Consider the following 288,358-nt stretch of genomic DNA (forward strand, 5'->3'; position numbering starts at 1 on the left):
TACCTTATCCAACGATTAGGAGCAGGTAAGCCTGACTAGCTCCCACCAAATCTGATGAGAAATGACAGGAATAGACTTGAAAAGTACACTTATCAGGAAAGAAATGGCAGCTAAGTGAAAACAAAAAAAGACTATCTCCCTAAAGAAAGAAATAGAACTTTAACCAAAAAAATTGTTGAAAAATGATTAACAGATGTCTTACAATGTTATACAATATGACAAAAATGTCAACAAATGTATTAAGAAAATATAAATAAGTATGTAAAGTATAATGTAAATGGTACTACCAAAACAAAAGCTATTATAATACTATTTGTAATGGATGTAAAGAGTATATAAAAATTCAAAAAATATTTATGTATATTAAATGTATATGGTTGAAAAAACTGTACCATATTTGTATACATTTAAAAAAATACTAATATGTAAAACAATGATAAGAAAAATATGTTTTGTATTTCATAAAAAGTATAACAAATGTTAAACAATAATGATAAAACATTTTCTTTCTTGTTATAAATAACATACAATATAAACATATACATGAAATAAAATATTTTTTTAAGTAAGGGGCTTATTACGACTACCGCACCAGCGGTCTGACTGCCCCATTACAAGTTTGGCAGTCAGACCGCCAGAGGACTGCTGAAACCACCAGGTACTCGTGATCCCTCGGCGGTGTTGCAGCAATGGGAGGTCACAATATCCTGGTTGTGCCACAGCGGCGCAGCCAAGCATATTATGAGTTTCCTCACCATCACAGTTTTCATGGCGGTGAGCCTGTAATGTAAAGCCTGGCAGTGAGGAAACTAGTTTTCTCTGGGCCTTGGGGTGTATATAAGGGGGCACATGGTGTGCCCCCTGTATGTATGCACCCCCATGACTGCATACTGTGTAGGAACATGCTTTGACTCTCCCATTGCTGTGCCTTTCTAAGGTTCGAATATGAGCCTTGGAAAGGCACCGCTGTGAGGCCGCCAAACCACCGCCCCCAGTACAGGAATAAACAGCGTCACAATTACTATTCTCACTCCAACCTAAACCATTGTGAGGAAAGCATTGGACGCTAAAATGTTCACACTTTCTATTCCCACTCCAATCTAAACCATTTATAGGAAGGTGTTAGGAACTAAAGCGGTCAAATTACTTTTCCCACTCCAATCTAAGCCATTTTGAAGAAGGCGTTGGACACCAAATGGGTAACATTTACTTTTCCCACTCAAATCTGAACTATTTTTGTGGTTGTTTTGGACGCTAAATGGGTCAAACTAACTGTTCCCACTCCAATCTAAACACATTTTCTTTTTTAAACAAATTTTATTGAGCACCACAAAGTGATTTCAAGTTGTCATAGCAAGGACATCATGGCATTTTCTATTTTCTTATCGTTACAAATATTTCCTTTGTGCAGTCTAAAGATCTGCTTGCTTATGCCAGAGTAAATGAGGCAGTCTTTGTGACTATGAAAAAAGAGTGAATACATACAAGATGCAGGATTAGCATTCGGTACAATTATGCAATGTATTTCTAAACAACCCCATTAACATATAACCCCCCCACACTCCACCCCTCCCTCCTGGCCTGCCGGTTCCTGTGTGCCACTCAACCTTGTGTGTTTTTTTTATATACCACTTGCTACGATTTACTGCTGGTGTGCAGATGATAATGTGAATAGGACCTGTAACAATTCTGTGAACCCTGAGCAAACAACTGGTTACACTAAGGGGTAGAAGTGATCTGTTGAGGAAGAAGATCTTGTGTTTTAAAACCTTCCAGTATGAGATCCCATTCCATAGAGATGGGGTGTTTTTGTAGTCCGTGTGCCTCCTCGCACCTAATTGCTGCGCTTTTGGCACCGCACCAACGTATCACCTCTTCCTGCCACGCAGGTTAAGTAGGGCATCTAGGGGATTTCCACCTCATGGTTATCGCCCATATGGCCAATATGAGGGCAAGATCAAGTTGACCTTTCAAAGCGCTTGTGCGCTTGCGAAGACCCAGTGATCTCCCCAAGTGCAGTTCGGACCCCCCAGTAATCACGAAGGTCAGGGCAAGCCCATAGCATGTGGGTAAAGCCCGCCTCCTCGGACCTGCAACGTGGGCAGCAGTGTTGGGCGTCTGGGAACATGTTATGTATTCTCTTTGGGGTTAAATAGGATCTGTGGAACACCATACATTTTTTTAATTTAAATTTAGCATTGCGGTATACTCGGTTGAGGTGTTTCAGAATACTTGCCCATGCATTATCAGTTAGTGCAGCTTCAGTTGTCTGTGACCATTTTGTTCTAAGGTCAGTGAGTGGGATGGAGGCTTGCGTTCGAATACGAACGTATAACCATTTAATAAGATAGCTGCCCTCCCCCATATAATAGAGTGTTCGTACCAGTTTGTGTTGCGGAGTCTTATATGTTGAGGTGCCCATGTCTTCCCAACGTAGTGAGAAACTGCTGTGTGAGTTAAGTAAAGATGATCCGGTACGCAAGTGGTCTGTACAAAGGTCATTATCAAGGGGGGTTCCATCGCCAAAAAGCGATCCGACCTCCTCCATGCCAGCATCCACCCAGTCATGTAGCCGAGCCATCGTGAGCCTGCCACCAGTGGTTGGTATTCCCAGTAGTGGGATATTACCAGCATATGAAATTGCATCTGAGGTGTAAAGCAGAGCCTTCTTCCAGCAGTGGAGCTCCATTTTAAGTAATGGAGGCACAGAAGGGGGATTTTTACTTTCGGTAACAGTAGAGTTGGCAGAGCTCCTCCTTCTAAGTCTCGAGTCTTATAATCTATTTCCTTGAGGCTCACCCTGTGTCGACCTGTCCCCCAAATAAGCTTTAGTAGGATTGTGTTGAGGGTGCGAAAGGTGGACTGAGGAACAACTAGAGGAAAGATCACAAAAAATATAGGAGACGGGGGAGCACCACCATCTTGGAGATGGCAACCCGCCCAATCACTGACAATGGCAGAGATGTCCAAAAGGATATGCTCGACCGTAATACAGTAATTGCCTTTGACAGATTACTATCATGTTGGTCCACTTGTGCTCTGTATATCTGGATTTCTAAGTACTTAAAGGTATGGTGTGCTACTGGCAGATTATATTTACCAAATTTGAGCATGTTTGGGTGGGGTCCGTCATGGAGATAGAAGGCGTTCGATTTCCCTTCGTTAATAGCAAGAACAGAGATACTTTCAAAGGTAGAAGAAATGGTGGGAAGGGGCTCTGCCCGAGCAGAGAGGTCTAGTATGTAGATGATTATTTCATTGGCATAGATTGATATTAGGTGTGTGGTGTCATCTATTGGTATCCCAAGGTGATCAGCAGTTTGCCTCAATGCTATCGCTAACGGCTCCAAGGCAAGGACAAATAACAGAGGGGAAAGGGGACAACCCTGTTGTGTGCCTTTGTGTATAGTGTATTCTCGTGAAATATGACTTCTGGTGCGAGCTTTTGCAGTGGGGCCAGTGTACAGTAAACACACCCAGTTAAGATATTCAGGAGGAAGACCAAAGCGTTTCAGGGCCGCGAACATGAAGTCCCATGTAATGGAGCCGAAAGCTTGGCGTAGGTCTAACGCAATACAGCCAGCGTTGTCATAATCCGCTGGGGTAGCCAGCATGATATGGTGTAAGCGTTTGATATTTAGGGAAGTGCTGCGTGCGGGGAGAAACCCTCACTGGTCTTTGTGAATTAGGGTAGTTAGGTAGGGCAGGAGTTGATTAGCTAGGACCTTGCTTAGGATCTTGTATTCGGTCGCTAATAGAGACAAGGGTCGGTAACAAGATAAGTTAGTGCCGTCTCGTCCCGATTTGGGGAGTGAAATGACTAACGCTTGCATGGTGGAGTGGGGTAAGTGACCGGACTCTAAGGCTGTCTTGTATAGCTCCTCTAACTTAGGAACGATGGGGGCTGAGTTAGTTTCACAGAATTCTATGGGCAGGCTATCAAGGCCCGGGGCCTTGTTATGTGATAGACCTTTGATAGCAGCCTGTATTTCGTGTCTAGTGATGGGACCTGAAAGAGCCTTTTGTGTGTCTGCTGTAAGACATGGGTATGTTAAGCCGTTTAAGAAATCATCCACTAAAGTGTCATCAATGTGCGTAGGTTCTTTATAAAGATTACTGAAATAGTTAAAAAAGGCATAATTTATCTAAAGTTGAGTGTGGACCATGCCCTTGTTAGGTATATTAATCCGGGTGACGATGGAAGGTGTTGGGCTGTCCCGCAATATCCGGGCCAACAATGATCCAGACTTATCAGCCTCTGTGTGCTTCAGTTGTGTAAATGCCCTGTAGTCAATGACCCAGAGAGTTTCAAGGATCTCAGCATGTTGAATGCGTGCGTCCCGTAGGGGGGCCTGTTTGCCTGGATCATTCGCTGCAGCGTGCTCCAGCTCGGTCATTAGGTTTTCTATTCAGATAAGGTTTTTATGTATCTTTTGCCTATCCCCCACTGTAGACCCAATTGCAGTGCCGTTCACGACTACCTTGAGTGTATCCCATTCAATTAGATTTGAGGAAGCTGTGTTCCAGTTTTCAGACAAATAGTTTGTGATAGTTGCGGACAGCGTGGTACGAAAGGGGGCATCCTCCAGCAGCTGGGGCCATAGTTTCCAAGTGGGGACTAGGGTGGGTACCCTGCCCCATGTAATTATTTTCTTTAAAGACTGTGGTCAGAGAAGGTCTTGGCTAGGTACTTGGAATGGTGAATTTGGGTAACGATAATAAGGGAGCATAGAAACCTATAGATCCTTGTATGAAGTTGGTGTACTGGTGAATAAAAGGAATATTCCCTATGTGTAGGGTGTAGCATTCGCCAAACATCACTCAGTCCCCATCCATTTGTCCAGGTTTTCAGGGAATCTCCTTGTATGTGGGCGCCAGCACCATGTAGCGGAGGATGGGATCTATCCAAGTCCACATCCATGACAGTATTACAGTCCCCTCCCAGTATCCAGGGAGATGTGTTCCACCCAGTCAGGGCTGTGCCTAGTTGATTAAAAAGCTTGTCCTGGTCAAAATTCGGGGCGTAAATGCTACCCAAAACCACGGGTTGGCCATCAAGGGTTCCCTTCAGCAATAGGTATCTACCCTGTTCGTCCGTGCGTCGGTCTAGTTCTGTAAATGGGACACCATGACGAATCCATATGGACACCCCTGGTGCAAAGGCCGCATAATTAGTAGAGAAAATTGGCCCCTCCATTTCTTACGAACCTTCAGGGCCTCCGTATCAGTAAGGTGCGATTCCTGAAGAAAAACTATTTGCGCTTTACGCCTAAGGAGGTGGGCATGGACTTGAGGTGGGCATGAACTCGATGTCTTTTATGCACGGCGCCAAGCCCCCGCACGTTCCAAGTCAGCAACTTATATTAGCCTAAAGTGGTGGAGTACCTAGGCATAGGTCAATAATGTAAGCGGTGCTCCCCCTAACTCGGAGCCAATTAACTATTGCAGGCCAGGAGTACCCCTTCCCCTTCAAACTAATAATACTCGGCTCAGCTATTGAACTGTGCTGGGCCAAACAAATAACAAAAGCAAACAAGTAGCATAAAACAGTGCGTTCACTTTGTGGGGGGTCGCCACCACCGTCCATAATGCTTCTTGTGTAGTTAAAAAGGTTCTGGTAGCTCAACGGGACCCGGGGGGAGGGGGGTACATATGAGCATTTTCATCTAACATAACTAGTCGCCTTAGGCATACATACAGAATAAAAACATGAGAATGACAAGTCTACTAAACCTGAACAGGGAGACAATTTCAGGCCATTTGGGCTCTAGGTACAAATATTTTGACAAATGATTTAACTAGTGTTCCATGACAAGTTCTATTTAAAGCGTGTTAGGTAGGGAAAAAGAAAAGGATACATGTAGTCCGGTTAGTCCTTCCATAGAACTTATATGCCCCCACTGCAGTGATGGTAAAAGTTATTGAGCAAGCCATGTTAGTTATCCACCAGATCATTGACAGTCTGAGGTGTCACCGAGGGGAACAGGGTGATTCTATGCTCGGAATCCGACTGAATGGAACCAATCAATCAATCAATCAATCGATCGAAGCATTTATATAGCGCACTACTCACCCAGAGGGTCTCAAGGCGCTGGGGGAGGGGGGTCCGCTACTGCTCGAACAGCCAGGTCTTGAGTTGCTTCCTGAAGGCGAGGTGGTCCTGGTTCAGGCGGAGGTGGGTCGGGAGGGAGTTCCATGTCTTGGCGGCGAGGTAGGAGAAGGACCGTCCCCCTGTGGTGGCTCTTCGGATGCGGGGGACGGCGGCGAGGGCGTGGCCGGTCGATCAAAGCTGGCATTTGGGAGCGTAGAAGTTGAGGCGGCTGTTGAGGTATCCTGGGCCTTGGTTGTGTAAGGCTTTGTGTGCGTGGGTGAGGAGTCGGAAGGTGATTCTCTTGTTGACCGGGAGCCAGTGCAGGTCTCTCAGGTGTCCGGAGATGTGGCTGCGACGGGGGATGTCCAGGATGAGTCGTGCAGAGGCGTTCTGGATCCGCTGGAGTCTCTTCTGGAGTTTGGTGGTGGTTCCGGCATAGAGGGAGTTGCCGTAGTCCAGACGGCTGGTGACGAGGGCCTGGCTGACCATCTTCCTGGTCTCAGTGGGGATCTACCGGAAGATCTTACGTAGCATGCGCAGAATGGAACTGTCCTCCGACGAGTCGGTCGTGATCTTATGGTTGTCGGTGCGAATGGAGTTATCTATTGCCAGCGCCTCTGTCCTGTTGTTCATTATCTGTTCAGGGGTAGGACCAATGGCAGCAGAACTGTTCAGGCCCTTGGCGGCTCGGCGAGGGCCGCGGCCCTGAGTTCTTGTGGGGCTGGGGCGCACAGAGCCGGATGACCCACCCTGGCTTGATTCGAGGTTCATCACTTCCAGCCATTCCTCCACATCATTCGGGCTGGCAAAAAAGTAGGTTTTCCGGTCATGTATAATTTTCAATCGAGCCGGGAACAGTAGCGCATATTTGAGCTGAACAGCACGCAGTTTTGTCTTCAGTGCTTCAAAGGAAGAGCGTTGGTGCCCTACCATTACTGTGTAATCAGGGTAGAGCGAGATCCGATGGTTCTCGAAGTGGATCTGCGTTCGTTCTCTCGCTTTTTGCAATAGTACATCGCAGTCTCTGTAGTTCAGTAATTTAACGATCAAGGGTCGCGGAGGTTCCCCAACCCTTGGTGCTCCAGTAGGAATCTGGTGGGCCCTTTCCATGCAGAAGTATGGTGACAAGCCCTCCTGGGCCACATGTTCTCGAAACCAGGTTTCCATGAAGTCAGCAGCTTTGGGACCTTCGCTGTGGTCCTGAAGTCCTAGGATGCGTATGTTATTCCGGCGGTTCCTGCCCTCCGCATCCTTGATCCTATCCTGCAGACCGTTGACCTGCTGTTGTAGTTGTTGTATATGTTTAGTGTGTTCCGTAATCTGGGGTTCCACCTGGTTAGGGCTTTCTCATGTGCGTGCACTGTATCAGCAAGTTTCACATGGTCCGCCCGTAGGAGTGTAAAGCCAGTGGTAAGGGTTCCGATCTGCACTCTATTACTTAACAGGAGTCTCTTACTTCCTGTAGGATCAGATCAAGTTTATCAGGGGAACTCGAGGGAACTGGAGGAAGAGGAGCCGGGCGATGGGGGTCAGGCGGTAGTTTCTGGTACGCCTGTTGAGCCCCCTATAATAGGATTATTGTCCAGAGTCTTCCCTTTTAGTCTCCCCATTGCGCCCACAGGCTCTTAGTGGGTATACACTGTACGAGCAATGCGGCGATCACAGGGGCACTTCACAGAGTGCTGCGACCACGGCAGTATCGTCCTTCAGGGTAACTGCTGCAGTAGGTATGCGGCCTATCCACAAAGAGAGACAAAGACACAGACAATCAGGTTTGTATATGCTGGTTTCAAACAGAAGTGGGGCTGTCCTTGCACAGCATTCTGTTGGGCGTAGCTGACAAATTAAGCCCAGATAAATCGCAGCCCCGGCCGCTTCCACTACACACTCGCCTCTGCAGTTCTCAGAACCATACACCAGACTAGGATACTCTATGGTGCAGCTATTCCTGCTCCCACTCCAGGCCAGGTGGTGGACAAGTTTAGAGGAAGGTGAGACTGCTGTGTACTCCTCGCCACCCAGAACAGCCGCGTCAGGGGAGGTCACCTGTTAGGCCCAACAATCGGTGCAAAATGCCACACTCACCGGGGGTCTGAAGACTGCAATTCCGTAGGCCGCTTAGTGTCCTCTGCGGCCGACAGTCACTGCGGCACACCACTGCACAGCCACTCAGTGTTATCGGATCCCGGATGGAGCCACCTGCAAAGTTTTACATAGACCGCAAGGAGCCTGCGCCGCTGAGAGCAGACAGTAATCGCAGTGCTGCAACGCTGACTGTTTCGGGGCAGGGAGGCCACTGCAGTCGCCTCTCTCGATACATGCGGAGTCCCAGCGGTGGCACTGCACCGGTCGGGGAAATCAGCAGGTGTGCGTCATGGGTACTATTCAGCAGTAGCGCCACGGCTGGCTCTGCTTCGCCCACTCCATGCCAGGTGAGGAATAATGGTAACGGGAGGCGAAGTCTGTCGCACACTCTTCACTTCGCATCCCAGCAGCGTAGGTGGAGGACACCCATATGGCCCAGCATTCGGTGCAAGGCACCTGCACTCACCAGAGGTCTGCAGTCCTCGTCTCCGAGGGCCGCCCGGCGTCCCCCGAAACACTCGGCTGCAACCATACTTCACCCCACAGTCACTCGGGTCCATCACACCCCAAAAGTCAGATGGGGTCAGTTGCTCAGTTAGGTGTGGGCTGCGGGGGCCAAAGCCGCCGGGAGCGGGCAGGAGTCACGGCGCAGCAGCGCTTGTGGTTTCGGGGCAGACAGGCTGCAGCGTCCGCAGCTCCCGATATGTGCGGAGTTCTAGCGGCGTTGTCATCTGGCCGGGGCAAAGCAGCAGGACTACATAACAGCAGGACTACATAACAGGCCAATAACGGCAATATTGCTGCAATAGGAACGTTTTAAGAAGCACACTGATGTTTCAGGATTATTCCCCCCGGGGTACGGACCTTCACCAAACCATGTCCGCCATCTTTGGTGGCTAGACACGCCCCTCAATCTTAACAATTTTGAGGTAGATATTGGACACCATTGTGGTCAAACTCACTGTTCACAATCCAGTCTAAGTTGTTTAAGGGGAAGGAATAATTTAGGAAATTTTTGGGACACAAAGGAAGTCGAGTCAGATTTACTATTTCCATACCGATCTACAATATTTTGGGGAAAGTGTTGGACACTAAATTTTGGACATTTACAATTCCCACTCTAGCCATTTTGTTGAAAGTATTGGACATTAAAGTGGTCACATTTACTATTCCCACTCCAATCTAAGTCACTAAGGGGAAGGTGTTGAACACTAAAGTGGTCACATTTACCATGCCAGCTTCAATCTAAACCATTATGGAGAATTTTGTGGACACTAAACTGGTCTATTTACTATTCCCATTCCAGTCTAAGCCACTAAGGGGCAGTTGTTGGGCACTAACATAATCACAATTACTATTCCAGCTTCAATCTAAACCAATTTAGGGAATGTTTTGGACACTAAACTATTCTAATTTACTATTCCCACTCCAATCTTAACTTTTAGGGGACGGTGTTGGACACTAAACGGGTAAAATGTACTATTCGACTTCAATCTAAGCCATCTATGAGGAGGTGTTAGACACTAAAGTGGTCACATTTAGTATTCCCTCTCTTGTTTAACCCAATTTGGGGAATGTATGGACACTAAAGGGGTCACATTTACTGTTCCCACTCCAATGTAAACTATTTAGTGGAAGGTGTTGGACACTAAAATTGTCAAATTCACTGTTACCAGTCAATCTAAATAATATTTTGAAGGTGTTTATACTAAAGATAGCACAGTATATATTTAACACTACATAAAAAGAAATATTTTATAACATTATCTAAATAATTTTAAATCTAGGAAATGATCATGCAAATTCATATATATTTAATGTGTATTATGTTTACATATCTTATTGTTACTATTTTAGTATACGGTTGATATTTTAAACATGATTTAACTGATTCGTTTTAGATCCAGTTGAAAATATTACATAGTTTTACGGTATTTTAGCTATTTATAGTTGCAGTTTTACTTATAACATGTAATGCACAGTTTTTAACCTCTCCTATAGATTAGGTTGTTCCATATACAACATATGGAATTTATGACCATACAGTAGCCAATGTATTTATACGGTGATTATGAAATGTTAATTGGGTTAAACAACCTTTATAGTGCTAACCTAGACTGTACAAGCATTTATGCAGTTATATATAGGAAAAGTATTTCCTCTATGTCCATTTGCGTGTCATGCACCTTTCACTTTAAATGGGTGGCCAGCCCCCATGACTGCGTCATGTGATCAAGGCAGTGGCAAACTGGTGTTTGGGTTCAAAATAAATAAATAATAACACCTAAGAAATCGGGTCTCGCATCTTCCTTTGGCTGCAAGTAGCTGAGCTTTAACAAGCTAAGGACGACACATACCGCATATATATATATATATATATATATATATATATATATTCAAAAGCAAACGTCCCTTGTTAGAGAAGGAGCGGCCAGCCAGCTGGTGCAGGTGACGAGTCAAGGACAAGACTCGTAAGTTATTTCAAGCAATTCAAAGAATACACCGCACTCTTCTCGATGATTAAAGCAATTTAATCCAGCTCAGTAAAACATCCTTCACCTACGCGTTTCGAACAATAAATGTTCCTGATCACGGTAGTAACAAGTCCGTTTTTACTTTTTGTTATTTATACCCTCCTGCCCACTTTGACAGTTAGGATGCATTGTGGGAGGGGTAGTTTGTGCTTAGTTCTAATACAACCATTTATCATTTTCCTTCTACATATTGACAAGCCACAAGTTTTATTCTCGACAATCTTAAAGCTTGGGTCAGGCTTTGTATGATCTTCGAGGGCTGAGTGCCCTATTTTGATAGAAGAATTGGTTTAAATACTTCTAAGTTATGTATATGTATGTATACAAGTGATAGCTAAGTGCTTCTCACTCATGTCTGTTCTGTGGCTTGTGTATTAGTATAGGAAATTGATAATGAAATACACATTTCAAATTACGGGCAGTTTAAAAATCAAACATTGATATACCATATTTTAACTCAATTTTGACCCCTCATTAATTGTAAATTACGTCCAAAATGTATTCCGAAGAACAACCAAATGCACAAGGTCAAAGCAGATAGTATCCTATTCTCAGATATTTTCTATGGCATTCTAAACTATTCTATGCATTCTCCCATGTTCGCCTATTGTGGATATTATACACTGTTATTTTCCGATGGATAGAAGATATATTAGGAAGGCATAATTCAAATTTGTACTTACATTGTCTTTCCCTTAGGTACTTCAATTTGTTTATAAATGTACATACAGTTCTTCGTCCCCGTTTAGACCGATCGGGATCTTGGTCTTGAATCTTATTATCAGTTTTGATTCCAACCGTCTAAGTTTTTGTAGACGATTCCCTCCTCTCTCATTTTCTGGCACCATAGCGATTCCTGAGTAGCTAACATTTTGCCAAGTTTTGTTTTTATGAGTCATCAGGTGTTTGGCCAATGCATATGTTTGATCTTTGTTTTGTATCGCTCTGATGTGCTCCAGCATTCGTTTTTTAAGAGCACATATAGTGGAACCAATATACCGTTTGCCACAGTCACATTCAAGTAGGTACACAACATAGTGAGATTCACATGTTATCTTGTTCTTGATTTCAAATGGTTGGCCTTTAGGATCATTCAGGGATTTTACATTTTTTCTGATCTTGCATGCTTTGCATGATATGCATTTTGTGAATCCCTTTTGCCTTTTCTCTAACCATGATTCTTCCTTTTTGTCTACGAAGTGGCTGTGGACTAAGGTGTCTCCAAGAGAAAAATCAAAGCAGGGTTGACACCCAGTGCAAGCGAAACTGAATCAGACGCATTGAAGGGGAGCAAAGGGGGAGAGCTGAGAAAACAACCGCATATAAGAGATTTTCTTTTTTTAGAAGAAATGGAACTGTTATATCAGGACCAACAAACTCCACAAACACAAGGGAGAGGTCGTGGCAGAGGAAAACAGAGGGGACGAGGGAGAGGTCAATTCACAAACCCAAATCCAAGCGCAAAACCAGAAGAGCAAAACACCCCAAGATATCCATTGCGCAATCGCACTCTACCAAGAAAATGAAGAACATAAAATCCAACGATCCAGGTCCTGATCTGATAATAAATCTATCAGATTACACTCTAACAACAACTTAAAAGAATCTACTCAACAAAGGCCTGACATTCACCCGTAAAAACATCATGACAGTGTGGAAACCAAAATAGATATGTATAAGTACATCCGGAAGTTAAAGTTGAAAAAATTCTTTGCCAAATCACCGAAAAAAATAGGAGAAGATCCTAGCATTGACACCAGTCAGGAACAGAAAGGATATACTGTTTCAGACATACCAGCACTAAAGGTAGCTTATGATTTGGCACATGACGAAAATGATACAACAACAACGGAGACACAAGTACTCAGAGAAATGGAAATTCCACACAATGCGCATCCTAAAACAACTTTTAAAAATCAATCGAAATTCTGTCCGGCACTACATCCTGGTAACAGAATTGATGTGTTTCAAGATCTGATCAATACCGAATTAGACAATATGACAAATAACAACAACCAGAAAAAAGAAAATCTATCCTGGGGAGAACGCCAAGCACTGAAGTCTTTGAAAGAAAACCTGAAAATTGAAATAAAACCGGCCGACAAAGGCGGAAACATTGTGATACTCAACAAAATAGACTACATAGAAGAGGCCTATCGACAACTGGATGATGTGAACAACTACACGAAATTAAAAAATAATAATCCATCATGGAACTCACCTCAGTGGCTGGGCCACATTCCAGTTGTTTTCTCTCAGTTTGGTGAAACACAGATGAACCACATGCAAATTAGTCTTGACCCTGCCCCAACTGGGACAGTCCAACCCAGAGTACTAATCAATGCCCCCTTTGCATTGGGCGACAAACATTCCCAAACAACTTCCTGCATTGTTGGGCCCCATGAGTGAGATGTAGCATGCAGCCTATGGCAAAGTGCTCTACATAACCCATGGCTGGGCATTGCCCTTTGCACTTAGGGATGCTGTGTCAGTCACTATGTTCGCAATTTCAAAATGGGCACTGAGCTAGCTGTGCATTGTACTAGAAGGGAAACAGTGGTCAGCCTCCATGTTGGTCGTGCTGAGCAAGATATGTGCTCAGGATGTGTCTAATGCACAACCCTTGCACTCAAGCCTCTATTCCAGGTGTTTCTTGGTAGCAGTCTTTGGACATTTTAGAGTAGTGTCTAACCTTTGGCAAAATCCTGCTTAAAGGGTTTAGTATCAGCACTTGATCTGTCAGGCCTACTAAATATTGCTTGCAGATTCTATGTGCAGGTCTTCAACCAAGGCAGACCTGCACACCCTACTACAGGGCCCTCACTGGGAAAAAGATTCAGCTGTACCCAATTGCCTCCAGTGCAGGCCCATCTCTCAGTACCTCTTCCCCATAATGCGCTGGGCCTCATCTTCAGAAGCTGTTAGCTTCTTCTGGATGCCAACAGTTAGGCAAAAACAAAAACCATGCCTCGTGTGTACTGGATATTACTTATGATTTTCAGTAAGACGCTTAGCTTACCTTGCAGCAAACTTAGCAGTAAAGATCATTGAGCTTTTGCTTTGGTTAATTTCAGAGCCCTTTTGCCAGAGTACCAAGAGAGCTACCAGAGTACCAAGAGAGCTACCAAGCTCTAGCCCTATTTCAGAACTCTTTTAAAAACACTCCTGTTCTCTCAAGCATACACATAAACATCCTTCTCCTGCCTCCTCAGTTCTTCTGTATTAGCGCCATGAAAACGCTTGGTGTAAGCACGCTTTAGAAATTCTTTTAACATAACATAACAGAGTACCTAGGTCCCCACTGTGTAGTTATGGTTGAGCTGCACTTTCATTTGAAAAGGCTTTTTTTTAAAATGCCTGTAACTTTTGCCTTTATGGGCGGATTTGCTCAAAATTTTCCAAAGTACTAGCTTTGCCAGGATTACTTGCCGGACCAAAAATTATGGGGGTGTCAAAAAAGAAGAAATTTCCCACTTTAGCTTGCAAAAAAGAAACTGTGCACACAATTGCAGCTTGAACCACTAAACAGATTTACACCAATCTTGGCATTGAAAACAGAACTAATACACGGAAAGTGTGCTTTTGTTAATTTGGTGTAAATCAGTTCTGTAGATGTTGAGATATTAGAGGTTTAAAAGGTTGCTGAGCGGGATTTAAAGCATTAATAGTTTTGTATATCTCTACATTTTAATTCAGTGAAAATTCTCTATTTCTGTCAATAACAATTTGAAATGCTTAAGAAATGTTATTGTCTAGATAAGGGCTCTGGCAGTTTTTTAGCTAGCTTGAAATTCTGAAGTTGGTTTTGCACAGTGGAAGAAATTGTACAGCCATGAGGGGCCTCCATCAGAGGTGCCAGACCCCGGGGCTTGGCCAAGCCGGCTACCATGGTGGTTGTGTCGTGCTGAGGCTCCACAGTGGGCGGACAAATCCTCTGCTTTCCAGCATTGGTCCTGCGGCGAGAAACGGACCCCCAGCACCCGTAGCCCACGGTGCACCTGAAGGAGCTGGCCCATGCTGTACGAGATAGGAGTCACGGCCAAACGGAGCCATAACAGATCGCGGTGGCGGCAGAGAAAATTTCGGCCACCCGTGTCCTCGACCAGTGACTGAGAGTCTGGAGGAGCTGCGGGAGACGCGACCCACGACACCGCTTGTGCACCCAAGAGTGCTGCGCGGTAACGACGTGCTGCACCCCCGGGCACCCGGCGGCAGACCTGAGAAGTATAGAAGCCGCCGCCTACCCGACCCCACCCATTTAGAAGACCCCCGGAGCCCCGCATCACACAGCCCGCGGCTGCCTGAGGCGAGCAGGTGAGAGGGCGGGCACATCACAGAGCAGTTGGACACCGGTGGCAGCAGGCCGAATCCCCCTCCCGGGCCACTGGGAGCCTGAGCACCACTGGTGCTGCCTGACCTTAAAATGGCGCCCGGCTTGACAACAACTGAGCCTCCTGGGAGCCAGGGCGAGAGCCCAGACCGCCTAACAGTAGAAGACACTGCACCGGAGTCGGTGAGTGGTGGGGAGAACCCCCCTGGGGCTCTATGATCACCGGGGGGGGGTGTGGTGCCCTCCCACCACAGAGGCCCAGTTTGACCGGTGCCTGGCCCTAAGATGGAGTCTTAACAAGCCGATAGGCACCAAAGTCGGTGCCCGGTCTTCCCCCACTGACCAGCAGTGGAGAGTACAACACAGCAAGCTCCTCCTTGACCCCATAAGTTATTGGGACCATCCGGCTGTGTAAGCCACCTAACCACGAAGATTGAAATCCTCAGAGGGGCCCTCACGGAGCCTTTCATGGAGTATGGGCGAGCAGAAATGCCCCAAACCTGGACAATTGAAATACCCGCCTTGCCGAACGAAGCGACCGAGGAATAGCGCTCACAGTGTCGCACAGCGTCCGCCAGACCCCAGCCACCAGCCCCACGACACACAGACCCGAGAGGGACTGCACACCCCAGGAGGCTGGATAGGGAAACCTAGGGCCACGCAGACCACCACGGTCCCAGGGACGGCACAGGAAAACATGCCGCAGCCAAAAACGGGGCCCAAGCTGACGACACCACAGGACCTGTCCATATCTGACAAGTTGGCAGCTATTGAACTTTCTAGGGTATCCATGGAAGAAAGGCTTGGCACCCTGACGACCGACATCAGCCTCATTAAGGACGACCACCGTAAACTGGCGGACAAGGTTAATGAAGGGGGAAAGATTCTGGCGGACTTGCAATCAGCAGTGAAAGACCAGCAGAAGACAATGCGGACAGTCCTGATCCGCCTTGCCACAGTGGAGGAACGAATGGTCGACCTGGAGGGACTCTCAAGGCGCTGTAATATACGGGTGCTTGGGCTGCCGGAAGGAATTGAGGGGCAGGACCCGGTGGGGCACATGGAGGCATGGGTGAAATCCTTGACTCCGACGGCCGATCGATCTGCTTTCTTTTCTATTGAGCGCGCCCACAGAGTCCCAACGAGAAGACCCCCACCTGGAGCGCACCCGGCTGATGCTAGCAAAATGTCTCCATTTTAGAGACCGGGATGCGGTGCTCAGGGCCGCCAGACGATCGGTACCCCTCCGGGTTGAGGACAAGCAGGTGATGGTCTTTCTGGATTATGCACGAGAGGTGCAACAGCAGAGATCACTTTTCTTGGAGGTGAAACTGCGCTTAAGGGCAAATGACATTCAATACTCTCTGTTGTTTCCCGCCAGACTCAGAATTATCTACAATGGCGCTACCTTATTCTTCCAAAACACAAGAGGAAGTAGAGAGGTACTGATAGAATCACCCTCCAATTAGATATGCATAAACAAATGGATTCTATCAATGTGAAGTGACAAAAAATATAATATTAATTTCTGTGAATTGTGGGAAGATTCACTCTCTCTTAAGGTGGTAAAGATGAGAGCACAATGTGCTTGTTAAAATACCCCTCACACACTAAAAAAATCCAATAGTGTCATGCTTCATCATTGGGGTCTTCCCGTCCCTCTACGGGGCGGGGCGTGCTACGACCTGGCGAACTACGCGGGAGCACTGATAATGTGACAAGGCTATGTGATGGTGCAAGGTGAGGTGTGTCAGTGAAGTGTAGGGACCTAATAATGTGTGGGAAAAACAAAAAGTTAAAAATCCTCTGGCTAGTGGAAAAAAACAATTTATTCACTTCCCTAGCTGGGGACGTTAAGAAGGGGGTTTTGGGGTAGAGCAAATAGCCACTACCTGGTCTACATGTTTCGTAAGCAGTCCCCTACTGCTTACTCATCAGAACCTTCTAGTGGCCCCTACTAAAAAATAGCTCAGTTGCTAAATATAGTAAGCCTGTCGTCCTAAAAACTAACAGTAAAAATAAACTGATAGTTTTATGCTTCAGGGCATGAGCTGGCCCAGGGAAGCTAAGATTCTCCTAAATAGGTCTCTGTAAGGAAAAGAGGAGGAAACAAAAAGGACAAATCTTTACCAATTGTCATTCAATTCGAGACACGACGTATATGTAGCGCCACAATACCCACGGGTCATTCAAGTTATGCCCAACTCATAAAGGTTATAATTAAAGCTTTATGGACAGAGTGATGATGCAATCTGCCATCCCCTGTGAGTCCGTTTGCTTAACGAACATATTGTTGCCCCACATAATTGAGGGCGGATTCATATTATCACACACATTCATTCATAACTCGATGCCCACATAGGCTCACACACAAGGTTAAAAAGAGGAATTCGTTTTTCAATTAGTCACCCGGCAAAATTATCTACCGGGCTGATGTCATGACCAATGTTCGTTTAAAAACCATGACACACACACAAGATGTCATTACGGAAATTCATACATACTGCTGAGGCGGAATGAATGTGCCTCATGAGCTGGCAGTCGATAGGTGTTTCAATGCGGTAATCTGTAAGGAAAAAGAGCCGCGCCCATAGTGTCAGAGCACGCATCCTTACTGCAATGTTGCCGTTTTTTAAGACCAGGGTTTAACGACGTCTGGTAGCGTCTTTTACTTACAGTAGCCGCGCAAGGTTAATACCTTACTTCTATCCGTCCTGCCGCTCTGGAGAGTGCTCGCGTTAGAAGCCCAGTGCTGCTTATGACTTCCCCGAGTGCCGGACACGTGTGGAAAGACTAGAACGCTCACCTAAGATGGCCGCCCCTGGTGGAACGCGGGGTGTGCAAATTAGGTAGTCTCTTCACTATGTCTATTCCGTTTTGTATCTGCAGTGGCATTATTAAATAATTCACAATTATTTACAATCTTAAGCCCGAAGGTCGCGCTTCATGTTAAAAAAAAAAAGGTACACCCATAATCTTTGATGGAACGAGGGTGATTGTGAGTGCGATGGTTATCAGATTCATCAGTCCTTCAGGGTGGATACAAAATGATAGTTGGTCCCATGTTGGCACTGCTGTAGGACGATAAAGTGGTTATGGTAGTCTACAGCTGGGCCCACGGAATATCATCGTTGAGCCCATATTTGTTTGACTGGACACGGAAAACCCATCTTTGTTCCTTCTCCAGTAGGTATTTCTCGTGGTCGATCTGCTCAATCACTGTCCACATTATATCTTCAGGTTTATGCCCGCTTTCAAGAAAGTGGTTGGTCAGTTTCGTGCTTGACTTATGTCAAAAGAATCCAAGATCCCCCTATCTATATATCCTACCGAAGATCCACAAGGATCTGGTGAATCCCCCAGGAAGACCTATCGTATCGGGGATCGGGTCGGTCCTTGAACCAGTCTCTAGATTTGCGGACGCATTTCTAAGACCCATGGTACAAAAAACATCAACGTACCTGAGAGATACCAAGGATGTGCTGAATCTACTTGAGGAAGTGTCTTTTGATCCTAACTCACAACTGTTAATCAGCTGTGATGTAGAAAGTCTATATACCAGCTTGCCCCACAATGAAACGCTGGCAATCATAGAAGATGTTCTCTTCACGGATGACTGGGAGTACCACACCCCACGGAACGTGGTGAAGGAGTGTTGTTCTTTAGCACTAAAAGACAACTTTTTTTAACACAATGGCACCCTATATCTTCAAAAGCATGGGACCAGCATGGGAAGCACATTTGCTCCCAGTATAGCTGGTCTCTATGTCCACCATCTTGAGGAGACAAGAATCCTGAATGCCTCCAATCCCTTCCGACCGAAGATCTTAACTTGGAAGAGGTATATTGACGACATCCTCATCATCTGGGATGGAGATGAGAGAACTGCCCAGCAGTTCCTCACGTGGTTGAATTATCAGGACGAGTTCCTCAAATTCACCAGTGTCACCTCTAACACCAACTTGGTATTCCTGGACTTGAATATTTTCCCAAAGAATGGCAGACTCATGACTACCACACATTTTAAGAGCACCTCAAAGAACTGCCTCTTAATGTATCAAAGTTTCCACCCAAGACATCTGAGGGACAATCTTCCCTATGGGCAGTTCATACGCCTCCGCAGGAACTGCACCGAAATTGACAACTTCAAATCTCAATCCGACGACCTAAGGATAAAGTTACAAAAAAGGAACTATCCACAAAGGATCATCAGTCAAGCGTACAAAAGAGCCAGGAACAATTGTAGGGAGAGCCTACTCGAGGACAAAGTAAAGAAGGCGGACATACAGAGACCAATATGTATCACAACATATAACACGAATTCTGATCAAGTCACCAAAATAATCAATAAGAATTGGAAAATTCTGAACAGTGGTGACCTCGATATTCCAAAACCCATGTTCTCTCACAAAAGGGCTCAAAGTGTCAGAGACATCCTGGTACATACTAGACCAAAAGAGGCCAAGATCTCTGGCAAGTCCAGCTTGGCACAAGGACACTACCCCTGCGGTGGATGCAAGGTATGCTGTCTCACCAAGAAAAGTAAGAAACTGACTTTCAAGAATGGAACTACATGGGAGCAGAGAAGCTTCAGTAACTGTAACAGTTCAAATGTCGTCTATATGATCACCTGCCCCTGCAATCTCGAGTACATCGGCATGACGAGCAGGGCGGTGAAAATAAGAATAGGCGAACATAAGAGCACTATCAAGTGCAAGAAGTCAAGCACGAAACTGATCAACCACTTTCTTGAAAGCGGGCATAAACCTGAAGATATAATGTGGACAGTGATTGAGCAGATCGACCACGAGAAATACCTACTGGAGAAGGAACAAAGATGGGTTTTCCGTGTCCAGTCAAACAAATATGGGCTCAACGATGATATTCCGTGGGCCCAGCTGTAGACTACCATAACCACTTTATCGTCCTACAGCAGTGCCAACATGGGACCAACTATCATTTTGTATCCACCCTGAAGGACTGATGAATCTGATAACCATCGCACTCACAATCACCCTCGTTCCATCAAAGATTATGGGTGTACCTTTTTTTTTTTAACATGAAGCGCGACCTTCGGGCTTAAGATTGTAAATAATTGTGAATTATTTAATAATGCCACTGCAGATACAAAACGGAATAGACATAGTGAAGAGACTACCTAATTTGCACACCCCGCGTTCCACCAGGGGCGGCCATCTTAGGTGAGCGTTCTAGTCTTTCCACACGTGTCCGGCGCTCAGGGAAGTCATAAGCAGCACTGGGCTTCTAACGCGAGCACTCTCCAGAGCGGCAGGACGGATAGAAGTAAGGTATTAACCTTGCGCGGCTACTGTAAGTAAAAGACGCTACCAGACGTCGTTAAACCCTGGTCTTAAAAAACGGCAATATTGCAGTAAGGATGCGTGCTCTGACACTATGGGCGCGGCTCTTTTTCCTTACAGATTACCGCATTGAAACACCTATCGACTGCCAGCTCATGAGGCACATTCATTCCGCCTCAGCAGTATGTATGAATTTCCGTAATGACATCTTGTGTGTGTGTCATGGTTTTTAAACGAACATTGGTCATGACATCAGCACGGTAGATAATTTTGCCGGGTGACTAATTGAAAAACGAATTCCTCTTTTTAACCTTGTGTGTGAGCCTATGTGGGCATCGAGTTATGAATGAATGTGTGTGATAATATGAATCCGCCCTCAATTACGTGGGGCAACAATATGTTCGTTAAGCAAACGGACTCACAGGGGATGGCAGATTGCATCATCACTCTGTCCATAAAGCTTTAATTATAACCTTTATGAGTTGGGCATAACTTGAATGACCCGTGGGTATTGTGGCGCTACATATACGTCGTGTCTCGAATTGAATGACAATTGGTAAAGATTTGTCCTTTTTGTTTCCTCCTCTTTTCCTTACAGAGACCTATTTAGGTTCTTTTTGAAAATCTTAGCTTCCCTGGGCCAGCTCATGCCCTGAAGCATAAAACTATCAGTTTATTTTTACTGTTAGTTTTTAGGACGACAGGCTTACTATATTTAGCAACTGAGCTATTTTTTAGTAGGGGCCACTAGAAGGTCCTGATGAGTAAGCAGTAGGGGACTGCTTACGAAACATGTAGGCCAGGTAGTGGCTATTTGCTCTACCCCAAAACCCCCTTCTTAACGTCCCCAGCTAGGGAAGTGAATAAATTGTTTTTTTCCACTAGCCAGAGGATTTTTAACTTTTTGTTTTTCCCACACATTATTAGGTCCCTACACTTCACTGACACGCCTCACCTTGCACCATCACATAGCCTTGTCACATTATCAGTGCTCCCGCGTAGTTCGCCAGGTCATAGCACGCCCCGCCCCGTAGAGGGACGGGAAGACCCCAATGATGAAGCATGACACTATTGGATTTTTTTAGTGTGTGAGGGGTATTTTAACAAGCACATTGTGCTCTCATCTTTACCACCTTAAGAGAGAGTGAATCTTCCCACAATTCACAGAAATTAATATTATATTTTTTGTCACTTCACATTGATAGCTACCTTATTCTTTACATGTACGGAGGAGGCGAGGCACTGGGCGGACCTGCACTGCCCGCAGATCCCTGGGTCAGGGACCATGAGAGGACAGAGACACAGGGCGCCGCGACCCAGGAGGCGCAACCCGAACAGGAGGCGCACTGGCGAGATCAAGTCAGCTCGTAGCCCGCACTGGATTCTCCGGATCTGGAGCAAATAATGCAGTAGCGCTGAGATGTCCTATGAGCCATAACTGCGCTACAGGCATCACCGCCTTCAGATGACACGGACAGAGCCCCGCGTCTGTTCTCCTCCTCGGGTGAAGACGACAGCGTCGACATTTTATCTAAGTGGGGACTCGATTACCCTGCCCTGAGTCAACCCCAGACAGCAGATCTCATCAATTAGGTAATATACAGGGTCATATGTAGGGGATGATCACAGGCACATTGTCCTCAATCCCTCTTAGCACATAGAAGAGGGGCAGCCCGGTCAGCAGACGGATGGGGGCCCCCGGCACAACCGTGAGCATCCCGCTAAGCATGTAACACTGTCTCAACACTACCAGGGACCAGGTGACGCACACTGATCCTTCATAGACCCGCTCAAGGATCACCCTCGCTAGCACATACCACCACCCCATGATTGTTAACTTTTTGTACACGCTCTCCTTCCCTCGGAGCGCCAGTTTGGACGTATCGCTCCTGGCAATAGGTCCCCAGTATTTGGACTGTTTCCTGACCCCAGTTCATAGTTTACCTATCCCACCTACCATGATCTCTTGTAACTTCCTTTATACAGGGCAGAAGCACACACCTATGACCCCACACAGCTCCGCACACGTCATCCATCGACTAGAGCCAGGAATCCCTACTCCCCCAGAGACACAGCGCTATCAGGGCGCGACCTTATCTCCCCCATAGCACACGCAGACTTCCAGTTTTTTACCCTCAATGTGCGAGGGATGCACACAGCTAGGAAGCGCTATTCGGTATACGCATATATTAAACAGCAGCAGGCACAGATCATTTCTCCCCAGGAGACCCACCTCACCAAGAAGGAATTGTGCAAACTTCAAAAGAAATGGTGCGGCTCTTTTTGTGCCACTACCTGCTCTGCCTTCGTGAGAGGAGCACTGATCTGGATTCGACCCAGAGTGCCCTTTCGTGAAACCGGCAGAAGGGTGGATCCCGAGGGCCGCTATGCGCTCCTAGCAGGACTATTCGATAGGCAGCCCATTCTCGTGGGCAGCATCTATTCCCCCCCAATACTGATCAGACACCATTCTGGGGACCCTGACGAATGCCCTGGCGGGATTTACACACTCCCCATGGATACTGGGAGGGGATTACAATTGCTCCCTGGACCTCACACTGGATAGATCCTACCTCCCCACCAAGCAATCACCGGCCCATGGGCACACAGCCACCCTCCGCGCCTGGGCTACCCATTGGTCCTTAACGGATGCACGGAGACATACCCACCCTACCACCAAGCTATACTAATTTCACTCGACACCTCACAACTTACGAGTCCGCCTGGACCGCTTCATGTGCACTCAGTCTCTTCTTCCAGGCATCAGACACTCCGACTATCTGGGCAGGGACATTTCTGATCATGACGCACATACCGTGACCCTCGCATGGCGGCCACCCATACCTCCGAACCCCACCTGGTGCCTCCCCAAAGACTGCCTTACGGACCCGGTGTTCCATCGCGAGCAGTCGGAAACCATTCAATATTACTTTACCGACAACGCAGGCACTTCATCGATCAGGTCCCTAGAGTGTGACGCTTTCAAACTGGTCCAGCGTGCATCAGGCAAATCACAGGGGTGAAACACACACTAGAGAGGGCGGTCCGAAATGCAGAACAACAAGTGGCGCAGCTATCTAAAGCCACTGATCAGCGGGAGCTCCCCCCCACGCAACTGGTGGAGGCCAAAACCAAGTACGAGGAGGCGTGCGCCGACTTACGATGCTATAATTTTCGCACCACTAGAGTCCACCATGAAGGGAATCGGGCTGGTACCCTACTGGCCAGGCTCGTTCAGCAAGACACGCAAACACAACTGATCACCAGCATCCGTAGTACCATGGGGGAGGTTGTCTAGGCACATGCAGAAATTCTGTCAGCCTTCCATGACTACTACACCATGCTTTACAGGGAGCCAGCTCAGGACAGGGGGGAACACATTCGGAATACGCTCACCACGAACACCATAGTCCAAATCACAGATGAGGAACGCACAACATTAGATGTCCCATTAGTACCGGCAGGGATTAAATCCGCCATTAATTGCCTGGCCAAAAATAAAGCTCCGGGACATGACAGCTTCCCGATAGAATTATACTTCACATTCTCCCAGCAGCTGGTCCCGCAGCTCGACATCTTCTTTCGGGAGGCGCTAGAAGTGGGACTCCTCCCTCAATCGATGCAGGAATCTGTACTGGTAACGTTTCCCCAAGCCCGATAGGGACCCTCTGCTCCGAGCCCTATCATCCTCCTGACTACGGATTGGAGGATCCTGGCAGACAGACTCACAGAAATACTCCCCAGACTGGTGCATACAGACCAGAGTGGATTTGTCCCTGGGAGAAACACCTCCCAGAATATATGTCGGCTGTTCCAGGTCCAGGATGGGGTGCGGAGCAGGTTCCCACGTGCGGTGTGCCTAGTACTGGACCTTGAGAAGGCGTTCAACACCCTGGCGCGGCAATACCTCTTTGAGGTGCTCCGGAGGGGAGGCATAGGGCCCCGATATAAAGCGTACACCCGGCTAGTGAATACCGACCTTACCACAAGGGTTCGAATAGGCCGCTATGTCTCCTCTTCAATGCCCATCATGCGTGGCACCCGTCAGGGGTGCCCCCTGTCCCCCGTCATATTTGCCATAGCCATAGAGCGGCTGGCAGCGCGACTACGAGAGGTGGGCGAGCAATGGGGCATCCCATTGGGAGGTCACACACATTGCGCCTCCCTCTATGCAGATGATCTCCTCATCTACGTTAGAGACGTCATAGCAGACTTTACTACCCTATGGACCACGCTCGCTGAATTCGAGAGAGCTGCAGGCTTGCGGGTGAATTGGAAGAAATCCTCAAGCTACGCCCTGCACCCTAATACCCTACACAGGGAAATATGTCTGGGAGAGGCCTCACTAGCATGGAAGGGCGAAGCCCCGCGCTACCTAGGTGTCAGACTATACCATGGGCCCCGTGACCTCCTGGAGGGCAACCACTACCGGGCACTTCGAGGACTTAAGAGTCAAATTAAATTTTGGCGGACCCTACCATTGGCTCCCATCGGGAGAGTAGCCTTATCCAAAATGATCATGGTGCCCCGTCTTCTCTACTACTTTATTAATATTCCAGTTATCCCGCCGCGGACCTTCTTCCAAGAGCTCAACTCATTACTAATCTCCTTGATCTGGGGGAAGGGCTGATGTAGAGTGGCCCTGTCGGCTCTGCAGCTGCCACGCGACAATGGAGGAATGGGCGCCCCGTCATTCGAGGCTTACTTTCTAGCAGCCCAACTACAGTGGCTGTCGCGCTGGACAGCGCACCTCAACCTTGGGGAAACAGTAGCACAGGACAGACGGATGACAGTCCCGGAGTTGACCTGAATGCCCCTTCCGGGTACCAAACCCAACCCGGCTCATCCATTATTGGTCAAAACGGCCAAAACCTGTGTCATGCGGATTCACCGCATGTCCAAAGGGGCTCCGATATATTCCCCGCTACTACCGCTAGCGGGACTCCCTAAAGGACACGCGTTCTACACTACGGGAGAGCTTAGGGTTTGGACCGAACACCAACTCACCGAAACCAAAGCCATATTCTCAGCCGGCCAACTGCTCCTGTTCACAGACTTGGCAGTAGAAAGCGGGCTTCCGGCTGGCTAATTTCTGCTGCACCGGCAACTGGTGGCGAACTGCAGACAAATCTGGGACCTAACGGATGGGGATCCCGCGACTCAGCCAGTTTTGCACACACTACTACATATGGGGGCGGGCAGACACCATATCACATGGATCTATAAATCCATCATGGAACTCACACAGGTACCACTGACACGATTACAGCTCCGTTGGGAGGAGGACTTCGCCTGGGACCTCCATGACAGAGAGAGGCTGACTGCACTAGAGCACCACAAAAAAGTGTCCAACCAAAGATTAAAAAATGTCCAGTTTAACGTGTTACACCATCCTACCTCACTCTGGCGCGGCTTAAGCGCTTTTACCCGTCATCCCACTTCGAAAGCCCCCGCTGCCACTCCCCAGGCGCCCCGTTTATCCACATGTTTTGGACATGCCCCGTGATACAATCCCTTTGGACAACAGTGCACACCACACTACAAACAGTCACAGGCCTAACAGATTTCCACACATGGGAGGCGTGCGCCCTAGGCATCTTTAAGCGTAATAAGCGCAAGAAGATAGAGACCAAATTTGCCCTGCTAGCGGTCCTACTAGCAAAACGCAGCATGGCAATGTACTGGTTCGCAGCAGAGGGACCCCCAATAGCGGCATGGTGGGGGGCAGTGAAGAAATGGGCTGCAGCTGAAGAAGACCTCATCCGCCAGGTGGAGGCTCGAGGCATACGACGGCGTCCCATATCACTAGAATGGGCGATGCTCCTGCATGATTTTACGCAAACACAAGCTGGTGACACTGGGGATCCGCTGGATACCCAGGTGGCACCTGGTCCGAGCACATGCTAATTCGCCCACGCACATTCACCTCCCCCACCCCCCTGCCACTCCAACCAAACATCCGGACCACTCCGCAGGACGCACGATCTTAAACGGGAGAGGCAAAGTTACCAAAAGGGCCCACAGATGAGGGCAGGACTTGGAGCTCCACTACGCTGGCCCCGTCTGATGTGATCTCCTGCCCATCCCTCCTCCCACCCGACCCCTCATTCCCTAAGTTACGGATCCCCCAGTTCAGTTGAGAACCTGGATTGCCATTTGCTGACACCCCCTACAGGTGCCCATGAACTAGAGACTATCATATGGGTCGGAGGACCACGGTAACCTTACCAACAACCACGTTCACGTTGCCCTCCAGCGGCTCCGTGGGGGCGTTCCGGAGGGCCCCTTTCACTGGTCGGCTAATTGATTAATTGATTAATTGCCCCCGATACTCACTGTCATGACCATGTTAATGTTGCTTGCAATACTGCAGCAGTCAAGTAAGAAATGTGAGTAGTGTATGACATGTCTAAAAATGAAATCCAATAAAAAGGTTTAACAAAAAAAAGGAAGATCCCAGAGGTGCCAGACCCCAGCGTAATGCCAAGAGGTACCCAGAGCTTTGAAAAACTCATGGCCCACACCAGGAAAAATAAATACCAAGATAGGCGCTTGACTCAATTCACAAAAGATTTGAAAGCCAGAGTCAACTGTCATTTTGTGAGTGAATCAAATTACATGCTGATCAAACAAACAAAGGCAAAACTTGCTGGTTGTGATGTGAGGAAGTATCTGGTGTTGTGACGGGAGACAGATTCAGGTGCTGTGGAAGGGGAACAACTTTTTAACCCCACTATGACTATGAATATACGGTGGCAAAGAATATAAGGTGGCAAAAATCAAAATGGACTTTGTATGGAACCTCCTAAAAAGGATACATGTGTCAAATTTATAAAAATAAGCCCTGATGAAGGTCAGCTTAGCTGAACGAAACATGTTGGCTGTAACTGTGGCTGTTTTTATGAAAAGACAACAAAACATTTTCAATAAAGGAAATGACCAACACAAAAGGAGTGCACCATTCTGTGGTTTGCTTTGATGTATTTCTGCTTAGCATTGGTGTCATGCAACGACTGATATGTTGGATGAGGTGCACCATTATTTAATTGCAAGGAAATGTGTGGGAAGTGTGGTTCCGGGAATCTGTTGTTGCAATTGTTGATCATTTAACATTTCATTAAGGGTCTTATGACAGCAAAAACAATGCCTTGTGCCCAACCCCTCTTGAAGGTTGTGCACTGTGCGGGTAGAATACACATAGGGAGAGAGCACAGGGCATGGCCGCAGTTGAGGCACTGCTCACAATGCCTGCTGCACACACATCCAAAGGATGTGTGTAACAGGGTTAACTGACAGCAGAGGGTTGGGCACAGGGCCTGACCACATCCAAAGCCCAATTTGCAAGAAAATCTGAAGAATGTGATGCAAACATAAAAGAGAACTATGGCCCCATTATGATGACGGGCGGATCGCCAGCACCCAGCCGGCGGTGGCGATCTGCCCGCCATTACAACCTCATATACACCCTGTCATATTACCATGGCGGGGGGTACAGCGGCAGACGGAAAGTTCGTCCACCACTTTTCTGCCGTTCGGCAATTGGCACGATTGACGCCCGGGCAGAACTGGGGCACAATATGGTGGTGGTGCCTGGAAGGCACTGCCAACCATATTATGATGCTTGGCAGTTCAGGCCTTTCCATGGCAGGAATTGCTGTGGGGGCCTGTTGCGGGCCCCCGGGGGTGGGGCCTGTACTTGGGGGCTACCTATAGTAGCCCCGATCATTGCCATACACAATGTGGCAGGCACCGCAAAGTGCCTGTCACTTTGCGAATGGCAATGCACAACATGCCTCTTTGGCATTGCGGTGGTCCGCCTGCCATCCTAATGGGGCCCCAAGTCTGCAAGAACCAAGGTCTGTGATGAAAGAGACTTCAGCTTTATTGGTTAAGAAGTCTCCAGTCAAGAGAGGAAAAATAATAATCTGGAAGTAAGGTTGTGTGAAACCAATAGATTGAATCCCTGGAAACTAACCTTTAATTTCAAGGCACCATATCATGTGTGGGGTCATGAGCAGTGCATCATGGGCAGGTTATTGGTGCATTGCTAACCATATAGGTAGTGAATGTCAGGATTTACTTTGGGTGAAAATCATAACCGTAAATTCAGTTTAGCTAGGGCGGGTGGTGACATTTGAAATTGGTGGGGCGTAAAATGATAATCATACTGCACCGTAGCGAGCGAGTGATCCCGAACCCCTTAAGGAGGGTTCTGGGGGAATTCCGCCCGAGAAAATTTTGAAAAAAGTGTGGACAAATGGTGCATTTTCAAGCAAATTTGAGAAAGCAGGAAGGTTAATAAAGCAATTGTGAAAGTGCAGTTATTACATTAATAGATGTCATAACATAGGTAGCTGCTTATTCAGTATAACCACAGAGCTTCATACTATTACGCTGCTGAATTCAGACCTCCATATATAGGCCCACACACATCCCTGGGACATAAAGCACACAGTGTTGCATAGGAAGGCCTGCAGAAACTTTTCTGAAGAATGTACCCACACCAAGGACTTATTTCAACAAATATTTATTTAAACTACTAAACAGATTTACCATGCCGTGCCGTGCCTGTTCTTCTTTGCTGTCTCAAGGTGACCATGCCTGCTGTGCCCCTTCTCCTGTGATGCCCATAGGTCAGCAGTAGTTGTCTAGTATAGAGCAGGGGTGTGGCTACCAATGTTGCAACAGGTGCAGTGGACTGGTCCCACTGCACAGAGGGGCCCATTGAATCGAATCCAGAAAATTGCTATATTTTACTACCCCGTCCGTGGCGCAGCGTGCGCTTGCGGCGGCTTGCATTGCACTCTAAATAAAAGCAGCAGAGGTGAGGGCAAGGCTGAGGCTCAGGCTGCCGCTGCCATATTTGATGTGTGGCCATCTGCTGAGAAGTGCAGGTCTTGTCTCATTTAAAAGAGATGACATCGCTTTGTCAGCGTTGCTAAAAAGTACTGATCCTGTCCCATTCAAGGAAGACCACCCTTCTAGAAGTTCCCCCACTGTCCGAATCTGATCGTGTCGACCTTTCTAAGGAGTGCCCAAGAAGTGCTGGTTCTGTCCCATCCAACGTTTAGAAACGTCACAGTAAAGTGCACATTCGAGACCTGCTTAGAAGTGCTGGCACTGTCTGATAAAAGAGACAGAAGCGATGCTGGAAAGTGATGGTCTTGTCCAAGTCATATCAGTGTGCACACAGTCACATCATGTCGTGGTGGCCATCTTCAGAAGAGGAGGCAGCTTATCTCCCTTACCAGTGCCCACAATTTGTCTTACCCTCGAATGAAACTGCAAGTGCCAGTACCTCTTAACTTACAAAGACTTACAATACTTCACGTACACAGTCTTTCAATACTTGGGATACTCAGCTCATCAAAGACTTTTATTCAAAAACAGATCCGTTCCCATAGTAGTGCTTCTCAAGGGGTGGGCCACCTGTTTGCATTATGATAATCTAAGTAATAGTGTGCACTGGAAAAAACAAGAATACTGACCAATTTGTGCACAGTCCAAGACCAAGATGGAAACCAGCCCTGGCAAAAAAATGTAAATCCAGACCTCCGTTAACCTGTGTGAGCGAGCATAATATGGACTCCACCCCTCTCTATGAGGTTGATGCGGAGCTGACGGATTCGAAATAGGGGGAAGGTTCTCCGCCGAAAGGAAATGTTTTTGTTTTAAATGGGCTCCATGTGCATTCTGTGGCCCTATTTTTCAAATATTTTGGTTAAAGAGCCTTTTGAAAGCATGGTTGGCGCACTAATAAAATATTACATTGTGCCTGAATATTCAGGATCAATATTACTCCAAAGCAGAAAGTCATGTATGTGCATATATATTCTGTGCATTGCACAAAAACAATAGACGTGCAATGTCTAATGTAATGTAATGTAAAGATACTTTTATATAGCGCATGCTATCACTCCAGGGAGCATCTTGGCGCTGTTTATCACCCCAGAATAGAAAAGGGTGAGTAAGCTGGAACAACTCTAAGAGGTTTAAGCATTACACCAAGTCCTTACAGGCCGCGTCGGAGAGCGTAAAAACCCAGGTTTTTAGGGCTTTCCTAAACAGAGATTCTGTTGAAATTTGACGAAGTGCGGGAGGAAGTTTATTCCAGGCTCTAGAGCCTAAGACTGCAATGGATTTTCCACCTTTGGTCGCTAATTTGAATTTAGGGACCACTAGTAAGTTGAGGTGGGAAGATCTCAGATTTCGGGATGGCCGATGTCGTTTAAAGATGTTGGACAGATAACTAGGTCCTTTTGCGTGATAGGCTCTAAAGGTAATAGTCAAGATTTTAAACAACACGCGCTTATGGATGGGCAGCCAGTGGAGGGTACGAAGTACTGCAGAGGCCGATGATTTCCTGGGCCAGCCCAGGACAAGACGGGCGGCGGCATGCTGGACCATCTGCAACTTGTGGAGCACGGTCTTGTTGGCTCCAGCATATAGACTGTTGCAGTAGTCCAGTCTTGATGTGATAAGAGCCACCGCCACCGTCTTTCTCGTGGACAAAAGAAGGAGATCGAAAAACTTCCTTAGCATTCGGATGATATAAAAGCAGGAGCTTGCTACCCCGATGGCTTGTTGCTTGAATGATAGGGTATTATCGAACTTAATACGTAAATTGCGGGCAGAGGAAATGGTGTTTGGGGGAGCTTCTGCGTCTTCAGGCCACCACTGCTTAGGGGAGAAAAGATTTTGCGAGCCGAATGGGAGTATTTCTGTTTTACCAGAATTACATTTCAAGTGGTTGGTCTTCATCCATTCGAATGTCGCAGTTAAGCATGTTTTGAAATTTTCTTCTGCTTGTGGAGACTCCCTGTCGAGTACCAGAATGAGCTGCGTATCGTCAGCGTAGGAAATAGTGCTGATCTGATACGAAGAGATTAACTCGATCAGGGGTACCATATAGAGATTGAAAAGTAGTGGGCTCAAAGTAGAGCCCTGTGGTACCCCTGTTTTGATCGATTTTTCCTCAGATCTGTATTGGCCCAGCACAGTGATTTGTCGTCTGTGGCTCAGGAAATTTTGGAACCATTCTAGCACTACTCCACCTATCCCTGCGCTTCGGAGACGGTCAATCAGAATGGTGTGGGAGACCGTGTCGAAGGCCGCCGATAGATCGAGTAATATCAAGACGGTCTTCTTTCCAGAGTCCATAGCGGAGCGCAGGGATTCAGTGGAGAATAAGAGTGCCGATTCGGTCGAATGTTTAGACCTGAAACCCGACTGATTCGGATGCAGGACATTGTTATCTTCCAAATAAGTGGTGAGTCTATCTAATGAAGGGTGCACCCGTGAGTAAATATCCTATGCAGAAAGAAAGAACTTCCGGTTTAAATTCGATCTCAAGACTCCTGTGCCAGTTAACAGTCAAGCAGCACTTCTGGTGTGGTTGCCAGCCTGCCAGAGGTACCCCCGGGTATGCCACAGCACTTCTCAAAATACCAGCAGATCAAGGATTAGCAAGGATGCAACAAGGTCAGTATTGTTCCTTGTGAAAAAAGATAGCTCCCAGCATCAGGCTAATGTTCAGATGTCACCAGCAGCCCAGTGGGGTTCTGAGTGGCCTTTCTGGAGGCAGATGGGTATACATTATCTCCCTTTTATCAACAGGCAGAGGTGTCACTCCCTTTCTCTCGCTGGGCTGACCAATGAATGTGTGCATACTAAGTGGGGACAGGGGGCCTGAGCAGAAGTGGCCTCGCTTGTTTTAAGGTGCTTATAAAACATTGCCGAAGCAGTGTTTTGTGGAAAGGCAATATGCAAATGTGGGCCACTTTTTATTAACGTGCCAGGGCTGATTTCTAATCCCAATCCAACCCTGGCTGGGCCCTGAGGGGTTGGGCCACTCCTGCACCTGGTCTGGCTGCTTCAGGTCCTTGCACTGCTGGCTGTAAAGATGCAAATCCCCCTGTCTCACTACCAGGCCACTGGTGCAGTATCCCTGGTGGCAAACTACATCAACTACCAACAGGGGCACTGCATCACGTTTACCAGCCATACTCTGTATCAAAAGCCAGCAGAGAGGTTAGTGGGGGACAGTATGGCAAAGAGAGTCAGTGGCAGCTGAAGGCTCCTGATGGTTAGAGTGGTGGAGGCAGGGAGAAGGTGATCCCGAGAAGGGCAGGGTGTGTTTAGAGTGCTGTGTATATCCTCAGACCTGTGGTGAAGTTGGCGCAGCAATCCACGAGGCACGCACACCAATTGCTGGTATTGTAATAACTGTTGTGTGCTGGAACCCCAGCAGCTTAATGCATCATACCCAGGACCAATCAAACGCTCTCCAATCCAGAGGTGAAGAGACCCTTAACCCTGCCCATGCATAGCTACCAAGTTTTCCACCGGCCCATATGTGACATTTCCATATTTTTCGGTGTGCTTATGTGTGACATTGGATGATTTTTTGAGTGACAGTTTATCACAAACTGAGCAAAGTATTTATACCCTGAACCCTTCTCTTGCCCTCCATGTGTGTTGTGAGAGTTGTGAGAGGGCTTCAGTGCCAGGTGTCCATTCCAGGTGAGTGGAGCAAGCAGCCTTTCAAGGACATTGACGTGACCCAGTCTGCTGTGTGACTCAGTGTTGGTAAAATCGCCTTGTTGCACTTGCGATGTGTGGCATCCTGGCCAATGCTGACGTGTGGAACCATGGGCCAGGTTTCCACATGACTCACATTCCATTAGGAGTCAGTTTGCCCAGGCTCTTTTACCAAATGGTTTAGTGTATTTATTCTTAATAAATACTTATCCAACATACCTCGTTTGACCTTCTTTTAAAACGGAACACTGGCGACGAGGATGGGAAAGAGATTTACATATAAATGCTGAAAGCTCATGTTGGCTGAAACTATTATGCTCGAGCGCTACAACAAGATATTTCGTAACTGACATTTCTGTGCAAGCGCATGTGTCAGTGCGTGGAAGCTTCAGTTTTGGCAATTATCTCAGCGTGAGGCGTTCGTGCTGGTGAATAAAAGTAAACATTTCTTCAGTCTGTAGCGCGAGGATTTCAGCGCGTGTGGCAAACATCAACGTGGACCTTATCAACAAGGAATATAACACTGCCAAGTGAATTAAACGTGTGTGTTGCAGTGCGCGAAGCCCATTTGGAGATACACATCAACGTGAGGCTTGGGAGCTCGAGCTCAGTCTCTGCGTGTGTGAAGGGAATAAAACAACTTCAAGCTGTGCTATTTCAGTTTTTATTTGTGCTCAAGTGTGAAAGGAGCCATCAACAAGATATAAACATTGTGTTTAAGCTTACTTTATGAAGATTATATAATCAAATAAACACTCATCTCCTACCTGATCCACAGAGTGCACCAGTTTCAGTCAAGTCTTCGACAAGTTATATATGAAGAGTTTTAATTGGCCACTATAGTTTCTGCTTATTTTCATACATGGTTGCTGATTGGATAATGCACATTTCCTGAATATTTAAAAAAAAACAAGGCCAATTTATTATCCAAACAAGCCCAAAGGATTTAATAACAATAACTTATTGATTTTATTCTTATTTAAAGACAAATAGCAATTTTTTGTGTGTGTTGTTCTTTACAGTTACTGTTATATATATATATATATATATATATAGTATTTTACTTTATTGGAAATGGATAGTTTTGTTGCACCTGTATCTTTCCTACCCACTCCAGGTGATCCTGTTCTTGAATGGAAACAATGGCAAGATGGATTTTTAGCATACTTAGAAGCTATAGGAGGAGAAGATTATACCAGTTAACCAAAATTGGCGATTCTCAAACGTTCTTTAGGCGCAGAAGGGAGACGTGTTTTGAGTCTTTTACCAGCTATTCATCTTGACGATAGTGATGATGATATGGATGTGTATGATGTGGCTATTTCACAATTAGACTTATTATATATAAAGAAAACTAATGAAGTAGTCGCTAGGCATACATTTTTAAGTAGAGCACAATTACCCAATGAATCTGTTGATTCATTTCTAAATGGTTTAAGAATTCTAGCTGCAAAATGTATGTACGGTAATTTTAAGGATCAGATGTTGCGAGATCAACTAGTACATAAAATTGCAGATTCTAAGCTACAAGAAAAATTACTAGCTGCTAAAGATCTTACGCTAGAGAAAGCAATAGACATTAGTCATAGGTTCGAGGAGATAAAAATAGGTATGCAAGAATTGGCTGCGAAACCTACTTCAGAGGTACAAATTGTAAAAAAAAAAAATAAGTGATGTTAAAGTAGAAAATACATTTTCAAAAGAGGTTGTTGGCAGTAAAGAGAACACAAGGTTTAATATGCAAAATACAAAAAGGAATAATTATATTTGTTTTAAATGTGGAATACCGGGGCATCTGTCTAACGACAAGTCTTGTTCTGCTATTGGTCAGATGTGCAGATTCTGTAGAAACAAAGGTCACTATTCCAGAATGTGCAGGGATAGGAATAAGTTTTCCAATAAATCTGCTCAAATCAGAGAAATATCTTAAGAACCAGAAGTTTTAGACGAGGAACTTTTGCTTTGCATTAATGAAGTCAACAATAAAAATAATGATTCCCCATTTTGTGTTATCAATGTGGATGGTGTAGACATAGAAGCTATGGCAGATTCTGGTGCCCGCCACACTTTAATTGGTGATAAATATCTTGAGAAATTTCCCAACACCAAATTACTACCTCCTGATATAAGATTGGTTAGTTACAGCAAAAGACCCATTGATGTTTTGGGATGTTTTGTTGCGAAAATCAGTTTTAAAGGCATGAACATTTCAGCCAAGGTGTATATTGCCAAAGAGGGTTCTTGTTTATTAGGATGGCCACAACAAAGAGATTTGCTTGTCACTTTAGATCCCAACCATCCTAAGCAAGTATTAGGATACAGTGATTTCATTGCCCAGGTGAATGATGAAAAGACAACTGACTGGGAGAAATTGTTTCCAAATGTTTTTGCATCCAAACTAGGTTTGTTGAAGAATTTTGTTCATAAGATAATATTGAAACAAAATTGTACACCTAAAGTGCATAAGGTTCGTAATGTTTCTTTATCCATGAGACAAGCTGTAAAAGAAGAATTGGATAGATTGTGCGAACTAGACATGATAGAAGATTCGAGTCATCCGAATGGTTGTCTCCAGTGGTCGTTGTTCATAAATCCAACGGTAAAATTAGATTATGTGTGGATTTAAGAGATTAAAACGAGTATGTGTGGGTAGATCGGCATCCCTTACCGAATATAAATGAGATGTTTTCAGCTTTAAAGGGGGCCACTGTATTTTCGACACTAGACTTATAAAATGCCTATCACCAAATCGCCTTACATGAAGATAGCAAACCATACACCTCTTTTATAACTTCTGAAGGTGCTTTTAGGTACAAAAGAATGCTGTTTGGTCTTCTTTCAGCCTCTGCTGTATTTCAGAGAGTTATGCACAAATTGTTTAAAGATGTCAAAAATACATTGTACTTCCAAGATGACATATTAGTTTTTGGAAATAGTAAGCAAGACCATACTGAAACTTTATGTAAAGTATTTAACATCTTGCAAAATTGTGGAATGACTCTTACTAAGGAAAAATGTAAATTTTACAGGAGCTCTGTTGACTATTTAGGTCATAACATAAGCAGTAAAGGTATATCACTCAAACAGAATTTGATTAAAGCAATTGAAGAAGCTCCCGAACCCCAAACCAAAGATCAGCTCAGATCCTTTTTGGGTCTAGCTGAATATTATGCCAAATGTATCCCGTTATTTTCTGATAAGACTAATCACATGAGAAATGTAATGAAAAAAAATCAAAAATGTATTTGGTGCCAGAATTGTGCTACAGAATTTTCAAATCTCAAAAAAGAATTATCCTCAACTTCTGCTTAAGCAACTTTTGGCACGTGTTGTAATTCTGTCATCATTACTGACGCTAGTAATATTGGTATTGGTGCAGTCTTGATGCAAAATCAGAATGGTAGTTTGGTTACGATTGCTTTTGCATCTAGACCTCTACGAGATGCTGAGGTTAAATATTCAACACTTGAAAAAGAAACACTGGCATGTTGGTGGGGTATAGAATATTTCAGGAAATATGTATATGATACTTTTTTTAAAGTTAGAACAGACCACAGTCCATTGGTAGAATTATTTACTACTAAAGGTTGTGGAAAAGCTACACCAAGGATTGCCAGGTGGCAGTACAAACTGCAGGATTTTCACTTTAATGTAGAGTACATCCTAGGTGTCAAGAATATATTAGCAGACTGTTTATCTCGTTTGCCCATCACCGAAGATTGGGACTCATGTATTCCTGATGAAAATACAGAAAAAGTTATATCAGTTTGTGTAGTATCGAATGGGTGTATTAAACAAGATGAGTGGAAAAATGCTTGTGCTGTTGATGAGGAAATTCAAGAAGTTATCAAATATAGTAGCACGCAATGGCCATTCAAGAAAGATTTAGATAAGGAATTGTTACCTTATTTGTATGTAGCCAATGAATTGTCAGTTATTGATGACATGTTATTTCGTGGTGTACAGTTAGTGGTACCCAAGGATTTGCGTGAACAGGTACTATGCTTGGCCCACGTAGGACATCCCGGTATGTCTAGCATGAAAAACAGATTACGATCTGAATTTTGGTGGCCAGCCATTGACAGGTCTATTGAGTCGAAAGTTAGATCTTGTATGGAATGCGCTATTAGTGATAAGTCACAGAAAGTTGTCAAGTATGATAAAGCTCCTGTTTCAATACCAGAAAATGAATGGGAAAGAGTTTCTCTGGACATTGCTGGTCCGATATGTTTGTCCAAAAGTCAAATGTTTGTAATTGTCCTGATTGATCAATTTTCTAAGTGGCCAGAAATTAAGTTAGTTCATCATGTTGATTCACACACAATTATTCATTTTTTAAATGAATTCTTTGATAAAGAAGGATTTCCCAAGTGCTTGGTTACCGACAATGGGACACAGCTAAGATCCACTCAAATGGAAGATTACTTAACAAAACATGGTATTTCTCATATAAGAACATCTGTTTATTATCCAGATTATCCAGAAAGTAATGGAATTGTTGAAAGATGGATAAGAGTCCTAAAAGAGGGTGTACAATTGGCTTTATCTAATGGTAAGAATTGTGCTCAGGTCCTGAAAGATTTAGTGTGGAATTATAGGATTACTCCTAGAGTTGCAGGTGATGTGTCTCCATTTGAGAAAATGAGGGGAAGGAAGGCTGTTTGTGACTTAAATCAATCATTAATGTTAGAGATGAGAAACATGATTGACCAATCCAAAGTGTTTAGAAGGTCCAATAATATGAGTCAGTGGTCATCCAAGGAAAAGCAATTGCCATCTCAGAAATGTGAAGATTCGGTGTCTCAATTTACTATTGGAGATTGGGTTGCAGTAAAGAAGGGAAGATTAGTAAAGGCTGGTGAATCTAAGTTTTCTAAGCCCATGAAAATAGTCAGAGTTGGACACCAAGTTGTGGAACTAACTGATGGTAATGTGTGGAGCATGAGCAAGGTCGTTAAAGTGCCAATATGTTTATGGTCTAACTTAGACACTTCATCTGGTTCACTTAATACCTCCTTGAAACAACAAACTCATATTGATAATAGAGATTCATCTTCTTCAAGATTGAAATTCAGACCAGCCAGGTATAAAGATTATGTCATGTCATAATACATTGAACTAAAATCGATATTCTGGTTTGTCATTTGAGCATTTATTCACAAGGGTAACATCTAAATATGCTTTATATCTATGCTAATGTTTGTATAAATGACATTTGTTGTTTTTGTTTAACCACAATTTTCGTTATTTGTGAAATTATAATAATGTGTTATACAATGTTTCTGTTAACAATGTAACTTGTTAAACTTGTGTTGACGGAAGGGGATGTGTGGCATCCTGGCCAATGCTGACGTGTGGAACCATGGGCCAGGGTTCCACATGACTCACATTCCATTAGGAGTCAGTTGGCACAGGATCTTTTACCAAATGGTTTAGTGTATTTATTCTTATTAAATACTTATCCAACATACCTCGTTTGACCTTCTTTTAAAACGGAGCACTATGCTATAAAATCAGCGTTTTAAGCTCATGAATGATCAGATGCAGCTGCAGTGCCTGCCTGCCCTCTGTTACTGAGAACTGCAGTCACAAAGTCTACCTCCAGTTAGTGCCCTTCCATTTCTGGTGCTTTGCAGCAGTTTTAAGATCTTCTTGAAGTTTCTCATTACTCAAATGGGTGTAATTTCTGATATTTGTATGTTTCCCTCGTCTTCGTTGCTTGATTTTGCTTGTGAGAAAGTGTCACTCAAAGTCGTCGAAATGACACTCATAATCACACTGAAGTTATGAAAATTTCACATTTAGCAATCAGAAACCTTGGCAGTTGTGCAACTTTTACCCAGAGACGCCTGAACCCTGAATATCCCACCCCTTCATCTGTGGTGGACTGGACTCAAGAAAACACAATGCAACTAAATTTCCCACCTCTTTAATGCTTGTTTGATAGTCTTGTGCTCTGAAGTGACCACAGATAACATTTAGTGCTCAACATAACACGAACAGTAAATAAATAAATTATGAAAATGTTGTGAATGTTTAAGCAATAGCGAGAGCGATAGTATACTTATGGGGGGGTTGGGTTTGAAGGGTAAGAATGTGCAAAAGTTATGATGGGAATATGTAAAAAGCCCTTCTGTGGCTGCAAACTTGCAATTCACACAATCACAGGGTTTACGACTGCAATGTACAAGTGCCTTATTAAGTTGGCTTTTTTTCACAACTGAGGGCTTTTGCAACCCTATCTGATATGCAAATAGAATGAGTACGAAAGGTGGCTCACCCTCCTATTTTCGATTCAGCCAATTATGTATTGATGTCACCTCAACTGCCGCTGCAAATATTTATATTTATAAAGTGCTTAAAGCAATAACCCTCGCATGTGCCTATTCAGCGGAGACCCCAGTCTCCATACTTACCGGCCCCCGCATTCTGCTGTTGCCAAAGGTGGGAAATAATGTCAGCCAACAAAGCCTGGTATCCTTAGTGGTCGTTGTTGGCCGCAGTTTATTAATAACCAAAGACATATTAATAACACAAACTGGTTTCAAGCAATCTTCCATTTACGAACATTACTCATCAATCATAATTAGCAATCATAATTGGCATATTACACATTATGACACCCTCTTGTGATAGCGGGTGTCAGTCTCTTTGTGCCCTCCTTAGTTCAAAAATGGGGCTTGTACCCAAACCAGTTTGTTGCCAGTCTATTGGTGCTCCAGTGGTTGGTTGACCACGCCCTTTGCGTGTTGCGGAGGGGAGCTTTTCCAGTCGGGAGTTAGGTCCCCAGCTCGCTACCAAATTGCGCCCTGCCGTCCGGCCGGGTCTGGGCCGCGAGTGCCGTCTCCTCCTGTTACTCCCCTCCTTGATGCCGCCACGTCACCCTGCCGTGCGGCATTCAAAAGTGAGTGGCCATCCTCTTACACACCGCCCGCCGGTGTGTTTTCTTAGCCAACCAGTGTAGGATTTCCGCTAACACCCTTTCCCTTATCCAGCACTGTGACTTTTGCTGTTCCTTAGGTGTGGGTGGGTGGGCTTCAGTCGTTGCTGCTGTCGCGCCGTTCTCCCAGCTCCTTGAATGCGATGTGCTTTTGCTGGGAGGGCGGCGTCGCTTAAATCCTCTTAAGCCCTCCATGCAGGTCTCAGGTGAGTCCCCCTGATTGGGGGGTTCAAACAAAGCCAGGTTGACCATTGGGTGCCCTTTGGGGGCGCTCAGGTCAACAGGTCACTTCCGGTCGGGTGGCTGGTGCGCACCCCGCTTCCGCTGGTTCCTGTGCGCATCGAAGCGCCCAGAACCAGTTTACCCCCGCTGGTGGCACCACGAGGGTTATGGCGCCGGCCTTCGAGCCTCCCCCACCCTTCGGGCGGGTGCGGCGGCCTCTGCAATAACCCTTGTATGTGCCTATTCAGCGGAGACCCCAGTCTCCATACTTACCGGCCCCCGCATTCTGCTGTTGCCAAAGGTGGGAAATAATGTCAGCCAACAAAGCCTGGTATCCTTAGTGGTCGTTGTTGGCCGCAGTTTATTAATAACCAAAGACATATTAATAACACAAACTGGTTTCAAGCAATCTTCCATTTACGAACATTACTCATCAATCATAATTATCAATCATAATTGGCATATTACACATTATGACACCCTCTTGTGATAGCGGGTGTCAGTCTCTTTGTGCCCTCCTTAGTTCGAAAATGGGGCTTGTACCCAAACCAGTTTGTTGCCAGTCTATTGGTGCTCCAGTGGTTGGTTGACCACGCCCTTTGCGTGTTGCGGAGGGGAGCTTTTCCAGTCGGGAGTTAGGTCCCCAGCTCGCTACCAAATTGCGCCCTGCCGTCCGGCCGGGTCTGGGCCGCGAGTGCCATCTCCTCCTGTTACTCCCCTCCTTTATGCCGCCACGTCACCCTGCCGTGCGGCATTCAAAAGTGAGTGGCCATCCTCTTACACACCGCCCGCTGGTGTGTTTTCTTAGCCAACCAGTGTAGGATTTCCGCCACGCCGCAGGGAGGCCCACGTCTCACTGCGGCTCCCCCCCTGCACCTGGTTCGTGGCTCCCACCTTTCTCCGTCTTTCCTTTTTTTTTTTTTTTTTTTTTAGTTGCAACCTGCGAGTGACATTGCACCCCACAAGTTATCCCAAAACACCTTCATCCCCTTTTCGGATAGGTGTACCCCGTCTTGCCCATAGAGCTCTGGGCGGCCCGGGTGGATGAGGCCATGCCGAATTGATTCCAGGCCATTGGCGAGGCAGAACTTGTGCATTGCCACGTTTAGCTTCCTTCTTGCGTTGTCGACGGCCTTGTTGGAATCGGCACCTCTCCAATGTTTCCTGCTGATCATTTCGGACCAGACCACCGTCGTGGGTCCCAGCCACGCAGCTGTCTTGGTGAGATCCCTTTGGATGGCTTGCCCGACTGCTTTTCGCCCTAGCCGGGTCAGGTCATTGCCCCCGAGGTGGATGATCAGGACGTCGGGCAACCAGGCCGAATCTGCCATGAGGCCGTCCAGCATCGGCAGTAGCTGCTCCCATCTCATACCTGGCTGCCCTATCCACCGGATGTACGTCGCTTTGGGCCTGTTTAAGCTGCGGCCCCCCTGCCGCCACCAAGACTCCATCCGGGACACGAATGAGTGCCCCGCCACCCAGACCAGCTGCGGGCGTCCCCCTGTCGAGAGAAAGCATTCTGTTAGGTGGCTTTTACTGCGCACCGTGTGTATTTAAGAGAGGGCGGGGGGTGTGTTGTCACCCTGCCGTGCGGCATCCCAAGGCAACTCCCTCTCCTTTCCCCCCCCTCCCCTTCGGGGCTTTCTCTCTCTTTTGTCTTCCTTTTTTTGTTTTTTTTTTTATACGAGGTGAGGGCGTATGTACGACTTGTACGCCCTGGAGCGCCATCTGCCCACTGCCTGGATCCTGTCCTCTGGCATGCCAAGCTGCGATGCCGAGGTTGCTGCGCCGATCCTGAAAGAGTGAGAGGCAAACGAAGCCGCGCAATACCCGGCTTTACCAAGGCCTTGGCGCATTATGGCTGTAAACTGGAACTTACTCAGGTTCCTCCCGTCCTTATGTATGAAGAGAGGGCCATCACCAGCTGGTCGAGCCCCCATGTACCTGAACAACCAGCATACCGCGCAGAGCCCCGACTCTGGGATGCAATGGAGACGTATCGTCGTCCCCTTCCTTGCCCTGTCCGTTTTGGACTGCCTCAGCGTTAACTCCACTGCCCTCTCCATTGGTTTAATGTCTCTTGCCTGCAGGCATTGCTGCGCTGGCCCCGACCTGCTGGGGGCTACCAATTCGCTGACGCGGAATGCTCCGAAGAACGCCGTCGTGAAAGCGCCCTAAATAGCAGCAGCTCGTACTTATCCGATATTAAGCCTGTGAGGGCTCCAAGGAGCTGCCCCAGTTTGGCAAAATCGATGGGACGCCTGTTGTCCTTCTTTTTACCTTCAACCCTCCTCCAGCCTTTCAAGGCCGTCTTTAGATAGGCCGAGGTAGTGGGGTCCTCGCCTGTGTAAAGCCTCGCAAAATGGGCAATGGCGGACAAATGCGCCTGGGCCCATGATCTCGTTTTTCTCGACTCGAATGCCCATTGCACGAATTTCTCGACTGCTGTGCGAGTCTTTGCCCTGTCTTCCAGCGATTTTAGGCCCCCAACTCTCATTACTGTGCCCGCGTATGTCCTGTATCTTCTGTTAGCTTCTGCGGTAAGTGATTGCCCTACTAGCCATGATAAGTCTACTCCCCCAGGTCCCAGAGGGACGATGGAAAGGGGGTCATCTCCTTGTCCGCTTTGGGCACCAATTCTCTGAAACGCTTCATTTGGGACCGTGAGAGTGCGTCTGCTGCTGAGTTCTCTGCCCCTGGCACGTGGCGCGCTTTCAGCTCCAGGTTCCCTTCCAGCTGTAATTTAATTAACCGTCGCATTAGCCTCAGCATGTCCGGGCATCTCGCTGCGCCTCTGTTAATGGCCTGCACCACTCCCATGTTATCTGACCAAAGGGTGAGTTTCAGGTTTTTTATTTTTTCGCTCCAAATGGTCAGTGCCACAATGATCGGGAACAGCTCGAGAAACGTGATGTTCCTGGTGAGCCCCTGTGCATGCCACTCGTCTGGCCACTGGCTGGCGCACCAGCTGTTTCCCAGGACCGCGCCGAAGCCAAGGCTTCCGGCCGGGTCTGTGTAAAGGGCTATCTGTTCGGCCGTTACCCAACCTGCTCTCCAAATCAGCACCCCGTTGAAATCTTGTAGGAACTCGTCCCACACCTGCAGGTCCTGTTTCACGCCTGCGCTCAGCCTGATGTGGTGGTGCTTGTGGGTGACGCCGGCCGTTAGCCCTGTCAGGCGCCTTGAAAATACCCTGGCGGGCGGGATTACCCGAGCCGCGAAGTTGAGTCTACCTATCACTCGTTGGATCTCCCTCAGGGTGGCCTTGTTCCGACCCCGTAGCTTCGATACTTCCTCGCGAAATTCCTTTACTTTGCCTGGAGGCAGCCTGGCCGTTCCCGCTATAGAGTCAAACTCTATGCCCAGGAACGTGAGACTTGTGGTCGGGCCTGTGGTTTTTTCTTTTGCGAGGGGGACCCCTAGGGACCTGGCTAGCTCCTCGAAGGCTGCCAATGTGCTTGCGCACACTGCGGAACCTGCCGGGCCCGTGAACAGGAAATCGTCTAAGTAGTGCAGTTTCCCACCTTCCTGGTGCCGGTCATGCAGCGCCCATTCTAAGAAAGTGGCGAACTGCTCGAAATATGCGCATGATATCGCGCATCCCATGGGCATGGCTTTGTCAATAAACACGTCCTCGCCCCATTGGAAGCCCAGTAAGTGGAAACTGGAAGGGTGGACCGGCAATAGTCGGAACGCGGATTCAATATCGGCTTTCGCCATGAGAGCCCCTCTGCCTGTCGCCTTCACCAGCTCGATTGCGTCGTCGACTGACGCATAGCCCACTGAGCAAGCTTCGGGGTCGATACCGTCGTTCACGGAGGAACCTTCCGGAAACGAAAGGTGGTGTATCAGCCTGAATTGACCTTGTTCTTTCTTGGGGACCACGCCTAGCGGGGAGATGACTACGCCTCCTTGTACTTCCTTTGGGAGAGGGCCCTCAACTCTACCCAGTTTCACTTCTTTCTCTATCTTGGCGCTAACCACTTCGGGGTGTTGGCTTGCCGACTTCAGGTTGCTCGCCCCCGCCGAGGGGAGCGGGCCATGGAATGGAATAACAAAGCCTTGCTCGAAGCCCTCTACCAGTGACCTGGCCTCTGCTTTGTTCGGGTATTTGTTTGTTAATCTGCGCAGCTGTTGTGTAATAATGGGGGATCTGGCCAGCTGGCGCCTGCAAATGTCCACCATTCCCCTCTTTTCCCCCGCGTCGGGGCTAATGCTTCTTGCTCTTTTCTCTCTTCTCCCTTTTCGCTTCGTGTTTGGAACCTTTGCATGCGGCGGTGGCATGCTTGCCCCCGCAGCTAGCGCATGCGTGTTGAAACTTACAAGACGAGCCCCATGAGCAGTCCCCCGCCTCGTATCTCCAACAGATCGCCTTAGTTGCGGTTGGGGAGTATGATCTCCCGTTCAACCGCCTTTGATAAGAACCACTCTTCCCTTTTTGGTATGAGCCTTTTCCAGCCCAGGCCCTAACGTCTTTGGCTGTGAGCATCTTGTGGATGAAACCGGAGACATCCTCCTCATTCCACTCCCTTTCGGGGTGCCTCTGCATTTTTAATCTAAACCCTTTATCGTATTCTAGCCAGGCATCCCCTGGGAACTGCCTCTGTGCTAGGTGGATATTGGCCTCGTACAGCCACAAGTCAGCCGCGCAATGGGGGAACCTCTCCACTATAATGCACGCCAAGATTCTGAAGGCGTCTAACCAATTGTCGAAACTGCGCTCTTTTCTGGCCCCACGCCTTTCTCTCCTGTCCTCCTCTTTCCTGTCGCACGTGGTTAGATCAAGTCCCTCTAGCTGTATTTCAAGCAGCGAAAATATGTCTATGAATTCTTTGCGCCATATCCTCTCTTTTACCGCTAGGGGGATGAGACATGCCAAGCCGGTGGCTTTCGTAGTCAGGGACGCCGGGCCGGGGGATGGCCTGATGTAATGATCGTTGACTACCCCACTCGGAGGTGGGCTTCCTGAAACGGGGCCGTAACCCCAACCGGGTAGCGGGGAAATCTGTTCCCCCTGGGCGGACAAGCTTACCTGCTCCTGCACTCTTGTCTATTTACAACAAGGGGTGGTGAGGGACAGAGTCTCTGAATTAAGCAGAAAGCTCTCACCCAGTCAAGAGATCAGGGCTAGATCCAACACCGTTTTTTAGCTCACTGCACCATCCCAGTTTCAGAACCTGGCTGTATGCAAATTAGTCTGTTCCTGTCCCAGTGCATGATGGGAACAGGGCAAACCAAACTGCAAAAGCCAATTCTTACACTGGGAAGGAAACAAGCTCCCGGGGACCGGTTTCTGGCATTACAGCCGTCTTCGGCCCGGTTTGCTTGAATCCTGATGGTGCAATGAGCAAGGGTCTCACATCTGAGAATACCCTTCCACGCTTAGGGTGGACAAAAATATTTACAACAAGGGGTGGTGAGGGACAGAGTCTCTGAATTAAGCAGAAAGCTCTCACCCAGTCAAGAGATCAGGGCTAGATCCAACACCGTTTTTTAGCTCACTGCACCATCCCAGTTTCAGAACCTGGCTGTATGCAAATTAGTCTGTTCCTGTCCCAGTGCATGATGGGAACAGGGCAAACCAAACTGCAAAAGCCAATTCTTACACTGGGAAGGAAACAAGCTCCCGGGGACCGGTTTCTGGCATTACAGCCGTCTTCGGCCCGGTTTGCTTGAATCCTGATGGTGCAATGAGCAAGGGTCTCACATCTGAGAATACCCTTCCACGCTTAGGGTGGACAAAAATATTTACAACAAGGGGTGGTGAGGGACAGAGTCTCTGAATTAAGCAGAAAGCTCTCACCCAGTCAAGAGATCAGGGCTAGATCCAACACCGTTTTTTAGCTCACTGCACCATCCCAGTTTCAGAACCTGGCTGTATGCAAATTAGTCTGTTCCTGTCCCAGTGCATGATGGGAACAGGGCAAACCAAACTGCAAAAGCCAATTCTTACACTGGGAAGGAAACAAGCTCCCGGGGACCGGTTTCTGGCATTACAGCCGTCTTCGGCCCGGTTTGCTTGAATCCTGATGGTGCAATGAGCAAGGGTCTCACATCTGAGAATACCCTTCCACGCTTAGGGTGGACAAAAATATTTACAACAAGGGGTGGTGAGGGACAGAGTCTCTGAATTAAGCAGAAAGCTCTCACCCAGTCAAGAGATCAGGGCTAGATCCAACACCGTTTTTTAGCTCACTGCACCATCCCAGTTTCAGAACCTGGCTGTATGCAAATTAGTCTGTTCCTGTCCCAGTGCATGATGGGAACAGGGCAAACCAAACTGCAAAAGCCAATTCTTACACTGGGAAGGAAACAAGCTCCCGGGGACCGGTTTCTGGCATTACAGCCGTCTTCGGCCCGGTTTGCTTGAATCCTGATGGTGCAATGAGCAAGGGTCTCACATCTGAGAATACCCTTCCACGCTTAGGGTGGACAAAAATATTTACAACAAGGGGTGGTGAGGGACAGAGTCTCTGAATTAAGCAGAAAGCTCTCACCCAGTCAAGAGATCAGGGCTAGATCCAACACCGTTTTTTAGCTCACTGCACCATCCCAGTTTCAGAACCTGGCTGTATGCAAATTAGTCTGTTCCTGTCCCAGTGCATGATGGGAACAGGGCAAACCAAACTGCAAAAGCCAATTCTTACACTGGGAAGGAAACAAGCTCCCGGGGACCGGTTTCTGGCATTACAGCCGTCTTCGGCCCGGTTTGCTTGAATCCTGATGGTGCAATGAGCAAGGGTCTCACATCTGAGAATACCCTTCCACGCTTAGGGTGGACAAAAATATTTACAACAAGGGGTGGTGAGGGACAGAGTCTCTGAATTAAGCAGAAAGCTCTCACCCAGTCAAGAGATCAGGGCTAGATCCAACACCGTTTTTTAGCTCACTGCACCATCCCAGTTTCAGAACCTGGCTGTATGCAAATTAGTCTGTTCCTGTCCCAGTGCATGATGGGAACAGGGCAAACCAAACTGCAAAAGCCAATTCTTACACTGGGAAGGAAACAAGCTCCCGGGGACCGGTTTCTGGCATTACAGCCGTCTTCGGCCCGGTTTGCTTGAATCCTGATGGTGCAATGAGCAAGGGTCTCACATCTGAGAATACCCTTCCACGCTTAGGGTGGACAAAAATATTTACAACAAGGGGTGGTGAGGGACAGAGTCTCTGAATTAAGCAGAAAGCTCTCACCCAGTCAAGAGATCAGGGCTAGATCCAACACCGTTTTTTAGCTCACTGCACCATCCCAGTTTCAGAACCTGGCTGTATGCAAATTAGTCTGTTCCTGTCCCAGTGCATGATGGGAACAGGGCAAACCAAACTGCAAAAGCCAATTCTTACACTGGGAAGGAAACAAGCTCCCGGGGACCGGTTTCTGGCATTACAGCCGTCTTCGGCCCGGTTTGCTTGAATCCTGATGGTGCAATGAGCAAGGGTCTCACATCTGAGAATACCCTTCCACGCTTAGGGTGGACAAAAATATTTACAACAAGGGGTGGTGAGGGACAGAGTCTCTGAATTAAGCAGAAAGCTCTCACCCAGTCAAGAGATCAGGGCTAGATCCAACACCGTTTTTTAGCTCACTGCACCATCCCAGTTTCAGAACCTGGCTGTATGCAAATTAGTCTGTTCCTGTCCCAGTGCATGATGGGAACAGGGCAAACCAAACTGCAAAAGCCAATTCTTACACTGGGAAGGAAACAAGCTCCCGGGGACCGGTTTCTGGCATTACAGCCGTCTTCGGCCCGGTTTGCTTGAATCCTGATGGTGCAATGAGCAAGGGTCTCACATCTGAGAATACCCTTCCACGCTTAGGGTGGACAAAAATATTTACAACAAGGGGTGGTGAGGGACAGAGTCTCTGAATTAAGCAGAAAGCTCTCACCCAGTCAAGAGATCAGGGCTAGATCCAACACCGTTTTTTAGCTCACTGCACCATCCCAGTTTCAGAACCTGGCTGTATGCAAATTAGTCTGTTCCTGTCCCAGTGCATGATGGGAACAGGGCAAACCAAACTGCAAAAGCCAATTCTTACACTGGGAAGGAAACAAGCTCCCGGGGACCGGTTTCTGGCATTACAGCCGTCTTCGGCCCGGTTTGCTTGAATCCTGATGGTGCAATGAGCAAGGGTCTCACATCTGAGAATACCCTTCCACGCTTAGGGTGGACAAAAATATTTACAACAAGGGGTGGTGAGGGACAGAGTCTCTGAATTAAGCAGAAAGCTCTCACCCAGTCAAGAGATCAGGGCTAGATCCAACACCGTTTTTTAGCTCACTGCACCATCCCAGTTTCAGAACCTGGCTGTATGCAAATTAGTCTGTTCCTGTCCCAGTGCATGATGGGAACAGGGCAAACCAAACTGCAAAAGCCAATTCTTACACTGGGAAGGAAACAAGCTCCCGGGGACCGGTTTCTGGCATTACAGCCGTCTTCGGCCCGGTTTGCTTGAATCCTGATGGTGCAATGAGCAAGGGTCTCACATCTGAGAATACCCTTCCACGCTTAGGGTGGACAAAAATATTTACAACAAGGGGTGGTGAGGGACAGAGTCTCTGAATTAAGCAGAAAGCTCTCACCCAGTCAAGAGATCAGGGCTAGATCCAACACCGTTTTTTAGCTCACTGCACCATCCCAGTTTCAGAACCTGGCTGTATGCAAATTAGTCTGTTCCTGTCCCAGTGCATGATGGGAACAGGGCAAACCAAACTGCAAAAGCCAATTCTTACACTGGGAAGGAAACAAGCTCCCGGGGACCGGTTTCTGGCATTACAGCCGTCTTCGGCCCGGTTTGCTTGAATCCTGATGGTGCAATGAGCAAGGGTCTCACATCTGAGAATACCCTTCCACGCTTAGGGTGGACAAAAATATTTACAACAAGGGGTGGTGAGGGACAGAGTCTCTGAATTAAGCAGAAAGCTCTCACCCAGTCAAGAGATCAGGGCTAGATCCAACACCGTTTTTTAGCTCACTGAACCATCCCAGTTTCAGAACCTGGCTGTATGCAAATTAGTCTGTTCCTGTCCCAGTGCATGATGGGAACAGGGCTCTCTTGTCTGACGGGCCCACCTCGGGTCGACCATATGCCACGTGAGACCTGCCGCTTCCTCCGCGCGCTGCTCCCTAGGCCCTGGTACCCCTTGCCCTGTGCCATTAAGTAGCCCCGGCGCCAGCGATTTTAGACATTCCTTTACGATGTTGCTAATATGCTCACCCTTTTTCTTTTTGCCGGTCGTCTCGCCCTGTTCGCTGCCCTCTGGCCTCGGCGGAAGGGGTTTCTGCCGCACTTTCCTCGGAGGGTTCCTCTTCGATGTTCTCTTCATCGGCGTGTTTTTCAGCTTCTTGGGTGCGGAAGGCCCTGGTTCTTCGTCCGCCTGTTCCACCGGTCTGTTCTCTTTCCCTTTGCCCAGGTGAGGGTGAAGCCAGTCGTCGCCGTGGATGGCCGATAACTCGCGGATCTTCATCAGTACCTCCGCCATCTCGTCCGGCTGGCCTTCCGACATGTCGTGAGTCTCTGCGCACTTGTGTGTGGCTTCTTAGTTTCTCGCGTCTGCGTCAGGCCGTCTGCTGGGGGCACAGCTGACTGCGTGTGCTTATCCCGAGCCCTGAGCTTGCCGCGGTTTTTACCTGTTGTTGCTTCGGGGGAGCTGGCACGGCGCGCCGCGCTCCGTAAGGCGTCCTCGGTGATGATGACCTGGATCTTCCACCGGAGTCTCGCCGACTTCCTGCTTCGTCCTTCGCCGCGTCGCCTCTCTTCTTCAGTCGTTCTTCAGTCGTTGCTGCTGTCGCGCCGTTCTCCCAGCTCCTTGAATGCGATGTGCTTCTGCTGGGAGGGCGGCATCGCTTTAATCCTCTTGAGCCCTCCATGCAGGTCTCAGGTGAGTCCCCCTGATTGGGGGGTTCAAACAAAGCCAGGTTGACCATTGGGCGCCCTTTGGGGGCGCTCAGGTCAACAGGTCACTTCCGGTCGGGTGGCTGGTGCGCACCCCGCTTCCGCTGGTTCCTGTGCGCATCGAAGCGCCCAGAACCAGTTTACCCCCGCTGGTGGCACCACGAGGGTTGTGGCGCCGGCCTTCGAGCCTCCCCCACCCTTCTGGCGGGTGCGGCGGCCTCTGCAATAGATATCTGGGCACCGAGATTTCCTTCAACAATCCTTGTTATTGCGTTTAACCTCAATTTCTTTAGAGCACTGTGCTACCTTTTACAATCATGTGGTACCCTACCTCACTGTGAGGCTGTGAGTGAGAGCCACGGATAGAATGGGCTAGGCAGGGAGCGACTTGAAAACCATGGAATGGAGTGCATTATCCAGGCCTGTCAACTTGAAGATTTACCTGCTCAGTTGAAAGAGAGGCTTGGAATTGTACGAGTACCATTCATAGTGTACCTTCTGCATAATGTCCGTGCTGACGTCACATTGCACTGACATAGCTCAAGGTAAATAAAGCTCCAATTTCCCTTTAAGTCCTCTGTACTAAATCAGTGTGCTTAATAAGGCGGGCGGGAAAACGGACTAACAACTGACTGAACCGAGCGTTTTATGCAGATATTCCATCGGGTGTTAGGAATGTGGATGAGTGTGCAAGTCAGGTGCAGTTTACGTATTATAGAGGCGCAGGCATCAGACATAGACTTACCCACTGAATTCCTGGGGCCTTATGTATGAAGGCCTTGCGCCACCGGTGCGTCACTTTTAAAATGGGAAAAAGTGACGCCCCGGCGGAAACAAGGCCTTCATAAATAAGGCCCCTGGTTCTACTATCATGTCAGTGACTGCATTGCCCCTGAATGTAAATCCATACACTGCCATGGCAGTTCCTACATTACCTCAGTATCTAGAACACCACAGTAGCACCGGAACCCACAATAGGTAAGTATGAGCAGCAAAATTGTCATTTCAGTAAACAGACTAAAACATTATGTAAAGACCCATCTCAATGCAAGTACCATTTCCAACATGCGACCCCCATATCCTCATGTGCAAATATAGCGAGGGCCTAGTCCAGCTGTAGCTTTGAAGATAAAACATAGGGCTTTAACTTGGATTTGTTTTTCAGTAATGAGCCAGTGTAGGTCACGTAGGACAGGCGAAGTCACCACAAATATCAAGAAATAAATAGCTTCTTCTTTTATTTCTGGCAGGGTGGGATAGTGTTTTTCAACTCTGGTCACGGCCGGAAACAGCATTCTTTGGAATATGACATTTTTACACCAGGGCAGTCATTTCTACATGAATAATCTGAGGCTGATTTAAAGTCCGATACCCGTCGAGAAAATGGAAGATAAAATATACATGAATGTCGATCACCCTCGGCCCGCACCCCCTAGTGACGCCACTGGGGCAGAGGCGCCATAGATCTCCCACATGATTGAATTGATTAACTTACACACTTGACTTGAATACAACAGCGGTGCTGCGGCAGCCAGCACAAGCGCAGCATTATGCATATGTTTTAAAATTCATACATTTTGCATATTGCACACAACATCAGAGTCAACTTAGAGAAGAGCAGCACTGCACCTACTTTATTCTTAAATAATCTTCAGAGTTGAAGTTCTCAATCTCTGTTATTTCTGTCGGACTCAGTATCTCGGCGACGAATCGAGTGAAGAAGTATGAGTATCGGACGTCTGCTGTGCATCTGGTGACTAGAGACGACTAGAGCCCCCGCCCCCCCTACACTAGAAACTCAACTAACTAGTGAAAAAAACGTCACGACGCGCGCGTCCTGAATCATGGCCAATCACTGCATGGCTTCACATGCTGAAGTCACACAGTGATTGGCCATGATATGCAGTGCTCAGCCAGTGTGCCACCACCCACGCGCGGCATCCAATAATGGATTGCCTGCCCTTCTGCGCGGTGGGCCAGCCAATCCTGGCGCTGCATGCAGCGCTAGGATTGGCTAGGGGGGCACACAGACTACTCGCCCTGGCGCGCCTTTGAAACCCCGGGCCCGGCTACAGCAGCACCCCCCCCTGCCCTTCGGTCCGTCTCTAAAGGGGAACTTGACTGTCAGGTTAGTAACACGCATGCTCGGCTAAGTTACAGGCCAAAAATCGTCATGCGCAGACAGTACTGCTGCTGGTGCTGGCTTGCTGCAGAAGACTGTCACTCTCAGACCAGCCAGCCCCACCCCCTGTGCACTCCTTATTCCATCGGGTGTGTCCCGAAGCGCTGCGCTGCGGCAGCAGCGGCGCTTTTTTATTTGTTGTGGTGTCTGAATTATTTCAATTTGAATTGCTGCTCTTGTCACGGCGGTGCGTCCAGAGGCAGTGGGGCTACGCCCCAATGGACGCACCGCGCCTGTTTGGATGTGAATTTCTGAGGTTGTTATAGATGTATGTTAGACTTCTGAGCAAATATACATATATATAAAGTGGACACTGGAGCCAGTCAACGCATCAGCACGAGGTTGGTGTGTCCCAGGGCGCACTTTGGCCATTCCTCTGCATGGACGCCCGGTGGGGTGTAAACAACAATCCGACCCCCCAGTAACAACAGCCAGAGTCTCTCCACGAGGGATTCTGGGACGTGTAGTTTTGCCGCAGCACAAGGGCTGCTACACAGGTGTATGACATTGAAGCACCGGGGGCGGGGCGGACTTGAAACCACAAGTTTTAAGAGAGGCGGAACATTGGCCAGAGCGCATACTCACCTGTGGGGGCTTGTTGGCGCTGAAGACGGCAAGACATCAGCCAGAAATGCATCCGCCATTCATGTACACAATAAAAGCCTCCTGAAGTTTCCCCGAGGGTCTCTGCTCTTCTTTGCTTGAAGAAGGTTCTGCTCACGTATCTACGCGTCTGTCTGTGGCGCGCTTGCAGAAACCCCGCCTCACCATCTTGGGCTCGGAACGCACAGGCACGAACTGCTAAGTTCTTCGCTCCCAAAGGTATTTGGATGTTCCTGAGCCCGCCACCGAGACAAGGGGGAAGCAGTCCGGCAGGAGCGAGGTCACTCGGACCCCGCGTTGGGCGGCGGACACAGCTCTGCAGCCCCTGTCACAGTCAACCCTTGGCTCAAAGGAGGAGGCGGTACGGGGAGACGAGGGAGATTCTGTTGTGGACACTGGAGCCAGTCAACGCATCAGCACGAGGTTGGTGTGTCCCAGGGCGCACTTTGGCCATTCCTCTGCATGGACGCCCGGTGGGGTGTAAACAACAATCCGACCCCCCAGTAACAACAGCCAGAGTCTCTCCACGAGGGATTCTGGGACGTGTAGTTTTGCCGCAGCACAAGGGCTGCTACACAGGTGTATGACATTGAAGCACCGGGGGCGGGGCGGACTTGAAACCACAAGTTTTAAGAGAGGCGGAACATTGGCCAGAGCGCATACTCACCTGTGGGGGCTTGTTGGCGCTGAAGACGGCAAGACATCAGCCAGAAATGCATCCGCCATTCATGTACACAATAAAAGCCTCCTGAAGTTTCCCCGAGGGTCTCTGCTCTTCTTTGCTTGAAGAAGGTTCTGCTCACGTATCTACGCGTCTGTCTGTGGTGCGCTTGCAGAAACCCCGCCTCACCATCTTGGGCTCGGAACGCACAGGCACGAACTGCTAAGTTCTTCGCTCCCAAAGGTATTTGGATGTTCCTGAGCCCGCCACCGAGACAAGGGGGAAGCAGTCCGGCAGGAGCGAGGTCACTCGGACCCCGCGTTGGGCGGCGGACACAGCTCTGCAGCCCCTGTCACAGTCAACCCTTGGCTCAAAGGAGGAGGCGGTACGGGGAGACGAGGGAGATTCTGTTGTGGACACTGGAGCCAGTCAACGCATCAGCACGAGGTTGGTGTGTCCCAGGGCGCACTTTGGCCATTCCTCTGCATGGACGCCCGGTGGGGTGTAAACAACAATCCGACCCCCCAGTAACAACAGCCAGAGTCTCTCCACGAGGGATTCTGGGACGTGTAGTTTTGCCGCAGCACAAGGGCTGCTACACAGGTGTATGACATTGAAGCACCGGGGGCGGGGCGGACTTGAAACCACAAGTTTTAAGAGAGGCGGAACATTGGCCAGAGCGCATACTCACCTGTGGGGGCTTGTTGGCGCTGAAGACGGCAAGACATCAGCCAGAAATGCATCCGCCATTCATGTACACAATAAAAGCCTCCTGAAGTTTCCCCGAGGGTCTCTGCTCTTCTTTGCTTGAAGAAGGTTCTGCTCTCATATATAAAGATATATATATATATTGCAGCTCCGTTGCACCAAAGATCCGGGTCACTCGCAGGCGGGTGCCTCTCGTGGTGGCGCCCCACGTGAAAAATAGCAGCTCCGTCTCTCTCAGTTTATCCAGAAAGAAATTACGGCACTCGCAGGGAAAGTGTTAGATTTGTTTTAATCAACACACTCAGCAGACAAACGCGTTTCGGTTTTCCTTCGTCAGTGTCTACCATTGACACGGAAGGAAGCAGGTTTAAAACCTCTACAGCGCCTTGTTGCATGTACATAGAAAGAGGACTGACGTTTACCCCCGTGATAAATATTTCACTTAGTACATTACTTTTTACTTTTACATTCAGAAAAAACATTCACGAAAGGCTCTGTAAAATACATTTCAACCAAAAATTTCGGGTATTTGACATTTCTTATTTACGAAATTAATCACATTTTGTGTAAGTTATATTCGCCTATCGTGTGTGATATAGAACAAGAGAAACTGATATCCTGACAACTAACGATATTACGACTTGGGAGCTTCTCGAAGAATTAAGAACCGAGGAAAGTGGCGATGGAGAAAACACAGACTCCATCACCCAAAGAACCAGAAGGATCGGTGTCGAACAGGAAGCACCTACAACAAGTTTTAAACCTCCCTCGACATTCGTACCAATAATGCCTTACGATGCGATTGATGCCTTCTCGGAGGCAGTGACAAAGGATCTAGTGAAATTGAGATCACAACAAAGAACTATGACAAGAAAAAGACCGAATATGACAATTGAGCAAAGAGAAATCCTCAAAAACCTAGACAACGATCCGGACATTATCTGCAAGCCATCAGATAAAGGTGGCAATATCGTTGTAATGTCAAGAACACAATATTGCAAAGAAGCACTTAGACAATTGGAGGATCCAATGTCATATGAGAAAACAACTAAAAAGATGTATGATGAAAGTGTCATAAAATTTCAAGCACTTGTGAATAAATGGCACAACAGTGATATGCTGGACACTGATGAGTATTTCTTTTTGAAAAATAACAACCCAACTGTGCCCACCTTCTATCAGTTGCCTAAAATACATAAAGACAGCAGTAACCCACCTGGCAGACCAATAGTCTCCTCGATAGGAAGTGTCTCCGAGAATATGTCTATTTACATTGATCACTTTCTTTTTCAGAGTGTCTCACAATTAAAATCCTACATCAGGGACACTAAAGACTTTGTGAATAAAATTGAAACGGTGAAGTGCAATACCTCGTGTATATTGATAATTATGAACATTACCAGCTTGTATACAAGCATTGATCACAATCAGGGGCTACTGGCAATGAAATATTACCTTGATAAGAGACCAATGAAATTCGCTAAACATAGCCAAATGCTGCTTGAATTCATTGAATTCTGTTTGTTTAACAACATTTTCTTGTTTCAAGGGCAAATGTACAGGCAGGTTACTGGGACGGCGATGGGAACCTGCTTCGCCCCCAGCTACGCGAATTTATTCGTGGAATGGTGAGAGGAGCAGGTTGCCCAAAGCCTGGATTTCCAGAAATGGATAGGAAATCTTAAAGTCTGGTATAGGTACATTGATGACCTCTTTCTAGTATGGGAGGGGCCTGTAACTTCAGCTGAAGAGTTTGTGGCACATCTAAATCTGAACGAATTAAATCTGAAATTCACCGCTGATATCAGCGCATCAACAGTGAACTATCTGGACCTGAAAGTAAGCTTGACTGGTGGTAAAATTGAGACAGAACTGTTTAGAAAGACAACAGCCGGCAATTCAGTTTTACATGCCGGAAGCAGTCATCCCCCGACCCTAATCAGAAGTATCCCTTATGGAGAACTCCTTAGAATAAAGAGAAATTGCTCCAGAGAGGCAGACTTTGCAAAAGCCGCAAGAGAAAGCATTGATAGATTTCAAGCCAGAGGATATAACAAACTACTTCTGGAAAACACTCTAAAAAGAGTAGAAAGAATCCCCAGAGAGCAACTCCTAAAAGAACAAACGAAGAGTGCAAAATCGAGTCTGAACGAAGGGAAATTCAGACTGATAACTACTTTCTCAGAGGACTCCAATCATCTGAGAAATATCCTAAAGAGGAGTTGGCATATCCTAAAAACGGATCAGGTCATTGGAAAAGAGATTCCGGCTTTTCCTTTAATCACCTTTAGGAAAGGAAGGTCCATCAGGGATAAAATTGTACATAGCCATCTGCCAGACAGAACCACAATGACAGGCAGGATTAGGGACATGCCAGGATTCTATCCCTGCGGCAAATGCAAAGCCTGCGAGAGGAGCAAGAAAAGAATTACATACGAAATACCAGGGTCAGGACACAGCAAGAGAATATCCAAGTTTCTCACTTGCAATACCACCCATGTTGTCTACTGCCTAATGTGCCCATGTGGTTTGAAATACATAGGCAGCACAGTGAAAAATGTCAAGCTACGTGTATTAGAGCACCAACGTGCTATCATGAATAAGGACTTCAACTATCCCATAGCTAAACATTTTGCCCTAAGACACAATAGCAACAGGGAACTGCTGCAATTTTTCGCGCTAGATCATATACCAGTGGACCCCAGGGGTGGAGACAGGTTGCGGAAATTAAGAAGACTCGAATCCCGCTACATAATAGACCTCCAGACAAAGGCCCCTCTGGGATTAAACAGGAATGAGGAATTAGCTTCCCACCTAGGAAAAGCATAAACTCTGTAATGAATTTATTACACCCCGTGAACTATGCCGATCCACGGCTGAATAACCTATATCACACACGATAGGCGAATATAACTTACACAAAATGTGATTAATTTCGTAAATAAGAAATGTCAAATACCCGAAATTTTTGGTTGAAATTTATTTTACAGAGCCTTTCGTGAATGTTTTTTCTGAATGTAAAAGTAAAAAGTAATGTACTAAGTGAAATATTTATCACGGGGGTAAACGTCAGTCCTCTTTCTATGTACATGCAACAAGGCGCTGTAGAGGTTTTAAACCTGCTTCCTTCCGTGTCAATGGTAGACACTGACGAAGGAAAACCGAAACGCGTTTGTCTGCTGAGTGTGTTGATTAAAACAAATCTAACACTTTCCCTGCGAGTGCCGTAATTTCTTTCTGGAAAAACTGAGAGAGACGGAGCTGCTATATATATATATATATATATATATATATATATATATATATATATATATATATATATATATATATATATATATATATATATATATATATATATATATATATATATATATATAAAATTATATATATATATTTATTTTCCACAGATCCGGAATCAACACAGCACGCGCTGAAGACGAAAATTTGAGAAAAGCCACAGACTCCGTGCTCTCGTTTTCAGTGCTCTTTATTCGTGAAGAATAACAGCCCACCAGTCGCCATGACGCGTTTCACCTCAGCCGAGGCTTGATCACATGTCATGTAGAGAAGAAAGGAAGTGACATAAATAGTGTAAGTGATCACATGATCAATAGTACATCCTGTTTCAGTTAAAGTGATATTCGCCAATTCATCATAAAGGGCATAGTGCCCTACTTTCACAGTGTTCATATCCCGAGCTATCCGCTCAAATTATTTCATATCAACATTATATGTATATAATCAATACTGTTGTTATGATTTTATGTACAAAAAGAGGCAAGCATATATAAAATCTCGGAACAGTTCTAAAAAAAGTAGTTTTTTGAGAAAACGTCCTTAATTCATATATTTACAATAAATAAATAATTGGAAGTTATTTACAATAAATGTCATTAGTAAAAAACCATGAAGCAAGCCTCCTGAATCCCAGAAAAGACTTTCATACATTTGAGTTATTCATAAAGCTAGGATTCAACTATACATAGCTATTGATATGATTTTGGGAATTGAATATATGTGACAGTGTCATGAGAATTATACCCCAGTGGGTAATGGCAATATCTACCATCAACATACAGATCTAGATCCTATATATTTGTTACTTGTTACTTCCTAAGGGGTCGTTAATATGAACGTAAATTAAAGTGACCGTGCAACAAAAAATTAAATAATTATTCATAAAATTTCATTAATGTGCAGGCTGCCGAATGAGTTCATATAGATCTTAAAACATCTCATCGATTACAAATTCGCCAGCAAGGTACATTGTAAATCTCATCACAAGATCATAAACATGTGTAAAGATCTTCACTGCTATTCAATCCACCAGGCTGTTTGCTATTAAGTTCGAGGATATATCGGGTTTCCAGGAGACGTAGTTTGCCATCTCTGTCTCCCCCTCTCCTCAATGGTAAAACAGAGTCCACCAAGTAATATTGCAGCAGGTCTGGATTACTCTGATGGCATTTCTCGAAATGTCTCGCTACAGGATAAGACTGGTCCTTCCCTGAGATTGCTTGCAAATGCTGTAGGATACGCTTGTGGGCAGGAAGACGAGTACTCCCAACATACTGTAAGCCACATGGGCACAGTAGTATATACACCAGGAATTCAGTTTTGCACCCCAGCTTTTGTTTAATAGCAATCGGTTTGTCTTGAAAGGGACTTACATAATGGGTTTTATTAATGGCGTGCTTACAGGCCTTACAAACTTGGCATTTCTTAAATCCTGTAATACGTTCCCACCATTTCTTGGGAACGTCCAAAGTATTGCTGACAATCGCACTACCTAACGAAGGTGACTTCCTGAAGGTGATCTCTGGTCTGTTCTTTACTAGGTCACCAATTATCGGATCCCCTTGTACAAGGTTCCAGTTTTTGGAAATCCTACGAATCTCAGCATGTTGTTGACTGTATGTGACAATAGCCCTGAATTTCATTTTCTCATTAGTTGTAGCCGTGGTTTCAACTACAATAGTAGGGTTAGGACAACCTCCCAATATCTGTTCCCGTGTTAGTTTAGTTGTTTTTCTTATGGCATCATCTATTATTTTATGGCTATATCCTCTCTCCAAAAAGCGCATTTTGTATAAATTCTGGGGCAGCTTACACTCATTTTCTGTACTGCAAATGCGTTTTATTCGCAACATCTCCCCATAGGGGATGCTGCGAATAAGATGGCGAGGGTGGTTGCTAGAGGCATGTAACAGAGTGTTACCGGCGGTTGCCTTCCTGTGCAATTTAGTCTCTATTTTGTTCTTCTCAACATAAACTTCTACATCCAGAAAATTAACTGAGTGATCACTGATAGTCGAGGTAAACTGTAGGTTTAAATCATTCACGATTGCAACAAAATCGACAGCACTTTCTATCGAACCCCTCCAGATGAAGAACAAGTCGTCTATATACCTGAGGTACAGTATTACATGTTGTTCGACAATTGTTCTGTGCTGTCCCATAAGGGTCTGCTCCTCCCACAGCCCCATGTGTAGACACGCAAAGCTGGGGGAGAAGCAAGACCCCATGGCCACCCCCCTCAGTTGTTGATAGGCCTGGCCCCCGAATGTAAAGAAATTTTGTTGTAGACATATTTTCAACATTCCCATAAGCATTTTGTTATGCTGCGTGTTATGTATGGGACGTTTATCCAGAAAAAACTGCACCGCCTTTAAGCCATCCGTGTACCTGATAGATGTATATAGAGAACATATGTCCAATGTCATCAATAGATAGTCTTCATTCCAACATAGCTGGGATAATTTACACAAAAAGTCAGTTGTGTCTTTTATATAGGAATTCAATCCTTTAACCCATTCCTGTAAAAAGAAATCAATGTACCTTGACAAATTCTCGGTCGCGCTGTCAATCGCCGATATTATCGGCCTCCCAGGTGGAACAAGTGAGTCTTTGTGGACCTTAGGCAAAAGGTAAAACGTGGGAATCACTGAGAATTCTTTTTTAAGAAATTTAAACTCATCCAAAGTGATCAGTCCACTGCTGCGCCAGCCCATGAGTTTGGCATTAAGATCATTCCAGGCCATTTTGATTGTAGTGATGTTCGTTTTACGATAACAGGCAGTATCGCTCAGCTGTGTTTCAGCTTCCGCCATGTATTTATCACGTCCCCATAGGACAATGTTGCCCCCCTTATCCGCCTGCTTCACTACCAAATTATCATCTGATCTCAGTTTCTTAATCAGGAGATTATAGCACTGGTTCTGTCTTGCAATGGCTTGGCTTCTTTTGTTGGTATTGATATACAGTTTTTTAAGGTCCTCCACCATTAGATCCTGATAAATGTCCAGATTGTCATGAACAGAGATGGGGTTGAAGGTGGATTTGGGCTTGAACGGTGTACGGGCCGTGCCTATCCTAGTAGCGGCATTAGGTAAAGCAACAACATTCGTTCCACATTGTTCATTTTGTAGCTCCCAGATATCCTCGAATGAAGGGGCGTCTCCTGCCGTTAATAAAGTAGGACTTAATGGAGCTTTTTCAGTGTCCTTTTTATTTGGCTGAAGGCGGTGAAATTTAGTTACTTTGAGTTTCCTTACAAATCTGTACGCATCCATGCGTGTGCCTGCATAGTCAAATGTTCGTGGCGGACAGAAAGAGAGTCCCAAACCCAGAATTTTCGTTTCTTTAGGACTCAGGGCAGTGTTGGTCAAGTTTATTATTGAAGGGGTCCCTGTTGTTTGCCCCGCTTCTTGTTCGACCATTTCCGTTGGTTTTTCTTTGTTGCGCCATTTTTTTTTGTGGCGTTGTCGTCGCTCAGACCGTTTGCGGTTTGCACTTTTCCTGGTTGTGCAAAATTTACCCTCGGTCTCAGAGTCTCGCGTCGGGCCTCGCATAGGCGGCTCACTTCCTGTGCAGGTGTAAGTGCGGTAAACCCCAATGGAGTGTTGTGTTGTTCACCATCTGCTTCACTGCCTTCTGTGGAACTCAAACTAACAGATGAGGCTGAACTCATATTTACCCTTGTTGTACTCCCACGACTACCAGCGCCCAGCTGGTTTTTAGATTTTTCAAATCTTCGTGCAAAGGTAAATATGTGACCGTTTAAATAGTCCAACCTGTCTCTCTCAAATTTAAAAGCCTTGCGCTTCTTTATTATTTCCTCCTCCTTTAGAAGCCGGGATTCCATCTCCTCCCTCATCTTTTTCATGACGGCCTCATTCTCCCCCAGTTTCTCCAAATCCGCTTCCACTGATTCAATTTCGCTCTGAATTTTGATCCGATCACTTTCGGCATATTTTATTAGAATCGTCATGAGTTTTGCCGACGATTCTAAGTTAGCCGCTGCCCACTCTTCAAGCATGTATGGATCGGGGGTCTCGTAGCTAGGGGCGAGGGTGATCCGGAGGCCACGTGGTACGTGGCCAACTTCCAGGTACATTGATAGAGACTTGTTCTCCCACCATTTAGAGGTCTCTTTTTTCATAAGTTTTTCAAGTTTGCGAAACAAATCGCAAGCAGTTGGATTAGCAGTACTTGCGGCGTTTCCAAGCGATGTTGAAGCTGTAGCCCCCCCAGCCGGGGTGACAAACACAAGTTCGGCAGCCTGCTCCCTCCTTCTCAACACGGCGGCTGACATGGTGAATATGGCTTATATTAGATTGTCCTGAAAACGAACGCGCTCAGTCATATGGAAATATTTTCCCGGGACTGAGTACGTGCACACTCCTCACTGCGTGCTTCTCAAGCAACCATACCTTGACCCGGTTGCCGATGTACCCCTGTAGCGTTCAGATACTCGGCTCCTCCATTCGAAGTCAGGTGTGTGCCTATTTCGCAGGGGCTTCTTGCGGCTTCCTCCACACCGGAGTACAATGTCCGGCTCCGGGTCACGGAGCCTTTTACTTCCCGCCGTTTCTCGGGGCTTTACTCGTACCCTGGAAGCCACTGGGTACAAAATATTTTCCACAGATCCGAAATCAAAACAGCACGCGCTGAAGACGAAAATTTGAGAAAAGCCAAAGACTCCGTGCTCTCGTTTTCAGTGCTCTTTATTCGTGAAGAATAACAGCCCACCAGTCGCCATGACGCGTTTCACCTCAGCCGAGGCTTGATCACATGTCATGTAGAGAAGAAAGGAAGTGACATAAATAGTGTAAGTGATCACATGATCAATAGTACATCCTGTTTCAGTTAAAGTGATATTCACCAATTCATCATAAAGGGCATAGTGCCCTACTTTCACAGTGTTCATATCCCGAGCTATCCGCTCAAATTATTTCATATCAACATTATATGTATATAATCAATACTGTTGTTATGATTTTATGTACAAAAAGAGGCAAGCATATATAAAATCTCGGAACAGTTCTAAAAAAAGTAGTTTTTTGAGAAAACGTCCTTAATTCATATATTTACAATAAATAAATAATTGGAAGTTATTTACAATAAATGTCATTAGTAAAAAACCATGAAGCAAGCCTCCTGAATCCCAGAAAAGACTTTCATACATTTGAGTTATTCATAAAGCTAGGATTCAACTATACATAGCTATTGATATGATTTTGGGAATTGAATATATGTGACAGTGTATATATATATATCTATATGCTCCACAATCTTTTCAAATCCTCCGAAAAGAAAAAGCAGCACTCCCGGTATATCAGCAAAAGCAAGTTTTTATTTCCAAGACAGACGCGTTTCAGGAAAGCTCCCTTCCTCGGTGTCAAGAAAGGAAAGGAGCTTTCCCGAAACGCTTCTGTCTTGAAAATAAAAACTCGCTTTTGCTGATATCCCGAGAGTGCTGCTTTTTCTTTTCGGAGGATTTGAAAAGATTGTGGAGCATACATAAATATCGCGGTACACCACCGCTCTGCAGCACCCGCCCTAAGAGTGACTCGCTTATTGGTGTTCTGGAGCAGTGATATATATATATATATTCACTGAAAAAACCATGGGTTATAGACCATATATAGTTAGGAATTAGCATTTACAAAACCTTATTTTACTCACACAAAACCATTAAAATTCCATATATAGTTAGTTGCACTAACTATATATCGCGCACCCGCAATCCATTGCTGATGATGTCACATATTGCATCATTCATGACATGGTCAGTGACATCACTGATGACATCACTGATGACAACATCAGTGACTGTATGTTTTTGTAAAGTTTAAATATGTTTTACATATTGAAGAATGAGTGGATGTATAAGTGTCTGGATGAAGAATTTAGTAGGTGCATGACTGACTGTATGAGAGAGTGATTAAATGTGTCTCACTGAGTGCATGGGTTAGTGACTAAACTGTCTTAATTTGTGCATCAGTATGTCTGTTGTTGTGTAAGCTGCTGCATGTGTTGATCCGTAGCTATAAGAGTGGCTATATGGGTTATTGATTGGTTGCCCAAGTATTTGAATGGGAGGCTGAGTGTGTGTGTGGGTGGCTGGGAGGTGTGTGACTCTGTGCATAGATGTGTAAGCAGTTGATTCACTAGGTGTATGAGTTCAAGAGTGCATGTGGAAACAGCTATATGGGCGGTTGACTGTGCATGGGTGTGTTGGTGAGTGAATGGATATCTCAGTGCTACATGTGCAAGTAAGTACGTATGTAAAACACAGTACATGTGAGAGTTGACATATATAAATAACTGTGGATAAGAGCCAGTGAATGTGTGAGTGGCTGTATGGATCATTGTGAGCTTGTATCAGGGATTGTATAAGAGAGTAAATATGTGTTAGAATATGTTTGAATAAGTAAGGTGTGTATAACTGTATAGTTGAGGAAATGGAGGTGTGATTGATTCTTTGCATGACTGACTAGGTGTGTGAGTAACTCTATAGATGAGTGACAGTCTGTGAGTGTCTGTTTATACTGAGTGTATGTAAGGTTATATTAGAGTCTGAAGAGGTTCATAGTATTATCGCATGAGTGATGTCATCAGTGATGTGATCAGTCATGCACCTACTAAATTCTTCATCCAGACACTTATACATCCACTCATTCTTCAATATGTAAAACATATTTAAACTTTACAGAAACATACAGTCACTGGATGTTGTCATCAGTGATGTCATCAGTGATGTCACTGACCATGTCATGAATGATGTAATATGTGACATCATCAGCAGTGGATTGCGGGTGCGCGATATATAGTTAGTGCAACTAACTATATATGGAATTTCAATGGTTTTGTGTGAGTAAAATAAGGTTTTGTAAATGCTAATTCCTAACTATATATGGTCTATAACCCATGGTTTTTTCAGTGAATTTTCAAGGTTTTGTAAATGCTAATTCCTAACTATATATGGTCTATAACCTATGGTTTTTTCAGTGAATTTCAATGTTTTTTTATAGCAAATATCAAAAGCTTTAAAATGTCAAGTACGTGGTAGGTAAAAACATTTTCGTGTCTATGCACGCTGATGTGCTTTGAACGCTGCCCTCCCCCTCTTTTCTTTTAGGAGTATTCTCTCTTTGCAGATAGTGAAGGGTAGGTAACACAGGCCTTTGCCCCCGTTGTAATCCGTCGTGCCTGCTTCCCTCTCCATTAGATTGATTGTTATCCAAGCATTTACTGTTTTGGAATTGGTTCTCTTTGGTTCATTCTCTATTTACAAACAAGCACAGAGTCGCAATACTCTGTTTAGTCTTTGCAGATAGTGAAAAATCGTTAGAAAAAACATAAAGGAATCAAGCAAAATCAGTAGGCCACTAATGGGATCTCTTTTTGACCTCGCTAAAATAGAAACATTAGGAACAACCCCTCATGAGAAATATGAAACTAGTGAGAGGAACTGAGCTCGACGCCATGATGGCTGCAAGACAGCTTGGCTCCGCCGCCCACCCCGCCCAAAACAACGACAAACCCTATGCAAATATTATAAATATATACAACACACCAGCAAAGTAACAGGGTAAAACGTTTTATTAAATAACTATTTACATGGCAGCCTGCTGCAACATCGATCCAAATGCATGCCGCCGTTCCCGGGATTTCTCCCCGACTACTCTGCGGCCTACGAGATGGAGAGGCCGGGGCGTTGACTAGGCGGGGCCTCCGGCCGCAACCACAGCACCAACGATCGCTGCTGACGGAGGGGAGCATTGCCGGTGACAGCCACTGATCTGAAGAACCGCTGCCTGCGGTGCCTCCCTGAGCCGCTTGACGGAGGCCCCCGAGGGGAGGTGTGCTGGTGCGGACTCGGAGGGGGCGCTTGACTCCTGCCCCCTCCCCAAGTCTTGTTGCCCTGGTGTGGCCTGAGATTGCCCCCGACATAGGCGGTCGGCTCCCGGGGTCAGGCGGAACTTGTTGCCTTTTGGTGACTCTTCCATTCTGGACCTTGTCCCACAATCCGTTTGACCTGAAGACACGTCCTGCGGTGCCCTGGTCCAACCATCACATATACCTGCGCCAGGAGACGGCGTGGGGTGCACTGGAAGGGAGAGGCGGCGCGAACGAGCCTCCCCCACCTCCCCAGGTGGAGGTTTCTCAGCTACACCCCAGCGCTTCACTCGGCCACCTGAGTTGCGCCCGCTCCTGCGGCACAGGGCCTCGCTCGGCCAGCTGAATTGCGCCTGCCCTTGTTATTACAGCGTCTCACCCGCCATCCGGATGAATTGCACCCACTCTTGCAGTACAGCGACAGGCGGCTGCCACGGAGCTCAGGAAATGGCAGTCGGCTCCACAGACTTGGGCCTGGCCTGCAAGGATGGCTCTGGGCAACCCTGGAACTTGGACGCTTGACTGCTAGGGCATGGGCCCCATTCCCAAAAGCGTCCCCTCAGCCTTGAAGATTCTACAAGAGTCACCGGGGCCCCTGACTCCCGCAGACTTCCGGTGGGGAGCGACTGCCATGATTGCTCGCGGAATGGCCACGACGTAGCCACGGAATGCTCTCATGCTGACGCCAGCTTCAGTCTGAAACATCCAGAAACACTGTAGACTACCATTTCGATCAGTTCCGGTGGAGCCCCAACGTGACCCGGTAGAGAAGAACTTGCCCTCCCCTCTTTGACTGATGGTTCTTGTTGCCTGTCCCTTCTGTCATATGACGCGCCGCGTTAGCGCACCCGGAAGTGCTCCGGTGCGCGAGGCGCGAAGCGCAGCTTCCCGGAAGCGATCCGGGGCGCGGCGCGGAGCGCGTAACGTAAGCATAACAGGTCATGTGACTTGTTAATAAAACTTTTCATTGCTTCATTTCACTTTTGGGTTCCTAATGATGTAAGACTAGGTCATGTGACCAAAAAAGAACACTTTTCATTGGTTGAGAACTATTTTTTGTCCCAAATGATGAAAACCCCTCCTTGTTTCCTCACTCTGACTTTCATCTTTGTGAGAGGAAGACCTTTTTTCATCACTTAGCAATAGCAAGTGTTGTAGCTTCAGCTGGTGCATCGCCACCACCACCACCACCACCACCTCCTAGGAAGAGAGTACCACCTCCTCAGGTGGTGGTTGAGCAAGAGGTGCCCCCCCCACACCTTCTTGTTGCCTGATTCGGCCAGCTCAATCGATCGAGCATGAGACTCTGTTGTGATCTGAAGAACCGCTGCCTGCAGTGCCTCACTGAGCCGCTTGACGGAGGCCCCTGAGGGGCGGTGTGGTGGCGCGGACTGGGAGGGGGCGCTTGGCTCCTGCCCCTCCCCAAGTCTCGCTCGGCCAGCTGAGTTGCGACCACTCTTGCAGCCTACGACATGGAGAGGCCGGGGCGTTGACTAGGCGGGGCCTCCGGCCGCAACCACAGCGCCAACGATTGCTGCTGACGGAGGGGAGCCTTGCCGGTGAGAGCCACTGATCTGAAGAACGGCTGCCTGCGGTGCCTCCCTGAACCGCTTGACGGAGGCCCCCCAGAGGCGGTGTGGTGGCGCGGACTGGGAGGGGGCGCTTAGCTCCTGCCCCCTCCCCAAGTCTCTCTCGGCCAGCTGAGTTGCGCCTGCTCTTGCTATTACAGCGTCTCACCCGCCATCCGGCTAAATTTCACCCACTCTTGCGATACAGCGACTCTTCCATTCTGGACCTTGTCCCACAATCCGTTTGACCTGAAGACACGTCCTGCGGTGCCCTCGCAATGCGGCCTGGTCCCTGAATGTGTTCAGGGGGACGGTATTTCTCGCTCTGCCAGCAGAGTTGCGCCCACTCTTGCGGCCTACGACATGGAGAGGCCGGGGCGTTGACTAGGCGGGGCCTCCGGCCGCAACCACAGCGCCAACGATCGCTGCTAACGGAGGGGAGCCTTGCCGGTGAGAGCCACTGATCTGAAGAACAGCTGCCTGCGGTGCCTCCCTGAACCGCTTGAAGTGTGGCTCAGGGGTTAGAGGCGGCAGACCCGGAAGCTGAGATCGGCCCTGGACCAGGGTTCAATTCCCCGCCTCGGCGGGTCTTGGGCTCAAAATTCCACGGACTCGATAATTCTCGCTCTGGTGCTTTCTCGACTCACGGGTTCACACTCTGCGACTCTGGGCAATAGCTTGCTTAATCTCCACAACGGCCCCTCGCGGCGGGATGCCTGGCTTTCACCTTGTGGATACCCTGCTGGGGTTATCTCACAGGGGAATACCAGGACGGGTTCCCTAAGCAAGCGCCGGGAAACCCTTTGTGGGTAGCTGTGCGCTATATAAGCTCAAATACATTTACATTTACATAGAGGCCCCCGAGGGGCGGTGTGGTAGCGCGGACTGGGAGGGGGCGCTTGGCTCCTGCCCCCTCCCCAAGTCTTGTTGCCCTGGTGTGGCCTGAGATCGCCCCCGACATAGGCGGCCGGCTCCCGGGGTCCGGCGGATCTTTTTGCCTTTTGGTGACTCTTCCATTCTGGACCTTGTCCCACAATCCGTTTGATCTGAAGACACGTCCTGCGGCCTGGTCCGTGAATGTGTGCAAGGGGACGGTATTGATTGGATCAAGATGGCGGCTTCACACAAAGCTGACTCAAGTGTTGCTGCTGATGCTATGCAGACAAAAACTGGTTTTCAGTTTGTACATTCTTCAGGATTTTTCCATCCAAGGCTGGTTGAGAGTTTGTAGAACGATGGCTTCAGATTTTCAACATACTACTCTTCAACATTCTTCATAAATGTAATTCTGGTCCTGCCGATACTTATTGGAGACATTAAACTATACTCTGGACCTGCCTGGCCTCGACCAAAATGGCGCCAGTATGGGAGCGACTTGCAACTCCTTATGACGTTCTAGTTACTTAGCCTTGACGTTATGGGGGATGTATGCGGTCTTTGTGCACATGGCGGGCGGGGAAGGGTACTGACTGGGAATACGGACAACCCTATTGATGTCGATTTTTCATTATTGATTATTGTATTAATAAAGCTTCGAAGTAATGTAACCCATGATACTCGCCCATGGTGTGCGTATGGACGATTTTATTGTAACTGATCCTGTTATACTTTCAATTAAAAAATCAACCTTCACTGATCCTACAACCGTTTATCACGTTTAGTTTTTTCATTATTGATTATTGTATTAATAAAGCTTCGAAGTAATGTTACCCATGATACTTGCCCATGGTGTGCGTATGGACGATTTTATTGTAACTGATCCTGTTATACTTTCAATTAAAAAATCAACCTTCACTGATCCTGCAACCGTTTGTCACGTTTAGTTTTTTCAATTAAATGGCTCGCTTGTTACATACTCCTATACCCCTGGCTTTTGAAAGACACCATCTTGTAGAATAAAGGGCTGCGTCAAGGGTGGTATTGCCCAGAATGTCTTGTTTTCTAGTGCTCGTAATAACGAAGCCAGAACTGCCGAAAGGGATTCTGGTCCTGCCGCTACTTATTAAAGACATTAAACTATACTCTGGACCTGCCTGGCCTCGACCAAAATGGCGCCAGTATGGGAGCGACTTGCATCTTTTTTGAACGTTCTAGTTACTTAGCCTTGACGTTATGGGGGATGTATGCGGTCTTTGTGCACATGGCGGGCGGGGAAGGGTACTGACTGGGAATACGGACAACCCCATTGATGTCGATTTTTCATTATTGATTATTGTATTAATAAAGCTTCGAAGTAATGTAACCCATGATACTCGCCCATGGTGTGCGTATGGACGATTTTATTGTAACTGATCCTGTTATACTTTCAATTAAAAAATCAACCTTCACTGATCCTACAACCGTTTGTCACGTTTAGTTTTTTCAATTAAATGGCTCGCTTGTTACATACTCCTATACCCCTGGCTTTTGAAAGACACCATCTTGAGGAATAAAGGGCTGCGTCAAGGGTGGTATTGCCCAGAATATCTTGTTTTCTAGTGCTCGTAATAACGAAGCCAGAACTGCCGAAAGGGATTCTGGTCCTGCCGCTACTTATTGGAGACATTGAACTATACTCTGAACCTGCCTGGCCTCGACCAAAATGGCGCCAGTATGGGAGCGACTTGCAACTCCTTATGACGTTCTAGTTACTTAGCCTTGACGTTATGGGGGATGTATGCGGTCTTTGTGCACATGGCGGGCGGGGAAGGGTACTGACTGTGAATACAGACAACCCTATTGATGTTGATTTTTCATTATTGATTATTGTATTAATAAAGCTTCGAAATGATGTTACCCATGATACTCGCCCATGGTGTGCGTATGGACGATTTTATTGTAACTGATCCTGTTATACTTTCAATTATAAAATCAACCTTTACTGATCCTGCAACCGTTTGTCACGTTTAGTTTTTTCAATTAAATGGCTCGCTTGTTACATACTCCTATACCCCTGGCTTATGACCCTTTCATACGTGCGATCTGTACTACCGCTCTCGGGCGATCTATGTAATGAACAGACTACCATTGCCGAAACACAAGGGAATGCATCTCAGAGAGATAAGTCAAGTACGTGGTAGATAAAAACATTTTCGTGTTTATGCACACTGATGTGCTTTGAACGATGCCCCCCCCCCCGCCCATTGCACAAAAGCGTACCAGGCACTCCCCAGGCAAAAAAAAACGGTTTTGTTTTTTTTTGCCCCGCGGGCCCCTTTTTAAGCCTCCACATCAAACCTAGGGGGTCAGGGAGGATCTATTATGCCCCCTTATGGTCATTTCTCCCTTCGTTTTGGCTTCCTCTTGTCTCTCGATCCTACCGAGAGACAAGATGGCGGCCGCTCCGGACTGTTTAGAATGTTGACAGGCACCGGAGAGCCAATCAGCTTCGCTTCGTGAAGTTCCGTTACGCGTCAAGTAAGCGAACCGGAGCGCTACCCGGAGCGCTGTCACAGATATATATATTTTTTTGAACGTTAATTTATCAAAATCCACTGGAGCACATATATTGAGACCTAGCAAAGGCACATCGGGCTAACAGTCCCTACAATTTTGCCAAGTTTCATGCAAATCCATTCAGCCGTTCGAGCTAAAAGTGAGGCCAACCGCCCTATGGAAATTAACAAGGGAAAAACGCGTTTTGGGACCCCCCTTTTCTATCGGCCCCCCCTTGACGAACCCCCCCCCCCAAATTTTCAGGGGCTGCTCAGAAACAAAATGTGCCATTTTCCTGAAAATTTCAGCCAATTCCGTCCACAAACGCCAAAGTTATTAGACATAGAATTTTCAAAAATCCCATAGAGAAAAAATCCTAACTATATATATACATATACATATACATCATATATATATATATATATATATATATATATATATATATATATATATATATATATATATATATATATATATATATATATATATATATATATATATATATATATATATATATATATATATATATATATATATATATATATATATATCAGAAGCTACTGGACCCAACTGTGGGAGTAGTGACCTTTTACTCCTGATTTCCTGGGGACTTAGAAACTGGGTCAAGACCCCTCAGCACTTGACTCTCAGTGATAGCAAGGGTCAAGTAGTCCAAGAATTCTGGGGGGCCGGTCTTGTAGATGCAGGGGGTGAACACTGGCGCACAACTAAAATATGTTCAATAGCAGCAATAAATCATTGTCCACTCAAATGCCTATTTATATGAACAAAGAATTATTTAAATCGGAACACAATGTGAAATACGATATACACAAAAAAATACGCCAAGATCTCCTGAGGCCAGTTAGATAGACAGATCCCTGAATCCCACTTCCCTCTCTATCGGTAGTGGTTATTTCCCTTGCATGATAGGCGGCACTCAGGTTAGGCCCCCTTAGCACTCCCAGTTTTAGAAGTCCCACTCTGACTCCAAGGCCTACATCGCTAAAAGGCAGAACAAGATCCCCCCAGCACTGCGGCCCTGCAATCAGTTGTACTTGCTCCAGCAAGGTGCTCTACTAGACTCCCTGGGAGTGTTCCAAACTCTGACGTCACGGATGTATGCAGCAGCTGCCGGTGGTGAGTCGCACTCTCGCTTTACACAGGCTGCAAGTGGTTGTTTGCAGTGCTCCCTCCAATACTGCAGTAAGATTCTCTGATCCCTCTCATAGGTAAGGGGAGATTGTACGGGTTTCCCATCCCATGAAAGTTTGGACAGAAAACTCACAATAGTATGTAAAGATGGAGATTTTCAAGCACAGTTCACCAAACATCCCCCCTATATATCCTCACCACTGTTTCACTGGACTGACACATTTCCAGCACATTTTATAGATAATGGGACCAAAACTATGCTTTAATTTCGAGGCCTCTTCTTTGAGCTTAACTCTATTTTACAAATCTTCATATTTCATATGGTTTCTTCTGGTATTTTCACTATGACTATCTTCAGTGTCCCCGTGGAATGACTTTACTTGGTTCTCCTTAGTTTTGCAGATGTCTTGTGATCGAAAATAACCTCTTCTTTTATCGCTGCACCAAACATTTATGTTCTTTACTATGGATGTGTAGCACTATTACCAGTTCTGGTGGTCATCGCACACTTTAAGAATGACTCCAAGCTGGAGCTTTTGTTACTATCTTTGATCTTCTCTCCTAATATGGTCCTGCTGCCATCTATATTGGAAATCACATAGTATGGTCTTGATTTAAATTGGTTTGCATTTGCACAGTGGGTCTGCCATCTCAGATAGGACCGTTCTACATGTTTATGGCTTCATCTGGGTTGCCTGGCTTATTTTAGACTTCTGGGCAATTGATATTTTGGCTTGTTCAACGATGTGAAACAGCATAGTGTTTGTGATGTAATTTCCTCCTTGCCAGAGGAGTGGTTGATGCCATTTGTTTTCTAAATTCTTTAGTTGTTTCTTATTTTTCTTTGATATCTTAGTTGCAGGAAGGCCTGGCGAGGGTTGATCTAAAGTAGCTGACGGATTTACTGATGTCAATGATTGCAAAAGTATTTGCTCTTGATTTTCTCCTGCTAGTTCATTGGTTGATTTTACCATCAATTTCATAAGCTCTATCTATTGTGATCGCGACGTTGGCAGCTCTGAAAGAATGTGAGAGTTTGAGTCATCATATATGTCTTTTTTATGATTATTAGCCCACTGTTCTTACCCATTTTCTGTTTTAAAGCAACTGTAGTAGGTCAATTAGAATTTCCAACTTGTCTGTGTGCAGGCGGACTGCCTACATTAATGTGTTGAGGGAACTGTCCATCGCTTTCCACAATATTTAGCTATCCCCTCCGTTTTCTAATAGCTTATCACTAGAGGGATCCAGTTATTGAGAGTGGGATTATATTTTTGTGTTCTTCTCTGTATGCCACCATACCATTTGTGACTCTGGTATAATTTTTTGACGATTAGCATACAGAAGTGTCCTCAGGCATGCTCTGCTTTGTTTGCAATTTATGGTTCTTTTGCTTACTCTGCACTGATGATGGTTTGGAAGCATGGCATAAGGTTTTTTTTCCCTTTGTTTGCTGATTATTATTACTGTAGGTGGTAACGATACCCCTTGTTTGTAGTCTGGAATCAGCATGGATTCTGAGTTTGCAATATTGCCTTTATTATTGTTTGGGGGGGCGTAACCCACTCCTCAAGGGCCAATTCACAGAACTAACCTAAGACAAAATCCTAAACTTACTACCATTTTGGTATTCACAGAAGGCACTTACTCATTTTGGTATTCACAGAAGGCACTTACTCATTTTGGTATTCACAGAAGTAATTTAGGAGTCCTAAAGTTAGGAGTCTTAACTTTACTATTCCTAAACTGAGAGAAATGCTAACTTTAAGACTTTTGGTATTCACAGAAGGCATTTAGGAGTCCTAAAGTTAGGAGTCCTAACTTTACTACTCCTCAACTGAGAAAAATCCTAACTTTAAGACTTTCGGTATTCACAGAAGGCAAAAACGATTACCCTTAAGAGTTGAGGATGTTGCCTCTTGCTCAGCATCTTCAACTCTTAAGGGTAATCGTTTTTGGGCAGCTTTGGGCAACTTTCTTTTGTTGCCCCGAGATCACTTTTGCTTTGCTTGGATGGTTAAGCCCTTTTATGCTATCTCAACCCAATACTGTCACAATTTTTCAAGGATCTCTAGATTCCCTCTGATTTTTTTGTTCACACTCACTAGATTGGACTCTGTATGTACATCTAGAGATTAAGGTGTTTGAATCCACAGCACACAAAATCTCTGAATTATGTGAGCTTTTTGTCAGTCGAACATTTTGGATGATGCTGAAAGGTGGGTGGTTGGTAGCTTACAATGTAAATTAGGATATATTTCACAGCTTTAAGCCCAAAACACAATTCAGCTATTAAAACATTTTAAGTATCACTGCAACATTATAAAACTATTTATGATGTATGTGTTACTCCCCAAAACTTGGTCTATGTCTGTGCATGGAAATAATTTGGGGAGGGTGTTACCAGTTTTCAATGTTGTTGCCCGCAGAGGTCAAGATCAATCTGTTTGTGGAATTTTGAAGTATTACATTTTATTACATTTCTGGATTTAGCAGTTTGACCGTGGACTGCCTTCTCTAGTAGTACTGGCCTCTCAACTGCACAAGAAAATGTTCAGACTATGGTCAACTTCAGATTATAAACCTCCATCCCACCAGGCAGATTTCATTAAACTGGTCCTTCTTTGGTCAAGCTTATTTTTAAGAACAGGTTAATGCCTTTTGCATTCTCTAATCTGTTATCCCTTGTTTCTTCTTTGACTGTTTCTGCAATATTTTAATTAGTGGAATTCCAAGGGCCCTATTCACAAAAGCATTTTGGAGTACATAAAGTAATACACCTATAGTACCATTTACATACTCTTACATACCTTTGTTAATTGGCACTAAAGCATCTAAAACGGCTATATTCAGGGATTTTCTTTTTTTTTGCAAATAAAAAGGACTGTGTCCTGTTTTCATTTTCACTAATATGAAGTTGGAATATTCAAGGCTGGATCACAAGTGCAGGTAAGAGTGTGCAAAAGAGTATGAATGTAGTTCTATTTCTTATACTCATACTTTTGTGACTTGGCCCCAAGTTGTTTAACCTTTTCAACCAACCACCTGCTTTGCTGCATGTCTGAAAAAGTAATTTATGAAAGATAGAACGTACAGTCAGAGGTCGAAGTAGGCAGGCGCAAAGGGGAACAACATGCCCATACTTTTTTTTACTTTAAGAAAAATAGTTCTATTATTTTTTTGTTCTAAAAAATGCCCTGGAAAGGGTGATGTCAAAAGGTGAGATGCCTCAGCTAAAATGGAAAAGGAGAGGGTTTCCTGTTCTAAAGAGACAAGAGAGGAATAAATAGCTAAACAAACAAAAAAACAAGCCCGGTTTCCTAGTTGCCTGCTACCTGCAAGACATGTAATTGTGTGTCATTGATTAATCAACAAATGTAAAAGCTGCTTTGGTGCCAATATTGGCTTTAATTGATGGAGTCATAAGCTTCATGGTAATGAGTTATTCTTTTTGAGCTATAATGCTATAATGTGATGGTGTTCGCAAATGGGATCATGAGTGCCTGCTTTTATTCGACAAAACATGCTTGCACATGTTTGTCTGATTGTGTTATTATAAAACCTATAGTGTGTGTGATGCAAGTTTAAAATATTGACTCACGTATTCACAATGCTCTCTGTCCCATCCTGGGACAGCGAAGCACTTAAATAATCTAAGTCACTATTCCTCACTACGCCAATCAGGATTCAATTCTGTGAATCTCTGCTCACACATACAGACCTCTGCTGTTATCGCCTTAACCAAGAGATTTTGCAACTTAAAATAATGCACTGATTCCTTTAACTTGCATTTATGTTTCATCGAAGAGATGTGTGCTAATATTTGTGCAGTTACTTGAAAGCGGAAGACCAACAAAATAGTGAAACAATATTTTGTTCATTTTCGCCAGTTTTTTTTGTTACTCTTGCCCCCCACTCACTAACCCCGGCAGCATTGCTCTGGTTTACGGTTCATAAATGCACTTCGACTATACAATACAAACATTCCAGCTTTTCAGTGTTTTCTTTGAGTCTGCCCTTAGCGCCAATGAACAGTAGTGGCTTTGAGCCTGAGCAGCTAAAGCCGACGCAACGTGTGTCACTTGAGACGAACGTGCGCATTAATTAGGGGTCTCGGTGCTACAGTGAGCTTTAAGCTTTGACAGCGTCTGAGCTCTGCGCATGCCCAGTACGTGCAAAATATGCTACCCCCTGTACAATAGGTCAGACCAGGCAGTTTACAGTGCGGCGCTAATTTGATTATTATACAGTAAGGAGTTGTATATCTGGGCTCATTCTTTGCTCACCAGTGAGGCCACCGTTTTATTTACCTACGCTGTTTTTTTCTAGTTTGTTGTGCTGCCTGCTACTTCTCAGAGACAAAAGCTGCGAGCCCCTGGGTTCTTCTTCCTGCCTCAACGTTGCTCGTGTATACAGAGGCTCTCTTCAAAAATTTCGAAGTAAAGCAGGAGCGAAATGTCCCAGAACAGTTCAGAGCAGGTGAGACATATTTTATGCTGGCGCTGCGAGGTTTGCCAGTGACTGCACTATGCCGAGACTGCCTTAATAAACAGAATGTAGTGCTGGGACCCGTCACTGTCTGTGTGTACCATACACACATTTCTTACCTGTTTGATAAATACGTACAACGTCTATTACTGTAATATAATCGAAGCAGGAGCAGTTTGGAGTGACTTTCTACTGTGCCAAATACTCCATATGAAACTTTTAAATTAGTTCTCTCATAAATGTTTAGTTAACGTTTCTTTTTAGACTGGCTTGGAGGGTGCTCATTAAAATATTGTTTATCTTCTTAAGGTCCTGTGAAGAGAGTTGGTCAGTGTGGGAAACACTGAGGTACAGGTTTACAAAAGGCTTGCGTTGCCCTTGCATAACGCAGTGTGACTCAAGGTAGCGCAAGTTCTAAATCCAGAATAACACAAGGTATCCCAAATCGCTGCAGTGCGTTACTCTGCGTTGCGAAGGCGTTCCTTGGGTGGAGCATGGGTGTTCCCATGCATCACTCACATATTTAGACACAATCCCATATTACGTAAGGTTTGTAAGCTGGGATTTCGTCAAAATAGTACACGTTCCCAATAAGTGTAATGAGGATCAATATATTCTGCAGCACATGTAGAAAGAGGAACATGCCTCAAAGGATTGTTTATGTGCAGAAAAGTGTTTCATCCTGCATAAAAACAACCCTGCCTGTAGTGCAGGCACCCTTGTATCATGGGGCAAGAGTTCCTGCGTTGGCGCTAGGCAGCACTCAGTATGCCAGCACAGGGAAAGTGCAGTAATTCATCAAATCTTAGCAGAGATGGCACATTTCTGCTCTCTCACTGTTACGCATCGCAGCAAGTTGTTTTGCTGCATCACATGACTTTTTGATAAATCTGCCCCAACGTACGTATAAAATGTACAGTGGCAGCTGGTGACATTTGAAAGTGGAGAGGCGTAAAACATTGGGAATTACTTTTATATAGCAAGTGATGTGACCAAGTTCAATGGACAAAGGTCCCTCTTCCGAGAAAGAAATAAAAAAAAAGATTGGCAAATGGTGCATTTTAAAGCAAATGAATGCGGTGATAAAGCAAGGCTTATTAAGCAGTGGGAACATATAGTTTTGAAATATTAAACACATGAAAAACTGATCCATATCTTCTTGCATTAATATGTTCAACAGTTACTGCAATGTGTAAATTGTACAGCATGACAACTTTAGCCCTTTAAAATGTATGCTTGCCCAGTGTCTTGCACTGCATGCAGCATTAACTGTGGAAAAATATGCTCTAACCAGACTTCGAGAAGCACCCACAGCTGCTGGCTGCAACCAGTCATATAGAAATAAGTGCAGACAGGTCTTTAAGTAAGATGAAAAAAGTGGGGGTTGTAGGAAGCTGGTCTGAATATACTAAACCAAAAATGAGGTATAGCGTGCACAGAGTCCAGTGAAACCCCAAAGGTAGCCAGAGGTAAAGGTAGATAGCACCTTACTCTCTATTTGTGGTAGCGTGGGCGAGCAGTAAGGCTTTATCAGAGGGTAGTGTTAAGCATTTGGTGTACACACTCAATCAGCAAATGATATCACACACTCAAGACTGAACTCAGACCAATTTGTTTAGTATAAAATATTATTAAGTTATTTTATTTCCAGAACCAAGCCAAGCCTGGCACAGGTAAGTGAAATAAATGCTTTGTAAAACCTTATGCAGTGTTTCCAATTGAATGCAGGTTCAAATGCAGTATGATTGAAATACAGGTAAGTCATAATATCGAAATTATGATTGAAATACAGGTAAGTCATAATATCGAAATTACTGTACAAATTACTTTTCAGTTACATTTTAGGTTACTTTTTAAGTTACCTTTTCTACTTAGTGTGATATGCCGAGTTATCTCACTGGGACATTTCCTAGAGAAAAGGTAAGTAAAATCACTTTTGCACAGTTGTAGTTTTTCAGATTTTCATACAATTCAACTCCACACAGAACATTTTTCAAAGAAAAACTGTTTATGTATTCCTATGGAGAGAAATGAAGTTATCAGTTAACAGGTAAGTACTCGGTCTTTGGGGTTGAGTTTCTGGTGTTAGAACAAGGGTTTCCCCAGGGTCAAGGATGCTTTCTAAAAGCACCCTCAGCAGCACTAGGGTGGCTCAGTGCAGAGTCCTGCGGCCCAATGTTATCCAATGGGGGATAGGGGGCCTCCGGTTGGTGGCTGCTTACGAGCAGGCCACTGAGTTGTGGGAGCAAAGCTCCTGGTGTTAGGCTCAAGGCAAAGGGGGTTCCGAGTTAGCACTCAAAGTACACCTGCTGCAGTGCGGGGGCGGCAAGGTGCAGGGTGTTGTTTTGGCGTCGGGTGCCCTGTTGGTTTCAATGGGGTTTCTTCGGTTTCAACAAAGACTCCAGGCTCGAGTACGAAGATCTTTTGGAGGTGACCACTGGTTGGAGCATTAAGTTGGGATGCCTTGGGATGCTGGGACAGCATCGGTTGACCCACCCACGATCGTTGGAGTTCGGGTGCAGGGGTGTCTTTGGGCATCAGGTTTCTCTTACCAGCTTCAGTCGCGGTCAGGGGGATCCTCCAGAAAGAGGTTGCAGACTTCGCTGGAGGATTAGAGGCAGGTAAGAGATCCCCAGATCTCTGGTCAGGATCGCCAGGGAGACCTCCTCGTGGTGTTGGGACGCTCAAACTCGGGCTGTGGGCGACGGTGCAGAGTAGTGTAGACTTGCGGATTTGGCCGGAGTCAGAGTCTGTGGGTGAACAAATCTGGTGTTCACAGGAGACAAAGTCTTTTCTGTGGAAGGCAGGGCAGGTCCTCTGGGTTCTTGACATTGCTGGCTGCAGGACACACTGGAGTTTCACTTCTGCAGGTTCGAGGTGGGGACAGGCCAGTAGGGCGTCCTCCTCTTCTTAGCTTCAGCACAGCTGTTCGGTCCTTCTTTTTCTTTTCTTTTTGGTCGTTTCTGGTCTGAGGAGGCAAGGTTCAGGGGTGCTCCTAAATACTAGATTTAGGGGCCTTGCAGGTAAGCAAAGGTTGGGACCAACGGGTCCCTTCCTTGTGCTGGGTACACCTCCTATTATGCCACCCTCCAGTGGGAGGGAGCATATGCCTCTCTGGTTGGCTGCCCCCCCCCCATCTGCAAGATGGCAGGGACTGAGACTTGTGCTTCACCTTGTCTCCCTCACCTGAGGGGTGGGGTTGGCAAAGGTGAGCACACCTCCCTTCCTCACTTGTTTTTTCCGCCGATTCTCCAACCCAATGTGGGGGTCTGAACCGGTGGGGGCCATTTGCTGGAAGCAGCAAAAGGCCTGGGGAAGATCTCAAAGGCGCAAAGCCTTTAAAGCTTCCCCTTCGTGGACCCTGCCCACCCTGGGAGAGGAGGCTTGGCACCTCATCCCAGGATGTGCATTGTTTCAGACCCCAGAGAGCAGCAGGCTCTTGAACCAGGGGTCCAGAAACGTCTGGTGGTTGCAGCTGGTGAGCAACCACTCAGCCTGGACACTAGTGTTAGGTCATTTTTCAGGGGACATCTCTAAGATACATATGTGTGCATTTTTCATTAAATCCCGCACTGGCATCAGTGTGGGTTTAATGTGCTGAGAAGTTTGATATTAAGCTTCCCAGTTTTCACTAAAGTGGTACTGTGGAGTTTGTATTGACAAACTCCCAGCATCATATACTCTTAATGGCAACACTGCACTGTCTAAGAATTGGCTTAGACACTGTAGGGGTACAGGGCTCATGCACCTGTATTCTCACCACTGTTATAGTACACCCAGCTAGAGGGATGGCTGATCTATGCCAGAGAAATTGTTTTTTAGGCATGGCACACAACGATGTGTGCCATGTCGACTCTTCACTTTGTTCTGCACCAAAACATGCAGCCTCCAAAGGTAGTGTGTGTGTGTGTGTAAAGGTACAGGGCCTCTAAGGGTGGCACAATAAGTGCTGCAGCCCTTAGAAGCCTTCCCTGGTCACAGTGCCCTTGGTGACTTGTGGCCAGAGAGTGCCAAAACCTGTAACATATAAAGCATAGATAGATCATGTTGAACTTGTTTGTCAACACAATGTTTATATTGACAAGTATAACTCTATATGCTTCTCAATAAATGTGTGGTTACAAAGGTTGCTCCATAGTGACAAAGTGACTGAAGTGCTCAAGGTAGTGCTTGTGAGGTGAAGGAGATGTGAAGGATGGACATTCAAAGATATACAAAATGTACAATATTTACAAGAATGAAAAAGACCTGTCTAACATTATTAGGAGACTAACTCAAAAGCCCAAGCAATGTGATGCCGTCAATCTAAAATGTGCTTTTCCGCTGCTGTGCTTAAAATAATTAGTACAGGACTCAAATACATGAAAAGTCGACATTTTGACCACAAACAATGAACGTGGTTGTTCAGTCCAAACAGCGGGGTCTTCCTCAGGACCAGAAAGGGGCATCCTGCAAAGTAGTAAACTAGTTGTTACTACTGGTGCATTATTTCAAGGGGCACTTCAATGTAGAAGAAAGCAAAAAAGACTCACCTTAGAAGTAGCATGGGCTGGGTCGCTCCGGAGGAGAGGAAAAGAGACATCAGAGGTGCCTAAACTGAAAGAGAAAGTAGGGCACATCTGCGCTCCAGCAACTCAATGTTATAAAAACTAATCAAGAAGTGCAGGACACTGCGGACAATACTAACATGAAAAGAGTTTGCCTGAGAGGTAGATTCTTGTCATGAAGCTGAATAAATCCAGATAACAAATGTGATCAATCGATTCACATATTGCTGAAGTAATCAGCTGGCTTCTAAAATCAAAGAAAACAATGAACAGAATGAGAAGTCTGCAACTGCAGTGACTTATCTGAAAGAAACACTTCCAGTGTCGTGTACTGAGTTCTGCTTGTAGTGATATCAGCAACTATTGCCAAAGTAAGTACAGACAATGTGGGCACTAAGCGATTGATAAGTACAATTGACACCCAACCTGCGTCGTGTACTATATTATGCAATGAAGATGCTCTACTCGTTGACGACTATCGACAGTGATGAATCATCATTAACAAGACCGATGGAGACTCAAAACTAAAGCCTGTTGTTCTGTGTGCTCTGCAGAGAGACCAACCCACTGACAGACACTTTGTTTGGCTCCAACCTTTGCGCCTGGGCCCTCAATCAAAGTCCCTCATAAACACCTGACATGGCTTCAGCCTCAATGTATACACTGAAAAAAATACAGTTAAACTACAACATTGTAAAGTAGCTAACTCTTGGGCAATGCAAGGTTACATAAAGCATGTGAAATAAGACAGGAATTAAATCGCTGAAATGCATTTCCTTTAAGTTTTTAACATTAATTGTTTGCAAGTCAATCCATGTTTTTGCCATCAGGGTTAACTTAGGGGCATGAAGACAGGGTCAGTTATAATGTCATACATCAGAGGACTCTTCGCTGTAAGCACATGTTCCACAGTAAGCACATATCTCTCTCTTTGAGCTTGACTCCGATATTTGGATCAACTTCACAAGGGAACAAGAACCCTGCTCCTCATTAAGATCCATTTTGAGGGGGAACAAATACAGCAGCTCCACTTCTAAAGGTGCAAGCGATCTGCAGAGAGGGCGTCGGGTGTCACAGTGGGGGAGGTTAGCGTGATGAGGGGTCTCAACAGAACATACATAACACAACGTTAAAATGCACACACTTACCATTACCAAGAACAAGGCACCGATTCAGACGTGCTTACATTTACTCCCACGTACGTCGAAAGGGTGGGATCTAGGCCTTTGAATGACGGACGTCTAAGGTCTACAATCATGCTGGGATGAGGTCTCCGACACCCGAAACCATGATGCTTATTGCGTCACTGGCCTCTAGAGTTCATACCACCCTAAACCACAATGGCAATGAACAGCTTTAAAACAGAAAGCCCAGCATTTTGCATCACAGTTAAAAGCTGATTTATTGCCTGGCTTCCGTCTCCTGCTTCAGAGTGAGGCAGGGCAGGCAGCCTGAAACAGACAGCCCAGACTTATTTATTTAGGGATACAATTGTATCTTTAAATAAATCGATCCATATAATATGTTTTCATGTAAATGTGTAGGAATTTCAGAGGGGTGCAGCCTGTGAGCCTTAATGGAGAAGCCGGCCCTGAAAAGGTGCCTCTCTAAAGCCACCTCCCATTGTACCTGGTACAGACACTGGTTTTCATACATTGATCAGTTTGCATGGCAAAGTCATCAAACCTTGTGTGGCTGTGTATTTTAATCAGTTTTTCTAAATTTGTCCATCGCTGGCAACTTTGGCATGTGTTTGCACATCTTATGCTCCTGATAAAGGGCTCATTCTGAGTTCTACATTAATGCCACCATGGTAATTTCACATCAGAAATTGACAATACCTTGGCTATGGTAATTCTAGGGTCCAAAATTACCACACCACCACCTACTGTCTCTGTGGAATGAGTAGTTACCAGGGAAACAGATGTTTCCTCCCCAAAATCTGAAAGTACTTAAGGGAACATATTCCTAAAAACATTGTCATCAGAAAACCCATTGGGTGCAGTAATATCAAATGAAGAAACATCGCATGGCCAGGAATCAAAATTGAGCAATTATTAACTCATGTTACCAACCGAATCAAGAAATCCAACTAATGCAAGAAAGGTAGTTTGGGGTAGGAAGGTCCCTTACTTGGTGTGCACTCATGTTGCCCTGCCCTGAGTGCCCGACTGCATGTATGTGATATTGGAATTTTTGATTCTGGCCTTGGTATCATTCTAATCTAGTGTTCACGCAGAGACGTAGACCTGTCCCGTGACATAAGTAACGTCTTGAACTTGTCCTGTGACCTAAACAGCCGCACTAAGTGTACCCTAATTGACACAGTGAACTATTGTCCCTGTCATGTGTTTTAGCACATGGAGTAGTGGTGGCCGCTTTATTTTTTTGTTAACACAAAGTTGTGACCAGATCTGCCCCACTTGCGCATAATTCCACTTGTGGATGTTGACCCTCTATTGCAATTGACATGATTTCCCGCCCTGTCATCATCCAAAGCCTCCACAACATCAGAATCTAATAATACTCTCCGATGGACCTGCTCATTCCTGACTAGCAGGACCCAGTCACTTAGCCTGGCATAGTACACCTGGGAGACCTCTGACCTAGTTTGCGAGTTACGCAAGGATCTTCCCAGAGCTCCACCCTCTACAATGCATACATGAATCCTTACAGCGAGTATCATCCACTCTCACAGGATCAGTGTCCTCTACTACATCTGACGACAAGCAACTCATTCTCTCACAGATAAAACACACCCAGTACCTGGATCAAGTTTAATGTTTGCTTTTTTTGTTTAAATCTCTTTATTGGCATTTGTATTTTAACATTTCAGTACAACAATATGTCAAAAACTACAATTGCCAAACAAATACAGTGCAGAAAATCCTTGAGGTGTCCCTGATAACAATTCCAGAAGCGTACCATAGTGGTTATGGTGTAGCAATGGTATCTATGGTTGTGAAACGCTTATCAAGTTTAATACTTGCATGACTGAAATCACCCACTGATTTCAGACCAAATGTTTAAAACTGAATTCCAACAAGAACAAAGTCATGTTCTTTTGGAAATTCACTTCATTGTGGGACTCCACCTAGTTGCCAACAGAGCTAAGACCGACACCCATTTATGTCAAGAACCTCAGGATTGTCATCAATAGCAAACTGGGTATGACTGCCCTATGCAATGTCATCACTGCCTCATGATTCCATACACGGAAGATGATGAGGAAGATTTTCAAATGACTCTCATTCAACACTCTAAAAACCGTTAAACACCCCTCATCACAAGCAACCTGGACTATGAGAACATCCCTCTATGTCTGGATCAACAAAAAACTCACCTAAAGGCCTCAGACCATTCAGAATTCTGCAGCCAGAATCACTGTCAACCTCCTATGCTGTGTTCACATCTCACCACACTTGAAGGAGATGCACTGGCCCCCATAATCAAACGAGCACAATTAAAACTCCTCACCCACCCATAAAAGGCACTACACAATACTGGCCAAACATACCTCAACAGCTGCATCTGCTTTTCACAAACCTGCTCAACACCTCTGATCATCAGTACTCTTGCTTGCACACACTCAACGCACATCGGAAATCGGATCCGGCAGTCGAGTCTTATCCTAAAGTGGGTAACGTCCTGCCACTACCATAACTGATTGATTGATTGAACCTAACACTACTGGTGTATTTGTAAAGTGCATGTTCAACCAGAAGGGTATCTTGGCGCCAAATAACAGATGTTTATTGTTACCTAACTCAGTGGTACTCATCTTATCAACCTCAGAAAGATGAAAGATTGAGTGGACCCGCCAGGATTTGAACCTGTGACCATGAGATCAAACACATGCACCTACAGTGGACGCATTAGTCCGCTAAGCCACCAGACCAGCACATAAGAACCTCCCCTTCACTTCTTGAATTCTGCAAGTAGCTGGAGGCCTGGCCTTTCGAGTAGCTCCACTAGGCCCTAGGGTAGCTAGGCTTACACCTGCTCAGTGCCATGATACCCTTCCAGGTAACAGTGCAGTCTACAAATTTGCATAACATACCCAACGTCTACCATAAACATTCCAAGTATATTTTGTTGTGTGTTATATGCATAGCATTTGTCATAGATGTATGATGTGTGTGAATGAGCCAGATAACTGGAGTCCTGTGGGTTACATTTTAGATATACCTGCCCAGGTCATTGCTCAAGATAATGGTGATTGGTGCTTTCCCAGATAGGGGAAGTATATTTCTCACATTCATGAAGCTGAAGTGAGGTGACTGAAGTCAGGAGTAGAGAGTGGGCTCCTTTGGAAATTTGATTAGGCCTTTTGGTAGGAAGGAACTACTGAATAGTCATCCTGAACACTGCCATTTGGTGGATGGTAGAATAGAGGGGTGGAATTGCAGACTGTGTTGTCCAAGGGGAGAAAACCTTTTAGTTGAGACTAGCCCTTTTAACTTTCTCTCTGATTACTCCTTCAGTTTGGCTCTGATGGCAGCCAGATGCAGAAACCTTGAACCTCTTTTTACCTTTGTGGGTGCTTCATTTTGGAGACTGCGCAGCTAGGAGAAGCATCACTCTACACAAAGGCTGTGACTGAAGAGCTGCCTGGAAAGGACACTTTAAAGGAAATACAATTCAGACCATTCCTGCAGGTGTATATGGGGGATACACATCCCCTGTCTGGATTTGGTGTACAAAAGTGAGGCCATTGTGTTGTACTAGTTCCAGGTCCTCTATAGTCAAGGGATGCCATGCTCTACAGAGTAATGAGAGGACTGGTGTTCAACCAGGGATGGCATGTGCCTGACAGTTAGTCTCCCAGCAGTGAGTGGACATCACCTGAGTCTGGATCACTTGCTAGAAGAGCTATGCACCAGTTTTGAAGTGCCTAAAATCCTTCCTGTCTTCTGAGGCAGAGCCTGGCAGACGTGCAGGAGGAGTGAAATGCAGCATGTTCCAGGTATGTAGGGCGCTTAGAGGAGAAGACTTGAAAGACTGTCCTGCTGTTTTGCAGTTTAGCCCACCCTACAATCTCTCAGTAATGGTACAGTCACCACAGTTGCTAAGGCCTGGTTGGGCTGTGATCCTATGTTGAATTTAGCCTGTGCGTGGCCCAACTGTTAGCTGAATATTCAGCCTGTGCATGGCTGTGACTGCTGCAGTTGTGCTTGGCTTCTGCTTGGCTACTACTGCCAACATCATGAGATTGACATGGTTGTAGCCACCACTGCTAACACCTTGTGATTGACATGGTTGTTGCCACCACTGACAACATCTTGTAATTGGTCTGTGTGCAGCTGCAACATCCTAGTGTTGTAAACAGTTTGGGCATGGCTGCAACTGCCTGGAGTTACTAGTTTGTGTGGGTACTGCAACTGCCCGTTGACCCTGGCTGACGTGAATCCACTTCCTCAAGGATAAAAGAACAGGAATTTAGTAAGTTCCCACTCACCCAGAGCGCTAAAAACTACTTACCCCTTGGTCACTGCCTGTTTCTTTCTCTTGCCTTCATGACTGGAATAAGAACAGAGGGAAGTAACCAAGGCTCAACTCCGGGTTCTCCTGTCATTTCCCCTAATATCGCTGTGTGCCGGCCACAGAAGTAATGGGGATGCAACTGCTCGTTGTCCCTGACTGACGTGATTCCACTTCCTCAAGGATAAAAGAACAGGAAGTTAGTAAAATCGCACTCACTCAGAGGGCTAAAAGCTACTTACCCCTTGGTCACTACCTGTTACTTTCTCTTGCCTTCATGACTGGAATAAGACCAGAGGGAAGTAACCAAGGCTCGGCTCCTGGTTCTCCTGTCACTTCCGCTAATATCGCTGTGTGCCGGTCACACAAGTGTAGGGGGAACACACCCCCTCGTTTCTCTAAAATAGTGAGTCATGAGGCTTCAGGTTCTTCTCTTAGCTCTGAAAAGGATGGAGAACATGTTCCTTCTGATCAAAGGGGAAAGTACATTGATATGGAACTGCTACCGGAATTCCTGGTGAGACTAAGGGGCAAGGAGGTTTTCTCTGTAGATGAGACTCCCAGTACTTCAGTTAATCCTTTTTAATGCAATTAACAAAGGCCCCTTCATTACATTTACCTATACATGAAGATGTATGAGAGGTAACATTCCAGGCGTGGAATGACCCCTCAAGATTTCCTTTCCGACCTGACCAAGTTATAACCTCTACAGAAAAGGATAAAAAGATGCCGGATTAAGTGGCAGTGGACTTGCTTGGTTGTATATAGTTTAGTGGGCTGGGCTTCCATAGCAAAGGATAGAATTCTAAAGGACCAGGAGAATAGAAAGAATTATTATAGTTACTTATATAGAGCTGAAACTATACAGGGGCATTGAGTGATTTTCTAGTGGAGGCTATAAAATCACTTTGATGTGGTTTGGGGACTAGGAGTGGCTAACATTTTCTTGAAGACGAGTAGGCTGGATTAGTTGCAGTGTGCTTGGGGCTACTGAAATATATTTTGATTAAATTATATGTCTGGGAATATTTGCTTGAATTAACAATGTGTTCTTTTCTTTAGTCATCAACGTTATTGTACGATGTCGCTACCTGTTTCCCTGAAGCTGAGTGGAAGATGTTACATGAATGGCAGAAGGAACTTTATAAGAATATAATGAAAGAAATTCACCATGCCTTGACATCTCTGGGTAAATTTTCATTCTCTGTATCTTCAGCCTTTGAAATGGCATGCTAAGTTTGCTTTTAAGGTATCACCTTTTTGCCTCTTTTCTCTTATAAGGACTGAGTGCCTGAAGACAGAACGCAGTTCGCTGTCCATAGAATAAATGTGAGTGGTGCAACTTGTAGTCGTTGACAAGAGTGGGCTGAAAGGGTTGAGTTTTCGTTTGTGCGGGTCAATTGCCCCCAAGTGCAGAATTCCTCAGTAACCATAACAAACATGCTGCCTTCATCTTGAATTTATGTATTGAATTTAGACAGTCTGTGACTAACTACTTAGTCCATGAAATCTCTCCCAATAAGGACAGAAACAAATCAGTGCATTACACTTTATTAACGTCGATTTATAATCTAGTGGGTATATGAATTTCTTTACTCGAGGATCCCCTTTTGGGGAATGAGGTCCATTCGGACCCATAGGTGAGGGTGCACTATCGTGGACACACCTAAACTATGTTTAGTTATAGCTATACCAGAGTTTCCATAGGAAAGTGTTTTTGTTTTACTAATAACTTGCATGCCGTTTGACAAATTTTAATGAAACTTCACCAAGTTTTGTGTTGAGCCGACATGTGTCGGCTGAGAAAAACTAGAGGGTTAAAATTTGTGTTCCCAAGTTAATTCCCATAGGAATTTCTGGGAAGCGATACAGAAAAAAACAACTGGGGAAATTGCACTAAATGTGGCAGAAAGTTAAAACTTTACTCAGCCCATTTTTAGGTCGAGACCTGCGTAGGCTGCGCTTGCGCAGTCGCAGGGAGAGATCTTATGTCGACAGTGTGGGCGCTTGAACCCGCCCCTCTTCTCCATTAGCTGGCTTCCTAAACGGAGGCCAGCCATTGAAGGAGAGGGGCGTCACTCCGTTCAAGGCCTGTCTTTTTGGGATTCGAGGGTGTGTTTTTAACTTTCTTTCTCTTTTCTTTCTCTCCTCTTCCCATTGGCTGGAATTTTACCTTCCAGCCAATGGGAAGAGTAGAGAACGAAAACACGCCCCCGAATCCCAAAATGAGGCTGCATTTCTCCGAGGCATTTCTGCCTTGCCTCTGAGAAACATGGTGGTTCTTGCTTATGGCTGCTGCGGGAAGGCGAGGGTTCTTGCTGTTCTTCTAAGTTAGAGGTGGGGGCTCTTTTTGCAGTAGTTCACACTTAATCCGTTTCATCGGTTCTTTCTTGTGTTTATGGCGTGTGGCGCGTGTTTAGACGTCTGTAGAAGCCCCTTCCCGCGCCCGTGGTGCCACCTTACAGCGCTTGCAGGAACTTTCGGGCGAGTTCAGGACTGGAGGGCGCCCCTCACTCTTTGTGTTTCCCGAGACCGCAGCCTTTGCACTGCAGTCTAGACTAGTGCATCCGTAGAGACAGTACTGCAATAAAATGTCCGATTTTACATATATTTATGACCTGGCACTTTTTGTGTATTTTCCCTGATACATTTCAAATACTTTGGCTCAGATCACAGGCAGGTACCCCCTCGCCCCTCCCCTGCCCACCCTCCTATTGACACACTGCACAATGTTTCACGGTTTTGTATTTTTTGCAGAGCAGGTTTCTGGGCTCGAGTTACCAGCGCCCCTGCTCAGCATGTGCCGGGTGCACTTTAAAGCAAGCCCGCCAGGTGCTAAACTTGAAAACAGCGCAACTCGGGGTGTGGGGGGGGGGGTGCACCCGAACCAGGACAGAGTGACATCCCCGCATGTCCCCCGTCAGTGGGAGCCCCAGCCATCCTGGGGAGCAGATAAAGACGCCCTATAACAAAGCAACCTCTAGCCACCCGTCCGCCAGCGGAAGCCTCTGCCGTCCAGGGGTGCAGGTAAAGACATCTCTAGCCCCCTCCACCAGCTGTGCATATAAAGACCCCCCTCAAGACCTCCCCCCACCAGCGTCGTCCAGGGGTGCAGGCAAAGACCACCCTGTACCCTCCCATCAGCCTGGAGTGCATGTACAGCCACCCCTCTAACTCTCCCCCCTCCCTCTCCCTTCTACCAGCTTCAGTCTCTCCATACAGGGGTGCAGGGAAAGACCGCCCTGTACACCCCCAACTCCCCCATCAGCCAGGGGTGCATGTACAGCAACCCCTCCAACTCTCCAACCCCCACCCCTTTCCACCAGCGTCAGCCTCTGCCGTCTGGGGGCGCACGTGAACCCCTCTTTTCCCATTCCTGTGCGTGCCTCAGAACAAACAGCAGAGTTGTCTGCCGCGGTGAGCGCCGGGACTGTTGGACTTGGCCCTTCTGGCAGGTTCACCCCTGAACTTTTTGCTTTTTATGGTGACCTGGTGTTAGTGATTTTTGGCTTCTGCGCACTTTACCACTGTGTCCCAGGGTAAAGTGCGAGCATGTAGTGAGGTTGGCCAGCCCTCCCATAGGAATGCATGGGGAATGTATGTGTCCCTGGTACTTCCTGATGCGTGGGGAGTGCAGGTGCGAGTTTGGTATGTGCGGACTCGTGTGATTAGATGCTGCGCGAAGATGTGTTCGACGTGAATGTACCTAGTGTGGAAGTGCCACTTCTAGAAGTTGGTGTACCTGTGCAGTGAATGTGCTGGCTTGTGATTGGCTGGAGCTGGCTGGTGTGCCAGGCTGCAGGAGTCAGGATGGGTCTGCCCCGGTGGTGAATGGGAGATCTGCATGTTAATGGCTGGGGAGGAGTGCACCTGGGACCTGAATAGGGCTGGGCTTTCCCCACACAATGCTGGCTCCTCCCCCTGTGGTGCGTCTAGTGTCCCTAGCCTGGCCTGTGAATGAAAAGAGGGGCTGAGCACATCAGAGTGCTCCAAAACCAGCTGCGACTGGTTTTTCCCCCACCCTGCACACAGACAAAGGATTTACCTGTATAAAAGAGGCTGTGTCCCCAGAAATGGGGTTCTCTGTTCCTGATCCTAATCTGAGCGGGGCCTGCTGCTGCTTGGTGCCAGGAGGACTACCACTAGGACTGCCTTCCTGCCTGGAGGGCCCAGTGAGCTGGCCCCTGGGCCCAGCCTTTGCCCCCCCTTTTGCTTTTTCCTTCCTAAAGAATTTTGCTGGACCTGGGGGGACTTTGGTAGTCTGCCAGTGCCTGGGGAGTGCTGGCCTCCCCCTCCAAATAGCGTGTTGTGCCGCTGGTACAGGCGATTCCTCCCTAGAGGGATTCCCCGGCGTGGGGATCCCCCTTGTTGCTGGTCGTCAAGGCCGGTGCCCACCCAGCATTTTCCCTGTGTTTTGCTGAGCTCTGCGGCGCGGGTGCCTACCCCGCTCATTGCCGCATTTTTGCCAATCCCAATATAAGTGCCCACCTCGTCGTTTATTTTAACTTGGAGGGAACCTACCCCTCGTTTGGACCCCTGGGTTCACCGCCGCTGGCTGGGTTCGCAAAAGGAACCAGGATTCGGAGTCCCGACGCCGTCCTAGGTGCCCCGCGCCCTGATTGGCTCCAGCTTGCCAGGCCTCCCAACGCGTCAGAGGAACGCCGCGCTGCGACTGGTTCCCGGCTCAAGGGCTTCCCCAGGAAGCAAGGCGGGCCCCGGAGCCGAGAGAGGAAGCGTGCTGGCTCCCCAGCAAGGCTCTCCCGAGGAAGAGAGCCCCGCCCGCTGCCATTGTTAATACCCGGCCCCCAGGAGCAGGACCGGATGAAAGGGAGGGCGCCGCCCTCGCCGAGAAGCAGCGCCGAGGAGAGCCCGGTGAGTAATGGCTCCTCCTCCTTTGTCCAGGTTTCCCGGAGTAGACCTGCGGGTTGTTCCAACGTGGGGGCAGTCTTTACTTAGCCCACAAAGGCTCCGGGGGCCATCATTGTTCGAGGGGGTGCGTCGGGGCACATTGCCAGTGCCTGCCCCCCTCCTGCTAAAGTGGTCCCTACATTTGTTTATTTAGAGCCTGCGAGGCTCTCACAAAGTTCTAACGATGGGGGCCATTGTTGTAATTAGAGTCCACGAGGCTCCACGGACCCGGTTGGCATTTGTTTAGATCCCTGAGAGGCTCCGGGGTCATTTCTGTTGGTGGTAGAGCGGCCCCAGCTGGTAGTGGGCCGCTCCCACAGCAGTGGTAGCTAGAGCCTAGAAGGCTCCCAGAGCGCATTTCGTTTCTAGTGCCCACGAGGCTCCCACTTTGTGTTTTGGCGCTATTGGTTATTTCTAGAGCCCCAGAAGAGAGCCAGGAGGCACGCAGGTGCCAGGCTCAGTTCTTACAGCTGCCCAGCACTTAGTGGGCAGCTGCTACGTTTAGGCTGGGAACTCTTGCGCATTTCTTCTTTTGGCTGCCTGCGCAGCCTGCCCTGACTTTACTGGACAGAGGGCGTGTAAACCCCTGAGAGGCCAGTTGCCTGGGGGACAGTTCTGGTGATGTGCCCTTGCGTGGGGTCCATGTTTCTGGCCCTATGTGATTATTGCGCAATTTGTGATGACCTGCCTAATGTGATTTCTGCATCATGTGTAATGTTTTATACCTCTGAATGTATGTGATGCTTAGGAGGTTGTTTTTCCTAATATAGGTCCTACTAGTGAGTTCATGATGCCCTGCGTGATATTTTCCTATGGTGGTTAGGGTTGCGTAGGTGGTACTTACCTTTCACCAGTGGTTACTGGTTGTGTGCTCTATTTTCTATTCCTACAAGAATTATTATTCCTACAAAGTGCTATTTCTAACAAGTATTCTAGTTCTAAAAGTGCTTATTCCTGGCAGTGGTCCATGTGGCCCTGTCCGGTACATACATCCCCTGTAAATTCTACCCGTGTCTATGGCACATTGTAAAGTGTGTATTTATTATCTAATGTGTTTGGTATAATACAAAGCCTATTTTTATATATAACGTTGTGTGGAGTTTCCTTTGTGGTGGGCCTTAGGTGTTGTTGCTGGGTGCGCGCGCAAACGCTTTACACCTTGCCTCCGATATAAACCTGACTGCTCGTGCCAAGCTACCAAGGGGGTGAGCAGGGGTTATCTTGGCGGGTGACTTCCTTGCCCTGACGTAGAATGGTGGTTCCTGCCTGACTTTGGCGCAAGCCTTCGCCAACCAGAAATTCCATTTCCAACATTGTTGGTCAGCGGTGGGAAAAGGACTTGCGTTTGTACTGTACCGCAGTAGCAAGTGGCTGCACCACAAAACTCTGCATTTTAGATAATCACATTTTGGGGATTATTGTTTTTTGGAAGTTCCATTATTTCTTCTCCTAAGAGTGTCATTTTCAAATAGTGTCCAGTACATTTGTTCCCGCCCCGCTCCGCTCCCAGAGTTTGGTACCTGTGTCACGTGTGGTCAGGTTGAGAATTCAGGGGTGGTAGAAACTGCCTTACCAGTCCGAGGGGGGTTGTGTTGGATGAATGGTGTGTGGCTCTAGACAAGTGAGTGTGAGTTCTCTGGGATAGGGAGCTTGCTGAATACTTTGTGAATTGTGTACTCTTTCTTCAGCTCAGACTGTTAGGTCCCCTGTGTTGCACGTGTCCCTGAGCGTCCTGCCACAATGGATTCTGCTTTTAATTTCTGTGGTCTGCTTAGATACAGTATGGATGAGTTGGTAGAGTTCTGTGAAGAAAGAGATATAGCAGTGAATGGGTCAGACACCCCGTCCAAACTGAGGGACAATCTGATCCTATGGCAGAAGAATGACTGGGAACGTGAGCGCAGTGAGGAAGATAGGGCCCAGGCCGCAAGCCATGAGGGTGGTGGGTCTATGGGGAGCCCTGAAGAGTCTGAAGAGGAGGACGAGGATGACAGTACATGGATTCCAGCAGATAGTGAAGACCCCATAGATAGGGAGTCCCTTGCTGGGTGCATTGTAGGAGGCAGCACCTTATCCCTTTCCCTGTCCCCAGTGGAGAATAGGAAGTTAGCCTTTTAGGAGAAAATGGCATTAAGGGCTCATCAGTTGAGTCTCAGGACGTTGGCCCTTGAGCAACAAAAGCTAGAGACTGAGAGGGTCTTAGCGCTGAAGAGGATAGAGGGGGCTGAGAGGGCCTTCACCAGAGAGAAATTAGCTCTGGAGGGTAGATTATCCCCTGCGCACAGTTTTAATTTTCTGGACTCCCCAGGGAGGGTTGAGTCCAGTGGTGGCATCAATTCAGATTTCAGTGCAGGACGTCCCATTCCCAGTTCCCAGAGTATGGTACCTGTTTCCCAAGAGGAGGAGTATAGGTTGAGATTCAGGGGCAGTAGGAAACTGTCTCACCAGTCTTGGAGGGAGTTTGTGAATGAATGTCTAGATGCACTGTCTGATTGGTCAATGGTTCACACGGAATCTGATTTTGTCAAACTGTTTGTCTGGTTCTCAGAGAGCAGGTGCTCAGTAATTGTTTGCCAAGGTTGCGCCAACACCTGTTGGAATGTGAGTTGACTGATCCAGACACCCTTGCAGAAACAGCAGAGCGCTGGGAATGAGCCAGAGGTTCTTTAGAGTCATTGGTGAGTGACTTCAAAAGTAGTGGGTCAGGGATCTTCCAGCCCAGCGTGGGGTGTAGGGGCCAGTATAGCGAGGGGGGGGGTGTAGGGGCTTACTACCTGTCTCAGTGGGGCGGGAGTGAGTGGGTGGCTGAGAGTCCCCAGATGCCCGAAGCCCTATCTCAGAACCTGGGTGGTTTCTTTAGGGAGCACCAGGTTGGGGACCCTAGACTGTCCTGTTAGTCCATTTGAGGAGGATCTCCTAGTGCCGATAGTATCTGTAAGTAGGGCTCCAGTGGTTCTGGTGTCTGGTAGTGCCGCTCCAGTAGGGAGGGTACAGAAGTCCAGCGAGAGGAGTGAATGGGGGATGTGTTCCCCAGTGGAAGAACCAGTGGGTCAGGGACTACCCAGTTGGGCTAAGTTCCCGTGTAGTGACCATGGTGACACCACTTCTGTTCTGGGGGATCTTTGCGCACTGTCAGATGGACAGGGGACGGGAGATCTGCGCCAAATAGACTGTCACACGACAAATGAGTCAAGTGTTAGCCTCAGGGGGACGGTGTGTAAGTCTCCAGAAGTCCTGGAGTGCCAGGCAATTATTCCACCAAAGGTTTTAGACCAGAGGTTGGGAGGCCAGGTTCAGGATCCGCCTGACCTGAAGGGTAGGACGTCTGTAACCAGCGTCCTGACAGGTTCATCTTCCAGGGGTACCACTCCAGTGGGGAGGGTGCAGAAATCTGGAAGGGGGTGCAGAGGGTGGGAGAGCCCCTCTCTGACCCCGGTGCAACCTGAGGGGTTAAACCCTAGGTTGGGAGAATGGCGTTCTAAGGGTACCACTCGCAAGAGAAGGAGGAACCCTAGACGGAGAGGTACGGGGAGGAGAGCCTCCCCTGAGACTCCTGGTCTGCCTGAGGGTGTAGGCCCTAGGCTGGAGAACCAGTGGCAGTTTAGCCCTGTCTTAAAGACAGGAAGAGTGTAGGATGGCTACTATGTGCCAGGGGTTACTACCCCCCACTCTGTGAGTAGGCAAGGACCAGGGGCACCTGGGTGGCCCAGGGCCTGGTCCTGGCCGCGGACAGCTTGGGAGTACCAGTGGGGTAGCCCAGTTGTTCCAGACAGTGGTTTTAGAAGGAATCCCATGAGTTCACCGTGGCGTAGAACAGGAGGGTGTCCCTGAAGTTGCGGGCCCGCGTCCGTGTTCTATCGCCCCAAGCAGGGAAGCCCATCACAGTGGTGATTGGTCTACCCTGCGTTTTGGCTGGAAGGGGGTTGTGTTGGACTTGGCCCTTCTGGCAGGTTCACCGTTGAATTTTTTGCTTTTAATGGTGAACTGGTGTTAGTGATTTTTGGCTTCTGCGCACTTTACCACAGTGTCCCAGGGTAAAGTGCGTGCGTGTAGTGAGGTTGGCCTGCCCTCCCATAGGAATGCATGGGGAATGTATGTGTCCCTGGTAGTTCCTGATGCGTGGGGAGTGCAGGTGCAAGTTTGGTATGTGCGGACTCGTGCTGTGCGATGATGTGTGCGGCGTGAATGTACCTAGTGTGGAAGTGCCACTTCTAGAAGTTGGTGTACCTGTGCAGTGAATGTGATGGCTTGTGATTGGCTGGAGCTGGCTGGTGTGCCAGGCTCCAGGAGTCAGGATGGGTCTGCCCCGGTGGTGAATGGGAGATCTGCATGTTGATGGCTGGGGAGGAGTGCACCTGGGACCTGAATAGGGCTGGGCTTTCCCCACACAATGCTGGCTCCGCCCCCTGCAGTGTGTCTAATGTCCCTAGCCTGGCCAGTGAATGTAAAGAGGGGCTGAGCACATCAGAGTGCTCCAAAACCAGCTGCGACTGGTTGTTCCCCCATCCTGCACACAGACAAAGGATTTACCTGTATAAAAAGGGGCTGTGTCCCCAGAAATGGGGTTCTCTTTTCCTGATCCTAATCTGAGGGGGGCCTGCTGCTGCTGGGCGCCAGGAGGACCGCCTCTTGGGACTGCCTTCCTGACTGAAGGGCCTAGTGAGCTGCCCCCTGGGCCCAGCCTTTGCCCCCCATTTTGCTTTTTCCTTCCTAAAGACTTTTGCTGGACCTCGGGGGACTTTGGTGGTCTGCCAGTGCCTGGGGAGTGCTGGTCTCCCCCTCCAAATAGCGTGTTGCGCCGCTGGTGCAGGCGATTCCTCCCTAGAGGGATTCCCCGGCGTGGGGATCTCCCTTGTTGCTGGTCATCAAGGCCGGTGCCCACCTGGCATTTTCCCTGTGTTTTGCTGAGCTCTGCGGCGCGGGTGCCTACCCCGCTCATTGCCGCATTTTTGGCGATCCCAATACGAGTGCCCACCTCGTCGTTTATTTTAACTTCGCAAAAGGAACCAGGACTCGGGGTCCCGGCGCCGTCCTAGGTGCCCTGCGCCCTGATTGGTGCCAGCTTGCCAGGCCTCCCAACGTGTCAGAGGAAGGCCGTGCTGGGATTGGTTCCCGGCTCGAGGGCTTCCCCAGGAAGCAAGGCGGGCCCGGAGCCGAGAGAGGAAGCGTGCTGGCTCCCCAGCAAGGCTCTCCCTAGGAAGAGAGCCCCACCCGCCGCCATTGTCAACACCCGGCCCCCAGGAGCAGGACCGGGTGAAAGGGAGGGCGCCGCCCTCGCCGAGAAGCAGCGCCGAGGAGAGCCCATGAGTAATGGCTCCTCCTCCTTTGTCCAGGTTTCCCGGAGTAGACCCGCGGGTCGCTCCAACGTGGGGGCATTCTTTACTTAGCCCACGAGGGCTCCGGGGTCCATCATTGTTCGAGGGGGTGCGTTGGGGCACATTGCCGGTGCCCGCCCCCTCCTTCTAAAGTGGTATCTGCATTTGTTTATTTAGAGCCTGCGAGGCTCTCACAAAGTTCAAACGACGGGGCCATTGTTGTAATTAGAGCCCACGAGGCTCCACGGACCCGGTTGGCATTTGTTTAGAGCCCTGAGAGGCTCCGGGGTCATTTCTGTTGGTGGTAGAGCGGCCCCAGCTGGTAGCGGGCCGCTCCCACAGTAGTGGTAGCTAGTGCCTAGAAGGCTCCCAGAGCGCATTTCGTTTCTAGTGCCCACAAGGCTCCTACATTGTGTTTTGGCGCTATTGTTAATTTCTAGAGCCCCAGAAGAGAGCCAGGAGGCACGCGGGTGCCAGGCTCAGTTCTTACAGCTGCCCAGCACTTAGTGGGCAGCTGCTACGTTTAGGCTGGGAAATCTTGCGCATTTCTTCTTTTGGCTGCCTGCACAGCCTGCCCTGACTTTACTGGACAGGGGGTGTGTAAACCCGTGAGAGGCCAGTTGGCCTGGGGGACAGTTCTAGTGCTGTGCCCTTGCGTGGGGTCCATGTTTCTGGCCCTATGTGATTTTTGCGCAATTTGTGATGACCTGCCTAATGTGATTTCTGCATCATGTGAAATGTTTTATACCTCTGAATGTATGTGATGCTTAGGAGGTTGTTTTTCCTAATAATGGTCCTACTAGTGAGTTCATGATTCCCTGCGTGATATTTTCCTAAGGTGGTTAGGGTTGCGTAGGTGGTACTTACCTTTCACCAGTGGTTACTGGTTGTGTGCTCTATTTTCTATTCCTACAAGAATTATTATTCCTACAAAGTGCTATTTCTAACATGTATTCTAGTTCTAAAAGTGCTTATTCCTGGCAGTGGTCCATGTGGCCCTGTCCTGTACATCCATCCCCTGTAAATTCTGCCTGTGCCTATGGCACATTGTAAAGTGTGTATTTATTATCTAAAGTGTTTGGTAGAGCTAAGAGATAAAGCACTCGTGGGGTGGGGGGGCAGTAAGTAGTGGAGGGGGGCAACCCCCTCCCAGCTCCCCAGGAGCCCCCAAGCAGGGGCCTCGGACCCGCTACTACCACTCCTACTCTGGCTGCTTAGGGTGGGCAAGGGGGGAGGGGCTTAGGGGGAAGAAGCCCCCACCCTCAGCAAACTGTCACTTTGGTTTTTATGTTCACACGCGTCACTTCCCTTCAAAGGTCACTCATCTCGTCCAACTCATCCTCCACCCCGGGATGGGGGAGGGGGAATGGACTGAACATGTTTCTCTCTGTGTTTTTGGGCAGCATTTTAAACACATTTCATATATTGGTGTTCGGTGTGTACATTTGCGCACTGCTGCTGGGGCTGCCTGGAACCTTCTACAGGGTGGTGGCATGTCAGAATATTGTAATAAACTGCTCACTACTACCCGCTATTGCCTGCAGCACCCTGTCATAAGCAGCACAAGCATCAGTAGACGGTGGACTACCACATGTACCACTCAGCTTATGAGCCACGTTTCAACCCACCACCCAGCTAAACAGCACTCAAGTCGTCTAATTCAGGAATGATGAAAGGCAGAGTTGTCCCTGCCGTATTCAAAACAAGTGACGTGCAACTCGCACAGTGACCACAGCAGCGGGCGTTTAGCACAACAAGCTGCCTTTAAGAACGTAGTCTGGCCTATTGGTAAAATGTGTCATGTATTTATGGGTTGAACCGTGTACACATGTATGTGTTATATACAAATATGTCATGTGGCCTATTGGATCAGATGCTTCCTATATTTAAGGTGGGAATCCAACACACACACAAACAAATATGTATACGCCAAGCGCCATACACAGTCACGTATGCACACACACACATACAGATTAATTGTTTGGATTTATACAGCTCCTGTGAAGCCAGATGTTGCTATTTCCTAGCACATTGAATAGCACTTCAAACAGTTAGTTGATGGAACTCATGCACAGATTCCCAAAAGGAAAAAGGCTGTGTGTCTGGACATGTGTGTGTGGGTGCATATATATATATATATGTATATATATAAATATTGTATACATACATACATAGTACTAGAAGGCAGCGTGGCGCCACATTTACATTTCAGACCCACAGTGGAGCACGCAGCACACACCTTGAAGACATTGCACTGCTGAGCCAAAGTGTTGAATGTTCCGAATGAGCAGTGGCGTGCATGTGATATTACTCTGTCTGCTGCCTCCTACGTTTTCTACGGTCATTCGAGGCCAGCAATAACTTTATTTGTATTGTATCCGGAGGGGGCTGGAGCGTTACAAAATGTTTCACACCCCAGATCCCAGCCTCGGAGTGATTGTTTAGAGTCGGGATGCGTATATTTATTCCTAAGTATCCACAATACATCATTGATTGGGATCATCTATTCTCAGCAGTTTGGGATATATATCCGTATCGGCATACCGTGTAATATTATGAAGGCTGTCATTATGTGGCTACAGACGCATACGCACGCACAGCTCCTTGGCTCTGTCACTTTAGCTGCTGTGCTTTGTCATTTGAAGAAGCTCTGTAGCGTTCCAACTACAAGCAAGGCGCCACGAGTTAAGCTTGGGGAGTGAGGCAGTGTGTGTTGTTGACTAGTTTAGATATTGCATTGTATATTGTAGTACTTGCATAGCGCTTCCTAAATTTATCTAAGGCACTGAAGCGCTTAACCACAAGGCATCATTTAGTTACACCGCTCGGAGGACCCGGGTGAGAAGGAAGGCACAGAGATTATATTTGATACTATTGTGTATTACGGTTACATCATGTAGCGCCTTAAAACTCTTAAGAGGCGCCAAAGAGGATCTTGGTGGATGTCTCGTAGAGGCTGTGCTGTGTTGGAAGAGTGACGTATGATCGTTGTGTTGTGGTATCGCGCATGAACACCTTGGTGATAGGGCGTCGAGGCGCTAGCTTGCTGGGCGAAGAGAAGTGAGAGATTGCTCCGCCGTGACGGCGCCTTTGCCTGCCCAGAAGAGTCCGGTGTAGGCAGTTGGGTGACCGCCAGTTTGTCACACAGCGCACAGAAGACCTCATTCCTTAACGCAGGGCTCTTTGCGTCCATGGGTCGTGAATATGTTTGTGGGGACAACAGCAGTTTGGTACAGGATAAGGGAGCGTGGCTACCGCACCAAAATGCGAGTTTATACCCAGATGATGCGAAATTCAAATTCTACACAAATATTATGGTGCACATGAATGGAAGGGCACGTGCTCTGTGTGTGTGGGTGTGTGCGGCTCTGTGTGTGGGTGCGTGTGGCTCTGTGTGTGGGTGCATGTGGCTCTGTGTGTGGGTGCGTGTGGCTCTGTGTGTAGGTGCGGGTGGCTCTGTGTGTGGCTCTGTGTGTGGCTCTGTGTGTGGGTGCGTGTGGCTCTGTGTGTGGGTGCGTGTGGCTCTGTGTGTGTTGGTGCGTGTGGCTCTGTGTGTGGGTGCAAATGCAATAGGTCTCGCATTTGCGAGAGATTAAGCTATTTGCTTTGGAAATGACAATGCCATTTATTTCTAGGTTTTAAAACTAAAATAATGTCATGAGCAATGCCAATAGCTCTGACTTTAACAAGGACAAGACCATTGCATTGTAAATGCTTGTTCATTATTTGGTGTAAGTCTGTTCAGCCGTTATCGAGAAATGTTTGTTTAAAATAGAGTGACCTGTTTGGATGTAAATGTTTTTTTTCTCTGTCGGACATTTCAGTCCCACAGAAGCTGAGCTGTCTGATTGGCTGGCAGCGATATCAAGAAAAATGTTGCAGCTGCCATCACAGAACTCAGAGACTCAGTTCCCATGTCCTGAAGTTAAAATTAAAATAACAAGTAGTGGGGCAAGGTAGAGATACCTTGACACTTTTGGGTGGCACCCAGAGAGATCTTCAGGTGTCAAAAGCAATGTTTTCATGCTGTGGGTCTTGAGCCCACCTGGGAAAATCAGCAGAAGCTGTGGCACCATGAGTCAGCGTAAGAATCAATAAGTGAAACTTGCAAAGTCTTGTGTTAAGGCGGGTGATTCTTGAGCAGTAGTGCAGGAGTACTGCGATACAGCAAAAAATGAAAAAAAACAATAAAAATGTGGGGTGGGGGGTTTGTCTGCCTGCACAGGATTTGCTACCTGTGAGGTTGGGCACGCCACATGCAAAGAAAGGCCATGTGCAGCAAGGTTTGGTCACCAGAACAGGAAATTGGGTGCAGGGCCTGGCCTCAGTTAGGCCCTGTCGCAAACCCTACTTCATGCATAGCCAAAGGCTGTGCGTAGTGATGTTTGGCCACTCGCAGGGCAGATGGGCAAGTTGTCAAACCCTGCACCCAACCGTATGCTGCTCACGGCCTAAAGCTATGCTCAATGAGGGAGTTGCGTGATTATTATGAACAAACGCCAGAAATTCACTGAAAAAACAAAGGTTAAAGTTACATTATAGTTAGGCATGGTGAAAAAAGTATATGTTACATTAAAAAAACCTCTAGAAATTCACTGAAAAAAAACGAGCGTTAAACTGCTGTTGTAGTTATATAGGGTATTAAAGGCTCACTTACCATTGAAAAAAACTCAAAAATTAACTGAAAAAACAAAGGTTAAAGTGACATTATAGTTAGATGAGGAAATAAGATTTTAACTTACCTTTAAAAAACTAGAAATTCACTGAAAAAACAAAGGTAAACTGGTTTTACAATAAGGTGTTGTAATAATATAAAGATAAATGTTTAGAAACAAAAAATACTGAAATTAACCAGTTATAGTTTACTGAACTAACTATAACTTGTGCCTCCACCATGCACTACTTATGACCTCACATATTACGTCACTCATGAAATGTTAAATGACATCACTGATGACAGCTCAAATGACATATAATTGATGACATCATCAACAGATTTGACAGTTTGCTATAAGCTTTTCATACTTGAAGGTATTCAGCAAGGTACACCTTGTACCCTATTTTCGATAACATTTGCAGTACTAATTAGTGTACCCTTTCACAACAAGCAAAATATGAAGCAAATCTGTGAAATTACCTACAATAAGTAGATAATATCCTCTTTTATACTGGTATTTAGGTGTGTAAGAATGCAATTTCTTAGTACACATTAATCAGATCAGCAACATAATAAACCTTGAAAACCATTTAAAAACAGTGTTTGGTTACTATTTACCTTAATGAGCTGTGTCTGTTAAATACCTCATCTGACTTAAAATTTTAAGAGGAGAGGTCCATTTCTGTATATTAACCAGGTTTAAGGCATGTACTACTTTGCTCTGTAGACAACCCTGCCCAATATGTAAAACTACTCTACACATATTCCTCAAATGAGCGGAATGGTGTGCCCCATTTTGATAATGCTTAAGAATATCCTACAATTTGAAACTTGTGTAAGTGAACTACCCATAGGTAAAATATTTAAAAAACAATGTATGATGTCTTATCATTTTGACTGAACTTTTGGAAATAAATGTCTGCACTTTATAAATCTCCAGTTTATACAGACATTATATATAGCTCTAAATGAGAACTCTTTAATGTCAGCATGTACACATGAATCTACAGGAGAATAATGTATTGTAAGGAGACGCTCTAGTTTTTCCAACATATTTTTGGTAGCAGGCATTTGAATTAAGACACAATCTATTTGAAACGTACTTCTGTAACTGACACTAGCTGTGTTTAATCTCAATTTGATTTGATATATGGTTTTGTAAAGCGCACATATGCCTGTGGGCCTCTTGGCGCTGGAGGTATAGAAAGAGTGGTGCAGGAGTGAGAAACCGCTAACCGGAAGTGAACAACCATGTTTTTACCGATTTCCTGAAAGAAAGCAGGGAGGTGCTGTTTTTGATTGCAAGTGGGAGCCGGTTCCAGTCTTTGGCAGCGGGTAGCAGGAAGCTTCTTCCTCCCCACCTAACCTGTTTGAAGCAGGGGATCTGGATCAGTTTCGCCTGGCTGGAGGGAGTTCCCTAGGTTGCTCGTATGATTTGAGATGCGTTCTCAAGAACAGCGAACCGGAGCCTTGAAGGGCTTTGTGAGCTAGACAGACGGATTTGAATTTGATTCTTTTTACCATGGGAAGCCAATGTAAGGTGTCCAGGTGATGCGAAATGGGTTCAGAACTGGGAATGTCCAGTACCAGCCTTGCTGCTGAATTTTACAGGCGTTGTAGTTTTGCTATGTGCTTGGCTTGCATCCCGGTGTACAGGGCATTTCCATAGTCTAGCCTCGACAGAGGCTGCGTTGTGACCACAGTTTTGCGGGAGTCAGTGGGGATGTATGGCAGAAGCTTCCTGATCATTTTCAGGATGTACCACATGGTAGATACTAGTTTGTTAGTTTGGGCGTCAAACCTTAATCTGTTGCCCAGTGTCATACGCAGATTTTTCACTTTGTTGACCGGGGATGGGCAATTGCTGAGATTAGCAGGCCACCATTCTGGAGACCAGACTTCATTACTTGCTCCTAGTATCATGACCTCACTTTTGTCACCATTCAGTTGCAGGCAGTTTCTCTGCATCCATTGGCTAACCTGCAGCATACAGTTTTTGAATTTATCTGCTGTAGTTGAGGTGTCGTTTGTGATAGAAACCACAATTTGGGTGTCTAAATGCAATTTCAAGGGTGCAGGGGGGGGTCCAAAGAACCCCTCCCTGCACCCCTGAAATTTAACTTTGAGTGCAATTTACACACACACATGACCCAAGGACATGTGTGTGTGTAAATTAAAACTTTCAAATATGCAACTAGTGCATGTTTGAAAGTTTTCGGTAAATTAGCATGAAGTTCAACTTCATGCTAATTTACGCCTTCCAAATTGCGAATTCCCAAAAGAAAAATGATCATGCATTGCATTTAAGAAATATCAAATTGCGATTTCTTAAATGCAATCGCAATTTTAGAAATCGCAACATGGTTGCGATTTCCTAAAATTGCGAAATGCATGATGCATTCCAATTTAGTCAATTGCATTCGCAAACGGCCGAAAATTGCGATTCGCACCGTTTGCGAATGCAATTGACGTTGATGCATGTGGACATTAGTCTTTAAGCCACAACTTACTTCGAAAGGTGCCTCTGCAACCCATAAGAGATGCACTCAAAATGTACTTTGCTTATTATGTAGTAGTACTAAACTATCATTTGAGGTGTCGTCAATGATATCATTTGAGAAGTCATCAGTGATGTAAGGTAACTTGTCATGAGTGATGAAATATGTGAGGTTATAAGGTGTGCAACTTATAGTCAGTTCACTTCATTATGACTGGTGACTTTCAGGTTTTATTTTTTGATTTGTAACTATTACATTTTTTTTTGTAAACAAACTTTATTGATCATTTGAAAAATGAGGCATCATACAAAATATGTGCTGGCTCCACCGGACTAACCAGTGAAAATACATCTCTGATACACAGACAGTTCGAGATTACTATGTGAGTGACATGCTCCAACTCCATTGCTTCAGCAGCTTTGGTATTAGATGTTGGTTGAGCACATGCCTACATACAAGACAATAAATAATGCGACCCCCCTCCCCCTCTGTACAATAACTCCCCCCGCCCTCCCACCAGACTTGTCTTGGGTTATGAAGCACTAGCACTCCGCCTTAGGATATCTTCCAGTTGCTCCTGTCTAATCCTTTTGTACCCTGTAAGTCCTACTTAGACCTTCGCTGGGAACCTATTCCGCAGTCCACCCATTGCTCCACCTATGCATCGTAATACGTTAAATCACCCATCCGTCTTGACAATTCTCGTCCTCACTCTTCTGAGATGTCATTGAGCAGCTTCAATTGCAATGTTAAAGGGCTCCGATGCTCTGGCTGCTTCTAGTGCCTTCTCACTCCCACTTCTCCTAGCATTTTGTATGCGGACCGTTACTTCACTACCTGCCCAATGCTCAAAATCTCTTCTCCATCTAATTATGCTGGGACCTCCCCTCGTTTTCTAATGACTGGTGATATCTTGTTTTGCTATTACTAGGCTTAGATCTTGGAATTTGCTTGTAATCTTATTCTTAGACATATGGCAGTGACCGTGTTAAAATACTTGTTAATGCGCCCAGGGGTAAGATACGCCCATTGGAATATGTAAAAATTAACTAGCTGAAATCAGGCTTTTCTAGTGACCTTACTGACCCTCTTTGTTAACTCTCCCCATGCCTTATCCTCCAAGGGTTCCCCTAAGTCCTCTTCCCATTTCTGTTGTAGTTCACTAAGTGAAAGAAGTACTGCACAGCTCAGTTTTCTATATAAGCAGATTACCACCCTAAACGTCCCCGTTGCCATTACCACATATTGGCAAACCTAATCTTCCCAGGTTCAGTTAGGCCCATCTCCCAATGCTTACGTATTGCTACAGTTAAGGCCGCATGAAGCAAGAAACGCCCTCCGGTATTCCATTCTGCTCGCTAAAGTGTGAAAATGGTAATAACACGCCGTCTTAATATACTTGTCCTATGGTGAGTACTTCAGCTTCTTCCCATGCTCTTAGCTTCCTCCGGTTCGCTCTATGAGGCAATGCCATGCAATATTTTAATGGTATCTCCGGCGCATACAGGTGCTTCACTTTAGCTCTCTGCGACCTCCTGATCCAGCATTTGTGGGCCACATGGGCTTCCGCGTTCACCTCTCTCTCTGATATAGGTAGTTTCAGTACTATTCTGGAAAGGAGATCTGGGGCTGGGCATCCATCGCCTCTCTGTATTGTTCCCTGAAGTTGGCAGGACACCCATTTCGTCAGCCATTGCAGTTGAACTGCTATGTAGTAGTATTCAAAATCCTGCACCACCAGTCCCCCCTCCCTCTTGGGCCTCATTAAGGTTGTCAAAGCCACTGTCCTCCTGCCTACCCCCCATAGGAATTCCGTCACCATTGTGCGGAGCTGTTTGAACCGAACCGCAGGGATCCTTATTGGTGGAACTCCCAAGTTGTTGAGTCTCAGAAGGGTTATCATCTTTAGCAGGGACGTCCTGCCCGCCACCAAAAGGGGGAGGGTTCCCCAGACTTTGAAATTAGCTTTCGTTCCTCATATAATCTTCCCCACAGTGCCCTCCAGGAGATCTGTTTTATCGTGTTAGATGTGCACCCCTAGATATGGGATGCTTCTCTCTTCCCAAACAATTCCCTCCGCCGTCTGAGGTTTCTCCAGCCCCTGCATGGTGAGGAATAAACTTGACTTTCGACAATTCACCTTGAGGCCGGCTATCCTTTCCAAGTCTAAAAATAGGTTTTTAGTGCCCTCCAATTCTGTCTTTGTATTTTGTAGCAATAGAATCAAATCATCAGGGCATAACGTTATGTGATGGATATGTCCCTCTACCTGCAGCCCGCTGTACCAAGTTCCAGACCTGGCTTTGGCGGCCAGCGGCTACATGGCTATTGCAAACAGTAGTGATGATAGGGTGCATCCCTGCCTTGTTCCTCTCTCTACTGCATACCACCGTGATATAATCTTTCCTGTCCGAACCCGGGCTGTTGATTCTCTATATAGTAGAGCTGTCCATGTTCCAAATCCCTGCCCTAATCCGAAAGCGCGCATCCCCCTGAACAGGTACGGCCATTTGAGGCAATCAAATGCCTCTCGATGTCTATTGTCAAGATAGTCGCCTCTCCTTTGCAATAAGAGTCAGCCCCTAACACTCTTAGCAGTCTCCTCACATTCATTGCTGTATTCCTTGTTGGTATAAACCCAGCCTGGTCCCAGTGTATGAGAGTGGTCATGTGTGGTAATAGCCGTGTATCCGGCTCAGTATCTGGTAGTCAAGATTAAGCATTGATAGTGGCCTATATGCTGTTTTGTCATGCAGCTGCTTCCCTGGTTTCAGCAATGGGATAATCAGGGCTTCCCTAGTGGACCCTGGCAATTTCCCCTCCTGTTTTACCTGGTTATATAGCGCTACCAGTCAGGGGCCCAGCAAGTCTATATACGTGGCATCAAATTCTATAGGAAACCCATCAGTTTCTGGCGTCTTATTTCTAGCAAGGCCTTAATAGCGCTCCGTAACTCATGTAGGTCAATCTCTCGTCCCAGGGCTTCCGCCTCCTCTTCACAAACTTGTGGCAGCTCAACACTTTTTACATATTCATCAAGTTCTGCAACTGTAGGGGAAGCATTATTTTTATACAGTCTGGCATAATAGTTACAGAAATGCTGGTTAATATCCTGGTTTCGATACAAAGTCCCTCCCTGGTCATCTCTCAGTTCTAAAATAACTGATCCCCTCTTGGCCGGATTGGCCAACCAGGCCAATAGGGCCCCAGGTGTGTCCCTTTCTGCATGAGCCTTAGCCATATCATTCTTGTAATCAAAGCAACACAGTCTTTCTACGTGCCCCGCCACCTCCTCTCTGGCCTCTAATACATCCTTTTGCTTTTCTGCATTCTCGGGCCTATCACGTTCAAGCTGTCGCAGCCTCTGCTCTGCATCCAGCGTTTCCTTTAGTAGAGTCCTTCTTACTCCTACTGCATCCAGAGATGCATCGTCCCCTAATCACCACCTTGAACGCTTCCCACTCTGTCATTATGTTGGAGGCGGTCCCTTCATTCTCTACAAAGTACTGTTCTATGGCTGCACGGATCTCAGCCTGGTCCACCTGACCCTCCAATGCCTTCGGCTTAAGGTGCCATGTTGGGATAGTTGCCCTAATCCTGAACCAGCTAAGGCATACTAGCAAAGGATTATGGTCTGAGACCGTGTGTGCCAAGTATTCACTACTCTGTATGTGCCTGTGCACATCAGGAGTGCACAGAATGGCATTTAATCTGACGTGTAGGTCGTGCATTGAGGAAAAGAATGAGTAGTCCCGTTCCCCTGGGTGGTGTGCCCTCCAAGAGTCAATTGCTGTTGCCAATCTCTTCTTTGCTCTTGCCACCCTGTGAGCAGGCTAGTCAGGTAGGATTGGGTAAGATCTGTCAAGCCCCACGTCCTCAACACTATTGGAGTCTCGCCCCAACCAAAAGTACTAACATTGTCAGTGCATGTTCTAATGATCTAGAAATGTCTGCCAGGAATGAAGCTTGTTCTATGTTTGGGGCATATATACTCACAATTGTTACATCCCGCCCGTCTAGATTACCCAGTACCACTACATCTCTCCGATTCGGGAGAACAAATTCCATGGTGCATTGGAAGGGAACCCCTGCCCTCACCCAAATCAGTACTCCTCTGAAAAAAGCTGAGTAACTCGTATAAAATAATTGCCCCGCTATCTGCGTATCAAAGCAGCTCCTTCTTTTGCAGTTATATGTTTCTTGCAGTAGCGCAATCTAGCTCAATCTGCACCCGTTTGCGCACCAGAAATGCATGTATTTTATGCCGCTTTACCATGGAGTGCATCCCACGTACATTCCAGGAGATGCACTTGTAGTCTATGTTGGGTCCCATTGAAAAACTATCGTCCTAGTACAAGTTAACCAAGTTCCCCAGACACGCCTGGTCCCCAGCAAACATCCCCAAAATAACTGAACTACCCAACTCCCTTTCCCCAGGACAGTCGGAAGTGTAACTATCAATTCTTATCTCTTTCAACACCTAACTATAATGTCACTTTATCCTTTGTTTTTTTTCCTCAGTGAATTTCTGTGTTTTTCAATCATTCTAGGTTAAACATACGCCCAACCCTGCAGGGAGCCTGAGCCTGACTTCTCCCTGGTGGGGGATACAAAGTACAAGAGTAAACTCGTTAACCCAGTTGAGACCGGGTGAAGTGTATAACGGACCAACAGTGTCTGAATCGGTAATCATTAGCAATGGCAATTGCAAAGAGTGTATGAAACACTTGAGGGAGGAGAAAAAAGGACGGGAAACCAAGAACAGGTTTCGTACAGGATAAGGTATTATTTGTAAGTAGTTGTAACAGCAGTACAGTATAATTTCATTTGAAGTAACCCTAACTACCAAGTGTGAACTGAACGTGCTATTGATGGTGAATGGCGCAATGACACAGAGGTGAGAGAACAGCGTGAACGGCGAAAAAACAGTAAAAACAAGTAGTTATTTGGTCAATTATACACGGCAGATATATACAAGTAAAGTATTAGGATTCAGACTGAGTTGATTGACCACATAAACGCCACAGTTAGCAGTGAGTTGTCTGGTGTTTCGACCTGTTTAATTACAGGCCATCTTCAGGACAATGGTTACTAAATCCAGTATAGTGCTGTACAGAGAGGAGAGGGAGAGGGAGAGGGGGGGAAAAGGGACACATTAAGAATTGGAGGCACTGGACATAAGTAAGAGGTATAGAGGGCAGGTAAAGGAGGAGAAACTACCTGAAAGGTAATGCTGCAATAATCCAGACAATAGGGGTGGGGCCGTAATACTCTGGCGAAGTAGGGGGTCCAAGGGGGACAACTGGTGGCAGAAAAGGAGAAAGGAAAATCAAGAAATGGCCCTCAGTGGCCAGAAAAAAACTGAGTGGAGCGTGAGGCGACAGGAACAATGGTATTAAATACCTGTGGGCACTCTGACAAGGGAATTCGATGTTCAGAGGTAGAAGGTATCCTAGTGCCCGGACCTGTAGATGGCGCAAGGAGCAGCAATGTAAAGGCTGCATGGGAGGGGGTGAGGGGGGGGTGAAGGGAAAGTGCATGATGCGGTCACGAGCACACCTGAATGCTTGAATTGCTGTAGTTCAGGTGGAGTTCCAATAATCTCAGGAGGCAGGATGGACTTACAAAGTAAGGTAGAAAGCGATGTCAGAATATTGATAGGGCGGTGGGATAGCAAGGGGAGCAGGGACTGTGCGGGCCTTACCTGGATGTGAAAAGGCAGGATATTCAGCGTGGAATAGAGTGAATCAGAGTGCAAGCGAGGATTTTAGCGCTACACATGGATTTGGAACGGACGAGTTAAGCAGAGCGTGCTGTGAGCCGGCCTAGGGACACCGTGAGGGAAGGTCGGTAGCGTTGGTCACGTGGGCAAGAGAAAATAAACTAGCACGGGCGCAGTGAAGCCACTCCTGGTGCCCCGGGAAGATTAGACAAAAGAAGGCGCCAGAGGTAAGATGGTGGCGTGATAAGTTAAGGCACAGAGTGAAAGCGTGACATTTAAATTACATACAGTAAATCACATTCAGTTTCGCGACCATCATTCTGTTATACAGTGTGTCACAAAGATCCATGGAGTTGAATAAATCGTCCAAACCAGGTTTGACAATTAACATTGTTAATGCTTTGAAATGTGTTATATCGAGAAATTATTAAACCTTTCCATTAGGTACACGTCATAGAGTGAAATAAAGGTCAAAATGAATTGTTGGATCAAGGATTTCATACAAATGATCGCAGTTGGATTGACAGGATACATTATTTTGGCATCAGGTTATGAAATCAGAATAATTTGTTAATAGGGTACCAATTGTCACTAGCACTTTCAGTGCACACTTGGTAGTTATGGTTGCTTCAAGTAAAATTGTATTGTAGTGCTGTTACAACTACTTACAAATAACACCTTATCCTGTACGAAACTTGTTCGTGGTCTCACCTTGATTACCGGTTGAGACAATATTGTTCTGTTATAACTTCTCCCTGGAGGCATGCCTATAAATTATCTAGCAAATTATACAAAAAAGTGATGGATGGAATGTTTGAATTAATCTCAATTCAGAAAAGGGGGGGGGGTGATGAACAGAGTGTCTGAATTAAGCAGACCACTCTTACCCAGTCCAAAGATCAGGGCTTGATCCATCACCGTTATTTATCTCACTGCACCATCCCAGCTCAGAACCTGGCTATATGCAAATCAGTCTGTCCCTGGCCCAGTGCATCATGGGAACAGGGCAGACTAAACTACCAAGCCAATTCTTCACCAGAAAGGAGACAAGCTACCGGGGACCGGTTTTTGGCATTTCAGCCGTCTTCGGCCCGGCTTGCTTGAATCCTGATGGTGCAGTGAGAAAGGGACTCATGTCTGAGTATACCCTGCCACACCTATAGTGGCCAAAAACGATTCAGAAAAGGGGGTGGTGATGAACAGAGTGTCTGAATTAAGCAGACCACTCTTACCCAGTCCAAAGATCAGGACTTGATCCATCACCGTTATTTATCTCACTGCACCATCCCAGCTCAGAACCTGGCTATATGCAAATCAGTCTGTTCCTGGCCCAGTGCATCATGGGAACAGGGCAGACTAAACTACCAAGCCAATTCTTCACCAGAAAGGAGACAAGCTACCGGGGACCGGTTTCTGGCATTTCAGCCGTCTTCTGCCCGGCTTGCTTGAATCCTGATGGTGCAGTGAGAAAGGGACTCATGTCTGAGTATACCCTGCCACACCTTTAGTGGCCAAAAACGATTCAGAAAAGGGGGTGGTGATGAAGGATGTATGACGTTACAACGCATACTTTTACCAAGCATACCAATACAACGCGGTATTTACAACGAATACCGTTACAACGCATAGCGCTTAGAGGTGCTGGATAGTGGTAAGTATAATTTTATATTCCAACTCCAGTCCCCGTGGACACTAGGGAAGGTGTTGGATATAAAATTATACTTATTCCCTATCCTAGAGCGCCCCCCAGCGCAATGCGTTGTAATGGTATGCGTGGTAATGCCTGCGTTGTAATGGTAGTGCGTTGTAAAAACTTCGTTGTAACAGTTGTATACCGGTGATGAACAGAGTGTCTGAATTAAGCAGACCACTCTTACCCAGTCCAAAGATCAGGGCTTGATCCATCACCGTTATTTATCTCACTGCACCATCCCAGCTCAGAACCTGGCTATATGCAAATCAGTCTGTCCCTGGCCCAGTGCATCATGGGAACAGGGCAGACTAAACTACCAAGCCAATTCTTCACCAGAAAGGAGACAAGCTACCGAGGACCGGTTTCTGGCATTTCAGCCGTCTTCGGCCCGGCTTGCTTGAATCCTGATGGTGCAGTGAGAAAGGGACTCATGTCTGAGTATACCCTGCCACACCTATAGTGGCCAAAAACGATTCAGAAAAGGGGGTGTTGATGAACAGAGTGTCTGAATTAAGCAGACCACTCTTACCCAGTCCAAAGATCAGGGCTTGATCCATCACCGTTATTTATCTCACTGCACCATCCCAGCTCAGAACCTGGCTATATGCAAATCAGTCTGTCCCTGGCCCAGTGCATCATGGGAACAGGGCAGACTAAACTACCAAGCCAATTCTTCACCAGAAAGGAGACAAGCTACCGGGGACCGGTTTCTGGCATTTCAGCCGTCTTCGGCCCGGCTTGCTTGAATCCTGATGGTGCAGTGAGAAAGGGACTCATGTCTGAGTATACCCTGCCTCACCTATAGTGGCCAAAAAAGATTCAGAAAAGGGGGTGGTGATGAACAGAGTGTCTGAATTAAGCAGACCACTCTTACCCAGTCCAAAGATCAGGGCTTGATCCATCACCGTTATTTATCTCACTGCACCATCCCAGCTCAGAACCTGGCTATATGCAAATCAGTCTGTCCCTGGCCCAGTGCATCATGGGAACAGGGCAGACTAAACTACCAAGCAAATTCTTTACCAGAAAGGGGACAAGCTACCGGGGACCGGTTTCTGGCATTTCAGTTGTCTTCGGCCCGGCTTGCTTGAATCCTGATGGTGCAGTGAGAAAGGGACTCATGTCTGAGTATACACTGCCACACCTATAGTGCCCAAAAACTCTGTCCATCACCACCCCTTGTTGTTAAAAATTTTGTCCACCATAAGCGTGGAAGGGTATACTCAGCTGTGAGTCCCTTGCTCATTGCACCATCAGGATTCAAGCAAGCCGGGCCAACGATGGCTGAAATGCCAGAAACCGGTCCCCGGAAGCTTGTTTCCTTCCCAGTGTAAGAATTGGCTTGGTAGTTTGGTTTGCCCTGTTCCCATCATGCACTGGGACAGGAACAGACTAATTTGCATATAGCCAGGTTCTGAGCTGGGATGGTGCAGTGAGCTAAAAAACGGTGTTGGATCTAGCCCTGATCTCTTGACTGGGTGAGAGTATTCTGCTTAATTCAGAAACTCTGTCCATCACCACCCCTTGTTGTTAAATATTTTGTCCACCATAAGCGTGGAAGGGTATACTCAGATGTGAGTCCCTTGCTCATTGCACCATCAGGATTCAAGCAAGCCGGGCCGACGACGGCTGAAATGCCAGAAACCGGTCCCCGGAAGCTTGTTTCCTTCCCAGTGTAAGAATTGGCTTGGTAGTTTGGTTTGCCCTGTTCCCATCATGCACTGGGACAGGAACAGACTAATTTGCATATAGCCAGGTTCTGAGCTGGGATGGTGCAGTGAGCTAAAAAACGGTGTTGGATCTAGCCCTGATCTCTTGACTGGGTGAGAGTATTCTGCTTAATTCAGAAACCTGTCCATCACCACCCCTTGTTGTTAAATATTTTGTCCACCATAAGCGTGGAAGGTTATACTCAGATGTGAGTCCCTTGCTCATTGCACCATCAGGATTCAAGCAAGCCGGGCCGACGACAGCTGAAATGCTAGAAACCGGTCCCCAGAAGCTTGTTTCCTTTCCAGTGTAAGTATTGGCTTGGTAGTTTGGTTTGCCCTGTTCCCATCATGCACTGGGACAGGAACAGACTAATTTGCATATAGCCAGGTTCTGAGCTGGGATGGTGCAGTGAGCTAAAAAACGGTGTTGGATCTAGCCCTGATCTCTTGACTGGGTGAGAGTATTCTGCTTAATTCAGAAACTCTGTCCATCACCACCCCTTGTTGTTAAATATTTTGTCCACCATAAGCGTGGAAGGGTATACTCAGATGTGAGTCCCTTGCTCATTGCACCATCAGGATTCAAGCAAGCAGGGCCGACGACGGCTGAAATGCCAGAAACCGGTCCCCGGAAGCTTGTTTCCTTCCCAGTGTAAGAATTGGCTTGGTAGTTTGGTTTGCCCTGTTCCCATCATGCACTGGGACAGGAACAGACTAATTTGCATATAGCCAGGTTCTGAGCTGGGATGGTGCAGTGAGCTAAAAAACGGTGTTGGATCTAGCCCTGATCTCTTGACTGGGTGAGAGTATTCTGCTTAATTCAGAAACTCTGTCCATCACCACCCCTTGTTGTTGAATTAATCTCAGACACTGGTAATTACAGAAGCTGTATTCCAGAACATAGTTATTTTGCACACCAAGTGTCCTCAGTTTGGACCCAACCAAAATTAAGTCAATCTTGACCCTGCTCCAATGGGAACAGTCTTACCGAACTGCCAGGCCAGTTCCTCCCTAAGCTGGAACATAAGCAACCTTGGACCAGTTTCACCCTTGTTTGGGCTCATTAGCCAGGTGTAACTTGGTTCCAGGGACACAGTGTGCAAGGGACCCACATCTGGTCATCCCATCCCACTTTAGGGCGACACACTAAAGAATACAAAAAAGTGATGGGTGACACTTAAGTGTACAAAAAAGGGATGGATTGAATGCTTGAATTTTATCACAGCCACAGGTAATTACTCAGGCCTCATTTCAGTCCATCGTTATTTTGCACAACATGCCACCTCAGTTTAGACCCAGCCATATGCAAATCAGTCTTCACCCTGCTCAAATGAGAAAAGTCCAACCCTGGGCAGCCAGGCCTTCCTTAGTTAGGGCTCGTTGCCATGTATAGCTTGGTTCCAGTGACACAGTGCGCAGAGAGCCCACTTCTAGAATATGTATATGAAAAAAGTGGTGCTCATTCCAGGCCATCGCTATTTTGGACCCAGCCATATGCAAATCAGTCTTCACCCTGCTGTAATGGGAACAGTCCATCCCAAATGTGCCAGGCCAGGTCATCCCTGAACAGAAACACAAGCAACCTGTTACCGGTTTTGCCCTAGTTAGGGCTCATCAGCCAGGCAAAACTTTATGCCAGTGACTTACCTGTTCCACTTAGGGAGGCAAACTAAATTATACAAAAATGTGATGGATGGAAAGCTTAAATGAATGTCAGTCATTGGTAATTACTCATGTCGCATTCCAGGCCATTATTATTTTGCACACCATGCACCTCCGTTTTGACACAGCAATATGCGAATCAGTCTGGACCGTGCTCCAATGGGAACAGTTCAGCCCAAAATGCCAGGCCAGGAAACAAGCAACACCCAAGTAAGAGCCCCAATTAGGGTGAAACCAGTCTTGGTTTTTGCTTGTGGTCCAGTTCAGGGAGTGGCCTGGCAGTTCGGGCTAGACTGTTCCTGTTGGAGCAGGGTCAAAACTGGTTTGCACATGGCTGGGTCCTAACTGAGGTGGCATTGTGGGTGAGAAATTATGGACTGGAGTGTGACTAGAGCGATTCCCAGTGGCTGAGATAATTTCAAGCATTCTACACATCACCTTGTTGTTCTTGTAGTTACCACCCCAAGTAGGATAGATATGCCCAGACATAGGTATCATGCTCACTGTGCCACTGAAAACAAGCCTCATCCGACTGAATGGCCCCAGCCAGAGTGAAACTGTCCTTGGGCTCCTTGTGGTCTGGTTCAGGAAGGACCTGGCTTAGCAGTCTGTGGTGGACTGGTCACATTGGAGAAGGCTCAAGACCGATTTCTATATAGCTGGGTCCAAACTGAAGCGGCATGGTGGGTGAAAACGATGCGCTAGAATGCTGCCCCCAGCAACTGCCAGTAGCTGAGATTTATTTAAGCATTACATCCATCACCTGGTAGTTGTTTTTTTTTTTAATTATTTAGTGACATCCCTGCCTCACTGCCTACACTGTTGTGTACAAAAAAGTTGGAAACCCAATACACCCTTGGAGGCTTGGGCGAGAGTTGCCTGCAAGGGATTTTATTTGAATAGAAAAAAATTCTACTTAGACAGTACTACAGATCTAGAACCTTTTGATTCTGTAGACTTCCATGTCTCTGTCACAGATTTCTCGTATAAGATGTCAAGAAATGTTTACATTAAATGTTTACATTAAATCTTTCATTGCATTTAATTTTTGTTACTGCCTACACAGCATTCTCCCTGTCGGCCTCTATTCCATTGTGTATGCTGCTTTCCTCATGCCTATTCTCATCTACCTAATGTGTTGCTTTGCCTATATTTCTGCACAAGTGTATAAAATGTTTTCTAGAGCATTCTTAGCAGAATCTTTGAATAATGTTTCATAAACTGCAGGTCAATTGTAGATTAATAGTATTTTCTTAATCCTTTTGTTAACAGGTCCTCTCATAGTCACAACCGTCTTTTCGTTAAGAGCTAAAGAAAATGAAGCTTTGTGCCCCATGAGTAGCGAAGACTCACAGAGAAGGCACAGCGTCGACTGCTCTCCAAGTGAGTGACCACTCTCAAATTTGTATTCATTTTGACCTGAAAGTAAGGTTTAGAAAATTCTTCCTCAAAGCCACTCTTTCAACAAACAAGCATTTACAATGCAACGGTCTCGCCTTTGCCAAAGTTAGAGCTATTGGCATTGTAAATGACAAAATGTTTATTTATGTGTTGGTTTTGAAAACAGATAAATAAATGGCTTTGTCATTTATAATGTCAATACCTTAATCTCGCTCAAACGCGAGACCTATTGCATTTGCACCCACAGAGAGCCCCCCCCCCACACACACACACACAGAGCCACACACACAGAGTCCGAAACGCACACACAGAGAGACCCACACACACAAGTCAAGAATTAGTGATTTGTAAGTTAATAATGAGAACCTGTAAACCGGTGTTACCGTGGTAGCGCAGGTTGAACTGTCCAAGGCTTCTTGGTGGGGAGGTAGATGCAAAGTTTACACAGGCAACAGACTAAAAAAAAACATTCAGCAACCCCAATAAACGATTGTCCAGTAAAATACTTGCTTTTATGAAAAAAATATATGTATGGACATAAAGTGAAGTATGGCTGGGGGCGACAGAGAGCCTGACGGAATATGGCTGCGCCTTAGTGCTGCTCTGCCGGTCAAGGTATAACAATCCGTCAAATATCCTGCTTACATTGCCACCATCCAGTGGAACAAAGATAATGACTGGGCTGCACTAGTACAGAGGAACGTTTTGCTAAGACTTGAGTTACTCTCCGAGCCAGTTATGCATTATTATTGGCAGCCACATTTATTCCTCAAGATGGCGGCTCCTGTGGGACAGTAGCAGACGTCAAATGTTGTGCAACTACGAGATCGGCTGAGGGCTTGATGGAGCTGCTTTCCTGTGGCCTGCTGTCGGATGAAAAGGGTACCCTTGCATCGCCTCATCCCTTGAAGAGGCACGATAAGGTGCCGCTGTTGGGTTGAACTCGCTCTGCTGATCCGTGCGGTTGACGGGTAATGCTGTGCGGCGCGGGGCTGTCCTCTATCTCACACATCCTTGAGAGCCGGCCGCACAGCTCGAGTGCCCTGAAGTTGCAGATGTGAACGCGCATCCCTTATCAAACAGTCCCCCAATTAGAATATATAAACACACTGAAAGCCAAATACACGTTGAGGAAAGACGTAAGAATACAGTGCATACAAGTTTAAGAAATATAATAAAGCGTCCACGGAAACTCTAAATATAAACAGGATGTCCCAGAATCACGTAGCAAGAAACGCGACTCAAATTCCGCGTATCATTTTACTGCGTGGTAACAAACTCACACCGTGCAGGTTGAACTGTGCTGATAAACTCACAAAGCCTCTGGGTCTTCAACCCCCTCTTATTTTACACACTTGTAAATTCCTGGCCTCTAACTGCATAGTATTACCAAAGCACAACTGAAACTTTATTACAAAACATGGCAAGCAGAGAAGTTAAGGCGAATATAGCATTTAGGCAACCTTTCAAGTTGAATGTTTTAGAATGCATTGACACCTTGCTTCTAAAAGACTACCAAGTAGCCGCCATCCAAACTGGAATGGTGTGCAACGTCCCAACAGTTACTACCTGTGGTTCAATCGGAGCCTGCGCTGCCAGAATAAAGAGAATTGTTGCCTGATCGGTATCAGCAGTAGGAGATGGAAATGTGGCTTTATTGCGGTTGCACGTATGGGTGAAGTTTGAAGAGCAATCTGGAATGTTTGTACCTGAGTTTAAAAAAGTATAAGACGGACTATCCCTGTGTATGCCGTTGCCCTCTGATAGGCGGTGGCACTGGTCCCGGTGTTACGGAGCAGGATGCCCGCCACTGCCATACTACATTGTGGTGTTGCAGCGTCACTATTAACTGAGCGGTCCCGCTGAAGATCAGTCATCAGGGACAACTGGGTGGCTGTGGACAGGAACGGGGACCGCTGCTGCGGGAGCTGTGGTATCCGGATACATGTGTAGCGCCTTTCGACCGGCTCTGTGGGGGCGCCTGATACACCATACCGAGAGGAGCCGATGGTGCTACCGCTGCTATTGACATTTGCCTAGAACGACATGGTCATACGCTTGCGGTCTTGATTTTTAGTGCCAATCCACTGGATTTATTTAACCTTCACTCTGCCACAACTATTGCTGCTGGTGGGCGTGGAATCATTGTTGCTGCATTGCAGGACCGTGTATGCAATAATTTACAGTGTCAGCCTTTACCAGATTGCCCGCCTACTATCTTATTCTTCAGGCTGTGGTGAGTCGCAACATTGGTAATAGCGCATAGACAATTGCACAGTGGTCATTTATCTGCAGTGTTTCATCACCAGTGTGAGCGCCGGTGCGGATGACCTGCTCTGCTCTTCTGGCTCCAGGAGTGGTGCTTCCGCGACACACTCACGAACGGCGGACACCATGGGCAAAACGCCCAGGAGTTTGTAGAGTCCCCGCCAGGCCGCCGCGCTGCCTGCGACGACCCGGAAGCTGTTGGGCAGCCAGCCAATCGCAGCGCGGCCCCAATGTGGTGAGAGAGCCCCGCAAAGCGCTACCGCCGCCCGAGAGCCAGAACCGCCGCCGAGCACCGCCAGAACAGGTGAGTGTGTTGAGGGAGAGGAGGGGTGAGTGGGGGTGGGGTGTACGCGTCTGTGTCTGTTGGAGTGTGTCTGTGCGTGCGTGCGTCTGTCTGCGCGTGTGTCTGTTTAAGGAGGGGGGCGTGTGTGTATGTGTGTATGCAGTGTGTGTATGTGCGCATGCGTGCGTGAGCCTTTCTTTAAGGGGGGGTGCGTGTGTGTGTATGCAGTGTGTGTATGTGCGCATGCGTGCGGGAGCCTTTCTGTGCATGGGATTATGAGGCACGGCGACGTGCGCGCTCACGAGCTACAATCTCCGGCAGGAGAAGCTCGTGAGAGTCTGCTGTCCTCATTCCCCTGAAAGTGATTGCATAAGTTGTCTCGCCCTAGACGCAAAAGCTTCGCTTTTGCTTCGTCTAGGCGAGACCTAAAAACACGTACAGATGCACAGATCCTAACCAGAAAACATGCAAATACCATGCACATTTTGTCTACTTTTTAATCAGTCATGGAGAAGAATGCTAGGGAAAGGTCTCGCCTACCTACCCCTTTTGACAATCGAAGCTACGCTGTTTATATTAGTCCATGTAAAGAGATTAAGAATTGGGAAATATGTGTGTTGTAGTTGGGTTTCATTAATAAAATACATTGAGAAGTACTTCTCCAGGATTGTATAGCATTAAGTCACTCTTTCCATGGACTACAGATGGCCAACTGCTTTTCAAGAAAACACGAGAAATAGCATGGGGGATGTAGTTTGTACATACCAATCTTTAAGGTGTACTTGAAAATATATTTCACTCCCATACACGCACTAGTATCCCAAGTTATACAGCGCCTGTTATTGTTCAGTTTATCATATGTATTTATCGGTACATAAATCACTGAGCTAAATCATGCAATACCTGTTCAAAACCACTACCCTAATCCATGAATTAGTTAGATCTACAACTGGTAGAACAATCATTTGCAATGCAATAGGTCTCGCATTTGCGAGAGTTTGAGTTATTGGCATTGTAAATGACAATACCTTTTATTTATGTGTGTTTGAAAACCTGAAATCAGTGCGTAAATAAGCACTTTGTACTTGTAGTCCTTGCTTAGGACAAGCAATTCTGGCAGCAAACGAGGTGCAGTTACTGCCAGCCTTGGTTCTCGTAAGCAACGACTATAAGTATAAAAATGGGTGTTTACGACAGCTTGCAAGTTTTTAAAACACATACATAAAAGGCATTGTTATTTTCAATGCCAATAGCTCAAACTCTCACAAATGCGAGACCTATTGCATCACTCTGGTCAATCTCGCACAGCAGCAACATTCTTCCCACGCACACCACATTGGAATGCAACCCTCTTCCAAGCAAGCACTCCTCTGAGCTGCAGTGTACAATCGATTTACCAGGAAAAGGAATGAAGCGCCATGTAAAAGCAATTATAATGCAGTACAATACAATAAAGACACTAGTGGAGTTGAACTGGCCACTCTCTAGTAGCCAGGGTCACTGGAATTATGCACCAGGAGAAGGCCCAATTATGCAGCAAGATTGAGTAAATTATGTGGCAAGAAAAGGCGCATTATGCGGCATAATGCAGTACATTTTGAAGCAGTATTACTTCATTACCGTTTTTAAACTTGGTAAAACTGTATTGCATTGGTTGTACCTTATTAGCACCAGTTTAACACCCAAATATAGCCATAAGCAATAGAAAGGCGATGAGTCCAACTTTGCACTCTTCCACCACGGCAATACGTTGCTACATTTTTTGTCATTTTTGAACCGTTTGAGCTAGAAACACATTTTTTGTTAAAATCTGCAGATTCTGCGGCAGATCATGGATGATGTGAAAAGTCCGGCAAATCTAGAACTATGCGAAAATTACTCCAGCCCTACAATAGCATAATTATCGTGGCCTTGCTAGTAGTACATAATTGAAATGACTCACTGAATAGCTGCCAACCAGAGCCGGCATCTGCTTCAGAGAGTGCCCGGGGCAAAGCAAACCTTGGCTTCCCCACCAGTCTTCTTTTTAATATTGAAAATTTGGGAGGAGTAGGAGAAAAGCAAGGGGGGTAAAATTAAGGAGCTCCATGAAAAGAAAAACAAAAAGAGACAATGATGGAAGCAGTTTTCAGTAAAAGAGTTTAAACTCTTTGGACCTGGGCTATAGGAAGAACGCTGCAGGACGCTCCAGCGACCCTCTAGAGCTTGGTGCCTTGGCTGTGGGCCCAGCTCACACATGCTAAAGGCCAGCCCTGCTGCCACCAGACCCAATAAATGGAATATGTCTTCTTGAAAAATCCGGACTTTACAACGACTAGTACATTGTATCCCGGGATTGTAGGTCTCTAATATATATATATATATATATATATATATATATATATATATATGAAGAGATACCTTGATGTAGGTAGAATCCCTAGGGGGCTGCGTATTATGATAGCTCCCAGTTATGAGGCGCCAAACCCCCTGATGATGGCAGAATGGGGTGAGTGTAACCTCGATTTGTCAAGAAGACTGGTACAAATACTGTTGAAGTACGCTGAAATTGATAGGGCAGAGTTGCAAACTAAAATTGAAGCCCTAGAGGAGAGAATCAGACAGCAGGAAGGTGAGTCCCGGCTGGGACAGAATATGAGGGAAGAAATGACAAACAGATTGGCGAAAGAGGAAGAAAAAAAAAAAGGTGCGCAAAGCGTATAAATTCAATAGAGACCGTGTCGACTATGCTAATGGTAAAATCTTTACTTTTGCTCGGCGCTACGACTCATTAAGGGCAGCCACATCAAATAAGCGCATGCAGTGGGAAAACAGAACAAACAAACAGCGTGTAGAATTATCCTCAATGTCAGAGTTAAGCTCGGCACCCGAAAGTGAATCGGAGAATGAAGGTGCCATAATAAATATGGAGCATGGAATTAAACTCACATTGGGGGAAGAATTGGACATTTTAAAGCAGGGAAGGAGGGACACTTTACTACCACACAACCAAGGAATGGTCACAAACTAAATCCCAAAGGAGACGGGGGAGACGCTAGGCCCGCAGGAAATGGAGTGCCCAAGAAGCGGGGCCGGGGTCGAGCCAAAGGAAAATAGCCAATTCCATTGAAGAACAGCAATGCTCTGACAGTGCATTAGAAAAACAGGAGGCAAATACTATTGTGAATTTGGCTAACATCAATCTGACAGTAGCAGAAACACAGCTACTCTCCCTTGGACTATCCTTCTGCCCAGAGTCCAACTTCCAGTACACCAGAACAAGGGCTGATGTATATCAATTCATACACAAACTTAAACTCAAAAAGTTTTATTTACAAAGTCCTTCCATTGATCCAATATCCTTAACTACTTTAACACCGGTGAGTCTTCGGGGCTGGTGGTCTCGGACATTCATTTATATGTTATGTTATGTTATAAAGTTTTTGTATAGCGCCTATCACCGCCGGTCTCTAAGTGCTTAAACAGAAAGAACATAACATACTGTCACCCCGAAACCCTCTGCCATCTCTGATTAGGCCGGAAGTATTGCCTTTTTAAATAGGTACGTCTTCAGTTTCTTCCTGAAGGAAAGTAGCTGTGAATCTTCCTTCTGACTGGCCGGTAGCTCATTCCAAAGTTGCGGAAGAATCACAGAGAAGGCTCTGCCTCCTTTAGTTTTTAGTTTAAAGCTGGGTTGAGTCAGATTGGAGGCCTGACCTGAGCGCAAAGTTCTGCCGGGAACATACCTCCTCAGGCGCTGCTTAATGTACTCTGGGGCTTTACCAAAGAGTGCCTTATGGGCCACACAGAGACATTTGAACTGAACCCTGAGCTTCACAGGCAGCCAGTGCAGCTTCCAAAGGAGTGGGGTTGCATGTGAATTTCTCGGTAGAGAAAAAATCAGTCTAGCTGCGTCGTTCTGCACGACCTGCAGCTTCCTCAGCAACTTCTGTGGCAAACCAAGATACAGAGGGTTGCCATAGTCTAGCCTCGAGATGACTGTAGCAGAGACGATGGTTTGTAGGGTGGAGGCTGAAAGAATAGGGGTCAGCTTGCAGATCAAGATCTGTGACAGTTAGCAAATGGAGAACAATCAAATAGCCAAGACACCACGTCACTGTGTGGACAGAGTAGGCCTGAAACGCTATTTAAAATGAAATCCAAGTTTGTCCCCCTAGCAGCAGTTGATGGATTGGATTCTTTCAGTGACCATGTATTGGGACAGATCAAGAAATTAACACCCGCAACAAATAGATCCAAAAGAATATACACCAACAGTGAAAGAAAATATAATCAACTGATCTTAAAATTGCAAAAGGAAGATGTGGTAATACGAACCTCTGATAAGGGTGGAAATATTGTCCTCTGGCCCACAAAAGACTATTTAAAGGAAGTATACAGTCAGTTAAATGATGTTCACTGTTATAGAAAAAGTACTCCACTTAAATGCAAGAGGACTCAGGACTCCCTGTTTAAGAATCTGTTGGCTTGGAAGAGTTAGGGACTTTTGAGTTAGGAGGAATATAAATGTATTAAGAAAGAACATCCATTGGTGCCATATATTTATTTTATACCAAAAGTCCACATAAGCATGAATGCAACGCCAGGCAGGCCAATCATTGCAACGTGTGATGGGCCACTAGAAAACCTTTCCAGCTACATTGATTATTTCTTACAGGTGCACATGAAACAACTAAAGTCATATGTCCAGGATACCAGTGATTTCTTGGATCAAGATTTGTCCCGGGATACTGATTTACTGCTTGTAACACTGGATGTATGTTCTTTATACATGTGTATAAGACATCAGGATGGGCTGAGAGCTGTGGAGTACTTTCTTAACACAAGACCTATGATGTATGCACAACACACCCGTATGTTGTTTGACATGTTACTTTTTAGCTTGGAAAACAACGTATTCCTTTTTAATGGCCAGTTTTACCAAAGATTCAAGGTGTCGCAATGGGGGCCAGTTTCTTCCCGAGCTACGCCTGTTTATTCATGGGCTGGTGGGAGGAACTGTTCCTCATGAGCAAATATGAAAATGTATACACCACAAGTATTGTCTTCTGGATGCGTTTTATAGATGATCTTTTTATTGTGTGGCGAGGAAGTGAGGAAAGTCCTTTGGAATTCATAGATGAAATTATTCAAAATTATTTTAATCTCAAATTTACTTTTACCAGCAGTAAGCGCTCAGTGACCTTTTTAGATGTTGAAATCTTAACAGAAAATAATGTCTTAACCACTACCTTTTTTAGAAAACTGACTGGAGGCAATACGCTTTTGCACGCGTCAAGTGCACACCCTTCACACTTAATCAGGGGTATCCCCTATGGAGAGTTGCTCCGTATCCGTTGCATCTGTAGTGATCCAGAAGATGCGAGAATCAAACAAATTTAGAGTCGTGCCAGATTTCTAGCCAGGGGCTACAGCACTGAAATAGTGGATGCCCCAATGAGAAAATATCAAGTGAGAACTAGGGAGGATCTCCTTGTCTATAAATCAAAATCCCCCCAGTTGGCTGTAGAACAGAATACACAACCTGTTAGGCTTATTTTAACATACTCAAAAAAGGAGAAAGAATTGAGGAGCATCATCAGACGTAATTGGCACTTTACCCAGGATGATCCTGTGATAGGTGACGTAAGGCCTTCTAATCCACCTATCTCTTTTAGAAAATCAATGTGTATGGGGAACATGCTGGCCAAGAATAGTCAAGAGAGCTACCGGAAAGATATGTGGTTGACAACAAGAAATTGATTTTTTAAATTTCTATCATGTAAGGCCTGCTAGTTTGGGATTAAATCAAAAACCTATACTACTGCTTTTTCCGAAACAGTTAAGGATATCAAACAACACCTAACATGTAAGACAGAATACTGTGTTTATGTTTTGGAATGTGATTGCCATCTGAAGTATATAGGCAGTTCTAAACTGATAGTCCACAAACGTATCTTGCAGCACTTAAGGGCAATAATTAACAAAGATCAGAATTACCCAGTTGCAAGGCATTTCCATACAGTACATGATAGCAATCCAAAACATCTGCGTTATTTTGCCATTGAAGCTATACCCATGACAGAAAGTGGGGGGGGATAGAGAAGCAAATTTGCGGCGCCTGGAGGCTAGCTAAATATTGGAGTTTGACTCTAAGTCTCCAGGAGGGCTTAACGTAACGGAAGATATTTACACTTTTCTAGATTGCCAATTCTACCCTTCTCTAGCATATAACTGCAGATTTGTAAACCACTAAAATGAAAAATGAATTTGGTATGAAATAGTTTTTATGTAAAATTTGTAAGAGATGATGAAAACGTAGACCCTATTTTTGTCAAATGAACAATATTTATGCACAGAACTATTTTTGGGCTTGTTTTTAGTGATTGGCTTTTAGACATAGGGTAGTTTTTATCGTTTTGTCTTATTTCTGGTCATTTTAAGCAGGACTTTTTTGTATTTGCTATTTATACCTTGTTTTAAAAGGTCTTTTCCAAATGCACTTATATGTTCTAAAAACTTTGATAGAATCCTTACCAGATGAATTTACCAGCACATAGCGTATGTTTGTACACTTGAAAAAAACTTGAATTACAATGCATATGTTTGCACACCTGAAAAACTTGAATTACAATTGTCTTCATATTTGCACTTTATTGGCTAGTCACTTTAATCCGAAGTACTGTCGCACAATCTCACTTTAACTATTTATTAAGAAAAGGGACATAAAGGTAATTAGAAGAGTATAAATAGCATTAGCTAACAAATAGGATTTGCATTTCAGTAAACCGATCCCATAGAGTAATGGCCCAAGTAGGAGCCATACTGCAAAAGTTAATAAATAGATGAAAATTATGTGACATATTGAGCGGGGTAACAGGAGAAATATGACTGTACTATATATATAAAAAAATATATAAATTATGCACATTTATTTGGAATTCCTCAAGTTGTTTGGAGAATATATGTAGATGTGTTTTCATTTACACGATTAGGGAGCACTTTTTAGTAACTTTTATTCACTTATTATATTATTCATGAACTGTACAAATGGGGTCAATATGGCATTTACGCCACAATTTCAAATTGCTATATATTATGCAAAATGTTTAATTGTCATCTAATAACATTTAAAAGCATTTAGGTTGAGATGCATATATATTATACATACATATATATACATATCTTTTTGTGTGACCCCGAGTATTTTGTCTATGTTCATTGAAGTTAGACATGCACTAGCACTTTAAAAAGTGGGGTGATTTGCTAAGCGCCGTCATGTGATCAAGGCTGCTTGCACGGCCGAAACGCGTCAAGGCAAGAAACTGAAATAAATCAAATATAGTTGCTTCATTGGAGGTCTGCACTCGTCTTTATTTCACAAAGCAGTAGGAGGTGTCACGAGGCCATGTGAGATATATATATATATATAGATATGTATATGTATATGTATATGGTAAATACAGCCTACACCTACATTTCCAGCATCCTTAATGGTTTGCTAAAATCAGGATTGTGTGAGAGTCCCTAAACAGATATAGAGTCAGTTCAAAGCTATGTCACTTCTAGCTTAAATGTAATGTATTTTTGTGAAAGTGGCTGTGCGTCTACAGTTGCCGAATATATAACAACACTAACCCCATGTGTGATTTGAGACAATATCAGCCCGTCCTGTATTTGTAGCCTACAGAACCTTGCACAGCGGGGCTTTTTTGGGCACAAACGGTTAGATGAGACCTGAGTTTATTTTGTGGTGTGCTGGATGAACTAATCCAGCACAGCACAAGATGATTTGTGAGGATTTCCAGAAATATTCTCTCCTTGCTATATATGAGACAGTATTCCCTTCGGGAATCCTTGCGCATGCGTAGACGGAGTCTTACAAAAGACAGCAGACCTTCAAGCGCAAATACATGTGGAAGTGCTGTGCAGGAGGCAAGCTGGAGGTGGTGAAAAGTTGGAGAGGCAATGAGTTCCAGATTTTATCTGCTAAACCAGAAAGCCCCCGTGCAGTCCTGTGCCGGCTTGGTGTGCACGCTAACTAGGCATGTGTTTCTGGGCGCTTGCGGGGAAGAAAGGTTTGGCAATTGCTCGGTAGGAAAAGCATGGTCTCCGATTTTCAAACTTAACTGCATGTCATCGCCTTAGCAAAAGTCCTCTGATGAACTTTGCCAGGGAGTCATCCGGATATTAAAACGAGCTGGGCTCAGGGGAGTCCTGGGAGATCACACAAGGTAGCTGTTGAGAGGCGATTAATAAAAGACAGAAGACATATAGAATCATCGCTATAGGTAACTATGAATAGCAAGATGTTTTTTTAACAAGGGGTTAAGAGTGATATGAAATAGGCAACAAGAGCGAAGCTCGAATTGCCCGTATGCCACTAAGCACTTGTAGGTGAATAACATCCTCTTTATTCACAGTTGCCCGTCTTCAGTTTTATGTTGTTTATATATTCCAAAACACGGAGTGGGATGGGGAATGGTGCAACAGTACCATGCTGAAAACAGTAAAAATAAATTGAAACAAGCGCCGACCTAGGAGGGGTGATGGGTACAGACAAGTGGAGACCTCGGTAGGGTGGTGGTGGCAGTAAGCGGCAATCTGGGAGGGATGTTGGAGGTGGAGAAGAGGTTTTGTGGGAGGGGATGCAGAGACCTGAGAAACCTTCAGAAAACAAGCCTGCGAATGGTGCGCGCGCGTCACAGCGAGCGATCTGTTTTCAATTATTGCACCCGTGTCTGGGCACGATAATTGAAAACAGATGTGGCCTGTGCGGGTAACTGACACCAATAGGCCGTGCATGCACCTGCCTTTGCCCAATTGAGTGCTGTCTTTATTTGAAAGACGCACACAAAGCCCATTAGCCTGAAAAACACACACACGAGCTGAAGCCCCTTACTAAATGTCGAGCAAGCAATGCATGCGCTTTGCTATAGGCCCAACCTAAAAAGGGTGTCCTTCTATGAAAAGGGACAGTTGTAATTGGCAGCCATTTCCTGGTTTTCAGAATGCAAATTAGTGTTGCAATCCTGTTGTGATAAACGTTTCTTTGTGCAATGTAGGGGCAAGGTGGGCGCACTCAAACCTATAGCTGGCTTGCAATTCCCATTGAAAAGGAAAGAATGGGTAAATATGGCCTACGACTGTAAACTCAGCGATTCGTTCACAAACCACAAACAAAAACCACATTTCACTGTTTCTGCCAGACTCTAGATGAGATGGGATAAACATCCATCCCATAAACCACAGACTCTTACTTAACACTTCACTGGTACCAGTGTCTGCTATGCTCAGGGCTTATCCAGGGTCATTTTCTGTCCTCAGTTTAGTTGAATCTGGTGCATTCAGATATTGCATGCAGCCATAAACAAGAAAGAAAATTCGACTACTTGCAATATGTCCATATATAATAAAACTACTTAAAGCTAAATATGTCCAGCTGCATCTAATCTTGGAAAATTGGATGCAAATTTATCAAGGGGGGATTTTGTTGAGGAATTCTTTTTAAAAGTTTAACACCAGTCCTTCCAGCAGTGCATTATAGTAGGTACATTTTTTTAATATTATTATCACATACTCCGTAGTTCAGTAAAGATGTTTGTTTCTGCTAATACTTGCAAGGTTCAGAAATCTCCTTGCACTGTGTTATGTAATCGTTACCATTCAGCATAGTATTTTTTCACGATGCGCAGGCGATTGTCTAGCATGTAGCCGTAAGTACCTGTGATCATATACCATGTGCAGCTTGGTGCCAAGTTATCGGTGAATCCACTGGTTGCTTTTCTATTGACATTTATACAGGTGACATTGAAAAAACAATAAATATTGTCCTAAGAACATGCTTAATATGTACTGCAGGGAAAGTTATGCGATACAAAGCATGGCCGAAGGCTAACCCTGTGCCCAAAACCTGTAGGCTGCAGCTGAATTAATTTGTGTGCCATGTGGGTTTCGGGGTTAGAGAGTGCAAAGGTATTGTATTTAGGTGGGGATATATGTTTTTTCAACTGGTCCTGTATATAAAAAAAATGAGAAACAGAGCATAAAAGCAGTCTTCCCCTCAAGGACGACTCATGTTTTTCTTCACTTTATTGACAAATTCTTTTTCAGCTTTATTCTGGCCAACATGGATTGTGAAACTGTACCCTCGCTTGTGACTGATGCATAGGCCCTCATTACCAGTAGCCTGGAGTAGTATCCCAAGTTTGATACTGCACCTGGCAATTTTGAGAAGCCTGATGTTTTCCGATTTAGGGCCATATATACAAACATATTTTCCCATTGACACAGAAATGGTGCAGTCCTTTCTTACATATGGCCCTAGACAAAGTAGAAGTTTGCTTTCATCCACTTAAATCACATTTCCAGGACTGCAAACGTGCAACATGCCACCCTCATTGCCGGCCATGTTTTAAATGGCAGGATTATCCCTTCCTTATCTGCTAAGCTCCTACCTCCTTATAGTTCAATCCGCATTGTCTTTATAACATGAATCAGTTACCCTTCTTGATCCGGATTCACATTTCTACCTGCTATTCCTGACCTATTTAACCTTGTTCTCCACACTTACTACTCAAAAGTATTGCATCATGTCGAAATGGAACACATTGCACCTATCTGGTTTGTCCTGCAAGGTCTGTGTTTTGCAAAGCAGTGGGCTTTTTTTGTCTTTGTCCTATTTATGTATAGACTCCATTGTTAAAATTTTCATCTCTAACTTATAAGATTTTTGCGCAAGGTCTTAAAGGATTCCAAGGATACTGTATATATCCTTTTGTAAGAACTGATATTTCATATTAGTCTTTTCCTGGTTCTATCCTCAATTATATTACTGCCAGTCTGTAAGAAGGAAAGATTCTTCTTTGTTTTGACATTTTTAACTTTTGCCATTTCATTTTCTCCTTTAGAAATACTGTGTCACCATACGATGCCATAAAGGTTCCCTTCATTACTCAAAAAAACTACCTTTGGGGACACATACGTCCAGCGCCCTCAGTTTGAGTAAATAGCCTCACAATTGATTGTATACAATCCAGATCACCGCCACCATCATATGTGGCCAAGGTCCACCGTTGATCTGTTGCACCATTATTTTGGTATGCAGGAAGCCTTCTAGATTTGCAGGATGGGTTTGGGGAGATCCTGTTCACATTAAATTCTCCTGTTCATATTTTCCTCAGCATTGGATTACGTGCCACCATCAGTAATTCAAAGGCAGATCTTGCATTCCCTTAGCCACCTGCTTCTGAAAACTTTCCTGCTCAGCTTGTTATTAAGGATTCTTCCAGTTGCTTTATGGGGTTGAGCCTCTAACCAGTAGCGGCTGGTGTGGGGGTGGAGTGACGGGGTGGGACTGACAACTGGGGGGGAAACAGACAACAATATTAATAATAAATAAAATTCAAAGAACGTACCTGCCGCCCAACGCTCTTTTCTGTGTCCTCGCTGCCCCAGGCTCTGGATGCAGTCTCCTTCCTCCCGGCGCTCTCCATGGCTCGGGCGGAAAGGGAAGGACGTCCGTTCTAGAGCGTGAAACCAGCCCGCAGCTCCAGGATTGGCTGGAGCAGGCTAACCCAGCGCTCCCTTTCATGCTGTGGGCCCGCGGCTGCAATCCCTCAGCATTTTCTCAGCCTTAGGATTGCAGGCTTTGAAGTACGCATGTGAGGTTGGTCAGTTGTAGGCTGCCAGCGTACTGACAGGGGGCTGCATTACTAGTGCAATCACACTGATCAGCCCTGCTAACGCGCTGAGCCTTGGACAATTTAATAAAATGGTATTTAATATCATTTTAACAATGAGTGTGCCTGCGGCGCTCACAGCAGGCGGGGTGACGCTCCACCGCCATAATGAGGGAGCCGCCCCTGCCTCTCACACTGGTCCTGTAGAGCATTTAGGTTTTTTTTTTCTCATGGCTAGCCTGATTTCTTACTCTGGGTTCCATCTGTGTTCTCTGTAACTGTCCTGTGCACCTGAATATCTTCCTACCTTTATCCTTAATGCAAAGGACCATACATTAGCACAGTATACTCCACGATCTTGGACACTGTATGTAAAGCTATGCTGTTAGGGCAGTATATGGAGCTCCTAAATCGAACTGTATTATGACTACAAATTCTTTTCATAATAGGTTTTCTTGTTTTGTTACTCATGCAGAAATTCCTTCATGGAAATAGACCTTACTTATTGAATAAGCTCAATGCACTGCCTCATGCTGAGTAAACATCTGCCATCATTGGAAGCCAATTTGACCAGCAACATCACTTTAGCCACGAGAAACCTCTGTGTTGCAATAATAGCACTTTTTCTCTCAAAGTTGTGGCACAAACTTGTCATAGATATAGACTAATCAATGGCTCAGCTATGTTCTAAAATAAAGATTCATCTGTACCCAAAAGTATGGAAATGGCTATTGAAGAAGAACTTGAATACCTAAACCATTTGATGCTGAAGCTTTTTCCGCCCCACTGCGTTTTTTTAACCATTTCTGTCACTTCGTGGACTTAGGCCAGGTTTCTGTTATCAAAAGTGGATTTTATTTGACCCTGTTTGCACAGATATCAGTCTCCACATCAGAGATCTTCAAACATTGCTCTGAGTTCCCCTAAACAAAGTGTTTTGAAGTTGCGAGCCCCCTTCAAAATATTATGGCAAAAATGTTTACCAGTAGTGGCAGTAATGATGATGGGGTAGGGTTTAGGAGTTCATTTCAGGGGTACTTTTCCTGTACCTCATAATCCACTCTAAATGTGAGACTTATAAAATAGCAAATATACCAAATGAAACAGAAATTGAACAAAAACACTCTCAGTCCCTCTTTCAGCTTCACAGCACAGGAGACCCCCTAAGAAACAAAAATACCGCTCTCCATCGTTGAGGAGTCCATCACACGTCTGGGCCTCAAAGCAACTGCACCGGCTGCACTAATGATAATTGCAGCCCGAATAGCAGCCTGTCTCCTCTGCCTCCTTCACCCCTTCCCCACCATACCTGGCCATCACTCCAATCTTGAAACAGGCTTCCTTTACCTTCCGGAAAAAATTGAGCTCCCACATGTTGTTCCTCTTCTTTGCGGAAACGATGCCTTCAGCCCTAATGCTAGAATAGAAAATGAGGCCCTACGTCTCTTTTGTAACGTAAGACAGTGATAATTGTGATACAGTATGCCTTTTACAGCCCTAGACCCCATTGCCTCTTCACCTACTTCACCAATGATAGCCTAGTGCCTTGCAAAGCGGTCAGTCTTCTCTACCATTTGTTCAAAACAAGGGCCCCAGTCTTGCCTCATCCTCCTCTCTGCCATCTCTTTATGGCATAAACGCAATGTGACAGTTAAGTTCAGCAAAGCACACAGCTAAATCAGTGGGCAGATGTGTGTGTCACGGAGGAGCCACTAGCTGATATATCAAAGCTCATGAAACTCAGCATAAAATAGAAAATCCAACTTAAGAAGCAGAAGCAGAAATCTGTACATGAGGGAAACTAAAAGAGGAAGCTTGTATACTTCTCTGCCAACACCTTCTATAATGACCAACCACGCCTCTATAAATCTAAACACTTAGAGCCCAGTTCACAAAGGTAAACATAGACATGTTTATTTACTTGTGTATACTATTTAGTCCTACAACTAGGTGAATTCTCCATTTGCTAATCCCCATTTCCCAGTGTAGATATACACTTTGGTGTAGATTTGCGTGTCTCCACTCATCTCAAATCAGGGGTTAACCTCCTACAGCTCAACTCGGAGAAGACCGAAGTCCTCATCCTCGGACCCTCCACCTCCGCCTGGGACAAAAGCTGGTGGCCCTCCACTCTCGGGAGTCCACCCACCCAGACAGACCACGCACGGAACCTCAGCATCATCCTCGACTCCTCCCTCACCATGACCCGCCAGATCAACTCCATCGCCTCCACAAGCTTCAACTGCATTCGGATCCTCTGCAATACCTTCAAATGGTTACCCCCGGAATGCAGAAAAACCGTCGCCCACGCACTCATTACCAGCAGATTGGACTACGGCAACGCCCTCTACGCCGGAATCAACAGAAATCTCCTACACAGACTACAGACCATTCAGAAAGCCACAGCCAGACTCGTCCTTGGAACCCCAGGGCACGTACACGACCCAACACCTACGTAACCTCCACTGGCTCCCCATCGAGAAGAGAGTTACCTTCAAACTGCTCACCCACGCCTACAAATCCCACCACAACATCGGACCCAAATACCTCAACGAGTGGGTCTCCTTCCACGTACCCAAGAGGAACCTTTGCTCCGCGGACTTCGCCCTCACAGAGATCCCCCGTATCCACAGCTTTCCCTACGTCGCAGCCAAAGCCTGGTATGAGCTCCCAGTGAACATCAGACGCTCCCCCACGTTCCACACCTTCAGGAAGAACCTGGTTCTTCTACTGAACTGGAGCTGCACCCCCTTCCCCCCCAACCTTCAGCGCCTTGAGACCCTCACGGGTGAGTGGCACGCTTTATAAATCCTCTGATTGATTGATTGACAACAGAATTTGAAAGTGGAAAGGTACTACTTGTAACTTTGCACTTTTTGGTGGAGATCTTGCCACTTTAGCTGAGATCTCCCTTTGAGAAAATTTACGGAAAAATTTGTTTTGTATTCTTTAGATAAAATGAAAAATACTTTAATGCATATTATAATTGTATATTGATTTAATATAGGTATTATTAACATACTACTATTTAAAATTACCCACACTCACTAACGTGCTTAATATGTATTTAATATTTAATACATTTTGCTAAACAGTGTTTATTTAATTTAAGTAATTTGTAATTTCTATTTAAAGTTTAACATACTTTTTATTTACGGTTGCTAAAACATTTTAAAATACTATTTAAAAGTAACGTGTTTAATGATTTAATCGTCAAAGCAATTTCATTTATTTAACATTAATCCGCGTGGGGGATATTTTATTTCCATGCCTTCCATTAATTTCTATGGGAGTGTGTTGCAGTACCAGTGTTGGCCATGTGCGGTGCTTGCCGTACAGTAAGGCTGTGCTGGAGTACATTTGAGAATGTTTTGCCACATGTAAGGCGGTTTTAAGTTTAGAAGTGGTCTATGATTAGCAATCGTATTACTGTTTGTGAGGGGGTGTATTAACATATCCCTCTTTAAACACATCCTCAAATTTCCCTAAATGTCTCCCATTTAGTAGTAAATATTCCCCATTGCCTCTCCACTCTTCTGGTCTCTCTCATATTTACTGCTAAAGCACATATCTACATCGGTTGAGATTTCTGCACAGAAAAGGTAGGAAAGGCTGAGGCAGAGTTCTTTGGCAAGATGTAAATTATATTTTATACGATGTGATTAGTACTACTGTAGTGATAATTTAGGTTTGATCATTTAGGTGCTACCAAATACAATTTGTGAACTTGGCCCTTAGACTCTAAACTGGGTGAAAATTGACCAGGCCTGATGGGTGGTGGATGTAATGATCAGGTCTCCAGAACAGGATATACATTTTAGAAAAAAGAAAATAAAGCCAACGGGGATCTTTTATACACTATTTGCAGATTTTCTGGCAGAAGGACTCCGAATTGGAGGACAACAGGAGTTTGCAGTAGAATTTTAAACAAATGAAATTCATTGAATGTCAGTAGATTTATTCTGGATGCTGTCATCATTTCACAGGTGAGACTGTGGCCAGCCCTGATTTGCTCTTCCAGATACATAGAGAGAAACATGCACATCTGATCAATGCAGAGGACTCTGATGGAACGGAAAGAAATGATTGTTTCAACATGGGTGAGGAAGGAAGGACCTCCTATCTGTCTTGTACTAAACACTATCAAACATCACTCTGCTTTTAGCTCAGACTTAGTCCTAGCTTTGTGACGTTACATATTTCCTATGTTGCATTTTTCACTTTTCTTGCTATATTCAATTACTTGCATTTAAAGATGTTATTTAATTTTGAGTCTGATTACCTAAATATTTAGCTTTTTTCTACAAACTCCTTTGTGCATAATTTCTGTTAAAAAGTCATCACTTGGTTTTCCTAATTTTGTAATTTATTTTGGCAGCTAAAATTTTAAAAGTTCCTTATTCTGCCAATACACTTAAGATTCTAAAATCTTTAAGCTTCTTTTCTCTTCGTTCACAACATATGTCTGCTTCAATTTTTGTATTGTCCTTTCGCCTTTGTCAGTCATGTACTTTATTTTCAATGTCAGTGTTGTTTTTCTTCAGTTTCGTCTTACAAACCTTTGTCATACTTCACACCACTCCATATAGAGATACACTGGGGAAGAATACAGATGAAAGGGAAAAAACTAGAAATATATCAAGAGATATTCTCAGAGGAGAAAACATTAGTGAGTGAGACTCATGACTATTTGTGGCCAACTACATTACTTGCTTTTAGAGGGCTTGCTTTCTGAAGAAGACCTTGTACAGCACGGTTAAGTGAATTCTAGTTACTGGATAGTTCCTGCTAGTTACTTGCTACATGCAGGAGAGGCCAGTGCTACAGCTTGTGAAACATGCATGCCCCACCCAGCCAGAGCTGAGTAGCAGAAGAGTGTGCTACATCTAGGAAGCACAACTATTGGAGGATGAGATGAATGTGTTTGATTCTATCTTTATTCGTGGTAAACGAAAGGTGAATAAACTCCACTTTCAGCCATACAGGGCTGATTTTTTACTGCCTGACTTTCCCTAACCATTGAATATTGATCCCCTTAACTTGCAGGCAAATTGTCATCCTACGATTATTCGTCATATCCCTCCTGATTTACAGTGAATTATGCTACCGCCAAATCATCTGCATAGGTCTTGCTGGCCACATTAACACATATGGTATACGTCTTTCAGTTTAAATGGAAAATACCTCTCTGGTTGGCAGTAGACCCTTTCCCAATCCCTGTCCCAATATTTATATTGATAATATAGAACGTACAGTGCAGTATAATAGGAGGAATATCTATAACTTCAAGACTATGAGTGGCTGTCATGTAGGACAGAATACCTTTCTCTGAATCCGGTTAAACATTGACGTGATGTTTTCCACTGTTGCTATGTCATAAGGGGAAGTGCATGGTTCCCTTGTATTTCCCTATCTGGGTCTCCAGTGACCTGAGTGAGGCTGCGGAGTGGCAGATTGCAGTCTCACCTGCCTTCTCCCGCCCTGGGTCTGTATCTTGAGGACATGGGTGCAGTCTGCCTACACCACTTGCCATATTCCCAGACAGCCATGATACCCAGCAGATCGTCACTGACTGTGATTTCTACACCTCACCGATACGTCTCATTAGAACAATAACCGTAAATATTTAATATTTCGACTAGAAGTGAATTTAAAATATATTGCTACTTTTATTGTAATACAGAGTGCATTTCCTTTCTGTATGTCACTGGATTTTAACCTGACAATTTCTTTTTCATATTCTTCAATTAACAATGCAAAACCTTTCACGTTAGCAAGTATTTTCTATCATTTTTTAACATTCAGAGATTTTAGGAACTGTTCAGCCAGCTAGGTTGTATTGCCCACCACAGTATACTACTCTGTACTACTTTCTAGTGTTCATGACCTTGTGAAGGTGGTTGGACTTTTTGGACGATCCAATCATAAATAGTTTTCCTGAAAAGGTTGTTGATGCTGTTTGCTTATATTTGGGTTGAATTAGATTTTTCTAACATTCTACATGACTCTGACATCCAATCCGCATGTAGCTGTGCAGAACAATATAGTAGCAGCACACTGTACATTTGGCCATTTAAAAAAAACAGTAAAAGGTAAATCATGTCAGAAAAAGGTAGTGCCATATAGAGATGCCTCACCAGGATATATCCACTGCATCTATGTCAGTATTATTGTATCAAGGTTGATTCCTTAATAACTTAGAGTTGGGTTGGGGCAGTTGGAAGAAACGTAAAGAAATCAGCTACTTTCTTAGTAAGTCTTAATATTATATGTGCTTTAGGGTATACATTGTGGCTGCTATCTTGTGGACCAAATATAAAACTATTTGAATTGGTTCAGACACAAACTGGTATACAGAAAGTATACAATTAGGAACCTAGAGATATGTGGACAAAAAATTAAATATGGATGAATAGGACGAAAGAGAAAAACATCTAAGAAATTGAATAGATTCCTGTCTTTTTTCCCACAGGTGATACAGTTAACAACTCTGATGCGTTATTCAGGAAAAATCGAGAGGAACAACCGCATCTAATACATGCAGAGGATCCTGAAGGAAAGGAAAGAAATGGTTATCTCGGCCCAGGTATCCTGCTAAAATGTTGATAACAATTCTTCCAGTAAAGGATATATTGTTCTCTCCCAAAGAGAAAAAAATATGTTTCATACAGCTGGGTTGCAGTGAAGCAAAATCATTTCTCCCAGTCCTTGATGCCAGCACAGTTAAAATTATTTGTAGCCTTAATTAACCATGCACACACTTAATATGAGGAATGATGTAAACTGGAAATTGAGATTGAGATTGAAGAACTCTGCTTTCCTGTTCAGAGAAAGTATAATTTGCCCAAATAAATTATTCCAAAAGGCGAAAACATAAGGTTTAAAATCCCCTCAAGTAAAACATGAAACATTTGCCTTTGGGGGGTCTCCAAAACGTGTGGCCTTCCATTACTTGTAGGAGCTGCTTTTCCTAGTGGGATGTAAAAAGCAAAGCTTCAGCATTAACTTTAATGGAAAAAGCCTGTATTGAATGGGAGATAGATTATTTTGTTCACTTTAGGCTTTATTATAATCGATGAATAAACTGTGTATTTTTTGTGGAAGTTTTAGAGGCTGTCGTACTTAAAAGTTAACTGACTGATATGTGATGAAAATTTGTGGAGAGCTTCTAAATGTCCTGGCTTTGTCAATGGAGAATATAAGGGCCAGTGCGGCATGAAGGTAATGAAGAGATCTGTCAGCAGGACATAAATGTTGCCCTTGAAAAAATGCAGAGGTAGATTTCGTAGTTTAAATTATTTAGAATTGTCATGGAGATAGTGAATACGTGAGAAGTCTTATTCCTGTCAATCTGTTTACTGCGTAATGTGTAGGCCACAGGATCCAGTTCCAGTAGGTAATGACACAGCCTTCCTGCATTTGAAGCTATATAGCATGCATAGCATTTAGTTGGTTAATACTATCTTCCCACCCTGATACACAATTTTCACATCATATTACAACTCTTCTGAGTTTGAGTACTGTGCATAAATGAGTAATTCCTTTGCAACAAAGTATAGGTTTCGGTGGCTGAAAGGGTCTGAATTTCACCCGTCCACCTACCAATAAAAGTAATGTTTGAGCTGATGAAAATTTGGTCACAAGTTGACCTAGGTTTAAAGGGCCTTTTATTATTAGACATATTTTTGTATTCTCTCACAGCAGATAATATACTGTTAATAGACTCTTGCTGGATACTTTCCTCTCCAATATTATGGATGAAAGAAATAACATATTCTGGAGGAAATATTGTTTGAGGTCTAGAGTAAAGTTGTATGTGTGTGTGTAGATCATCAACAACAAGAGATTTTGGATCATCAGCGATGTTGTCTGACAGAATCAGAACATCGATTTTCTAGCACTTAGTGCTTGAGAGGGAACAGAAAGCCAGCAATCAAAAATTGTCTTGGCGGGGCCGTGGCCAGGCATCGAGTCAAGATGGCCGCGTAAAACTTAGCTCCGCAACCTGCCCCTTCCCCACGTCTATCCTGTTCACTGATCCAACCCGTCTGACTGCAGTCACGCATGTCGGAACGGTAGCGGTCGAGAACTCGCCCACCCCTGTTCGCCTCCGATGCGGGAGACCGGAGATACGGCCATCGAAGAGGTGAGGCCTACGTACGGAGCGCACCCGGACGGACGGATGCCTTCGCGCAGTGGCGCCGCGCCCAGTGAGCGCCACCGCCGACATAGGAGGATACTTCCCTGCTTAGAGACTGGGACCCGGTCGACCCAGCAGCAGACGACAACCCATTGTATGAGCCCGGTGAGGTGGGAGAGTTCCGCGGTTCGCGCCGGACTCACGCATAAAGAACTGCAAAGGGCGATACTGCGCTTCTGAGCCCTTTTGTGCCCTGACCTCCTCCCCATATTGCACACTATAGTCGGAAGCCTCGCCAGCCGAGCGCTGATCCCGGGGACCCTTTGCTACGCTGGCACAGTGCCCTGCTGTGCCCCGGTATTACAGGGGGTGAGGAGTTGGGTCAATAGGCCTCCTACATTTTAACTGGAGCCAAGAAAGAGTCCACCACCAGAGAAGCAGGAGAGCCTGCAGCTTGACACAGGAAACATTACCAACATAATGGCCCGATTTGACCAGGGCAGTACCTGGCACCAGCGTCGCCCTTACGACCGGCGCTGGGGCAGACATCCCCCCCCAGCAGGAGACTGACCTAGAGTGGGCTCATCCAATACCCGCAATTGCGCATTGGCAACTTCATCAGCCCGACAACCCTCAGCGTGAAGTAAGTGGTGGTGTGGCCAATCGGCCTGGGTGCCTTTGGACCAGCTGGGAGTGGACATTAGGTGGCACAATGGACCGCAATAAAAACACAGGAGCTCGTGGGTTGAAGACAACTCAAACCAACAAACTGGACCACTATACCGTTTCCAAAAAAGTGCAACAGAACTGGTTGTCCAGAGATGCCGCCCATGGAGGCTTGGGTGATGAGGAACAGGAGATGTCACTGAAGGACGTTATGGAAGCCATTAACGGTGTCAAGACCTCTCTGGACACAATGGCGATTGGCGTGAACCTCATCAGGGCTGACCTGGCAAAACTGAACGAGAAGGTCAAGCAAGTAGAAATCACCACCACTAGTCTTGGCGGTGATGTTGCGCAGCTTCAGGGTGAAATCTGCGAGCTCCAAGACTTTCACAAGCTTACCGACCTCAAGCTGGACGACTATGAGGGCCGTCTGCGACGCAACAACCTCCGCATCCTGGGTGTTCCGGAAAAATCGGAGGGGCAATCCCCTGATCTCTTTGTTGAAGACCTCATTCTTAAACATCTGCAGCCCAAAGGCCTCAGCAAATTCTTCGTCATCGAACGTGCCCACAGGGTCCCGGGTGGCCGTCCCAAACTGGGCGCTCCCCCGCGGCCCATGCTGGCTAGGGTCGTGAACTACAGTGACAGGGACGTTATCCTCTAGAACTCTAGGGCGGGGGAACCCCTCCGGTATGAAAACGCAGAAATTTCCTTTTTCACAGACTTCTCTCAGAGGGTACAATGGCAGAGGAGGTCATTCCTATCAGTGAAACGCGACCTCAGAGAGCGAGATCTGAAATACTCAATGTTGTTCCCGCCGTGTCTTCGGATTGAGGCGGAGGGGAAAGCGTTGTTCTTTGAACATCCTGAAGCAGCAGAATGGATTGAACGTCGCGGAACGAGGAGCCCGAACGATCACGGTGGCAGAGAGTGTGCGGACTGTTGTCCGGCCTGAGACATAGACCTGGTGGCAGCGGACTTTGAACTGAGTAAATGGGGCCTGTAGTGGGTTGGGCCTGTGAGGGGGGTTTCTTGTTCCGTTTTATAGGGGATCGTGGACTCATTTGGACCTGGGGTATTTACTTTTATAGGGTTGTACATTTGACCTGACTGGGGATGGGAAGTGGAGCGCTTTAATTTCCCCACTTTTTTTTCTTCTATCTTGAACTTTTTCCAGGCGTGACAGGCACTCTGCAAGTTTTCGATGGGCAGTTTTAGGCCCAGAGTGCAGGGCAGCGGGGTGAGGGGTTGTTGGGAGAGGGTGTTTTGTTGTGTTTTTGTGGCATTTATTGCATCAGCGACTTCTATTGCAATTCTAGTAGGGGAAGTAGAAACATGTACTGCACTTTGCATAAAGGATATGGAGAATTTTTTTATTTTTTATGGATGCACGTTCGGACGGTGGGATTAAATTGTTAAGCTGGAATGTCAATGGGCTGGGGGAGGAGATAAAACATAGCGTTGTCCTCCAATACATAAAGCGCCAGGCCCCTGACTTTATCCTACTTCAGGAAACTCATCTTATTGGCGTTGCACAAAGTTGGTTATGTAATGTTGGTGCATGCAGGGTTCACCACGGGTTCCTGGGGGGTTGGTATTAGGATAAAGAAATCCTTCCCCCTTGTAGTGCAGACGGCCTGGACGGACGACAGAGGGCAATATATTGGGGTCTTGGGCACATGGGAGGGACACCCAATTACACTTTTGTCGGTTTATGTACCCCAGGACCTCCAAGCCGTCACCTTTAGAGACCTAGGAACACTATTGTTAGACATCCCAGAGGGTCTCTTACTATTAGGGAGAGTCTTAAATTCAGTTGTTTCAGGTACACTAGATCGTCATCCCCTTCGTGGGATTGTTCACTCCTCTGGTTGGCTACCCGAATTCCTCGAGACTATGGGGCTGGTGGACGGTTGGCAGGCCTTTCACCCAAACACACTGCAGCACACTTTCCATTCCGGGGCGCATGGAAGCCTATCCCGAATTGATTATTTTTTGATCCCGCATCTCAAATTGCCCACGTTCTGGAGATTAAACACCTCGCTAGAGGCATTTCTGATCATTCGCCAGTTTGGCTTCATGTGGTTTTTAACTATAAACAGGTGGGACCCATTAACCTGTGGTACCTTCCGGATCACAATATTCGTAAGGAACTCCTTGTGGCCATGGACAACTATTTTATTGATAATGAAGGCTCAGTAGAATCCCCGCAGACACTGTGGGAGGCCTTCAAGACAGTGATTCGGAGTCAGGCCCTCTCTTTGATCTCGGGGAAGAAGAAGGAGCACCAGAGGGAGTTAGAGGCCATAGAGACAGAGATTAGCCAGTTAGAATCTGACTTGCAATCAGATATCACACCCGACAGACTTCACCTTCACCATCACCATCTCCAACTCAAATAGTGCGTTGGCGACTGATCAGGCTAAAGCCCTGGGGAGAGCAGCGCAGGGATGGTTGTATGAGGTGGCGACAAAGTTGGGAAACTATTAGCATGGTTGGATAAGAAGGAATGGGCAAGCCGGCTAGTGCCTGAGCTCCATGGGCAAGGGGGTAGGCCCCTTACGGATCCTCAAGACATTGTGACCTGTTTGCGGCCCATTTTGATGCTGTTTACTCTTCAGCTGCTTCCTATTCTAAAGAAGACTCCTATCAAATGTTAGCTGACATAACACTGCCCAAGCTGTCAGTGGACGACCATGATTTCTTGGATAGTAATATATCCAACGACGAAATAGCAACAGCAATTAGATCCCTCACATCGGGCAAGGCCTCTAGCCCTAATGGGTTGCCGATCAAACTCTATAAACTTAAAACAGATAGATTGGCCCCATATCTAAGGACTATGTACGAGGAATCTAGGGACAAGGAGTTCCTGCCTCTAGATCAAAGGACGGCCACCATTGTCACAATTCATAAGGAGGGGAAACCTAAAACTGATTGCTGGTCATACAGGCCCATTTCCCTATTGAACGCAGAGCCCAAGATTCTGGCGAAATTCTTGGCCAATCGACTTCTAACAGTGATCAAGACCCTAGTCATCCGGACCAATCTGGTTTTATTCTGCATCGTAACACTGCGCTTAACTTGTGCAGGGTGCATGGCGTGTTGGGCAGGGCGGCCCCTATCCTGGAACCGGCTGTCATAGTCTCCCTAGATGCCGCCATGGCATTTTACACCATTGAATGGCTGTATTTGTGGGTGGTGTTGGAGAAAATATATACAATGAGTGCAACTATTATATTCCAAGCCTCTAGCCCAAGTAGTAGTTAATAATAAAAAATTGGCCACCTTTTAGTTGGGTTTGAGTTGGAGCCACTGGCAGCCTGGATACGCAGAGACCCGATGATTTGGGGTATGCACTGGTCTCCGGAATGGGAGGACCGTATCTCCCTTTACGCTGACGATATCCTCCTTTATCTGACCTATCCAAGGCGGTCCTTGATTGTGGTCTTAGACATCCTCACGATCTTTGGCAGATTCTCCTGATATTCTATCAACTGGAGTATATCCCTATTGTTTGTAGTGGCAGGGGCGCTGCCGATCCCACCGTGGGGGTGTCCCATACAGGTACGCACTGAGGGCTTCAAATTCCTGGGAATTTTTCTTTCCTTGGACCCCTCCCTTCGCTATGCCCATAACCTCCACACCCCCTTGCTCAGGCTGTGAAAGGAAATTGACAGATGGAAGTCACTCCCCGTTTCCCTACTGGGAAAGGCAGCCCTTTTTTAAATGATGTCTCTACCCCGGTTTTTATCTGTCCTGCAGAATTCTCTAGACCCAAAACCTGCGTCCTATTTCAGGGAAGAGGAAGGCCTCCAGGAGAGACCTGTTATGGAATGGCAAGCGGCGTATCGCTCTCAGTAAGCTTTCCCTGAATTGGTATGATGGAGGCATCAGCCTTCCTGACATCAGAAAGTACTATTGAGCGGCCCACTTGGCCTCCATCAATCATTGCACCTACGCCCAACCTGGGGACCCGGGTTACAGAATGGATAGTTGGCTCCTCTCGGGGGAAACCTCAGTAAAGCCGTCTATTCTAAGCCCCGGCATTTTAAACTCACAGGCCCCACCAAACATGCGGTACATGTCTGGCACACTGCCACTATATGCCTTGGTTGGGGGTGCAGGCTTACACTCGCAACAACACGATGGGACTCTGAACAGCTGGGTAGTTTGTGGAAGAGCAAAGGGTTTGACAAGTGGGATCTCATAGGCCTTTCCCGTATAGGTGATCTGTGGGAAAAGTCAGATATTAAATCATTTGCCACACTGCAACAGCAATTCGAGTTAGCCGACTCGGAACTCTTCCGCTATACACAGGTTAGGCACGCCTTATGCGCACATCTGAAACGTGGGACCACACCACCTGAATCCTCTCCGCTAGAAGATAGAGTACTAGATGGTCATATCCCTGATAGAACCATTTCATTGATATATAAAAAGCTGGTCAACAACATGCCAGATCCTCTTCAAGCCCTTCGAGAGAAATGGACTAAAGACGGCATAGAGATGGATGATGAGGAATGGCAGGAGGCTGTTTCCTCACCCAGAGTAGTGGCAATACCAGCTCGTCTCCGGCTTGTCCAACTAAAAATCCGCCACAGGGTTTATGTGACTGGGCCCCAACTGGTGCGGATGGGGAGAGTAGATGGGGGGGACTGTAGACAAGAATGTGGTCAGTTGGGTACCTTCATGTACATAATTTGGGATTGCGAACATATTCAACCCTATTGTCGTAACATACACAATATTATTAACACTGTTCTTTCCGTACGTCTCCGTATGGAAGCCCATAGGTGCTTATTAAATATCTGGGAACCAACAGATATAAATGTCTGCACAACATAATGGGTCACTTTGGGGCTCATGCTCGCCAAGAGAAATATTGCTCAGCGATGGGGAGTGCTACTCCCTCCTACGGTGGGAAATTGGGAGAAAGACTTGGATTGGGTAATTTTCCGAGAAAAAACGGTGTATGTAGCCCGTGGATGTCCCAAGAAATTGACCCGTGTATGGGACTTGTGGAATTCCTCTCGGAGGGATATATGTTAACCACCCCTCGCCTTCGGCAACGAGGATTCTCCCTCACGTAGACCTTCAGAGGGATACTCTGTAATGCGTATATTGCCTGTTGTTCCCGTGAAGCCTGATTTGCTACTTCCTCCGCAATGTGATTGAAATGCTGATGTTTGTTTGCTAATAAAAAGTTTTACAAAAAATGTTTTAAATTCTTGGCAAAACAGAGGCGTACATTGTTCCGAATTCTGTTTTTTAGTAACGTTGTACAGTCTGCGAGATTTGGGAAAAGGTCATTCTACACCTGTTTATGACAAACACATCTTTCAGGTACTCCTTGACCCTTTCAGTCTAGCAGGCATATTAAAGAGACTTGGAGTGTGGAGACCAAGCATTCTATCCAAGGAAGGTGACAATATTTGGGTAAAATGTATATTCTCGTTTAGATCTATGTTTGATTCGTTTCAGTGGCCACTCCCAAAGCTCCCTGGTCACCATAAATTATATCTCGGCTTTCAAGTTTTCACCCTGCAAGAGCAGACTGCCCGTGGTGTCCACAATTATGAGAATGTGATATGAAATCCATGGCCATCACATTATTAGTTTTTTTCAGCATGAGCCAACTTTTAACTGAAAAAACCCAGAACTTTATTCTAGATGATTCTTTTGGGTGCACCCATGTTTATCTAACACATTGTGTTTTACTTATCACTCCACATATGCTCTAAGAACTTAATCTCATAGCAACCTCAATATTGCTCTTTAGTGTCCACTAGAAAGCATTTCTATAGCAGGGGCTAGTCTGAAAATAACAGAGTACCTAAAACCATTCTAGAGATAGGATTGTAAAAGCAACAAGGATGACTCTAGAGAAGCAAAGATAAGCACACTCTGGGTATTACTTAACATGTTTCGAGGAGGTAAATTCAATTTTATCCCCTTCGATGCTGATGACGGCCCCCAGCCGTCATGCATTACGGTTGGCGTGTGCTGATGATGGCTGGGAGCCGTCATGAACCCGCCCACTACGGAGAACGCAGCACAGGCGCAGAATCGCGGCCGCGCCCAAGGGGTTAAGGTGTTTTTGACTTTCGCAAGGTATGTAAGATCAGCCAGTATGGTACCAAAGAACCCCAAGCCACATCTACATATGTCTTAACGTGTGCTAAAAAAGAGAGCTCATGATTCAACATTAGAAAACCTCTGAACACGTATGGCTTCCATGGAATTAATGGTAGCCAGAATAAAAAACCTTCTTTAAAAAAAAACATTGATGCACATCTTAGCTTTTCAGAATAGCACAGGAATTAACCACAAGGCTTCAGTAAAAATACACTCCGTACTGATTAAACCAAAGTGGAGTTGTTTGACTGCAATGCACAATAGCATGCTTTGCGGAAATCAAACATTGCAAGCCCCCACAAGAACATAATACCAACCATTAAACATGGTGGTGAGGAGTGATGTTTTGGGGTTGCTTTGCAGCTACAGACTAGGACATCTCACAAACACTGAGTCCGCCATGATTTTGTGCCTGTATTTGCTGGATTTATTTGTCTCTGTACCAGTGCAGCTTTAAGTTAATGGGAGACCACTTGTCTGACAACAAAAACAAAGCCAGAACTGGACAATGTTCCAAAACACTCAAGTAACTCTGCAACTAAATGGCTGAAAAAGACAAGAATTAGGATTTTAAATTGGCCAAGCTCAATTTCATACGTCCATCCCCAGTGTTGCAACTGTACATAAACAAAACTGTTCATAAACAAACACCCTGTAACATCCCCACACAAAAGCAGTTTTGTAAGTGGGAGGCGCCAGAATGTGAGACTGAAGGCCCTCACAGGATTTTTTTTTAATCAATATTTTTATTAAGACGTAAACAAAATCAGTACATACAAAAAGCAATAATAGTGTATCATCCTTTTTTTCATCAGTTCCGAGTCATATATTTTATACAATTGGCTACAATCTTAACAATTTCAACCCTTGCATCAAGGTATCCCATTATAGTCCTTTATATGTTTGCCAGGCCCCACAGATTTTCTCTCCCTTCTTAGGGAACCCTCTGCTTTTGTATATTGTAGCATCCGCCTCCAACACCAATCAAGATAGTTTTCCCACTCCTCCACAGTTGTCATTTCTGTTGCTCCCCATTTCCTTGCTACATTCCACTTAGCTACTACGGCCGCTAATGTCAACCATTTCCGTACATGGCTTGGCCAATCATAATTCACGGTTGTTGTCAGGATGAACCATTTGGGTTCCAGTGGAACTTCTATACCCACCACCTCCATCATTGCTGCGTCAATTTTTCGCCAGTATTCTTTTTTTTTTTTTTTGAAAACCTTTATTAGAAGTGAGATCATTTACAATCAATACAATGCAGAACATCATAATCAGCCATCGGAACAGGTTCAAACAGAGCAAAGCAATTAGACCATGGCAGTGCAGGGCTCCGTTCCGCAAGTGCTCGGTTGCAACCCAGGAGAGCAATTTTATTGGAAAACAACAGGATTAAAGAAGGTTTAATTTTAAAATAAAGTGGAAGGGGCAGGAGCTGTGGCAGTATATGTAGAACAAAGCAAATCAGGGGAAGCTCAAGAGGCAGGATGATCATTGTCCAGGAGTACTGTCAGTGGGACGTAATGATTCAACTCAGCACCAGGATAGTCAAAATACAAGCAGTCCGCTCGCCAACAAGTTCCCGATCGCGATAGCAAAGCAATCTAAATCCCCCTTATTAATCGAAGTAAGACAAGTGTGCAAAGGACTACCACCACAAAGATCCCGAATAAAAGAAAAGGAGAAAATAGATGTAGCCAATAACAAAAGAAATAAGAAGGCCATAGAGACAAAGAAAAAAGAAAACAACAACACCCCTCCCCCATCCCCCCACACTGCACCCCTGCATGCGGCTACGGCCTACCCCCCCAGCAGCGTGCCTGTCGCCCATTGTGAACCCGAAATATAGATAAGAGAAATAAGGAGATAAAAGCAAAAGGAAGTAAGTAACCAACAGCCCACGATAGGGAAGGAAACATGAGGGAGACTCCCAATGCGGGAACCCCAACCTCCCCCCCTCTTTCACCCACCATTGAAATTATTCAGAGAGCAAATACACAATATTAGGAGCACCCACTTAAACAGGATGTATCGATAGCTACGCAGTCCAAGTCCCACGGGGGGGCATAGTGCACCCCCAGCAGCAGAGATGGCGCCCTGAGCGCACTCGACTCCCACGGGCAAACAGGATCAATGGTACAGGTCCCACCCGCCCCAAAATGCCGGACCGGGTTAAAAATCACAAAATGGAGCAGTCATGGCAGTCCAGGAATAACCAAAACCTCTTCAAAGTCACATGAAAAATCAATCAGCCACCACCGATCGTAGTCCACGGGGTCTGCTGTCCTGTAGTCGATCCGCCGTGAGACACCAGAAAGTCTCCCAAGGGAGCAAGTCCGCAGTGTCGCCATCAGTAAGCCACCTCCATGTCGAGCCGCAGCCCCGCCGTGATAGCAGTAACATTTACCACAGAGAAAGTGACGGGCAAAGCTGGCGACGGCCACAATGAAACATCGTCTCAATAGTAATCAGGACTACTTCCCTCCATCACCAGAACGTAGGTCCACGGCCCCTTGGGGATATACAGTCGCCATTCCCCAGCATCTAGTACACCGGGCCGCCGCCACAAGGTGTAATCCATCAGGTCGCCACTGTTCCAACAAGCAGCGCCACGGCGCAGTACAGGCAGGCTTAAGAGTCTCCAGTCCCCTCCCGATCAAGATGGCGAATCGCCTGTGCATCAGCAATAAAGTAACACAGGGTGCCCTTCTCCCCACCACTGAGTATTGTTTGCAGGCCCCCCCAGCCCAAAAAGACACATTAGCATCGTGCCCTCGCCGGCGCCAATGAGCTGGAGATAAAACGGCAGTTCAATATGCAGGCATGCAACATACTCCAGATAGACAAGGAGCAGTTCCCAGAGTCCGGCAGCCAACAAAAGATCGCTGGGGGGGGAAAGAGTAAGGGGGGGGGGAGAAGCAGGCGGCACAGGAGGATTGTGCATTGCACCTGTAGAGGGCTTCGGCGGTGTCGAGGGTAGTTTCGGGCTCCCAGACGGGAGACCGGCGCCCCACAGGTCCATGTGTCCGTTGTTGTTGCGTTGGCGGTCGGGTGCAGCAAAAGGCGAGGTCCCGGTCGCCGGCATCGGGCAGGCCGCCCTGCGCTGAGAAGCATATCTTCGTCCCCGGAGCCAGGAATTTCGCCGGAGTCGGACGCCTCATCTCGGCGTCCCTTCCGACGCACGGAAGCTCCGCACTCTCACGGGGCAAACAAGCGGAGCAGGCGGTGAGGGGAGAAGGTCGGCGGAGCCGGGACTCGGTGCGGCCATCTTGGCCGCTGGCCCGGCTCCGCCCTTCGCCAATATTCTTATAGGATTGGGCAATCCAACAATTAATGGTAAGAGGACTCCTCGGATTTGCAACCCCTATGACACTGCGTACTTTCACTGCGCCCCAGTCGGTGGAGCACTGATCTAGGGTAATACACCCTATGCAATATTTTAAGCTGTATTAGCCCGAATCTTGCTCGTATCGGAACTTCTCTCGGGCCATGGAGCACCTCCACCCATTCCTCTTCTTCAAAAGGACCCACATCCCTTGCCCAAGTTGTTCGGAGGGAGCCCCCTGGGTCTGGGGAGTTGTTGCTTATCTTCTTGTAGATCAGGGAGATGTTTTTTTTCTGCAGTGGCTCTGTCAATATCCTTTCCTCTAACGGAGAGACCACAGTCAGAATCTTCCCCTCTCTGCGATATCTGCGTAGGGCTTGCCCTAACTTAATATATTTAAGCCATTCTCCCTTCCCCATATCATATTCCCCTTCCAGGTCAGCAAATGTGATATACGCCCACCCCCTCCAAATGTCTCCCAGTGTCTCCAGCCCCAGTAGTTCCCATTTGGTGAACCCCCTTAGGTTGCTTATTTCCTTCAGAGAATCGCCTGCCCATAGAGGTGTAATTTCTGTGAACTTTCCCATCCCAAGTACCTTGTCGCCGCAACCCAAGACCTAATGACTGAAGTAATATGTGGCGGAAGGTTCTACCTACTTGCCTAGTGTAAATTACAGCCTGTGGATCTCTCTCACCCATAGTCCGTGTGTCCACCCTATACGCTGGGTCATTCCTGTCCTCGAATACCCATCCATTCACGTTCACCAGCTCGGCTGCCCAATAATAACCACGAATATCTGGTACTGCGATTCCTCCATCATACACCCTTCGTTGTAGTTTACTTGGGGCAATAAGTGGGACCGTACCACACCACAACAATGCCCAAAACTCTGTGTTTCTCACAGGTATTTTTAACTTCACGTTATCGCTGCTAAAAGAGAATTTGCATATTACTGAAACTTAGAGTGCACTTTTTCACACAATGATTGTGAGTGTTGACTGTTTTTGTTCAATAAGTTAGTGAAACTTCTGTATGGTATTTGTATCATGAGTTCTACTCGTAGGGCTTTGGTGAGGACTGGATGAAGGTCAGATACGTCTTACTATCTAAAAACATACAATCTGAAGAGGTTGTACTTTCTTTACCAGATCACTGTAAGACATGTAGGTCTGTGTTTACCATATAGGACTGTTAGGTATGCCTGTTGTGCGTAGCTATTTTAATAAATAGAAACGTTTCTTAACTGCCAATGGTATCCTTTTGAAAGAATGAGTTAAAACCTTCAAAGATCCAAACTTATGCTGAGCAGACTACAAGTAGCTTTTTGCAGTGGAGGCAAAAGTCCCTGAACTATTTTACCGGGATTGTGATTTGTGGCCTGCAGGTCACACAAGAGTCTTTCCAACAAAATCATTAACTCACTGAGCTATCGTACTTAACATACAAATATCTGACCCACACTAATAGCATGCAAAGTAGCCCTCTGAGTTTTAAGCTGTTTTCTGAGGATTCAAGCCTGTGATTCAAGATTGCACAAGGGTCTCACCAGCAATTGAAATAACCAATCGTATTTTCTTACTATTTTTATACCCTGAATTTACTAGATATAAAAATATCTCTACATCAGGCTGCTCTCACATGCTAGAAATTGAAAAGACACTAGCAAAAAGGTTAATTTTAATACCCAGTCTACTCTTGTGAATGAAGTTGAACATTAAAGCATTGCAGTAAATTTGTAAAAAAAATTACTCCCTGAAATAACGTTTTATTTTTATCAAAGATTTTTCACTCAAAAATACTGGCATGTGTTTGAGAAAAGAAGAGCCAGTTTCCATTTTCATTGATCATCTTGGTGAAGAAGTCAGAGAAACCATCACCGACCCCAACACAGGTAAATTACTAATTTAGATTCAGGTTGTTTGTTATATTTTAAAATGTATAAAATATGACAAAAATAAAATACCCATTTGCGACATTGTATCATTGTTTACAGCTTGCTAAATTTACTGTTAGGCTGTTTCTCACATATACAGTATGCCAATCTAGACAAATGTCATAAAATGCAAGAGTATCATACAAGTTAGCTAATATCACAGGTTTTCCATCAAAATATTGAACCAAAAATATAATCTGACGTTGATATTGTGGTCAAAATAGCATAATTATAAAGATAGTATAATCCAAAAAATCAAGGTACATTTTTTTTTCTTACTATAATTTGGAAGTTAAAAAATATGTTCACCTTATTTTAGTTTTTATGATGGTGTTTAATTGTATTGTATCATTTTCCGTTTTGTAAATATTTAGGGGGTGATTAGGATGGCGAGCGGATCGCCCCTGCCGGCCCTGTGGTGGTGGTCTTCCCGCCATCCCAACCTGATTTACCCCCTGCCATATTACAATGGCAAGGCTATTGCGGCAGACGCCAAGTGCGTCCACCGCTTTTCCGCCAGTCGGCAATAGTTCCAATTGCCAGCCGGGCGGACTTGGGCATCAATATGGTGGCGGTGCCTAGCAGGCACCGCCATTCATACTAGGATGCAGGGTTTCACAGGCCTTTCCATGCTCTCTTTTTTTTTTTATATATGCGCAATTTTAGTGGGGTACTGGAAGGTGGCCCCAATTGTGATAATCATTTAGAAATTCAGTGGTGAATGGTTAATCGTAGGTCTCCTGGTTCTTTTACTCATGAGTCATCGTCTTTTCCCCTCTCTCCTCAATGGGAAGGGAGGTTTCAGTTAGCGGGTGATCTTGTCTATTTAGCTCCCTGTTATGGGCGTAGTTTGTCTTCTAGCCTCCTACCTTCCTTAATATATGCAGAGGTAATTTTATTGATGCAGGCGATGTCTTTTGAGCTATGTCTGCGCCAGGTGGTGTGGATTGCAATTTGGTGTTTGTTAATACTTGCACCGTGCTCTGAGGTCACGTGTCTGATACACTAGCTCCGGCTCGCAGTGTACACTATGATTCTCCCTAGTAGTCCCAATGAGCCATCGGTTGCATCCCCTATGGCACTCAAACAAGGTTCCTTCACATAAGGACTCCACAGTTCAATGAGTTTTCAAAATAGAATTTTGTTTTTATTCTCCAATTTTCATTTGTGAAATTTTTCAATCATTTCATTTTTTCGAGTACTTCATTTCAAAATGACCCAACATTTATATCAGCTCCAATGCATTTCGGGCTTAACATAGCCCTTCCTCAGGGAGCATCAGTCGGGTTAAGAACGTGAAAGTCTCGGGTATCGAATAAGTTAATCCATTCGGTTTCAAGTCTGTAATCGGTGCTGCAAGACGCCGGGTTGGAGTTCACGTGAATTGTTGGAGTTTTACAAGAGGCACCATTATCCCAAGCGTGTGGGATCTTTGGCTCGTGATACTGGATCATGGCCTCATTTAGGAACCAAAAAAGGGGCCTCCATTTGCCTGGAGGCAGTTGAAGGCGGTCAGGACTCCATGCCATAAGGGAAGTTTAATGGAGTCACTTTGATTTCGTAATAGGAGGCTGTCCTAACTGGACTTGGATGAGAGGACTTGGGTGCCTGTTTGTTTACACTGGTTGGGCAGCGGCCTTGCCCCCATCATTAGACTGCCCTCTCCCGGGGCGTGGCCAGCCAATACTGCTTTGGGAGATCAGCAGCATAGTGGAGCAGAGGCTTCTGCAGGTACCCGAATGGTGGACTCCAGTGCTAATTCCGAATCGACACAACATACAGTAGTCCTGAGTTTCCCGAACGCAAGTAAAGACTTGAAATTCCTAATGTTGTCTTACTAGTCTTTAACCTGAAATATTTATTGAGGTGTGCATGAAGTGTATGTTCTGCATTGGGGAGTTTGAATCTACTGCGTATTTGAGTTTTGTGCTGGTTCGAAAGTATTGGCTTCCCAGACAGTTATTGCTCCCTTCCTTCGTTGCGGCCCCTGTTGAGCTGGGTTCCCTGTCTGCTGCGGCCACATGTTCGGCCAACCTGGTCCTTGTTACCGTGGTCGCTAAGTGAATTTGCCTTGGCTGAATGTAAGGTGCATTCGGGTTGATCTGGGCTTGATTTTGTGGATGGGAATTTTGAGGGGACTGGCCTAGGCTTATCAGCCGTTGTTCATGATACGCCTTTAACCGGTATTGGTCGGCCATGTGGCCCATTCTGTGGCAATAGAAACATTCTCTGAGGTCTGGCTGCTACCAACCTCCCTGACCTCTGCTGTAAGGACTGGCTGGAAATCCTCTGGGGTTTTGAGGTAGAGTTTCCTTCAAGACTGGTGCCATCTGCACGATTGTGGCCAATGCGGCTTCTTCAACGGCAATCTTTTTCAATTTGTGTAGGACCAGCTTAGCAGTGTCTCATTGGTCTTGCTCCTGTTTTTCCCTGTCCTTTTCCTGTTTCTCTCTGTAGTAGTGCCATATGTGGCCATGTATTTCTTTGCAGGGTTTGGTGTCTAATCCTACTAGGCTGTCCAATCCACTCTGAATTTCAGTGGGCAGCCCCTTTTTAGGTCTCGTAGCGATACAGTGCGTAAGCACTGTAGTCGCCGAGATCTTTTGTCACTGACTCTGCTTCCCAGGAGACAGCGCCGGCCGCGCGCTTCTCTCAAAAGGCGATCGGCGCAGGCCACGCGCGCGCGAACGCGCTCGCCGTGTCTGTCTCCTGGGAAGCGCATACATACACAGGCACACTTCCCCCTGCACGCATGCGCACACACATGAGCGCACATACACGCACGCAGACATACAGAGACCCCCGTCACGCGCACACACACACACACGCTCCCCCGCCACACACACGCTCGCACACACAAGCGCACCGCCCCCGTCCCACTTACCGCCAGTCCGGTGTTCTCCGCGGGGCTCCGCCCGAGGGAGAGCCCCGCGTCACTGTAAATTATGTCCGCCTTCCAGCGCGTGGAAGATCCGAGGCCGGGGCCAATGGACTCCGAGAACGAGGCTGACGTCACAGCACCCCTCCCCGCCCCCTCCTCCGACGCCGCATCTGTACTACAAGGGGCGCGCGGCTGGTAAGTTTCGGTTTCGCTGCTTTCCGCCGCTGCTATAGATCTCTGGCTGTCTCTCGCTGTTTTTCATCTAAACCACAAACGGGATCCGCTTTTTGCTGAGTATATTTTCTGACCCAGTCTGACGCCTACCAGCGCTTGAATTATGTCAGCCTCCAAAGCTTTTTAAGCTTTTGTGTTTTGACGATGAGGTCGGGTACATCAAGGTTTCTCGGCACTATAGTAGAGATAGCGCATGCGCCCTGAAGTTATTTCACTTACCTCCATGCGTGGGGACGTCGGGCATTGAAAGCTGCGTGATCCTCCGAGCCCACGCCTCGGCGCTCTGGCGGTTCTCTTCGGGGTCCGGAGAGCCCCCGGCACGGAAGGTCCGGCATAGCTCCAGCCTCCTCCCCCGACGCCCGACGGGCGGGTAGGTGGTGACAGTGAAGTAGTAGCCAAGAGGGTCGGCTGGAGGGGGGCGAAAGGCCCAGCTTCCCAGGCAGTCTGAGTGCCTTAGCTCCTCGAGGACCCCTGGCGTGCCCTGAAGGCGCTGGACGTACAACGCACTGGTGGTGAGGGTGAGGGCGTACTCAACTCGGGGCCCCGGCACCGGCGTGAAACGACCACAAAGAAGGATCTCCGGGGAAGCCCCTGCGCTCCAAGGCTCCAGGTCCATAGTGCCGTGCTCATATGTAGTGCCCAAATGCTGGAGTATAGCGCCCAGAACACCTCTTAGAAGCTGGTGAGTATTGCTCCTATCAGACGGGTGCGAATGCCTAAAGAAGTTGTATTGTGTGGTTTCTAATGCTGAAGAGATTCATCGGTGGCTCGTGAGGCTGGAGGCATACACCAGAAATATGGACAGGAAGGGGCTGTTGGGCAGAGTCCCTGGGGTTGAAAATCTTTTGGAGGTTGTGGTGATATAGCTCCTTGAAGCTGGAAATGTGCAGATCGCCGATCGCGGATGTTCTGGTGATATGGCTCCCCCGCGCCCCAGAAGCCGGAGGGGACAGCCTCTAGAAACAGGAGGTCCCGGTGAGAGAGACTCCAGGACTGCGGCACCTGCTCCGGCCGGGAGCTGCGAGGCACTCGGCGGCACACGCACGGAGCAACAGTGGGGGTCCCTAGTAACTTCACGCCCCCTCTGCGAAGCCACGAGTCGCGGCTCCTGCCCGCCAGGGACACCGGGGGCCTTTACAACACCAGCTGACCGTGGCATCTCTTTTGATTATTATCAGCATTATTACAGAGGGCGACCTTCGCCCCGGGTTACACTGCAATTCCCTGGGCGGCGCCGGAGGTCTGAGGCCGCGGCTGGCATGCTACCATATTGATATCATTATTTTCATATCACAGATGAGGTGTTTCAAGTCTGACCCGAGCAGCTCCCACGTCGAGTCATGATGTGCATTTATTTTTGCACGTTGTCTCTTTACCCTACTTTCTCATTACAGTGTGTAAAAGTAAGTATTTTTTGGTCCCTGTAATTTTGTTTTTCCGCTCTACAGGTCTGAACGTGTTCCAGAATGCACAAAAAAATCATATGCTTTTTAAAAAAAAAAATATTTTATGCTTTTTTATATAGCGCGGACTTTACCCGAAGGTGTCGGAGCGCTTCACAATAGGAACAGTATTGATACACGAACAGAAAATTACTAGTGAGCAAATTACAAACGCAAACGTTAAGTTACATGAGGCAAAAGTGGCAATTGTGAGCAAACAAAATACAAGAGGTAGCAAACGTTACATTACAGGAGGTAAAAGTGATATGTGTGCAGGTTAAAAAAAGCGTACAAAGTACAAGTAGAGGTATAGTACTGCAATAAATGGCAGTACTATACCTACTATACATATAATAAATATGCTCTGCATGACAGGGTGAGCGCTTTACGCCCGCCCGCCCTGGGGCCATCCGCGGACCATGCTCCGCGAATGTTCTGCCAAGGCCTTGCGGCGCGAGGAGAGCCCCCTCCCCCAAAGGCCCCCAAACTCTCACCCCCAAAGACTGTGATTAGAAGGATCTGCCAGTCCCGGTCAGACATGTTTTGGAAAATGTAGCTGCCTTCAAGCGCTGTGGAAGAGCACGCCCCTGCTTCTGTGGAAGCACCTGCTCACACGAGAGTGACAGTTCACAAGAGCCAGTACTCGCTCCTTCTACGCTCTACTACAGTATGTCTTCCGTAGCTCCTGATGTTTTGCATGCTCCTGTAGCCTTTACATTGCACCACGTACCCACGACCACTGGAGTTATGCAGCAAGGGATGCCCACATTATCTGGCAGGGTTGAACTAAATTACGCAGCGCCAAGATGCCAATTATGTGGCATAATTAAGCACATGTTGTGATACTTTTAGTTTCTCGTGGTTAGACATGTTAACTTTCTGCACAAAGGGTTCACCCCTCTAGTGGCAGTTTAACAACAAATACAGTAACCAGCAACTGAAAGGTGGCCAGTCAACCCTTGAGAAGGCCTTTCACTTCGAGGCAAAACGTCTTTGGTAACTTTTGACCTGTTCAAAATAGAACACCTTTTTTGGGGTTAAAATCAGCAAATTATGCAACAGATAATAGGTTAGGTGTGAATGCGCTAAATCCATAATTAATAAAAAAAAAAACAGCAGTCACAGAATTGCATAATTCAGTGGCCTTGCTCATACTCCACCAAAGGGCACTGATGCGAATGGTAGAACAAGTGGCACACTACGTGGGGGGATGCGTCATTGGGAGGGTGTTGAATTCGTTGTGGTCTTGTAAAGGAAATGTATTGGTATCCGATGCACTGCATAATTTCTTTAAAAAAGTGACGGTGGCCAACATTTACTCCACTGCGCACTTCTCCAACCGCCAGTTGCCTCTGTGAACACTGCACATAGCTGAATTGCATCAAACTAGTGATCCCGAAGCAAAGATACACAAATTAGTACCGATTCTCATTTCCTCACATACGCCCACGTAATCTCTGTCGGCTCAGGTGCGCATCTGCAAGATTTTTCCCCTCATCCGCTGTGTTGTGTGAGGGTTCTGGATTGCCACTATGTAAGTGCGTGGAATATTTACACCCATTTACACTAACAAACACATACAACTGCGTACTTCACTTTCTACTCACAGAAACGCACACTTGCCCCCTCAAACAAAACACTCACACACTCTGATCACACCCTTAGTCTAATCTATGGCCACAGCCCAAGCACACTTATATACGTAGCACCACTGCCATACACACACGGACACCATCACTGCCATGCACACACGGACACCATCACTGCCATGCACACACGGACACCATCACTGCCATGCACACACGGACACCATCACTGCCATGCACACAGGGAAACCACCACTGCCATACACACAGGGAAACCACCACTGCCATGCACGCACAGACACCACCACTGCCATGCACACACAGACACCACCACTGCCATGTACACACAGAAACCACCCCTCCCATACACACACGGACACCACCCCTCCCATGCACACACGGACACCACCACTGCCATGCACACACGGACACCACCACTGGCATGCACACACAGACACCACCACTGCCATGCACACACAGACACCACCACTGCCATGTACACACAGAAACCACCCCTCCCATACACACACGGACACCACCCCTCCCATACACACACAGACACCACCACTGGCATGCACACACGGACACCACCACTGCCATGCACACATGCACACCACCACTGCCATGCACACACAGGCACCACCACTGCCATGCACACACAGACACCACCACTGCCATGCACACACAGACACCACCACTGCCATGCACACACGCACACCACCACTGCCATGCACACACAGGCACCACCACTGCCATGCACACACAGACACCACCACTGGCATGCACACACGGACACCACCACTGCCATGCACACACAGACACCACCACTGGCATGCACACACGGACACCACCACTGCCATGCACACACGGACATCACCACTGGCATGCACACACAGACACCACCACTGCCATGCACACACAGACACCACCACTGCCATGTACACACAGAAACCACCCCTCCCATACACACACGGACACCACCCCTCCCATACACACACGGACACCACCACTGGCATGCACACACGGACACCACCACTGGCATGCACACACAGACACCACCACTGCCATGCACACACAGACACCACCACTGCCATGCACACACGCACACCACCACTGCCATGCACACACAGGCACCACCACTGCCATGCACACACAGGCACCACCACTGCCATGCACACACAGACACCACCACTGCCATGCACACACGCACACCACCACTGCCATGCACACACAGGCACCACCACTGCCATGCACACACAGACACCACCACTGGCATGCACACACGGACACCACCACTGGCATGCACACACGGACACCACCACTGGCATGCACACACAGACACCACCACTGGCATGCACACACAGGCACCACCACTGCCATGCACACACAGACACCACCACTGCCATGCACACACAGGCACCACCACTGCCATGCACACACAGACACCACCACTGCCATGCACACACGCACACCACCACTGCCATGCACACACAGGCACCACCACTGTCATGCACGCACAGACACCACCATTGCCATACACACACATGGACACCACCTTTGCCATACACACACAGAAACCACCCCTCCCATACACACACGGACACCACCCTTCCCATACACACACGGACACCACCACTGGCATGCACACACAGACACCACCACTGGCATGCACACACAGACACCACCACTGGCATGCACACACTGACACCACCACTGGCATGCACACACAGACACCACCACTGCCATGCACACACAGACACCACCACTGCCATGCACAGACAGGCACCAAAAAACAAAAATTATGCAAAGCATTGTCATTTACAATGCCAGTAACTCAAACTTAAATGCTGCGAGACCTATTGCATTGCAAATGCTTGTTGAGGATGTTATAGAAGAATGCAACCCGGGGCATGTGTTAGTCCATGGCTGTTCTGTCTCCTGTCTCCTCATTCTGTCCAAAACTTCAGTTACAGTCTCCCCAAGTTTCGGGGTTTCTGCCATCAATCCTCTTACATCCGGGCAGTCAGGGAACATTTCCCTCAGGGCCGTCTATATCTGGTGGTGCCTGAAAGAATTGGATACGGCATCATCATGCTTAGTTTTGGTCAGCTTGACTGCTGGGATGCGGGCTGGGGTGAACACCATGTTGGTCTGCTCCCCATGAGGCTGCTGAACAGACTCTTGCAAAAAACATAGTTGATGGACAGAATGCAGAACAATGTCTTACATTCACCCCAGTACATCGATCTGGGCCTAAATCCATCGTTTTTTGCACTGATCTTCGTACTGGGGTGAATGTAAGACATTGTTCTGCATTCTGTCTATCAACTGTGTTTTTTGCAATTTTCACCCCGAGTGGGCTGGGTATGCTCAGACGTGAGTCCCAGGCTCTCCACATCACTGCAGTCAAGCTATCCAGGCGGAAGAAGGCTGATAGCCAGAAACCGGTCCTTGGATGCTTGATTCCGGTCTAGGAAAGACATGGCTTGGTAGTTTGGGCTGGACTGTTCCCATGAGGCACAGGGTCAAGGCTGATTTGCATATAGCCATTGTCTGACCTAGGGTGGTGTGGAGTGGAAAAAAACGATGGATTTAGGCCCAGATCTTTGTACTGGGGTGAATGTAAGACATTGTTCTGCATTCTGTCCATCAACTGTGTTTTTTGCAGTTTTCACCCCAAGTGGGCTGGGTATGCTCAGACGTGAGTCCCAGGCTCTCCACATCACTCGAGTCAAGCTATCCAGGCTGAAGAAGGCTGATAGCCAGAAACCGGTCCTTGGATGCTTGATTCCGGTCTAGGAAAGACATGGCTTGGTAGTTCGGGCTGGACTGTTCCCATGAGGCACAGGGTCAAGGCTGATTTGCATACAGCCATTGTCTGACCTAGGGTGGTGTGGAGTACAAAAAAACGATGGATTCAGGCCCAGATCTTTGTACTGGGGTGAATGTAAGACATTGTTCTGCATTCTGTCCATCAACTGTGTTTTTTGCAATTTTCACCCCGAGTGGGCTGGGTATGCTCAGACGTGAGTCCCAGGCTCTCCACATCACTGGAGTCAAGCTATCCAGGCTGAAGAAGGCTGATAGCCAGAAACCGGTCCTTGGATGCTTGATTCCGGTCTAGGAAAGACATGGCTTGGTAGTTCGGGCTGGACTGTTCCCATGAGGCACAGGGTCAAAGCTGATTTGCATATAGCCATTGTCTGACCTAGGGTGGTGTGGAGTGCAACAAAACGATGGATTTAGGGCCAGATCTTTGTACTGGGGTGAATGTAAGACATTGTTCTGCATTCTGTTCATCAACTGTGTTTTTTGCAATTTTCACCCCGAGTGGGCTGGGTATGCTCAGACCTGAGTCCCAGGCTCTCCACATCACTGGAGTCAAGCTATCCAGGCTGAAGAAGGCTGATAGCCAGAAACCGGTCCTTGGATGCTTGATTCCGGTCTAGGAAAGACATGGCTTGGTAGTTCGGGCTGGACTGTTCCCATGAGGCACAGGGTCAAGGCTGATTTGCATATAGCTATTGTCTGAACTAGGGTGGTGTGGAGTGCAAAAAAACGATGGATTTAGGCCCAGATCTTTGTACAGGGGTGAATGTAAGACATTGTTCTGCATTCTGTCCATCAACTGTGTTTTTTGCAATTTTCACCCCGAGTGGGCTGGGTATACTCAGACTTGTGTCCTAAGCTCTCCACATCACTGGAGTCAAGCTATCCAGGCTGAAGAAGGCTGATAGCCAGAAACCGGTCCTTGGATGCTTGATTCCGGTCTAGGAAAGACATGGCTTGGTAGATCGGGCTGGACTGTTCCCATGAGTCACAGGGTCAAGGCTTATTTGCATATAGCCATTGTCTGACCTAGGGTGGTGTGGAGTGCAAAAAAACGATGGATTTAGGCCCAGATCTTTGTACTGGGGTGAATGTAAGACATTGTTCTGCATTCTGTCCATCAACTGTGTTTTTTGCAATTTTCACCCCGAGTGGGCTGGGTATGCTCAGACGTGAGTCTCAGGCTATCCACATCACTGGAGTCAAGCTATCCAGGCTGAAGAAGGCTGATAGCTAGAAACCGGTCCTTGGATGCTTGATTCCGGTCTAGGAAAGACATGGCTTGGTAGTTCGGGCTGGACTGTTCCCATGAGGCACAGGGTCACGGCTGATTTGCATATAGCTATTGTCTGACCTAGGGTGGCGTGGAGTGCAAAAAAACGATGGATTTAGGCCCAGAGCTTTGTACTGGGGTGAATGTAAGACATTGTTCTGCATTCTGTCCATCAACTGTGTTTTTTGCAATTTTCACCCCGAGTAGGCTGGGTATACTCAGACGTGAGTTCTAAGCTCTCCACATCACTGGAGTCAAGCTATCCAGGCTGAAGAAGGCTGATAGCCAGAAACCGGTCCTTGGATGCTTGATTCCGGTCTAGGAAAGACATGGCTTGGTAGTTCGGGCTGGACTGTTCCCATGAGGCACAGGGCTAAGGCTGATTTGCATATATCCATTGTCTGACCTAGGGTGGTGTGGAGTGCAAAAAAACGATGGATTTAGGCCCAGATCTTTGTACTGGGGTGAATGTAAGACATTGTTCTGCATTCTGTCCATCAACTGTGTTTTTTGCAATTTTCACCCCGAGTGGGCTGGGTATGCTCAGACGTGAGTCCCAGGCTCTCCACCTCACTGGAGTCAAGCTATCCAGGCTGAAGAAGGCTGATCGCCAGAAACCGGTCCTTGGATGCTTGATTCCGGTTTAGGAAAGACATGGCTTGGTAGTTCGGGCTGGACTCTTCCCATGAGGCACTGGGTCAAGGCTGATTTGCATATAGCCATTGTCTGACCTAGGGTGGTGTGGAGTGCAAAAAAACGATGAATTTAGGACCAGATCTTTGTACTGGGGTGAATGTAAGACATTGTTCTGCATTCTGTCCATCAACTCTGTTTTTTGCAATTTTCACCCCGAGTGGGCTGGGTATGCTCAGATGTGAGTCCCAGGCTCTCCACATCACTGGCGTCAAGCTATCCAGGCTGAAGAAGGCTGATAGCCAGAAACTGGTCCTTGGATGCTTGATTCCGGTCTAGGAAAGACATGGCTTGGTAGTTCGGGCTGGACTGTTCCCATGAGGCACAGGGTCAAGGCTGATTTGCATATAGCGATTGTCTGACCTAGGGTGGTGTGGAGTGCAAAAAACGATGGATTTAGGCCCAGATCTTTGTACTGGGGTGAATGTAAGACATTGTTCTGCATTCTGTCCATCAACTGTGTTTTTTGCAATTTTCACCCCGAGTGGGCTGGGTATGCTCAGACGTGAGTCCCAGGCTCTCCACATCACTGGAGTCAAGCTATCCAGGCTGAAGAAGGCTGATAGCCAGAAACCGGTCCTTGGATGCTTGATTCCGGTCAAGGAAAGACATGGCTTGGTAGTTCGGGCTGGACTATTCCCATGAGGCACAGGGTCAAGGCTGATTTGCATATAGCCATTGTCTGACCTACGGTGGTGTGTAGTCAAAACCACGATGGATTTAGGCCCAGATCTTTGTACTGGGGTGAATGTAAGACATTGTTCTGCATTCTGTCCATCAACTGTGTTTTTTGCAATTTTCACCCCGACTGGCCTGGGTATGCTCAGACGCGAGTCCCAGGCTCTCCACATCACTGGAGTCAAGCTATCCAGGCTGATGAAGGCTGATAGCCAGAAACCGGTCCTTGGATGCTTGATTCCGGTCTAGGAAGGACATGGCTTGGTAGTTCGGGCTGGACTGTTCCCATGAGGCACAGGGTCAAGGCTGATTTACATATAGCCATTGTCTGACCTAGGGTGGTGTGGAGTGCAAATAAACGATGGATTTAGGCCCAGATCTTTGTACTGGGGTGAATGTAAGACATTGTTCTGCATTCTGTCCATCAACTGTGTTTTTTGCTGAGCAGACTCTTGACATTGCCTACTGCTAGGTTTATTCCAACAGTGTTTTTTTCAAAACACAAGATCTATTTTCCTGCCCCGTCCATCAATGGGGACAGTATAGCCCTGAGCCCTTCTTTCTCCATCTAAGCCCATGGCTCATAGATGGTACCTGACATGCCCTTCTGCTTAACAGGCATATTTGTGCTTGGAGCGTCTCCAAGGGTTTCTCCCCAAAGGAGCATTCCTCTCGTCTCAGACAATGCTTCTCTAGTCACTATCTCTCTGGGGGTCAGTTTGTCTGAACTGCGCATACGGGGAGAGCTGCGGACGCCTTCAGCACTGCTCTCCTCGAGTGCGCCTAAAGGGGAAATGTTACCTCTCCTACACCTAAATTGGGTTTGAACTAGGCTACCTTTGTCCCTTATTTCCTGGTCGACTCCTCTCCTATGCTGACGATCGTGAGGCTTGTGTTCCCAATGGGGATCACCCCTCAGATTCTTCTTTGGACTCCCCTCCTTGTGGAGCCCTGAGCATGGCCCTGCTCTCCACGGTGGAGGGTGTGCTTCTCTGTTCTCTCTTGCCGCTCCCACTGCGAGAGCTGTCTCTCGTCTCATCCTTAACTCGTGCCTCTCCTCTAACTCCCACCTGGGCTGCCTCCTTTGTTCGGTGCGGTGCGAGGTTCGTCGCTGTAGGATTTTACCCTCATACTCACTTTATGTCATCTCTCCTGCTGCCTGAGCACACCCAGGGGGAGTATACTCTGTGGCTGCCCCCTCGATGTCAGACCTCGGAAGACTTGGACCTACAGCCTCACCCCTACTATTGGTGTCACTGTCCAGAACCGCTTATAACCTTCCAGGCACCTGAGGACGTTCTAATGGGTGGGTTGGAATGCAGACTCCCCGCTCTGCTGTGGCTTGATGTGTTGAATGACATGGGTCGAACTTCGGGGATCCCTAGCACTGAGCTTGGATGAGGCTGGAATCGCATGGGCATGGGCATGCCAGTCTGGTAGCCTCCCAGTCCTAGATCTAGAGGCTCGCAAACGGTGGTTGGGCTCTCCGGCTCCCACAACCGGCAGGTTGATGTATCCTATTACAGCAGCGGCTGGAATGGCAATCAGAATGCCCACAGTTCTAAGCAATGCCTCCCTTCTAGCTTTCTTTTGTCCTATATATTGGGTCCGAATGTGGGTCCTTGTGTGTTCTGTTATGTTGGTGTAAATGTTCCCCCCTTCTGGCCGGCAAACGTGTATGCCTTAGCGTGTGTGTGCCATTCACAGCAAAGCTTTTATAATTTCATAGCCTGTGTGGAGAACCTAGCTCGCATGTGGTTAGAAGCGACTCCATGATTTAGTTCGGAACTTTTCAAGGGAACGATATACTCTAACTTCTTGAGTCAAAATAATTCTGCATTTGTACTCTGATCGTGGGGAAATATGTACACAGGATTGTGCTGTCAATTACTGCTTACTACAAATTCAGCTTTAGACAAAGATGCATCAAAAACAGACTTTCACAAAAAAAACAACAATGCATATGAAGTTTCACAACCTAAAAGAAAGTGCAATGGCTAAATTCAAAACACTGTGACATTTTTAGCAGGAAATAGTAAATATGGAATGTCAACTTTTTCATACGTACATTAGGTCATTAACAACGTTCAACATAAAACATAGTTGCAGTAATTTACCAGCATCACAACATGTAGAATATCCAAAACATCGAGAATCTAACATCTGAACAGTGAAATGACAACAAAGAGACAGAGAGAGAGAGCAATAAAAAACGGACAGAAAAAAATGTGACTGTCAAAAAACCTTGGACTGCTTCTAGCGCATGCTTCCCGATGACGAGGGGAAGGATCTGCATGGGACTAAGTGAGCATTATAGTCTGTCAATATCAGCTCTGGGACAAAGATAGCAACAATATACGCGGAGAAGAAGGAACAATTTGACAATCACCGGCCCTCCATGGCTAAACACAACCTACACCTAGTCCACAAGATCTGAATACCTAACATCCGTACCTTATGTGTCATGCCCAGTGGTCCAAGCGAATAGCACCTCTCATTTTTTTCAGATACTACCCATGTTAAGACACCAACACCACTGAGAAATCCCTTTAGACTAAAAAATAAGATTGAGGTGTTGACCCTATATCACACCCATTGCCTATGCGTACCTTCAGTGTTACACCCAGTGGTCCAAGCGCTGAGGCCTCAAACCTGTATCATGCCCATGAAATAAGCGAACCAACTGTGTCACGCCCAGCTAACCTAGCTTGTTGGCTATTGAAGAAAGGTGACCTCCGCAGGATCGCCTCCAAGGTCGCCTTACGTAGTTTGGACACATGAAGTGGGCAACATGTCAGATTTCTGTTAGTGGCTGGGGGCTCGGGTTACATTTTTGCCCTTCTTTATAGTTTGCCATACGCGAAATGCTGGACTAAGGATCAGATGTAGTCTCTTACCCACTGACAGCGACTTCAGGACTGAGCTCTGCCCCGCAGATTCAGCAGAAATGTCAATCAATTGCGGCATCGGCTCACCTTCCTTGCTGCGCATATGTAAATCTGCTTCGGCTGTGTCCTTTTCCTTTGGCTGCAGACGGCCTCGAGAAACCAATCTCTCCTATCTGGCTCTCCATAATGTTGCAGGAATATGAATTTACCTTGAAAAAACAAAAGGCAAGAGGCGTTTGGAAAAACAGAAACAGTTGGTTTAATTAAATGCTTCGGCCGGGTAACATCCACAGAAATGGGTCTGAGGACTGTCTCAACATAGATTTCTTCTGAGTGCCATTATATGCAGTCTTTGGAGCATCATAAACAATTTAGATCTTATTTCAGAGCAATGAATGAGTCCTTAGTCAAGGAGTCTAAATCAGTCCACCTTATTTTGAATGCAGGTGGTTCTCGACATTGCGTGAACACATAGAGGAACAGTGTGTGAAGTGTCCAGATGTCCGGTATGGGGTGCACATGATCACTGCATGTACTGTGTAAACTTCATGCGGCATTTAACTTTATGGTGTTTTGGGAACCCGTCCACCCCTATAGTCATATGTGCTTTAATGGGGCCAATCTCCTGTTTCAATTGTGGTTTTGTTGCCTATCTGTGGGACTAATCTGGATTTTTCTTGTTTGCGTGTTTGTCCGGCTGGTTATGTACCACCCCCACACACTCTCCCTGCCTCCCCCTCCCGCCCCCCACCTGTGTTCTGTCAGTCAGTAACATCAGGCCTAGGTTGTAGGGCCTTATGAGATTATGACAGCATAGACTTGGTCTTGTTTTTGAATATACATGTATTGTTGCATAAATGTACATCAATATTAACAAAAGTTAAATAGGCATATATTAAAATACAAATAAAAAAAGCACGTAGTTTAATTAATGTATGGCAGAGATATTTTTAGGTGTGTTTTTGTTTTATGAATATGCTTGAGGTATACTGTTTATTATGTCGAAGCCTACCAGACAGCACAGCTGTCTGCTTGCAAAGACATATTGAGGACATGCTGGTCTACTTGCAAAGACATATTGGGGACATGCTGAAGCTGCCCTGGGAATGCATTCCGCCCATTGCGAACCACTGGCTTTGTTTTTTCACACTCACATTTACTTGATTTATTTTTTATGGCTCTATTTGTTTTAGCCCTTCCAGCTTACTGTTGTCCCTCTCTTAAAGCATAGCCTTTTTACTAACTTCTTTTCTTCCGCAATTGCTTACTTTTCTGGAATTCCATGTTTCTTTTTGCCTGAAGCACTCCAAAAGAGTGCATGTTTTATATGTCCACCCAAACTTGGTTCTCCTTCGCCTGGCTTATCAAATTGCACGACCAACAACAAAAGTCCTAATGGCTAACAACAAATCATGGAAGATCGGGGAACTAATAACCTGTAAAAGCCAGTATAGAGTTTATGTGATTGAGTGTCCTTGTATGTTAAAATATGTGGGCAGCACCATCTGCAAATTAAAAAAAAGATAATTGGAACACGTACGTTCCACAGTCAATATGGATAGAAACAACGCTGTGGCAAAGCACATGGAGCTACACCTCAATGGGGTTTGGAAGGCTCTGAAGTTCTATGGAATAGAGACTGTACCAATAAATGAGCGAGGAGGAAACAGGGAGAAAATACTCTGACAAAAAGAATCACGCCACATCCTGAAATTAAGAAGTATGAGTCCACAGGGCCTTAATTCACCATAGAGCTCAAGGGGTTCAATATGGGCCAGGTCAAGCCCCCACTCACTGAATATTTCACAATCCAATTAACCTGGTCCTATTTTATGGAGCAGAACACTTATGACCACTTCTATGTGTGTATTCACTACTTTTTATGTAATACACTGGCACTTGCCAAAGTCCAAGGATTGCCAAAGTTGCTCCCTGTTCTCTCATGCGTCGTGTCCCCTATCTGTACTCATCTCAGTGTGTAGTGTACCATAAATCATTCTACACCATTGTGACGAAAATCAATATATATATATATATATATATATATATATATATATATATATATATATATATATATATATATATATATATATATATATATATAATGCCAGAAAAAATTAACGTATAAATGAGTAACCCCATGGGAGTCTACTGATAGGTTCTCACCAGTGGACTCAGGGTCTCATCATTAGCACTTCCATACCAACAAAAAATATGTGAAGACAAAAAACAATTTTTATAAATCTAAGCAGTGTGCAAGTGTTGGGAGCAAGTGCTATCCCTAATCAGTGAGTTGTGATTAGCTGGATAAAATAAGCTATAGGACGTGTCTCCCTATTGCTTAATTCCTGACCCCTAACAAAGTGAAACCTACTGCTATTAGGGGCACTTTGTTGTGTTAAAAATGAGCTAAACCATCACTAGCTATCTTTCTTTATTCTCTGCCATGGATTTGCTTGTTTAAAAGACACTCAGTTGCCTTCTAATTTTAGAGGGCCAACATGTTTTATTGCCTGATATGATTTGTGGCAATTTCCGAGCCGTATGGGAGCTGATCTATAAGAACATCGACAAGAGGATATTCATGAATGTCAGATGAAATATTGGCAGTAAACCTGACTTGGTTCTAGAATTTATTTTTTAATTTACTGCACATAAATTTTGTTCACTTTAAGAAATACGCACAATAATGTAAGTAACTAGAGGGGACTACATCTCTCAGAATCCTGAGAGGCGGTAGTCCCATTAGACAGGAAATGACGTAACATGTTTTTGAACTTTAAAGAACAAGAGTGTTCGCCCTAAAAATTGACCGTGAGCAAGGTATTACGAAATACCGAAGCCCGTTGGTTGTTCGCATGTGTTCCTGATGAAATGGATGGAAGAATAAATTAATTTCGCCAAATCACCTGCGAGAGTGCGACCTAATTCGTTTGGAAACGAAGGAGGTGATGTCATAAAAGAGTTACCCCGATTGAGAAGCAGGTGGCGCGGTGACCGCAAGATCTTTCCTGTGCTGTGTGTGCGTCCTGTGAGTGCTTCTCAATCGAGGGCAATTCTTTCTTTTTACATATGATGGCCAGCCCAGGTTGTGAGAGGCACCACTGTATGTGGTTCCGCTGCTGTTGGAGACGATAGCAGCATATGGAGCGAAAGGAGAGGGAAGGCTTCATGTGCGGGAACCGTGTCTGTAAGAACTGTGGAACCACGAGTCATCAGCAGCCCACATGGGTTATCCTAAGAACTTCCAGTCCCATAATGCTTAGTTGTACTCACCTGAGTTCAAGTGTGTAAATGAAAATAATGGAGAGGAAATACTGGAAATTGAGTGTTTGGTGATTTGTGCACCACATATGTTTGAGGAAGGGCGTATCCTGAAACGTGTCAGGTGGTGCGGTGACCGCAAGATCTTCCCTGTGCTGTGTGTGCCTCCTGCGAGTGCTTCTCAATCGGGGTAAATATATATATTACCTACCGGCGGTCGCCAGTAGGTATATATAGTTAGGATTTTTTCTCTATGGGATTTTTGAAAATTCTATGTCTAATAACTTTGGCGTTTGTGGACGGAATTGGCTGAAATTATCAGGAAAATGGAACATTTTGTTTCTGAGCAGCCCCTGACAATTTGGGGGGGTTTCATCAAGGGGGGGCTGAGAAAAAAGGGGGGTCCCAAAACGCGTTTTTCCCATGTTAATTTCCATAGGGCGGTTGGCCTCACTTTTAGCTCGAACGGCTGAATGGATTTGCACGAAACTTGGCAAAATTGTAGGGACTGTTAGCCCGATGTGCCTTTGCTAGGTCTCAATATATGTGCTCCAGTGGATTTTGAGTAATTTAGGTTCAAAAAAAGATATATATCTGGGCGGAGCCTAACCACACATCTGATCTGATTGGCTGTCAGCACTTCATCCAAGAAGTGTTGGCAGCCATCTTGGGACCAATATACATGATAGCACCTCATTAAAAAGCTTTGTAGTTAATAGAGGGTTTTAGGACTTTAGTTACATTATAAATCATTTGTTGATGGTACCATACTCGTTTTAGGAATTGTGGTGGGTTCTAAGGTGATTTTACCATGTGAAAAAACCTTCTGCTGTGATATCATGAATATTGTTTGAAAGAAAACTAATATCTCATGATTTTCCCACAGTGGTTTGGAAGGGGATCTATAAGCTAAACTGAAAGCATATTTTCTGTAAATTCACATTATCTTTCTCAGTCATGTGAAAATGAAGTCTGACATTCTCAGTAAAACATGTACATCCAACAAGGACAGAGACTGTCAGTTGATTCCTTTGTGTTCTACTGCAGCCTCCTAGAGTGTTCTAAAGAACAACTAGAGTGCTAACAGTCCTACTTATTACAAAGGTATGGCACACCTGAAGCCATCTTGATTGGAATAAAGTGGTAACTCTTAAAACATTTAATTTAAAAAGAAACAACACGAGGGGGTATATTTTGCCATAGAAAGTATGATTAGTGCTGCAGAATGAAAAATTAGGGCACATTTTGAGTGACTTCTCAAATCCTTTTCTATTTCATTAAAACATTCTGACATGCAGTCTCCCAAAATGGCCACCAGAGACAAAAGAGCCCAAATGTAGCCCAAATATCACCCAGATGTAGCCCAAGTATAGCCCAATGACAGAATGTCCCAGAGTGTTCTAAAGAACAACTAGAGCGCTAACAGTCCTACTTATTACAAAGGTATGGCACACCTGAAGCCATCTTGATTGGAATAAAGTGGTAACTCTTAAAACATTTAATTTATTAAGAAACAACATGAGGGGGTATATTTTGCCATAGAAAGTATGATTAGTGCTGCAGAATGAAAAATTAAGGCACATTTTGAGTGACTTTTCAAATCCTTTTCTATTTCATTAAAACATTCTGACATGCAGTCTCCCAAAATGGCCACCAGAGACAAAAGAGCCCAAATGTAGCCCAAATATCACCCAGATGTAGCCCAAGTATAGCCCAATGACAGAATGTCCCAGAGTGTTCTAAAGAACAACTAGAGCGCTAACAGTCCTACTTATTACAAAGGTATGGCACACCTGAAGCCATCTTGATTGGAATAAAGTGGTAACTCTTAAAACATTTAATTTAAAAAGAAACAACATGAGGGGGTATATTTTGCCATAGAAAGTATGATTAGTGCTGCAGAATGAAAAATTAGGGCACATTTTGAGTGACTTCTCAAATCCTTTTCTATTTCATTAAAACATTCTGACATGCAGTCTCCCAAAATGGCCACCAGAGACAAAAGAGCCCAAATGTAGCCCAAATATCACCCAGATGTAGCCCAAGTATAGCCCAATGACAGAATGTCCCAGAGTGTTCTAAAGAACAACTAGAGCGCTAACAGTCCTACTTATTACAACGGTATAGCACACCTGGAGCCATCGTGATGGGAATAAAGTGGTAACTCTTAAAACATTTAATTTAAAAAGGAACAAAATGAGGGGGTATATTATGCAATAGAAGGTATTATTAGTGCTGCAGAAAGAAAAATTAGGGCACATTTTGAGTGACTTTTCAAATCCTCTTCTATTTCATTAAAAAATTCTGACATGCAGTCTCCCAAAATGGCCACCAGAGACAAAAGAGCCCAAATGTAGCCCAAATATCACCCAGATGTAGCCCAAGTATAGCCCAATGACAGAATGTCCCAGAGTGTTCTAAAGAACAACTAGAGCGCTAACAGTCCTACTTATTACAAAGGTATGGCACACCTGAAGCCATCTTGATTGGAATAAAGTGGTAACTCTTAAAACATTTAATTTAAAAAGGAACAAAATGAGGGGGTATATTTTGCCATATGAATTATGATTAGTGCTGCAGAAAGAAAAATTAGGGCACATTTTGAGTGACTTCTCAAACCCTCTTCAATTTCATTAAAAAATTCTGACATACAGTCTCCCAAGATGGCCACCAGAGACAAGAGCCTAAATGTAGCCCAAATATCACCCAGATGTACCCCAAGTATAGCCCAATGACAGAATGTCCCAGAGTGTTCTAAAGAACAACTAGAGCGCTAACAGTCTTACTTATGACAAAAGTATGGCACACCAGAAGCCATCTTGATTGGAATGAAGTGGTAAGTCTGAAAACACTCAATTTAAAAAGGAACAACATGAGGGGGTTAATTTTGCCATAGAAAGTATGATTAGTGCTTCAGAAAGAAAAATTAGGGATCATTTTGAGTGACTTCTCAAATCCTCTTCTATTTCATTAAAAAAAATTCTGACATGCAGACTGAAACATGCACTTTGAATACCAGCAGCAGACGTCCCTGGTGAGCAGTAGCTTTACTACAGTGATCTAATGTGCAACTAGAGTGCTAACATTCAGAATTTATGGCAAATGTGTGACACATCTGAATGCCTTCTTGATGGAACCAAAGTAAACAAGCATTGAAAATGCAATAGATCTCGCCCTCATTTAAGTTAAAGGCATTCTGTTTGTAATGAGGTGGCTTTTTAGCTTTGCTTTTATTAGTGTTTTTCAACTTTCATGTAAATAACATGCATCTGTATGCATATAAGTATATGTATGCATGCATTTATGTTTGTATTTATATAGATATACAGATGATATATGTTTATATATGTATGTATATATATATATATTCACTAAAAAAACCATAGGCTATAGACCATATATAGTTAGGAATTAGCATTTACAAAACCTTATTTTACTCACACAAAACCATTGAAATTCCATATATAGTTAGTTGCACTAACTATATATCGCGCACCCGCAATCCACTGCTGATGATGTCACATATTACATCATTCATGACATGGTCAGTGACATCACTGATGACATCACGGATGACATCTCAAATGACATCACTGATGACATCTCAAATGACATCACTGATGACATCACTGATGACATCTCATTTGACATTACTGATCACATCACTGATGATATCATTCATGTGATAATACGATGAACCTCTTCAGACTCTAATATAACCTTAGATACAATCAGTGTAAACAGACACTCACAGACTGTCACTCATCCATGGAGTTACTCACACACCTAGTCAGTCATGCAAAGAATCAATCACACCTCCATTTCCTCAACTATACAGTTATACAAACTTTACTTATTCAAACATATACTAACACATATTTACTCTCTTATACAATCCCTGATACAAGTTCACAATGATCCATACAGCCACTCACACATTCACTGGCTCTTATGCACAGTTATTTATATATGTCAACTCTCACATGTACTGTGTTTTACATATGTACTTACTTTGACATGTAGCACTGAGATATCCATTCACTCACCAATACACTCATGCACACAGTCAACCGCCCATACAGCTGTTTCCACATGCACTTTTGAAACCATACATCTAGTGAATCAACTGCTCACACATCTATGCACAGAGTCATACACCTCCCAGCCACCCACACACACACTCAGTCTCCCATACAAATACTTGGGCAACCAATCAATAACCCATATAGTTACTCATATAGCTACTTATCAACACATGCAACAGTTTACAGAACAACAGACATAATGATGCACAAATTAAGACAGTTTAGTCACTAACCCATGCACTCAGTGAGACACATTTAATCACTCACTCATACAGTCAGTCATGCACCTACTAAATCCTTCATCCAGACACTTATACATCTATTCATTCTTCAATATGTAAGACATATTTTAACTTTACAGAAACATACAGTCACTGGATGTTGTCATCAGTGATGTCATCAGTGATGTCATTTGAGATGTCATCAGTGATGTCATCAGTGATGTCACTGACCATGTCATGAATGATGTAATATGTGACATCATCAGCAGTGGATTGCGGGCGCGCGATATATAGTTAGTGCAACTAACTATATATGGAATTTCAATGGGTTTGTGTGAGTAAAATAAAGTTTTGTAAATGCGAATTCCTAACTATATATGGTCTATAACCTATGGTTTTTTCAGTGAATATATATATATATATATATATATATATATATATATATATATATATATATATATATATATATATATATATATATATATATATATATATATATATATATATATATATATATATATATATATATATATATATGTTCGAGGCATATGGGCTGCAGATGGTACATTTATGAATAGATCGCCATCTGGTGTTGGGCTCGGATGATTGCACTTTGTTTTTCTCCTGGAGAAGTCTTTGTTGTCATAGATGACTCCTCCTCTTGGTGTTAGTGCGCATGGGCATCGGCTCCATCCTTAGATTGTTTTTTCCCGCCATCGGGTTCGGATGAGGATCGAAGAGCTCCGGACCGACTTCGGTAAAAGACGGTATATTCGGCGTGTAAAACTTTCCAATTCGACGGTATTGTTACCGAACGCGACTTCACTTCCATCTCGACGCGTTTCGAAGAACGAAGACTACGAGAAGACCAACGCGACGTAGTCCAGCCCGGAGTCCATGGAAAGGACTCCATTCAAAAAATGTCCAACGTGTGGTGCTAAGTTTCCACACAAGGACCTACACGAGGTGTGCAACCTCTGCTTGTCCCCTGAACACGAATCCAGGGACTGTGAAGCCTGTGCAGCATTTTCTTCAAAATCGACGATTAGAAACCGTCGAGCCCGAAGACACGAGGTATCGAGAATGCAGTCACAAGCAATCCCGGAGCTGTTCGAGGACCAGCACCCAGAAGAGGAGGAAGAGGAGGCTGACGAGGCGGGGTCAGAAGAGGGCGAGTCCGACGCCGACGAAATCGGCGTCCAACAAACCGTGAGTGACGACGTCCCTTTACCAAAGAACAGACCCCGCACGGTGTCGACCCCGCCCTCGAGCCCGGTCAGACAACCGAAAAGAGTTTCCGACGCCCCGCCTTCGGGCCCGGCAACGAAACCGAAACCGAAACACTCGGCCTCCCATCATGGTAGTTCCGATAAACGGACCACATCGACACCGAAGCTCCATGACAAGGAAAGCTCGAAGTCGAAACAGTCCATATCGACACCGAAACACGTGTCGATGTCGAAAACACCCTCGACACCGAGAACATCGGATCCGAATAAAATCTCGGTGCCGAAAATACAAATGGACAGTAGTAAGAAAAAACACCTTTCGGACCCGAAAACTGCGGTACCGACACAGGAATATAAAACAGATCCTAAACAAAAGACTCTGTTGATAGATCCAAAAACTGGCAAAGTAGTCACAGAACTACCTAAAAAGAGGAAGAATGAACAGTCGGATGACAAGACTCATCCTAAGAAGAGAACAATGGGGACAAATACAACTCCTCCCCCTTCTCCAAGACATAGAGACACACCCTCTTCCCCTCTCCCTCACAATAGGCCAAATATGCCTCCCACACGACCATCTACACCTACAACAGATGTAGAGAGTGACACAGGGGAGGGAGAACATCCTAGGGATGATGAAGACACAATCCCAGAGGAGGTAGACCCATGGGAGGAGTACAATGTAGGGTCAGATAACGATAACGACCCTGAATTGTACCCTTCAAAACCCTCACCTCCTGATGATAATACTGGTTTTGCACAACTCATTAATAGAGCAGCAATATATCACAAGGTAGAACTACATGCAGAACCTCAAATAGAGGATTTCTTATTAGAAACACTACCTACCGCGCAAAGAACATCAGGAACACTACCAATGCTTAAGGGCCTTCTCAGTCATACATCAGAGATATTCAAAGACCCAGTGAGGGCTAGGATACTGAACCCAAGAATCGATAAGAAATATAGGCCAGCTCCAAAGGACCCAATATTCATTAAAGGGCAAATTCCTCTAGACTCACTAGTGGTCACAAACGCTCGTAAGAGAGCAAACTCTTTATCCACAGGAGAAGCTCCACCTCCTGACAAAGAGTCTAAGCTAATAGATGCCTCGGGCAAGAGAGTAGCATCTCAAGCGGCAAACAGCTGGCGCATAGCTAATACACAGGCACTACTGGCAAGGTATGACAGAGCGCATTATGATGAACTAGAAAAACTCATCACACATCTCCCTAAAGAACATCAAAAGAGGGCAGATCAACTCATACAAGAAGGGAAGTTAATTACTAACACTTCAATCAAGTGCGCCCTAGACGCGGCAGACACTGCAGCAAGATCTACAAACACAAGCATCATGTTAAGGAGACATGCATGGCTCAGGGTATCAGGGTTCAAACAAGAGGTACAAACATCATTACTAAACCAACCTTTTGATGGGAAAACACTTTTCGGCACAGGGACAGATGAGGCCTTAGAAAAGATGAAAAAAGATACCGAAACGGCTAAATCAATGGGAGCATTGCAACAGCCGACACAAAGAGGTTCCTTTCGTAGATCCGCCTATAGAGGAGGATCCAAAAATACAAGTACAAACCAGCAACAAACCTCTTTTACACCTACATCACCCAGAGGTAATTCAAGAGGTGGCTACAGAGGTAGCAACAACAAGGGTAGAGGTCGCGGGAACAACAACAACCGCAACTCTCCAACCCCAAAACAGTGACTTCATACAGCTCCCCCCAGACCATATAACACCGGTCGGGGGACGCCTATCACAGTTCCTACCTGTCTGGGAAAACATCACATCAGACAGGTGGGTGCGACAAATTATCCAACATGGTTATTGCCTGGAACTCACATCTACCCCGCCAAACATCCCCCCCAGGCAGCGTCCAATGAAACAAGATCACCTGACACTGTTAAAGAAGGAGGTACTATCCCTGCTAGAAAAGCATGCCATAGAGAAGGTTCCACAGCACCAACAAGGAACAGGAGTATACTCCCTATACTTCCTAATTCCCAAAAAGGACGGGTCTCTAAGGCCAATACTGGACCTAAGACCTCTCAACGCATACATAAATTCGGAACATTTCCACATGGTCACGCTACAACAAATACTGCCTTTACTGAAGAAAGGGGACTTTCTTTCTACACTGGATCTAAAAGACGCTTACTTTCATATTCCAATTCACAAGGCCCACAGGAAATACCTCAGGTTTGTGGTAGAAGGACAACATTATCAGTTCAAAGTCCTTCCGTTTGGTGTCACAACAGCACCAAGGGTGTTCACAAAATGTCTAGCAGTAGTGGCAGCTCACCTAAGAAGACAACAAATACATGTCTTCCCATACTTGGACGACTGGCTAATAAAGGCCAAGTCACAAGAGGAATGTCTTCAAAACACACAAAAGACAATTCAACTACTACACCAGCTAGGGTTCACGGTGAACTACACAAAGTCACACCTACAACCAAGCAAGGTTCAACAATATCTGGGGGCTACTATAGACACAGAGAAAGCCAAAGTATACCCCAATCCAGTCAGGATTCAAACAATGCTTACAATCATTCAGAGATTCCAGCCACAACACTCACTACCAGCAAGAGTGTTTATGCAGCTATTAGGGATGATGTCATCCTGCATACTGCTAATACCATATGCCAAACTACAAATGCGTCCGCTACAAGAATGCTTAGCGACACAGTGGAATCAGGCTCAAGGACAGATTACGGATCTGGTGTTGGTAGACGACCGCACACACCGCTCTCTGAAGTGGTGGAACACAACAAACATTGCCAAGGGGCGGTCGTTCCTAGAACCAATTCCACAGGTGACAATAACAGCAGACGCATCACTCACAGGATGGGGAGCACATATGGAAAAATACACAGTACAAGGGAGGTGGAGTGTGCAGGAAAAAAGACTGCACATCAATCACCTAGAACTACTAGCAGCATTTCTAGCATTGAAAGCCTTCCAAATACATGTTACCAACAAAGCTGTCCTGATCAGAACAGACAACATGACAGCAATGTATTATATTCAAAAACGGGGGGACGCACTCTCTCCAACTATCCAGACTAGCACAGGAAATTTGGAGATGGGCCATTCCTCAAAACATCTATCTGTTAGCCGAACACCTACCAGGAGTTCAAAATCAGATAGCAGACATCTTAAGCAGACAGTCGGAACAAATACACGAATGGGAACTGCACCAACAAATACTGCAGCCATTCTTCCAAAGATGGGGACAACCAGAGATAGACCTCTTTGCCACCCATCAGAACGCAAAATGCCAAAGCTTCGCGTCCAGGTACCCACACCACCTGTCGCAGGGCAATGCGTTATGGATAAACTGGTCCAACAAATTTGCATACGCTTTTCCCCCTCTCCCACTAATCCCATTAGTGGTCAGAAAGCTGCAACAACACTCAATGACCATGATACTAGTGGCACCCACGTGGGCAAGACAACCGTGGTTCACCACGCTCCTGCAACTCTCACAAGTACCACATCAAAAGCTAAGAATTCTACCCATGCATCTTACACAGAACCATGGAGAAATAATGCACCCAGATCCCACACAACTGAACTTAGCGATCTGGCTCCTGAAATCCTAGAATTTGGGTACTTAGATCTACCACCAAATTGTATGGAGATAATTAAACAAACGAGACGTCCCACCACCAGAGCATGCTATGCAGCTAAGTGGAAGAGGTTTGCTATACACTGTACTACTAGTAATATCAACCCTCTAGACGTATCAACAAAGGAGATTATTTGCTACTTACTACACTTACAGCAATGTAATCTCGCATACACATCTATCAGGGTACATCTAGCAGCTATAGCAGCGTACCTACAAAACAGGCAGCACATATCACTGTTTAGAGTGCCAGCGATAAAAGCCTTCATGGAAGGCCTTAAAAGAGTCATTCCACCAAGATTACCACCTTCCCCGGTCTGGAACCTCAATGTAGTACTCACCAGACTAATGGGACCACCGTTCGAACCTATGCATAGGTGCGAAATACAATTCCTTACATGGAAGGTGGCTTTCCTGATAGCCATTACCTCACTCAGGAGAGTAAGTGAATTACAGGCATTGACAATACAAGAACCATTCCTGCAGTTACACCAGAATAAAGTGGTTCTTAGAACAAACCCAAAGTTCTTGCCTAAAGTAATTTCGGCATTTCACATCAACCAACCAGTGGAACTGCCAGTTTTTTTTCCAAAACCACAGACAGTAGCAGAAAGGGCTCTACATACACTAGACGTCAAAAGAGCCATTTTGTACTACATAGAAAGGACACAAAATTTCAGGAAAACTAAACAACTATTTGTGGCATTTTCCCCAACACATAAGGGCAATCCTATCTCTAAAGCAGGCATAGCTAGATGGATTGTAAAATGTATACAAGTATGTTACATTAAAGCAAAGAGAACATTAACTGTTCCTGCTAGAGCTCATTCTACACGAAAACTAGGAGCACCTATGGCATTCTTAGGGAACATTCCCCTAGATGACATATGCAGAGCAGCAACTTGGTCTACACCACATACATTCACAAAACACTACTGTGTTGATGTACAGGCTACACAACAAGCCAGAGTGGGCCAAGCTGTATTAAAAACTCTATTTCAAACAGTTGCGACAGACACTGGTGACCACCGCTAGGGAGGTAACTGCTGTACAATCTATTCATAAATGTACCATCTGCAGCCCATATGCCTCGAACGGAATATGCTACTTACCAGTATGCATCTGTTCTTGGCATAGAGGGCTGCAGAGTGGTACATGCCCTCCCTGCCTCCCCGGAAACCTGTGTCTGCCCCAACATTATCTTAGTTAGATACACTTACATGGGCATATCTTTATGTATTCTACTACACTACTCCATCTAACCCTACTATGGCAAAACAATCTAAGGATGGAGCCGATGCCCATGCGCACTAACACCAAGAGGAGGAGTCATCTATGACGACAAAGACTTCTCCAGGAGAAAAACAAAAGTGCAATCATCCGAGCCCAACACCAGATGGCGATCTATTCATAAATGTACCACTCTGCAGCCCTCTATGCCAAGAACAGATGCATACTGGTAAGTAGCATATTCCATATATATATATATATTACCTACTGGCGGTCGCCAGTAGGTATATATAGTTAGGATTTTTTCCCTATGGGATTTTTGAAAATTATATGTCTAATAACTTTGGCGTTTGTGGACGGAATCGGCTGAAATTTTCAGGAAAATGGCACATTTTGTTTCTGAGCAGCCCCCGAAAATTTGGGGGGGTTTCGTCAAGGGGGGGCCGAGAAAAAAGGGGTGTCCCAAAACGCGTTTTTCCCATGTTAATTTCCATAGGGCCTTTGGCCTCACTTTTAGCTCGAACGGCTGAATGGATTTGCACGAAACTTGGCAAAATTGTAGGGACTGTTAGCCCGATGTGCCTTTGCTAGGTCTCAATATATGTGCTCCAGTGGTTTTTGAGAAATTAACGTTCAAAACAAGATATATATCTGTAACAGCGCTCCGGGCTGCGCTCCGGTCCTCTTACTTTTCGCGAAACGGAACTTTGCGCGCAGAAAGCTGATTGGCTCTCCGGTGTCTGTCAACATTCTAAACAGTCCGGAGCGGCCGCCATCTTATCTCTCGGTAGGATCGAGAGAGAAGAAGAGGTGAAAAACGAAGGGGGAATTTAATGAAAGGGGGCAAGGTATACCTCTCTTGACCCCCTAGGAATGATGTTGGGGTTATTAAAGGGTCCCGTGGGGAAAATAAAAAAATATATATTTTTCACGGTAGAAGCGCTTCCCGGGCCGCAAACTGGGCCGCAAACTGGTAGCGAAACGGGAATTCGCCATTTTGTGTTTCATTTTAATTAAATTACTAGGTATAAGGGGGTGCGGGAGACGTATCCTGACCCCTTATGTTTTCTGAGGGTGGCTGAGGAGGCTCATATATGTTGATAGATGTCTTCCAGCGGCTGTGCGTGAGCTTTTTTTTTTTTTTTTTGCTGCGTGACGTCTGTTAACGTTCGATTCGATGGAAATCAGGAAGTGTTGACCACCATTTTGTCACTGCGAGTAAATATTTTGTTATAAATGAATCCTTATTGATAAACATTGTCTGCGCCATCTTGCCTTTTTGTCCAATGCCACAATTTTGTCGTGCACGGCAGCCATTTTAGATGCCTTGACCAGACCCACTCTCTGCACGCCGTCGATTCTCAGCACGGCTCCCCACCCTCGCAAGCATCTCCCCCACGCACTGGTCACCCCCGCTCTCTCTCTCATGCATGGGCCATATACTTCCCCCCATCTGCGCTGCTCTTCCCTGAGAATCACACCCTGTGCCCGCCCGACACCTCCCTTTCACCCTGTTCACTACCGCACCCTCTGACACTCCTCTTCCTCTGTGTCCGATTGTCCAGGCCGGACCCAGGCTATCACCTAGCCCTGCGGATGTAGTTTATGGCCCCAGCTGTAGAGAATCCAGACATACCAATCCTCCCGATTCAGGCGTGAGACTACTGATTTCAGTGCTAGTCTTCCGCCTCCCGATTCCTGCAAGGAAAAACCCGGGGGCATATTACCAACAACTAGCGATAATTTTTGTCTCTAACTTGTTTAGAGACAAAAATTATCGCCGCACATCGGCGAATTTTATCGCAGATAAACCTTGCTATTAGCAAGGTTTATCGCAAATGCGATAAAAAACGTCCGCAATGCATGAATATCGCTGAAAAGTCAGCGATATTCATGCATTATCCAGCAAATGCTCTTAGCCATGTTATCCACCTTCCATTGGATAACATGGCTAAAAACTGCTCAGGGCAGGTGTTAGCTTTTGGAGATATTCGCGCTTAGCGCGAATATCTCCAAAAGTTGGAAATAGGAGATAGCGATGGTTAGGGACTGTTTCCAGTCGCTAACATCTTGGCACGCCCACTTTGCATGTCATTAGTGATAAATATCACTGACATGCAAAGCGGGGCCCAAGATGGTCGCTATCTCCTTTTAGCTGTCACTAATTGGTGTTAGCGACAGCTTGGTAATAGGGAGATCATTTTATCTCCTTTTTTTTGGCTTTTAAAGCCAAAAAAGCGGAAATAAACCCCCTTGATAATATGCCCCACGATTCCTCGGGGGTTTCAGCTGACAGGGCTTGGTATTGTGTTACGTGCTAATTCTTCCAGGAAACGTCAGAGGGTCGATGCAGGGGGTTCTAGAAGGGGTGATAAACCATTTTAGCCTCATGAACAAGCGCATGGTCTTTTAAAGATTTGTGAAGTACTCGGGGCGGCGGTGTGTGTGTGCCCTCTTTCAGGAGCGGGCGGGGGGGCACTGCCAGCAACTTGCCAGGCAGTGTTCAACACGTGCATCACCCTTTCTCTGCCTGCTATTGCGCTCCATGCTTCGGAAAGGTAAGAAAAAGAACGTGCATTTGAGTTTGAAATGTCCGATCCTGTAGCAGTACACTTGCAAAGCCCACACATGACAATAACCCGATTCAAGGCCCCATTCACCCGATTTTTTAAAAAAATATAGTACTCCAAGAAAGTTGGATTATAAAACTTTATTAACTTTTAAATATAACGAACGCAACAAAAACTGTAAATATATTTAAACATTTTTTGATTAAAAAAAACAACAATGGTCAGAAGCTGTCTTTTGTGCGAATAGTCCCAAGGCAGCACAACGTGCTGAGTTGTGGAAGGCACCCAGGTGAAGAACCATCCCTTCTTTAAACCCCATGGTGACCAACTATAGTTTCAATGAGTGCTATGTCCCAGGTTTTACATAAAGTAGTGTTTACCTAGAGTGGTGCTGTGTAGGACACTCTGAATGGAAATTAACCAGAACTATAACGATAACAACAACAACAACAATAATATAACTTTTATGCCCAAATTACGCAAACATTTAGCTAATCTGCTAAAGGGGGGAGTCGCCATTTCTTTTGATAATTTATTCACCCATCCGTAGCCTCTCTAATCTCCATTACAATGTGTTTCTTGCTAAAATTAACCAGAACTATAACCATAACAACAACAACAACAACAATAATATAACTTTAATGTCCAAATTACGCAAAGATTTAGCTAATCTGGTAAAGGGGGGGAGTCGCCATTTCTTTGGATAATTTATTCATCCATCCGTAGCCTCTCTAATCTCCATTACAATATGTTTCTTGCTGTCGCTAGCTGATGAAAAAACTAAAGTGATAACTTCCTCATCCTTATTTTGTCTTTCTTTGTTCCTTAAGATGTTATCTGTGTCAACCTCTTCCGAGAATGCTGATGCGTTAGGGATTTCCTTGTGTTTCTTAATAGCATTGGTGTCTGCACACTTCTTTGTCAATTCTGTGAACATGATAACTGCTTCATGAACAGACGATATCTTTGTTAAGTCATTAGTGTTAAGTGTGTCTGAAACTACAGTGCCCTTCTGTTTTTCTTTCTTCAGGCTCTACAGAGTTTTGTGTGTTGTTCTTTTGAGCGACAATTATTCCAGAGGTTTCAGGTTCACTTGTTTTGTCCTGCAGTGAGTTAACAGCTTTAGAGACTTCATGTTTATTTGCTATGTCCTGCTGTGCGTCAACTGCTTCAGAGACGTCAGCCTCATTTGTTATGTTTGACTAGATCCTGGACCTGCCCGGCCGCGCCCAAAATGGCGCCGGTGTAAATGGGACTCGTAACTGCTTGTTGTGTACTGGTTGCCCAACCTTGATATCACGAGATACGTATGCAGTTATGAAGCACATGGCGGAGGCTCGTCTGCTGTAGTGGGGCGCCCCTTTATCGTTTCAGTCGCCATTCCGCCCGCTTTTGCTACACTGTGCCTTTTCCGCCATTCAGCTGTTTACCGCCCGCTCTTACGGCTACAGCGTCTCGCTCACCATGTAGTTGAGTTGCTCCCACTCTTGCGGTGCAGCGATAGGCGGCTGCCACAGGACTCTTAAAATGGCGGCCGGCTCTTCGGATTTGGGCCTGGTCCAGTAAAATGGCCCTGGGACACCTTGGAACTCGGACGCTTGTCTGCCAGGGCTTGGGTCCCATTCTCGAAAGCGTCCCCTCAGCCTTGAAGATTTTACAAAAGTCTTGGGGGCCCTCGACTCCCGCAGGCTTCCGGTGGGGAGCGGCTGCCATGATTGCTTGCGGAATGGCCACGACGGAGCTACGAGATGGTGGTGCTCTCATGGTGACGCCAGCTTCAGTCTGAAACATCCAGAAACAAGGTGGGGCTTTCATCGTTTGGGAAAAAAAATGTTTTAATCCAATGAAAAGTCTTATTTTTAGGTCACATGACCTAGTCTTACATCATTAGGAAAACAAAAGTAAAATGAACCAATGAAAAGTTTTATTAACAAGTCACATGACCTGTTATGCTTACGTTACGCGCTGCGCGGCGCACTCTGGATCGTTTCCGGGAAGCTGCGCCTTGCGCACCGGAGCACTTCCGGGTGCGCTAACGCAGCGCGTCATATGACGCATTACGCGACAACGCAGGTCCAGAATATAGTCAAAATGTCTCCACCAACCAGCGGTCGGAATACAACCGCTTTCAGCAGTCCAAGAAGTTTTGTTAAATCTTAAGAGCGGGAGCAACTCAACTACATGGTGAGCGAGACGCTGTAGTCGCAAGAGCGGGCGGTAAACAGCTGAATGGCGGAAGAGGCACAGAGTACCAAAAGCGGGCGGAATGGCAACTAAAACAGTAAAGGGGCGCCCCACTACAGCGTGTCTTCAGGTCAAACGGATTGTGGGACAAGGTCCAGAATGGAAGAGTCATCAAAAGGCAAAAAATTCTGCCGGACCCCGGGAGCCGGCCGCCTATGTTGGGGGCGATCTCAGGCCACACCAGGGCAACACGACTTGGGGAGGGGGCAGGAGCCAAGCGCCTCCTCCCAGTCCGCGCCATCTCACCGCCCCTCGGGGGCCTCCGTCAAGCGGTTTAGGGAGGCACCGTATCACATTGTTTTCCAATGCAGTCAGGTCCACAAACGGACCCCACTTACTTTGAATAGTGAAGCTGCAGCAGGTGCAAATAAGGTTTAGACAGTGTTACAAGCGCTGCTTAGAACTCTGAAGTATGGCACTCAACATCCAGAACTTATGCCATTTGTGTAAGGCAGTGACATCGAAGCAACTCAGGGACCAAAAGCATGAACGAACACTCACGTATGAAAATCTTATTTGGGGAAGGGGCAGGATCCAAACGCCCCCTCCCAGTTCGCGCCACTACACCGTATGTAGAAAATCTGAAGCCATCGTTCTACAAACTCTCAACGCTTGCTATCAGTGCATGAGTTTCATGCTCGATCGATTGAGCTAGCCGGATCGGGCAACAAAAAGTATAAAATAGTTATGTAAATAGTTATTTAATAAAATGTTTTACCCTGTTTCTTTGCTGGTGTGTTGTCTATATTTATAATATTTGCATAGGGTTTGTCGTTATTTTGGGCGGGGTGGGTGGCGGAGTCGAGCTGTCTTGCAGCCCTCATGGTGTGGAGCTCAGTTCATTTCACTATTTTCGTATTTCTCATGAAGGGTTGTTCCTAATGTTTGTATTTTAGCGAGGTCAAAAAGAGATCCAATTAGTGGTCTACTGATTTTGCACGATTACTTTTATTTTTTTACACGATTTTTCACTATCTGCAAAGACTAAACAGAGTATTGCGAGTTTGTGCTTGTTTGTAAATAGAGAATGATCCAAAGAGAACCAATTCTAAAACAGTAAATGCTTGGATAACAATCAATCAAATGGAGAGACAAGCAGGTACGACGGATTACAACGGGGGTAAAGGTCTGCGTTAACTACCCTTCACTATCTGCAAAGAGAGAGTACTACTAAGAGAAAAGAGGGGAGTGGGGGGGGGAGCGTTCAAAGCACATGAGCGTGCATAAACACGAAAACGTTTTTACCTATCACGTACTTGACATTTGACAGCTTTTGATATTAGCTATTAAAATACCATTGAAATTCACAGAAAAAACCATAGGTTATAGTCCATATATAGTTAGGAATTTGCATTTACAAAACCTTGAAAATTCAATGAAAAAACCATTGGTTATAGAACATATATAGTTAGGAATTTGCATTTACAAAACCTTATTTTACTCGCATAAAACCATTGAAATTCCATATATAGTTAGATGCGCTAACTATATATCGCGCACCCGCAATCCACTGCTGATGATGTCACATATTACATCATTCATGACATGGTTAGTGACATCACTGATGACATCACTGATGACATCTCAAATGACATCACTGATAAAATCACTGATAACATCTCATTTGACATGACTGATCACATCACTGATGATATCATTCATGTGATAATACCATGAACCTCTTCAGACTCTAATATAACCTTAGATACAATCAGTGTAAACAGACAGTCACAGACTGTCACTCATCCATGGAGTTACTCACACACCTAGTCAGTTATGCAAAAAATCAATCACACCTCCATTTTCTCAACTATACCGTTATACACACCTTACTTATTCAAACATATAATAACACATATTTACTCTCTTATACAATCCCTGATACATGTTCACAATGATCCATACAGCCACTCACACATTCACTGGCTCTTATGTACAGTTATTTATAGATGTCAACTCTCACATGTACTGTGTTTTACATATGTACTTACTTTGACATGTAGCACTGAGATATCCATTCACTCACTAATACACTCATGCACAGTCAACTGCCCATACAGCTGTTTCCACATGCACTTTTGAACCCATACATATAGTGAATCAACTACTCACACATCTATGTACAGAGTCACACACCTCCCAGCCACCCATACAAACACACACTCAGTTTCCCATACAAATACTGGAACAACCAATGAATAACCCATACAGTTACTCATATAGCTACTGATCAACATATGCAGCAGTTTGTAGAACAACAGATATAATGATGCACAAATTAAAACCCAGTCACTAACCCATGCACTCAGTGAGACACATTTAATCACTCACTCATACAGTCAGTCATGCACCTACTAAATCCTTCATCCAGACACTTATACATCCACTCATTCTTCAATATGTAAGACATATTTTAACTTTACAGAAACATACAGTCACTGGATGTTGTCATCAGTGATGTCATCAGTGATGTCATTTGAGATGTCATCAGTGATGTCATCAGTGATGTCACTAACCATGTCATGAATGATTTAATATGTGACATCATCAGCAGTGGATTGCGGGTGCGCGATATATAGTTAGCGCATCTAACTATATATGGAATTTCAATGGTTTTATGCGAGTAAAATAAGGTTTTGTAAATGCAAATTCCTAACTATATATGTTCTATAACCAATGGTTTTTTCATTGAATGAATATATATATATATATATATATATATATATATATATATATATATATATATATATATATATATATACATATATATATATATATATATGAACAAGAGATTCCTCCCCAGCTTGCTCTGCGCTCGCAGACACCGCCTCCACGCCAGCAAGGAAGCGGAACCGGACCAGCAAATTCAGCAAGAATGGTAATTTATTGATCGATTAAAACAGAACCAGCGACGCGTTTCGGGCCAGAAGCCCTTGATCACGCTGCAACATGTTAATCATCATTATGCTCTTTTTATACGTATATGCAGTGATTTTAGACGCCACCCCCTGGTGACGCCCACCATGATCATGTGATAAGTGATAAACAGTAAGAACGCACTGTCGCTGATACATTGTTGTCATTGCAATCTAGTTTACAAAGAATCATAACTGGTTAAATCCAGGAATTTATCAGAATAGATCATATAATAAATAATTATATTAATATAGCAACACATTTCATCCAAGTAATATATCTATTCTGTGCAAAAAGGCAATCTCGTATATGTAGCAGCATAAATATAAAGTGCGTATCGAGAAAAGTGCATAAGTGAAGAAAAAAGTGATAAAGTGCAAGGGTTAGCGGAGACATATGGAACCACCACTGGAATAGTTATCAGTAATTTAAGCATTACATCTCGATGTTTGTACAAGTGAATTCGTTCCAATCATCCTATTCCTTAATGGATTCTATTAAAAAATTCAAAATAGAAGAAGAACCATTTTTACTAGAAGCTAAAAATGACAATATGTAAAAATAAGACCATATTTCATATATATACACACACATGCACACACTCTCTCATCCACCACCCCACATAGCCAGCCCTTTGCGACGTGCAGTTAATCCAAATGCAATGTAAAGCATAATAAGTTTTGTCTAGAACAAAAAGGAATGACCGTAGCCATATACACAACCATATGTGTATGTGTGTGCATACATATACACACACACATACACACACACCCACATACATACACCCCCATGCACCCCAACAACCCTATACAACCCTCACATAAATATTTACAAGTATTGATATCTGCGTAATACCCTATCTATATACACATATAAGCACCCACATCCACGCTTTTCTTTGTACAGTCCTGAGTCAAAAAGTCAAAAACAATGTTATCATAATTCCATACAAAAAATCCACAGGATAAAATCCCTGTACAATTAAAAAATTACCACAAGATTGTCATCATCACGAAATTGTACATGAAATGCAAATAGGAATGTATGAAAACATCTATATATTGATGCGATATGCATGATAACTGTCAAATAAAGTGCGGAATTGTGTCACCATGGGTGAAAACTAAGATAAGATTCACCAGTTGTTACTACAGATTATGGGACAGGTGCAAGGAACTTCTAATAGGGAACCTAACTAGAAGAACCAGAAACTAGGGCACAGATAAAAGTAATACCAGAAGCTAACAAAACCAGAATGTATTTACAGAAAATGATGCATTTCCTCAATATTGTTGAGCCCGTTAGGCCAACGGCTATCGAGCTCCAATATAAATCTAGACTCCATTTTTCTGAGTTGGGTCTCACGGTCACCTCCTCGTCTTAGTTGGGGAACTGCCCCAATCACAAAATAGCTCAGACAACTAAGGTCTTTTTTGTGTACTCACTTGAAGTGACGGGCAACTGGGTAAGTGGGGTCACTATGTAGAATAGCCCTCAGATGCTGTAGAATCCGGGCGTGCACCTGGAGCTTAGTGCTGCCAACATATCTAAGCCCACAGGTGCACGTCAGAACGTACACAGCATGGTCAGTCTTACAGTTGTAGTTGCCATTAATGGTTTTGGCAACTTTGCTGAACGGGGTGTTATAATGGGTAGTAGTGACTCCGAACTTACAAGCTCTACAACTGGAGCATTTAAAGAAACCTCTGGAAGGGCGAAGCCATGGAACCTTAGTTTTTAATTCAGGGGCTGCTTTGTCCAGATGGTTACCCATTGTTTTAGCACGTCTGAACGTCAAGGTAGGGGAAGGGGGCAACCTGGTGTTTAAAATATGGTCGCTCATAATAATCGGCCAGTGTTTGTTAAGTATTGACCTGATTTTTCGATCTTCCCTACTGAAAGTAGTAATCAGACGTGGGCACTCCAGTTGGGGTGTAATAGTAAGAGGAGGTTCGGTTCCCACAGTAGAGTCAGGAAAGAGGCTCTCCCTAGATCTTGACAGAGATTTGGTTACTGCTGAATTTAATATCCGCTCGGAATATCCTCTAGCTCTCAATCTGGTTAAGAGTTCTTCCAAGCAGGCATCAAAATCAGAGGGAGAACTGCAGATTCTCTTTAATCTAAGGATTTCCCCGTAGGGGATTCCAGAGATTGTATGTTTAGGGTGCATACTGGATGCATGCAATGTGGCATTGCCAGCAGTCTGTTTTCAATGGAGGGTGGTGTTGACAATTCCATTAGAGACATACACCTCCACATCCAAGAATTGGATACGATTTTCATTAATGTGTGCCGTAAAATGAAGATTGAGCGAATTGTCATTGATGTCATCAATAAATAGCAACGCTTCCTGTTTACTACCCTTCCAGATGATGAAGACATCATCGATATATCTTAAGAAGCACCTTACATGCCTATCCATCCACGTCTTGTGGCGAACCTTGAGGACCTGCTCCTCCCACCAGCCAACGTGCAAGCACGCATAGCTGGGAGAGAAGCAGGCCCCCATAGCCACGCCCCTCAGTTGTTTATAGATCTCCTTTCCAAAGGAAAAGAAGTTGTTATGGAGGCACCATGCTATCAAACCAACAATCACCTTATTGTGTTCATAGTACTGGATAGGTCTACTGGAAAGGTAGTATTGTACAGCAGATAAACCCCTGTCATGATCTATGCTGGTATACAGCGATTCGATGTCAAGCGAAATCAGTAACATGTCATTTTCCCATTCAAGAGTAGATATTTTGGATATAAAGTCACTGGTATCTCGAGTGAAGCTGGGAAGTTGCTTGACAAAGTCTTGTAGGAAAAAATCAATGTATTCTCCAGCTTTTTCTCCTGCACTGCCAATTGCCGAAACTATCGGCCTACCTGGTATCGGTTGTACGGATTTGTGCACTTTCGGAATGAGATAAAGAGAAGGTAGAATCGGAAAGTTCACATACATATATTTGTGTTCCTCCGGTGAAATAAGACCTTCTCTTTTCCATTGATTCAAAGACTTATGTAAGTCAGATATCGCTTTATCGTATTCCTTTTGAGTACTTTTTACATAACAAGCTGGGTCTTCTAGTTGGCGTTTGGCTTCGGTGATATAATCTTTTTTAGGCCAAATCACCAAATTGCCCCCCTTATCAGACTTCTTGATCACTATGTCAGGGTTATTATCAAGTTTCTTCATCAGTTTGTTATAGGCAATCCTGGTGTATGTCTCTTTTTTATAACGTTTGTTGTTGGTTTGGGTGTACAGCTTTTTAATGTCATTTGTGACACAATCGTGAAAGATGTCGATCGCGTCCCTTGGCATCAGGGGTACGAATTTTGATTTACTGTGGAAAGGGCTCAAACCTGCACCTTTAGGAGGAATAGGGATCTGTCTGAGACGATCTTGAGTAGAGGCCGTTGCTTCAGGTTCTAAGTCGTCATTTGAGTTAAGCAGATCATTAGCATCGAGGAAAACATGTGTATCAGAAGCCCTTAATGACATAGTTTCATTTTCTCTCAAATTGTCATCTTGGGTATCCAAATCCTTGGCTGTTTGTAGAGCAAAATGTTTTTTCAGTTTGAGTTTCCTTATAAAGCAGAAGAGATCCACCCTAGTAGTGGTGTAATCAAAATGTTGGATTGGTGAAAAATGTAATCCCAATGCTAGTAGTTGCTCTTCCGCTTTGTCAAGGACCACATCGGAGAGATTGATAATAGTATTGTTCCTTATCGTCGTTTCCCCCATGTTTTTTCTTTTTCTTTTGTTGAAGTTGTTCCCCAGCGTTGCTTCCTTGTGCGTCGTCGTTCTTTCCTGCGTTTATTCCTCCTTTGTTTGGCTGTGGGTTGTTTTGCCATGATCTCAGGGTTTGGAGCCTCTCGTCCACTACAAAATCCATTTCCTGCTGGAGATTTAGTGTTTCCAGTCCAATTAAGTTTAAATCGCTATTGGTGGAGCCAGAGGATAGCGATTCCATGCTGGATGCGCTAGTTGTCGATGAGTCAGTAGGATGTGACGTTCCGTGAGCATCGATGGTGTTGGATGTTGTTGAGCCAGAGTTGCCAGCTGGCAGAGTATTGTTGGGATTAGAGGCAGAAGCATTCTTCTTTTTTGTATATGCCTGCCTTTTAGCCGAGTTATATTTCTTGGAAAAAGTAAAGATCCTCCCCAGACGGTAGTCATCTGCATCACGAGAGAACTTAGAAGCCTTGCGGGTTTTTATTTTTTCTACGTGCTTCCGCAATTGTTCGTTCATGTTGTCTGTGAGTTTTTTGGTTTCCGCAGCATTCTGGCAGGCATCAATTTCTAATTCCAAAACTTTAATTTTATCCAACAACTTGGCTCGGTCACTAGCGGCATACTTGATTAGTATGCACACTAAGTTCATCGATGCAGCCAAGTTACTTTCCCCCCATTCCTGAAGCATGGCTGGATCTGGGTTGTCGAAACTGGGGGCCAGTAGAATCCTCAGTCCTCGTGGTACACGTCCCACTTCTTCATATTTACTGAGGGACTTATGCTCCCACCACTTGGTACACTCAGCTTTGCGCAATTTAACCAGCTCTTTAAATAATTGCTTTAAATCTTTCGTTTGTGAGTTGCCATGTTCATTTTGAGTTTGTTCTTTATTACGGCTGGAAGATGTGTCTGTGGCATCGAAGAGTGACAGTGCGGCTTCCTCCCGCTGCTTGTCTATTTCGTCTTTATCCATGTTGTTACAGTTCTGTTATTTTATTATCAATCACAACGAGCACACATCAGACTCGTTCTCTACTGCTGCTTGTTAACTTCGTCACCGGACGACATTGCCTTTGAAAACACACTCACCGTAGGTCAATGGCGGGAACTGCTCCGCGTCCCACGTCCTCCGACGCGAATCCTCGGGGCTGCTCACACCGCCAAACCAAAGCGGCAGGGTTTCAGTACGTCCGGGGCCAGCTGCTAAGATTCCCAAACGAGATCCAAACAAAAGCGATTTGAAGCAGCTGCCAGCAGTTGACGAAGGGGTCCGTTACGGAGGCAAATCAACCTCCGTTATTAAATGAACAAGAGATTCCTCCCCAGCTTGCTCTGCGCTCGCAGACACCGCCTCCACGCCAGCAAGGAAGAGGACCGGACCAGCAAATTCAGCAAGAATGGTAATTTATTGATCGATTAAAACAGAACCAGCGACGCGTTTCGGGCCAGAAGCCCTTGATCACGCTGCAACATGTTAATCATCATTATGCTCTTTTTATACGTATATGCAGTGATTTTAGACGCCACCCCCTGGTGACGCCCACCATGATCATGTGATAAGTGATAAACAGTAATAACGCACTGTCGCTGATACATTGTTGTCATTGCAATCTAGTTTACATATATATTCACTTAAAAAAACATAGGTTTCAGGCTTTATAGAGTTAGGAATTAGCTTTTAAAAAAACATTGAAATTGCTCCTAGTTCCACACATTTAATTGCTTTCCACAATGTTTAGCTAACTTTGCTATATTAAGCAGCTGTTTTATTCTTAATTTTGATGTCGCTAGTTGCATGAGAGAAATCCAGATAGGTGATGCTTTCAACCACTGACAAGGCCTTTTGTTCATTTCAGGATCCTTATCTCCATTAGGAACACAAAAGGCTGAACAAAAGTGTTTGTTTCTGTATGTTTCAAGATTCTACTTGAATGTCTTTTTTAATAACAGAACATTTTATTGATCCACTAGTTGCTTCTTTACGCATAAAGGATGAGGAGGAGAGATATTCATTGGACCATCAGACTGGAAAGAGAATTAAAATCATCAGTGCACCCTTAGGTGAGAAATATAATTTAGTTGCTGAGAACTGCTGTGGTAATCCGTGCACATGTCTGTATACTCAGTAAAGCACATTTATGTAATTGCTAACATCTGTGTATATCTTCAAGACAAAATAATGTATTCTGAACTGTGACAAAATTCCTAGGCAAATGCCCTTGTACTACGGGGTTTTCAGTACCCACTTTTACACTTCCTAACAATAAATGAGAGGAACAACCTTATCAGTAACCTTAACTCCTCACTGTTAGCCTCAGTTCCAAGAATAAGAGTGTCAAATGTAAAATATTTCATATCCTTCATGTGGTTAAAGTACAACCGTATTGCTCATGAAGATATCTTCTAACAGAACAACTCTAAGTTAGAAAAAAAATCCATTAAAAAAAATTCGGCTTAGTCTTGAAGAGTGTAAAACAGAAATCTTTATCAAAGTGGTAAAAACAAATACTTGTTAGGTTGAAAGAGCGAGGAAGGAATACCGTGCAAATTCCTGGGAACAGATGATTGACAAAAAGAGAAAATATAAAAGGATTATTGTAGTGGGCCTGATTCTCATTCCTTTTTAGATTCTCAATCCTTTTTACAACCTCAAGCTTATGCAAACAGATAAAAGGGTCATCTAGAACCACAAATGATTGACCTTGAGTCATAGAATTAGGATGTGTGACTATTTTGGGTAGCAGATGGAACTTAAAAGTACAAAACATCTGGCAGGTAGCTTGAACTTTGTAGATATTAACAAACGTAATTTCTTTTTGCAACCCTTAACTTGTGGAGATATGGCATAACAACCAGAGCTGACCAGCTTTGGAACTGGGGAATCAGTTTTCTATCCCGGAATTGGCTCAACATTCTGTGACCCTGGGACAATCACTTAATCTCCCTATGCTTTAAAAAAAATATCTGACCTTGCATAATGTAATCGGGTGCTCCTGTAATAATAATAATAATAATCCACATTTTGTAAAGCGCAAACAATCACCTGTAAGGGTCTCCAGGCGCTGGGGGCTATCCGGAAGATTAAGCAAGCTATTGCCCAGAGTCACATGGTGCTGGGCTAATCTACTGCCGGCCCCGGGGATCGAACTCTGATCACCAGATTTCAGCGTCAGTCGCCCTGGCCGCGGTGCCACACCTCTCCCCTGCACTCTGATGCCTGCGGGACACGTTTGCACTGTATAAGACTGGGAAAAAAACACCCGTACATATAATGCCAAAATGTTTGGAGAAAGTGAGCATTTAGATTGGAATGGGGTATCAAACAACTTCTCTTACTACAGTCATTGGTTCTAAGAAGCAATGTTGCATTGCGCTGGTGGACAGTGTTAATTGATGCTTCCCCAAAACTCTATTCTTAAAGAGGTACTGCCCTCACAGAAGAAATGTTAAAAACATCAAATCATCTTGTTGGCTATCCACATGTTTTTTCAACTGCATCCTTTTCTGCCTTCACATCTGACTTCTTCCTCTATTTATGCTTCTGTGCTCTGTGACCCAGCTGGTTCAAGGGCCTTGCACGGGTTCTGACCAAGAGACAGCTTTCTGCACACCTGGAGAGGTGCATGAACGACTCGCAGGTTTAGGAACAAAGGTAATTGCCGCAGAGTGAGGTGTGACCTCCTCTCCCACAAAGGTCACTGGGAATGTTAGCCCAAAAGGTGACCTTCAAAGGGGAAACTGCTTGTGATAACATTGCAGAGTAGGCTGAGTTTGGGTCATGTAGGCAAGTTGGAGACCGTGCCAGAGAGAAAAGTCCCGTCTCTAAACTGGATTTTCAGTGGGCGTCTAGGCATTTGGTAGCAACATCTCTGGGGTGGGCTACCAAGCTCCTCGCAGTCAAGAGAAGGTCCTAACATCTAGAATATTGCACTTTAAGATTGCCAAATGCCACATATCACCGGAACTTTGTCACCAAAGAGGAGGGAAACTACTAGCCCATTGGCTAGTGACTGCATTGTCCCCTCTGGGCACTTTCCCAATAAAAAAATGGGCACCCCTGGCACCCGGACCTTCGTACATATTGGATTTGGAGAAGGGATCAAAGAAGGACTGCTCTTCTACCCTTGAAACTGCATAGAGAGAGGCTGCACGTCACAAGGACTATACCCACTGCACTTTGGGCTAATGAAGTTTAGGCTGTGCCTATGGCTCCTGGCTCAGGTAAAAGTTGATTCCCGGCCCCAGATCGAAGCAGTGACTCCCAAGGGTCAGTCGGCTGGCCCCCCTGGAACAGCAGCAAGGACATTAAAGCTGAAGGAGCCAAAATCGGCAAGGCAGTAGTCACCTCTGAGGAATCACCGCTAATCTCAGGGCACCCCAAGAGACTGATCCACAGTAACCAAAAGTTGCGCCTGAGTCTGCTGGACCTGGGAGTGCTGTGGGATTCCGTATTCGACACCCAAGAGGAACACTAGCCTGTACCAAGGAGATTTGCAGTGTTGCGAGATCGGTACCCCACCACAGCTGTCCTACTGTCACAAAGAGGACGTTGTGGAACCCGGAAGTGCCATGGTCAAAGTCGCCCCACCTCACCCGTGATCGAGGAATCACCCGCACACTCCCCTGCCGACCGCATAGCACCAGGAGCATATTTGAGTATCTTTTCATCCTGCATCCCCAGCATCAGGACCACTCCACTGTTGTCTATTGCGGTAGTCTTCTAAATGCTGAAAATTAGACTAGAAAAGGCTCTGGTGTCAGGTAACTGTCTAAAGTAACCGTACTAGACTCCTAGTCCTCCCCACTATCGGATTTGGTCCCCCAAGTCAGGCCAGAGTCGCTGAACTAATTCTTTCAAACTTTTCAAGAGTTTTCAAAGTTTCTGGTGACCAAAGCTGTTTTGTGGTTAATATAAAAGTTATTTAATACTTGAAAAATCGACTTCTCAGGAACCCTCTGGGGGATTTTGATGACCATGGACTCTGAAAATTCATAAAAAATATGCTCTATGTTTATACATTGGCGTTGTATCCAGGTTCATAGTACATCTATTCAGACAGTAGTCTATAAAACAGTTAGAAACAATATATTTTTTTAAAACATCTTTATAATCATGGCATTTTATCTGCTTCTTCTCTCTAATACAACTACACCTTCATAATTTATTTAAAATATAACCCTTCCAATAAAACTATACACTTGCAACATTTTTCAGACTTTCCTTATTCACCTTTAAATACAATCCTATAGAGCAGGTGACATCCAAAAATTATTTGAAAAAAAAGTTTTAAAACGTTATGACGCTCATATCTGATGCACATTTGAGCATTTCATAATTAATCTACTACTACAAGAACCATCAGAATCCTTTAGCGCCTTAGCTATCTTATGATGGGAATACAAGGGATTAACTCCAATTCGAAATTTGAAAATTTCCTGTCTCATAACCATGTTTGCTAGTGCTGTAGAAAGAGGAAGGAGACACAGTCCTGCCACGTATCCCAACATAGGAGTGTGAACTTCTTTGTTTTTTTTAACATACATAATATCTCTAGCTCTGGAAATAGGTTCAGTTGTGGCACGTAAATCATTTTTGGACCGTTCTACTGGGCGATCCCACTTGAGGTGGCCCAATGAATACCAACTTTTTATCTATGATAATATACATCACATTTTCAGCCAATTTTCGTTCACTCAGGACCATGATGGTAACCCTGTTTCTAGCCTTATGGCCTGGACCATAAAGGATCTTGGCAGATACAATATCATTTTTAGACACTGCCCTTCAATTCTATCCCAATTCCTAGTCCCTGTTAGATACACAATTTCTGCGCCATATAGCCATTTTGTCTGTCCCAATGCTTTGTACGCTGTCAAGACTGGGTCTAACCTAGGTCCCTGTTAAAATTCCCAAGATCCCTGGTTGGCTGAGACAGGTACCGCAGGCCAAGCAGGGACTCGTAAGCCCCAACGTTAAGGAAAAGACTGGTCGCCTCCAGAGATATCCCCCGCTCCACACCCTTGGTAGCTTGTCACAAGCAGCCAGGCTTATCTTCAAGGCTTAATGTGTAAAGTATTTGCAATTACGCTCACAGCAATCCAATGATGACGCCACAAATAGACTCCACACGAGTTTCATAGAAAAAAAGTATATGTTTATAAAACAATATACGTTGCGACCACACAATACTAAACCAACATATGTGTCGGGGTAATGTTCCCCCTTGCCTATTAATATTGAGCTAATCTAAACAACCCTACGTAATCCTAATGTCGTAATATGCAGTTCAGTATGTAACAATCATCAGCTACTCCGCTACGCAGAAGTTATGCAATGCGTAAGTTACTCCAGCACCGTTCATGGTGCCTCCGGCGGTCTCTCCGCCACTCGTGCTGGCTTGCTGTTAGTTTCCGGCCACAGTCCCCCCCCCCCCCCCCCACCACCCCCCTCCCCCACACGGGTAAGACAGAACACAGTAACTGCAGCTTTGCACTTAGGCCCTGGTGCTGCCACTTCCTTAGCACACAGGCCTCAATCTGAGCCGAAAGTCTCAAAGAAGAACAAGGAGAACCCTACTCATATAGGAACCAGGGCATTAAATTATATCATAGAACAACGGCTCCTGTGGTATAATACTATATAATATATATTTAATGTATAGCTTAATAGCAGATTCTAAAGACACACAGAGCACAATCTTAGCCGAAGCAGAGGCTCGCACTGCATAATAAAGAGACAGGCCGAGAGAGTCTTCCTCCGAGCCCGCGCCCCGCCCTAGGAGTTGACACACATTACCTGGGGGGCGCAAACCTACTCTCCTCTCCTCCTCCAGCGACTTGGACCTCTGATGCAATCTCTGACTTTCCGGGCAATGGGAAGATCACAGGCTGCACACAACACCCACACTCGGAGTCACTAAGACTCATGGAAACTCCGGGTAGACATCAACCAGACAACTCCTCACTAGGGTCTCAGGCTACGCATGACACACACACACAGTGTCACTGAGACACACTTGATTTTCTTGTGCCCACGATCACAAGGCACAACTTGCGCAGGTCTCAGGTAGTAGAAAGCACACGCACTCTTTATCACTGAGACACACTTTATCCTCCGGTGCCCCCGATCACAGGGCACCTCTTGCGCAGGTCTCAGGCAGTAGAAGGTACACGCACACAGCGTTGCTTGAGATACACTTTATCTCCCGGTGCCCCCGATCACAGGGCACCTCCAGCGAGGGTCTCCGGCTGCGAACAGCACACGCACACAGCGTCTCTGAGGCACACTCGCTCTTCTGGTGTGCACGATCACGGGCCAATACATACAAAAGTCTCAGGCTGCCCCCAAGCAAACGCATACAGCGTCGCTGAGACTTACTTGGCTCCTCACACGTTCACAGGATGATCCTTTCGAGGAATCAAGCTAGACAGAGCACACGCACAATGCGTCTCTGAGTCTCGTTTGGGACTCCCAGTGCCCAAGATCACAGGGCACAGCTTGCAAAGGTCTCAGGCTAGACAGAGCACACGCACCCACTGCGTATCTGAGAGTCTTTTCTAGAAACTTTAGTGTTCTGTGTTTCCAAACAGGGAGCCAGCTCACCTCAGGCCCTTGGGGATAGTTACTTCAGGACACAGCACAGTGCAAAGTCCTTCAAGCAGGGGGACACAGCACACAGCAGCATTCCTACAGCCTTTCCTTGGCTGAAACAGCAAACTGCAGGCCAGCCGCAGATCCCGCAGCAAGATCCGTCCTATCCAGCAGTCTATTCAGTTGTTTCTTCCTTGGCAAAGGTTCCTCTTGATCCACGAAGTAGCTCCAGTCTTGTTCACACTTGATCAAGCCATTCTCCAAAGTTCAGGGGCTTCAGCTCGCATAGTTATACCCCTCAATGGCTTTGAAGTCTTTGTGTTACAGGGGGCACTGACCCCTGTTCAAACCAGTTCTGGGTGCCTCCCTACCAGTGATACCATCTCCCTTAGATTTGTAGGGGTCTGGATTCTCAATCACTCAGCAAGAGATGGGAAAATTATTTTATAGCACCAGCCCAGGTCTCTTCACCTCTAGGCCTACTCCTCCCCCTACACACTCCAAATGCAGGTCAGCCTGTGCTGTCTCACCTCCTCCCCTGGGTCAAGACATTCCCCAGATCCTATCGTTTTCAAATCCAGCCAGTCAATCCACAAGCAGGCAGAGACATACAGAAATGTTTAAAGCACAAAAACCCAGATACTTCTGAAAGAGTGGCTTAAAACTCAAAATGCAAAAATCATCTTTATAAAAAGATGTGTTAGTGTAGGGTGAGTTCAGGCATACGGTCGGTCGGAAACCTTTATTCGATTCCAAATGAATCATAAAAGTTCACAAGGAAGACATACAATCATAAAATAAGACAATATTGACAAAAAAGCATAAATGATATCTTACGCAGGCAATATAACACCCAATTACGTACTTTACATTGCACATCGTTTCCTTATTATAAAAATATTTTTTATAAAACTAAGCACAGAGCTAGAAATGGAAACATTTGCTAGGGAATTTAAATATTTAAAACCCTCTCTATGGGAGCGGAAACAATTTTCGTTTAAAATTGGTTTAAGAAAACGCGCCCTGGGGTCTTTATATAATGTGCAAAATAACATACAGTACATAGTATTTTGTTGGGCTGCGGTATTACAAGGACAGGGGGGTAGCCTCTCACACCACTCTGTTTTGGAAAAGCCACAAGAAAGTGCAGTGTGCCGAAACAGAATCTAGTCATTAAAAAACGTGCATTTCCCTGTAAGCTAAAAGACAAATAAAATTGTTGCTGTTTTAAAAAAAAGGGGGGGGGGCTCGTCTGTCTGTGGGCCTAGAAGATATACTCAGCTCAGATCCAAAAGCTTCTTTTATGGACATTTTCATGTTTGGCGGTATACACTCAGGCTTATCATAAAAATCTTCTAACCCTATTTTATAAAAAGATTGTTTAACGTAGCGTAACCAGGGTACAGCCATTGCATTGTCTAGATTCATGCAATCTTTTAAGACAAGATGGGAGAAATTAAGTTCCTCTGAAGACCAGATTTCCCCCCATAAAAACAGGGGTGCCATGTGTATTCTGTCTGTAATATAATCCATGCCCACCTCTGAGTGACAAAATGAGGTAGGCTAACTAGACAGGATAAATAAGAGTCTCTTCAAAAATTTGTTCTCAATTATTTGGATCTGTGTACTCTTTTGGAATCTCCACACTCCTGCACCATAAGTTGCTCCTGACAGACATTTTGAATTGTATAGGGTTATCAGCTCTGCAACAGGCTTATGACCAAGTTTGGCCGCAAATCGAAACAGACCCTTAATAACTCTTGGAGCTTGTTGCACCCGAGATACTAAAAGTTGGTCCCAATTTAGGTTAGAATTAAAAACATTCCCCAGATAACTAGTGTTTTACCTTCTCAATAGCTATCCCATTCACTGTGTATCTTCGTGTTTTCATTAATTTTGGCCCGCATGCCATGACAAAGGATTTTTTATAATTCTCCTTCAAATCTAGTGCCGTCATATATTCGGTGAAAGCATCCAAACATCCCTGAAGACTGTTGGCAGTCAAGGCCATCAGGACCGTATCGTTAGCATACGACAATAAAGGTACTTGGGCACCTGCTACTTTTGGGAAGTCCAAATGTTTGTTTAACAAAAACTGCTCCAGTCCATTTGGATAAACCAGAAATAAAAACGAGGCTAGGATGCAGCCTTGCTGGACTCCCTCTGTCGAAACAATTTTCTTCTCTCCCCCTAAACCATACCGGATGACTACAGAAGTGGAAGCATGTAGTCTGCGGAGGAGAGTGACAAGTGGTTCCTCGAAGCCCATATCTTCCATCAGCGCCCACAACTTGCTTCTGCATACCGTGTCGAAGGCACTGGACACGTCCATGAAAGCCGGGTGGATCCACGCTCCCCTAGCCTTCCTGTACTTGCCCATGATCATCGACAAGTTGAGGCACTGTTCGACAGTTCCCCTTCCTTTCCTAAACCCATATTGGGTATGTGATATTAGTTCAGCATTATCGGCCCATAACTCTAAGCATGCCAGAATCACCCTCCCCATCACCTTACATGTGGCATCTATAAGGGAAATCGGCCTATAACAGGTCGGATCATTTCTATTTTTGACTATTCACGCCTACCACTGCTTTCTTTCACGATTGTGGGATCTGGCCAGTTATAACGACTCTAAAGACATTTAATAGAACTGGGCCCCAAAGTGCTGGATTTCTTTTAAAGAGGTCCAAATGTACCCCTTCTGGGCCTGGGGCTTTAGAGGCAATGCCCATTCTAAGAGCCTCCTCCACTTCGCCTAAAGTTAGGGATGCACTTAGTTGCCGGGCGGATTCAGGGTTAAAAAATATATCTGGCTGGCTGACCTGTGGGCTTATATTATTTGGGTTAAAAATCTTCGTAAAATGGGACGCCCAAGCTAAACCCATTATATTTGATTCCACGTTCCTGCTTACATCCGTGAAGAGTGGACGATTGATCACCTCCCAAAAGGACCTGGAGTCTCTTAGCATTCCTGCCTTCTCTAAATCTTCCTAGGGCCTGGCGTCTCCATTCTTCTTTTCTACGATCTATTGTGTTTTTATAAGACTGTCTAACTAACTATATAACTACGCAGACGACACGCAGCTGCTGCTGAATGTTGACAATACAAACATCGCCCAACTCCACACTCAGAATATCTTGAGACACACGGTCCAGTGGATGACAGGAAACCTCCTAAAAATCAATCCAGACAAGACTGAGGTCTTGGTTATTTCATCTACCACCTCACCATGGTGTGACCTCTACTGGCCCGCAGAGTTAGGTCCAGCCCCAAAACCCAGTTTGAACGTGAAGAGCCTGGGGATCAAACTGGATTGTGACCTCTCTATGGTCAGCCAAATCTCTTCAGTGGTGGGCAGATGTACTAATATCATCCGACAGCTACGGAAATTAGTGCCTATCATTTCCCAATCTATGCTACGTTCCATCGTCGCAGCTACTGTGATTTCACGGATAGATTATGGAAATGCCCTCTACCTTGGCCTACCAAAAACCTTGATAAATAGGCTACAGGTGGTGATTAATGATGCCGCTCGTCTTATCTTCAGACAGCCAAGACACACTAAAGCATCCCCCCTGCTACAAAGCCTCCACTGGCTCCCTATTAAGGAGCGAGTGGAATTTAAAAATCTGTGCATCGCCCATAAAGCCATCTATGGCATGGCACCTGCTTACATCAAAGATCGCCTGGCAATGTATAGCCCAAAGAGAGCTCTTAGGTCCTCAGACTCTCAGCTATTAGTCTGCCCTCGGTACAAACTTGCCACCAAGGGCGGTAGAGCCTTTTCGGTGCTGGTTCCGCATTTATGGAACACACTACCTGAGCCACTACGAAAGGAAGGAAACCTCCTACGTTTCAGAAAGGGGCTGAAAACGCTGTTGTTCAGGAGAGCCCTGTGAGCCACGTAGGCTAGTGGATGCCCTCTGTACTGTCAAAGTTGTTGTTTACCATCGATTCCCGAGCGCTTAGAGGCCTGTAGGTGATTGAGCGCGCTACAAATCAAAAATAACAATAACAATAACAATAACGGGGGAGGAGCTTCGCCGGCGAACAAGATGGCCGCGTGAGCTCGGAGCTCCGAAGACCTCCCGATCCTCTACAATAATCCTGATGCCTATCCTGTCCCACAACTGTGGGAACCGGCTGCTAAGTGGGTCCTGATGCGGCGCCCGCTTTCGGAGTCAAAATCGGACATTCCTGGACCTCGTTAGCTCGACGGGCCTCGGAGGCTCCGCCCGGGTCATTGGCAACTGTTGAGGGGTGCAGCGGCGCTTCCGCATGGACACTTCTTTGTCTGCGCCTGGTTCCTCCGGTGCGTGACTCTGGTACCTGAACGCCCTGCTACTCGGCCGGTATACCGGACCCTGGTAACATCATCGTGTGCGCGGCGCACCTTCCACTGGGCTTCTTCGTCCCTGCTGATCATCTTGTTGGGTGTGCCAACATGGCGGGCAGAGGGGACCTGGACAAAGGCAAGTCCCAACGGGTCAGCAGGAAGCCGTCCCAGTCCCAATCTACCATTCCAGAGCGATTCTCCCAGTCGAAAGGCTCGCCGGTACTGGCAGGCCGTGCTAAAGACCTGACTAGGGATCGATCACCAGATGACTCTGAGATAACGCTTCGGGACGTTATGGGAGCGATCACGGGAGTACAATCGGAAATGCATACTCTCCGAGAGGAACTGTCCAGCAAGGTCGACTCCCTGAAGATCGAGCTGAACCTTATCAGGACTGACCTCGGGAAAACCAACGACCGGGTCAAATCGTTGGATCTCAAGACGACTAGCCTGACCACTGATGTGTCTGATATCCAGACGGAGGTGCGCGACCTGAAACTGGCGAACGGAATGCTGGCGCGCCGACTGGACGATTTTGAAGGCCGTGCGCGGTGCCAGAACGTCCGCATTACTGGGGTACCGGAGAGGCCGAGGAGGACTCGGCGGAACTTTTCGTGGAGGACCTGGTGCTTAAGAACTTGGTGCCCGGGGGCTTGAGTAAGTTCTTCTCGGTGGAACGGGCTCACAGGATACCGGGGGGACCGCCGAAGTCGGGCGCCTTCCCTCGCCCTATCATCGCACGGCTCTTTAACTATAGGGACAGAGACGCTATCCTGCAGGCATCGAGGACCGCGGGCCCTCTGCGTTTCCAGAACTCTGAAGTAAACTTCTTTCCGGACTTCACTCAGGCCGTGCAGAAAAAACGCCAGAGCTTTGCCGGGGTGAAACGACGACTGAGAGAAATGGGCCTGCGGTACTCCATGCTCTACCCCGCCAAGCTTCGCATCGAGCGTGACCACCGGACTTTGTTTTTTGACTTTCCAGATGAGGTGGGGCACTGGCTGGATACCCTGCCCCAGGAGCGACACGAGCCGGCTGACCAGACGGAGGAAGCCACCGGGGGCGCGGAAGCACAGGAATGATGGTTCACCGTTTGACTTTCCGCGAGCGGAGTGACCGTATGGGACTTCAACTTTAGACACTGCTGCTATTGGTTTTGACTCTTTTTGTTAATAATATGGGGGATGACGGGGGGTGATAGGATGTCTCCTTTCTCCTCTGTAGACTTCTTGTAGATTAGTTAAGGGGCGACAGGCACACTGCTAGTTGGGGTGGATTATAGTCTAATGCAGGGGTGCAGGGTGGGGGGTAGTTGGGGTGTGTTTTTTCAACTTCTTTTTCTGACTTCTTCTTTGTTCTGGCTGAGGGTTCATTGGACTGCTATGTCGTTGTGGTGGGCGCCATTGCGGGTGGTGGGGAGGGGGTGGAGCGTCCTTGACGATGGGGGGTAGATCTCTAAACCTATTTAGCTGGAATGTCAACGGGTTGGGGGACCGCATTAAGAGGGGTGTTGTTTTACAGATGCTTAAACGTTGTTCGCCTGATGTTATTTTCCTACAGGAGACCCACCTGGGACACACTTGCAAAGCACTGAGCAGACGTGGTTTCAAAATGGTGGCACACTCGGGGTTCTCCTCGGGATCGCGAGGGGTGGGCATCATGGTGCGCATGTCCCTCCCGTTGGAGGTGGAGTCAGTGATTGCGGATGAGAGAGGCAGATATGTGGCTGTGGTGGGCAAATGGGAGGGCCGTACACTAGTTTTGGTTTCAGTTTACATTCCCCCGGGGCTGCAGGAAACTACTTTCAGGGACCTAGCTGCCGCCATTTTGGGTCTCCCCGAGGGCCTGTTGTTGGTGGGTGGGGACTTCAACTCCGTCGTTTCCGGAACCCTGGACCGCTTCCCGTCCAGAGACCTGCGTCCTTCCCAGTCCTGGTTGCCTGATTTTCTGAGTTCCATGGGGATGGTTGATTGCTGGCGGTTGATGCACCCCTCCCAGCGACAGTATACGTTTCTTTCCGGCGCCCATGGTAGCCTATCCAGGATAGACTACGTCCTCACCCCGGCTGCCCAGGCGCAGTCCGTATCCACAGCGCGTCTCCTGGCTAGGGGCATCTCGGATCATTCCCCAGTTTGGGTTTCCTTCGATTTCCAGATCCCCGCGTCCTCGCGAGTGGCTCCCATTAACCCTTGGTACTTTCGTGACCCGAAGACCAGGTCGCTCCTGACCAAAGCGATGGATCGGTATTTTGCCGAGAACACCGGCTCAGTTGACTCAGCCGTCTCCCTCTGGGAGGCTTTCAAAACCGTGCTGCGCGGCAAGGCCTTCTCCTTGATTGCGGAGGCCCGCCGCCGGCGGGATGAGGACGTGGTTCGACTGGAATCCGACCTTGCTGAGCTAAACTCCCAATTGGAGCAGGATCCATCCCCCGAACTGCTTCACGCACTCTCCCTTAAACAGTCTGAGCTCCGGGCGACTGCCACGGATGCGGCGAAAGCCCTGAGTAGGGAGCAACAAGGCAGGATATACGACGCGGGTGACAAGGCTGGTAAGCTCTTGGCGTGGCTAGATAGAAGGGAACTCGCGTCTCGGGTGGTCCCGGAGTTGGTGTGTGCGGATGGCTTATCCCTGACGGACCCGGCGGCGATAGTTGGATCCTTCGCGGATTACTTTGAGGAGGTTTACGCCTCTGTAGACCCCCTTCCGGAGTCCGCGTCGGCCTCCTTTCTGGAAGACATTGAGCTTCCCTGCCTCTCGGATCTCGAGCGAGATGACATGGATTGGGCACTGACGGCGGACGAGGTGGCCTTGGCTATTAAATCCTTACGCTCTGGCAAAGCGCCGGGGCCCAACGGCATCCCGGTTGAGCTTTACAAACTTAGGGCAGACTCGCTTGCCGTGCCTTTGTTGAACATGTTCCATGAAGCCCGTGAGGCGGGAGAACTCCCCCCCGACCAGCGGTTGGCCACCATCGTGGTGATACACAAGGAGGGGAAGCCGCGCGATCTTTGCCGGTCTTACCGACCCATCTCCCTTCTGAACGCTGAACCTAAGATTCTGGCCAAGATACTGGCTAACCGGTTAGTGGGCGTGATCTCGGACCTGGTCCATCCTGACCAGTCCGGCTTCATACCGCACCAGAACACGGCGCTCAATCTGAGGCGACTTCACGCGGTAATGGCACGTGCGCACCTGCTTCGTGAGCCTGCTGTCCTTGCCTCACTCGACGCCACTATGGCCTTCGACTCGTTGGAGTGGAATTACCTGTGGGCAGTTTTGGCTAAGTTGGGGTTTGGACCCGCTTTCATCGGCTGGGTCCGACTATTGTATTCTGCTCCACTGGCCAATGTAGCGGTTAATGGTCGGTTGTCGGCCTCTTTCGCGCTGCACAGAGGCACTAGGCAAGGTTGTCCGCTTTCCCCGCTCCTATTCGCACTGGCGCTTGAGCCATTGGCAGCTTGGATCAGAACGCACCCTGATATCTCTGGCATAACGTGGTCCCCGGGGTTTGAAGACCGGGTGTCGCTCTATGCTGATGACATCCTTTTATACCTCACTTCCCCCTGTCACTCACTCATAGTGGCCTTCGATCTCTTGGGGACCTTTGGGGCCCACTCGGGCCTTGTAATCAACTGGGCTAAGTCCTCGTTGTATGTACTGTCCGGAGATACGCCGCGCCTCCCCCGGGGGTGCTCTATACAGGTAGCCCAGCAGGGCTTTCGGTATTTGGGCATCTATGTGTCGCGGGACTCCCGAGCCCGTTATTCGCACAACCTCCTTCCACCACTGGAGCGGCTGCGCCGGGACGTCGAGGGCTGGAGGAAGTTGCCTCTCTCCCTTATGGGCAGGGCCGGCCTTTTCAAAATGATGGCGTTGCCTCGCTTCCTGTATGCCCTGCAGAACACCCAGGATCCCGTGCCAGCGAAATACTTTGCGCAAGTCGAATCCCTGCAGCGAGCGCTGCTGTGGGACGGTAGGCCACGGATCTCGCTGGCCAAGCTGACTATACCGGGTTATGATGGGGGCATTGCTCTGCCTGACGTGCGGCGCTATTACTGGGCGTCCCAACTGGCGGCAATCAATCACGGCCTCTACGGCCCGGCGATCAACCCAGGCTATGCTATGGATCGGTGGCTCGTGGGTGACGGGAACTACTACAGAGCGTTGTACTCCAGGTCTCTGGATCGGAAGCTTATGGGTCCCACTAAGGCCATGGTTCATATCTGGCGTGCAGTCACTAAAACTTTGGGATGGCAGAATAAGGTTACCATGGCCACCCCGCTGTTTGATTCGGACATATTGGGGAAGTTGTGGCATACTAAGGGCTTCGACAGATGGGACACCATTGGGATATCCAAGGTTGGGGACATGGTGGCCGGGGGAAGGGTCAAGTCGTTCGAGGTGTTGCAATCAGAGTTCCAACTGGCGGCAACGGAATATTTCCGACACGCTCAGCTTAGTCATGCCCTTTCCCCCTACGTGTCGGGGGGGGAAGCGATCCCCGAATCATCTCCTTTGGAGGATCGGGTGTTGGACGGCCATATGCCGGACAGCGCTATCTCCCTAACTTATAAAAAACTTATTAACGTGCGAGTTGACTTGTTGGTGCGATTGAGAGAGCTCTGGGTGCATGACGGTATAGAGGTGGATGATGAAGAGTGGCAATCGGCGATTTCCTCTCCTAGAGAGGTGGCTATATCGGCGCGTCTCCGCTTGGTGCAGCTGAAGATACTGCATAGGGTGTATGTCACCGGCCCCAGACTAATACACATGGGGCTGTCAACGGATGGCATGTGCCGACGGGGATGTGGTATGCTTGGGACCTTCCTACATATCATATGGGAATGCCCTGGTGTGACCCGATACTGGACACGTGTGCATGACGTGATGGAAGAAGTGACTGGTGTGACCCTGCCGGCTGAGGCCCGGAGATGCCTCCTCAACATCTGGGGCCCGACCGATTATAGTGTTGCGCAGACCCGATGGGTCACCTTGGGTAACATGGTGGCCAAAAGGGATATCGCCCAAAAATGGGGTGCGCCTGCTCCCCCCTCGCTCAGCTTATGGGAATCAAATATGGACTGGTGCATGCTACGTGAGAAGACGGTGTATGCGGCCAGGGGTAAGCCTAGAATGTGGATGTCTGTGTGGGGTGCCTGGAACTCCTATAGGGGTGACATTTGCGACCCCCCCGTGGAACTCGATCCCGAGGCTTCGCCTTCCCCGTAGTACCCCCTACCCGTGGTTCCACTTTACATATCCTGTTGTGCTACCCCCCACGTGATTCACTGTTGACATTCTTATTGTGTGCTGCCTTGGGTGTGGAACCCCCGACCTCCTCCCGCCGCAAAAGCCCGCTGTATCTGTATTGTCCTCGGCCTACCTCTCTTTCTCTTCTGTTGCCTTTCATGCTTCCTGCACACTTCCTTCTTTTGGCCTTTTTGGGGCCTTTTTACCTCATGGTTTATTTATTTTTGAGTTCGATCTTATTTAGAAATTAAACCTGATTGCTTCTGCTCATGGTATTGTACACGACCTTTCCTGTTGACTCACTCAATGCTGCCTGGCCTCCGGGATGTACGGCTGAATAGCGGTGTACTTTTTCTGTAAATAAAGGTTTTCCACAAAAAAAAAAAAAACAATAACTTCCTTAGTAAAGGCCCTATCCAGTGGCACTAGGCTTAATGCTGTTTTTAAAGTTCTATTTGCCGCTGAGCACTCCGAATCAAACCATTTATGGTCAGGGCAATTAATTTTTTTTTACTGGTCTCAGCAGATTTTTTGCCACATCTTCACATATAATTTCAAAACGCCCTATAATGGATTCCGGGGGGAATAAATAAGTTAAACAGATCAACACATCAGTTAAGTTAGACTTAATTATATTCTCCTCAAATTTTACATGATCCAAAGTATCCCATTTCAACCTCACCCCTTGATTGCAGTTATATTTTATAGGACAGTCCACAGCCTTCCCCTTCGAGGCCTTAATTTTTAGAGAGGCCGTTAGAGGATTGTGGTCACTGGCAGCATTCGGTTCAACCAGGAAATCTTCTAGACGATCAGAATATCTCCTGGTAATCCACATAAAATCAATCGTACTGGTTCTGCCACCGCCCTGAAATGTCGGAAAATATATCACTGAGCTGTCCACTAAATTGTTCGCCAGGGATAAGTCGTTAGCAAGGATGATTGAGTTTAATGCCTCCCACTGAGGAGTATGTTTAAAATGGGCAAGCAGTGAATCGTCAGGATGAAGCAACCCGCACACTTTGTTACTAATTTGCTTACATAAAGTGCAGTTGAAATTTCCAACCCAGATAATACATAAGGGGAGAATTTTAGTGCTATTTTGTCAATTTCTTCTTGTAGTTGATTTATGACCCCTGTGCTTTGCTCATCGAAAATATTATAGTACCAATTGATTAATAATAAGCTTGCATCTAACAAATTAAAACACATGATCAGTTGGTACCAAGGTGAATCAATTACCTTTTCGATTACGAGCGCCTTGTACCCACTGAGATCAAGGTTACCAATCCCCTCTTGCCCTCCCTCACAATATCCATCTATGTTAACATCTGTTCAGGCATACTAAACGTCACCTTTCCATCTTAAGCCTTTGGGAAGATAGGCTGGTATACACAGCCTTTCCATTCTATTCTAATGGGCAAGATGGCCTTTCAGCAGTGAAAACGAAATGGAGATTATTTCACTGCCAGGACATGGTACACACCTTGGTACATGTCCCACCTTTCACATGCACTGCACCCTGTCCAGGGGATACCCTAGACCTACCGTAGGGGTGCCTGATGTGTATGGAAAGGGAAGGGCAGGGTCTGGTAAGTGCGTACACTTACCAGAGCAACATGGCAGTTTAGGAAACTGCGTGCATGCCCTGCAATGGCAGGCCTGAGTTCCCTTCTCAAGGCTACGTGAGTGGGTGGCAAAATAAGTGCTGCAAGCCCATCAGTAGCATTTGCATTACTAGCCCTGCCACACATAGTGCACTTTACTAGGAACTTTACTAGTAAAGCAAACATACCAATAATATACAGCCAATCTCCATTACACTCTACACAGGGAGCACTTGCACTATGACAATGTTTAGCATTGGCAAAGTGTCCAAAGCATCTAAGTTGGCAACACCTGTCAGAAGAAAGATCTAGGGGAAAAGCAAAAAGTTTAGGGAACTTTAGCCAAAAAAGGGCCAAGTCTCACAGTCACCCATACTCTTTCCTGAGTTTACTAAGTACCATAATTGTTGACTGGGCATTAGCTTTAATTACTTCCAAATGGGTCATCTAGCTTAACTTTGAAGTAAAATGCATAACTATACATTGTCACTTCTTCTAGCCTTTGTCTTCCCCAGATACCATTTAAATTCCTTCTTTCTAACCTCAAAACCGGATTGTAGTTTTTTCTATATCGACAATGAGTTTTTTGCCCTCTATATATCTTTCAAATGCCCTTAATTTTCGCTGCAAGCCAATTTGCATCATATCCATTTTGACTAAGTCGTCTGCATAAAGCAGGGAGGCTACCTGATGCCCACCTGTCTTAGATGAGAAGGCCGCTACCCAATTCAGGGTCCTCATCTTATCTCTTATATACAATAAAAATACATTTGGGGCTGAAACACACCCTTGTCACAGCCCAATCTTTTTTTTTTAACGTTTTTATTTGCATTTTACCATAACTTAACAGTACAATCATGTAATCAGCAGTACACATCTCCGTTTCTCCCACCCTCCACCCTCCCCACAGTACCTTTGTTAAAAATTTCATTACGATCTTGCCCCATGTCCAAAGTGCCGTATTGTGGTTATCTATATGTTTGGGACACCTGAGTCCCCGCGGTGTATTCATGGGGTCGTTTAAATGGCCACTTTTTAAGCACCACTCATAGCCCCCCATCCAAACCATGTCACAGCCCATTCTTAATATGATCTTCTCATTAAGGTTCCCCCATTATCAAGTTCTGTCTGGGCCTAATTACCACAATACAATTCTTTTAAAATACGAAGCAGGCCTCTCTGGATATCTAGTTTTTCCAGGTTTCCCCATAGTATGTCTTAATTCACCAGTTCAAAAGCGGCTCGGAAGTAAAAAAAACTGCAAAACAGCTTCCCTTTCATATCTGTGATCTTCCTTGCCAAAGCCCAAAGACTACAGCAGAGATCAAGCGTTGAGTGGCCTTCTTTGAAGCCCCCCGTTCTTCTGGAATCAGAGCCTTTTCTTCGAACCAGTCTTTAAGTCTTTTTAATACCAATTTCTCAAAGACCGTCTCCCCCACATCCATTCAGCTACTTAGCCTATGGTTCTTAGGATAAGCCTTATTTGTAAACTGATTTGAGAATTTGCCCCCTTTCAGCTCTATGGGGTATATGCCTATTTCTTTCTCCATAAAGCATTGTAATGGTGCCACATAGGCCTCCTTACTCGCGGTGGATAGCCATTTACATATATATCTTCTAAATATTCTGTCTAGACCACTTCTGATACCATATAGTTAGACCTGGGGGCAGTAATTCCCATTCCTTGGTGTACCAATCTCCGAAACATTTTAGTACCTTTCTTTTCAATGACTGCTAACATTTCCTGCCAGTTAGAACGGTAGGCGGCCATTTTCTTTATTTTTATAATATTTTTATATTGTTTGCGTAATCTACTAATACGCCCTTCCTTATCTGTACTCTTCCATTTCACCTGTTTTGTGTTGCATCTCTTTGTCTTATGGTCACCCTCCCGCATTTCTTGTCTTCCCCTGTTCAACCTTTATACAATCTGTTACTTTACTTCTGTATACCTGTTTTTGCTGGTTTTTACACCTCTCCAGTAGATAGTAATTGCAGGTTTGACAGCATCCCGATCTCCCTTTCCTGTAGCCTGTTTTTTAGACTACTTGGCAATCTCATGTCTGTAATTATCACCTTTTCCTTTTCAATAACAGGATCACAATTGACATATCGCTTATGAGGTGGTCGCTGCCGTCTTCCTCAAGTACCATAAAATCCATGAACAAATAGAAATACCAGAATGGCACGAACATATAAATAGGTGGGAACTTCTGGGCGCCAATTTGCAAAGTTTAGGCTGCTGGCATTTCATTTACCAAGCGCCTATTTAGACAAACAAGACCTAAACTGGCGGCTCCTCCATGGGGGCGTTTGGGCGCCTCTCCACTGTTTTCTCGCCCTGCAAGAAGGCAGAAACAAATGGTAGTTATTACCGTAATAACTACCATTTGTTTCTGCCTTCTCGCACGGCGAGAAAGCAAAATTTCCTGGTTTAAAGTGGGCGGTGTTACTCGAGGGCAGGGGGGAGTGGCTTGCCCACTGTTGTTAATACTGTCTGTTTGGGAGGCCTCAGGCTGCTCAAACAGACACTATTAACAACAGTGGGCAAGCCGCTCCCCTCTGCCCTCGAGTAACCCTGCCTACTCTCCCTGTTCTCTCTGTATGCTGCAGCATACAGAGAGAAAATGACGTAGGTGGGGCAGCCGGCCGCACCAATCAAGAACGCGGCGGTGGAGGGGAGGCAGGCTGCCTGCCGCGCCGCCTTCCTGATGACGTGCTGCAGGACTTGAAAACCAGGACGCCGGGAGTGGGGACGGAGTCTCCGGACGGTAAGTTTACTTTATTTTATATCGTATATTTGTTTCCAAACCCCTTCCGCCTCCCCCTCATCCCCTCAGGTCGTCGCGACCCCATTTCCAAACCCCCCCCCACCCGCCCGTAATGCCGGCCGCGACTGGAAAAAGAAGTGGTAAACATTGATTTAGTGCTCTGCTCACTCGGCCTACCGAGGCTCCTGCATAGAAAACGCAAGTCCCGGCCAGCTGCTCTCTCACTTTTCAACAACTTGTTGTGCGTTGCACAGGTGTGTTAGCAGAGGTTGTATATGGGGTTTATTCAGCCTGGGATCGGTCTTTGTGTGTATTGGATTAGCATCTGTTAGGCATTATTCGTAGGTGACATCATTGTAAATATTAGGTTGCTCACTAGTCACTAAGTTCAAACATATTTTATTTGGTGTCTAGTAAAACATTTTGTCCACGTGAATAAAGCCCAGTTTGTGTGACCTAGAAATAGTTGGCTAGGAGGGCATCTCCCATGGTAGCCGCATTGTCATATACAAACAAGTGTAAAAATGTCAAAATGACGACGTAATCGCAAAATGTGGGCATGACGCCGAATAAGTTACACAACCGTGTCGCATAATTTGGCCATCCCAAGCAGCATGGTAATTACAGTAGCCTTGACAATGTGATATTGTACGCCACGCCAAAGGAGGGTGAGGGATTTCATTATTCTAAGGGTATTATTGCGTGCATTTGACGAAAGGTGCCCTACAGACCACACTACAGCCTGGTGTCCCCACGAACCATGTGATGCCGAATTCACAATTTTAATGATCAGCGTGCCTGTGTCCATGATAGCTGATCTTGCCAGTTACCTCATACGAAGGGTTAACGTGACGTCTCGGACTATGACCTTTGCTCAGTTACTGAAAAGTAAGTCCTCAGAGGCTCCTTCTGTAGGCCCACCACACCCCTGGCCATCTTGTTTATATAAACTGTGGGCGAGCGTGACAGCGTGGGTATGGCGGGGTGTCCATTTCCAAAACTCTGCCCTCCTGACTCGGCCGCATCTCCTCCATATTTTCACCAGCGCACCCCACCCCCGCACCAAATTGAAAGGGAGCAGTGAAGGGTGTCTTAGGGGGGAGAGGATGTGGCCTAACCGAGGGCGGTGGGCCTCAAATCATGGAAACTGGCTTCGAGTCTCACTAACAGTACTGCATTGCGCAGGTGCTCCTACTCCAAGGTTAGAAGACACACACGCTGTAGGCTAGCTACACGTTTTCGGCAATAAATTAAGCAGTGTAATATGAAGGCTAATGTGACTACACTGCTGTGCTAGAGTTTCTTTTCAAGCACATATTTGTTAGCCTGATCAATTCATTCTTTGTATTATGTGCGCGCTGAAATACAACCCTCTGTGGCAATGAAGACTTTTATAATTCATTAGGACACGCATTTGATTTTCAAACATGAAAAAGAATGCCAGGAAAAGAAAAGAAAATAGCCTCGGAGTGATGGATAGGTATGAAGTGCATATAGCGAAAGAGAACAGCAGGCATTTGATCATTGTTTGAAAAGGCCTGTGTTTGTTGTCCATGGCATGATTGCTGCCAATGTGCTTGCTTTGAGCTTTGTTGTGGAATTGCTTAAATAGGTTTTTTCAGTGTACTTCATGTTGGGATGAATCTATATTTGGAAACCACCACTCTTTGCTTGTAGTTATGACATCTATTAATGTAATAACTGCACTTTCACAATTGCTTTATTAATCTTCCTGCTTTCTCAAATTTGCTTGAAAATGCACCATTTGTCCACGCTTTTTTCAAAATTTTCCCGAACCCTCCTTAGGGGGTTCGGGCTCGCTCGCTACGGTGCAGTATGATTATCATTTTATGCCTACCACTTTCAAATGTCACCAGTCGCCACTGACTGTACCCCTCTTTTTATCCATTTTTAGTACCCTACTAGGTGAAAAAACTGCATTGGGCCCATTAGTAGCAGACCAAATTTTGTAGCTATCATCCCAAGTCCCATTCATATCAATACTAGCATTAAAATGCCCTGCTATAAGCAGCAGCCCCTTCAAATAGGTATCCTTACATGCATATACATCTTCTTGAAATAACTGTAGTTGAGATTCATTATTCCCAGGATCATCCAGCTGAACATAAACATTAATCACAATCATATATTCAAAATGTACAGAGTTGTGAAAAGGTCGACCTTACATATATGCAGCCATTCACACTTCGAGGGTAAGGGTTTGACATCTTTGGTGACTCTTGCTGAGACTAATAATAACAATCACCCTGATGGGCGTCCCTGCGTTATTCCTTTCTGCGTCAACACCTGATTGTAGAAACACATCGAATTTAATTATCTGCCCATTCAGCCAAGTTTCTTGGTGACAATCACATCATTCTTTTGTTGAGTTTGTTCCATAAATCTGATGATTTTAGCCTTCTCAGTCCATGTGTGTTAAAACTTACTACTCTTAGGCCTTGTAGGGAGATAACCTTCTCCTAGTCTACATCACTTAAACCACCCTCCTCATTTCTGTCCTTCCAATTAGTCGAATCCTTTTCTTGGTAATTCACCTTATTGCTGTGTTTCCTACAATCATTGCTGATTCGTATCAGCAATCTGCCTTCTGTTTTTTCATAAGCATTCTCTCCTTTAGATCTCACCTGCCATATATCCCTCACTTATTTATTATTTATTTATTTATTTAACGATTTGTAGAGCGCCTAGTGACCCGGAGGCATCCCCGCGCTGTAAGAACTTGCGATGACCAAAAGTGGAAGGGAGGTTCTATTTAGGGAAGAGGAGAGTTTTCAGCTGTTTGCGGAAGCGTAGGTGGCAGGGTTCCAGCCGCCAGCAGCGAGGGAGCGAGTTCCAGCCTGAGGACGCTTTTACTGAGAAGCGTCGACCACCAGTGCGAGCCCTCCTGAATCTTGGGACATTGGCCAGCCGCTCATTGTCCGAGCGCAGGAGTCTCGGTGCCTTATACGGGGTGACCATGTCTCTCAGGATCGGGGGGCCTAGACCGTTGAGGAGTTTATGGGCGGTGCACATAGCCCTAAACTCTATCCTCTGTCGCACTGGAAGCCAGTGTAGGGCCTTGAGCGCTGGTCTGGCAGAGGTTCTGGGGGGAAGACTCATCAGCATCCGGGCAGCCGCATTTTGGGTGCTCTGAAGTTTTGCCAGAGTGGTTTCGGGGGCTCCTAGATAGACGGCGTTACTATAGTCCAGTTGCGCAAGGATCAGGCCTTGAACCAGGAGTTTCCTAGATAGGGGAGGGAGCAGCGGAAGGATCTTGCGGATAGATCGCATGAGACCGAAGCAGGTTCCTGCTGTTTTGGCTGCCTGGGTCTTCATGGACAGATCGGGTTCGAGCCAGACCCCCAAAGTCTTGACTTCCTTCTTTGGGGCGGGCACCTCGCCAAAAACATCGGGCCAGACCGATGGGGGAATTGCTGACCATTTCTTGCCCATCAGCATGACTTCGGTTTTAGATCCGTTGAGCTTAAGTGATGACTCACACATCCAGAGGTGGATTTCCTGGAGGCAGTTCAACAGATTGTCTGGGCAGTGGTCAAGGTGTGAGAGCGAGACGACCAGTTCCGTGTCGTCCGCGTAGCTCACAATCTTGATACCGAATGGGGCAACTACGTCCTCCAGAGGGGCCATGTAAGCGTTAAACAAGGTGGGACTTAGCGAAGACCCCTGGGGGACCCCGCTAGACAGAGGGAGTGATGCTGAGCGGGAGTTGCCGTCCCAGACTTTGAACGTGCGGCCCAACAGAAAAGATTCTATCCAGGCCAGCGCGGTGCCCCCTAGTCCTGCCCTGGCCAGCCGGTGGAGCAGGACACGGTGGTTCACCGTGTCAAAGGCTGCACTAAGGTCCAAGAGGATCACTGACCCCCCTGAATCCAAAATGCACCTTGCCTCCTCGATGACTGCGAGGAGGGCAGTGTCCGTGCCGTGGCCAGGACGGAACCCAGTTTGGGACCGACGCAGTAGGTTGTTGGATTCGAGAAACTGGGACAGTTGGACGTTGACCAGTTTTTCGGCCATTTTGCTAATACCCGGGAGGAGCGAGATCGGCCTGTAGTTTGCCAGGTCGGCGGGGTCCAGTTGGGGTTTTTTAAGAAGAGATTTAACTACTGCCCCCTTCCAGCTCGGAGGGACAGAGCCTTGGGACAGCGAGATGTTAATCATCTCCGTGATAGGGGGCACGATAGCAGGGGCAACTGTTTTAAGGAATCTCATGGGAGCGGGGTCACAAGGGGAGCCGCTTTTCATGTTGGCCAGAGTCTTTCCCCCTTCGTCCAGGGAAACCGCCCTAAACACAGTCAGCAGTGGGTGTGGGGTGTTTCCTGTGCGGGTGGGAGGCGCATCATTGTTCCTATGGTTTGGCAGACTGGGGGGTGGGAGTGAGGCTAAGATGCGGGAGATTTTGGAGTCGAAGTAAGTTGCAAGTTCATCACTCCTGCCCGGGGAGGACCTGTTGGGGGAGGGGGGTAGCGGTATTTTCAGAAGCTCTTTAGCGATGAGGTAAGACTCTCTCGCCGAATTGGTGGCATTTTTTATTCTTGCATCGTTGTATGAGGCTTTAGCGAGTTTCAGGGTGATATGTTATTTCTAACAGAAACATGGTTCTGTGAAACCTCATTGCCTTCTCTGTTGGCTGCTCTCCCTACCTCTTATGTGGCCCTTCGTGCCGATCGATCAGGGGGTAAGTTAGGAGGTGGAGTAGCCCTTATTTCTAGAGCCGAGTATAATTTTCAACTCCTTCCTTCCCTCACTATCAACTCCACCGAGCACCTGGTAGCTCGTTCTCTGGCTTTCTCTCCTCGCTCACTTGCCTACTGATGTACCGCCCACCCCAACCTACCCAGTCATTCCTGCCGGCTTTTCAGGACCTGTTAGCCACCTTAGCTATAAATCATGCCTCTATTCTGGTACTGGGGGATTTTAATTACTGGCCCTCAGACCCTCAGGAAAGCTTAGCTTCCAAACAATTTTCCGACTCACTCACTTCCCTTAACTTTGCCTCTCACTTACACACTCCCACCCACACTCACGGTCATGTACTTGACCAGGTCTGGTCCCTTAATGTATCGGTCTCTTCCATGACCGTGTCCCCATGTCCTTGGTCAGACCACGCCACGGTATCCTTTTCTCTCCACCCTAGGTTGGCAACTAAGACTCCACCTGCCAAAAATATCTGGGCACGCAATTGGAATAGGGTGGACTTTACCGCCCTGTCATCTTCGCTGCTAACCTCCGCACCTAACCTTGAGGGCCTATCTTCCACCTCCCAAGCCGCCGCCATTGACACCTGGCTTGCGGGAGGCTGTGATAAGGTAGCCCCACTACGACGGATATCCACTCAAAGACCTAAGGAATCCAATCGCTGGTTTGGTGACGATCTAAAGGCAAAGAAGCTGACTCTTCGGCGTGCAGAAAGGCACTGGAGAATGGACTACTGCCCCTTATTAAAAAAGTCCTATTTATTTTTGCTGAATGACTATAAAAAAGCTATATTGAGCGCCAAAACAGCTCATTTCTCAGCGAAAATATTGGCAGCAGAGAACAAGTCCAGGGAGATCTTCTCCATTGTCCAGGACCTGGCGTATTCAGACAGAGCTTCCCCCAAACCTCCCCCTTCCCAGTCCCTCTGCGATTCATTGAACATCTATTTTTTGGAAAAAATTGTCAATATCAGAGTTAACATTCCACCTCCTTCCCACGCTTTTGTGGAGCCCACTCCTCCGACTGTTCATTGCTTTCTTTCCTCCTTCCCTCCGCTCACTGAGGAGGCATTCCTTGCAACACTCCCCAAAATAAAATCTGGTTCCCCGGCGGATACCTGCCCTGCCTATATCCTCCAACAAATCTACTCGGTCTGCCCCAAACCACCTTTATCCCTTCTTAACAGCTCGCTGGCTCAGGGTGTAGTAATTCCAGCCTTGAAATCTGCCACCGTAGTCCCTATTCTTAAGAAGCCTGGGCTGGACCCTTCTATCCCAGCCAACTACCGCCCCATTTCCCTCCTGCCCTATCTGGGCAAGGTACTAGAGCGACACGTTACATCAGTCCTCAGTGCCCATGTGGAAGCAAATGGTGGCCTTGCGTCCAGCCAGGCGGGCTTTCGGCCTAGGCACTCCACCGAGTCCGTCGTGGTGTCGGTCCTGAACCATCTCAGGGAGGGCATGGACCATGACAACAACCAGGCCTTGGTGCTCCTCGACCTCTCCGCCGCCTTCGACACGGTTGACCATAGCATCCTACTGTCCCGTGTCGGAGCGGCGGGGGTCGAGGGCCCAGCCCTGGTGTGGTTAGCGTCCTTCCTGAGGGACCGTACCCAGGCGGTTCGGCTGGGGGATTTCTCGGCCACTCAACTCCAACTCACTTGTGGTGTCCCTCAGGGCTCTTCCCTTTCTCCCCTCCTATTCAATCTCTATATCTATCCTTTGATTTTTGCCCTTCAACAGCTGGAGGTCACTGTGTTTAACTACGCAGATGACCTCCAGCTTATCTTCAACCTTTCCTCTTCTCCTCATTCTATCTCTAACTTTCAGTCTATTATGATTTTTATCAGGGACTGGATGAACCACAATCATCTGAAGTTGAATCCTGATAAAACAGAGTTGGTCCTTACAGGTGGTTCATCCAGTCCCTGGAACTCCCTCTTCTGGCCCTCCTCTTTGGGACCCCCTCCCACACCCTCTTCCTCAGTTAAAACCCTGGGTATCAAACTCAATAACCATCTCAACCTCCACTCACAAATCAGTTCTGTCGTATCTTCTTGCTTTCTTGTTCTCCGCACCATCCGCTCTGTCTCCCGTTTCTTTTCTCCTTCTGCCCTCAGGTTAATCATGTCCGCCCTGGTTGTTTCCCGGCTGGACTACGCCAATGCCCTCTACAACGGCATCCCGGCTTACAGTCTCCAGAAGCTCCAGCTGGTTCAAAACCAGGCGGCCAGATTGATCCACGGACTTTCTCGTTTCCATCATTCCACCCCCCTGCTGAAAGCACTGCACTGGCTGCCTGTAAAGGAGCAAACCTTATTTAAGACTGGCTGCATGGTCTTCCAGGCACGCCAAGGGACTGCTCCGGCCTTCATTTCTTCTTTACTCAAAGAATACACCCCTGTTCGCGAGTTGCGGTCATCTACCCAATCACTCCTACAAGTCCCCAGATACAGACGTAAGAAATGGGGTGGATCCAATTTTTCTGTTTTGGCACCCTCCTTTTGGAACTTCCTTCCTGACCATTTACGTTCGGCTACTCACTACCCTGCCTTCCGAAAAGAGCTCAAGACTCTTCTTTTTACCCAAGCTTTCCCAATGTAATTCCTTCCCCTCCCTGTCATCTCTAGTCTTGTTTGTGTCACTGCTAAAGTTTGCCTCCATAGCGCCAAGAAACTGCATGGTGAACGTTGCGCTCAACAAATACTTTTTAAATTAAATTAAATTAAATTTATAGTTTCTCACCGTCCTACGGTAGGCGTCCTTACTGGAGTGGAGCCAGTCCTTTCTCCATAGTCGTTCCACTTGTTTGCATTCCTTGCGGAGGGTTCTGAGTTCCGGGCTAAACCATGGGGCTGATCCTGTCTTTCCGTTTTTATCCTCACGAGTTTTTATGGGGAGGATAGAGTCGAGGGAAGTGGAGAATCCACTCCCTGAAATTTCTGTCCGCAGTGACAGGGTCCTCAGAGGGGGACGGGGTCGTAGAGTCCAAGGCTCTGGCCCAGTCCTCTGTAGAGAGCCTGGACCATGCCCTGTCCCGGATGTAGGTGACGGGCTTGTGTGGCTTCCTAAATTCTCCTGGCAAAAAGAGAGGGACCAGGAAATGGTCCGTCCAAGGGAGGGGGAGGGACGATTTGGCCTGGAGGGTGTGGACGTTAGTAAAGACTGAGTCTAGTAGGTGACCCTTGATATGGGTGGCTCCAGAGTTGGTCAGTTGGAGACCATAGGCAGCCAAGTCGAGGATCAAGTCGGCGGCCCCTGTGTCCAGGGGGTCATCGAAATGGATATTAAGGTCTCCTAGTACAGTGAAATTAGACGTTGAATGGGCCAGTGATGATATTGATTCTAGAAGGGCGCTAGCGAAGGGACCAAAATGGCCGGGGGGGCGATAAACTAGAAGGCCAGCCAGTGATGTTGTCGGGGCCAGCAGGATGGTAAAGTGGCAACTTTCAGAGTCCGAGATGTGGGCATCGCTAATTCTGCAAGAGAAATGATCCCGGTGAAGGATGGCAAATCCGCCTCCTCTGCCAGAGGGGCGTAATTGGGACTGTATGAGGAAGCCCGGGGGTAGGGCTAAAACCACATCCGAGTCCGAGTGAGTGGTGAGCCACGTTTCCGTAAGGAACAAGATGTCTAGGTCGTGGTCCAAGAGCAGGTGATTGATGAGCAGAGCATGCATGGGGAGCGACCTGCAATTCAGTTCAGCTAGTTTTAGGCCAGGGTGTGAAATAGGAGGGTCGGTAAGTTGAAGATGGACTGGGTGACAGAGTGCACAACTAGTGAAAGATCCGTCTAAGTCATGAACATAATTACACATTGTGTTGGTGGTGGGTCTGAGACTTAGGAGGGCCCTGTGGGAGTAACTCACCCTATTGGAAGCTGACCCCGGCATAAGTTCTGGCCCTGAGCCCGTTCGAGCGCGGACGGGCGCAGACGGGCTTGCCTTAGGCGCTCCCGCTGCGCTCGTCGCTTCCTGGCCAGACACATTTTAATGGCGTTTTGCTGGGGTGGGCGTAGCCCAAGGGGCGTGGCCTGAAGTGGGCGAAGCCCAAAGGGGGCGTGGCCTAAAGTGGGCGTGGTCACTGTCCACGCGGTGCCGAGATCGTTGGGGGCGTAGGAGGGGGTCGAGGCAGCGTGGTAGCGCTGGGGTCTGCTGCCCGTGCCAAGTGCCGCTCTACAGTGCCCAGGTGAGAGTGCGAGTGATTTTAAAAGCACAAAAATCAAATAAACGCGAGTTTCAAATTTTAAAATATAGCACGACAGTCCCGGCTTTCCGCCTCAGGACACAGCAAGAACTAAGTGCCAGTCGCTTGTATTCAGCGTTTATAGCTGGCGCTTGAAGGGGGCGTGGCCTAAAGTGGGCACTTGGTCTTTCAAAAATGCAGCACAACAGTGGAGAAATTACGCCGCTTGATATTGCTCCACCTCTGCCTCTGAGATTAATCTCATCACTTCACTCTTCAGCTATTTTTCTTCCTCCATTATCAGATCTTTTACGTCCGTGATCTACATACTATCTTTGTAATTTCATTCCCCTCATTTTGCAGCAAAAACCTACTCTGCTAATATCTTCTGAAGTAATGGCCATAAGGGATTTACAACTCTAAACCATGCTTAATAGACTACTTCTATTTAGTGGCTTTGATTGTGCTCACTTTTTCCCTTTTATTATCTCCATAAATATGCACACGTTGGGATTGGAATGTTGGGGCCTTGGTGTAACGCTTTCTTCTCCTGCCTCACTTCCTTCAATTGATCCTTCATGTATCCCTTTTGCTTCCCCCCTTTAACAAACTCCTTAGTGTTCTCAATACATTCATTGCTCTTATTTCTGTTCCTTAGCCTTTTATTCTTTGTTTCACCTGTCTTTTGCCTAGTCACCTTTTCTGTTCCCTTCTCAGCACTTCATTTTTTCCCGTTTTCCTACTCTTGATATTTATAGTATCAATCTTCCATTCTCTCAATTATTTGTTCCTTTAGGGTGACCACTAATATTGCTTTTATCCATCAACTTTATCTTCTGCTTTATGGGGGGTTTTCTCTTGTTTTGCCGAGCTTTCATTTTGCTTTCCATCCTCCATCCTCTGCCTACACCATTACACCATTCTTTCTTATAGAACCTAGTATCCCCTCGTGTTTTAATCAGCAGAGATGCAATTATAGCCCGCGTCACAAAAGAGGGCATACATCTATTTATTTATTTCAACTCTGTTGCTATAGACTGTAACAAACTAGTTTGAATTTTTCTTGCAGCATTATTCAGTAACATTGCTTCCAATGTTCCGTTAAGAGATTTCTGCATAAGTAAAATGACATCCAGTATTGAGGAGGATGCACTAGCCGATGTATCGTGTAAGGAATTAAGCGAAAGTCCATTATCCTCCTTATGTAGCCCATTAAGACCCCTCACCTCTTCACTCCCACCCTCACCCATATCAATATGACTCATTTCTTCAATAGAGTTACTAGCCAGTCAGAATGATTGGTACAACCTATCCCTTCCTGGGCCATCCTTAAGGAACAGGTGGGAGGCACTGTATACTACACATGGCCCCAGAGCGGTCATACTTGACAACAGTTTGAAGAGTGGCAAGTCCTTTAATTACATTATTCTTCTGGAATGGTTAAATGTCTTAATGGTTTTCACTGCATGCATTACCCCATAGAGGAAATTGGAGGATACTCAATCGTGGAATCCTCTTTTGTGAAGCTGTTCTACCTGAGAGCTTATGGTTCATTTGGACAATCCTCACCCTTCTAGAGTTCCCTCAGATTTTATGATCCCTGCATTACAAATCCATCTGCCTCACCAAGTGGCCTCAATGCAGCTTCATAATGTAGAACCCAAGTCTGTACCTCTATTGGGACAGGGCTATAAAATAAAGTTTAATAATCTCGTATTCCAAAAGTGAAGAAAAATACTCAATTGAAAAACATTTCACATTCGTGTTAATTCTAGAAAGCACAAAACATTAAGTTCAAAAACAAAGATTCCCAAAGCTTCTAAAATGTGAAAATACGAATTAATGGTCAAGTTGTATGTGCATCTTAATTCCACTATACCCTGACAACGCTCATAATTCTCGTTCTCACACACTGAGTATAATCAGGGCTTTTATTACCTCCTCACTAGTCTTCCTTATTCCAGCCCTCACGTATTTTAGGGTCCACCTTCTGTGATGGGCTTCGAAACACTATTTACTTGTTTGGAAGAAAGGCTTCCCTTGCACTTTCTTTCCATTCTTATTTTTGATATTTCTCGTACATATAATTTTCTGCTCCACTCTCTCATACGTCCAGTTTTCTTTCCTGTTGACATCGGACACAAAAAGGAATAATTTAAAATAAAGCTTTTATGTTTGACTTTTTAAAGGTATAATTGTGCATTGTTGCATTGCTTTGAGAGTCCACTTATGAACCCCAAGCTTGAAATGGATCTTTACTATGAAGGAGGTATGCGACTGGGTTCGGATATTGGCGCTTAAATTACTGATTTCTGAGTTAAAGGGGGCACAAATTATTCACTTCTGTAATTGCAAAAATCAGTTTGAGAGAGAAGGAGGACGCTGTTTGATAGAACTTCAGGGTTTGCTGAGCAGCCCTTTTTAAACGGAGATGCCAATTAAAGCACATTACTCCGCATGGAGAGCAGAAAATGCTTAGAAAAACGAAAGCACATGGAAGACCGCAGAATCTGATGCAAATTTCGCACAGGATTCTGACCCTCATGCGCAATGGCAGAATGTCCAAAATTCATGCTTGAAGCATGTAATGGAGTGTGTGATGGTTCCCTGATGCTTCATATCCTAGCTTAAAAAAGTGAATTTATTTTGTTTAAAATAAATGTTAAAGATTAAAAGAAAATACGATCAAGTCAAAATGTGCACATTCATTTATTCTCAAAAGCAATATAATACAGAAGAACTTGGATATTAAATGCTGATCAAGAAATTGAGGAATGCTCTGCCCCCTTCCCTCTTACCTCCCAGTGGAGTTGAAAAGCACCATCAGGTTTGACTGATTTATTGCTGTAATCTGATGGCGCCCATGTTATGAAAGTCTTTGTATACAGATAACTCCCCATGGGAGAAGTGACTGGTGTACTTAATACTGGGAAGGGTGTACCTGGTGTTGTCATACAAGTACTTTGTAATTCTATGAACTGTTTTTGTAGATGGCCTCTGATTGACTGGGCTTAGAGACACGGGCCAGCAGGAAAATTATTGACTACTGGTCACAGACCCTAAGACACGCCTCAGAGCAGACTGTGACCTAACAAGACTATGACCGGGAAAAATTTTAGGCACTCCCTCAATGGTAACTGAGCGTGATTTTTTTAAATTATAATGTTTTTTTTATTTCAATTCATGATAATACCAATACATGTACAAATCACAATTCATTAGTACCGTCTTCAAAGGGATAAGAAGGAAGATAAAACATTACATATTCAACAGATTAAAAAAAAACGGGAGTATAATACAAATCCTTCCAGTAGTACATCACGAATAGTTCTCAAAAGTGGATATTCAGTCCTTCATATATTCAATCACAGGGCCCCATATTTCCATACCCAATTTCCACCTTTGTGAGCCTTTAAGAGCATATCAACTGTATTGTAGATTAAAAATGGTAAACAATCTAGCTCTCCATAGCTCAAAAGTCGGAACATCTTTCTGCAGCCACATAGAAGCAATACATAATCTAGCTATGGCAGTGGCTAGGAAAATCAAATAACAAAACTTGTGTACTAACTGCTCCCCCCTTGCATTTTCATCCATCCCCAAAAGCATATGGTAAGCAGATATTTTTATAGCAACCCTCGTTATTTCAGAGAGAAACTTCTTGAGATGCTCCAAAAAATTACTCAAATGTCCACATGAGTAAAAAATATGAACCATGTCTGCATCCACTGTTCCACAGCAAAAACATTTCCCACGATTTACCGCTCCCGATTTTAACATTTGGGCGGGGGTATGATAGAGATTAAATACTGTCTAATAATGCTGCGAACACAGATTAGCAGACATAAATAGCCTCCCTGCCAGATCAATAGAGTGTTCCACTCGGTTATCCTGGCACCCTAACCTTTTGTCCCATTTGAGGATTTGGACATCCAAATCGTTCTTCTGAAAGTCCAGTAACAGGTTATATATAGTGCCAATACGGTTGTTCTTCCTAATAGCCTCAACAAAAGATTTGGCTCTATACCCCGTCGGCTTTTACACAGATAGTTGCAGATTTGTAGAAACTTAAAAAATTCAGATCAAGGCAGCTGATATTTGTCAGTTAACATAGCATAAGATGCCATACTCCCATTAACATATAGATCTCCAATATATAAGATCACTTTGGATCTCCATCTGTCAATGGTCCTATCCCAGAATACAGACGGTAGTAACCCAGAGTCAGACATTGCAACGTTATGATGTCGTGCTTGGAACATTAGCGGCTTAAGTGGCTAGCTTAGAGGTGCCACTCCAGTAACATTCTGTAAGGCAAAGCCTTTGAGCTCACAGGGAAGACAAAGACAGAGTGCTGGCTGAAAATATCAACTCTTGTTGAAGAAATGTATCTTTGAACCGATTGTTTATGTCAACATGTAGCTGAGCTCCTTGATTAACCCGTTTACCGTGGTGGACATTCCACCGCGGTGCGGGCGCTCTACGCAGTGCGAGGGGCTGCGCCGGCCGTTGGTCGTGCACAGCACCCAGGAGTTAGTGATCACGTCGGCCGTTGGCCGACGCGAGCACGGAACGGGTTAAGGAAGGGTTGCCATGTTAAAGGAGATGGATAACGTAGAATCCAATGCTCAAGGCATGAAGCCACTGTAAGATCAAAATCGGATGTAAAATGTGATGATCAAAACTGTCATATTGCAGCAACATTGCACTTTTTCTGGAGAGTGTGGGTCATTTTCTCTTTGGTAGGTGGGATTAATAGGGTAGTAATGAGCATGGAAAACTGGGAAAGTAATAGATTCATATAGGCACAGTACTCAAGACCATAAAGTCCTTAAACCACTGCCCCCTTTTGACCACAGTAATGTAAAATTCAGGTTGTAATAATGCTTATCAATAGTCTTTCACAGTTGCTGGCTTCCCAAATCTCTGCATTATAATTTTCTGGCCTAAAAAGAGGCTGACCAGAAGAGTCTGCCAACAAGCGTAGGATGAGTGAATGGTTAGCTGGCTTTGCCTCCTCATTGCCCTAAAAAGGTTCTGGTGGTTTCTAGTGATGTTTTATTTGGTGTGAGTGTGAGGATGGTCAGGCTAGATTTGGTGGAAATAACATTTGTAAATTTTGGTTTGCATTCTTACCAGGGAGTTACTGCAAATTTTGCAAGAATGCAGAATGATTGTGTCACTGATGCAGTAATATTGCACCCAACCAACTGATTTACTGCTTTTCTCCTTTAAAAAATGTAGAATACTCGGGTCACCTTTAATTTCTTTAACAGAAAATTACTTTTCCACAAGCCTAAAAGTCTTCAACTATTAGCCCAATGTAAGTAATCTAAATGTATACTGGGACCCCAGCTGTAATACTGGGTAAACCTTCACCAAGATTCACCAGAATATGATCTCATTGTCGTTTGAGTTCATTCAAGGCTTCTAGAGACAATTTAAGCTGTCAATCGCAACTCTGACTTCCTTTCTGCTACTTTATATGAATGGTCAAAGTGCAGAATCAAGATTTTAAGTGTTAAAATGTGTCATGTATAATTTCAAAGTGCCTGCAACCCGTAGTGGGGTAGTCGAAATTCTGAGAAATCAGGCGACTAAGATTTCCAAGTTCTGTGCTATCACTTTGGTGTATAACCAAGCTTATTTCATATGTGTGAAAGTGTTTGTGGTAATGCAAAAGCTCTGTGGAGGTGGTATGAAGTGGGCTTTGGCTACTCCTAGGCTTCCATGTTGCTTAGTCAGAATGCTCCTCTAGTCTCTAGAGCATCGAGAAGTAGGACCTGGAGTACCAGACTTGTACAGCGAAGTAACATTTTGTTACAAACTTGCAGTTATAACACCCTATGTTTGCCTGCTTGTGTTTAAACATACATGTGCTTTGTTGACAAGCTCTTGTGCATGTGACAAATATCCAGCTTTCAAAGAATGACTGTGGAAGATATAACTTTGCCATCAAAAAAACATCAACAGCTTACTGGTGCATCAGCGTCTGAATTCGGCCTCCTTTAAGAGGGTGTTGGCAGTGCCTCAGAAGAAACTTTCACTGTTACAGAAGTAAGAAACAAGGAATTACCAATATCCTTTGCGTAGCAACACAATGCCTATAATGTGTGGGCTTTCATTTTGCTCTACTATAGCCAATTTGCAGTTAAAACTATCTTCACTAAAAAGCTGCCCAATGTTATGTTGAACTTGATATTTCATAGTAAAATGAGCAAATACAGTTTATGTAGAAACCTTATTTTTTTCTCTTTACTTCAACAGATAATGTTAGCATGATCAACGAATGGAAAGACGAAGGCATTGAAAAAAGCACTAAAAGAAAAAAATACAGAGCTCATTTAGGAAAACTCAAAATAAAGGCGATGGACCCTGACAAGGAAACAAATTGTAGAAGTCCTCTGTGGCCAGGAAGTGATGAGAAACTACAAGGAATTGGATGTAGTTCCAATGATCTAGCACATTCAGTTTTACCTCATGAAAGTGACCACATAGAACTACCGGACAACTATGTTGAACACGAGAGCAACATTGGGGATATAAATCCCCATTTATACCAACACGAGATAACACAAAAGAAGACACGATATTTTTGTGCTATATGCAGGAAAAGCTTCAGTGCAAAGACGAGTGTTGCTAGGCATCAAAGAACGCATACAGGAGAGAGACCGTTTCAATGTGTTGTATGTGGGAAACGTTTCATTCAGAATGGAGATCTGATTAGACACCGGAGATCACATTCTGGAGAAAGGCCTTACCATTGCACTTATTGTGGGAAACGATTCAGTCAGAAGTGGCACCTTGGGTCACACCAGACGATGCATGGGATCCTATCTAAAAATAAACCCATTTTATAGCTGTTATCTTGAAAGAATGATTGTACATTTAAGGAGATAGACAACTCAGTTGTACTAAACATTAGTAAGACCTGTGTGCAAAATTATCTTGAAGGACATTAGAATACATGCCAAGTAACATATCAATGCATTTGTGTTTTTTTTTATACAAATTATTTGGATAAAAGGCGCAACAGAGTAATCTGAGAAAACATGAGTCAGAACTTATAATTATAAATACATTGATTCAATTGAACTAGTCCCCATTGTATTTACATAAAGAAGAAAAATATTCCCACCCAAGATTTAGATATCTTTTTAACCTAACATTTAAAGAGCTAAATAAATGAAAGAAATGTTTTAAAAAACAATGATTGCTAACAGTTGTGTTGCTTCCCTAGATTTGTATTTCATCTCATCATTTTTATTACTAAATAAACATGTATTGACAATGATTGCAATGTCAGAATATCACAAGTGGTCATAAATAGAATGCCTTAAGCAGAGAAAATAAACTATTTCTGTACAATGAGTGCTAAAGAACAACTTCAAATTATACAATTAATCAATGTGATTTGTAGTAAAAGACATTAGAGAAAGTAATTTAAAATAGTCTTGATATTTGTGTTATTTTGTACTATGTTGGGCTACCTTAAATAAATCTTTGTCACAACTCTCAAACAGATGCACGTGTGACACACACACACAAATCCAAATAAAAAGAGTCCTCCTACGTCCAGTTCATCATCATTTTCAATTTTACAGTACAGAGTCCATGCCATTGTTTGATGTGCATTATTACTATCTTTATTCTTTTTTTTCATATCTCCAAAATAGATAGGCTTTCCTGTTTTCAGTGTTTATTTTTTGTAGATTATAGTGGTGTTTTCCAAACCGTTTGACATCAAATCTGTGCTTATTTGTGGTTATTTAGCTGTCTAACCACAAAAAATAGGAAAAAAACTATGGGGTGTATATATACAAAGAAATAGCCCGGCGCTGCCCTCAATTTAGCTGTGCCGCGCTGAGTAATTTAAAAACAGCGGGATGTGCAGTATTTACAAGAATACGGCACACCCCTGTGTTTTCCCTTGCACCAACGCTAAAAATGCTGCTAGGGCCAATGCAGACAGCCTTGCGCCATGGTGCAAGGGTGCCTGCGTTGCAGGGGATGATTGTTTATGTGCAATTTGTAATGGCAATTTGCTCCTTCTAAGTGTGCTGCAGAATGCAGCACACATAGAAAGAGCAAACATGTGTGCTGCATAATGGAGCACACATAAAAAGAGCAAAAAATGAGGATAATTAAAGTATTTCTCCTTGTTGTGCCACTCTAACGCCTGCTTTTCAATGGCATTACTTTTTGGCGCTTTCTCAGATTTACACATCCATGTAAATCTGGGGCAGCTTCAAAAAGCAATGGGTGTTGCTTTGCAAGGCCTACAGCAACATCCATTTCCCACCCCTTTGACCCAGATACCTGCATCAAAGGGTACGATATTTACCAGGCAGCGTTATAGCAAGCAAAGTGGCTTAGCACTGCTTTGTCAAAATGGCACAGGGAATTACGCCACCTGAGCATCGGAAAAATTGACGCTCAGGAGGCGGAATACCCTTGTAAACATGCCACCATGTTTTTCCAGTGTTTACAAAACATGTTTTTTCACAGTAATTGTTATAACTAAGTAAAGCACATATTTCATTTAAAGGACAAGTAATGTAGTGTCTTTATACTGGTAGTGTGTCCAAGGGACTTGAGATAGACTGTTTTAGATATAGAAAGTCTGTGTATTGCACTCTCACTCGCATTTCATTAGACCCTCTCACATATGATTACCTTCTCTTCATTGTAAAAAATAATTAGATCAGACCTAAAACATGTTTCAAAACCCTGCACGTTTAATTCAAGAGCACAAATCTAGAGGAAACAAAAGAAAGACAAAAGTATATTTTAGTGGCATCCCAATACAACAGAACTCAAGTAGAATAATATGAGACCAGTAATGTAGTCTTTCTTGCTGCTACACTGTATAACAAACTTATATTGTGATGGCCTCTTCGGGGAGAAATTAAAAATATCTCATTCTCACTCACTTTTCTTTCTTTGAATGAGATTTTAATGTTTGGTTGTGCAGGTTTAACAGTGTATGTTTACACTGATAACGGTTGTTTCCTATTTGGTGTGGTTTTATCAGTTATTATAGGTAAAACCCTAAAACAGGATAGCTTAAAAATAGCGATATGTGTTTGAGGCATGTGTAACTGTAGATACACATATTTAGCTAAAGTTCGTCATCTAGTGTTGGGCTCAGAAGCGTCCAAGTTGTTTTTCTCCGAAGAAGTCTTTTGAGTCACAATGTGTGGTGACTCATCCTCTTGCTTGCAGTGTGCACGGTCCTCAACTCCATTGTTAGATTGTTTTTTTCTGCGGTCGGGTTCCGACGTGTACTTCTCTGCTTCATCTCGGCATTGACGCTTTTAGGTCTCGCCTGGTGTTAGCAACGCGCTGCTCTCACCATGCGAGGGCTTCTTGGCATCAATACAGTTTTAAAGTGGGCTTTCTGCTCTGCCCGTGATTTTGGTTGGATAGCGTCATACGTTATGGTAAACGTAGTGTGATGATTGTAAGGGAGGCTTTTAAGCCCCTCCTGGTTACCAACCTTGTCCACTTTTGGCCCAGCCCCCCCGGACTGGATGTATTACTAGCGGAGTGAGACGGTCTGTTTTTTAATGACGGTCTCTGGACTTTTTTGTTCAGTATTACTGGCATGTGGGTTGTGTGATGCTGCATATACAGATGCGTTTGGAGTTGATTTACCGATCCGCTACGGAGGGCCTTTTCTTTAATCTGTTAGTGGCTGTTGTATTTTTTATTTATATAGCGTCTTCATGTACACATGATGTTTGACTTTTTTGACCAATCCATGACATTGGGCTTTTGTATAATTTGATACTAGTTATTGTTTTATTTACATTGCGTCTCCTGGTGCTGTGTTTGCCTGCCTCAGCAGCTCTCTGAGGTTGCTGGTTTTTTTTTTCCCAGCTGCGCACCTCACTCACGGGATGCACGTAAATCTGCATTCTTGAGTTGACTTTACTGTTTTGAAGACGGGCGCAGGGGCTGCTCCAATGTTATCAAGGCTGCTATCCCACTGCTAAGGCTGTGCTGCGCTCTCTGACTTGTACCTTCACTATTAGAGGTATTATCTGCTCTCCACATCCCCTCACAGAGGGTGCTGCTTCGTATCATACCTCGGGAGCAGGGCCGGCATATCTCTTGGTATTTGTTTGTATTGAAAAAAACGTACGACGTATTCCGAAAAGTGCACTTTTTTTCGGGCGCAAGGGCTGCTCCGATATTATCAAGGAAGCCATCCAACTGCTAAGGCTGTGCTGCGCTCTCTGCCTTGTTTTTTCAGCTAGGAGGTGGGTGGTGTTCCCAAAAAAGTGAGACAGGCATACAATGAACTAAACACCCGCAAACTCCCCCCCATACGAACTCAGAAATAACTATACCCTCCTGAAGGACCTCTCCACACTTGAGAATCAGCATGCAGTTGCGGTGCATTAAATCAGATTCACTAGTGGTGCCCCTCCCCCACCGGTAGCAACACGGAGCTGCCTAAATGTTTTTTTCCATTATAAATACATTCAATGCGTGCACGTAAGATACTCGCATGCTCCCACCTCCCAGAATTTAGAATGCATTACCCACCCCACCCCTGTACTTACAGACATTTTAGAACTATTGTTTTGCTGAGAAGGGAGGCAGATAGTAAAATTCAATGCTTGCCCCAGCACCTAATGTGTAACGCACACATTTGCAGATGAGGGGTGGGGGTCGTTATGGGATCCGTTTCTAGATGTGCACCATGAATAGGGACAGGAGGGATGTGGCAGAGTGAAGCTCCCCACTCCTAAGCTGAAATGTGCACCCAGTGCTGGGCGATGGGGCTAGAACCAGCCAGGCACAAAGGAGAAACCTCCAAAACACTAGTGCATATAACTGTGACATTATTTCTCTTGCCGGGCAGTGCCTATGCAAACTGTTTGCGCAACTTTTTTGCAGCGCACATAATCAATAAACTTTTTACAGCCCTCTCCAGCAATTCTTAGCAAGAGGCCTTAGTTCCCATTTAAGGGAGCAGTGATAGTTACTGGAGCACGGGCTTTTGCAGTTACACATAGGGTACCCTGCAGGTATGGGTACGTGACAGTCTGATGCTTCTGATTTTTTTTCAGGGTTTCACCCAGTGTGCCAGCAAGGACACAGGGTAAGTTTTCTTTAGAACATGGGCAGCTGTCGAAGTGGAGCTGCAGCAGGGTTCGAGTGCTACACCAACAGCCGTGTTTCTTGCATCAGCAACTGGCAGGAACCCAATGACCGCTCTGTTCAAACAAAGAACAGCATGTGTGCATGTGCAAGTCACGCACAACATCTGTTTGAGGAGCAGGAATGGAGCAGCCCAGTCGCGGAGGAGGGTCGGCTGCCTTCTGCAGTTTAGAAGCAGTGTAAAGTCTTGTACAGGGATAGTTCGGTGGCTTGTCCGTTTCCAGGACTGTCCTGAGTTCTGAAGGTGTTTACCTTTTGGGTCTGGTAGGTGAGTAGGCTAATGGTACACTGTAGAGTCCTGCGTTCAACCTCGTGATCACAAGTTTAAATCCCGTAGGGTCCACTCAGCCTTTCATTTTTCTGAGGTCGTAAAATTAGGACCCTTACGTTGAGTAACAATGAACCTCTTTTTTTTTTTTTTTTTTTTACAAATACATGTTTACCATCTCCATTTGAGCTTGAGCAAATAATTTTTTTTAAATTGCTTAATCTGCATAGTTGTAATTTAAAGTACAGCAACACAATCCGGACGTGCCATGCACATTAAAAGTGAAGTTAAGGGACACAATATTCCTGTCATGGCGTCTTTTTTAAACAAATCATTGCAATAATGTGAGTAAATTTGTCGAAGAGAACTAAGACTAAAAGTGTCACAGTGCATGCAGTTGTTAACGGGATCCCAAGGGCTAGTGTAGTACGTCATCGATGGCATTAAATCATCTTGTAACCTTGAATATCAAGCCCCATTGGGAGTTGCGTTAATTTTTTCGTGTGCAGTGAAACTGTAACCGAAGAACTATTAATGTGTCAAGTTACTCTACTTTTTACTGTCCTTTGTATCTGAATGCACCCCAAAGTACCCTTTTATAGTGGTGTAGTATCACTACTTCATCATCCTGCACGTTTGAGGCCAAACTACTCTGACCCTCCCCCACTCCGAAAGTATTCACGGTTTGGAAACCGCCACCCCCCTCCCCCCTTACCACTCTAGTTCTCCGCCCAGCCTGCGTCACATGGCCAAACAAAGGCCTGACTCAAATCAATACCCGACGTGAACGATAACCGTCTATGCTGACTGTAGTAGGTCTTGAGAAATGTAGCGCCAATGTCTAAATGGTGAGTAGGAGAAAACGGGAAATTAGGTGAATTCCATATAGGAGGTGCACAGAGGACATGCAATGATGTACAAAAAACACTGCATGGGAAGTATAGAAGACAAAATACAACACTAAACGTTTGCACAGGAATCTGAACAAGTGTAAGGGAAACTGCTTGATATTGCACAAAAAAAGAGAAAGTGCCAGCAACCTCTCCTAGTCCCAGGAAGCAATTGTGACCCAGCACCTTGGCTGTTTGCATCGGCAAACATTGCAAGGCGCATTCCTTTACAATGTTAAATCGGAATGTTTAATCACTCAACCCGCCCTTTTAACTCTGAGAATGGCAAAGCAGGAGTTTACTAGGTTTTCGCCTAGAGACGCAGCGCATGCGCTGCATGCTTGCGAGATCTATTGTCGTTGGTTTTCTTGTGGAAGTGGGGTTGGTGACCACCCTGTCTCCCTTAGGCCCCGCCCATCCAGACTGGAGATAACTATTGGTTATTATCACTCACCACGATCGAAAACACTTGCATGCCCCTATTTTATCATGTACATACACTGCATATCCAAACAAGTATCAAGACATGAATTATCCCCAAGCATATCTTTACATTCAAAGGCGTAGTAAATAAGCTCATGTGTTCCTGCACTGACTAAGACACTTCGCAAATATATTTCCGAACAGCCGCATTGCATGTGCGTGCATCTATCAGTTACTCCCATAGTCTTGGGAATTGGACAAAATGATTAAGACTAGACACTACACGATATGCTGATACAACTTGAATACCGGCAATGGCCGCGGATGTGATTATGACCACGTATTTGGCATGAAGTTTATTAGCATGAATGGTACCCGCATTAACAATACTGGTAAGTACAGTGGATGGTAAATAAGCACCTGCGTAATAGCATTTTAGTCACCGACTATCACACACACTGGAATGACAACTAGCATGTGTTCTTCCTACCCACTTGTTGATAGGATGTTTATGCTGAATTGATGATGTATCTATTAGCGGACTGGTGCTACTCTCTGTCTGGAGGTAGTGTATTTATTTCAGAAGTCTTCAATACCGGTAATTCATTGGACATCGTTCATTTATTGGAATCAGTTTATTTGGACGGCACAAGTGGAAGGTGCTTTTGAAGGAGGAAATTGAATTACCTACAGAGGATGTTGTGACTCTGACTAATGTCCTTACAGTTCTGGTGATATGGACTCAAATTGATTTTTGTGGTTGACATCCAACGCATTATACGACTTATTGGTTAGCTCTGCAAGCATATATTCTTGCCAATTTTAACAGAGATTGATAATCAGGTGTGTATGATAGAGATTGATGATTGGTCTGTGTTTCAGTCTCCCTACATATGAAGATACTGACCCAGACAACTTTATCATGAGGAGATCTTTTCATTCATAAGGGGTCTAAAAATCAACAGATATTACCCTTGGTTCCCTGATCCACGTTGTGCTATGTTGTACGTACATGTATGTTAGAACAGCGTGGTTAAGAACCTTTTGTATATAGTTTAAGTATTCATGCACACACTTAAGCACTGCATCATCTGCACTTTTTTGTTATGAGTTTCACTGTCATTTGCATATACATTGGAGGACAATATAGAACAGCAACAGAAACCATCTCAGTCCTACTGTTTTTTTTGTATATGTAACCCAAATGAGAACTTACCGATAGGTTGGTTTAGAAATACATTATATTGAAACAAATAAAGAGTAAGGAAACAAATGACTTGTCCTCTTCCCTAGATAATATATTCATAAACAAAATTGGACAAGTCCTTCTGGTTTTCAAGTCTATGTTCTTGACAAAAAAACCTTTGAAAAGAAGAGCGTAAACAACTCCAGGTAGTTTTTAAGAAACCCCTCAACCACCTACCTAGTAGGTGGCATGCTTCATCATCGGGACCCAGCTGGAATACCTAGCGCAATCCAGCTGTGCTTCAACGCCTGAGTTACATCGGAGCAGGTTGTTTGTGTAAAGGAAAGTGAAGTGCTAGCTGAAGTGCAGTTTATGTGTTAAAAATTGTCTCTAGGTATAACCCTCATAAAAGTTGTAATGGTAGGGCCCTAGGACAGGGGTTACAAACTTTCATTGGATCCTCTTGAGGTTTTGAAATGTACCTCAGTATCCCAGTTGAAATTTAGGTCTACTAGTTTCAGCCTTTAGATTGGATCATAAGGCTTTCTTCAGGACCAGAAAGGTGTGTGTGACCAAAAAATGGGGTCAAAATGGTGATAGTATCAGCACACACCCTAAAGTGTGCTGTGAGTGTAGTGGATTGCTTACTTACAAATCCTCTGTTTGGAGTACCTGAAAAGAAAGAATTGCAAATGCCGGTCGTTTGTAGATTCAAACATGCATTAATCCTTTGCGCGCTCTGTAATGTGTAGATGTTGGTATCATGCATGTGACTGCGTGAGAGCATGCATGATAATTATCTACAGAATAACCATGCGTGGCTACAATGTGCCCCGGTGGTGCTAAAACTATATAGGGGTCCAGGTGGTAATGGAACACTCTCATTATATTGACCTTGGTATTTTATGTGCTATACATCTCTTCGCATACCGGCACATTTGTGTGAATATTACAATTATTAAATACAGGTATCTAGTGACTGCGTGAAATTTCTTACGGAAACACATTTAACATAAATTTAGACAAACTTATGACGGACTACATTTAAGACTGACAATAGAGGCCTCACTTTGACTCTGAGCAAGTTATGCCTCATGGATCCGAACATACTCTGCTAATACCCTGCTGACTCCGGGGACGGAGAGATAAGGAACAAGAGAGAAAGGCCATGAGCGGGAGAGCATATGTTCGTAGAATGGTGTCCTGTCTGGGTACAGCTTGCTAAGGCGGCATCCATGTGTAACGGGCTCCGTTAGTCACGTTTGTCGAGGGCGATGTGTTCGGTTTGACCTAGGTAGTTGATCGGGTCCCGCTGGTGTGCCCGGATCAGTTCGGGTGGTTCCCACCAGCCCGATGATGGCGGAAGTGCTCGGAGGGTGCCGTGACTGTGACCGAGCTCCGTCAGAGCCTCAACGTCTACAGCGTTAACCCTGCGCGTAGAGTGCAGTGTGCTTCGCTGTTGCGAGGTAAAGTTTTTAATGGGGAAAAAAGGGGGTCACCCGTGTAAACTATAGAATGCTTTCTTTGAGTGTTTAAAACCTGTTAACTGGTGCAGTAGTACCAATATGCATATCTAGTGCCTAGTGAATACAGGTATATAAGGGTGTTAGCTGCTATTTGCAAAGGCATTGCAAAGCATTAATGCACGTCTGAATCTACAAACGACCGGCATTTGCAATTCTTTCTTTTCAGGTACTCCAAACAGAGGATTTGTAAGTAAGCAATCCACTACACTCACAGCACACTTTAGGGTGTGTGCTGATACTATCACCCCATTTTTTTGTTGCACACATCTTTCTGTTCCTGAAGAAAGCCTTATGATCCAATCCAAAGGCTGAAACTAGTAGACCTAAATTTTAACTGGGATACTGAGGTACATTTCAAAACCTCAAGAGGATCCCATGAAAGTTTTTAACCCCTGTCCTAGGGCCCTACCATTAAAACTTTTATGAGGGTTATACCTAGAGACAATTTTTAAAATATAAACTGCACTTCACTTAGCACTTCACTTTCCTTTAACAACCTGCTCCGCTGTAACTCAGGCGTTAAGGCACAGCTGGATTGCCTTAGCTAATCCTGCTGGGCCCCGATGATGAAGCATGCCACCTACTAGGTAGGTGGGTAAGGGGATCCTTAAAAACTACCTGGAGTGGTTTGCGCTCTTCTTTTTAAAGGTTTTTTTGTCAAGAACATAGACTTGAAAACCAGAAGAAGGACTTGTCCAATTTTGTTTATGAAAAAATTAGAAATACATTAACCATTGGTCGCCCTAACTTATACAAGAGGGTAAGAGGGTACCTACCTCAAACAAAGAGACCCACGGTGGTCACAGCGCTACCTACTGGTGCATGGGAGCAATGCTGTTTTACATCTTCTTGGTCCAGTCAGGTGCCTAGGGATATTCTAACAAGCATTTCCAATGCAATAGGTCTTGCATTTGCCAGAGTTGGAGCTATTGGCATTGTAAATGACAATGCCTTGTAATCATTTCTTTTGAAAACCTGCAAGCAGTGCATAAACCCGCACTTTGAACGTATCGTCCTTGCTTACGAGAAGCAAGGACTGCACAGCTTGCTGGTTTTCATACGCATAAGTAAAAGGCATTGTCATTTACAATGCCAATAGCTCAAACTCTCGCAAATGCGAGACCTATTGCATTGCAAACTCTTGTTATAAATAAAAGGCATTGTCATTTACAATGCCTATAGTTCAAACGCCTGCAAATTAATTGCATTGCAAATGCTTGTATTCGCTTTCAGGCCGTAATGTCCATATTTTTTTCGATTGCGGTTATTTCTAGGTCTACATCAATCGTAATTGATACATCTCCGGTCCATCGAACCTAGGAGGCCCTTCGCTGTAACTCTTCACTTCTCTACGGTTCGTCCTTGCCATGTCCATATGGTGATGGAATGTACGAGCTTTCTTTTTTGCCCACACCAAGTTTCCGCACACCGACCAACATCAGGTGTGTAACTTGTGCCTTTCTCTGGAACATCAAGAAACCACTTGCAAGGCTTGCCCGTCATTCAGATCAAAGAAGGCGCTGCATGACCGACGCAATCAGAGCCTCTGGATGTCTTGACGCAGAGTTGAAGATTCTGCAGACCTCTTTGGCTCTGAAGATTTCCCAGCAAGAGGCCCACACTCAGGTGTCCACAGCAGATGAGAGCTCCTTTTCGCACAATGACAGCTCGGGGTCTGTGCTAGAGATCCAAGACCTTCCACCAGTACACTCTGTGAGTACTGTGCCCCGGCCACAGCCTCAGCAAATTATCCCAAAGTATTCACACAGGCCACTACACCCCTCAGGCCATGTTCGGCACGAAACAGCTGCATCGGACCTGCCTAGCCCCAGCTCGGGTGCCGACACATCAGCAAAAGATGCATGATCATCGGAATCGAGATGAAACTCTGAGTCGAGATCTCCGGCTCCCAAACCTTGATCCACCTTGGTGTCAAAAACTGCCTTGAACCCAAGACCCTCTGCATCGAAACCCACGGTGTTGAAAAGCACTTCAAACCTTCCCAAAACAGAGGCTCGTCTCTGAGACTGTGTAACCTGTGCTTCAACAGTTACAGGACGAGCTGGATTCCAGACAGAAGCATCTGGTCATACATCCCGACACTGGTTGCTTTCTTGCTAGGCCTCATACAACAGAAAAGCCAACCAAGTAGCAATTGACATTTGAAGGGGCTTTGGAGATACCCATCCGACCAAAGCACAGAAAGAAATCAGATAAGGCTACAAGCCCACTGCCCATCAGCCATCACCACCAGTGGCACACTCCCTACCACCTTCACCTCCTACAAAAACACAATATTCTCCACAGGGTTCTATTCACTCTTTTAATGGATATTGGAATGATGGAGATTAGTTCTCTATTCCAACTAAAAACGACCCGTGGCACACATTTGATACAGACCCACACACAGACACTGAACCAGATCTGTATCCTACAAAGCCTTCCCCTCCAGACAATACCACTACCTATCAAAACATTATAAGTAAGGCGACCAATTACCATAAGGTTCCGTTCCACATCGAAGCACTGGAGGATGATTTTTTAATTGAGACCGTTTCCTGCAACCAAAGATTGGCTCAATACTAGCCAATGCTCAAAGGCATTCTGCGATATACACTAGACATTTTTAAAGAAGTACAAAGCGTCCCCTTCCGAACCAACATACATAAAGGGCCAACTAATACCCAACTCTTTAGTGATCGTACCAGCAAATTCACAAACATCTGGTGAGGCGCCCGCCAGAAAAAGTAGGAAAATGAACGCAGGATAAAGGGTGGCTGCCCAATCTGCCAACCACTGGTTAGTTGCCAACTCCTGTGGTCTATCCCTCAACGACAGGGTACACCTGGATAAAATGGAGGGGCTCATCCAACTTCTCCCCGAACAGTACAAAAAGAGGGCATATTAGATTTCCAAAGAGACCAAACTAATTGCAAATACCTCTATTCTCTGTGCTCTTGACACAGCTGCAAGAGAAATTTACTATAGTGTTCTCCTAAAACACCATGCCTGGCTTAAGGTTTCAGCCTCATCGACAGATTACAGTGAGAACAGTCATGCACCTTATAGGTACCATGGAATCATGTATAGCCATAGTTCCTCAGGCCAGACTCAATATACGCCTGCTGCAACAATGTTTAGCACATCAATGGACTCAAGCGAACGGTCAACTAGAAGATCTAGTGTTGATCACCTGCAGAGCTTGCTACTCTCTCCAGTAGTGGAATACAAACAACCTTTTAAAAGGATGACCTTCCTTAGACCCCCTTCAGGGAGGACCATGACAACGGACACATCACTCACAGGTTGGTGAGCGCACTCACAGGAGTTGACTGTAAAGGGTCACTGGACACCCGGTCAATCTCATCATAACAATCACCCAGAGGTGCTAGTTAATCTATCTCTGAGAGCCTCCCTCCCTCACCTCATAGGAAAGGTGTTCCTCATCAAGACAGACAACATGACTACCATGTATTATGCACAAAACAGGAGGGCACCAAGCCATCTCATCTAGCCCAGACCATCTGGAGGAGGGATCTGTGGCACACATTCACCTCTTAGCGGAGTACATACCGGGAGTGGACAATGATTTTGCAGATCCATGGTTCACCACATTACTGGCAGGACCTTTTCACCCAAAACTAGGAAGCAGTAAGGCACCCAATCCCCAGATCCCTCAATCTTGCGATCTGGCTTCTGAGATCTTAGAATTTGGATATTTAAATCTACCTCAACAGTGTATGGACACTCTTAACACCTTCACTGCGGCAGCTTTTCCCGCTGTGTGCGGGAAATTTTAAAAAGCAGCTTTACCTGACGAGCTCAGCTCGTCATCCGCACACGACCACCGTGGCTGATGACGAGCTGAGCTCATCATCAGCAGCGAAGGGGTTAAAGAGGCAAGAAGACATAGTACTAGAGTATGTTATGCGTCAAAGTGGAAATGTTTTGGTCACTATTGCCATTCAAAAAATATTGACTTCTTAAAAGCAAATGCTCAAAACATTGCTACCTACTCCATTTAAATGCATCCGAGTTAGAGTTCACCTTGATAAGGCTATACCTAGCAGCAGTCGCCGCATATCTGAAAAATAGGGAACAGACTATATTCAGAATTCTTGTTATCAAAGCTTTTTTAGACAGCCTCATAAGGGTTATTCTGCCTAGAGTACCTCCCACACCTGCTTGGAATCTCAACATTGTGTTAAAAAGGTTGATAGGTCCCCCATTTGAGCCCCTACACTCGTGCCTTCTCCAGTTTCTATCCTAGAAATTTGCACTTCTCATTGCAATCACTTCAATCACATGTGTCCGTGAGCTTCAGGCATTAACTCTAGAAGTACCATTTTTCCAACTTCATAGAGACACAGTGGTATTACATATCAATCCCAACTTCCTTCTAAAAGTGATCTCACAGTTCCACTTAAATCAGTGTATTGTGTTGCAGTATTCTTTCCCCAACCTGATCAAGTTGCAGAAAGAGCGTTACACACACTAGATGTAAAAAGAGTTTGTATGTATTATATTGACAAAACTCAATAATTTCGAAAACAATCAACTTGTTGTTGCATTCTCACAACCACATGAAGGAAGAGCCATTTCTAAATCAGGCATTTCACGTTGGGTTGTAAAATATATCCAAACCTATTATGCTAAAGCTAAACAAACTACATATCCCTCCAAAGGCTCACTTTACATGCAAGAAGGTAACTTTCATGGCCTTATTTAGGAATATACATTTGGCTGACATTTGTAAGGCAGCTACATGGACCACAATGGACACATTTAAGAAAACTTACTGCGTAAATGTCATGGCTCATAAACAAGCAAATGTGGGCCAGGCGGTTCTCCGAACTTTATTTCGAGCAACGGCAACCCACACAGGTTGGCCCCCTCGTATGGAGGAAACTGCTTAACAGTCTATGCTAATCATGTGTAACTACAGCCGCAATGGCCTCAAATGGAAAATGTTACTTACCCAGTAAGCATCTGTTGTGGCATGTGGTTCACATGTGCCCACCTTCCTCCTTGAATACCTGTGTGGATTGTAATTACATTTATGTGCATATTACATTATTTTTGCATAGTCACCTAACTAGGATACATCATCCTTTACACTTCATCCTCACCCGCCAATCGTAAACAATCTAACAATGGATTCAAGGACCATGGGCATTGTAAGCAAGAAGAGTCACTATACCTCGTGACTCGAAAGACTTCTTTGAAGAAAAACAGCTTGCACACTTCCAAACTCAACACTGGATGGCGGAATTATGCTTAGTATAAGGATCTACAGCACTACATGCCAAATACAGATGCTTACTGGGTAAGTAAAAGTTTTCATATGAACTACAGATGAGCAAAGTGTCAGATTCTTGAGTTGAAGGGAAGGGTTAGAATCTTATTGTGACAGGAGGATCCAGCCTGGTTTGTAATGAGATGAGGTAATGAGGTGTTCAAACCACTTAGATTTTAGGTCTTTCCTGAATAACAAATCAAGTGGATCTGTCATCAGCACGTCCTCTTGATCTCCCTCCATGTTCAAGTTTTCTGTTTGGGGCATAGTATGGTGCATTTATTCAGAGTTATTCTTGTCCCTTGCCTTAGTAGGCCTTCCAGACTGTACTGACATTTTTTGAGTTTGAAATTCTTTGCAAATTAAGTTCTCATGGATAACAATTTTGCAACAATAACAAATATACTTGCTAATTTTAAATTGGACCTAGCCAGGTTTACCTTGACCAAAAGACGACGTCTTAACGTTTGTGGACAAGCAATGCACCAGTCCATGCAGCTGACCATGCATTTGTCTTAGGAAGTGACAGCACATTCAGGTGGGAACTGTAAGAGTACATACCAATATTACAGTATCATCCTTTGAGTGCTCGGAGCAGATAGGGTTGCATGAGGATACTTATGATAACAATGCTAGTTTTATTGCTTATCTGCCCTATATCCACATTTGGGAACTACCATGTAAGCCAGGTTAAATGAAATCAGCAATATTGAAATTGTCAATTGGATTCCTTTGCCAGTCACTGGTATACATTTTAATCAGTTCTCGTTCATTGAGTTTTCTAAAATGTTTGACGTGGAGCCTCAGAATCACAACTAATCAATAATCAAACTGAAATGGATGGAGGTGACTAAACAGATCCATTACTATCTGAGGCTACCGTTTATTCCATCTTTCACAGACTGTAAACAATTCTGTGGGCACCTTTCCTTAGAATGGACGTCTGTACATATCCTTATGCAGCCTTTCCTAAATAAACTATTACTTGTCAGCAGGACCTGCTGAACAAAGATGTTAGAGCCGCCTTGTCACAAATGCCCACATGCATCAAAGTCAATTGCATTCGCAAACGGTGCGAATTGCAATTTTCAGCCGTTTGCGAATGCAATTGACTAATTTGGAATGCATCATGCATTTCGCAATTTTAGGAATCGCAACCATGTTGCGATTTCTAAAATTGCGATTGCATTTACGAAATCGCAATTTCAGATTTCTTAAATGCAATGCATGATCATTTTTTAATTGCGAATTCGCAATTTGGAAGTGGTATATTAGCATGAAGTTGAACTTCATGCTAATTTACCGAAAACTTTCAAATATGCACAAATTGCATTTTTGAAACTTTTAATTTAAACACACACATGCCCTTGGGGCATGTGTGTGTAAATTGCAATCAATGGAATGGAATGGAATCAATGGGAAGGGTTTTCCTTAATTGCGATTTGCAAATTGTGAATCGCAATTAAGGAAAAATACCGAATCGCAAAAATAAATGCGAATTGTTCATGCATTGCAGTTTGTGATTTCTAAATTGCGATTCCTTAATTTTCGCAATTTAGAAATCGCAAACAGGTGCAATGATAAATGTGGCCGAAAGTTCTTTAGTGCCTGATTTCACTGCATGTCAATGGCAGTTTGAAATGTCTCACTCAAAATAACTTCTAGTCTATGCCCAGTTTCCATGAGACATTCACTTAGTACATATCCCAACATATGTGCAATCCATCAGCCTTTAAGCTGACTCTTCTCTGTATTCTCATTTTTGAAGCAAAAAAAAGTAAGGTATTAAGCCTTGGTGCGGTTTGCAAGAAGTCTGTCACCTCAGCTTTTAAAATCCTGGAAATAATTCTTTGAGTGTCAAACAACAGTCTCAGATGCTTTCTTAGCAATCTCACATTGCCAAAATTATTACTTTGCAACGTTCAACAGGGTAGTTGGGCTTTGAAACTGACTCAAATTTTAATTTTAAGAGGCAGTTTCCAAAGTACATTAAGATGGCTCTTTGGGCAGCAAAATGATGTCTCTTTCTCAAGTGGAGTTTGCGTGCTCTGTAGGCATTGAAGTTTATATCTAGTTTGCCTTGATCTGGAATTAAGCTTTCGAGTTCCCTTGCAACCTCCACAGTTCTCTTTCTTTTCTCCTTCTGGCATGCCGTAAATCTTCCTGCTCTGGTCTCACTGTCCCAGGTTAGGTGTTTAAATCTGACATTTCCTTTGCCCTCCTGCCTGCAAAGGCCACAAAGTTCGACAACGCAGTGCATTCCACAGTATTTAACCATCTTTCTGTCTTGTTCAAGTGCTGACAAGTTCAAGTTTGTATTTTTATTTATGTTACGGTACTCCGAAGAGGTCCCCATAAAGTCTTAAAATAGATGTATACACTAAAATATAGATTGAAGAAATATATCGAAAATGCAACTTTAGGTTCAAAAAGTATTGCTGGATACCCCTGTTTAATAGGGGTCCACTAAATATTTTCTTTGTTGTCCATTGGATATGACCGAAACAGTGATGTTAGAATCCTAAGAATGCATAATGCCTGTGAAATATATCCACCTGCCAGTTGCATCATCAAAACCAGTATAGGCAGCATACATGTGCTGTCAATAAAAGAAGGTAGCACAGACTGGGACCACATAAGCTCGATTACAATTAAGAGTCCATGTTTTCCGTTTCTACTGATTTTTACAGATCAATACAGACAGAAAACATTTATTTTCTTGTCTATATTTATTTTTAAATGTGGATAAAAACGGAAATTGGGTTACTTTTGGATTAATTCTATATACTGTCTGCCATGACTGTCAAGAAACGGTCTATGGCCAGTTAGATGGCGGTAATATAGATTACATTTGGGTTTCTGGTTTAAGAGAAATCTCCCCCAATATTATGGGAAATGTCAAATGCCCTAATCTAAATATTCATAAGAAAAATGTAAAAGAAACATCTTACATAGAGATCTTAGACCCGCCAGTAAATGACCATATAAATAGTATCCCTATTAACATAGTACTGACAGAGGAACCTAGATTATACCATAGAGAGTTTTTGAAAATCATGACGTGAAACATCGCATGCATTAAGAATAAAATGTATGATATTGATTGGCTACAGGAGCTGGATGACTTTGGAGTGGTACTTTTGCAAGAGACTTGGTGCATTGATCCATTTAGCATAAATGGCTATCAGACAATTTGCAATAATGCCACTCCATTGAGGATGGGAAGGGCTAGGGGTGGCCTTGCCATACTAATTGCAGTCACTTCATCTTTGATCTTAAAGAAAACTTTTATTGCATCACAATATTGCCTGTTTGTATACCTTAGTTCAAATAGTAATCATGCAATAGTAACAATACATTTTTATTTTCTATTTGATAGTACAAAGAGTAAGGTAATTAGTTTATTAGAAAAGGATTTGGCTCTCTTTTTAAAGGAGGTGTTAGGGGATTACCTTTTAGTTTGGGCGGGGGATTTTAATTGTGTTAAATGTAATCATGAGGTAGGCGAACCTTGTGGATACATCGGCCATAATGGTGATAAGATCCCACATTTCCTGCATGATTCGTATGGGGAAGCCATTAACAAGGTGGTACATAAATACGATCTTATTGTTCTAGAATCAAATGTATCAGAAGGGGAATTAAATATGCCCACCTTTGTTGGAGTAAGGTCCTCATCAAATATAGACCATATTCTGATATCAGCGATTAGAAGCCGTTTGGTTGAGAAAGTTTCTATAAATATTAGCTTGTTTAGCGATCATTATCCTTTAAGTGTGACACTGAAAATATATCTATCAAAAAAAGTGCAAGGACAGACAGCGGACGCTGATTTTGATATCCAAGGTAACAATGGGGTCTCGATAAAATGGGCGGGTATCAATCTAGTCACATTCATGGAAAATATAGAAGGAAAAATGCAAAAAGATTTAGAAATCTGTTTAGATAGCTCTTCAACTGGAATAGCTAACATAACTGCGTTCTCTAACATTACTAATGAAATTGCATATAATTTACTAAGTAAAAAAAGGAAGAAATTCTGAGATCAAAACCCTAGATGGTTTAATCATGAATGTACAAGGTTGAATGGGGATTTGAAATTGGCACTCCAACAAAAACCTAGAGCTCTAGATAGGATAAGCTCCGCAAGAAAAGAGTGTAAAAAAAAACTGGAAAAAAGAAAAAGGGAGATCCGCAAGGATGCTTGGGAGAAACTAAATCAGGCTGCAGAGTTGAAAGACTTTGCCCTTTTATGGAAGATAATCAACCAACCGTATTTTAAAAACTATAATGATGTTAAAATTGATATCGTAGTTCCACCGGAAGACTGGGTGCTACACTTTGAGAACATTTTTAACCCCGAACGTATAAAAATAATAGCTAGAAATAGGGAAACGTTTATAAAAGTAACTCCAGTAAATACACCCCCAATAACAATAGGGGAAATCAATTAGCCTTAGAGAAAAGTGCAAATGGAAAAGCCACAGGACCCGAAGGGGGGCTTATAGATGTTTTTAAGTGCAATACAGATTTCTGGATACCTATTTTATTGAAGGTTTTTAATGCAGCTTTGGGAGGGGTACTTCCCTCCACTTGGGTTGAAAGTATTATCGTACCCATTTTTAAAAAGGGGGATAAAGGAAAGGCAAATTGTTACCGCCCAATATCTCTCCTTCATTCCTTATCAAAGCTGATGGGTCATATAATGTTGGAAAGGCTAGAAGAATGGGCTAGCGAGAACAAAATATTGACAGAAGCCCAGTATGGTTTCAGGAAAGGTTTTGGGATGGTAGAGCAATGCTTAAATTTGGAATTACTAATAGGGATGTATACATTAGCCAAGGAGGGGGCACTTCACCTATGTTTCGTAGACTTCACTAGCGCCTTCGATCTAGTTAATCATCAAAAGCTTTGGAAAATATTGAAGGAGCTGGGGGCCCTATTGATGTAATTTCATTCCTCTCACAAATGTATGCCTTTTTAACTACCCAGGTACGATATGGCAAGATGGGGGAATGCACTCCAGATTTTATGGTAACACGTGGTATTAGACAGGGATGCGTTTTAGCCCCATTATTATTTTCCCTGTATATAAATAATGTGGATTTGTTATTAAAAACATTTGTTGCTGATGCCCCGAAAGTGGAAAGCACCCCACACCTGTTTTATTTTATGCAGATAATGCTTTCTTAATGTCAAGGACGACAAATAGACTACAATCCTTAAAAGAAAATGTTGCCTTATTTATGTCGAATCTCGATTTACAGTTCAACTTAAAAAGACATTTGTAATGACTTGTGGGGGTAAGAGACCAAAGTCCAGACAACATCATGTGGGTGGGTGTTTAATCAACAGAGTATCCACTTTCTCCTATTTAGGGATACTATTTAGTAGAAATGGGACTTGGAGTAAGCATATTGACTCTTGTAAGATGACATTTTTAAGAACTACTGAAGGCATTTTTAGATTCGCAACAAAATTGGGAAGTAAACCCATATCGAAAATGTTATCTTTATACAGGAGCAAGTGTGTCTCTGGGGTCTGTTATTGCGCAGCAATATGGGGGAGAGAAAATACGGGTGCACTACAAATTAAGGAAAATACGTTTTTTTAAAGATTGTTGGCTGTACCTAGTGCCACTCCAAAGATCACTGTGCACAAGGAATTATTTGTACCATATCTAAGTGATACAATAAACATATCTGGCCTTACATTTTGGCAGGGAATATGGGCAAAGGAAGAAACAAAATTTACAAAAGATCTAATAAAGGATTGCCTAGCCCTTGACCATAGTTTTAAAATACCATGGCTGGAGCATATTTTTAAACTTTTAATGAAATGCGAAGTAAATGTGGATAAAATTAATCCCATAATTATACAGGATTATAGTAAAAGTGATTTAAAACTAAGATATATAACCGCAATGGAGCAGGAACGGGAAAGGACTATCAGCCAAAAAAAGAGCATAGCGAGTTACTGTGAACGCCCGCTTATGAGGGGCACTCAGTTATACTTGATATTGGTAAAGAATACACAGCATAGATTTTATCTGACGAGGCTAAGGATTGGAACCCTACATTATTTAATTGCCTTTCAGAAAACTGAAAAATGGTGCCACACATTACCACCCTGCCCATGTGATGGTAAAACTTTACAATCAACTTTGCATTACATACTTTTTTGTCCTTTTTATATGGGTATCCGGAAATCAGTTTTAAAACCCTTTTCGTAAGAAATAGACTTTTTAATTATAAGAATGCTTTTCATTTTATTTGTGGCTTGGATAATGCGAAAACTATAAGTTCTGTCATTCGTTTCTTACAACTCTCTATTAGGAAGAGAAAAGAATAGGCACATTTGGATGTACTGTTATACTAAAGACAAGATTAATAATTGTAATTATAAATTTGTTCATATATGTTTTCATATACTTTTAGGTTTTCTAAGCACTAGCACTTTATTGTATATTTGGGGGCAATTTGTACTTTTGATTTGTGATATATTTATGTATTAATATTTCATCAATTTTATACTGATTTAAAAACCTCTTGGAAAGCTGAATGTGTAAATCTGATTTTAACTTCGTATGGTTTATGATGCAATATGTGTATGTTCTTTTTTATTGATGTATTAGTATGCTTTTATGGTGTTTGTTTTATTTACACCGAATAAAGCCTTTTTGAATTGAATTGAATTGAATCCTAAGAATGCATAATTCCTGTGAAATATATCCGCCTGTCAGTTGCATCAAAACCAGTATAAGCAGCAAACATGCGCAGTCAATAAAAGAAGGAAGCACAGAATGGAACCATGTAAGCTTGATTACAATTAAGGCTCCCTGTTTTCCGTTTTTACTGATTTTTACAGATCAATACAGACAGAAACATTTATTTTCTTGTCTGTATTTATTTTGAAATGTGGATAAAAACGGAAACTGGGTTACTTTTGGATTAATTCTATATACTGTCTGCCATGACTACCAGCCAATAGCGTTGTGCATTGATAGGTAAGTGGGCTAAAAAAGAAAGGAATTTTAGTAAAGAGGCGTTCGCAGCAGTAGATATGCATAAGGTTGATACTAAAATGTGCATGTTTTCTTAAAAGTATTTACTTCATTGAAACCTAGTAGGCATTCAAGCATGAGTGCATATTTACTGGTTAAATAAATGTTGAAATATACTAATTTCAGCTTAATTCTTCCACAAAATCCAAAATAAATATGGATAAATACAGATAAAATTAGCAAGAAATAAATATGGATAAATACAGACGGAAATGTCATAAAAATAAACACCATAAAACCAGGAGCCCTAATTACAATGCAAACACTGATCAAAACAAGCCACGGAGGAGATTCCTCTTCTCTTGGGGTATTTGCAGTACTGAATAAGTAAGGACAGCAAAGAAAAATAGGTGTGTCTAATAAACAAGGCAGCAAGAAAAATCCATGGGTATACTGCTGGTCACAGGCATTGCCAACATAAAGATGAGCAAACCCATTTGAGGAGATAAGTTTACGAGGAGATAGAAGTTCTCCTTTCTAATAATGGGAGTCATTTTCAAGAGGTCCAGGTGTCCTGAATGGGAAAACTCCTGCCCCACTGAAACAAGAGATTTGCTTTGAGAGGGTGGACAGAGCTGGAAAAAAGCATTCTGGTTTTAATAATGTTTCCCAATGGAAAAAGAAAGGTAGGGCGTTAATTTGAATTTTGTTGATTTTAATCTTGTTCTTGCAAAGTCAGAAGCAAATGTGCACAATGGCAGCCAACACATGTTTTGCACATAGGGGCGCACAGACCTAAGGCTTTTTCAAGGCATTGGAGCTATTTCAGATGTTAGCTGCGAGGTCATAGTGTTATATTGAGAGTCAATGATACATGAGCACAATGATGCTTAGATGTCTTCTGGTGTCCCCAAATAGGTATTTTATATTGAAGTGATGTGTTTGTTGTAACTAGTGTATGGTTGGTGGATGTGTGTTGATATGGATTATTGTTTGTTAGGTTTGTAACATCACAATAAGTGGAGAAGGGCTCGTATAGCCTTGCAGGAATCATTTTGATGATATTGGCGTAGATTTGGCCACATCACAATCATTGTTAAAAGAAAATATGATGAAAAAACAATGAATAAAAAATGTATGGCTTTTTTTGTATATCTGTACTATATGTTAGGCTCAATACACATGCTGTAAATATTTATCTGTCAGTTGACATATGCAGTAGGCTGTAACAATTTTTTGTTCTTGTTTAGATTCCTCTTGATCAGCCCCCTGATATCCAGCCAGTTAAAGGGCCCTCTTTTTTCCTTTCGGTCCCAGTTCACACTCGACAAGGAACATAATGACTTTGAAACTAGCTGCATAAACTTGTGTACAGCAAACAAATTACCAGTGGAGGAAACTTTCTTGCCATCGCAATAACTGCAAAGTACACTTAGAGTTATTCTATGGTGTTTGCTAAAGAAAGCAACCTCGATTGTTATGAAATTACTTTCCATGGTTCTTTTTACTTTAAATGTAACAAGATGATGACAGTAATATGAAAAACATTCACTAATATCTTAGAATTTGTCTAACCCTAGATAATCATATCCTTCAATTATCAATCTCGTTGTATAATACATTGTATTCTGCAATCCCTGCAATAAAAGTCTGTCTCAAATTTCTTTATATTCGTCGACTTGTGGCACGCCAAGTCGCCAATTTAATGATACCAGCACACGACTGTAATACCTTATTACAGTCCAGTTCTTATGTCACAATGCCTGCTGCCAGAGCTAGCAGCTGAGGGGAAAGGCTTTAAAATGAGAAGCAGCAAGGAGAATTTGTATCCATTCGAGCAATTATAGAAGTTAGGAACTTTCTGAATGTTTCTACTGCACCTTTTAAAAAACTGACTTGTATTAAACTGCTTCTAATGCCTTTTTGTAACAACTATCTAACAAATACTACTACTGTTCTATCATAGACCATCTTTTTGTCATTTCACTATCACAATAATAGTAAGATTTTAAATCTATTTAAGAATCTCAGTATAGAAGTAAGTGACTGTTGTGGGGTAAGGGGTTAAAATAATAGACCGAGGGGTATGGTGGCAAGAGTATATGATTAATGATCTAAAGGTAATTGGCTAAGGATAAGGTTAAAGAGGTTAATCTAAGTCAGTTACAGTATTGGCATTAAGGCAAGGTATTAGGGTAGGGTATGGGGTTAAGGGTAAGGTGTTATCGGATAAGGGGATTTGGGGAAGGGTAATTGTTATGAGGTAAGACAGTAAGGAGTAATATATTAAGGATGTAAAGGTAGTGGGTAATGGGATTAGGACTGAGGATTAGTGCTAAGAGATTAAGCATATAAAGGTAAGGAATTAATGATAAAAGGGTAAGGATAAGGTTTTATAAGAAGGGCTTAAGGGTTAGTGATAATGGTTTAAGGCCAACGGGTAACAGCTAAGAATATAAAAGTAAGGGGTTACGTGTATGGGGTATGAGTAAGGTGTAATGGGTATGGCATGAAGGAAAGATGACAAGAGAATAAAAGTAGGGTGTTACAGGAAACAGCTTAAGGTTAAGGGGATAAGTGTTTTAGAGGGTTGATTTTGAAAGTGGTAAAATAAAAGTAACAAGAAAAACAATGGGATGGTAATAATGAAATGGCCAAGAAGCCTATTTCATTGAGAATTATCTTTCTCAGTAGGTAAAACAAGCCCTCTTTTTCAGTGGAAGCACACACCTTTTGCCCAGTCAAAAGAATGTAGATCAGAAGATCAACTTGTGGGAGGAGCTAAGCCTCTTCTCTTAATACAACTTCTTAAAGCTCTTTTTCTTGTGATTATAGAACGTCTGGCCAACAGTGGCACGGTCTAGACACAGACCTAAAAAAAAGGCTTACCAACAGAGAGATGAGGATATGGTAAATAGTGAAAAAGCTGCTATAAGATACTGGGCAAATTAACAGCAAACAGGAAATGGTATGTTTCCTAACAAGCGCAAGTCCAGCTCAGTTCCTGACTCGACTACCCTAGCTTCCAAAAAACGGGAGCCGAAGAACAACCATTCCATAAAGGCAGTGAAGAGAAAGATGGAACTACATGTAAGTAATCAAATCATTACCTCCTCTTCGGCATCCTTATCCCAGCCCTTACATGAGAATATAAACCAGGAGTCGTACACGCAATCAAGGAACAAAACAGCACAAGCACACCAGGTTACAGGATGGATTCCACAGATCTAAAAAGTGCAACAGCAGAGGTCCAAGAATAGGAAAGACAACCATATAAAAGAGATGTCTTCCCCTTTGAAACCAAGAATAGTGTAGATGAGAGGGACAACAAAAACAAAGCCTAAAAGCAGCAGCACAGTCAGCCAGTAGAAAATCATAGATAAGTGCAGCTGAAAAGGTCACCCAATCCCAATAAGAATTATGCAGGAGAGGTATAGGCCATGAAGAAGACAAGGCAATATCACCAACTGCAACAGGGGGTAAAGCTGAGACAGGTCAATTACAACAAGCCATTCAAAAAAAGATGAAAGCAACAGGGCAAACTAAACAAAAGGAAACATTCTGTCACCATTTACAGGGAAAAAAAGAGCAGCCCTCGAAATGCTTGAAAGAATAGCGAACAAGCCACTAAGAAGAAGGAAGGAGATGCTGGTTGTGAAACAGTCTAGACCATAGTACAATCCTAGATGATCAGGGAGAACACTGAGAAGAGCACAGATATCCGGGAAACTCTGGGGGAAAAGATATGCCCAAATTGCCAGCACTGCAATAAAGAGGTGCCAAAAAAACAAATGCATTTGATAAATGGGATGGCTTTGTAGAAGACAGCAGCAAAACAGAGAAACCCACACCACAGGGGTTCTTGAAATAATCCTAAAATGGACAGCAGCTGGACTCTGAAGGCTCAAAGGGTCTCACCTGAACTTGAAATACCGATCTGAAGATGGCTCCATCTCTAAGTGTGGAACACCTCACCCCTGCGCCACAATGCAAGGAGTTAGTACCCACAGCATTGACTGCAACATCAGTCGGTAGCAACAGAAAGATTGAGAGAATGTCCAAAGACCAGGAATATGAATCTTGAAACTGTATGTGATAGAACAGACGTTCAGGTACACCCATTTCATTGGCGTTAGCAGGACTGGACCTCTAATCAACAGGCTGAGATTGAAACATTATGAGTTATCATTAAGGAAAACTTAGGAACAGAAGAAATTAGATAGGTACTGCAAAAGCGCCACACCCACCAATCACTGCACTGCCCTTTCAAAAATGCAATTAAACCATGAGAAAGCTTTTGGTACACAAATCATGAATGCGAAGGAGTGTCCAATCTGAGACGGCACACGTTGACACATAGCATCTCAACCCCCCACATATAACCTATGTCCTCAAAGAGACTCCATGTGCACCGTCCAGCAAGGTCTGCATATGATATACCATCTGCATCCACAGTCTAGAGCCAAAATAGCAAGGCACTCATATCATCTGGCGCCTAGCTATCTGGTTGTAGACCAGAGAACTGCAATCATTGAGCGAAAAACATGAAGAGACTGTTAGGGCTGAAAATAAAAAAACTGAGAGAATGAGATAAATCCTTTTACACCCTGTGCATGCCAAACATTTCACTACCGTAATCGAACAGGGTAGAAGAGAGTGAGGCACCCCTCCTCCCCTGACCCTACTTCTCCAACTGATGCCAACCAGCGAAACAGCAGTCAAGGCGGTGAAGGACGAAGAAAGGTTGGAGAGCAGTAGAAGAGCTGCCTGCTCAGGATGTATACTCCATCCCCATATGGGGCGATTACTTGCCTTAAACATGCCTACATTCAAAGGCAGAATTCTAGATGTGGGGAAATGAACAAAATAGGAGGGAGCCCATTGCAACAAAAAGTCCAAACTTTACCTGTGACCAGCAGTTCTGGTCACAACACCTCCCCAAAGCATGATTTGCCAAAATCGCCAAATTCTATCATCTGGAAGTCTGCTCCCCCTACCACACTTCAGTAAACCAAAATTACAATTGATTGGTCCTCTGATGAGGCTTCAGCGGGGAGTCTGTCACAGACAGACACAAAACCAGGAGTGATTATTAAACCTGCTCTGGTTTAATTGCACCTGGAGTGTTGGGGGCATGCCTCGCACTGAGATTACAAATGGCAGTTTTCTTTTAGGTGGGAACTGTACTCCCACCGCTGTAACTGTAAGTTCCTCGGCTTGGCTTTCCAGCGGGGAAGAATCGCAACATACATCCTGGCAGCCTCATGAAGATCTTGGTATGAACTGTCACTGCACACACCTTTGATCCAGGCATGCAGTCCAAATATGTTACTTCCATGATGACACACCTATGATCCTTGTTGCCTCAAAATATGTTGTATCTATGGGTAACCCTCTGCAAACAACGTAGACTTGACATCAACTGTACCAACTCTCATTTCTGTTAATACCCCTAACAGAGCAAATACATGATTTCCACATTCTACTAAGCCAAGATGTATCTAGAATCGAGCAGAATTACAAAATCAAATTAACTTGAGAGTTCAGATAATGTAAGCAAGCATTATGAAACATAGCCATATTAAAATTCACCCAGTTAACTACAGCGGACAAGGGGGCACCTATCTGGGAGGTGCATGCACCTCACATTAGTAAAGACGGGACAAGAAGTGAAAAGGTAATGAGAAGCACAACTTCTTCTGCCCCCTGGACACTTACTGTGCCTTAACGATCATGAAGATCGAGAAGTAGTCCCTTTTCAGTTTTTCTGGGATGTGTCATTTATTCTTGTGCCTGTATCATTCATCTTTGTCAGAACTGTGGATGCACTAATAAACACATGCACAATGTCAAAGCTCCTACACCAATCTGACTGGAGGTTTGGATTTGATTAAAGACACATCAATGAAAATTATGGCAGATTGTTCTTTATTGTGAACTCTAGCAGCAAATGTAATAACCCCTTGCATAAATAGCCTTGCGTGAGAGTGTTTCCTCTTCTTCATGACATTAGAAACAGACTTAAACAACTTCGATAAGAACCTGATGAACAAGAATCAAGAAATGTTAAGTCCTTTCTCCAAAATCCATAAACCATCAACATGGGGTAAAAACATTCTGTCAAACTCTCCCAAGGATGTCCATCAAAGATTCTTTTTGTGCTTTGAACATTCCCTGAATCTCCATGGCAAACTGTCATTGCACTACAGGCAAAATATAGAAAGAATAAACACAGTGTATGGTGGGATAATCTTATCCCCCATATATTTAATATATTCCAAGCCTCTCATCATGTTAATGGGGAGAAATAACATTCTACTGCAGGACCAGAAGCACTATTATTACATGTTCAATGCTCATCAACTACGCAGCAAAAAACATGAGCATTTGGTTTAAATTAATATGTCTAAAGGTGGACTCATGAGACCAATCTGCCGTTTTCACAATGTCCTCACAAGCCACCTGAAAAGATGAAAGCATTTGATGCCATAGCTCCAATAGAGGAATGGGCCACAAAAACTGAGGTATCAATCCCTATATCTCCCATGATCCATTTCAACCACTTTGCCAAAATAGAGGGTAAGAATGGCAGGAAAGGCTTCTTAAAAGAAATTAGCATCTGAGAAAGCGATTGAGGTCAGAAAATGTTGGTTTGGACTTCAAACTTTTTCAAACACTAGACTAATATGCTTTTGCACAATCAGAAAATACAGGGCAAAACACAGTCTTATACAATATTTTGTTCTTCTAGTGATGTAAAAGGTCACACCCTGTGGAGAAAAGGATGTGTTATTCACATCCAAAGCCTTGACCTCTAACACTCTCCTGAAATAAAACAGACATCACAGAATTGTAAGTTTGGTCGACAATTGATTGATTAAAAGAAATATGTCTATTATCAGGCCACTGCAAGAGAAAATCCACGACCTCTTTGATATACCATAACAATGTAAACTTAGATATAGAAAGAGTTTTAAGGAGATATAATGCATCACCCTACATATCTAGAAATGTTTAAGTACAGTATGTCCCACTGAAATAGATGATATATACAAATTGATCTTTCTATAATCTTTTACCTAGATTTAAAGTGTATCCAGGAAGTTCACAATAACCACTAGAGAGGAGGATATTAGATTAATCTTTTAATCTACACACCAGCTAACCCAGACCAAGCAAGCACGTTCAAAGATCATCTGAATCCTGCAAGGTGAGCATTGGTTAATGTAGGGTATGTATTTGACTTATCCTGACTAGGATTGTTTTTCCTGCTCGGATAGGGTGCATACCTCTGCCAACCAGAAACCCAATTTCTAACAATATGGAAAACCCACTTCCCCGACCTTGGATGTATGATTATTTTGTGATCAAACAAGGGTTGTCCCTGGGCATTGCGAATTTTCCTATCATCACCTCTGCTGAAATTAAAATATTCCATTTAATGAGATGGTTCTCAAATAGAATTGTCATCAGAGTACAGCCGATGCGAATGATCTAGTGTGTATTCCAATAGTCCACGTCAGTTTTGCTTATATGATCAAAAAAAGGATTGTCAATGAAACTAACTGTTAGAAATGGGGTCTCTAGTTGGCAGAGATGTGCACCTTGTCCAAGTTAGGACCATCACCCTAGTCAGGGTAAGTCAGATACACACCCTAAATTAACCTTTGCCTACCCTCCTTTAGCCTGGCACAGAGCTGTCCGGCTTAAGTTAGGAGTCTGTGTGTGACACTTAAATTACAATAACTCAATGAAAATACCACAACAAGACTCCCTGCAGGTTTAGAAAAATAGATAATATTTATCTGAGAACACAAGACCTAAATGTCAAAATTTCAATAAGTAAAAGTTGAGTTATTAATTTTTAAGATTCAATGCAAAAACAGTACCTACCGCTAAAAGATTACTTGAGGTTGCGCTAGACCGGAGTAAATTTGAAAAGTCAAGCCAACCACGATGGAGCGCGAGTCGCATAAAGTTCCAAACAGGTCCTGCTGAAGTTTTACCTCCTCAAGTTGAGCCAAGAGTCCCGTTAGCAGGGAAGAGGTTCGCCGGGAGCGTAGTGAGCATTGCTGGTGATGATGCGTGAAGAGCTACCAGGCGTTGCAGACATACAGGCCGTGGCCTCACAGTCAGTGCTGCTGCTGCGTGGAGACAAACTTGCACCTGCTCGAACTGATACTTCGTGCAAGCGGTGCGGTTCCGGAGCGAATGGGCCTATTTGCGGTTGTGAAGATCCCAAAAGCCTGAATTAAAGGGCCCATGAGCAGTAGATGATGAAAGCAGCTGCTGAACCCACTTCGGTATACACCTGTTACAACGCAACTTTTACAACTACCTACTATTACAACGCAACTTTTACAACGCATACCATTACAACGCATTGCGCTGGGGGGCGCTCTAGGATAGGGAATAAGTATAATTTACTATCCAACACCTTCCCTAGTGTCCACGGGGACTGGAGTTAGAATAGTAAATTATACTTACCACTATCCAGCACCTCAAAGCGCTATGCGTTGTAATGGTATGCGTTGTAATGGTCGCGTTGTAATAGTAGGTAGTTGTAATGGTATGCGTTGTAACATGGTACATCCCCCACTTCTGATATACAAGACAGAGGACCCTAGTAATTTAGGATCATGAAAATGATAGACATATACTAAATAGTATATATGACCTCTGTCCAGCCGGACAGGATTTTATTAGTCAAATCTTTTGTATTGGTTCATATATTCAACATTTATACAAAAGTGGGCACAGCCTGTGACCCACAGGAGACAAGACAAAACAAGTGACAGGAAATTATGTAAAAGTGCACAAGGCGGTCGGTACTATTATTCAGTTTTACAGACTAGGATTCCTTTAAAGCAAACCATTGTTCAAGGCATTTCGTGATTTCAAACAAACATATGGTGCAGTAAGGTCGACGACGTTTCGATGCAACTTAAGAATACATGCATCATCATCAGGACAAAAACCATTGAGTCATGTTTGTCTTGAGACTATTTCCATATTTACATAGCCTCTATGGCAGTTTACATAATAGCGAAAGAACGTTGAAAGGAGGGAAAATTAGGAAAAAACATAAACAAAGAGTTTTCATTAGAATTTGACATTGCTAGGCATGACTGCATTTTATATTTAGTTTCGACAAAACACAAGCGAATAAAATACTCATTTGTGCTGTTGTGAAAATTTCAAGTGACTTGGTGGTGATTACCGGTTTGAGTGAGACCTATTCTCAGTTATCCTCCATGATTTCTAGTACATGCTTATCACCAGAAAAAATGACTGAGGGCTTTCGGTGTTCAATGAAAGGGTAGTCAGGTATTGCAAGATCCACGCGCCGTATTATACTTTCTTAAACCGAACTATTTTCTAGCAGGCAGTCCAACCTCCCCTCTCCCTCCTAGCACACAGTCCAGTAAGCCGAATAGTGATCACTGCGTCGAAAATCCTTTTTATAACAAAAAATCACGGCTTTAAGCACATGCGCCGAAATCTCCCTTTTTTAAAAAAATGAGTGCGACTACCCTTTCATTGAACACCGAAAGCCCTCAGTCATTTTTTCTGGTGATAAGCATGTACTAGAAATCACGGAGGATAACTGAGAATAGCTCTATCATTTTTATGATCCTAAATTACTAGGGTCCTCTGTCTTGTATAATAGATTACTGCCCAAGGACCCTAGTGTTATTCCTTTTGGGTTTCCCTTGTCCTGTTAAAACCCACTTCTGAGGCCAAGAACTTGGGGGGGGGGCACCTCAGGCAAGGGTAGGACTCACAGAAGGCAGAGTCAAGCAGCTCCAGCAGAATTGTAGGAAGTATCCTGTGTCCCTGAGACCTCCGAAAACAGAGGGCAAGCCCTTGCAGTCACACTGGGTTCAGTCCTTGGTCTCAGCAGAGAAGAGATCAGCAGGGCAGCTAAGCAAAGCAGTGAAGCAGTTGCTGAGAACAGTCAGTCACAGCAGAGTGACAATCCTTCAGCAAAGCAACCTTTACTCCAGCAGAGTTCTTCTGAGGTTCAGTAGTGTACTGATTTGATAAGGCCAGAGTCCTGGGGCCTCATTTATGAGGCCTTGCGTCAGTTTTGCGCTGCGGATGCGTCACTTTTTGTGACGCATCTGCGGCGTAAAACATGCGCCTTGTTGCGCCATATTTAAAAAGTGACGCATCTAGGTAGATGCGTCACTTTTTAAACCCCTGCGCCACATTATACCTGCGTCAGGTATAATGTATGCAGAGGGGGCGTTCCCCCGCAAAAAGCCTCGTAATAGTGACGCAGTGAAATCTATGAGATTTCACTGCGTCACTTTTAGGATGCGGTTGCGTCAAAATCTTGCGCCTGCCTCACAGCAGGCGTAAGACTGACGCAAGCCCTTTCACATGGGGCTTTCCCCATGTGAAAGGACGCATTGCTGGAGATGCGTCACTTTTGTGACACACTCCAGCAATGCGTCACTTCTGCGCTTACAGATGCGTCAGAAATACTGACGTATCTGTAAGTCCTTGCGACATGATGCGTCATACATTAAATATGACGCATCATTGGTGTCGCAAAGAGTGCACAGTGAAAAGTGACGCATCGCTGTTTTCACGCAGCGATGCGTCACTTTTCATAAATGAGGCCCCTGGTACTTATACCCTAGAGAGCTTTTAATGTAGAGGGTGACTTCAAAGGAGTTTTCTTTAGTGCACAAGGATCTTTTTCAACACTGCCCCGGCTCCAAACCAGTGAGCGGTAATTTGGCCCTTTGTGTGAGCGCTGGACTAAATTCAGATGTAAGAGTTAGCCACCTCTCCCCCTTCCGGCTCAGGAAGGCTATCTGTGTGCAGATGAATCCTGTCACACTGGGCTCTTCCTGTGTTGCGGTTGTCTAGAGGGAATGCACAACGTGTAACTGTCACCTAGCCCAGACGTGTATTGGAGACAAGCTGCAGGCGCACAGAGCAAAGTTAAGAGCAGACATTTTCACTTTTTAAAAGTGGCATTTATACAATGGCAATGTCAAATCCAACATTACCATTAAAGAGGATTTATCACCATCATCCCAAAGATATTAAACATGAAGTAGCTACTCCTTTACAATTGGGAATTACAGCTTAAAAGCTGTTTTAAGGAATCCTCAATGCTAACCAATGGAAGAAACAGGCCTCACAGCAGTAAAAAAATGTAGTTGTTTGTCACAGCCAGGACATGTAAAATGTAAAAGTGCATGTCCTGCCTTTTAGTTACACAGCACCCTGCCCGTAGGGTCACTTAGGCCTACCTTAGGGGTGACGTATGTGTAATAAAAAGGGAGTTTAAGGCTTGGCAAGTGGTTTTAAATGCCAAGTCGAAGTGGCAGTAAGCTTCACACACAATTTTTTTAAATGCCAAGTTGAAGTTGCAGTAAACTGCACACGCAGGCCCTGCAATGGCAGGCCTGAAGCAGGTTTGAAAGGCTACTTACACAAGTAAGGCATAACCAGTGCTGCAGTCACAATAGCAGCATTTAGATTACTGGCCCTGGGTACATGGTATACCACTTTACAATGGATTTCCAGGTAAACTAAATATGTCAATCAATTCTTTCTTATAAGAGCTATCAGTAATGTCCAAGACTAAAGGCCTGTCACTCCCAGATGCCTCAAAGATGTGCTTGTGTTTGAGAAAGCCGTTCCTACCCTCCTTTACAAAATTAGATTTCCCAACACCAGGAGGCATACATGGATTATCTCTCAAAGGGGGCGTGGCTACGCGCGCAGCGAGACTGGCTGCACCCTAGCGAAGCTCCAGCGTGATCCCACACTCAGGGGTCAATTTATCCGTGAAATTCACCGCCTGGCCGGCCAGGACTCGCAGCGAGTGATTATAGGGTGCCCACGCAGCGTTGGTCCGAGAATCGGAGTTCGGCGAGCTCCGAGACCGCATCGGCGCCAGTGAGGCCGGCGCAGCCGAAGAGGTGACCACGGCGCCGGCGAGACCCACCAAGAGAGTCCGGTGCTGCAACCGGAAGTGAGGGCCACACGGACGGGTCCCTTGGGAGACGCGACCAAACGGCAGCGACGCCAGGACACACAGTCGGTGATTGACCCCCCCGACAAGCCACAGAAGACGGAGGCGTACTGACGGAGAGGTGCTGCAGAGGGACCGTGACCGCCGTCCGGGCTGCCGTGATCGGCCGAGGAGCGGAGAGGTGCCCATCCCCCATCGCCCACTGTCACAGGTGCGGACCGGCGTTGGAAAAAGCGGACCCGGGCGCGCTCGGACCCCCGAGGGGCTGCACCCCCCAGGCTCCGACAGGGCAGTGATCAGAAGCCCCGAACACCCCCCCAGGTTAGAGGCCAGACCAGCACGCAGGGAACACAGCGCCCGCCTGAGCGCAGACCCGCCACTCACGGCAGCGCGGAGCACACGGACCTGGTCCCGTACGGCGCCACAAACCGGGCCCAGAGACCAGGCAGCAGCGGAACATCCAGGGGGGGCACCGCAAGCAGTACCAGAAGCCCCGAACACCCCACCAGGTAGGAGGCCAGCCCAGCACGCAGAGAACACAGCGCCCGCCTGGGCGCAGATCCGCCACTCACGGCAGCGCGGAGCACACGGACCTGATCCCGTGCGGCGACACAAACCGGGCCCAGTGACCAGGCAGCAGCGAAACATCCAGGGGGGGCACCACAGGCAGTCTCTGCAGCACGCACCACGAGACACTGGTGGAGCGGAGCCGGCGGAAGCCACGGACCACTTGGGGGACCTGGGACCCAACTGTCCACCCCACCCGCCATTGCTAACGGCGGCCAGGCCACGTGCACGGGCCCACAGGAACTATTAGGGGTGGCGGACGCCACAGGAGGACATTACCTACTGCACACCACACGCGCTACAGCTGAACGTCACAGAATCTCGGCGCCCTCTAGGCCGCGACATAGCGAGACGCCCACCATAACGAGGAGTCGACGAGGAGCTTAAATCACGCTTCGCCACAGAAGCGACAAGGAGCCGCACGTTGCCTGGGCAGGAATCAGACCCGCGCAGTCCAACCTCACGGGAGACTCCAAGGTGGACATACCCTGCACTCCCTGACCTAGGAACATTGCCGGAACTCCAGCCAGCGACTCTGACAAGTACCGCGACCACAAACCGACACCTCGCTGGGGTCCCCCGAGGGCCAGCGCTCGCCCATGTCCGGGGGTGCCGGAAAACGCACAGGAACGGGGACCACGTCCCAAAAGGGCAAGATGGATAAGACGCAGAAGCAAACGGACGCGGATCCGGTGGCAACTAAACTGGACTCGGTGCTGGCAGCCATGGAACGATTGGAAAGCTCCATCCAGTCTACCCGGACGTCCCTGGAGGCGAAAATAGACGGAGTCGCCATTGACCTAACGCACCTGAGGGAAGATCACAAGAAACTGGCTGAACGCACCAAAACCCTGGAAACCACGGTGACGGGCATAGAACCTCGGGTCGCCCAGTCAGACAAGCAGATTAAAGATCTCCTCAACAGGGTGGAGTTCCTGGAGGACAGGGCGGAAGATGCAGAAGGGCGGGCGAGACGCAACAACGTCCGCATAGTGGGTTTGCCCGAAAAATGGGAAGGCAAGGATCCGACCACCCACGTAGAAGAATGGTTACGCACCCTGCTACCGGAAGGCACCCTCTCACCGCACTTCGTGGTGGAACGGGCGCACAGAGTCCCGTCAAGGCCACTACACACCGGCTCCAACCCGCGCCCATTCCTACTCCGTATCCTGAATTACAGGGACCGGGATGCTGTCCTGCGAGAGACTCGGAAACTGGGCACCATACAGGTCGAGAACGCGAATATAATGTTCTTCCCGGACTACACGATCCAGGTGCAACGCCAACGACAATCATTCCTAATGGTGAAGCGGAGACTACGACAGCTGGGACTCACGTACTCCCTCCTCTTCCCAGCAAAACTCAGGGTGGTAGCGAACGAGAAAACGCACTTCTTTGACTCCTCGGAAGATGTGGAAGCCTGGCTCGACAATGGGACGGATAAGAACACTGGAAGGTCGGGACGCCCGGACAGGCCAAGGAAACGCAGGAGGTCTAACAGGAGACGTGGAGCACGATCACCCTCTCCAGCGGCCAGCAGCACCCAACACAGCGCGAGCCCACCAGAGGAGGAGGTGCGCAGGGAACAACAGGAAGCTCTGCGAATGGTCTCGGAGCTCAGCGGCTCCCCTTCACAACGCTCCCCGCCCGCCCACAGCCCCAGAGCATCGCCAAGCGACGATGAAGCGATCTATGGACTCCCGGACTCGCAGCTCTCGAATGGGCTGCCTGACATCACCCCACAGACATCGGACCTGTTTGGCTAATGGAGGAGTGCCATGCCACGGAGCCACCAGTGATAGAGGTAAAGACACAGCGAGGCCTGGTGGTGGCGGACACGGAACACGCAGTAAGTTGAGACAATGTCATATTTGCAGTAGCTTGTTACGGAGCAGCTGCCCGGTGGCATCCTTGCCACGAGGGCCGCTACATAGCGGGGTCCCTATAGGTGGGCGATAGTTAACGTCTCCAGGCTCAGACGGGGCAGACACCCCATGACTTTCTGGACATGTTACTACCCAGGCAGTGGGCCGGACTGATGGCCGATCGGGCCTACACTACACACCCCCCTGGGAGGGCACTCACGCTCAACGAACTCTCACTGGGCACTTGGACTGCGCGATGGACAGCAACCCCCCAGTATGGACTGTTCGTACTTGTTGCGAAAAGTTTGGACGGCTGCCCGGTTGGCAACCGACCCGATGGTATTCCCCCCAGTTAATGTTTACCCCCCCTTTCCCTACTGTGCAACGCTGCATACATGACCTATGGGGGTGCTCACTGGGTTCTCCTGGGTGCTGCTCGAGAAAAGCTGGAGATGCTCTGACGCTGGGTGGTGGGGGGCCCCTTGGGGAGACGCTTGGTGTGGGGGGGAGAGTGGGTGTGACTGACTTATTATATGCTGATGGCTGAAGTGGTAATGTGTACCTGGAATGTACGCGGAATACACACACCTGCACGCAGATACATGATTTACTCCTACTTAAAGAGACACAAGGTACAGATAGCGCTCCTCCAGGAGACACACCTAACGGCCCCTGAGGTACACACCCTACGCAGGCGATGGCGCGGACAGGTTTACGCCACTGGGTTCTCCTCTTACGCTAGGGGGGCACTGATATGGATCAGACCGGGGCTCCCGTTTGAGGTAGAGGACTCCCACATAGACAAGGAGGGGAGGTTTGTGGCAGTGAAGGGGCGCTTAGACGGGCGACCGCTAGTGGTGGCGTCGCTCTATGCCCCTAACACGGACCAACAGGGCTTCCTTGAGACGGTCTCCGCGACACTGGCACATTGGCATGGGGTCCCCTGGGTGCTGGGAGGGGATTATAATAGTGTACTGGACACCACACTGGACCGCTCATTCCCACCACTACCCAATGCGCCGGTAGTGGGCGCCATGAAAGCTCTTATAGCCTGGGCCTCACACTGGAACTTGCATGATGTGTGGCGCCATAGGAACCCCACGGCCAGGGTATACTCGTACTACTCGGGAGCCCACACTCTACACACCCGATTGGACAGATTCATGCTCACGGATGATCTACTCCCGCTAGCGACGGACGCGCATTACATGGGTAGGACACACTCGGACCACAACCCACATATGCTAACCATCACTAGAGAGAGTGCCCGCCCCCCTGTCCCCACTTGGAAGCTGCAACCAGACCTCCTGCTAGACGCGCCCTTCCGGGATTCTCTGTTTGCACATATAGTACATTACTTTGAGGATAACGCAGGCTCAGCCACTTCTCTGCAAATGGAATGGGAGGCGTTTAAGGTGGTCATTAGGGGGCAGTGTTTAGGTACACAGGGGAATCTCAAACGTCAGGTGGAGAGGGACCTACAGAGGGTGGAGGAGGAACTGAGTCGACATGAACGGGACTCGACGGGAGGAAATATCGCTGGCCTTCGACATGCGCAGGCGACCCACGAACGACTATTGGAGAGGCTCCGATGCCTGAATTTCGCGGCTCATGCGGCACGCACACATGATAGGGGGGATAAGCCCGGAAAGTTGCTGTCGTGGCTCATCGCCAGTGAAGACCGAACGAAACCAGTCACAAAGGTGCTAGACGCGACTGGGGCGTCCCTACACACACAGTCAGGGATTCATAGAGCATTCACCACACATTACGGAGCACTGTATCGCTCTTGCCTGCCCTCACCCGCCCCAGACACGGAGGAGTATCTCCGTCGGTTGACGTTGCCGACACTCACCGACGCCCAACGAGCTATCCTCGCGGCACCCATCGCCCCTGAGGAACTCCGGGAGACCATAGCGGCGCTCTCAAACGGCAAGTCCCCTGGCCCCGACGGACTCCCAGCGGAGTTTTATAAAGCCTACCAGGATCTCCTGATTCCTGAACTCGTTAAATTGTATGAGACGGCTCTAGAGGATTCCTCCCTGCCCCCTTCACTGAGCGAGGCTACACTGATCTCCCTCTTGAAACCGGGCAAGGAGGGGACGCTTATGGGCTCATACAGGCCGCTCGCCCTCCTAAACACAGACTATAAAATACTAGCCTCCACTCTAGCGAGGAGACTGGCCCAATATACGCCCCTACTGGTCCACCCTGACCAGAACGGGTTCGTGCCCACACGCAGCACATCGCTCAATATCCGCCGATTATTCAGGGTGCAGGAGTACGCGAGAGACCCCTGGCCACGGTCGGGTTGCATAGTATTGGACCTGGAAAAGGCGTTTGATTCAGTGGAGTGGCCGTACCTTAGAACGGTTATGCAAAAATTTGGTCTGGGGGACGACTATCTAGAAATGGTGGGACTACTATACCAGACGCCCACCGTCCGGGTCCGGATAGGGAGCCTGATCTCGGATGCTATACAGGTGCGGCGGGGCACGCGACAAGGCTGCCCGTTATCGCCCCTACTCTTCTCACTGGCCATGGAACCGCTGGCAGAGATACTGAGGATGCAGGGCGCCCAGTGGGGCATCCCATTGACTGACGGGGAGCACGCGGTTTCCTTGTATGCCGATGATTTACTCCTCTACGTCCGGGACCTGACACGGATACCCCCGGAACTCACCGGTGCCCTCAGCGAATTCGCGACGCACTCGGGTCTAAGGGTCAACTGGGGTAAGTCTGGGGTCTTCCCCTTTCACCCAGACATGCAAGAATGCGTAGTACGGCTCGGGGACACGACGCTGACGTGGTATGCCGGCACCTTTAGGTACCTGGGCATACACATTTACAGGAACGCGGCGGATATACTGGATGGCAACCTGGTTCGAGCCATAAACTCCTTGCGGGCACAAATCCGATTCTGGGGCACGCTCCCGCTTAATGTCCCGGCCAGGATCACCCTGTCCAAAATGATAGTCTTGCCCAGACTTCTGTACTACTATTCGAACCTGCCGGTATATGTCCCAGCCCGGGTCTTCAAAGACCTGGAGGCCTTAATGCGAACCCTCATATGGAACACGGGGAGACCGAGGGTAGCCCTGAACAAATTATATGCCCCGACGACCTCGGGGGGACTAGCGGTCCCGAACCACGAGCATTACTACCTCGCCGCGCAGCTTCAATGGGTGGTGGCATGGCTCGCGGGCAGAAACTTAAGCGATACGGCCTCAACAACCCCAGCACTGACCCATGCGGAGGCTCTCGCACTGTTCCACCCCCTCAGAGGCGTGACACGCGAGACGCAACTACATGTAGCGGTGGCACTGAGATGTTACAAGCGTGCACTGACATTAACCAGGGACACTACACCCTACGCCCCAGCATTACCGCTGGAGGGGCTACCCAGACCGGGAGGAGTGGTGACGGCAGCGCGCCTGCAAGACTGGGCACAGGTGGGACTTGAAACGATGGCGGACCTCTATGACGACGGGGCCCTGATGCAGTTCGAGGGGCTAGTGGAGAACCCCGGACTGCCAGCGGGTCAATTCCTGACGCATGCATCAATGATACGGGTCCTAACGGAACATTGGGGAGACATGTCGGCGGAACCTGAGACACACCTCTTAATACAGTACCTGCACGTAATGGGGACGGGCACGCACGTCGTACACTGGCTAACGCAGGCGCTGAGGTCCCACACTACATGCTCACTGCGGTCGCTCAGGGACAGGTGGACCACTGACAGGGGGGAGGACTGGTCGGATAAGGAATGGGAAAGGATTTTAGAGGGACCACAACACATTCCCCGCAATTCGAGATTTAGAATCATACAGTTCTACATAACACACAGGGCATATCTGTCCCCGGACAAGATTAATCGTTACTTTGGCCTGGACACGTCCAAATGCCCACGTTGCGCGCTACTGAACGCGGATCTCCTACACATGCTGTGGGCATGTCCCAAGCTACAGACGTATTGGCACGATGTCACCACGCTGTTGGCGAAAGGGACGGGGCTCAGCGCTCGACACGACTGGGACACCTGTGTATTGGGCCTTCTCACCAGGACGAAGCACAACAAACCGCACATGAGGTTCTGGGATTTAGGGCTGATAACCGCCAAAAGACTCATAACCCGCCACTGGAAAGCAGCAACACCACCGCTGACAAAACATTGGAGTGCCTCCCTCACCTACTGGGCGACTGCAGAGGGCACGGTACTAAGCAGGGAGGAGACGGCGGGGCGGAGGGCCATACCGATAGCCCAGATGTGGGAGGGTTTCCTTCGAGCTTTCGCCAGGGCCTGCCATGATAAAGGGGTGATGTAGAGAGAGAATAGTGGGAAAGGGGAGTAATGAAGGCCACGCGCAGATGAATAAGAAACGCCGCCCCCGTGATCCACCGCCCTCCCCCTTCCGCCCCCCCCGCGCCCGACCCCTCCCACCCCCCTGGTTTCCCCCCCCCTCCCCCGCCTCCCCGCCCGCTCCGCCCCTTGCGCCCCCCCCCCCCCCCCCCCACCCCCCCTTGCCTGTCAGTGGGAACAACACACACTGGCGACTCCGCTAATGCACTCCCACCCCGGGATTCAGAGTTATCACACACCACTTGTAATACCCTCCCGCGAGCACCACGGGCAGCACCCTATGAGGCTACTCCGCCCGAAACCAACGAGACAAGGCCCACACTGCAGCACCCCCCCCCCAAGCTTAGGTTCGTTGCACCCACACCTTCTTTCCTGTTCTCCCCTAGATCGGAATAGCGACACCCACGGCAGAGGTCGCCCCCCAGTTGACCGCACCAGACCTGCCTTTCCTACTTGCACCCTCACTACTAGCATACAGAGACTACACACAGGAGTGCAGCACATAGGCAAGCCACTGCCGAGACCTTCCACCCCACGGTGCCAACATCCTGACCAATCTAGTCGTCCACAGTACTCGTACATGCCGCCCGGAGTCGGGCCTGGATGACTATTCATACTGAAGGGAGTCACCACACTACACTACCGACCAAAAGGCTGCGAACACCGGGGGGACGGCTGGCCACCAAGCTACCCATCTGGGCGGGCAAGATTGGTTGTCCTGGTGGGAACGGCACTGCGAGATACATCGGGACAAGACAATGGAATGAATGGTCTGATGCACGCAGTGCCCACCCATGAGGCGATAAGTGATGATTTCTATATATATGTGCAATTATTGGACCGTCAACCATCGACTGTAATTGCTTTGATACTGAAAGAACCACTCCGATTGTTGATTCCCCTTTGAATTATGCACCTAACGAACTGTACTTGTATACCAAGAGTTTCAATAAAACAGATTTAAAAAAAAAAAAAAAAATGGATTATCTCTCAAAAAAGGGAGAAAATTGGAAATTAAGCAGTCAAACAAGGCTGCAATAGAACTACTCACAGCCTCAGGCACGAACTGCTGAGCAGCGCTCACTTATGAGTGAACCATGTCCTGAAATTTAAGTTGAGCAGCATCCTTAGAAGACTCCAATTTCTCAATTACTGCTTTTTCTGTATCATCCATTGGGGAGTGGGACCTTTGAACCTCCTGTTTTATTACAGAGTCTGGTATCCTCAATTTGAGCAAGCTGCTTCTCTCAGTGTCACCCATTTACTACTAAAAAACATCTCCAAATAATATGTTCTACAGTGGGCATCTGTTGACCGAACAAAACCCTTACAGAAAAAATATCCCATATGTTAAACTGTAATCTAACACAAACCTAACATACTAAACTTTTCAAATAAAATAACGTGTATTTTTAAAACACAGATTCGCCCGGAATGGTATCTTAACGCTGAATAACAGATGTTTATTGTTGCCCAACTCAATGGAACTCATTTTATCGACCTCAAAGGATGAAAGGCTGAGTGGACTTGCCAGGATTTGACTGTGTGACCACGATTCAAACACAGGCCCCTACAGTGGATGATTAGCCCACTAAACATCCAGACACACCAAATCTTCTATTTTCCTAACCTACCAAATAAAATGTGGTCTTTCGCCTGTATTTTATTGTTTTAAATGTGCCAAAAACACAGTAACCGGTCCGTAATACAGAAATGTGTGGGATAAAAGTAGCAAACTTCAATTTCAAGCGGCATAATACCGCTACGCGCCCGTGAATTGCAAGAAAATGTCTTATTGCGACTGAGGTAAATGTATTTCGCGGCTCCAACGCTTTGAAAAGCCTTGTGGCTTCAAAACAAAGACAACAATGCTCGTGCAGGTTAAGCCGCAAACTATGGGAAGCCGTTCATGTCTAAATTACAGACCCCCATATAAGACATCTCCTGAAATGCATGGGGTGCTGCAAAATGTATTTGACATACACCAGAATGAATGTAACATGTTTTAAACAAATATGAAACATGGCAGAATGAATATACTATCTAGTAGACAATTAAAATAATGCACACTCTGAACCGAATAAAATATATACTGAGATGTATAGTAACTATGTTGAAAGGAATATGGTGTTTCTGAAAAGAATACAACAAAACCTGCAGTGAATATAACCCTTATTGAAATGATGTAGACTGGTGCTGAAATGAATATGACCCACATTGGAACGAATATGGCAAATATTACATTGAATCTTACACTCTTTTAAATGACTGTGACACTCATGAAATGAATGTCAGACATACATCAATGAATACAAGCCATGTTCAAATGAATATGACACATGTCCAAATGAATATAAGATAAGTTGAAATAAATATGACTGGTGACAAAATGAATATGATTAACACTGAACTGAATATGAAAAATGTTCATTTGAATATGATTCTAGTTTAAATTAATTGGATGTACATTAAAATTAATATGGCCCACACTTAAATGAATATGAGACGCTGTGAACTGAATACAACATTCATTGGAATGAATATGATACATATTAAATTGAATGCATCACTCTTTAAAATGACTGTGACACTCATAAAATTAATGTCAGACATACATCAATGAATACAAGCCATGTTCAAATGAATATGACACATGTCCAAATGAATATAAGATAAGTTGAAATAAATATGACTGGTGTCAAAATGAATATGATTAACACTGAACTGAATATGAAAAATGTTCATTTGAATATGATTCTAGTTTAAATTAATTGGATGTACATTAAAATTAATATGGCCCACACTTAAATGAATATGAGACGCTGTGAACTGAATACAACATTCATTGGAATGAATATGATACATATTAAATTGAATGCATCACTCTTTAAAATGACTGTGACACTCATGAAATGAATGTCAGACATACATCAATGAATACAAGCCATGTTCAAATGAATATGACACATGTCCAAATGAATATAAGATAAGTTTAAATAAATATGACTAGTGTCAAAATGAATATGACTAACACTGTACTAAATATGACATACGTTCATATGAAGATGATTACAGTTGAAATTATTCTAGCATGCCTTAAAAGGAATATGGCCCACTCCTAAATGAATATGAGAAGCTTTGAATTATATACAACATCCATTGAAATTAATATTGCACATCTTGAAATAATTCTGACACATGTTGAAACATGCATGACATATGTTGACACAAGTAACATGTTCATTGAATTTGAAATTACACACTTTCAAAGGAATAGGGCAACTGTCATTATAGTCTTGATCTGTTGAAATAAATATTACTCATGTCATAATAGATAAGTCGGGCATAGCAATGAATATGGCAATTGTTAAAATTAATTTGCCCTATGTTAAATGAATGTGATACACAATTGAATGAGTATGGCATGCACTGAAAGTAATCTACCTCTTGTTAAAATGATAATGAACTACACTAAACTGAATCTGATATATGTTGATATGATTGTGACTGCAGGTGAAATTAATTTGTTATGCCTTAAAATGAATATGGTCAACGTTTAAGTGAATACAAGAAGCTTTGAACTGAACGTTCATCCATTGTATTGAATATGGCATGTTTTGAACTAAATCTGAAACATGATGAAAACTTCATTTTGCTGCAAGACAAACTCTTGTTTAAAATGATAAAGTGGGGATGAGGAATTGATCATTGTTACATATTCAACCTCTTTTGTTTGCTGAATGTATTACTGTTTTAGACTCTGAACACTATTTGATTTGAGCATTTATAGAGCGCACAACTGCCCGGAGGTGTCTAGGCACTAATACCCTGAAATACACCAAGGCTGCCACTGCGACTAGGTGTGTGAGAGTTAGTTGATGAAGAGCCATGTTTTTAGTGCTTTTCTAAAGGCCAGAAGTGTAGGGCTGTGTTTTATCCTGTCTGGGAGCATGTCCCAGGTTTTAACAGTCCCGATCGGGAAACTTCGTCCACCCCACCGAGCTCTCTTGATCCTGGGTGTTTGTAGCAGTTTATGGTGGCCAGACCTTAGATTTCTAGGAGGCAAGTACCAGTTCAGTCAGCTCTTCAGATAGTGAGGACCAGACCCATGGAGTACCTTAAACGTTAGGCATTGGGATTTGAAAGTAATCCTCTTGGCCACTGGGAACCAGTGTAAAGTTCTCAACTTGTGCGATACTGGCTGAAATTTCAGGATATCCAGCAGCAGTCTGGCAGCCGGATTCTGAAGACGCTGCAGCTTTTTAAGGTGCTGCGTTTGGATCCCTACGTACAGCACATTTCTGTAGTCCAACCTGGACAAGGCTAGTGCCATCACAAGGGTTTTTAGGGATTCCGGAGGAATGAAGGGGCAAATTTTCCTAATCATCTTTAAGAGGAAGAAGATTGAAGAGGTGATGGAGCTGATCGTCAAAAATAAAGCCTAGATTTTTTGCCATTTGCCCCGGGATTGGAAGGTTTCCCAGACAGTATGGCCACCATCTGGGTGTCCAAAATGAGGTGTCCGAGCCAAACAGGAGAACCTCTGTTTTTCCCCCATTCAATTTCAGACAGTTCTGACTCATCCACTGATGGACTTGAGTTATACAGTGGTTGAAATGGTCGGCTGTTTCTTCAATGTTGCTGGAAATTGATACGGCTAGCCGTGTATCATCAGCACATGAGACCACTGAGAAGCCGAACTTCCTGATGATTTTAGCCAGAGGGAAAACATATAGATTGAACAGCTTAGGGCTTAAAGCCGAGCCCTGTGGTACCCCACACAGGATTGTGAATTGTTCTGAGGAAAAGGTTCCGACCGCTACCGATTGAGCCCTATCGAAAAGGAAAGAGGATAATAGTTTGAGGGCTGTGCCTCTGATTCCTATCTCTGAAAGCCTGTTGACTGAGATGGCATGGCTCACCGTGGTACTGCTGTCAGCGCAGTGTAAGTGCCCTGAAACTTAAAACCTTTAGTCATTGACTAATCATTCATTGACATGCTAAGGCCACTGTGAATGATGTAGAAAATGCACCCAAGGCATGGAAATGGAAAATTCACCTGAGCTGCAGCACTTATTGTACACTCCACTCAGTACGACAAGAAAACATTACATCAGGGCTAACAAAGTAGCCTGTTTGCTGCAGTGTAAGGCTTGCTGAGCAAACGGTTAAACTAACCCTTTTTAATAGGTAAAAACCTCCCTTTTAAATATTAGTAAGTCAATCCTATCTAGGCGTTGTAGCGAACAAGCTCAGATGGATGGTATTTAAAAGTGTCACATGTTGAAAATAAACATGACAACGTCCCTAAACCAATAAATCCCTAAAAGCTAGTTTTGGTTTGGCAGGTCTTGCTGTCCTTTATATAAAACCAGGGTGATTTTGAATTTATATTAAATAGAAATAATAAATAGAAAGCTACCACTAATCTGCCTGAGCTGTCACAGGGCTACACAGCACTCACTTTTGCCAACTCCCAGCCTGTTCTCAAGCCTGGTAATAGGTGTGCAAAATGTGTGAACTGCAGCCAAGAAGCAAGCAAGAGGCTGACTTGAATGGGCAGAGATGACCCCTTGGAATTCTCCACAGAATATTCACAGAGGAAGCTGTGGGCAACCTGTGGCCAACCTGTTGACATTGTAATGTCCAATCCTGCTTAACAGGTCTGTTGATCCATATCTAACACTTGACAGAGAGAAAACAAGATGCTAAGACAATTCTTGTGTATCTAATGCCTTTTACTGAAAGACCATGCTTTGTTGTGACCTACCAGGCCTCAGTCTCTGGGTTTGTTGTGGGTACAGAGAGTGCTTCAAACTGCATTTTAGTGTTAGATGTGGGACGGCAACAGGATTGCCAAGGTACATTCCCCACTCATATCTACAGCATCTAGAGCCCAAGTTTAGTGTGCCAAAGACCTTTGCCATAGTGGATTTGCTCTGACACATTGTATTTTTGGCCTTTTTAGAGTAACCCAAATTGGACTACGGCAAAAATAGATTTGTCACGACCTGGGAGCCTTTACTCCATTGGTCATAGAGGAACTAGGAGTGTCATAGGGTGTCCTCCCCCCTCAGGCTGATGAACTGTACAAGTCTAGACCCTCATCATTAGTCATTGCTCTGAAAAATGCTGATCTTGCAATAGGATGCCAGGCAGACTGAATCTGCTGCACTTGGCTTTTGTGACCGGCAAGAAGGACCCGAGTAGTTTGGACCCCCTTCCTTTTAAAACAAAAGGGCAGAAAGGTCTCCAAAGATCATGAGGCTTATCTTCTGGGTGGCTCCAGGAACCTATAAAAGCTGCAGAGGACATTCCTGTGAAGCATGCCAGTTGACCAGTGGCAACTGGACCTGGACTGGACTTTGCTGTTTCCATCTGCCAGTCACCCTTAGGGGCAGATTTATAATTATTTCATGCAGAGCAGTTCAGCAAGCCACCATATTTAACTTAATATGGCAAATTCCTGTACTTGCTTGCTCTGAAGCACAATGTGCTGCCAAGCTTCAATGCAGGCATCCTTGAACCATGGTGCATGGGTGCCTGCTTTGCAGACAGGATTGTTTTGTGCAGGAACAGGCAGATTCCGGCACAAAAACAATCCCCTGAGGCATGCCCTCTTTCTGTATAGGAACAAAAGAGGAGAAATAAAGATATTTCTCCTCGTTATGCCTGAACCTGGGAAGGCATATCATTTTGCCCAGGTCTACCAGTAATAGTCAATCTGGGAATGTGCCAAAATCCTTGGGTGGATGCATGGGAAAACTCACACTCCAGCCATGAACCATTGGGTCACGCTTGGACTACTGTAATGCGCTGTATGCGGGGCTAAACAGGAGCCTCCTGCAGCGCTTACAGGTAGTTCAAAATGCCACAGCCAGATTTGTTCTGGATATTCCCAGACGCTCGTCGGCCACGGCGGCCAGGAAAACGCTGCATTGGCTACCGGTAGAACATCGAATACGGTTTAAAGTCTTATGCATGACATATAGAGCCATTGCAAAAAACAGCAACACGGGAGTTGGTTCCATCATCTCTCACTACACTCCTGGAAGGAACTTGCGTTCTACCGGGAAATCGCTTCTGACAGCTCCTCGCATAAGAAGAACTAAATGGGGTGGCAGGGCCTTCTCCACTTTGGCCCCCAAGTGGTGGAATGATCTTCCTCTGGACCTTAGATCCCTACCCTCCCTACAGAAATTCCGCAGTGCCCTCAAAACTCGCCTCTTTCGGCAAGCCTATATGTAAGGATGTGTGCTTCAATTTCTGATCGTATTGTTAGGCGCCTTGATACCTGCGGGTTGTACATTTTTTATCATATCAATCAATCAACCACCTCCCTGGGGCAGAGTAACACAACACAGCAATTTGTGCTGCATTTTGTTAGTTTAGATTTATCAAGCCACACAAGGTGACCTTGCATAGCTTGATAAATCTGAATTCGTAGTTGTGTCGCCCTTGCAACCCTTTGTATGGCCTAAAGGCAATGCAACCCATTGATAAATCTGCCCTTGAGAGTCTAAAACTACTCCACATGGGGTCCTGTGGACCTCATAAGTGTCCTCCTGTAGTAGTTCATGCACCACAAGAAGTTTGGGAACTTTGCTCCAAAGTTTCAAGGGGACCGATGGCAAAAAGTATTTGATTGGCAGTTCCACAGTGTGAGATGGAAATTCCTCAGAAAACGAAATAGTTTGGACTTGGAAATTATTTCAAACTTCCCTATTTCCAGGCCTGAGCAGGGCAAATCCACTTGGTGTATCCAGCTTGGTGAGGCGGCCCTGATATTAAAATATACAACCCTCTTTTATCTGATGTAATGCCCCTCATTTGTGATGCAATGCACTCCTGTGAAGGTCTCTGGTGGTCAATAGTTGGCTACTCTCTTGCTCTCTGTGGGTCTACTGTTATGTGCTGCAGGTAGGAGAGGGACGGGAAAGACTTCTTTAGTAGTCATAGTTCTGAATCTTTTCTTTTTGCATATAGACATCAATACAGTCACATATTTCTTCCAATGCCCTGCATTACATATGCAGTGGGTATGTAGCTATCTAGGGGAACTGTAATTATTGTAATGTCATAAGGGTATGGTTTGCACTGATGCTGGCATCGTAAACGGAGCCAGGCTTTTCTTCCACAGGTGATTAAGCTAAAAGAGAGCAAAGGGCAAGGGAAGATGTCATTTTCTCCTGCTTTACAGAGAACAGAAACAGAATTGAGACCAAATTCTTCCCACATTTTCACATATAGAAATACAAAAATTCCTCTTTGAATAGTTTTTTGTACGATCCTGCAAAAAAACATTTCTGCCCATAACACAGGCCCCCTTGTAGCATGATGCAAGGGTGCCTGCGTTGTTGCTAAGCAGCAACAAGCGTGCAAGCAATTGAAGAGAGCTGAATAGTGCCATATAGTTTAAATATGGCCCTTCTCAGCTCTCTCCAATTCACAAAACACAGCATAGAAACTTGCCTTGCTGCACTGTGTTATATCAATTGTTCGAAAATTTGCCCCTACACCTGAGCCTGCTGATCTTGTGGCACAGTTGTGTCTTCCCCTTTTTAACCATGGATAGTGGGGTGTGATGCTGACTGGAAGTTGTCTCCTACTACCTGTATCCATGTTGGGTCCTATGACATTTTTGTTTTCAATCAACTTGCAAGGGCACACAGCCAACAGCTTTGCTAAAGGCAATTCAGTTAATAGGCTTTGCAGACAATTTTGAGGGGAACCTATGGGAGTATCCTGTTCCTTCAGCTTCCGCCATTCAATTTAACATGTTGTTTCTTTTGTGCCAGCTTCCCTGGTGTTGTGGTTAGTATTCTGTATGCGTGGGCTACCTCTTCCATTCAGTCCTCTGCCCTACAGAGCCTTGACCACTTTGCATTGTCAGTTTCCTCGCATTCTTGTACACTTGCATGTACCAGCTTTCCTTGGATCCCATTTCTACCTGGATCCATTCCCCGTATTTAGTCCTCTACCTTCCCATGTGTACCCCATCCTGGTATTGCTGCTTCAACCCACCTCAACAGGTTATGAACTCTAGTAGACTTCTCTTCCTGGTCTCCAGTTAATATTGTGTAATTTCTTTCTTTCACTCTCCTGCACACACTGGGTGTATCCCATGCAGTCTGTTGTTTTCCTTTCCTTCTCTATTCTTTGCTTGTGCCATTTTTCTCCCTATATCCTTTCATGCTTTGTCCTTACTTTGCTGTGTTTTTGTGACTGGACTCCTAGACACTCTCATGCTTCCTACCTTCCTTTTTCACGATAATGCCATTTTCATCACCTGGTCCCAATCAGACCTGGTCCCTCTAACCATTGCAGTCTGTTCCTTACCAGAACAACAATTTACTTACCTTTGGTAACTCCTTCTCTGGTAGAGACTCTATCTAGCCACAGATTCCTTTCTTTACAATATTCCCAAGGCATCAGACTAGAATCAGAGGTTTTCAAGCAGTACCCCTGTGTGCCAGTTGGTGACGTTGTTCAGCTTTGTGTCAGTGGTGTCTGCGCCGGCAATGAGATGTGTGGTGCATATATAAATGCCACCCCAGAGCACTGATTTCAGTTTCTTTCACAAATTTCCACACCAGGAATGCAGGTCACCAATAAAGACTGACAACTGGACTGAAATTATAGGACCCTTAGAAGGGTGACTCTCACACTGTAATCAGTTCTGCGAGCGTGGAGGATGGGATGGCCAGTAAGGAATCTGCGGCTACATAGAGTCTCTACCAGATAAGGCGTTGCCAAAGGTAAGCAACTTGTTCATCTGATAGAGACATCTAGCCACAGATTCCTTATCTTAGAATAAAAAACCAAAGCAATGCCTCAAGAGAGGTGGATAGCAAAGCTGATTTAAACCAGGATGTCACACATACCAAACTGACACAGTGCCCATCACAATGGACCTGACTGTTCAGGCCGTAGTGCTTGGTTAACATGTGCAGAGATGCCCATGTTGCTGTCTGACAGATTTTCAGGTCAGGGACTCCTTGGGCTAACGCAGTGATCGCCGCCTTGGCTCTGGTGGAATAAGTGCATAAGCCCTCATGGAGTTGCTTCTTGGCCAATGCATAGCAGATATTTATGCAGAGCACTATTCCTCTTGAGATGGTCCATTTCAGTATAGACTTCCCTTATTAGCCCCTAGGCACCCCACAAAGAGTTGATCATCTGCCTGGAACTCTTTTGTGCGATCAAGGTAGAGCTACAACTCTCTTTTTGGGTCGATACGGTGGAGTCTCTCCTCCTTTGAAGTGTGAGACGGAGAAAAGAAGTTAGGCTGTGTGATGGTCTGGCCTACATGGAAAGGAATCACAACCTTCAGGAAAAAGGAATCATGTGTCCAGAGTACCTGATTGTCCGTATCGAAGATGTTGTAGGGAGGGTGCACAGAGAGTGCCTGCAATTCGCTGACCCCTCTGGCCAATTTGTAATAGTCATTAAAAAAGCAGTCTTCATAGTTAATAAATGGAGAAAATGTTAGACCTGGCATCCTTGGCATGGTTTTCCCCTGTCTTTTTGCCCCTGCCTCCTGTATTTTTGCTGTGTGCTGGATTTCGTTTTTGCTGGTCTAGATGCTTTGGGCACTTTGCCACTGCTCATCAGTACCTAAGTGCAAGTGCTCCCTATGTAAATTGTGCATATGGATTTGTGTTTCCCTGATTGGCTTGTTTGACTTACTACTAAGTCCCTAGTACAGTGCACTGTGTGTACCCAGGCCCTGTAAGTCAATTGCTGCTAGTGGACCTGCAGCACTGATTGTGTCACCCACACAAGCAGCTTTTCAAAAGGGGTCTCAGACCTGCCACTGCAGCGTCTGTGTGTAGTCTCTACTGCCAAGTCGACCTGGCAAGTGCACCCATTTGCCAGGCCCTAGCTTTCCCTTCTAGTACATGTGAGTCACCCCTAAGGTAGGCCCAAGTTACCCCTATGGGCAGGGTGCAATGTAGGTGAAAGGTAGGACAAGTACTAATATGTGTGATATGTCCTGATAGTGAAATGCAGTGACTTTCGTCTTTCACTATTGAAAGGCTATCTGTCCCATATGATAGAATGGGTGTTTATTTATAATATCTTATAAGTATAACTTTCCATTGGGACAAGATAGAAAGGTGGATTTTGGTATCCCTGAACTCAGAAAATAAAATGCATCTTTTGGTAAAGATGTTTTTTATATTGTGTGTTTCAAAATACCACTTTTAGAAAGTGGGTATTTTCTCGCGTAGCCATCCTGTGTGCCTCTGCTGGTTTGTGGATTGACTGTCTGGTTTGGAGTGACAGAGGCTGGGGATGTGCATTTTCTTTAGACAGCCACTGGGGGGGGGGGTTGAGGTGTGTCCTGCCTTTCCAGGATGTGTCAAGTATGGGGTGAATAGACCTGGGTTGCATTTAGAGTAGTCGGAGGAGATTTCCCTGTACCTGAATAGGTCTGGTCTGCCTTGGACAATGATGTCTCCAACTCCTGCCGGGAAGCTGGGCCAGAGAGGACAGGACTGGTTTTGACTGAGCACAGAGTCCCTCTGCCACAAGAGAACAAGGAGAAATGGAGCATAAATATTGGGGCCTGAATAGGTCTGGTCTGCCTTGGACAATGATGTCTTCAACTCCTGCCGGGAAGCTGGGCCAGAGAGGACAGGACTGGTTTTGACTGAGCTCAGAGTCCCTCTGCCACAAGAGAACAAGGAGAAATGGAGCATAAATATTGGGGCCTGAATAGGTCTGGTCTGCCTTGGACAATGATGTCTCCAACTCCTGCCGGGAAGCTGGGCCAGAGAGGACAGAACTGGTTTTGACTGAGCACAGAGTCCCTCTGCCACAAGAGAACAAGGAGAAATGGAGCATAAATATTGGGGCCCAGACGCCAGGACTTTAGATCAATTCTGAACTCAAAAGGAACATCTGCCAAGTAGAAGAACTGGGAAAGCTGAAGGAGAAGTACTGCCCCTTTGCTGTGTGCTGTCTGGGGTTAGCCTGCAATGGCTGTTTCTGCCAAAGGAGAGGACAAGACTTTGCTGTGTGCTGTGCATCTGCTTGAAGAAGATCTCCAAGGGCTTGAAGAGGAGCTTGCCTCCTGTATTTAAAGTCTTGGGGACACAAAGACTTCACCACCAGCTCCCCTGAACTTCCTTGCTGGGAGTTCTGACCTGCCAAGAGGTGCCTGTTCCTGCGTTGGACCTCTGGAGTTGTTCTGCCTGCTTGGAGCTGGGAAAAGAGAAGCAACTATGGAAGCGTGAAGCATCTGCACCCGTTTCCGACACAACACCGTAGTTCAGGAAGAACAGAGGGGGCATTATGGTACTTTATCGCTCGCTCGAGTACAGTTGACATTTCTTCTGTGCCCAAGACCAAAATGGTTATAGATAGGGACAAACGGAAGCCCACATGTCCAGGGTTGCGGGCCCATATTTGTTCAAGCTCCTAATCCGCACTGATACATACATGCCAACAGACTTAGAGACTCCCGATTCTGAAGGCACAAATGGCTTTATTTTAGGTGTCTCCATCTTGAAATTGCCCCTGCTTCATAAGAAGTCAATGGGGAAAAAACTTTTGCACCATTTTAGTTTTCAAAATCTTCCTGTTTACTGTTCTAAAATGTTTGCATGTATGTAACATGCCCATATTTTTACTCTCCCAATTTGTCAAAAGTACTGTGAGGTTGGTAAACACTCACCAAGTAATCAATGACTACTCTAGAGCAGTAAACCCTCATCTCTTCTATTATTTGGAGGGTATTTCTTATGTGCATCTCATAAGTCTTGGAAGCCAGCACATGCAGGTCCTTCCTCTGATGGGAGCTGCACTCAACTGGTGCAGAAACTACAACAGGTAAAGTATATTCATTTCTGCTCTGGACAGGCCAGGGATCGCTGGTGCGACTGAGGCTCACACACCAGGTTTTTTGAAGGTCTTGGCTAGACAGTGCATGTACTCTTTTGAAGAGAATGCTGTACTGAATATGTGGGCCTCAGCCCGCCCATATGCTTCCCATTTGCTCACTCCAATGTCTGTCTCATATTCTTTGCCATCTTTTGTCCCTTGCATGCATTGTAATGCCTCTTTTAGTGTTTAGCCCTCCCCCAGTTCATGGACCAAGTACTTAAAAACAACCATTGCTCCTGCTTTTACGAGCACTTTTGGACATCATTTTTTTACACCACCACCTCCCCCAACCCTGTCACTGCTTTTCCCTTTGTTGTACTTTTCGTTTCCAGCACCTCCCTCACGCCACTGCTTGTTCCCTTGCACCTCCTCCAATCCTGGGACCTGTCGAGAGAAGGGAAGTTTGTCCAAGGCCAGGTACATAGCCTAGGAATGATGTATCATTGTTTGTATATTTCTTTTGTATATGATCCTGGTCCAGAGTCAGCCTTGGATAATGGACTGCAATGATACTTATTGTGCATTTTCTTACTAAGCGCATGGGATTTGAAAGATCTCCATACTCTTAGGTCATTCGAGGTGTGTTAGCGTCCCGCTTTGTATATTTCCAGGTGTTTCACTGTGCCAAGAGCTTTTGTATATCGTGCATAATATAGGGAGCTCCCAAAAGACACCACCACTTCTGGCCATTTCTTTTAAAATTCCAGGCCTATGGAAGTTCCGGCAGGGGTGGCTCCTCCGCTCAGGCGGAGCAGTGTCGCCCCACAGCATTTCAGCACTGCAAAAAAGGGAAAAAAATGATAATAGAGCAATGTTATTATCATTTTATTTTTCCGCGCTGATGCAGTTTTGAGGGGAGCAAAGCAAGGGGGGAGTGTTGGCCCTCTCCAAGTGTGCATGCCTGTTTGGCTGGCCGTCTTGGGCTGGCCAAACAGTCATGCGCACTTTACATGTTCTGCACTGGCTGTATTGTACAGCCTGGGTGGAGAACAAGCTCCGGCTCCCAGTCCCTGTCTGAGCACCAAATCAGTGCTCAGACCAATCTTGACGCTGCTGTCATTGTGACAGTAGCATTGTGATTGGCTTAGGGGAGCCTGGGTGCTTCCTGCTTGCGGTTCAAACAGAAGGAAGAAGAGGGAGGAGAGGTGGCAGCAGGCAGATAAGTAATTTATTTTTATACCTCCCCCCCCCCTCCCAGCGCACTACTACTGCCAGGGAGGAGCTGCCACTGAGTTCAGGGTTTATGCAGTGGTCAAAGTTGGGGGGTAAGGGGGGGGGGGGGGGGGTGAGTAGAACTGCGGGGTATCAGAGGGAGGAAATAACTTGAGGATTGGGTCAGTGGGCGAAGTCAGAGGTGCGGCCAGAAAGAGCAAAACATCCCAATTTCTAGTATTTGTTTGGCATTTCACATTGTGCATGAAGCAGAGAGACCATGAAGTTTGCGAACGTAGGAGCATATTTACAATAAAGTGGCAAAGCATATAATTAAGCCAACAAGGTTAACAACACGCTTTATCAATTTTAAACGCTAGGCTGCACCATATTTAGTAGAATATGGTGCAGCCCTGCGTTTCCCCTTGTGCTGGCGCCAACTTAAGCTGCCTAGTGCCAACGCATGCATCCTTACACCATAGTGCAAGGGTGTCTGTGTTGAGGGCAAGATTGTTTATGTGCAGGAAGGGGAACCTGCACATAAACAATCTTTGAATGCCGTTTTGTAACTTCTATGTGTGCTACTTAATGCGGCACACATAGAAGTTATGATGCTGATGACGGAACCGCTCCATCATCAGCTGCGGTGGCGCTGTGCTGATGACGGAGCGGTTCCGTCATGGCCCTGCCGCCGCGCCTGCGCTGGGCGTTCTATTGAGCGGGCGGGGCCATGACGGAACCGCTCCGTCATGAGCACAGCCCAACCGAGGCTGATGACGGAGCGGTTCCGTCACCAGCATGCGGCCGCCCTGCCCCCTTAGCACTGCGGCGGAATAGCCGCCGCAGTGAAGACGTTAAAAAAATTATTATTTATGTGTAGGAAGGGGTACCTTCCTGCACATAAACAATCATAGGCAATTTGCTGTTCCTATGTGTGCTGCACAAGGCAGCACACAATGAAACAGTAAAAACGAGACACAATAAAGCGTTTCGCCTGTTTAAGACCAGGTTTTCCCTGGTCATAATTTTGGCGTTGCCTCCTATTTATGCCATCCTTGTAAATAGAGGGCAGCATCAAAATCAATGGGTGTTGCGACACCCACTGCCCACCCCTTTCACGCTAAATGCAGCGTGAAAGGGTGCCTTATTTACAAGGCGGTACAAAAGGGGGTGGTGATGGACGGAGCATCTGAATCAATCAAACCCTCACACCCAGTCAAAAGATCTGGGTTTAATCCATCACTGTTCTTTAGCCAACTCTGCCACCCCAGTTCAGACATGGCTATATGCAAATCAGTCTGACCCTGTGCCTCATGGGAACAGTCCAGCCCGAACTGCCAAGCCATGTCTTCCCTGGAAACAAGCTTCCGAGGACGGTTTCTGGCATTCCAGCCGTCTTCAGCCCGACTTGCTTGAATCCAGTGGCAAAGTGAGCAAGGGACTCACGTCTGAGCATACCCTGCCACACTTGTGGCGGCCAAAAGTGGTACAAAAGGGGGGGTGATGGACGGAGCATCTGAATAAATCAAACCCTCACACCCTAGTCAAAAGATCTGGGTTTAATCCATCACCGTTCTTTAGCCCACTCTGCCACCCCAGTTCAGACATTGCTATATGCAAATCAGGCTGACCCTGTGCCTCATGGGAACAGTCCAGCCCGAACTGCCAAGCCATGTCTTCCCTGGACCGGAAACAAGCTTCCGAGGACCGGTTTCTGGCATTCCAGCCGTCTTCAGCCCGGCTTGCTTGAATCCAGTGGCAAAGTGAGCAAAGCAGCATTAAGCCTCATTAAGTGGCTTAACGCTGACTTGTAAATAAGACAAGGCCACTATCGTCATCACATCACTGAAAGTGACGCTGTGGTGGCAATAGGTGCTAGTAAATATGCCCGTAATTTGGTGTGCTTGCAAATCCTGCATTGCCGATCCCTGCTGAGTTGTAGTAATACTGATGTAACAAGGCCAATGGAAGTACCAATGGGTGAGGCGGACTGGCCTCAAGGGTCCTGTGACCTCAGTGACTGTCACTGTTGCTCTAGTGTGTGCTGCTTCAGCCTGCCCGCAAGACTGGAGGTGAACTACAGTATGGATAGTGATGGACAGGCCTGTAAGGTTGACCCACACTTGCCACCCTTAGGTTAACCCTGCTGATGCTAAGACACCAGGGCTTCTGTGGTCTAGCACGGGAATATGCTCCCTCAGGAGAGTGGTCGGGTAGACTGGTCATGAAGGCTGAACCTGGTTCCTCAGTTCCAAATTCGGCAGCTTTGGTCATAGTGCCACATCCTCTCCCCCACTGAACACCATACTGCCCCACAGAGAAACTCGCACTGCCTTCAACTACAACCCAATTGTGCCCCGCTATAAACACCTGGATGCGACTCAATTTAAATTATGCACTAGACAAGAGTAATATGCTGCCTGGAAAAAAAATAACCACCATCCTGGAAAAAGCACACAGGGAATGCAAGATTAAGTAAAGCATGTGAAATGTTAGCAGGAACAACATGGTTACCTTTACCCTTTTACACTCATTATTCAGAAATCAATTCGTGTTTTTGCCTGGAAGGGACCCGTTTCAATGTTTTTTGTTTATAGCATTAAAAAAAGTAAGCAGTATGGTTTAAAAAGATCACTTTTTTGAACACTGAGCCGCGGTACACATTTTACAAACCTGAATAAGGACAACAGCTGATTAGGATCTCATTGAATGTTTATAACTCCATGGACCATTACAAAAGTGTCTGCCAAGATTCCACTACCAGACCGCAAATAAAGTTCTCAGCATCATGTCAATACAGGTTTTATCAGCTTTGGTGCAAAAGCATCTACTTTTATTTTCTTCAGAGGGTCTTAAAAATGGCTTCAAAATTGCTGATTTATTAGAACTAGAGGACTCTGCTAGCCTCTTAACACTATCGAGGTTTTTGAGCTCATTTGTGGTCTACATTTGTCCAGCTTATCAAGAACTGCTTGCCCTCGTTGCTGTTGAGGCACAGAGAGCTAATCACCTGTTTCTGCAACTTACATCAATATCAGTGTTTCTTCAAGACTCTCCGCTCCCTGACTGACTACACTGCTTAGCTACCTTTTGCAAAATCCACTCACTCGTACACACCAGAGGAGACCTATTAGCTTTGCCCATTGCACGTAGAAAGTGGCATGGCAAGCAGAGTGCGTGGCAAAAATGTGCACTGGCCTGCAAGAAGAGGAGGTTGCTGGCGCTGGGAGTGGATACTTTGAGTCACATATAGACTGTGCCTGTCCTGGGAAGCCCACAGAGGAATCAGGGTTTTCACTGCAGGAATCAGGAGGCGGAGACCAGCCTTGAACTCTGTGGTCTCCCGAAACAATCGGGAGGACTGGCACTTGGCAGGATGCTGATTCAGCGCGCAACCCATGTTTAGCCAGGATACAGGCCCGATGGAAATTGCACCACCTTGTTATAGAGCGCTGATCTGATGCGATGCAGAGGCGTCTATCACTTTCAGCATTTAAAGGCACACACTACTTTGTGGGCCTTATAAAAAGTGTGGTAACAGCTTGCAGTGCTAAGAGCGGGATGGAAGTCCTGTAGCAATGGAGCCACGTACAGACAACACTTTCCAGGGCGCCAGTGGATATCTGGCAGGTAGCTCATGCTACCTCCATACATGGGCCGGCTGACCAACATGGGCTCATAAGGGGAGAGCGGAGCCCGCGGAGTAGAACAGTGTTTTCACCGCAAGTGCATCCGGCCTCATCAGTGGCGTCACTAGGGTTTGTGTCACCCGATGCGGGTAACTCATGGTGTCACCCCATCACGACTTACCGCATGGACTTCCTCCGCTCAGAGTCCGCCAATTTCCATTAGTATTTACACTATCAATTCTTTCTGAGAATTTTAATCTTGGTGTAAATCAAATCAACCAATTTCACTATCACACCTGAAAATTGTGCGGAAAAGTCCAGAACTGGAAAAGTTATGTTCTTGTGGCATTGAATCATTTAGCAATGCACTCTGTGTGCCTGGTCTTATTTATTTCCTTTCATAGTGCAAATTCCACTCAAGCAGTGTTATAAAGTAGTGTAACTTCACCTCTGCTTTTTTAAAATGTTGCCAACATGCCTAATTATTGTGCGCGATGAACCTTGGGATTACTAATGATAGCTGGACTACATTTCCCAGAATCCTCTGCTGCGAGTTACAAGTTTAACGTGTTTGCCCACAAACAGCAAAAGCCACATTAGCTCCTACATCTGTAACATCCGGGACATGCCAGGTACTTTAAGAAAAGGGTGCGCCCTTGGTCCAAATTGCATAGAATTTGAATCTGGCCCCTAGTCCAAGTGAACCAAGCTAAAAACTCCCTCTATGCACAATGCTGCAACATGAAAGCCCAGAACATGGTGATCCGATTAGCCAGGGCTTTAAGTGTGATGAAAAAACTGGAGGGTATCTCAAAGGGGAGGGAGTGGTCGATATAATGAAGGGTGTGGCTTTAAAACACCTGAGCTAAAAATCTTTGCTGAGCATAGTGTGCCACCGCACTGGTATTTTGATTTTTCTGTCACTGCAGTGCAGCCAGATATATGACACAAGTAACATTACACAACAAGCCAGGACTATTGGCTTTGTCAATGGTTGTTAATTGCATAAGATAGATAAGCAAAAACGATGGCTTTGTCCTTTGTTGTATATAACTTTGACAATGCTTCAGTTCTGAAATGATGAGACTGTGCATAACGAGTCTCTTTGAAGTTACATCAAAGGCTGTGAAGGATAGCACTGCTGCAGTTTAGATTTATTTTTCATCCAAGTGTGAAAAAGGAGAGCCCGATAGGGTCCCGTTTTTTGGCACCTGCTATTTAGAATTGACGGTGCTGAGCACCAGCAGGACCCGGCCCATTTAAAGCCATGCGATTAGCACAAGTGTTACATTAGGATCATCTTTCTCGTCAGACTGTATATCACATTTAGAAATGCCAAGCAGATGAATGATTAACTGTAGGTGTGATTACATTTTACAGCGTGCTTTCTTTTAATGCTGCTTTAAGAGATTTCTTCTGAAGGGTTGCGGGGACGGCCGGGCTGGGCAGCAATTTATGACACAGGCCTTGTGCTTCCTGACGTGTCAGATAAGAACTGCGAGACGACTGGCCGCAGACGCCGTCCCACCGAAGCCTCACTCAACCAAAAATGTGCCTCTTTGGGTGGCAGCAACAGCTCTCGCTACGAAGCAGCAGGGACACGCAGCTAGATAGCAGGTGGGGGCGCTGATGGACACCTGAGAGTGCAGTTCTCAGTACAGTTTATAGGACATGCGTCCTGTCAAAGGGGGCAGTGAAAAGCGCACCACCACCAGGATGACGGGCCCAAACTAAAGATGCTTCAAACACGGAGCAAGCCAGGTCCAGGCCCGTCTCACTCCTGCAGACGGTGGTGGCAGTAGTCTTCAAGGCTCCGCACCGAGTGGCGATAATATGCTCAGACACCCCAGGCCTCCAGGCTTTCCCTGCCGTTCATAAATGCAAGCAGAGCTCGTGGAACGGTGTGAGCGCAGGGGCCACAGCCCCGATGCGTTCCAAATGATCCGCCTCACCCCACGTCCAACGGCGCACCGGAAGTACATTCCCTGCGCCAGAAAGCGTCCCCAGAGGATAGGACTGTGATTGGCTGTCAGTGTCACGTGCTTTTCAGTATGTGTTATACACACAATTCACCATATCCAATTCATTCACATCCTTATCCAGTTCATTCAGTATTCCATGCATCACAATGTGATTCATATCCGATTTCAGTGATTCCCATATTAATTTCAAGAACACTGTTATTTGCCTCACTGTTATTTATATCAATTTCAAGAGTTCTTATATTTAAACCATTCTGTAATGTTAATTTTTTTATTTATTTTTAAATTCGCTTTTATGTAATATCAACTCTATACAAAACAGTACACTTGCCTACAGTAAATGACAGCACCTTAACACATGGGACAGCATATATTTAAATAGATTAACAGATTAACAGTCCAGCACTATCCCTCTTTTCTCAGAACATTTTTTTCACACATCAGGACCGCACCTCCAAAGCATAGTGGCATTCATCTAACCGGAAATGGGGCCGGGATGGCACTTCAGATACTATTACATTTGGAGCTTGTGTCCTGGAATCAGTGTGTATACACATTCCCATAATGCCTCCATCCCGTCCCCATTTTACTTTTTGGGTACTCCACATCCTAGCTGCCATCGCTCCAGGAGGCGCGTATCTGCGACAAGGGGAGGAGCCTATCTAGCACTTAAAGCAATCCCCAAACTCCCGCAGCATGGGCAGCGGACGGGCATGTCCTACGCCCGACAGAGCCCAGAGGAGGCTGTGACCACCCTCTGACATCGTGAACCTGGGGTGAGTGCTCTCTATTATTGTACTGGAGAGCTGAATATTGTGGATCTGTTAATGTGTTTGGGTATAGTTGTATCCTGGTTGCTATTCTGTGGATACTACCTCTGGTGATCTTGAGGTTTTGATATCGCCAAATTCCAATGGGAAAATGCAAACCCCAGGAGGTTGAATCAAAAGCACTTTCTCCCTCTAAGACTACCAGCATCGACAAAATGTTGCAGAGGGATAGGGGGATAATTTCCACAGAAATAGCCCTGACTGAGAGTACATTGTCTCTGGGAGTCCCAAATGATTCAAGCTTGGATGGCTCTTTATAATACAGCCCAACTGGTACAAATAGTGCAGTGGACCATTTGGGGTTGGGTAACAACCAAGCAAGTGATAAGGAGGCAAATTTGGCCCCTAAACCAACAGGCGCATGCCTGAAAGTTACATCACGACCTTCTTGATTCACCAAACGACCTAAACAGCAGCACACATCTTAGTCCCCTCTAGCCCCTGCTAACCCATATGTTGACTCAAGCATTATTGACCCTTATAATCATGCCTAGAGGGAATCATGCTTACACTTCCTTGGACTGTGGACCTCATGGAGTCCTGTATTGGGAAAATTAAAGAATATCTGCATAAAGAACTTTCCTCATTGACAGTGGGGTTTGAGGCCAGCGAAAGGGGTCTCAATTGCGTTTTATCCCAACAAAAGCAAGTTGTATGTTCAATACCAGTAGCAGAGAATGGTGCCCAGGTTATGACCTCCAACTGCCAACTCAAACTGGTTAAGGTCTCTAGCACCAGCACCACAGTCACTTTACCAAGAGATGCTGTAATTAGCCATGGTAAAGGGACTGAGGTTGCGGGTACTTTGCACACATAAAAAGCATTAGGAGTTAATAAGGCCTGGTTGTCCTTTAGGGGAGAGGGTGTGGTCTCACGGCTAGACTGCTGACCTTGGAGCAGGGAAACCAAGGTTCGAGCCTTGGGTCGACTCCACATCCTGTGGTTCTGGGCAAATCACTTAATCTCATTGTGCCTACCAAAAACATAAATGTGTCCTTGTGTATGTAGCTGGTGCTCACGTAAAGCGCTCCAATACCTTCAGGTCGAGTTCGCGCTATATAGGTCTGAATAAAAAGAAACCACTGGAGCTGTGGGGATACAGCCACCTATGCAGAGGTTATTTGGCCTACTTCCCTGACTCAGAAGAGAGTCTATGATTGGGGTATTCCAGCTGGGGTATTTTTATAAACCATCTTGTGTTTGGGAATGTGATAATTTTGCAACAAAATGGTAATGTCTTCGCATTGGCCCTGTAAGACTCCCATCGAGCATATGATGAGGCCTATTGGTTTTACAGGTC

At 45.6% G+C, this 288,358-nt stretch overlaps 2 protein-coding genes across 4 annotated transcripts; both read left to right on the top strand.

The window, feature by feature from the left end:
* Nucleotides 1–75,578: 75,578 nt before the first annotated feature.
* On the top strand, nt 75,579–227,589 carry LOC147708585 (zinc finger protein 212-like). Of its 3 annotated transcripts, XM_086927259.1 has the most exons (9): nt 75,579–75,679; nt 75,760–75,909; nt 87,009–87,135; nt 115,386–115,496; nt 133,712–133,825; nt 136,198–136,311; nt 149,779–149,889; nt 191,534–191,623; nt 226,285–227,589. In XM_086927259.1, the coding sequence occupies exons 2-9, from the start codon at nt 75,886–75,888 to the stop codon at nt 226,875–226,877; spliced, it is 1,284 nt and encodes a 427-aa protein (XP_086783385.1). In that variant the 5' UTR covers nt 75,579–75,679; nt 75,760–75,885; the 3' UTR covers nt 226,878–227,589. The 3 variants fall into 3 exon arrangements, with proteins under 3 accessions (XP_086783385.1, XP_086783386.1, XP_086783387.1); XM_086927260.1 differs by lacking the exon at nt 191,534–191,623; XM_086927261.1 differs by lacking the exon at nt 133,712–133,825.
* LOC147708586 (uncharacterized) lies at nt 173,935–174,957 on the top strand. Its single transcript, XM_086927262.1, has one exon. It carries the CDS (start codon nt 174,112–174,114, stop codon nt 174,955–174,957), a length of 846 nt encoding a protein of 281 aa, XP_086783388.1. The 5' UTR covers nt 173,935–174,111.
* Nucleotides 227,590–288,358: the final 60,769 nt, after the last annotated feature.

The sequence above is a fragment of the Lissotriton vulgaris genome, chromosome 6 (assembly GCF_964263255.1).
Source record: "Lissotriton vulgaris chromosome 6, aLisVul1.2, whole genome shotgun sequence".
NCBI classification, from domain to species: Eukaryota; Metazoa; Chordata; class Amphibia; order Caudata; family Salamandridae; genus Lissotriton; species Lissotriton vulgaris.

Coding starts and splice junctions, on each gene's coding strand:
- LOC147708585 (XM_086927259.1), top strand. CDS start 75,886: ATGTCCCAGAACAGTTCAGAGCAG. Junction 75,910..87,008: donor CCCAGAACAGTTCAGAGCAG/GTGAGACATATT, acceptor TCTTTTCTTTAG/TCATCAACGTTATTGTACGA. Junction 149,890..191,533: donor CATCACCGACCCCAACACAG/GTAAATTACTAA, acceptor TTGATCCACTAG/TTGCTTCTTTACGCATAAAG.
- LOC147708586 (XM_086927262.1), top strand. CDS start 174,112: ATGCTTAAGGGCCTTCTCAGTCATACATCAGAGATATTCAAAGACCCA.